The sequence below is a fragment of the Barbus barbus genome (assembly GCF_936440315.1).
Source record: "Barbus barbus genome assembly, chromosome: 7".
Taxonomy (NCBI): domain Eukaryota; kingdom Metazoa; phylum Chordata; class Actinopteri; order Cypriniformes; family Cyprinidae; genus Barbus; species Barbus barbus.
The window spans coordinates 4,576,036-4,864,393 of NC_136735.1; the positions used below are offsets into that span (position 1 = coordinate 4,576,036).

Here is a 288,358-nt window from a genome sequence, read left to right on the forward strand (position 1 = left end):
CTGTTTCACACACTATTCTTTAAAAAATAGTAGGCCGTATACACTGTGTACTGGGCAGTAAGCAGTATGAGGCAAGCAAGTATGCCATTTCGAACACAGCCATAGATACATTAGAAAGATTCTGCTAACACATTGCAGGCATATTTTAACATGATTAGCATGTTACTAGCATGTTTAGGATGTTGCTAACATGTTTTAGTATGAGTAACCTGTTGCTAGCATGTTTTAAAATGAATAAAATGCTGTTAGCATTTCTTAACAATAGTATCATGTTAGCATGATTTAACATGATTACAAAGTTGTTAGCATGTTGCTAACATGTTTATAATATGATTTCCATGTTTTTATCATTTACCATGTTGTCAGCATGTTTAGCACGAGACTAGCATGTTTTAACATGATTTATATGTTGTTAGCATGTTTTTAACATTCTTAACATGTCGCTAACATGTTTCTAACAGGATTAGCATGCTGTTAGCATGTTTTAACAAGATTAACATGTTGTTAGCATGTTTTTAACATTCTTAACATGGTGCTAACATGTTGCTAACATGTTTCTAATATTATTACCATGTTGTTAGCATGATTAGCCTGATGCTAGCATGTTTTTGTATGATTAGAATGTTGATCGCATATTTTAATATGATTAACATGTTGTTAAGAAGTTTTAACAGGATTAGCATGTTGCTAAAATGTTTTTAAAATGATTAGGATGTCGCTAGCATGTTCTTAGTTCTATTACCATGTTTTTAGCATGATTAGCATGTTAACATGTTTTAAATTATTAACGTTGTTAACATGATTTGCCTTTTGCTAGCATGTTACTAACATGATTTAGCACGATTACCATGTTGTTAGCATGATTTAACATGATTAGCATGTTGTTTAGCACTGGCTGACATGGATGCAGAGGCTAATGACACCTTAAATGACATAGATTCGCTGATCCATTTGGCCTGAAGATCAACATTGATAAAACCAAGGTGCTTACCACTGATGGATCGCAGGAAAACATTTTTCTTGAAGGGATTAAAATTAGAACAAGGGCAAAATTTTAAGAATTTAGGATCTATGATTTAGCAGCAGGATTTAGGATTTAGGATTTATGATTGCAGCAGTTGCAGAAGTTCAGTTCCGAATCTGCCAAGCAGCAGCAGTGTTTGCATCGCTTAAGTGGTGCTTGTGGAAGAAGGCCAATATCACAATCGCAACCAAGATGCACCTTTTCCGGACCCTAATCATTCCGATCCTACTATATGGATCAGAGACTTCGACCCTTCTGAAGATGGAAATCAACAAACTGGAGGCCTTTCAAATGCGATGCCTCAGGCAAATCCGGAACGAAATTGTACGTCAACAATGCAGCGACCAGTCCACGATTGAGGAAGCAATACAGAAAAGATGCTTAAAGTGGTTTGGGCATGTGTGCCGAATGGACATTGCTCGAATGTCATACAAACTACTATGGCGCCAACGACCATCAATGTGGAAGGTACACCGCCATGCACCAAAGAAGACCTGGGTGAAACAAGTTGAAGACAGCCTTAGGAATCGTGGAAGACGCTGGGAGGCCATCGGCACCCACAGCAGCGTATGAGCTAAGAAGACGTCTTCGGCACAATGCCAGCTACGGGAGAAGAGAAGAGAGAGAGAAGCATGTCTTAGTATGATTAGCATGATGCTAGCATGTTTTAGCATGGTTAACGTGTTGTTAGCATGTTTAGTTTGATTAGCATGTTGCATGTTTTAACATGATTAACATGTCCAAATTTAGTCTCAGAAGAAGAAGAAAAGAATATTTACTATTTTAATAGTTATCAAGCAGGAATTGTGTGCACTCAGAACAAACAAAACAAAGGTTCTCAGGTGCGTAGAACAAAAAGAAGAAAGTTCTTAGACCAATAGGTAGCTGAATTTGTCCGCACACTGCAAAAAAAAAAAAAAAAACAGACCAAGAAAGGTCTACCAAAAATGTAATTTTTTATTTTTCATATGCAACAGTGAAAAAGTGACAAAAGAGCAAAGTGTATTAAAAACAGACCAGAGAGCAGACGTTTCAGCCCATGCTTTCTTCAGTGCTCTTGAGGCAAAAAAGCAAAACCACACTAGAAATTGTTGACAGCTGATCTTAATCAATGAGGGATAATTGTCATACCAACAATTTCCCTTTACAAAAAACATGCAAGATCCATCTCTTCATTTAGTGCTACTGGATCTTAGCGCCGCATTTGACACTATTGACCACAATATTCTTTTAAATAAACTAGAAACTTATGTTGGCATTAGAGGACGTAATACGTACAATACGTACTTATCTGACCGCCATCAGTTCGTGGCAGTGAATGAAGAGGTATCATACCAATCACAGGTGCAGTATGGAGTACCTCAAGGTTCAGTACTAGGACCATTACTTTTCACACTTTACATGTTACCCTTGGGAGATATCATTAGAAAAGTATGCTGATGATACCCAGCTCTATATTTCTTTGCTGCCCGACGAAACGTACCAATTTTCAAAACTAATGGAATGCATAGTTGATTAAAAAAAAAAAAAAAAGAAACTGTATGACTAGTAATTTCTTACTGTTAAATTCTGAAAACAAAAAACAAAACAGGTGTTAATTATCGGGCTAAAAACCTCTACATATAATGACCTATAACGCTGTCTAACACTTGATGGCTGCTCTGTCAATTCTTCGTCATCAGATAGGAACCTATGTGTGCTATTTGATAGCAATTTGTCCTTCGAAAGCCACATTTCTAACATTTTAAGATTTGTCAAACCAATTTTTTCTATCTCAAAAATATATCTAAATTACAAACTATGCTCTCAATGGCAAATGCAGAAACGTTAATTAATGCGTTCATGACCTCAAGCTTAGATTATTTCAATGCTCTTTTGAGAGTTGTGCCGCCCGCTTAATAAACAAACTCCAGCTGGTTCAAAATGCAGCAGCTAGAGTTCTTGCTAGAACCAAGAAGTATGACAATATTAGCCCAGTTCTGTCAACACTGAACTGGCTCCCTATTAAACATTGTATCCATTTTAAAATCTTGCTAATTACCTATAAAGCCCTGAATGGTTTAGCACCTCAGTATTTGAGCGAGCTTTTATTGCATTATAGTCCTTCACATGTACAATGATCTCAAAACTCTGGCCATTTGATATTACCTAGAATAGATCCTTTTCCTATTTAGCTCCAAAAGACTGAAACAATCTTTCCAACACTGTTCGGGAGGCAGACACATTCTGTCAGTTTAAATCTAGATTAAAAACCCATCTCTTTAAACTGGCTTACACAACACAATAACACAGCTCTGTTACAGAGGAGGCTCCCGTACCGCCTCCTTCGGTCCACCAGAGGGAGCCTTCACCTGAGTATTAGTCAGTTGCTATTCGGACTCCATTTCCCATCAGAGTTTATTGATCTTACCATTCAAATTCTGTCTGAAACCGCTACCACAACCGAACCCATGCAGCTGGGATTCACTCACATCTCACCCGAAGAACGGGAACGCCGCATGCAGAATCAGCTGTGCCTATATTGCGGTCAAGCTGGACATATGAAGCTTTCCTGCCCGGTCCGCCCAGCGCCCCCGTTCTCGATCGATGAGTACTCATGTCACTACCCCCACATCAAGCATTAAGCTTCCAGCCACGTTAATAGTTCAAGGTAAAATAATCACCACTACGGCCCTGATAGATTCTGGAGCGGCTGGTTATTTTGTGTCACATGACTTTGCACGTCAACATAAGATGAAATGAACTCCCTGTAACTCTCCCATGGCAGTGGAGGCGTTGGACGGCTGTCCTCTTGGAGAGGGGAGAGTGGTGCGCATCACGGAGGAGTTCAAGTTACAGATCAGTACCCTTCACTCTGAATTCATCCAATTCTACATTATCCATTCATCCAATCACACCATCATTCTCGGATTGCCATTGCTGTGCACACACAACCCACAGATCTCCTGGAGAGAGGGGCAGATCCTTCAATGGGGCGCTACGTGCCAAGAACACTGCCTGTCAAAAATTCCTAAAGCCAACTTTAACACATCTTCTCCGACCACTCAGAACACCAATGACCCCAATCTGCCGCCCGAATACGCAGATCTCAGTGAGGCATTCAGCGCAAAGAAGTCCTCCCAGCTTCCAAATCACCGTTCAGTCGATTGTGCCATAGACCTAATGCCTGGCTCCATTCCTCCCAAGGGCAGAATCTTTCCATTATCTCAACCTGAGTCTGAAGCCATGAAACATTATATCAAGGAGGAGTTAGCTAAGGGTTTCATCAGACCATCAACTTCTCCAGCCTCATCGGGTTTCTTCTTCGTGAAGAAGAAGGACGGAGGACTTCGACCATGCATCGATTACCGAGGCCTCAACGAAATCACTGTCAAATTTCGCTACCCATTACCACTAGTCCCCGCCGCATTAGAACAGCTCCGTCAGGCCAACTATTACACCAAGCTCGATCTATGTAACGCCTACAACCTGATTCGCATCTGAGAGGGTGACAAATGGAAGACTGCATTCTCCACCACCAGTGGGCACTATAAATACCGGGTTATGCCCTTTGGCCTTGCCAACAGTCCATCAGTCTTTCAGTCTTTCATGAATGACATCTTCCGTGACATGCTCGACAGAAGGGTAATTGTCTATATCGACGACATTCTGATATATCCCAACACCTGGGAGGAACACATTCAACACGTCAGGTCAGTCTTGGAACATCTCATACAGGACCAGCTGTACGCTAAAGCAGAGAAGTGCGAGTTTCATCAAACCAGCAACTCATTCCTCGGGTACATTATCAGCCAGGAGGGGGTAGCAATGGAAGAGAAAAAGTCAAGGCAGTTCTCGAATGGCCACATCCCCAGACAGTCAAAGAATTGCAACATTTCCTAGGGTTTGCAAACTTCTTCTACAGGAGATTCATCCGAGATTTCAGCAAAATCGCCGCACCCTTGACAGCCATGACTAAACGCCACTCCACTCGATTACTGTGGTCCCCAGAGTCACGCCAGGTGTTCCACGAAATTAAGACTCGCTTCACTTCTACACCCATTCTCCGACATCCTGATCCAGAACGAGAGTTCATTGTCGAGGTCGACGCCTCTAACACGGGGGTAGGCGCGATACTGTTCCAACGTCACAGTTCCCCAGCCAAAATGTACCCATGTGCCCTTTTCCCTCACAAACTCACGGCCACAGAACAGAACTATGACGTAGGCAACCGCGAACTACTATAGTGATGAAATTGGCACTTAAGGAGTGGTGACATTGGCTGGAGGGAGCTGCGCACCCCTTCGTTGTTCTCACGGATCACAAGAATCTGGAATATCTGAGGTCAGCTAAACGTTTGAACCCTCATCAAGCCAGGTGGGCACTGTTCTTCACAAGATTTCGATTCAAGGTCACATATCGACCAGGCACAAAGAACACCAAAGCCGACGCCTTGTCACGTCAAACTGAGAAAGTAGTTCAAGTCATCAACAACGACAACATAATTTCCGAAAGGATTCTTGTGGCCCCCGTCCAATGGGACATCATCACCGAGATAGAACATCTCAACCTCCAGGATCCACCACCACCAGAATGCCCAGCTAATCTCACATATGTCCCTGAACCCCTACAATCACGACTACTTGCTCAAGTTCACACAACGCCCAGTTCAGGTCATCCCGGTATCATGGCCACGGCCAATCTGCTCAAGAACGGTTTCTGGTGGGCTTCTTTACTGACTGACACAACCAGATTTGTCAAGAATTGCATCACATGCAGCACTACTAAATCCCCTAGACAGCTTCTGGCCGGTCTACTAAATCCACTGCCCACACCACGTCAACCTTGGTCCCACATTGCCATAGATTTCATCACCGATCTGCCCAACTCCCAAGGTAACACCACCATACTCACTATAGTTGACCGTTTCTCCAAAGCCTGCCACCTCGTCCCTCTGCCCAAGCTATCCACTTCTCTTGAAACCGCTGAACTGCTTTGCAATCATGTATTCCGCCTTTACGGCCTACCTGACGACATTGTGAAGGACCGTGGTCCCCAGTTCACATCAAGGGTGTGGTCCGCTTTCTTCCAACATCTTAACTTCAGCATCAGCCTTACGTCCGGTTAAGGTGTTAAGCTATTACCATCCCCAATCTAACGGTCAAAAAGAACGCCTTAATCAGGAGGTAATAAGGTTCCTCAGGTCATACTGCCACCAACAACAATCTGACTGGAGCAAGTACTTATTCTGGGCAGAGTACGCACAAAATTCGCTGACAGAACCCGCCACAGGGATGACCCTGTTCAAATGCATTCTGGGCTTCGAACCCCCATTGTTCCCCTGGTCAGGCGAACCCACCGATCTACCGTCCATTACTGACTGGCTGCAACACAGCGAGAAGATCTGGGATCAAGCACACGTCCATCTCCAACATGCCGTAAGAAGACAAGTGCAACAAGCCAACAGACATCGACGTCCTGGTCCCGAGTACGCTCCAGGCCAATGGGTATGGCTTTCAACAAAAGATCTACCTCTCCGACTTCCATGTAGAAAGCTCAGTCCCATGTATGTTGCTCCCTTCAAAATATCTAGACCGATAACCCCAGTATCATTTCGTTTGGAACTGCCCTCTAATTATCGTATCTCTCCTACTTTCCATGTATCACTCCTGAAACCTAGCCTAGAATTAAACTGCTGGTTCCACCTTGCCAGAGGAGAACGGAACACTATTTCGACACACTATTTCCCTATTAATACTGTAAAGCGGCTTTGACACAGTCTGCATTGTAAAAAGTGCTATATAAATAATGTTGACTTGATTTGACAAGAGACACAAAGATGAGACACCTTGTGATGGTTTGGGGGCTTGCGTGTCTTAATGACCCAGAGAGCTATGCTGGCTGGAGTCATGTGCTCCTGCTAGGGCTACCCATGTCAGACAGGTCAAAGGGTAGAGACCAGACTAAGAGTGATTACTGGCCCTCCATGTTGGGGGTTGGACACTGGGCTAACAACCCAGTTCCATAAAAAGATAGATGTTATGGAAACAGCAACACAGAGCTGCCCTACTTGCCAAGGGTATAATGGGTAGTAAGTAAGTATAACCTATTAATTAAAGTTTCTCTAATGTTGTAATGCACTATTTTGTTTGCATTTGAAGAACCATTAAAATAATCTAAGTGATAATTTACTTATAATCAATGGCATAGTGATAATTTACTTATATTCAATTCCATTAAATTAAAAATACATTAAATTCAATGTCAATATCATTATCATCATAGCAAAACAAATGTTTAAGGATTATACAAATCCTGATAACTTTAGTAGTAGTAGTAGTAGTAGTAGCCCTTTATTGTCACTAGTCACAAGTACCAGTGAAATTAGCCATCAACCTGTCCATACATACACAAACATACATACAATACAATATGACAAGGGGGTGGACAGGACAGGAAGACAAGGAATTGAGGAAGAAATACAGCTTAAACATGAGGAAGGAGGGGAGAACAAAATAAACCCCAGACTATGCTCCTATGGGAGTACAGTGTGAGAACAGAAAAAACACCCCAGCAACAAAAGCACATAATCAATACACCATAGACACACGACTTGCAACAGGTGGGGGGGTAATCCAGCTCCTACAAACAGCCATCCGGTCCAGTAGCTATTCTCAGCGCCGGTCACAGACCCGCCTGTCGGACTGGCAGAACAAAGCGGCGAAGGCGAGGGATCGGGGATGGGGGGTGAATGGAATCTCTGTATATATGGGTATGTGTGTGATGTGAGTTCGTGTATTTGTAGGCCTGGAAATCCGCCCCGCTGGTATCCAAAACAAGTTGTCTCAGTCCGCAGATCGTGATAGCGACACAGCAATTGCCATTTCACACCTCCGCCAGGTATGAGACATAACTTAATCCTTATTATTCTTTTGTTTTTGTTTTTCAGCCATTATCAGCCTTTATACTGGCAATAAAACGTTTACCAAGTCACATCAGTTCAATCTCAGTATACATTTACCCAACTATCATCAAAAGTGTTTCTAAATAAATACAACAAAACATTTTCTTGCGACCTTACATTAAGTATTATGACAAAATGCATTATGAAGAATTGGACCTGTTCTGCAGGTGCATTAGAGGCTAACATTAGCATCATGCTACATAAGACAATTTATGAGATTAATAGTGCACTTTTACTCAGAACTCACTTTAAACCACCATTTAAACCACGTCCTTTTGCGATCACATGTGTATATATAAACACTTTGGGCGGCCGCGGTACATTATAAAAGTAGCCCAAAAAAAATGCAACCCACGGCTCTGTAATTTTTCCGACTGTATTTTTAATATAGCCCAGTTGTGCGGGAAAACCGCAACCCTGGCAACACTGGTTCGCTGTACCCTTATCACATGTGAGTATACATATCTCTCGCGCACTGTCGCTCTCTCTCGCGGACACACTCGCTCTCTCTCGCGGACACACTCGCTCTCTCTCTCCGCATTCGCTTCACTTTCGTCTAGCCTGGCGCCCCATAATCACACAATCCCTGCATCCCAATGTGCATACTATCCACCCTATCTGCGCTAAATATTATTGAAAATGACTAATATCACATAGAATTTAGGATGGATGGTGTGCACATTGGGATGCAGGCAATGATAGATTACCTTCCGTGCTGCGATGACGGCAAGAAGTTGGGGTCAAATCTTATCAAACGATTAATTTGCGTAAAACATTTTTTGATTAATCGCCTACTTATAAACACTTAAAGTTATCATTGAGATGTCAACATTGTACTATTATCTCAATAAACATTATAAATGATTTACAAAGCTTTCTGCATCCCCTAATCTAAAGTGTAAACTATTCATCATTTGTAAATGTTTTACAAACTCTATGGTTTCCAGTTGTGTGTGTGTACATATATATATACACACACAAACAACCTGTAACTGGAAGGTTTGTAAGATATTTACAACTGATGAGTAGTTTACACTTTAGATTAGGGGATGCAGAAAGCTTTGTAAATCATTTATAACATCTGTTGAGATAATAGTACAATGTTGACATTTCAATGATTTATAAGTGATTAATAATATATTAACTAGTAACCTAACTAAACTATTAACCATTAAGGATGTGTTTGATTATTTCATGATGCTATTTGTATTATTTTTAAAGATAACTTAAATGATTTTGTAAATGATTATTAGTTCCTCGTCATCTAATCACTTTTATATGATTTATAACTTAATCTACAAAACATAGATAAAAATTTTAACATATCACTTATTAATAATCTATGAATGCATAGTCATGTTTTGTAAATTATTAGTTCCTCATTAGCTAATTACTTGTAAATGACTTGTAAATGAATTACCAAAATATAAACAAATTGTTAACATATCACTTATTAATTGCTTATGAATGTTTTGTAAATTATTAGTTCATCATTAACTAATTACTTATAAATGACTTATAACTGAACGTTATTATAAAGTTTTACCGATTAGTCTGAAAAAAAATGAAGGATTCAGTTCTCTTCCAGTGACACATCAGTGTGGAAAGGTCTGAAAGTCATCACCAACTACAAGACACCGTCTCCCAGCACTGTGAAGAATCAACAACTGGCAGACGATATGAATGAGTTCTATTCCAGGTTTGAAGAAAACACCCCACACCTGCTCTGGACAGCACTCTACACAACCATTAACACCTCCTGCAACCAGCCTGCAATGAAGTCATTTGAAAAACTGGCCCACCTGAAGGACATTACTTGCCTCTTGATGGATCCTCTTTAGTTTGCCTACAGAAGAAACAGGTCTGTGGATGATGCAGTCAATATGGGACTGCATTATGTTCTGCAGCATCCAGACAGACCAGGGACTTATGCGAGGATCCTGCTTGTGGATTTCAGCTCGGCCTTTAACACTATCATCCCAAACCTCCTCCTGCCCAAACTAACTCAGCTCTCCATGCCCATGTCTGTCAGTGGATCACCAGCTTCCTGACAGACAGGCAGCAGCTGGGGAAATTCTCATCCAGCACCCGCACCATCAGCACTGGAGCTCCTCAGGGCTGTGTTCTCTCCCTACTGCTCTTCTCCCTCTACACCAACGACTGCACATCTGAAGATCCCTCTGTCAAGCTCCTGAAGTTTGCAGATGACACCACACTTATCGGCCTCAATCAGGACATTGAGGAGTCTGCTTACAGACAGGAGGTTAACCCTAAACCAGGCAACGTGTATCACGAGATACATACTCTTAAGTCTGTTGTAGGAGGCACAAGGAAGAATGTTTCATCCAATACTGTTATCATTATCATAATTAAGGTTGTTTGGAGAATGGGGGTCATATCACTTGGTTCAAATTGTTTGTGCTCGTTTTGTCAGTTTGACCTAAATCCAACATGTCTGCCCATGGGACTAAACATTCAGAAAATAGGCATATATTAATGTTACTTTAATCAGCAAAAAAAATCAATACAACTGTTAGTATTAATTGTGAGCATTGTCTTGGCATGTTGAAAAAAGAAAATTAAGTCATGTTGTTTGTGTTGTTTTTTTATCGAATTTTGAAACATACAAATCTCCTGAGACACGTTGCCTGCTTGGGGTATAAAAAAAGGATTATCCTCAGTATTACAAATGAATGGTGTCACAAGGTAAATCATACCCCCAGTTCTGTTTTTTGCATTATTGTGAATTATGGGGTGGTGGGTGTGTGAGGGGTGGGGTGGGGTGTTTTGAGGGGTTTTGGCTTTCCCCCTTAGTGCTTCTGGGGGGTGGGAGAGGGTGTAGAAAATACACAGAAGTCGCAGAAATCACATCAAATACAAGGGGAGTCCCCTTGATAAAAAAAAAAAAAAAAGAAATTATACATATATATATATATATATATATATATATATATACATATATTACAGAGAAGTGGGGGGGTGGGGGGGGGGGGGGGGGGGGGGTTATACATCGCATAAAGGAGAGCAAATCCCCTTAGTAGAAATCACATTCCGGGGTCAGGAGTCCTTAGGGAAGAGCCTTATAGGGCTTCCTGGCCTCTAGGCCCCCTTGTACATAGTCCCCTTTCCCATTTTAAAAAATGCGTAAATGTGAATATTTGCATGTAAAATGGATAATATTACATTTAGTTGACTACATCTTTGCATTTTAACTAGATTTTTCTCTAGCAGGGTTTCACACAGCTCATTTTATGGTAGAACTAGGGTGTCCAACCCTGATCCTAGAGGGCCACCATCCTGCAGCGTTTAGCTCCAACCCCTGATCAAACAGGATTACAAAACAATTATATTTTGTTACATAAATTACATTATATGATTGTTTAGGGATGGCGCAAAACCGTGAAGGACAGTGGACTTCAAGGGTTGGAATTTCCCACCCCTGAAGATAAAGATGAGACAGTTAAAAAATGTAAAAATACAAAATATGTCTATGCTTTAATTTTAGGACACTTAGACATACATGCAGCATATTTTGAATATCCCATAGACTTATTGACGACTTGGGCTATTTTTTATACCCAAAGCAGGCAACGTGTACTGGGAGACACAACTCATTAAATTCAAAATATATCAAATATTACAAAAATTATTTTGAATATGTTTTACTTCAGTCCAGATTATATAAAAAGTGACATTAAATGATTTGTTGCTGATCAATTTCCACTCTTGCCTGTTTTAGGGTTAAAGAGCTGGCTGTCTGGGCACCACTATCTCTCAGGACTTGAAGTGGGACATTCAGGTTGTACTTCCTTCGACAGCTGAAGAAGTTCAACCTGCCACAGGAGCTGTTGAAACAGTTCTACTCCGCCATCATTGAATCTGTCCTCTGCATATCTATAACTGTCTGGTTCAGCTCAGCTACCAAATCTGACCTCAGAAGACTACAGAGGGTAGTCCGGACTGCAGAGCGAATCACTGGCACAGAACTGTACTTATTCAAAGTGAGCAAAAGGGCTGGCAAAATCACTCTGGACCCCTCACACGCAGCACACTCCCTCTTTGAACTGTTGCCGTCTGGTCGACGCTACAAAGCTCTGAGCACCAGAACGGCCAGGCACAGGAACAGTTTCTTCACTCAGGCAATCCATCTTATGAACACTAGACAATAACTGTGGAACACACAACATTATTTATTTATACACTTATTTTTCTAACATGCATACTTAGTTTACATATCGAATTTGCATATCCCTGTACATACAAAAGCTTCTATTGTATTATACCTGTACATACAATTGTCAATTTGTATAGTGTTATTCCCTATTTACCTGTTCTATTTTTTATTCTTTTACTATCTCTTTTTTTGTCTTGTCACTGTCATTCTGTTCCACTGTAGAAGCTTCTGTCACGAAAACAAATTCCTTGTATGTGTAAACATACCTGGCAATAAAGCTCATTCTGATACTGATTCTGATAAAAGCATAGAAAAGAAATGCAACAGACATTTGTTAAATATGTTTAACAAAATGTGTTTTAACACTACCCTCTCCCCTACTTACAGTGACAATCTCACAGGAGCAACCTGAGATTAGAAATACACAATTTCCAACATTTATTTTCATTAAGCAGTAAAAATAATATGTGTGTATGTATTTTAGGGAAGATGATGTTGTTAGTCAAGTTAAAATTCATTCAGCAAATCTCATTCCACTGCAGCTTACATATTCTGCATATGTTCATGAAATTTCTGTTTAGTTCTCTAGACTGCTAAAAGATCAATAGAGCAGCTGCCAATTTACCAAAGGTTGAATTTACACAAGCACAATCATTTACGGGAAATCAGAACTGCATTGCTGTTAACTCTTCAAGCGCTTTTTAAGTCTTCTCTGTGTTACACAATACTGCACTCAGTTCCACAACATTTTGACAACAGTTCTGCTTCTGCAGCTTTGTATATACAGAAAGGAAGAGCACAATGAAAGTTAAATTTTATATACAGTAGTTTATTATGAAAAGTTGCATGAGTAAGGTGCATTTCAGACATACAGTTGACATTTTGTTCAATAAACATTTTAATTTGGGATTTTTTATTATTTGGGACTTTTGGAATGCAAACAAACACACGTCAGTCAGTTATGCCTTACATTTGTGAGCTGCAACCATAATAGTCTGGATATGTAATTTATTGGGCTTGTGTGCATATGGGATGCATAATAACATGTTTAAGAATGTGAGACACATGTACATCCCAGCTAACAGAATTTTGTTATAAGAAAATATTCAGTGTTGGTTCTGGGAACATAAAAAATGTTCTGTTTTCTTGACGTTAGAGTAACGTTTTTAAAAGGTATGATGTTCCTTAAACATTCTTTCTTTCATAAGTTTGATTTAAAATTTGACAAGGAATGATGATTTGTAACATTCCAAAAACATAAAAACTTCCAGTTTCCTTAATGTGAGTAGAATGTTATTCCAAAGGTTAGTATGATGTTCCTGGGACATTCTTTCAATCCTTCAAACACCTGCTCTGAGAAAGCACGGAAAGAAAGAGAAATTAGAACACAAACTACAACTTTCTTCAGCCACAGCCTTACAGCAGTTCTTATTGAGACTTAACAGAGGTTTAGATGTTGATGTCTTATTGAAAATGTTTCGTTTGAGGTCACCATCATGGAGATCAGCATTTGCTTTAGTTGGGCTCTTGGCCCTTGACTATTGTTGAATTACAGCAATTGCAGTTGTTTCCAGAAAACATTTCTGCAGTGAAAAAGCAGATCAACGTGCCTATTTTAATTATAGACAAATTACTGCATTAAAATAATTTAGACAAGTGCTTTTTATATTTGTGTTTTTATGTTTGGATTTTAAGTGTTGATGAGAAGGAAGTAATAAACTCAAATGCAAGAAAAAAAAAAAACCCAAAAAACGTTTCAGTGATTTATGTAAGATTGTCCAAAACTTCTTAAAAGTTTAAGACATCACACTTAGACACTAGCACTCATCATACAAACCTCAACAATGGTGACAATAAAAAAAAAAAGCAGCAATACATGCTGGGAGCCATGAATGTGTTTTGTATCCTGGCATGATGCATGTCACCATTGTTGTGTTTCATATGCTGAATGTTTATGTATGTGAGTGTATTAATGACTCAAACGATGTTTTAAAAAGTTAACAATAGCCCGATTTGGATAGTAATTGTTTGTCAATTATTCACAGTGGAAGTTTAGAGAAGCGAGTTCTGTGATCCTGCGAACCAGAGAACCAGTCACATGATTGTCTGCTGTAAATAAAATTAATTTTATTTACAAATGTATTTAAAAATACTTATGTAAAATGTGTTCTTATTATTTCAATTAAATCTCCTGTTTAAAAATAAGAAAATACGCGCTATAGTTGTATATAATTTTACACGCTATATACAGTATATCTGTTTATAATAGGCTACACATTTTAAAATTGTATTGCATACCTGCCACTGCCATAATAAAGACCCATTTCGAATGTTTACATGTTTTTCTTCTCTTTCTGCTCTCACTTGCTGTGGTGGAGCAGTTATGAAGTATTGTTCTTTTAAATAATTTCCAGCATTTCAGAAATAAAGATGTATGCAAATTACACCGAAGTACAACAGTTACCGTATGGTTGTTCGGGAGTGTTCAAAAAGGGTTTAAACGCTGAATTTTGAATCGATTTCTTCTCGTAAACTCAGAGATGTGGATTCAGACAGCAATTAAATTACCACATGACCTTGGTGTTTGTCAAAAAAACAGTAGTTAATTCGGCCAGGGATTTTTACGGGGGTGGTGAGAGAAAAACAGAGACAATTAAATCACCAACTACCCCCTGTATATAGTGAAAATCACTTACCTCCCCCTGAGAAACAATTACCGTCCAAATTGGGCTAATGACAGTATTGATACACTCCCAAAAATTAACATGCAAAATCTGAAATGCAACAACAATGTTGTAAGTTACTCCTTTTCACATTGGTTGAGTTATTAAAATAGACACGTTGAGCTATTTTAGCAAAGCAGAAATGTTTTCTGAAAACATCTGCAATTGCTGCAAAAGAAGCTACTCAACAAAAGTCAAGGGTCAAGAGCCCAACTAAAGCAAACACTGATCTCCATGTCGGTGACACCAGAGGAAACATTTTCAATAAGACATCAACATCTAAACCTCCATTAATTCTCAATAAGAACTGCTGTAGACGTCTGACAGAAATAATGTAAATCTGGTTAGTAATACTGTAAGTGAAGCTGGTAATGCTGTTTATGGAGTTGTTTAATCAGATTTTGAGGGATTGAATGTTTTTTATCTTCAGTTCATCTAAGGCTGAGGCTGAAGAGAGTTGTAGTTTGTGTTTTATTTCTCTTTATTTCAGTGCTTGTTAACAGCAGGTGTTTGAATGATTGAACAAATGTTTCAGGAACCACATACTAACCTTTACATAACATTCTACTAACATTAAGGAAACAGGATATTTTTATGTTCCCAGAAACAACACTCAATATTTGGAGAACGTTCTTATAACAAAATTATGTTAGCTGGCATGTTATTGAGATGCACAGCTTCATCATAATTTATAGTTTTTCTCATAAACAGATATCAATAAATGCAATATATTATACGGTTATTGGAGCTTGTCCTCATTTTGGAAATGTCCAAGATCCTCCCCTTCCCAAACGTGTTGCCTAATCAACATGATGGGAGGAGGAGTGTAAGTGAGAGCAGTTTGGACTCTGAGGGTGGTGGAGGCAGGTATAAATCTGAGCTGCTGCAAGTTCACTGATGCTCACAGGAAGAGACACACAGACAGACAGGATGGACGTGAAGCTGCTGTTTCTGATTGTTGTTCTTCTCTCATCACCGCTTCTCACATTATGTCTCCCACTGTGAGTATCAAGCACACAGTTTGTTCATGGATTCACTAACAGATTTGTTTTCAAATGCTTTGATCTCCTCAGATATGCTATGTCAGCTCCTAATTTGCTGAGGGTGGGTTCCTCAGAGAATGTGTTTGTGGAGGCTCAGGATTACTCTGGAGGAGACCTGAAGGTGAAGATCATAGTTAAGAACCACCCCAAAAAAGACAGGGAGATACTGTCTAAATCAGTGACACTGACTGCAGCCAATAATTTCCAGTTCCTTGAAGATATAAAGGTGACGCCACTTTGACATACTTTTTGATTGTGTAGGCGTGTGTGTAAAATGCCTTTTAATTTATTCTAAATTGGCAGGGGACTAATTCAATTTCTGTCATTTAGATTCCTGATGATCAGAATTTCTTCTCTGATGATCCTCTGGAAAAGCAGTATGTGTATCTACAAGCTCAGTTTCCATCCACCACTCTGGAGAAAGTGGTCATGCTCTCATTCCAGTCTGGATATATATTTGTACAAACAGACAAACCCATCTACACCCCTGCTAGCACAGGTACAAATAAGTGTTTAAAAAAAAAGGGTTTATGAATTACATTGTGTATCAAATTATCTGAAGCTAAGTAAAAAAAAAAAAAAGCATAATATATGTTGGAATATAAGATATGCCATTAGACTGTTCTAGCCATTACTAGCCTAGTTATTGTGAACCACTTATGGTGTCATTTTAACAGATTTAACACACAAAAATAATAATTTCATTTTCTGCTTTGACCTCTTTTGCAGTTCAGTACAGGATTTTATCTTTGACACCCAACTTGAAACCACTCAGTCAGTCTGGAATCACAGTGGAAATCATGGTAAAAACTGTTGTTTCACACTCACACTCATTCATGATATTTAATCTGTATGAGCATCATTGCACTGCCGATCTCAGCAGTCCAGGTGTTAAAGCTTGATTTCTGTGTTTCTGAAGAATCCTCAAGGCATCACAGTTTCATCAGAGAAGATATATCCAGTCAAAGGGATGAAGTCTGGAAAATATGCCATTCCTGAGATTGCCAGGTGAGTAAACAATGTCAGGGCTGAAGCTATTCAACCTGATAACTTTTTTATTTGTTTTGTTTTAAGCGATTTGTCAGTGGATACGGCAAACTGTAGCTCTTAAGTTTAGATTTTCAAGCCATTTCCGTGCTATAGGCTTTGCTGGTCTAATTAGAAAGGTGTGGACAGCTGTTTTCACTCAAGTGGATTAGCCGTGCATTTAAAGGGGTCGGATGCAAAATTCACATTTACATGTTGTTTGAACATAAATGTGTGTTCGCAGTGTGTGTACACATCCACCCTATAATGATAAAAATCCACCCACTGTTTTTTTTTTTTTTAATTCCCTATAAATAATATCCCCTTTGTCAAATCAAGCCATTCCCAGCTTCTTGGCTGTGTGATGTCACACAAACCCAGGCTGCCCCCACGATAGTTGACTGCCACTGGTGTTTTACCTTAGACCCACCCTTAGAGTTAGTTGTAAAGAATCTACCATTGTGTCGACACCTGAGCAGGAGTAGACAATAATGACTCCTAAGTGACTGAAGTGGTCTGTTGTTGGATGCAATAATGAACTTAGCAGTCGTCATTTATTCCTGACTACCATTTCTTGCTACCATTGAGAAATTTTAACCAAAACATGTTATAGACTTTTCATTAAGACCCTAAAGAATCATATCAACTTGTGGAAAATGGGCATCCGATGACCCCTTTAAGTGGAGTAGGTTCGCTAGCATGGTAGCGTCAGCCCCAGGGTTCAGCCCTCCTCGTGTGAAGACCTACGTAAGTGTAAAGAACATGTGACTTTAATCAAGCAACGAAACAGACAACACAGTAGTATCTTTCCATTATTCTACTTCCATCCTCATCTTTTTCCACCACTTTCACCATGTGCTTCTAGTATATTCCTGTTGTCTATCAACGGAAATGCTCTCACACAACACGCAGGAGACGGTGCAGTTATGCTATCCTGTCAGCCAGCTGTCAACAAAGCTGACTTTATTCCAGCCTTTGTTACTCATTTAGATATAAGTCTTTTAGGCTTAACAGAGACTTGGATTAAACCTGAAGACACAGCAACCCCTGTTGCTCTTTCCAACAACTTCTCTTTCACCCATACCCCCCGTCAGGTTGGGAGAGGTGGGGGTACTGGTCTCCTCATTTCCAAAAGCTGGAACTAACTTCCATGCTCTTATAACTTCAACAACACTTCCTTTGAATTTCAGTTCACTTCCATTACAGTCACACTCCCTGTAAAATCCACATTGTAGTTATTTATCACCCTCCAATTCAGCTGGGCAACTTTCTAGATTAACTGGATATGCTACTGTGCTCATTCCCCGAGGATGGCAGCCCACTGGTGTGACTTCAACATTCACCTTGAGAGGCCATTTGCTGCTGACTTTCACTCTCTCCTAGCTTCTTTTGACCTTCGGCGGCCACAGGTACACACAAATCAGGTAACCAGCTTGACCTCATCTTTACACGCCATTGTATCACAGATAACATCTTGGCCAAATTCTTGCATGTTTCAAATCATGTCATTATTACTTTTAATCTACATCTACCTCTTTCCACACCACCAACCCCTCTGCCAGTTTCATTTAGACAAAATCCAAGGTCTCTTTCTCCTTCTCGACTTTCCTGGGATCATCTTCTCTTCCAATCCCCACACACTTATCATCATTAGATGTGAATTGTGCCACACAGCAAAACATCCAGGGTGAAATTAACTCTCCTGGGAGTACATGTGAGACCACACTCAAGAGTGTGAAAGTGTTAAAATAAGAGTGTTAAATTAACACTGAAGCAGTGTTAAAGTTAATGAGGTAATTAAGAGATTCATTGAGTGATGATTGACCATTATTGAAGACACCTGATGTTAACGAGCAGAATCACCAAAGAAGAAAATCACAACTTTTGTGTCACCATTATAGTGGTCAGTGTTTGCTTTAGTTGTGCTCTTGACCGTTACATTTTTAAAGTTAGATTTTGCTTTGCTGTTATAACAGAATTATAACAGACAGACAGACAAACAAGAAAAAGAAAAAAATATATAAGCATGTATAAATATATATATGTGTGTGTGTGTGTATTGTTTTTCCTAAATTGCTGAACTCCTTCAGAGCCAAATCTCTGATTTAGATAATTGTTGATTATAGCAGTCTTGTGATTCATTAGCATAGGATTACCAGCATTTTCCAATACAATCTGAGGGATTTCTTAAAGTTGTTTGTTCAAAAATCTTTGAAAAGAGTCTATTGTTTAGACACCCAAACATCAAGAATCAACCTGTGAATCTCAACAACGGTGACAATCAAAAAAGCATGTTGCAGTGCATTCTGGGTGCCACAAATCAATTCCATCCATGGCTCCCATGATGCATTGCGGCGTGAATAAATTATTAGCTGAATTTTCTTAGTAATTTCCTTTATTCTTACTATTATTCCTATTATTATTATATATATATTTGTATGTGACTTTTAGTAAAAGTTTGGCAATATAGACCAAATGATTGTTATGTAATAACATTACCAACATCACATGACCTCTTTTTTCCTTTTGTTTGTCTCTCTGCTGTAACTCAGTTACAGTATCCAAACAAAATCTAACTTTAAAAATATAAGGGTCAAGAGCACAACTAAAGCAAACACTGACCACTATAATGGTGACATAAAAGTTGTGATTTTCGTCTTTGGTGATTCTGCTCGTTAACATCAGGTGTCTTCAATACTGGTCAATCATCACTCAATGAATCTCTTAATTACCTCATTAACTTTAACTCTGCTTCAGTGTTAATTTAACACTCTTATTTTAACACTTTCACACTCTTGAGTGTGGTCTCACATGTACTCCCAGGAGAGTTAATTTCACTCTGGATTTTTTGCTGTGCACAGATACAGTACGTTATGTACTACCCTAACGAGCTGCCTAGACAATATCTGTCCTATTTCCTTCAGATCAGCACTGCTACTCCCTCCAACCCCTGGTTAACCAATGTCCTCTGTGAGCATTGGACTGAACTCAGGGTAGTGGAGAGAAAATGGCACCAATCAAAACACTCAGCTGATCTTATCAAGTATCAATCACTGCTATCTTCATCTTCCACCAAAGTTCACGCTGCCAAAACTACCTTCTTCCATAGCAAGATCAACAGCACATCAGACACACAAACTCTTCAAAACATTAAATACCATCCTTTGTCCCCCTCCACCTCCTTCCACCATATATTTAACTGCTGACAATTTTGCTAATTACTTTACTAACAAAACCACATCCATCAATAATCAGTTCTCGGCTCCACTCACTCCGGAACTCACAGCAAACACACACATAAATAACCATCTTCTCTCCTCCTTCTTGCAGAAGACAAAGTCTCTAAACTTTTCCTATGCAGCCACCCCACCACCTCTTGCATCCTGTTCATAGCAAAATCACTTGAACGCATTGTGTTCAACCAAGTGTCTTCATTCCTCTCACAGAACAACCTGCTGAACAATAACCAATCCGTATTTAAAAGTGGCCATTCAACTGAAACCGCCTTGCTTTCAGTCACTGAAGCGCTACGCAGTGCTTATAGTGCAATAGCTGAGTCCAAATCTTCAGTTCTTGTTTTGCTAGATATATCTGCTGCATTCGACATGATTAACCCTCAAATCCATCATTCAGTCCACCTTCTCATTGCTGGGCATCACCAGAACTGCACTCCACTGTTTTGAGTCTTACCTCACAGGTAGGTCCTTCAGGGTGTCTTGGGGAGGAGAGATATCCAAATCACATTAACTGGTTACTAGGTTTCTACAGGGACCAGTTCTTGGACCCCTCTCTTCCCATCATTCAGGCACATGTTTTTTCCTACCATTGCTATGCTGATGACATGCAGCTATACCTCTTATTTCAACCAGATGATCCAATCCCATCAAACAGAATTTTGTTATAAGAATATTCTCCAAATCTTCTGTGTTGGTTCTTGGAACATAAACAATGTCCAGTTTTCTTAACGTTAGCAGAGGTGGAAAGTAACGAATTACATTTACTCGCGTTACTGTAATTGAGTAGCTTTTTTGTGTACTTCTACTTTTTAAAGTAATATTTAAAATCTGTAATTTTACTTTTACTTAAGTACATTTTGTTTAAAGTATTGTACTTCGCTAAATTTTAAAACGCATTAATTACTGTAAAAAAACAAAACAAATTAGCTCCCTGGAAATTACTGTAGTAAATAATGGGCAGGAGAACAAACTGGCGCTAAAATCACAAGAAAGAAGCAGACGGACAAGACAGGCGTTATGGTGCAGACCCAGCTGAAAACCAAACCCGTCGTATTTAGCTGAAGTTGAACTCAAAGAAAGTGAAGTGAACCCCTGGCCATATTTATGCTCTATTATGCAGTGTAGGCTGTGTTTGCCTAGGGAGACCAAACTAGCAGTTTATAAAATCTCGACATCACCCCTTCGCAAGCATGTAGATGTAAAGTAAATACTTGCATCATTGCATTGGTGGTTAAACTGAAGCTTTGGCACTTTAGCAAAACTGGCGGTTTTTCACAAATTAGCCAAAATGACAGTGGTGCAGGGACACCACTGACAGTGGACAGTGGTGCGATAATATTGTAATTGTGGTTTTAACAATGTGCGATTTGACATTATCAGTATTAAGCCAAAAACCAAACAAAACACTCCTACCGTGTGTGAAGTCTAGTATATTAGACTAGTTTGTGCGCGCATTTAGAGTGTGTTCTTTCACTGCGTGATTCAGTCTGTTAAAATGCATTTAAAATGATCACCAAACTGAAGATAAAGGGGCATAAAATGTATATTTATATAATTTCATATAGTAAATCAATATCACACGAAGAGTGCAGTTTTTCTCCAAAAATCAGCATGATTAAATTTTTTTTTACAACAGTTCAATAAACAAGGAGTTAATTAAGAGACTTGCTTTTTAGACACCATATTGCCTGTTTTTGCTCTATTTCGACAACAAAAATAATCCCAAACACAGCCACAGCACTGTTTAACGTCTCTGAACAACATGAAGGTGTTTCATTCCTGAATGAATCAACTGTTTAAATGATTCGGTTCAGTCGCAATGACTCACTTATTAACATTAGGTGCGTTCGACTTGAAGCACGGCTACAGACGGTGGTCAACGAGAGTAGCCGCTTGCAGTCAGGGGCGGAGTTGAAAACGGAGTCGTCAAGTCGGACACTTCGGGGCTCTCGTAGTTTGCTGCATCTACCTCAGTCATGGCAGATCACGTGGCGTTTGCTTGCTTTATTGCAGACGAACTGGAAGATATAGAAATGCCATTATTGTTGTATGAAATTGAGCACAATGAGCAACAAAAGTGAGTAAAGGTTCAATGTAATAAATATTGTTTTAATAAACCTTTAAGATGTATGTAATATTTTGAAAGGGTGTCATCACGACAGAAACAAGTTTTAAGTAAATAAACAGAACATATTGAAAATTTGACTTGTGCAGTATGATTCATTATGTGTGTTTTTGCTACTGCAACTTCATAAAAACAATCTATGAAGATAATAATTGTATGTACTAAATGTGGTTTTCATTACAGATAAAAGTATTAGGATGTTACATATTTGTTTACTTATTTTACTATTTCTCCAGTTAGGTAAGCACATTTTAGTAAGACAAAACACCATGAACATTCATACGTGAACACCATGAACAGGCCTACGGATAAGCCCAATTTATTTGCCTTTCTATTATGATTTATACCAGCTTATGAAAGTGATCTGAATGTTGTATTAAGTTGACATCCAGCCAGAGTTGTTGGCAGTAATCGCATGCAAGTGAAGATGGATGAACCCAGCAACTAGACAATTAGTATCAATCAGAATCCATGATGACCACATTATATTAAAAGTCTGTAAGATTGACATTTGATTTATTCCATAACAAAATGATTATCTAAATAGGTTATGCAGCTTAATACTGTAAAGGGTCTGTATGAAAAAGGTCCAAAATAAACCTATGCACAAAACCTATATAAACGAATTAACAAAAAGGTGATTGCAGTAAAAATAATTGTAATCTTTTAATAAACATGATTTACGAGATGAAGATGACATGAAAAGTTAAATTATTTTTATTTTTTTGAAAGTCCGTATATGAGCATTAGTGGGACTGAAGTTGTCAGAATAAACCCGAAATACACGTCGTTGTTGTCATGTGGTGAATTTGGCCAATCGTGAAACAGCTGTGTCGTCATCAGCTCTCCCGCAGTCGCTCTGGAGAAATTGCGCCGGCTGAGTCAGCCGGCTGCTCTCGAAACGCTATCGCGGTACTTTGATGCCACACGTGACAGTGACGCGTGGTCGGCGCCGGTTCAAGTCGGACTAAATTTCTAACCGGCATGCACTGCTTCAAGTCAGCCGCCGATCGGTCTGCTAAGTGCTGCATGAAGTCGAACGCACCTAATGGCTTGGTGACACCTACTGGCGGTTTTAATTTCACATTTAAAGTATCTTTTGATTTTTTAAAATATAATATCAAATGAGTATTCAACATTTTATGTCTTATATATCAAAACATTATTTCTGCATTTGGTACTGCAGGTTAAATGCAGTCATGTCCTGCATTAAACAGTGTGTAAATACGTACATGTAAATTCCACTTCAGATGAAGCTTCTGTGTTTCCTCTACAATACATTGCAAAGATGAATTTTGTTGATATTGATTTAATTTGCCTGGTAACAGCCCAAATGTCTTGTTATTCTAAATAACTGATTCCTTTAATTAAAGACAACTAGTTTGACATTTACAGGCCTATCCCAGGGGTGTCAAACCCAGTTCCTGGAAAGCCGCAGCCCCGCTGAGTTTAGTTCCAACCCTGCTCCAACACCCATACCATATAGTTTTCAAATATGCCTAAATGATTAGATTAGTATAGATATAACCCTACTTAAACACAGCTGATCCAGTGTTTAATTAGGGTTATATCTATACTGTGTAGGGCTGTGGCCCTCCAGGAACTGAGTTTGACACCCTTGGCCTATCCCATTTTTGCATCTCATCTCAAGTAATTTTTTCATTCTAGGAAAGTTGATTTGTAACATTCCAAAAACATAAAAATATCCAGTTTCCTTAATATTAGCAGAATGTTATTTAAATGTTAGTATGATGTTCCTGAAACATTCTTTCAATAATTCAAACACCTGCTGTGAACAAGCACTGAAAGAAAGAGACATAAGAACTCTAACTACAACTTCCTTCTACGGAAGTTCAAAGCGCCCATGCATTATTATTTATTTTCCTTCTTGTTTTCTCGTGATCACGACTTAATTTTCTTGTGACCTCGACATGAGTTGTTCCCTGTCAATACTTCACTCGTACTGCGTCGTTAGACACTATGGGGAAAACTCCTTTTTCTCCTAGGACTGACGACTTTTTCAATCACGCAGTGTGACTGCACGGCCATTGGTTCGTGCAGTAAATAAAAACAAACCAATGGCTCGTCAGCGGGGCTGCACGAGCCTATGGCGGCAAAGCCCGCCAGAGCCCGCCAGAAAGGGCGGGGCATCTGGCTATATAAGCGGGCGCTTCGCCATTGGAAATCAGATCAATTCTTCTTCAGCAACGACGATCATCCCTTCACTGACACTCGGGACTGAAGAATCTCGCCGTAGAAACGCCTCGCTGCGGATAGATGCTGCCTTTTCCTCTGCGCCCTCTCGCTGTTCTGCCTGCTCTTCGAGCTGCTCCAGCGACCTGTGCAAATGCCAGCCTCATCCCCTGCGGCCACCCGGTGAGTTTAAAATCAAATTTCTCTGAAAGAGCAAATTTTAAGCGACGTTGTTGCAAATGTCGCACTGCGAGTGTGGCTCGGAGGAAGGAGCACTTAACTCGCGGAGCGGAGCTATCAGGCTTGAGTGATTGCACACCGGTTTATCTTGTGTGCTCACTTTAATCTGCTAGAGTGTGTTAACACGTGAGGTTCAGCGCCCCTCATCGTATTGAGCGGCACAATCCTTCTATACAGATCTTACAATACTGCGCTGATTGGCCCCACCTTACTTTCACTGGCTTTCACTCTCAGGCTCGAGTGATTTTTGCGTGCCGGCATAGTCCCGCGTGTTTCACTCTGCACATAGCGCTTTGATCTGCCGGTGTGTTTACACTAAGGATTAGCGCCTCTTGCAGCTCATTGATCTGCTAGCGCTACTTTCACTATTAAGCTGTCCTTGCTGCGCTCGCGGTTATCCTTCTTCAACGAAGTTGGCAACGCCTCCTCTGCTCTCGTGTTTCTCCTCTCCCAGTTACCTCGGAGAAGAAATATCAAATTGCGGCTTTGAGCATTCAAGCTTGAGTGAATTTACGCTGGCCAAAGACACGTGTTTCACTCTCCATACAGCTTTGATCTGACAGCATGACAGTCTGTGTCTTGCCCTGCCTCCTCTCGTCTGCTACAAACGGATCTGATGGGATGCGTGCATCAGTTTTTGATCTGCCAGGGTGTTTACACACAAAGATCATCTCACAAATTCGCCCAGAGGTCTGGATCTTTTACGTTTACATTTACATTTAGTCATTTGGCAGACGCTTTTATCCAAAGCGACTTACAATTGGGGAATACACAAAGCGATTAATCTTTAAGAGGCAATCAGACAGAGGAAGTGCTTTTAACACCAAGTCTCAGTCATTGTTCAACTAAGTACAAGCTAGTAAGCGGAGAGAAAGATAGAGGGAAAGAGTTTTTTTTTTTTTTTTTTTTGAGTTTAGGATGAATTCAAGTACTGCCGAAAGAGATGAGTTTTCAGTTGTTGCTTGAAGATTGCCAGGGATCCGGCGTTCCGGATAGGGGTGGGACGATTATTCCACCAGTCAGGAACGGTGAACGAGAATGTTCTGGAGAGTGATTTTGAGCCTCTCTGTGATGGTACCACAAGGCATCGCTCACTAGCAGATCTCAAACTTCTGGAGGGGATGTAGGTTCGTAATAGTGAGTGGAAGTAGGAGGGTGCTCTGCCTGTGGTAGTTCTGTACGCAAGCATCAGTGTCTTGAACTGGATGCGAGCTGCCACTGGTAGCCAGTGCAAGGAGATGAAGAGAGGTGTAACATGCGCTCTTTTGGGCTCGTTGAAGATCAGTCGTGCCGCTGCATTCTGAATCATTTGTAGAGGTTTGATTGTGTTTGATGGCAGACCAGCCAGAAGAGCATTGCAGTAGTCCAGTCTAGAAACAACAAGGGCCTGGACAAGAAGTTGCGCAACATGCTCTGTCAGAAAGGGCCTGATCTTTCTGATGTTGTGTAGTGCAAACCTGCAGGATCGAGCAGTCTTTGCAATGTGCTCTTTGAAGGTCAGCTGGTCATCAAAGATTACACCAAGATTTCTGACCGAAGTTGATGGGGTAATCATTGATGAGCCTAACTGAATCGTGAAGTCATGCCGTAGAGTCGGAGTGGCAGGGAAGACCAGAAGTCCCGTCTTTGCCAGGTTGAGCTGTAGGTGATGTTCTTTCATCCACGCCGAGATGTCCGCCAGGCAGCCTGAGATCCGTGCAGCTACCGTTGGGTCATCTGGTTGAAAAGAGAGATAGAGCTGTGTGTCATCGGCATAGCAGTGATAGGAGAAGCCATGTGCACCCAGCGATGTAGTGTATGTGGAGAAGAGGAGGGGTCTAAGAACCGATCCCCGAGGAACTCCAGTGACCAGTTGATGTGGTTTGGATACCTCCCCTCCCCAGGCCACCCTGAAGGATCTACCGGTGAGATAGGATTCAAACCAGCGGAGAGGAATCCCAGTGATGCCCAGTGATGAGAGTGTAGACAGGAGAATCTGATGATTGACAGTGTCAAAAGCAGCAGAAAGATCCAGCAGAATGAGGACTGACGATTTGGAATCAGCCTTTGCCATTCGCAGGGCTTCAGTGACTGAGAGTAGCGCAGTCTCTGATGAATGGCCACTCCTGAAGCCTGACTGTTTAGCATCCAGTTTGTTGTACTGTGAAAGAAACTGTGAGAGCTGGTTGAAGACAACTCGTTCGAGTGTTTTCCCTATGAATGGAAGGAGAAAGACAGGTCTGTAGTTATCTAAAAGAGAAGTGTTTAATGTAGGTTTTTTGATCAGTGGGGTTACCTGAGCCTGCTTGAATGCTGTGGGGAAGATGCCTGTGAGGAGAGATGTGTTAATAATGTGTGTGAGTGCCGGTAAGAGTGTGGGAGAAATTGTTTGGAGAAGGTGTGAGGGGATTGGGTCGAGAGGACATGTTGTAGGATGGCTGGAGAGGAGAAGTTTGGATACCTCTGCCTCGGTGAGGGGACAGAAGGAGAAGATGGGAGTTAGAGCAGTGGATGTGGTTGATTGGAGGTCCTGTGGAGTTGAGAACTGGTTACTGATTGTTCTAGTTTTGTCTGTGAAAAAAGAGGCAAAGTTATCAGCGGTTATCAAAGTGGTGGGAGGTGGAGGAGGGGGACAGAGGAGAGAATTAAATGTTCTGAAGAGATTACGCATGTCTGGAGCGCTGGTGATCTTGTTGTGGAAATGTGAGGATTTGGCAGTGTGGACTTCAGTAGAGAAAGATGAAAGCAAAGACTGATACCTACTCAGGTCCGATGGATCGTTTGATTTGTGCCATTTTCTCTCTGCCGCTCTGAGTTTGGTCCGATTCTCACGAAGAACATCGGATAACCAGGGGTTCACAGTCGCTGTTGCCGGCTTCTGATCAGCCCTGCCAATAAGGTAGGACTGCTAATAGCTCAAGACAAAACTAACACTTTGCACAATCACACAGGCTCGTTCTCAGCTGAGGCGCAAATTATTCTAATTACCAGTAAGTGCAATCAAACAGAAAAACCAACGAAAATGCAGAGTAGAAATAGGTAGGAAACGAACTATTCCTTCCTAGTAGCAGGTAAATAATTTAAACAATAGAACTGCAAGACCAAGTTATTCAAAACACTTACGCGAGCTGTCGTCCGTCTCTTCTAGTGACTAATCGGCTTTCCCAACCTTTTTGCTGGATCTGAAAGACACTTACTTTCACATCCAGATAGCCCCCCCATCACAGACGATTCTTGAGATTCGCCTTCGAGGGAGTGGCTTATCAATACACGGTCCTGCCCTTTGGGCTGGCTCTAGCTCCCCACACTTTTACGAAGTGCATAGACGCGGCTCTCGAACGCCTTTTCGAGATGGCTAAACGCCTCTTAGTATGGGCACATCTCAACCTGCGTTCACTGAGAGCAGCTCATGTGCCCGGCGTGCTGAACCAAGGAGCGGATATGCTCTCTCTAACAACGTTCCCTCCGAGGAGTGGATGCTCCACCCACAGACGGTTCATTTACTCAGTCAGTAGACTGACTTTTATTCATTAGATGAACTAAAGTTTTTAAGTTCTGGTTGCTAGTTGAGTTAACTTAAAGTTGAGTGTGATAGGTTACCTAATTTTTTTTGAGTTAGGTCAACTTTTTTTTTTTTTTTTTTTTTACAGTGTGAATATTTGGAGAACATTCTTATAACATTTTGTTAGCTGGGATGGTACCTGCTCTGATCTCAGAATGCCTGGCGGACATCTCGGCATGGATGAAAGAACATCACCTGCAACTCAACCTGGCAAGGACAGAGCTTCTCTTATTCCCAGCCACCCCATCAGTACAGCACAAGTTCACTATTCAACTGGGCTCATCAACGATAATCCCATTGAGTTTGGCCAGGAATCTTGGGGTGATCCTTGATGATCAGATGACCTTTAATGGTCATATTGCAAAAACAGTACGATCATGCAGGTTTGCACTACACAATGTCAGGAAGATCAGACCCTTCCTAACAGAGCATGCGACCCAGTTTCTCATCCAGGCCCTTCTCATTTCTAGGCTGGACTATTGCAATGCTCTTCTGGCTGGACTTCCAACATGTGCAATCAGACCTCTGCAAATTATTCAAAATGCAGCAGCACGTCTTGTTTTCAATGAGCCCAAGAGGACTCATGTCACACCACTTCTCATCTCTCTGCACTGGCTACCAGTCGCGACTCGCATCAAGTTCAATTGGCCATGGGCCAACCTCCTACCTCCGCTCTCTCCTAAGTGTCTACATCCTCTCCAGAAGCCTGCGGTTGGAAAAGAAGCGGCTCGTGGTCCCATTGCAGAGAGGTACAAAATCACTCTCCAGGACATTCTCTATCACTGTACCCTGTTGGTGGAATGACCTACTTAACTCCATAAAGACAGTCAAATCCTTCACAATCTTCAAGAAACAACTGAAAACTCATATTTTCTGTGAGCATCTAACTGCTTCCTCATAATATTAATAACAAATTATATTCCTTCACTTTTTCTGTTCTCTTACTATCCTTTTCCCTTCCTGACCTAGCTTTTACTATTTGAACCATGACTGAAACCTTGTATAACAGACACTTCTCGTGTTTATTGCCATCTTATGGTAAATCGTAATTCCTCAATTGTAAGTCGTTTTGGATAAAAGCGTCAGCCAAATTAATAAATGTAAAATGTAAATGTTTTTGTATATGGTGTCTGCTTTGGGACAATATATAATCATTTATCAATAAACAGCAGCAAAACCCTATTTGTGGTCTGTTATCGCCTGTTTGAAAGTGAAAGTGAAAGTGAAGTGACATTCAGCCAAGTATGGTGACCCATACTCGGAATTGGTGCTCTGCATTTAACCCATCCAACGTGCACACATACAGCAGTGAACACACACACACACACACACACACACACACACACACACACACACCGTGAACACACACCCGGAGCAGTGGGCAGCCATTTATGCTGCAGCGCCCAGGGAGCAGTTGGGGGTTCGGTGCCATGCTCAGTCGTGGTATTGAGGGTGGAGAGAGCGCTGGACATTCACTCCCCCCACCTACAATCCCTGCCGGCCGGGGACTCGAACCCGCAACCTTTGGATTACAAGGCCGACTCTCTAACCATTAGGCCACGACTTCCCTTAAATGTCATGAAATCAGACTTCCCTTAAATGTCATGAAATCAGACATGTGCATGATTCTGTTTGTTTCAGTCCTGGGATCTGGAAATTGGTCACACTGTTCTCAAACACTCCTCAGAAGAAGTTTACTGCAGACTTTGAGGTCAAAGAATATGGTAAGAACTGTGTCAACAAACTCTTGTTGTGTAAAGATATGATAAATCAAAAAAAATATGTTTATTTATGTGTGTGTCTGGTTTGGTTTCAGTGCTTCCGACATTTGAAGTGAAATTAAAGCCCAGTAAATCATTCTTCTATGTGGGTGATGAGAGTCTGACAGTCGACATTGAAGCCAAGTAAGACAAAATATGTTCTGCTTCATTGTATTGAAAATTAATGCACAGGGTCAATGCTTTGATTTACTATAGATTTATATGTAAACCACAAAATAATGTACTATGACCCAAAAACAAAAAACAAAAACTTATCTTTTTCTTAAAGTTATTTTTTGAGTTGTGTTTAATTCTCTGTTGTACTGGTAGTATTAATATTGTTTCTATTGTATCAGTCACTTCCCAGTAGATCTGGGGCTGATAGATTTTCCCAGTAGATTTTTCTCTTAAAACCTATCCACAAAGCTGCTGAGACAAACTTTTACTAATGAATAGAGAGAAGTCTTAAGCTGAGATAAAGGGCGGGGTTGACCTCATTGCTATGGATAATGTCAGCATGCTTACTAACTATGCACACAGTGATTGGCTGATAGGGGATGGGGTCTCTGTCAGATATTTATTTATAGAAATATTATCAGAGGTGGGTAGTCCAGGGGCCAAAGAGTAAAAGTCCTGCCATATTTTTGTTCCACCTATGAACTCAGCAGCTGATTTCACCAGAGGAGGAACCAAGTCATTCCTTTCAAGTCACAAGCAAGTCTTCAAGTTAAATACCAATATCAAAATTTATACTGTTGATAAACGATATAAAAACAGAGTTCACATAGGGCTAAATGTGTAGCATTTTAATAAAACTGCTAACGTTACAGCAGCAGGGAATATGAACGTGCATGAGTTATTTAATTTAATCTGTGTTATTTTAATGTTTCGTTTTTTTACCTAAAACATAACGTTAGAGATACAGATGTTGATCTGTCAGCATTCAAGCATTTCAGTGAGCTTAAATAGATCACCCTTTACAGCAGATTTAGTTCACAAACAACCCAGCAGGCACCGGACGTCAATATAACGTCAGATTGACGTTGGACCCCAATGTCGGAGAGACGTTGAATTTTGGTTAAAAATGAAAATCGGGTTGGCGTCAGAACGCAAAGTCAGATTCACTGTAAAAAAAAAAAAAAAAGTTGACCTAACCTATCACACTCAACTTTTTAAGTTAACTCAACTAGCAACCAACAACTTAAAAATTTTAGTTCATCTATTGAATAAAAGTCAGTCTACTGAGTGTTAAACAGATAACAGATTTGTCAGAGAAACCAAAAATGTTTTAGCAACACTAATCTTTTTTTTTTTTTTTTTTTTTTTTTAACAATACTCTTTCTTTTAGACTTATATTTATTTTCAAAATTTTCTACTTACTGTGGGTAGCATTTGCCTCTTAAAACTAAAAGCAACCATTCATACTAACAAACTAATGTATTAACCAAGTTTTAATGAGATGCAAATATACAGTACCTCAGCACACGATTCTCAAACATAGTGAAGATCAACACATGTTAAATCAGTAAAAATATGAACTCTGATCCACATGACAGCTAACTGAAAGTAACACCTGCAGCAGCTACATAAATTAGGTCAGCAAAATATAAAACAATGATAATATTTTAATAATAATTAACATAAAATGTTTTCAAGCTGCAATGCATGCTGGGAACTTGTGCAATGTTGTTCAATGTAAAATTATTTAAGATGACTCGATTAGAAAGCTCTGACAGACTTTTACTCATTAGATGAACTAAAGTTTTTAAGTTTTGGTTGCTAGTTGAGTTAACTTAAAAAGTTGAGTGTGTTAGGTTGCCTTATTTTTTTGAGTTAGGTCAACTTTTTTCTTTTTACAATGTTGGTGTCAGAACCCAACGTTGGACAGACGTTGCATTTTGGTTAGTTAATGCCAAAACCTAAAAATAACTGAGGATCAACGTCAAATGATGTTAGAATTTGACGATGTGTGAACGTTACTATTATGACGTCTAGGCGACGTTGGGTTTTGGTTGCCATACCTGACGACTATATATCAGTATTTGACATCAATGTGACATTGGCTTGAGATGTTGGTTCGACGTTGGATTTTGGTTACTTCACAACACAACCTAAAAACCACAAAATATCAACGTCAACTGACGTCGGTCTTGGACGTCAAATAAAGTTGTCATTAGACGTTGGCTTGATGTTGAATTTTGGTCACCTGACGTCGCGAACTAAATCTAACCTAATATTAACGTCATATAACGTTGTATGCCTGCTGGGAACTGACAGTTTTGACCTTTTCGTAGCATCAGTCGTGCGCGCTCACAAGATCTCCCGGTTCTTTCTTGTGAGTTCAGTTCACTGGAGACTCGCTCTGAATGGATCATTTGAATCAGTGAGTTGTCGGCTCGAGAACAGCTGCAATCGAGATCATTCCAATTCGTGAATGAATCGTTTGGTGTGATTTGCAAACCAATTTAACAGGTTCATTGAAAATAATCTGTTTGTTCATGAATCAGACACAGCTTCTGCGTCTCGGAGCAAGTGATATATCATAAGGAGTAACAATATGTTTTATGAAATGTAATGAAGTAAAAAGTATGAGTTGGAATGTAGTGAAGAAAAAGTAAAAGTTACTCAAAATAAAACTACTCCAGGGCCCGTATTCATAAAGATTCTAAGAATCTTCTCAGAGAGCTCCTATTTTAACTTAAAAATGTCTAACTAGGAGTCAGGACCAATCTAAGAGCAATTCTGAGCAAGGATAAGACAACTTTTATCTTAGTGAGGAGGTGGGGCTGACCCCGTTGCTAGGAATGACACAGTCTTTTGAAGACTGTGATTGGTTGGTTGTCAAGAAGGAAATAAAAGAGCGCTTTTAAGAGTAGGGTATATTATAAGCCTTCACTTTGAAATTACAGGCGTAATTTGTCCTGTTTTACCGTTCTCTCTCTCTCGCTCACACACACACACACACACACACACACACACACACATATAATATATATGTATATATATTCTTTATATTTTATTTACCATGCTGTCATACTGTGTTTTATAGCAAATGAACAGAGACATAGCCTAATAAGTGCTGTAACAGACCCAAATCATCACTGCTGCATAGTTGCATTTTTCAGTTGCCAATTATGTTAATGTAGTGATTACATCCTTTTCTGGCGCTATGGCATTTCAGCGCGGTGTCGGAGATGTTAGCGTGTCTTTAATAAGATCGGTCACAAACATGATCCCTGCACGATCTAATGTGTATCGTCTTATTAACTCACTGTCATGCATTGTGTGCAACACATTTCTTCTCCCTCTTCGTTTCGTCCATTTTCTCCGGTGCTAAAGAAACTCTTAAGCCCCTTAAAAGTCCTCGTCCGTACTCCTAACAATTTTGGACCTTAAGACCTCTTTTAAGAGTTAAGATGCTTTATGAATTACTTTTTTCTTTACTAGGATCCAGAGGTGGGTATCAAGTCTTCAAATCAAGTCTTCAAGTCATATCCCAAGTCCTCAAAGAGTTAAAGTTAATGAGATAATTAAGTGACTAATTAAATGATGATTGTGCATTAGTGATGAACACCTGCTGTTATTGAGAATTACAGAGAATCAGATGTTGATGTTTTATTGGTTAAAATGATGCCACCATCATGGAGATCAGTGTTTGCTTTAGTTGGGCTCTTGGCCCTTGACTCCTGCACTGTAAAAAATTATTCACTGTATTTGTTTCAAAATGTTACAAGCAATATTAATAATAAAATTAACACTTTAGAATTAATTAGAATTAATCAAATGAGATGTTTATATTAACCATTCAAAATGAGTAAACTATCATGAAAAAATTAAGTAAAATTTAAACAAAAATATTGGTTTCATTGTACAAAAAAACCGCACTATGCTAATGAAAACTATATTATGCACGCCAGGCCAGTAGTTGGCGATCAAGAAACACCCTGCAAAAACATTATAAGCATGTTGTTTACTAGGAGATGATACAGGCATTGTGTTCAAAAGCTTGTTTTCAGGCCCCCAAAACAGTTATTGAAGACACCTGATGTTAACAAACAGAGTCGCTGAAGGAGAAAATCTTAATTTTTATGTCACCATTACAGTGGTCAGTGTTTGCAGTAGTTGGGTTTTTGACTCTTAACTTTTTAACATTAAGTCTATTTTTTGGTCTATTTACACAAGTCATATAATGGTCACGTTAAACCATAACCTAAACCAACTGGTTGCCTTTTCTCTCAGCTTGTCTAGCTGTGAAAAAACAGTTACAGGAGCCAAACAAAGCTTATTGTTATAAAGTCAAGAGCACTACTAAAGTAAACACTGACCACTATAATGGTGACATAAAAATTAAGATTTTCTCGTTCAGCGATTCTGTTTGTTAACATCAGGGGCCTGTTTCAATAAGGAGGTTCAACCAACTCTGAGTTAAAACTTGAACTCTGAGTTGACTTACCCTGAGATGGGAAACTCTGAGTTTTCGGTTACAGAACAGCTGAAATTAGTTAGTTCAATCAACTCTGAGTTGACTGACTCTGAGTTAAGCGCGTGCACCACGACTATGAAAAGTCATGATCAGCGGAGCGCCGAAATTACGATTCACCATGGCAACAGCTCCCGCCAAAAAGACGTCAGCGTGCGTACCTCCGTCAATGCGTAACATTAATTCTTAATAACAGTCTATAACTTAATAACTGTTATAATATCTGAGGTGAAAACTGTAAATTATTGAACTAATATTCATTTTAATGGTATCCCATGGCCACAAAAAAAAAAAAAAAAGACAAATAAACAAGAACGTGGCAGCAGCTAAAAATGAAGTATAAAAACACAATTGAATCAAGGTAAAGCTTTAAACATGAAAGGTTCATGGGTGTGGGCTAAATGACTTTTTTACAGACATTTGACATTAAATATCATTCAGTGTCTATTTCAATGCGCTGCAGCTTTTTCCACATAGTCTAGCACTCTTTTCACATAATTAAATATTCTCTAATCCAACCGGTTACATTTCTTAATTAGAGTAATAAAATTAACTACTGACAAGAAGGCAGAGGGAGAACCTGGACCAGCACCACTGACAGATGAAGAGGAGATGGTCAAGTATTGGAAGATTTCTAAAATCCAAAAGTAAAAGTAATAACTTTTGCTTTTGTATTAGGAAATAAAGATGACCAAAAAATTGTAATAATTTGCTTATTTAACAGCTGTAGTGGTGGTTATGGCTCGTACTACCCATCCATCTGGCATCCTTCCATTTCATACAGTAATCATGCTTGTCATCAATGCATCCAACCACACTGGAAATCCTGAAGGAAATTCTGATTATTTCAGGTTACTTCCACAGGTCACAGAAAGATGTTATCAAGTGAACATCATTTATCAGATTAGCCTCATTTAAACCCATTGCTACACCATTGACCTACAGTCCTGTGATACTCCTCTTTGACGGATTTGTGCCCAGGAAACAATTCCCAGAAAGAGCGTGAGAGCGATGCACACTTTACTTAAAATCTGCATATCTTATAATGTGCTCTGCATCTCTGATGTTTAAAAGAAAACTACCATTTAAAATGGTACCGCTCAAATAAATATGCACATGAGTACGGTGTAAAAAAACATATAATAACAAATAATAGGCTATAAGGTATTTAGTCTTGTTTCCATGAAGGAAAAAAAAATTAAAATATTATTTTATTTTCCAAATTATCTGGCAATGGGGTAAGAAATTAAAATTAGCCTATTCTTGTTTCCGTTTGCATTAAGATTATTTTTCTTACACTCTGTAGAACAATTTTATATTTTAACAAGACTAAATATCTAAAAAAAATGTTTTCATGTATAGAAAATGCATCTTAACTTAAATTTTAAATGTTTGTACTTGAAATAAGACAAACATACTCAGTAAGAAAAGCAATTTTGCGGCGTGAATGAATGAATGAGGTATTAAAACATCGCTTACACTTTAAAAAGGGGGAGGAGACCGAAAGAAACTCTGGGTTTACCAAAGAAAACCTGCTCCCGACCAGGTTAGGTTCACAGAGTAAGTTGCCATGGTAACTGACTCTGAGTATAAGTTACCTCTCTTTCAGAAACGGGCTTGACTTACTCTGCTTTCTCAGGTTTAACATACCTCCCATTCTGAAACCGAAAACCCAGAGTTTCCCTCATTTCAGGGTTAACATACTCCGAGTTTTCACTTAACCTCCTTTCTGAAACGGGCCCCAGGTGTCTTCAATAACTCTGTTTTGGGGGCCTGAAAACACACGCTTTTGAACACAATGCCTGTATCATCTCCAAGTAAACAACAAAAATGTTGATGTCATGTGCATGCGTATTACATTTTTGCGAGTTGTTTCTTGATCGCAACTACTGGCCTGGCATGCGTATAGTATGCTTTAGCAGAGTGTTTCAAGTTTTGTTTTTTTTCCAATAAAACCAATATTTTTGTTTAAATTTTACTTAATTTTTTCATGCTATTTTACTCATTTTGAATGGTTAAGTGTAAGCATCTCATTTGATTAATTCTAACTAATTCTAATGTATTAATTTAATTATTAATATTGTGTGTAATATTTTGAAACACTTTTATTGAGTAAATATAGTGAATCATTTTTTACAGTGTGTGTTAGATATCTCTCTGTAGCAATACATGTGTTGTTGTAAAGCAGAGAGGTCAGTGCTATAATCAAAATGAATATCGTTTAATTTATATGTTAAAATTTTTCATAATAAATCCTGTAAAATAACAGCATGCAAAGAAAGTGTTGCTCTAATAGTTATAGTCAGTGAATTTCAAACATATCTGCTGCATATAAAATATTGAACTTCATTTCTACTTAAACACACACGGAAATCAAGAACCAGCATATGAATCTCAACAATGGTGACAATCAACAAAATGCTTCATGCTGCAATGCATGCTGGGTAACACCATTGTAAAAACTCCCATAGCGCTCTGTAGTATGAAAAATTGTCACCACTGTTGAGGATCGTATGATAAATGTTCATGTATAAAAGCCTGAGCCAAAAAAAATAAAAATTTCCCCCTTCCCAATACTAAAGCACTACTGTGGTTTTGTTTGTTTAGTAGTTCTTTATTTTTTTTGCTGTTCAGTAGCACTTGAATGTCGATCAATAAACCAAAAAGAAACACCAGTTCATGATGTTTGTTCATCATGAGTTATAAGCAGAAAGTGTAAGTTCATCTGTTAAGGTTTGATCCAGCATTGCACAAACGATTGCTGTGAAACAAATTGCTTTGAATTAGTAAAAGGGTCAAGAGACCAACTAAAACAAACCTAGACCACAATTATGGTGGCATCCTGTGTGTTTTTTTTGTTTTGTTTTTCAGTTGATTCCATCCAAGGCTGTGACTGAAGATATTTGTAGTTCTTAGGTGCATTCGACTTGAAGCGGCGCTGCGCAGAATGACATCAAAGTACCACGAGAGTGATAAGAGAGCAGACTGATCCTTAAGCTTTCGAATCGCTCTCGCGGTACTTTGATGTCATACACTGATCATTCTGCACAGTGCCGCTTCAAGTCGAACACACCTTATGTGTTCCTCTTTTCTTCAGTGATGTAGATTGTTAACAGCAGGTGTTCATCACTAATGCACAATCATCATTTAATTAGTCACTTAATTATCTCATTAACTTTAACTCTTTGAGGACTTGAGATATGATTTGATGACTTGATTTGACTTGAAAGTCCCACCTCTGCTATTAATAAACTAGTGTTTTCTGAGTCCGTGTCTGCTGCAAAGATGAAGCTTCTTTAAATACAGCCAGATGTTCTCCTCAAATCTCATTGTTTTTTATGGGTCTCATGAGATAAGACGATTGTCCTCTAGACAGGGAGGTGTCAGTAGGCTTGGTCAATTTTATGACTCGCACATGTTCAAGAGGAGAATGGTCCGTGTACGTTTTGATAGTTTGTTTTCCAATTTGAAACGAAATAAGCAGAAACGAGAAAACGGCACCTTTATTCGTTTTTTCGTTTTTTTTAAAAAAACGAAAAAACGAGATTTCGGCTTGATTTTTCGTTTTTTAGTTCAGAGGCATAAAACGAATAAATGACTTCCAAATTCGTTTCCACATGTGGGCGGTCCTTAGACGCCCCCTTCCGCCGATTGGTCAAGCAAATCTGAGCATGTGACGTCATCAGTAGTCGCTCCGGTCTGTTCAACAAAATAATAGTCCTCTAACGTTACTATGGCTACCGATTCTTAAACTGTACAGGGCAGGTCCTGTTGGGCTTTCCTCTGTGCAACTTTACGCGTTTCACAGAAATCTTTACATCAGAAATATTAAATATTAGTCTGCCACCAGCCCGTTTTATTTAGCTGTGCAGAGTTAAATCTGTGTGGTGAAGCTGCGCTAGACAGCGCCGAGCGAGAGAGGATCACTGACCAGTGTTCAGTCAGCAGTCAGAACTTGGGCACCGATGATGGTGAAATACATTTTTACTGAAAATGACCCGCGAGTATGATTGACAGGACGATAGCGGAGGCAATTAAAAGCACAATATAACTTCTGTTAACAAAAACATATATATTTTTTTTTAATATAAGTGGCTTTGTCTTTGTTTTAATCAAATAATTGTGAACCACAAACCGAGCCTTCGTTTTAAAGGGCGATTTCCAAATATATTTTATTTATTTGTTATAATATGGGTATTTTATGTCACCCGTCTTATTAGTTTGATTATACTAGGCTATACGGGAGTTTTTTATTGTACTATTTTACTGTTGTTTTTTAATTAACAATATATCATAACAACTTATAAAGATCAAAATCTACAGAAGAGATTAACAAATAACATTGGTGTTGTCATAAGTTAACTAATCAATGGGAAAATTTCCTCACCGGCACAACCCTATTCTTAATGTTGGCTACATGTTACAGATTTAATGTTGAGCACATAATGTTAAAGGCTTCTTAAATACCATTACACTCGGTTGAAGAGTCAAGAAGGTTGTTAAATTTACTGTAGATTTCAATCTGTCATTGGTTGGTGACCCGGTGTAATTATAATAGCATAAATAAAAACAAATACACGTAATAGGCTTTGTATGCCAATAGGCAAAACACATCTGCTTTTCCTCTAGATCACTTTACTATGGAAGCCTATGGAAGCCCGTTTCCGCCCATGAATAAAAAATAAAACAAGGTAATTGCGACTTTTTATCTCACAATTCGGACTTTTTTTCTCGCAATTCTGACTTTATAATTCGCAATTCTGAGATATAAACTCGCAATTCTGACTTTATAACTCGCAATTCTGATATATTATAGGCCTGTAGTCTATATGAAGAGTTCAGATGCAAAAGCCTCTAAGTGCCATCTGAAATGTTCTTCTAAAATGAGCATTTTTCTCAGGTACAGGTTCTTTTCATTGTCATTAAAGTAAAATAACTGAATATAAACGAAAAATACTAATTTTAGAAGAAAATTGCAGATGGCATTTACGCTTTTGCATCTGAATTCTTCATATATAATTGACTAAATAATTTTCATTTATTTATCATTTATTTATAATTTTCATTGGGGATGTCTTGCTTGGTCGATATCTTACAACATTAAATACAGGAGATAAGATAATTCTATAGCAAGAACATAGAGATGAAAGCGCGCTTTATGCGAGAGTGAAGGAAATCCACCTGCGTGCATTCATATATATCCACTCTCGTGTTACAATAATACGCGCTTTACTTGACCGCTGTTATTAAAATAACGTGATAGAAGCTGCCTCAAACTCAGAACTATAAAGAAATGAAGAATGTTGTGTCTGAAAGCCCGGCGGTAATAGGCTACTGTCCAACCGCGAGCGCAAAACACAGAAATAAAGAATAATGAGTCATTTTTATGTTTGTTCAAAAATCATATTCGGACGCAACATTCATCTAGTTCATTATATAGTTCAAATATAGCAAATTGAACAAAGTACTGCAAAGCCTTACACGGAGAGTGGTTTGCTATGGTGCGAGAAAGTCAGAGTTGTGAGATATAAACTCGCAATTGTGAGAAAAAAAAGTCAGAATTCTGAGAAAAAAAGTCAGAATTGCGAGTTTATATCTCAGAATTGCGAGTTATAAAGTCAGAATTGCGAGTTTATATCTCAGAATTGCGAGTTATAAAGTCAGAATTGCGAGTTTATATCTCAGAATTGCGAGTTATAAAGTCAGAATTGCGAGTTTATATCTCAGAATTGCGAGTTATAAAGTCAGAATTGCGAGTTTATATCTCAGAATTGCGAGTTATAAAGTCAGAATTGCGAGTTTATATCTCAGAATTGCGAGTTTATATCTCAGAATTGCGAGTTATAAAGTCAGAATTGCGAGTTATAAAGTCAGAATTGCGAGAAAAAAAGTCCGAATTGTGAGATAAAAAGTCGCAATTACCTTGTTTTATTTTTTATTCATGGGCGGAAACGGGCTTCCATAGGCTTCCATAGTAAAGTGATCTAGAGGAAAAGCAGATGTGTTTTGCCTATTGGCATACAAAGCCTATTACGTGTATTTGTTTTTATTTATGCTATTATAATTGCACCGGGTCACCAACCAATGACAGATTGAAATCTACAGTAAATTTAACAACCTTCTTGACTCTTCAACCGAGTGTAATGGTATTTAAGAAGCCTTTAACATTATGTGCTCAACATTAAATCTGTAACATGTAGCCAACATTAAGAATAGGGTTGTGCCGGTGAGGAAATTTTCCCATTGATTAGTTAACTTATGACAACACCAATGTTATTTGTTAATCTCTTCTGTAGATTTTGATCTTTATAAGTTGTTATGATATATTGTTAATTAAAAAACAACAGTAAAATAGTACAATAAAAAACTCCCGTATAGCCTAGTATAATCAAACTAATAAGACGGGTGACATAAAATACCCATATTATAACAAATAAATAAAATATATTTGGAAATCGCCCTTTAAAACGAAGGCTCGGTTTGTGGTTCACAATTATTTGATTAAAACAAAGACAAAGCCACTTATATTAAAAAAAAAATATATATGTTTTTGTTAACAGAAGTTATATTGTGCTTTTAATTGCCTCCGCTATCGTCCTGTCAATCATACTCGCGGGTCATTTTCAGTAAAAATGTATTTCACCATCATCGGTGCCCAAGTTCTGACTGCTGACTGAACACTGGTCAGTGATCCTCTCTCGCTCGGCGCTGTCTAGCGCAGCTTCACCACACAGATTTAACTCTGCACAGCTAAATAAAACGGGCTGGTGGCAGACTAATATTTAATATTTCTGATGTAAAGATTTCTGTGAAACGCGTAAAGTTGCACAGAAGAAAGCCCAACAGGACCTGCCCTGTACAGTTTAAGAATCGGTAGCCATAGTAACGTTAGAGGACTATTATTTTGTTGAACAGACCTGAGCGACTACTGATGACGTCACATGCTCAGATTTGCTTGACCAATCGGCGGAAGGGGGCGTCTAAGGACCGCCCACATGTGGAAACGAATTTGGAAGTCATTTATTCGTTTTATGCCTCTGAACTAAAAAACGAAAAATCAAGCCGAAATCTCGTTTTTTTCGTTTTTTTTTAAAAAAACGAAAAAACGAATAAAGGTGCCGTTTTCTCGTTTCTGCTTATTTCGTTTCAAATTGGAAAACAAACTATCAAAACGTACACGGACCGAGAATCTTCTCAGTTTTCCTTTGGTATGTGAGATTCTGTAGTTTTGTTGGTCTGTTCAATAAGGTTCTACACTCTTAATCTTCAAGCAAAAATGACAGCGTATTTTACGTTGTTTCTACTGTTATCTGGAAAAATGTCCTAAATATCTGTGAATTTTATTGTAGGCAAGTCAAGTGTTTATTTGAGAAGGCTAAATTTATTGAAAGTGGTAAATGCACTGTCAGCAACTGGCGGGTTAGTCGTCACTTTAAAGTAGTTCACTTCCAGAATAAAAATGCCCTGAAAATTTACTCACCCCTGAGTCATCCAAGATGTTCATGTCTTTCAATTTGGATCAACTGGTTGAATGTCCAATTTGCAGTTTCGGTGCAGCTTCAAAGGGCTCCACACGTTCCCAGCCCAGGAATACGGATCTTATCTAGTGAAGTGATCGGTCAAGTGAACCAATCCTTTAAAAAAAAAATACTTGTATTTAACAAACAAAAAATTCTCCAAGCATTTTTCTAAATTACCTTAATAAAGAAATGCAAACAAATATAACCACTTTGCCATTAAAAACAAAATGGAAATGATTTGCAACAGTAAGCTGTGTGGGGAGGAGAACAAAAAAACTGTCATGGGCTCCAGTCGGACTCGGTCTGAGAATTCTGATAAGCTGTCCGTCAAGGGCCGGGCTAGGACCTACATTTGAGGCCCATGCAGGGCTTTGGAGTAGATTAACGTTGTGGACTTAAAGGAGTAGTTCACTTTTAAAAAAACTTTTGCTGATAATTTACTCACCCCCATGTCATCCAAGATGTCCATGTCTTTCTTTCTTCAGTCGAAAAGAAATTAAGGTTTTTGATGAAAACATTTCTCCATATAATGGACTTCATTGGGACCCAAACGGTTCAAGGTCCAAATGACAGTTTCAGTGCAGCTTCAAAGGGCTTTAAACGATACCAGACGATGAATAAGGGTGTTATCTAGCGAAACGATCGGTCATTTCAAAAATAAATAAAAAAGTTTAAGTTTTATAAGCACAAATGCTCGTCTTGCTCTGTTCTGTGATGCGCTTTCGTGACGTCACGTAATACGCAATGACGTTGAAAAGGTCACGGTTGACTTAGGCGGAAATACCGAGTCAGTGTTTACAAATGTGCGGAAGGAGGACCATATACACATATTCAAATGTCTTTGTGTCAGTTTATCGTTTAAAATGCCCATTTCATGTGCGTATCCTGGGTGTTTTAATATTAAAAAGCCTAAAAGAAAATTTAGGATTTTACGTCAACCGTGACCTTTTCTACGTAATTGTGTATTACGTGACGTCACAAACGCGCATCACAGAACAGAGCAAGACGAGCATTTGTGCTTATAAAACTTAAACTTTTTATTTATTTTTGAAATGACCGATCGTTACGCTAGATAACCCCCTTATTCATCATCTGGTATCATTTAAAGCCCTTTGAAGCTGCACTGAAACTGTCATTTGGACCTTGAACCGTTTGGGTCCCAATGAAGTCCATTATATGGAGAAATGTTTTCATCAAAAACATTAATTTATTTTCGACTGAAGAAAGAAAAACATGGACATCTTGGATGACATGGGGGTGAGTAAATTATCAGCAAAAGTTTTTTTTAAAGTGAACTAATCCTTTAAATTTGAAAAATAATCTGCGTTGATGTCTTTCTGCAGTTTAAATTAAATACCTTCTGATGTTCATTCATGTTTGTTTTATGCTTTAACTAGTAAATATGAAAAGATGATGGGTTCACATGCTGCTTGAACTAATACAGTGATCTGTCATTACAAATTAAAGAGCCACAAAACATTATTTATTGTTTGAATGTCTTTAAAAAATGACCAAATTTCTTACCAAAAGTAAAGTGCTCTGTCTTGTCTGTCGTCATGTTGTCAGTTTCCTGTTTGCTCTGTGATGTATTTTTCACTGCGTGAGAACATGATGTGAAGTGTGAGAGCGGCATGGCTTGTCGCACATAGCAACAGTGACTAAGGTGAACAGGGGTGTATTACAGAAAGCAATATTAATTTCAACTCAGAGTATGTTCCTGGTTAACACGCTAGACATTCTCAACAGAGTGATGAATCGATGAGTCACTGGTGGTTGTGCAATCATTTTTTTTTTCTTATTTTCTTTTTAATATTTAACCCTTGAGAATAAGAATTACATTGTTTGTTTGATGCTAATTATATAATAAGTCTATCAGATATGTATTTGTATTATATAAATACATTATAGGAAATGCTAATCCATGATGTGTGAAATTATAATATAAAATGTAATAAATATGCAATCTGTCATGCCCACTGGAGTCTCATATGCGCTGATAGCTCTGAAGAGAACTAACCCTGAAACAGAACCTGCTCTGGAGCAGGTTATGTTCAGAGAGTAAGTTGCTATGACTACTTGCATACCCTGAAAGTTACCTCCGTTTTTGGTCTTTGTGAATGGTCAGTTGGACAGATTGATATCCCTGGAGTTTAACTGGCTGTGTGTTATAATGTGATGATTAAGTGTGCCCTTACGTTTTTTGATCAATATGTATAGTAATATGTAATCAAGAAAGCATTAACTGTGTCAGGTCAACTAAATGACATATAGAATAATTTAAAATGACTGAATCAACCAGCCATCATTAGATTATACTAACTGAAATAAATTTTAACTAGTGTTATTAGAAATATTCACCATTCAGTTTTCACAGCAGAAATTGGATGTGCTTTTATAGGTACCTGTTTGGACAGAAGGTGGATGGAAATGCATTTGTGGTGTTTGGTGTGATGGACGGTGAGAAGAAAACAAGTATTCCTTCATCTCTGCAAAAAGTTCAGGTGAGAGACATTAAGCATCTTGCAATTGGGATCAAGCTAATTTCTCCTCACGTAGAGGACAGTTTTAAAAAGAAATGAAATAGCCTTTTACTGCATCTTGTAGACTGATGTTTCTGTCTTTCTCATATATGAATAGATTGTGACAGGAGAGGGTACTGCAGAACTGACCAATCAGATGATCACTAAGACCTTTCCAAACATTAACCAGCTGGTTGGACAATCAATCTATGTTTCAGTCAGTGTTTTAACAGAAAGTGGTAAGACTTAACATATATGTATGCACGTGTTTAAATGCATGTGTGTGAATGTATGTGATTAGTTAATGTTTGTGTGTTTCAGGCAGTGAAATGGTGGAAGCAGAAAGAAGAGGCATTCAGATTGTGACGTCACCGTACACCATCCACTTCAAAAAAACACCACACTTCTTCAAACCTGGAATGCCCTTCAGTGTCTCGGTATAAAACATTGAATAGATACTTGAAAACCTTAAAGAAAAGATTTCATCAATTTATTAACAGAGATCACTCTTTTTTGGGGGCTGGGTTTTATAAAAAGGTCTATGTAACAAATCCTGACCAGACGCCTGCTGCAAATGTGGAAGTGGAGGTCAATCCTGGAGGGGTCAGAGGTCAAACAAGAGATAATGGCATTGCAAAGGTTATAGTCAACACTCTGGGAGAATCATCTACACTAGAGATCACTGTAAGACCTGCCAAGACGTGCAACAAGCTTTTTGTTTGTTTCTTTGTTGTCTGTATGGATCAGCATGAATACTTTTTTCACAGGCTAAGTCTAAAGATCCACAATTAAGAGATGAACAGCAGGCAGTGAAGAAGATGACGGCTCAGGCCTACATTCCCAAAGGCGGCTCCAAAAACTACCTGCACATCGGCATTGATGCTGCTGAGCTTCAGATAGATGATCCAATTAATATCAATCTGAACACTGGCCAAAGTCCAGGATTCAAAGATCAAGACTACACATACATGGTAAAGATAATGGTTATTTCTTAATCTTCTGCACAACAAATGCATTATTTAATTACATAAATGTTTGAATATATCCACAGTTTGTGTTTGAAACCATACAAAGGTACAAACCATAAAGATATTTTTACCTTTTCAGATCTTGAGTAAAGGTCAGATTGTAAAAGTAGACAGGTTTAAGCGAAGAGGACAATCTCTAGTGTCTCTGTCTCTGCCTGTCACCAAAGACATGGTGCCATCCTTCCGCTTTGTGGCTTATTATCATGTGGGCTCGTCTGAGGTGGTGTCTGATTCAGTCTGGGTTGACGTGAAAGACACATGCATGGGAAAGGTTCGTCAACCATCAGTAGCTAAGTAGCTGATGTGCCAACTAGGCCTGTTTTTTGACACACCCTCTCTTGTTTTAACTACAGCTCCAGGTTAAGGTGAAGGACAAGATAAATACCTATGGCACAGGAGATGAGGTCAAGCTGCAGATAACTGGAGATCCTGGAGCTAAAGTTGGTCTGGTGGTGGTTGACAAGGCTGTGCATGTCCTTAACAAGAACAGACTTACCCAGACTCAGGTGAAGGATCTACATCAGACTTCACAGCACAGCATTACTTTTTTGGCCTAAAACATACATAACTGGTGTCTTTTTTGCACCTCTAGATCTGGGATGTCATAGAGCAGCATGACACCGGCTGTACTGCAGGAGGAGGAAGGGACAGTATGGGGGTTTTCACTGATGCAGGTCTGATGTTTGAGTCCAACACTGCAGGAGGAACCAACACCAGAACAAGTATTATTTATTTATTTATTTTCCATTTCTTATTCTACAGTTTTATTCACTGGACAAAGAGATTTTCAAGGGTTACTGTCCTTCAACTAAGGCATTTATAATCTCATTAACTGTATAATTTTGACTCTAAATCTGAGGTGTCATATGTGTAGAATTATCAGTCTTAGTCTAGTACGTTGTTAGTATTATTTTTTTCACATGTATTTTGTCCTTTTGTTTCTGTTGTTTGGCTTCCCATGTCTTAGTTCTGTGGTTTTAGAATATAGTTGGTTAAATTTACTAATTAGGTCTTGTTGCTCTCAAATTCTTTAACATCACCCAAGTAATTTTTTACAATAAACTAATTAATTCAAACAAATTGTCCTCTAGTGCCAGATTGTCCCAAAACTGCAAAGAGAAAACGAAGAGCTGAGAGTCTCCTGAAGATCACTAGTACACTGGGTGAGAAGCTACATTTTACTCAGATTTCGCTCATACAATTCAAATCAGAAAGGATATACTTGACCCTGATATACTTTTTTGTTCTTTGCTTAGGCGTAATGAATATGTAAATATGTGCTGCATGCTTTCCTCTCAAAAACAGAATTGCACAAAAAAAGAAAGTGGTCAGAAAACAGCATTTAAGAAAGCATGTGATTATAGTGATGTGCATGTTTGCACCAGCTCAGCACTCTAGACAAGACATGTCACATTTATTCATGTTGCACTTTACACAATACACTGCTTGAATGAAAACAGCTTTGCAGTATTAAACTGTGTAACATTCTATTAGTATTTTTACTCATGTCTGACCTCGATAAGACTAAAGAGACAAAATTATCAAGAGAAGATTTTAATGCGTAAGTAGGCGGAGCCAAAGCTACCTATAATTGCGTCAGACCAATGGCAGTTTGAAGGTGTTTACCACTCAGAAAGTTTCTATAAAGTTTGTTTTGGTAAGCTGTTTCGAACAAACAAACACCAGTTTTTTTCTCTGATTTTGCTTCAAGTATATCATGACCTTTAATGTGTTAGAGTGTGTTCACACTTGTCATGTTTGGTTCGATTAAAACAAACTCTGGTGCGATTGCTCTGTTAGTGCGGTTCATTTGAATAAATGTGACATGTAAAATAATTTGAGAAACTAATTATTATTGTTTAGCACGTTATTAAAATCTATTTTTGAACGGAGTAGGCCATTAATAATAAATATATTCTAAACATACTTAGACTCGTAGCATTCATCATGTTACAATGTACACTCATATTACTTCTATTGTTTTATAAAGAGCATGAAAACAACATCGCGCCGTAAGAAATTTAAATACAATGAATTGCCTATCATATTCAAAATGTTTTACTGGATTTCAAACAGTTTAGTCAGGAATTATAATTTGGGAAAAACCCAACTATGATTTTGTAATCATATAGACATCCTGAACATCATGTATGATTTTATAGTATAGAAGATTCTGCAGTCATAGACTCACTGCTTTGTACTGTAAAAGGATGTACTTTGTACTATAAAAAATGATATTTTATATATGAGAAGTAATTGTTATCGTTTAGCACTGTATTAAAATATATTTGTGAACAGATTATTAATAATAAACGGTCTAAACATTCTTAGATGCGATTTCTTGTTGTGCTTTTCTTTAGTGTGGTAGCTGTTTGTACATGTAGAAGATCTGCAGAGTTACAAAGCTCAAAGTCTCCCACAAAAGGATTTATTCTATCTAAAAGAGAAAGCTGATCCAGACCGGGCTAAAATGCTTCATTCAAACATGTTTACGTCACGATGTGGGAAATATTTGTGTAATGCTGCCCAAATGTTCACGCAAAAAAGAAAGGCATGGTTTCAGCATCCGCAGTAGTGTTGATGCAGCCATATCAGGGAGACGCTGTGTGTTTCTATGTGAAAGCAAAAGCACTTTATTTGGCCTTCTGAAAGTAGATGCAATTAGAAATCATTGGTTAAGATTTGTTTACAACAGAACAGCACGACCCAAATGTTCAAATTTTTACAACGCATTTTATGGACGACAGTTTCGTGAACCTAAGAAAGTACAAGGCTGGCTGTGCACAAAGACTATTTAAAAAAAATTAAAATTGCATTTGCAGTAGTCCAGTCTAGAAACGACAAGGGCCTGGACAAGAAGTTGTGCAGCATGCTTTGTCAGAAAGGGCCTGATCTTTCTGATGTTGTGTAGTGCAAACCTGCAGGATCGAGCAGTCTTTGCCATGTGCTCTTTGAGGGTCAGCTGGTCATCAAAGATTACACCAAGATTTCTGACCGAAATTGATGGGGTAATCATTGATGAGCCTAACTGAATCGTGAAGTCATGCTGTAGAGTCGGAGTGGCAGGGAAGACAAGAAGTTCCGTCTTTGCCAGGTTGAGCTGTAGGTGATGTTCTTTCATCCATCCCGAGATGTCCGCCAGGCAGCCTGACATCTGTGCAGCTACCATTGGGTCATCTGGTTGAAAAGAGAGATAGAGCTGTGTGTCATCGGCGTAGCAGTGATAGGAGAAACCATGTGCATGTATGATAGGACCCAGTGATGTAGTGTATGTGGAGAAGAGGAGGGGTCCAAGAACCGATCCCTGAGGAACTCCAGTGACCAGTTGATGTGGTTTGGATACCTCCCCTCCCCAGGCCACCCTGAAAGATCTACCGGTGAGCTAGGATTCAAACCAGCGGAGAGGAATCCCAGTGATGCCCAGTGATGAGAGTGTAGACAGGAGAATCTGATGATTGACAGTGTCAAAAGCAGCAGAAATATCCAGCAGAATGAGGACTGATGATTTGGAATCGGCCTTTGCAATTCGCAGGGCTTCAGTGACTGAGAGTAGCGTGGTCTCTGTTGAATGGCCACTCCTGAAACCTGACTATTTAGCATCCAGTTTGTTGTACTGTGAAAGAAACCGTGAGAGCTGGTTGAAGACAACTCGTTCGAGTGTTTTCCCTACGAATGGAAGGAGAGAGACAGGTCTGTAGTTTTCTAAAAGAGAAGTGTTTAATGTGGGTTTTTTGAGCAGTGGCGTTACCCGAGCCTGCTTGAAAGCTGTGGGGAAGATGCCTGTGAGGAGAGATGTGTTGATAATGTGCGAGTGCCAGTAAGAGTGTGGGAGAGATTGTTTGGAGAAGGTGTGAGGGGATTGGGTCGAGAGGACATGTTGTAGGATGGCTGGAGCGGAGAAGTTTGGATACGTCTGCCTCGGTGAGGGGACAGAAGGAGAAGATGGGAGTTAGAACAGTGGATGTGGTTGATTGGAGGTCCTGTGGCGTTGAGAACTGGTTACTGATTGTTCTAGTTTTGTCTGTGAAAAAAGAGGCAAAGTCGTCAGCGGTTATCAAAGTGGTGGGAGGTGGAGAAGGGGGGCAGAGGAGAGAATTAAATGTTCTGAAGAGATTACGCATGTCTGGAGCGCTGGTGATCTTGTTGTGGAATTGTGAGGATTTGGCAGTGTGGACTTCAGTAGAGAAAGATGAAAGCAAAGATTGATACCTACTCAGGTCCGACGGATCGTTTGATTTGCGCCATTTTCTCTCTGCCACTCTGAGTTTGGTCCGATTCTCACGAAGAACATCGGATAACCAGGGGTTAGAAGGGGCAGCCCGTGCTGGCCTGGAGGAGAGAGGACAGATGTCGTCTAGACAAGGTTAAGGTAGAGCATAAAGTGTCAGTAGCTGCATTCACATCTAGAGAAGAGAAATGGGTAGGCGAGGGAAGAGAGGAGGATACTACAGAGGAAAGAAGGGAGGGGGAAAGGGAGCGTAGGTTGCGTCTGAAAGTAAGGGAGATGGTGGCACCTGGGCAGCAAAATGTAAAGTAAATGTAATGAAGAAATGGTCAGAGATATGTAGTGGTTGTACCAGAATGTTATATGTAGAACAATTGCGTGTGTAAATTAAGTAGAGTTGGTTGCCTGATTTGTGCGTGCTAGTAGTGGGGAGGCGTTTGAGATCAAATGAAGCTAGGAGTGACTGGAAGTCTGTAGCATAAGGCGTGTCTAGGTGAATGTTGAAATCGCCGAAGACTAAGAGTGGAGTGCCATCCTCCATGAAAGAGGACAGCAGTCCGTCCAGCTCATCTAGGAAGGTTGCTAAAATTTTGCCAGGGGGACGGTAGATTACCACAATCTGGAGGAGTCTTATAAGAGCTGTTACAGTAGTGGCATGATATTCAAATGAGTTGAGATTGCCTAGGGGAGAGTGGGTAGAGTATTTACAATTGTTAGAAATGAGCAAACCAGTGCCCCCACCCCGGCCAACTTGCCTAGGGGTGTGAAAGAGAAAGAGAAATTGTTAGAGAGAGCAGCTGGGGTTGCCGAGTCTTCTGGACGAATCCAGGTCTCAGTCAAGCCCAGGATGCTGAGTGTGGAATGTAAGAAAAAAGCAGAAATGAAGTCGGCTTTGTTGACAGCTAACTGGAAATTCCAAAGACCCACAGAGAAAGAAAGAGGTACAGTGGAAGATGTAGCGATAGGGCGCCGGTTAGCAGGGTTACGTAGCCTTCTGCGTGTGTTTTTAGAGCGAGGTTGAGAGAGAACCGGAATGGTTTGGAAACACATGATAGACGTGGAAGGATAGAGGATAGGAAAGTGTGAGGGAAGATAAAAATGATACTTAAGTGTGTGCTCGGTGTCGTTGCTCAGTTAAAGTCACGCAGGAAAAAGTCGTCTGTCTTTACACTCGTTGGTCTTCACACGAGGAGGCTGAGCACGACGGCTGAACGCTTCCATGTCAGCGCCCGGTCATCAAATAAATACAGTCTAAGAAACTAGAGTGAAAACAGCTGTGGCCGGCTTCTGATCAGCCCAGCCAATAAGGTTAAAGGACTGCTAATAGCTCAAGACAAAACTAACACTTTGCACAATCACACAGGCTCGTTCTCAGCTGAGGCGCAAATTATTCTAATTACCAGTAAGTGCAATCAAATATAAAAACCCCAACGAAAATGCAGAGTAGAAATAGGTAAGAAACAAACTATTCCTTCCTAGCAGCAAGCAAATAATTTAAACAACAGAACTGCGACCAAGTATTCAAAACACTTACAGGAGCTGCCGTCCATCCCTTCTGGTGACTAATCAGCTTTCCCGATTAGTCCAAGTCATTCCAAGTCATTCCTTTCAAGTCACAAGCAAGTCTCAAGTCCTCAAAGAGTTAAAGTTAATTAGATAATTAAGTGACTAATTAAATGATGATTGTGCATTAGTGATGAACACCTGCTGTTGTTGAGAATTACAGAGGATCAAATGTTGATGTTTTATTGGTTAAAATGATGCCACCATCATGGAGATCAGGGTTTGCTTTAGTTGCTTTCTTCTGTGATTGTTATCAAGTGTTCATCACTAATGCATATTCATCATTTAAACAGTCACTTAATTTTTTCATTACTTTTAACTCTTTGAGGACTTGGGATATGACTTGAAGATCTATTTGTGACTTGAAAGGTTTGACCTGGTTCCTCCTCTGGTGAAATCAGCTGCTGTGTTCATGGGTGGAATAAATATGACATGACTTTTACTTTCTGACCCCTGGACTTTACACCTCTGATAATATGTTCACACTGAAAAACCCAACAAGTTAGGACAGGGGTTCCCAATCCTGCTCCTGGCGATCAACCGTCCTGCAAAGTTCAGCTCCAACTCTAATCAAACACACCTGCTTTAATTTTCAAGCAATCCTGAAGACTTAAATTAGTTGATTCAGGTGTGTTTGATTAGAGTTGGAGCTGAACTTTGCATAACAGTTGATCGCCAGGAGCAGGATTGGAACATTATAGTCCAGACCAAACAAACCAAGAGAACCTAACGGCAAGTGTGAATGCACTCTTAAAGACCGAAAGCCCTTTTGCGTTTAGGTCACTTCAGTTCTCAAACACGTTTCCATGTTTTGGGGATCTCTTTAGTTCTTATACTCCCCTCATTGTTCTACACTAACATTGTCTTCTCAGCTGAAAAATACTCCGGTGAACTGAAACAGTGCTGTGTTGATGGGATGAGGGAAAATAAACTTGGCTACACATGTGAACGAAGAGCCAGGTACATCGTTGATGGAGTAGCATGTGTCGAGGCCTTCCGGCACTGCTGTAACGAGATGAAAACCCGCAAAGACATGAATGCTGAAGAGGAGGAGATGGTTCTGGCTCGCAGTAAGTATATGAACTGATGGCTAGCTTGTGCAGTGCTTTTGTAAGCAATCAATGCATGAAATAAATCCAACTCTCACTTGAACAAGGATCTGGGGGCAGTGATTGACAATGGTATTTTGAGTCTTGGGTAGTTTGTAAAGCAGTAAGTGTGGATAATAGTGAAAGTGGATATTCACCAGAGAGAATAATAATAATAATAATAATTTATTTGATTAGATTATCTGATGTGTTTTTCCCTTTTTTTCCCCTCTTGATCTGATACAACAGGTGATGATGACGACGACTATTATACGGAATCTGAAGACATCGTGTCACGTACGCAGTTCCCTGAGAGTTGGCTTTGGGAGGAGATTGATCTATGTGACAATTGGTGAGTAGGAGACATTTAGATAAATCTTAAGCCGGGCAAACACTACGATTTCTGTGCAATTTCTTTGCGATTTCAGCAAGGTACCAACTCACATTGTACGAGTAGATTGCATGTGATGTAAAGCCAAAGCTCACGATTTATGTGCTCATATACACTGTAAAACCCAACAAGTTAGGGTAATTCAAACCGTTTGAGTAAACCAATTGCCTTGGCTTAAACCATGTAAGTTTTAAAACTGTGCAGTTAAGTAATTAATTGATTAATTAAGTGATGATTGTGCATTAGTGAGCACCTGCTGTTAACAAACAGAACCACTGAAGAAAAGAGAAACACAAGAACTAGGCCTACAACTGACTTCAGCCACAGCCTCAGATGAAATCAACTGAAATAAAAGACATTAAATCTCTCAAGATCTGATTAAACAACCCCACAAACAGCATCACCAGCTCCACTTGTTAATAACCAGGCTGACTTTATTTCTGTCAGACAGCTACAGAAGATCTTATTGAGAATTAAAGGTTTAGATGTTGATTTGTTTCATTTGAAGTAACCATGTTAGAGATCAGTGTCTGCTTTAGTTTGACTCTTGACCTTTGTGCTAGTTTTTATCTCCTTTTTTTATGTTTTTTATTCCCTTTGCTGGCTGTTGTACTAGTCATGTGTTTCTGAAACATACTTGTTATAATAAAAAAAAAAAACAGTGAAAATATGGTCAAGTGTTGGTTGTTATATATTGATGATGATGATGAGTATCATCAGTTGGTGAAATGATCTCATTCAGAATCTAATCAAATCATTTAATATAAAAAAAATTTTCAAACAGTTTTGATCTGTGGCAGCAATCAGACTCGCACATACATCAAGATTCAGCATATGAATCTCAACAATGGTGACCATTTAAAAAAAAAAAAAACTATTCATGCTGCATTTAAAAATAAAATAATCATGTTGCAATGCATGCTGGGTACTAACATAGTACAAAACTCACCCATGGCTCCCATCATGCATTGCTGCATGAGTTTTTTTTTTTTCCATTTGTTTATTAGAATCTTAATTTTATTTATTTTTTTAAATGGTCCATATTCATATTGAGATTCATATGCTGATTTGGAAATTCCTTCCTGTTAACTGATTGTCAAAGAACAACTGGCTCTTAGAATCACTGTCATTATGATCAATACAACTAATAACACAGCATCAACTTAATTGGAGATTAGACTACGAATAAGATCAGTTCACTAACTGATGATTGTCATCATCATCAATATATAACAACCAACACCTGATCATATTTTCTCTGGACTTTTCTGTTATAACAAATATGTTTCAGGAACACATGCGTACAACAACGTGTATGAGCCGTTTTAGGGGAGGCGTGGACGAGTCTTAACTTTTATAAAGAATATCTCTTTGGGTTTGAGACTTTAGTCTTTGCAACTTTAGAGATCTCATCTATGCATGAACAGCTTGTAACACTCCAAAGAGAAAGGAAAACTTGAAATCGCATTATATGACCCCTTTAATCTGATTCATATGCATCAGTCATACATGAATGAAACAGGTAAGATTTATGTGGTAATTTACAGCAAAGTCCCCACACTGCTAAATGTGTTTCCACACTACCGAGTGTTAAAGTAGCTTTGAAGCAGTGTTGGAGTTAAGATAATTATGTGATTATTGACCATTAATTAAGAACGTCTGTTGTTATCAAGAAGATTCACAGAAGGAAAGAGAAACACAAGAACTACAACTGACTTCAGCCACAGCCGAAGATGAAATCAACTGAAATAAAAAAAGACATTGAATCTCTCAAGATCTGATTAAACAACTCCACAAACAGCTTTACCAGCTTCTCAATACTAACCAGGTTGAATTTATTTCTGTCAGACTTCTAGAGAAGCTCTTATTGCGAAAATATTTAGATGTTTTATTTTCATTTGAAGTTACCATCAAGGAGATCAGTGTTTCCTTTTATTGGGCTCTTGGGTCCATGACTCTTTGGTGTCATATTACTGTGGTTGTATTAAATGTGTGATGAAATAAAACATGTTTAGCTTAGCCAGCAAGAAGTATAATCCACTGACATCATTTGAAATATAATCGATAAAATATAAAGGGACAAATTCCCAACAAAATGAAACATTGGTCTCCTTGATGGTGATTTCAAATGAGCATGATACATCTAAACCTCTAATAATTCTCAATAAGTGCTTCTCTAGAAAATGCTTCTCTAGTTAATCTGGTTAGTAATGTGAAGCTGATAAAACTGTTTTTACTTGTAATTTCACATATATATCTCATATTCCAGTCCAACACCAGCCAGAGAAAAGGTGATCTACCTGAAAGACTCTATCACTACCTGGCAGATCTTGGCTGTCAGTCTGTCACCAACACTTGGTAAGGTGAAGCTGCAAACCCAGAATACATGCTCTGAAAAACGACATTAGCATCCAGGAGCTGCTACTTTAAGACCTTCTGTGTGTCTGTGTTCCTCCTCAAAGGCATCTGTGTAGCAGAACCTGAGGAGATGGTTGTTTTTAAACACCTTTTCATTGACCTCAAGATGCCTTACTCAGCTGTGCGCGGTGAACAACTGGAAATCAAGGCCATTATTCACAACTACACCCCAAAGAAGCAGAAGGTAGATATGATTTAATATTAAAAATTAATTCAGTTTATATGTACATTATAGCCATATGTGTTGTAGTAAACATTTCTGCTTTAGTCAAATTACCTAGATCCTTGGGCTGCTCATGACTCAATCTGAAGGAAAGTGTAGTGTTTGTGCTAAAAGAGGAATATTTCCTATCATCACACATTTCATATTAATTTAATTTGGAGGAAGTTTTGTCTAGATACTGTATTTAAGTGATTTGAGTCTCATTCTCCTGTTTTCACCAGGTGCGTGTGGAGTTCATGGAGACAGAAGATGTTTGTAGCTCTGCCAGTAAGAAAGGCAAATACAGAGCGATAGTAACTGTTGAAAAAGGCTCCAGCATAGCCGTTCCCTATGTGATTATTCCCATGACGCGGGGAAGTCACATGATTGAGGTGAAAGCTTCAGCATATGATTCTATCTACACTGATGGAGTGAGAAAGCCGCTGAAGGTGGTGGTACGTCTGATGACACTTTTTTTTGTAAATTTTCATTTCATTTGGTTATTAGCCTCATCAATAGATGTTTGTCATATTTTCAATAGATAAACTACAGCATCACAGGTAGTTAACACTCTTTCTCTCTTTCAGTCTGAGGGTGTGCTGATTCCATTACATAGACAAAACGTAGAGCTCAATCCTACTAAGAATGGTGAGATTTACTGTGGACCATAACTTGCATCCAATCACAAAATCCAGTGAATTAATGTGATTTTACTTTTGCCTAGTCAAGACAAAAACAATTATGAATATCATTACAATCAACTCCTGATCTTTTCTTGCTCAGTACTCCTCAAATGTGTACAAAATGTGATCAGCACGTGACTCATGACTCTTCCTCGATATTGCTGTTCTTCCCTGTTTCTCATCCCAAATGGAACAGGAGAAAAACCTATATTTCTTAAAGGCGAAATACCAGCTGATTGGGTTCCAGACACACCTGCTAACACGTACATATCAATTACTGGTAAGGAAAAATATATTTTCAATGAGAATGAGTATTTTTTATAAGTAAATAGAAGTGGAGTCTATCTACAGTCATATTGTCTTTTTTCCATGTCCACAACAAATTTGTTGCATCCTTACTTAATGCTGGGGCTGGTTCGTAATAACTAATCGCAGTTTTTTTTATTCTTTTTTAAGCTCTTTATCATTTGCTGCCTCATCTGTTTGAGCTAAAGCTTAATTCACATGGATACGTATGACCAAATACTTTTGATGATAACTGAAAATATTATTTAAAATTAACTCTAAGGGCTGGTTTCACAGACTGGGTTTAGACTAAATCAGGATTAGGCCATAGTTCAATTAGGACATTAAAGCAATTTTTATAGCCATGCCATCTTGTGCATCTTGAGACAAAACAAGAGCACTGACATATTTTAACATCAATCAGTACAAGTTTCTTTCAGTTGAAACAGCTCAGATTTACATTTTAATCTGGGATTAGCCTTAAATTTTGTCTGTAAAACCGGGGGTGAGTGTTTATCAGAGGTGTAAAGTCCAGGGGCCAAAGATTAAAAGTCCTGCCATATGTTTATTCCACCCATGAACTCAGCAGCTGATTTCACCAGAGGAGGAACCAAGAGATTCCTTTCAAGTCACAAGAAAATCTCAAATCAAATCCCAAATCCTTAAAGAATTACAGTTAATGAGATAATTAAGTGACTAATTAAATGATGATTGAGCATTAGTGATGAACACCTGCTGTTATTGAGAATCACAGAGGATCAGATGTTGATGTTTTATTGGTTAAAATGATGCCACCATCATGGAGATCAGCGTTTGCTTTAGTTGGGCTCTTGACCCTTGTGTTAGATCTATCATTGTAGTACTGCATGTGATGTTATAAAGCAGAGAGATTAATGCCCCACAGAGAAAAAGTCACCATCGTGAGGTGATATGGTTATATCCAAAATATAGTTGAGGTTTTGAATAATCAACTTAATTTTAAACATATGTAGAGCATCTAAAAAACATTGTTCTCCAGTATATTTTAGACACACACAGACATTAAGAACCAGCATATGAATCTCAACAATGGTGACAATCTACAAAATGCTTAATGTTGTGATACATGAAAAACTCCCATCATGCACTGCAGCATGAATAATTATTGTCACCACTGTTGAGGACCATATGATAAATGTTCATGTCTAAAAGCCTAATTATAAACATAGTTTATTTTGTTTCATGTCAATATAGAAGCATTATCGCAGCATTTGTTTAATAGGGGTGGTGATGGCGCAGTGGATAAGACACATGCCTTTGGTGTGAGAGACCTGGTTTCGAATCCACTGTGAGACACTTAACTCCTAGTTGCTCCAGAGGCGTGCGACCTCTGACATATATAGCAATTGTAAGTCGCTTTGGCGTCAGCTAAATGTAAATGTAAATAGGCCTTTTTTCAGTTCTGTAAAAGTCAAACATAATGAATAAACCATAGAGTGAAATATTAAGACGAGAGATTGAAGCCAAGAATGTTCATTCAGAAGTTATGAGATGATAGCAAAAGCTAATCTGCTTCTTCCAGGTTTGGTTCAGCATTGCACAAATGTTTGCTGTTATATTATATATTGCAATTGCTTAGAAGCAGATTTATCTTAATTGATTAAAAGGCTCAAGAACCCAACTATGGTGGCAATGTTTTTTTTTTTTTCCTTCCAGTTGATTTCATCCAAGGCTGTGGCTGAAGTCAGTTGTAGTTCTTGTGTTTCTCTTTTCCTCAGTGATGTTGATTGTTAACTGCAGGTGGTCATCACTAACGCGCCATCATCATTTAATTAGTCACTTAATTATCTCATTAACTTTAACTCTTTGAGGACTTGGGATATGACTTGAGACTTGCTTGTGACTTGAAAGAAATGTCTTGGTTCCTCCTCTGGTGAAATCAGCTGCTGAGTTCATGGGTGGAATAAACATATGGCAGGACTTTTACTCTTTGGGTCCTGGACTTTCCACCTCTGTCCATCACATATCAGGCATCCAGTGTTGGGGGTAACGCATTACAAGTAACGCGAGTTACGTAATAATATTACTTTTTTCAAGTAACTAGTAAAGTAACGCATTACTTTTTAATTTACAAGATAATATCTGAGTTACTTTTTCAAAAAAGTAACGCCAGTTACTTTTTGGCAGCGGCTATTTGCACTAAGTGTAAATAGCGATAGACGTTATTTACACTAAGTGCAAATAGCAATTAGATGCTATTTACACCAAGTGCAAATAGCACATTTTTTTAGTGACAGATGCTATTTACACTAAGTGCAAATAGCAATGGATTCTATTTACACCAAGTGAAAATAGCTATATTTTTTTACGATATACTATTTACACTAAGTGCAAATAGCTACAGATTCTATTTACACTGTTAAAATAGCAAGATTTTCTGCTATTTATACTACTTATTGCAAATAGTGGCAATTATCTGCACCTCAGTATTGTAGTACATTATAAAACAGTACGCAATAATAACGTACTGAGTGTAAATTATAATTTTAACTCAAATTTATTAAATGGATGCCACCTTATTGGGACAATAAAGCCATCCCTACACCTACCCTAACCCTACCCGATACTTTATTTTCAACTTTTTGATTATTTCCTTCATTTTTATTGAAAATAAATGCCTTTCTGATGCGATATGAGATTTGAAAAGGGAGAAAAAAATGTTTGGCAAAAGGTGGGCTCGAACTCGGGTCACTCGCGTCAAAAAGCATACGCCTTACCATCTACGCCACTGAAACTAATATTTAACTAGCTTCTTTGATGTTGAACATTAGTGAGCGGAGTTAGTGTAAATAGCCTTTGCCAACAAGATGGGCTATTTGCACTTAGATGGGCTATCCCACTCGCAAAAAACAGATTTAGTATTCATCAAAATGAATTAAAACAGTGAAATGCAAACTCAGAATATGACGCAAACTGCAATAATTAAATATGTTAAACAACACAAATGTATCTAATCCCATTTTATTAACCAATGTCTTTGCTGCTGACCTTTGATGATCCAGTTCAACCATACTAATAATCAAAAATGACTTTAGATGAACTAACAATTGTGCTTCATTGTTTTTTTATTGCTGAAGAGTGTTAAACTTTCTTATCCTGAGTTTTACTTTACAGACGTGAATTTACTTTTCCTTCACAAGATACAGGGCTTTTACATTTGTATTAATGTAATTTCTTGTATTAAAAACAATCAAGCCCTGCTCATATTTAAAAAGTAACGCAAAAGTAATGTAAAACATTACTTTCCATAAAAAGTAACTAAGTAACGTAATTAGTTACTTTTTTAGGGAGTAACGCAATATTGTAATGCATTACTTTTAAAAGTAACTTTCCCCAACACTGCAGGCATCCTCCACAACATATAGCTAAGAATTACAGTAAATATAAAATACAGAAATAAAGTACAGATTTACTGTGATTACTTTTATAATACAGTAGTTGTATATAATACATTTCTGGTAATTTAGCCGAGAATGATTCTGAAATGAAAGCTGCCCACCTATTTTTTTTTTTCATTCTCACTTAGGTGTATCAGCATCCTTTGAAATCAATCCAATTCTAATTTAACTCGCCACCAGCAAAAATCACGTTTAAAAGCTTGAATTACACAACGATGAATGAAACAGCATGAAAAGAATGAATAATGTCCCCTAAATCTACTAATTTAGTGATTGATAATCTAATAACAATCTGTTTTAATGCACAAGGTAGTTTGATTTGCTCTGCTGATAATATCCAATTTTGTTCTATAAATGTCTTAAAAGTTTAATACAGCGGTCTCTTCTATGGTGCTGGTAGTATTACGCTAACTTCCGAGAAAGTATTGGGGGCTCCACACAGCAAAAAATCCAGGGTGAAATTAACTCTCCTGGGAGTACATGTGAGACCACACTCAAGAGTGTGAAAGTGTTAAAATAAGAGTGTTAAATTAACACTGAAGCAGAGTTAAAGTTAATGAGGTAATTAAGAGATTCATTGAGCGATGATTGACCATAATTTAAGACACCTGATGTTAACGAGCAGAATCACCAAAGAAGAAAATCACAATTTCTGTGTCACCATTATAGTGGTCAGTGTTTGCTTTAGTTGGGCTCTTGACCCTTATATTTTTTAAGTTAGATTTTGTTTGGATACTGTAACTGAGTTACAGCAGAGAGACAAACAAAAGGAAAACAGAGGTCATGTGATGTTGGTAATATTATTACATAACGATCATTTGATCTATATTGCCAAACTCATTCAGAATCTAAAACAGTCAGATTTACCTTGTTGATTATACAAATCCTGTGATTCTGCAGCATTCAATAATAAAAAGGGGTCCTTGAAAGTTGTTCTGGTAATTAAAAAAAAATAAAAAAAACTTGTTTTAGACACACACAGATATCAAGATTCAGTGTATGAATCTCAACAACGGTGACATACAGCATAAACAGATCAACTCTAAACATTAGAAAACACCCAGAATGCACTGCAACATGCTTTTTTGATTGTCACCGTTGTTGAGATTCACAGGTTGATTCTTGAAGTTTGGGTGTCTAAACAATAGACTCTTGACAAAGATTTTTGAACAAACAACTTTCAGAAATCCTTCAGATTGTATTGGAAATGCTGGCAATCCTATGCTAATGAATCACAAGACTGCTATAATCAACAATTTTCTAAATCAGAGATTTGGCTCTGAAGCAGTTCAGAGATTTAGGAAAAACAATACACACACATATATACATATGCATATATTTTTTTTCCTTTTTCTCTTTGCTTATCTGTCTGTCTGTTATAATTCTGTTATCAAAGCATAGCAAAATCTAACTTTAAAAATTTAAGGGTCAAGAGCCCAACTAAAGCAAACACTGACCACTATAATGGTGACACAGATATTGTGATTTTCTTCTTTGGTGATTCTGCTCGTTAACATCAGGTGTCTTCAATAATGGTCAATCACCACTCAATGAATCTCTTAATTAACTCATTAACTTTAACTCTGCTTCAGTGTTAATTTAACACTCTTATTTTAACACTTTCACACTCTTGAGTGTGGTCTCACATGTACTCCCAGGAGAGTTAATTTCACCCTGGATTTTTTGCTGTGCACAATCTGCCATTGCTGTAAATAAACTGGTCCATTGGAGTGAATGGAGTTGACGCGGCTTTGTCTCTCAATGGCTCTGCCAATCACATCAGTGTTGAAAGTGTTGCAGAAATGACAGCTCATTGTAACAAAGATAAATAAAAAACTGAATACTCAGCCTTCATTCTCTCTTTTATCTCTCCAGGTGAGGAGATCAGTCAGACAGTCGAACAGGCCATCAATGGAGACTTCATGGGTCGCCTTATTATCCAACCCAGTGGATGCGGAGAGCAGAACATGGTCAGAATGACTCTACCTGTCATTGCTACTCATTATCTGGACAGCACCAATCAGTGGGAGGCTGTTGGCATTGAGCGCCGCAATGAGGCCGTTAACCATATCAGCACAGGTGATTTAGATGCTCTCTTAAAAACTTTAGATCAAAAACAGATAATAAGCAAATAAAAATTATTATTATTATTATTTGTATTAAGGTTATCAAGGGCAGCTGGCATACCGTAAATCAGATGGATCCTATGCTGCATATATATATACGCCAAGCAGCACATGGTATTTTAATTTGTTTTATTTTCATTCCCAGTGTCCCCAGTAATCATTTATAATTATTTTTTGAGATTATTAGTAACAAATTATTACTTTTTTTTTGCATTTGCTTCTGTCTGTTAAAGGTTGACAGCATATGTGGCCAAGGTCTTCGCCATGGCTAATAAACTTGTTACAATAGAGGAAAATGTGATCTGCAGCGCCCTTAAGTGGCTAGTTCTCCACAAACAACTGCCAGATGGCTCCTTTAAAGAGGATACAGCTGTGATTACATCAACCATGGTGGTAAGTTGAATGTCATTATGACAGACTGTATTTAAACCCGCCTGTGGAGGACAACAGGAATGAAAGCTAGCAGTAGAACTACATTAAATAATTAGTGATGAACACCTGATCTTAACAATCAACATCACTGAAGAAAAGAGAAAGAAAATAATTACAACTGACTTCAGCCTCAGCCTTGGATGAAATCAACTGAAAATAAACCCAAAAAAACACGATGCCACCATATTTGTGGTCAAGGTTTGCTTTAGTTGGCTTCTTGACCCTTTTGCCAATTCATAATAATTTGCTTTTAAGCAGTTGCTCCATTGTTTTACAGCAGATATTTGTGCAATGCTGAATCAAATCTTAGCAATTAATTTACGCTTTCTGCCTATACCTCATGGTGCATGAACATCTTGACGCAGTCTGTCTTCTTGGTTTATTGACCCACATTCAGGTATAATTGAACAGCAAAAAGTAATTATATATTTATATATGCTATGAAACAAATGCCACCATAATGCTTCAATATTGGGGGGGAAAAAACAAACCTTTATAGGTTCAGGCTTTTAGACATGAACACTTCACGTCATATGATCCTCAAAAATGCTGACAATTTTTCATACTACAGATCACCATGGGAGTTTTTACAATGGTGTTACCCAGCATGCATTGCAGCATGAAGCATTTTGTTGATTGTCACCATTGTTGAGATTCATATGCTGGTTCTTGATGTCTGTGTGTGTCTCAACTGAACCGGAGCTTAAAGTTTTATTTGTGGTATATTGTCTATCGCTATTAGAATAACACTTTGTAGGGATGGGTGATACATCTTATTTTATTTTCGATCTTATATTGATACTTATGAGCCCAGTATCACCAATACCTATAAACTAAAATTATCATTTAAATTATTAAAAGAATATAATCAGCAACTATACTCACTTAATATTAGGTTTTAGAGACATTTTTTTTTTTTTTTTTTACATTTCACAGGCCTTTTTTGTTTATACTGTGAAAAATTAGATATACTAAAATTGTATTTTAGCCCTTTACTGGGGCAGTAACCTCAACACCTCAGTACCTTTGAGGGTACCTCATGAAAAATAAACATGGTGTTACATATAGTAAGTACTAAAATGTATTATTATTACCATGGTAAATTTGTGGTTACTACAGTTTTACTACAAATACTGTGGTAAACTGTGGTTACTGTAATAAAACCATGGTTAATTTGTTTAAAAGGCTGCCAGAATGCTGTACTCCTAAAAGAGAAACTTTAGCATATTTTTTTCTGACAGATTTATTAACAGCAATTACAGAACATAACAGAATCCATTTGAACTTTTAACAACAGTTTAAATTTACTTACACAAACTAGCCTATTTAAAAGAAATATTACATGTAGGCTATACAAAAGTTTGGGGTTAGTAAGATTTTGTAATATTTTTAAAATAAGTCTCTTGCTCACCAAGGCTGCACTTATTTGAACAAAAATACAGTAAAAACAGCAATATTGTGAAATATAACCATTAAAATAAATATTTTCTATTTTAAAAATATAATTTAAAATGCATCTGTGATCAAAGCTGAATTTTCAGCATCATTATTCCAGTCTTCAGTGTCACATAATCCTTCAGAAATAAATCTAATATCATTTGCTACTCAGGAAACATTTCTGATTATTATTGCGCTTCATATTTGTGTATAAATCGTGATGCATTTTTCAGAATTAATTTTATATATAGTAATAATGATATTTAATGTAATGTAATAATGTGGCAATGGTTTTTTAGGATCTATATGCTTCTGATGCTTTTGGGAAACGCAGCTCTATTTGAACAAACACTTTGACTGAGCCAAGTGTCTGTGATTGATTGGTCCTGTCTTTCAGCTTATGCGTGCGTTCCGATCATAGGGTTCCAATGAGCAGGAGAAATAGCTCTATCCAATACTATTGTTCACTAATATCAGAGGTGGGACTTTCAAGTCAAATCAAGTCTTCAAGTCATATCTCAAGTCCTCAAAGAGTTAAAGTTAATGAGATAATTAAGTGACTAATTAAATGATGATTGAGCATTAGTGATGAACACCTGCTGTTAACAATCTACATCACTGAAGAAAAGAGGAACACATAAGGTGTGTTCGACTTGAAGCGGCGCTGTGCAGAATGATCAGTGTATGACATCGAAGTACCGCGAGAGCGATTCGAAAGCTTAAGGATCAGTCTGCTCTCTTATCACTCTCGTGGTACTTTGATGTCATTCTGCGCAGCGCCGCTTCAAGTCGAATGCACCTAAGAACTACAAATATCTTCAGTCACAGCCTTGGATGGAATCAACTGAAAAACAAAACAAAAAACAAAAACACACACACGATGCCACCATAATTGTGGTCTAGGTTTGCTTTAGTTGGTTTCTTGACCCTTTTACTAATTCAAAGAAATTTGTTTCCAAGTAGTTGCAATGTTGTTTCACAGCAATCATTTGTGCAATGCTGGATCAAACTTTAGCAGATTAACTTACACTTTCTGCTTATAACTCATGATGAACAAACATCATGAAGTGGTGTCTCTTTTTGGTTTATTGATCAACATGCAGCTGCTACTGAATGGCAAAAAAGAAAGCTACGAAACAAACAAAACCACAGTAGTGCTTTAGTATTGGGAAGGGGGAAATTTTGTTCCTATTTGGCTCAGGCTTTTAGACGTGAACATTTATCATACGATCCTCAACAGTGGTGACAATTTTTCATACTACAGAGCACGATGGGAGTTTTTACAATGGTGTTACCCAGCATGCATTGCAGCATGAAGCATTTTGTTGATTGTCACCATTGTTGAGATTCATATGCTGGGTCTTGATTTCCTTGTGTGTTTAAGTAGAAATTAAGTTCAATATTTTATATGCATTAGATATGTTTGAAATTCACTGACCATAACTATCAGAGCAACACTTTCTTTGCATGCTGTGATTTCACAGAATTGATTATGAAAAACTTTAACATATAAATGAAACGATAGTGTTTTGATTATAATAATGCCAGCTCATAATGATTGTCTCACCATATAAAAAGAGCTAATAACTATTCACTGTATAGCACTGACCTCTCTGCTTTATAACAACACATGCATTGCTACAGAGAGATATCTAGCTTAAGAGTCAAGAGCCCAACTAAAGCAAACACTGATCTCCTTGATGGTGGCATCATTTTAACCAATAAAACATCAACATCTGATTCTCTGTAATTCTCAATAACAGCAGGTGTTCATCACTAATGCTCAATCATCATTTAATTAGTCACTTAATTATCTCATTAACTTTAACTCTTTGAGGACTTGGGATATGACTTGAAGACTTGATTTGAAGACTTGATACCCACCTCTGGTCAGAAGAATACAGATCATTTTTATTTTGCCTTAGCATGAAGTTGCAGTTTCACAATACATGAATTACACTTGCAAATTGCATCTGTAAAATTCTGCAAATCTTTTTTTCGTACGCTTGAAACATGATTTACACTTACAAATATTTTCTTGCACATGCAAAATTAATTTACACGTGCTATCGTATGTACACTTTCACAAATCTTACCCTGCACATGCAAATCTTTTTGACATAATTTTACTTTCATACTTTCGCCTAGAAACACACAGCTTCTCCTTGACATGCCTGCTTCAACACTACTGCGGTTACTGAAACCATGCATAATGCAAATATTTCCACATTGTGACGTAGACATGTGGGGGCGTGTTTTAATGAGGTGTTATAGGGGGGCGTGGCAGAGTCTTAACTTTGATAAAGAATATCTCTTTGGTTTTGAGACTTTAGTCTTTGCAACTGCAGGGATCTTATCTATGCACAATCAGCTTGTAACACTCCAAAGAGAAAGCAAAACTTGAAATCGCATCATATGACCCCTTTAACTTTAACTCTTTGAGGACTTGGGATTTGACTCGAGACTTGCTTGTGACTTGAAAGGAATGACTTGGTCCCACCTCTGGGACATGGTGACGGGTGAAAAATATATATTTGCGAGTGACCATAAAGTTTCTAGGGGGACTGCAAAAGTTTGTTGAGTGAATGTAAACTTTCTTGGGAAACATAAAGTTTTACAAGTGGACAAACTTTTTTTCTGTGCAAAGTTTATTCAAAGTTACAAAGTTTCTCAAGGGAACACAAATGCTTGGCGAATGAACAAAGTTTATTGGAGGAACACAAACGCGTTATGAGCGAACAAAGTTTCTTAAGTGAATTTAGGAAAGAACAATTCATTTTCTCTCATGAATTATGAACCAAAGCAAGATGCGTTTGCAATACCTATAGGCTACTGTCACTATCTCACAGAATTTTGTAGTACTGCAGTCCTGTAGTCCTGGAAAAATATTTTAGCCAGCTGTTTTAGCAAGCTTTGCTAATTTAATAATAAAACACGTTTTTTTTTGCAAAATTCTGTTTATTTGTCTTTTATTCCAGGGTGACGTACAGGGCAAAAATTCAGATGCCTCCCTAACGGCCTTTGTCGTGATTGCCATGCAAGAGGGCAGAGAGATCTGTGCTGGATCAGTTGCTGTAAGTGCACCTATTCCACCATAGTAAACCGTGTTTGCCAGAACTTTTAAGAATGAACAGTTTTTTCACTCTTCCTCTTTGGTTTAACCTCTAACACACACTTTTATAGAGTTTGCAAGAAAGTATCAGAAAGGCTGTTTCTTTCTTGGAAGGTCGACTTCCACAACTGACCAATCCTTATGCTGTTGCGATGACGTCCTACGCCATGGGCAATGAGAACAAACTCAATAAAGACATCTTGATGGAACACTCCACACAAGGAGAAGGTCAGTCAAGCCATCAAGTCATCAACAAGGGATGTACTTTGCAACAGACTCACTCATACACGAGTGTAAATAATGGAACAGTAAAACTTTTGTGGTGTAATGATGTTGCAATTGTTAATGTCTAAAATGCAGAGGTGGGTAGAGTACTCAAAAACTTTACAAAAGTAAAAGTACTTGTAGAAATATTTACTCAAGTAAAAGTAATAGTCTGAATAGTTACTTGAGTAAGAGTAAAAAAGTAATTAGTAAGTAGTTACTAATTACTTTTGCTCATATACTGAATATCTATAGTCTATTTTTATTTAGATATATAGATATTTAGACCAAATTTACACACACACACATACATATATATATATATATATATATATATATATATATATATATATATATATATATATATATATATATATATACACACAGAGCCGTTCAAAATACTTTTAATGTTTTTTAATGTAATTTATTTCAGTGATGCAAATCAGAATTATTATCAGCCTTTACGCCAGTCTTTGGTGTCACATAATCCTTCAGAAATCATTCCAATATGTTGATTTATTATCAATGCTGTTCTTTTAGCTTTCTATTCATAAAACAATCCTAAAAAACATGTCACAGGTTCCAAAAAATATTAAGCAGCAAAACTGTTGAAACCAGCATATGCTGGTTAGGTATGTTTTGAAGCATGGGATGCTGGTTTGAGTTTAAGCTGGTCCTTTGCTGGTTTATGCAGGTACTTATATTGTGTGGTGTGCTGCGATGTGACAAAGACAGCATACCAGACACCAACAGATTTTCAACCAGAGTCCTGACTGTGAATGAAATCTTGCAAAATCTCTAGAGAATTGAGAATAAACTTTTTTTTTAATTGCAATTTTAGAACAGAGAACATTCAAGAGCAATAACATATAAATTACATCAAATACAATAATAAACAACAATAATAAATACAATAAAATAGGAAAAGCATTAAGAAAATTACATTTCCTTAAACAAGTATAAATATTTACAAATTATTCAAAGAATCGATTTGAGGCTTTAAAGATATTGTGATGATAGTGTTCAAATCCGGTAACACTTTAGAGTACTGTTCCATCATTAATGAATAACTACACCGGAACAAATGACTAATGCACTATTAACATTGTAGTACGGATCGTTTGGAATAAATTGAAGCATTTTTTACTTGTATTGCATTAAGATTAAGTAACGAGAGGAGCGTCTCCCATAGTAATGAAGTAAAAGTACCGCTTTTCTCTAAAGATGTACTTAAGAGTAAAAGTACCCATTTTTAAATATACTCTAAAAGTGTTAGTTACCCACAAATTTTACTCAAGTAAATGTAATTCGTTACTACCCACCTCTGCTAAAATGGTAATGGAACAGGTACGGAGGGAACAGCAAGACAATCCTGTTTCTATTCCTGTTTTGTGTTTTAAACAGCCGGTCGGTTTTGGACTGTCCCTGGACAGCATTATCACTCACTAGAGGCGACAGCTTATGCTGTTCTGGCGCTTGTGAAGGCAAAAGACTTTGATACAGCAGGAGAGGCAGTGCACTGGATGGCCAGACAACAGTCTCACTATGGAGGATCTGGCACCACACAGGTACACTAACACCTCATCATTCGACTGTGACAAACACCAGAACAAGTGTAGGACTGACACTGCAGGACAGGATCAGAATACTTTTCTGTCCTTTCTAGGCGACCATCATGGTGTTCCAGGCCGTGGCAGAGTATCGCATGCAGGTTAAGGACAGACAAAATTTCAATCTGGATGTGGAGCTGTCCGTGTCAGGAAGAAGCAAACCTGTCAAATGGACTATCAAAAAAGATAATGCACATCTTACACGGTCAGACAGGGTGAGGAGCAGCACATCCACTAGATTCAAATTCTTTGCTGCTCATGTCAGTTATGTTTTTGTTGGGTTATGGGAGTTTAGTTGTTCATCGTCTATCATTATTATTGTCTATGACATTTGTTTGGACGATAAAATCTTTATCTTTACCCTTTTCGTATTATATTATGAGTTTGATTACTCTGATAGGTGGAGATAAACAAGGATTTCAATGTGACTGCAAGAGGAACTGGAACAGCCATTCTCTCAGTGAGTGTTCATGAGCGTTTATACAGTCAGCAGCAAGATTAAAGTGTGTAAACATCTAATCTGAATTTTCTTTCAGGTTCTGACGCTGTACTACGCCAGACCTGCTGAGAAGAAATCTGACTGTACATTCTTTGATCTGACTGTTAAAATGGAGAAAGACAATGACAGTAAGAGTTCCTTCCCTTTCTGTGGCACTTTCCATACATACTGAGAACAAATAAAACCTCAAAAAACTGTGTTGGTTGTTGGTTTTAATTTCTACCTTTTTTTTTTTTTTTTTGTTCTTTAGCAAATCAAGAGGGAGCCATTGAAACTTACAAGCTCACTATGGATTTCTAGTATGTAAACACACTCGAATAAGTTTATTTTTATGTCAATAAACTATTGTATTTGTAATTGATAAGCATGTGCTTATTTTGGCTATTTTCTCACTTGGTTTGATTAATTGGTCAGAGCCCAAGTTACCTGGTTATCATCATAATTACATAATGACTCCGACAGAGACTGCAGTGTTCTGACACAAATGCAAGTCGCGTTACAAAGACATTACATTTCTGTGTTACTAAAATATAAAATTCTGAGGTCAAATAGACTTGGGTTCACACAAAAATCTCTACCCAGTCAACAATTGAGATTTATTCCATCCATGAACTCAGCAGCTGATTTCACCAGAGGAGGAACCAAGTCATTCCATTCAATTCGTTTTCAGCAGAGGTGGGTAGTAACAAATTACATTTACTTGAGTAAATTTTTTGGGTAACTAACACTTTTAGAGTATATTTAAAAATGGGTACTTTTACTCTTACTCAAGTACATTTTTAGAGAAAAACGGTACTTTTAATTCATTACTATGGGAGACGCTCCTCTCGTTACTTAATCTTAATGCAATACAAGTGGTTTGATGGGATGGTGATGGCGCAGTGGATAAGACACATGCCTCTGGTGTGAGAGACCCGGGTTTGAATCCGTCTATCTCGAAAATACAGTAAATTATCGTCATTTGCGTATAAAATTTATTGCTGATCTGTGGCCTGCCAATCCTCAAGGAAATATGAATGAAGCGGTATTCAGCCTGAAGAACCCGGAGGTGCTGTCATCAAGAGTTTAAACAATGACTTAGTCTGACTAAAATTACCATGGTTACTAAACAGATAATAATTAAGATAGGCCTATGATTCTAGAGTTAGCACATAATATTTATGTAATATGGCCAAAATTGTACACAAATTAAAGCGCATGCTCGGGTCTACACCAATAAGTTTTGCAGTATAATAAACCAATGGAATTGCCCGCCCCAATGTGTTGCCCCACCCCAATCTTCCAGACTGCACTATGGAGTACTTGCCTCTGTCTGTAATATATCTGCTTGTTTTCCACTCTTTGGCCACCAGGTGGTATTGTGAGCAAATGAAGCCTCCAGAAATTAACCCTTTTTTGAACCACTTGGCTGAAAAGCTGAATGCTTCATGAGGCTTCATCTGACCATCACTACTGTGAGGTTACACTTTTAGCTCACTGTTACCTCACATCCTGACCACATCACGAGTATCCTCGGAGATCAAATTGTTGACTGGGTAGTGTGTGCAGAGAAGCTGGAGCAAAACTACAAAACCTAAGAGACCTGTTAATAAAATCTGCTCTTGATCTCTATCTTCACAGCTACAAAAGTGATCAAACCGATGCCACCATGACTATTTTGGATATTGGCATACCGACTGGATTTACTGTGGATAGCAGAGATCTGGAACAGGTATTGTGATAATAAACTAATGAAGTGATGCCTCACATCTGTATAATTTTTAAATTATTAATTTAAATTATGCCAGACATACTAGAAGCAAACCTTACTCTGAGTCCATCAAACAAACTTTGAAAGAAAATAACTATTCTGTAATATTAATGTGCGTGTACTGACACGATCAGAAGACAACAGAATTTGCCCTGAATTGAGCTGGATAATGACTAACTGCAACACTGACGCTGTTATTGAACTGAATTGAGTCAACATCGAACTGACTTGAGCCAAATAACGACACTGTTGTATTCTGTAGAGGTATACTTAAAGCTGAATTTAACTCATTTTTTGAATTTTGCAACTTTGACACAGTTGAGCTGCATTAACACAGCTGAATGATGACAGTTGTCTGAGCTGAGATTTTGCCTTTTGATTGAAGTTTACAACATTTTAACACTGTTGTCTGGTTTAATGTGATGCTGCTTTGAAACTATTTATGTGGTATAAATGCTATATAAATAAATGTGATTTGATTGTGCATGCACATATATATATATTTTTTTTTATTTTTTATTTTTTAATTTTTTTTATATAGGACATAAAGCATTTTAATCATATCATGTATTAATAATTTATTTTTCCCTTGCCCTCAGTTATCCACAGGGAAGGAGAGATACATTCAAAAATTTGAGATGGACAAAGTGCTGTCAGAGCGAGGATCCCTCATCCTCTACTTAGATAAGGTATGTCAGCAAACTATTGTTCTATTAGCCTCAAAAGTATGTGCTTTTTTTTTTTCTTAATATTTCTAAAATATTCTGATTGGCTGACTAGGGCTGTCGCGGTGAAGGAATTTCCCTTGCGCTAATTTTGAGTGGCTCAATAGCGCAGTATGCGGTATTACCGCACACACACACACATATATATATATATATATATATATATATATATATATATATATATATATATATATATATATATATTGCTCGGGTCTACACCAATAAGATTCGACATGTTATAACCCAAATGAAATTGGGGGTGGGCGGAGCGACACATGCCACCCCACCTTAATGTGTCGCCCTGCCGCATCGTCCAGGGTGCACTCTGTGGCTACTCGAAACAAGGACTTTTTCTCCATAGCGTCTAGCAATGCAGTACTCTTTCCCGTACCTCAGGGAACAGAGGTTACGTTAGTAACCGAGTACGTTGCGCTTGGTATATTAATGTGACATGACATAACAACGATATCTATAGAATAACTCTTTTCAGCCCACTGCATTATTTTCCTTCTGATTATTTTCGTTTCCTTTTTATTCCGCTGTAAGTAAATGAAAAAAGACAACATACTGTTAATATTAATTTACAATATAAACCATGAATAATTCTCTGGAATGCACTAAGAATCTTTAATTTTTATCCCCAAATCGTCATGTCTCTTTCCAGGTTTGTTTTCACGCTAATGCTGTAAAATGTAATTGTTGCAAAATTATATTTAAATTTAACACATCTTTAATATTGCTGCGGATAGAAGGAGGAACGTTAGGAGTTATTCATGGTATGTTGAAAGTAATTTGTTAATGCTTTTACACTTTTAAATTTCCTTTCAATGATTGATGGTTGAAGGGTGAATAAAATATTGTCACCTCATTGTACCTAGTTTTTGATTATTATTGCGTTCATAGAGTGAACCTTTACAGTGTAAATTGAAGTTACTCCCATAATTTGCACAGTGTTATGGGGCATAGGAAAAAGGTGACTAGTCATATTTCACATAATATTATGAGCACAAGATAAAGTACATATGTGACATATGGCCTATGGCTGTATGTTTTCCCTCCCTAATTACCTAATTACTTATGTTAAGATGGACAGTTTCCAGTGTGCAATATGACATGCAATAATGCATTTGCTATGGTTTCTGTGTTTTATCAGGTTTTGCATAGAGAAACAGAACGAATTGCCTTCAGAATGCACAAGATGCATAATGTGGGTGTGCTACAACCTGCTGCAGTCACAATATATGAATATTACTCACCAGGTGAGCTATTGGTGCATGTACACACACAGACATCTCAAATAAATATATTAATTTAGTTCCATTTAATTATTAAAAATAATACTTTGAAAAATAAACTAAATTCTTCTTGACGTTGACCCATACATACACTAAATTGCCAAAAGTATTGGGCCACCCTCCTTCTGAACATGTTTGACTACTTTAGTCGGTGTTCAGCTGGGATCAGGACTTGGCTTTCTGCAGACCAGTCAAGTTCTTCCACACTGACTGAATCAATCATGTCTTTTTGAACCGTGCCTTATACACAGAGACACTGTCATGTTAGAATAGAAAAGGGTTCTGTCCAAACTGATGCTGTAAAATGAGAAGCACACAATTCCCTAGAATATCATTATATGCTTTAACATTATGATTTGTACTCATAGAAATTACTAAAGTAGTCAAACATGTTCATTAGAAGGGGGTGAACCAATACTTTTGGCAATATAGTGTATATTAGCTAACAAGGGGGTTTTGTAACAACCAGAGGTGGATAGTCCAGGAGTCAGAAAGTAAAAGTCCTGCCATATGTTTATTCCACCCATGAACTCAGCAGCTGATTTCACCAGAGGAGGAACCAAGTCATTCCTTTCAAGTCACAAGCAAGTCTCAAGTCAAATCCCAAGTCCTCAAAGAGTTAGATTTGGTCACAAATTTTTTTCAGCAGATATTGCAATATCCACATGACTGTAAGTTGCAAAAGAAAAGAAAAGAAAAAAGAGAAGATAGACAAAAAGAAAAGTCACATAATTTTATAAGTCACTTTTTATTACATTTAGAAATAATGTGCAATGAAACATTTACAAACATTTTGAAAAGTTTGACTTTTTTTCTCTTTAAGACTGGTCATAGCTTTTTAAATGCAGTTATGAAAAGGCAGATTGCTCTTGATTTTATTGGAAAAGTAAGACTGATTACCTATTGGAAACTGCTAGTTGTTCAAACTATTTCTTAACATGGTGGCTAAGTTTATGCAACTGGCCTCTGGTTGTTTCAATAGGTTTTGTATAGTATTTTCTTTACTCTTTACTTCAAAAACTATGTCTAACAAGGATATTATTTTAATATTTTGTAAGTCACTTTGGATAAAAGTGTCTGCTAAATGGCTAAATGACTAAATGGAAATGTAATAAACATGCATTTTAGTTCCCCTCACACCATAACAAATCCTTTAATGGTATATTGAACAGAAATTAAAAATACAAGTATAAAACCAACAGAAAATATAGTGTAATTTATTATAAACAACATGAATTATAAACAGCTTGCCTAAATTTGTTCATTTAAAGCGAAACTGAAAGTAATGGTGTGTGTGAAATGCACTATACAAATAACCTTGGGCTCACGTAACTCAATCCACATGCAAGCGCTTTGTGCACATTTTGTGCTTATGGCTAACTGCAATTGTGTTTATTAAGATTAATTTGATGAATTAATTAGCATTTTGATGAATCATGCCCGTTTGATTCATATCTATTGTGTGTGTGTGTGTGTGTGTGTGTGTGTGTGTGTGTGTGTTTCAGATAGACGCTGTACAAAGTTCATCCACCCCGAAAGGGAGGATGGTGCTATATACAGACTGTGTAAGGGAGACCTGTGCCAGTGCGCAGAAGGTATTATCAGGCACAAATAATAGTTTATAAAATACATACTTTGGCTCCTTGCAGTCCACTTATATGTTAGCCACAAATCTGTCCAAAATTTACTAAATAGTCCAGCTTGTAATGTGCTCAACAGACTGCAGAAGTTGGACTAAAACCATCTATATTGCCAGATTTAAGCCTTGGAGAAGTTATGATTTAGTTTATTCTGAAATGTGAATGAGGAGATATAAACACATTTGTCTGTGATCACAAGTGTTTATTTGCATGTATGAAAATTATAATTTTTTCTAAACACAGAAAACTGCAGTTACCAGAAGAAAAACCATGTCACAGATGATGATCGTTCCATTAAAGCCTGTGAAGCTGGCATGGATTATGGTAAATGCATTCAGCTCTGTGTGTTAATTCATGTTCATGACTCTCATACTTCCAGAAATTAAGATTCACTATTTACTCATTTTGTTCTACCTTAATGCTCCACTTGTTTGTTCCTGTTGGGATGCAATATAAAAGTGTTATACACTGCTCTTTTCATAGTGACTATGTCTGATAACAATAATTGGAATCACATCCCAGCTAACAGCATTTTGTTATAAGAACGTTCTCCAAATATTCAGTGTTGGTTTTGGGAACATAAAGAAATGTCCAGTTTTCTTGACGTTAGAGAAACAATTTTAAAAGTAAAATGTTCCTCAAACGTTCTTTCAACTTAATTCTGATTTAAAATTCAACATTCTAGGAACGTTGATTTGTAACACTCCAAGAACATAAAAACATCCTGTTTCCTTAATGTTAGTAGAATGTTATTTAAAGGTTAGTATGATGTTCCTGAAACATTGTTTCAATCATTCAAACACCTGCTGTGAACAAGCACTGAAAGAAAGATAAATAAAACACAAACTACAACTCTCTTCAGCCACAGCCTTAGATGAACTGAAGATAAAAAACATTCAATCTCTCAAGATCTGATTAAACAACTCCACAAACAGCATTACCAGCTTCACTTACAGTATTATTAACCAGATTTACATTATTTATGTCAGACGTCTACAGCAGTTCTTATTGAGAATTAACAGAGGTTTAGATGTTGATGTCTTATTGAAAATGTTTTGTTTGAGATAACCATCATGGAGATCAGTTTTTTTTTTTTTGCGTCTATTGCAGGTATTTTCAGAAAATATTCATGCGTTGATAAAGCAGTTCAACATATGTTTTGAAAACATGCAATTGACTGCTTTAAAGTAATTTAAACAACTGCCTTTTATGTTGTTTTACTTACTTTTGGAATAGAAATGTTGTACGAGAAAGAAATAATAAAATCAAATGTAAAAAAAAAAAAAGATGTTTCAATGATGTATGATTGTAAGATTGTCCAATACTATTTTAAAGTTTAATACATCACACTTAGACATCAGCACTCATCATACAAACCTCAACAATAAAAAACATATTAATATATAAATAAATGCAGCAATGCATGCTGGCATGAAGGATGTCACCATTGTTGTTTTTCATATGCTGAATGTTGGTGTCTGTGAGTGTATTAATGACTCAAAATATATTTTAAACAAAAAAAATATATAATAATGAGAGTATTTATACACTTCCAAACATCAAAATTTTAAGTGCAACAAATGTTATAAGTTATTTAGTTTCACATTGGTTGAGTTATTTAAACCACTTGAACGCAGTCATTTGTCTGCTATTAAAACATGCAAGTTGATCTGCTTTATTAATGCAGAATTGTTTTCAGAAAACACTTGCAATTGCTACAAAAGAAACAACTTCACAAAAATCAAGGGTCAAGACTAAATGAAACACCAATCTCCATGATGGTGACCTCAACCTAAACATTTTCAATAAGACATCAACATCTAAACCTCTGTTAATTCTCAATAAGAACATCTGTAGACGTCTGCCAGAAATAATTTAAATCTGGTTAGTAATACTGTAAGTGAAGCTGGTAATGCTGTTTGTGGAGTTGTTTAATCAGATCTTGAGAGATTTAATGTATTTTATCTTCAGTTCATCTAAGGCTGTGGCTGAAGAAAGTTGTAGTTTGTGTTCTTATGTTTCTTTATTTCAGTGCTTGTTCACAGCAGGTGTTTGAATGATTGAAACAATGTTTCTGGAACATCATACTAACCTTTAAATAACATTCTACTAACATTGAGGAAACTGGAAATTTGTGTGTTACAAATCAACGTTCCTAGAATGTCAAATTTTAAATCAAACTTAAGTTGAAAGAACGTTTGAGAAACATCATACCTTTTAAAAACATTCCTCTAACGTCAAGAAATCTGATCATTTTTTTATGTTCCCAAAACCAACACTGAATATTTGGAGAACGTTCTTATAACAAAATTCTGTTAGCTGGGATAAAGGTTGTTGTTTTGCTCTGCAAAAAAGTGTACAACACGAGAGAATAAATGATCACAATTTTGGGTGACCTGTTCCTTTAACTCTTGTAAAAAAATGTTTGGCCTGTGCATTATATTTCTACATGTAGATAACAATATAATATGTTTGACAGTTTATAAAGTCACAGTGGTGGGGAAGGATCTGAAAAAGGACTCTGACATCTATGATATGAGGGTGGATCAGGTACTAAAAGAAGGTATGGTTCATTATTCCCTCCGCTGATCATAAAATTAATTTGAAATGTGTCTGATATAGTGATGGTGAGATGAAGCTTCATGAAGCTTTAAAGGTGCCATAGGATGGAAAATTGAATTTACCTTATAGTTGAATAATAAGAGTTCTGTACATGGAAATGACATACAGTGAGCTTCAAACACCATTGTTTCCTCCTTCTTATGTTAATCTCGTGAATAAAAAAGACCACTGAAAAACAGGCAAATCAGAGCATAACACCGACTGTTAGGTAACAGTAGGGATCACTAATAGTTACACCCCCAACATTTGCATAAACCCGCCCTTGTTCTAGGCCAGCTGCCAGCTGAACCGTCAGAAGTTCTGCATGTATTGTGAAGAAACAAGCAAGGACAACAGCGAAAATGGCAGATCATAGAAATAAATGTTATGTTTCAGGCTGTACAGGGGGTGTGAAGTGCAGGGATGGGTTGGTGCCTGTATTCGGAAAGGCACAGAAAGCAAATAACGCATTCTAATAAAATAACACGAGTCAATAAAGGGACATGGTTAGCTCGTTGCTAGCTGTAGCCTGTTACAGTGCATAAGATTTCACTTACCACATAAACAAAGTAAGGAGAGATGACTGAGGGTGATGACGAATGATTTACAGATCCTGAGCACAACTGATCGTGTAAAATGTGTGGTAAGTGCTGCCGCTCCATAGTATAAACTAGTGATGGTGAAATGAAGCTTCATGAAGCTTTAAGCTTGGTTCACAAAAGGGTTCATTTCTGGAGGCTTCATTTGCTCACAATACCACCTGGTGGCCAAATAATGTAAAACAAGCAGATATATTACAGACAGGTGGATAGTCCAGGGGTCAGAAAGTAAAAGTCTTGCCATATGTTTGTTCCACCCATGAACTCAGCAGCTGATTTCACCAGAGGAGGAACCAAGACATTCCTTTCAAGTTACAAGCAAGTCTCAAGTCATATCCCAAGTCCTCAAAGAGTTAAAGTTAATGAGATAATTAAGAGACTAATTAAATGATGATTGTGCATTAGTGGTGAACACCTGCTGTTATTGAGAAATACAGAGGATCAGATGATGATGTTTTATTGATTAAAATTATGCCACCATCATGGAGATCAGTGTTTGATTTAGTTGGGTTCTTGATCCTTGACGTTTTCTGTTAGATCACTCTCTGTAGCAATGCATGAGGTGTTGTAAAGCAGAGAGATCAACTGTTAATTTTGTTGATGAAAATGACAACGAGAAGTATTTGTCAACAAACCTTTTTTCTGTGACTAAGATGAAACGTTGATGAGCTAAAACTAATATCTGATGATAAAAACTATGATGAATTTTATACCGCGTCTTTGTTAACAAGATGAGACGGGACTAAAATGTTATTTGAGAACTACGGGACATTCAAAGTACATCCTACAGGCTAAGTTAACTGTCTTGTCCTTCAAAATGTGCATCTCTGTCATTGGATAAGGTGTGTTTGCATATCTAGTCTCAGTATTGCAGCCGCAGTGGACGATAGGCTACCAAAATACGAATTAGCGATCTGAAACAATGGAATGCGTGTCTTGCATACCTTCCGTCTTAAATGGACAGCATTCCTAATTATCTGTCATAAATGTTAACCAACAAAAGATGTTAAATAAATGTTAAGTAATCCTACTGTATCTGAAAAATAAGTTTAATTTGTATCTCTACCAAAAAATGAAAATTTATTCCAGTTTTTCCAATTCAATCCTTGATTCAAATTTCTCATACGCTTAATTGATTTGGTCTAAAGAGAGAAAAATTGATGACTATTTTTGTTAGAATACTACATATAAAATAGCTACCAAAATAAATGTTGGTAACTGCAGTTTGACTAAAAGTAATGACTAAAAGTTGACAAAAATGCAATGAGTTTTCGTTGACTAAAACTAGACTAAAACTATGAAACACAAATGTGACTAAGACTACTAAGCATTTTCATCTCAAGATAAAGACTAAGACTAAATCAAAAATGCCTGCCAAAATTAACACTGAGATCAACGCTCTATAGTAAGCAGATGTTAGCTGTTTTTATATGATTAAATAATCGTCAGGTGCTGGCCAGATTACATCCAAAACAATTTTTTATTTCATTTATATGTTCAGGTTTTGAATCAACCCGGTGAAACTACAGAATGCAAGGAAGGTATTGGTCTTACAGTTATAAGCAGTGTTGGGGAAAGTTACTTTTAAAAGTAATGCATTACAATATTGCGTTACTCCCTAAAAAAGTAACTAATTGCGTTACTTAGCTACTTTTTATGGAAAGTAATACGTTATGTTACTTTTGCGTTACTTTTTAAATATGAGCAGGGATTGATTGTTTTTAATACAAGAAATTACATTAATACAAATGTAAAAGCCCTGTATCTTGTGAAGGAAAAGTAAATTCACGTCTGTAAAGTAAAACTCAGGATAAGAAGGTTTAAAACTCTTCGGCAATAAAAAAACAATGAAGCACAATTTTTCGTTTATCTAGTCATTTTTGCTTATTAGTATGGCTGAACTGTATCATCAAAGGTCAACATAAAAGACATTGGTTAATAAAATGGGATTAGATACATTTGTGTTTAACATATTTAATTATTTCAGTTTGCGTCATATTCTGAGTTTGCATTTCACTGTTTTAATTCATTTAGATGAATACTAAATCTGTTTTTTGCGAGTGGGATGAATTCATGCACATTCACATTTAGAACTATAGTAACAGCATGTTCACACAGCGCACTGTCAGTCAATAAATGGGGAAAAAGTAACTAGCGTTACTTTTTTGAAAAAGTAACTCAGATTTTTTCTTCTAAATTAAAAAGTAATGCGTTACTTTACTAGTTACTTGAAAAAAGTACTATTATTACGTAATTAAGTAATGCGTTACCCCCAACATTGGTTGTAAGGAATTAATTTTAAATCTACTGTCCATAATGACCAAGCCCCCAAATCCACAGCCCCCAATGACCAAGATGGCGGCGCGAACACATTGCGAGGCTCAGCGTCTCACCAGTTTTTGCAATTTTGCAGTATTTTTCCTGCTCATCTCGGGTCTGTTCTCACTGAACAGCTTTGCCTTAACATCATACACCCGACAGGAGCTTTTGGATATCGGTCTGCACTTTTCCAACAATATTATAACCAATCATCGACTCATCCCGGAGATCTCCAGAACACCCGAGGCAACGCACTCTGCTCGGCCGGGCGGAAGTGCTCACAGGCGGCGCCGAGATCGTAAACAAAGGCGGGGGAAGCGTGGAGGACTAAGAGCTAAGCTAAAGCTAACACCGCACCGGCTCTCTTTACCCAGAATTTTCCTCGCTAATGTGCGGTCATTGGTGAACAAAATGGATGAGATACGACTTCGCATCACCCATAGTAAGAAACTTTTGGACTGCAATGTCATGGTTTTCACTGAAACATGGCTACATAGCGACATACCCAATAATGCTATTGATCTAACCGGACGCTACACGCTCCGAGCAGATAGAACGGCAGATGACTCCGGCAAGACCAGAGGCGGAGGATTGTGCATTTATGTAAACAAAGCTTGGTGTACGAACTCTGACATTGTTGGAAAACACTGCTCACCTAACCTAGAGTTTCTCATGGTTAAGTGTAGACCTTTCTATCTGCCGCAGGAGTTCACTTCCACCATCATAACTGCAGCCTATATTCCCCCGGATGCTAATGCCAAGCTTGCTATGAACGAACTGCATGCGGCCATTAGTAAACAACAGACTGTACACCCGGAAGCTGCATTTATTGTTGCGGGTGATTTTAATCACTCCAACTTAAAGACAGTGCTCCCCAAATTCCATCAGCATGTCTCCTGCCACACTAGAGGAGAAAAAACTTTGGATCATGTTTACACAAACATCGCTGGAGCTTACATCGCGACTCCCCTCCCCCACCTCGGACAGTCTGATCACCTTTCTTTGTTTCTCACCCCCAAGTATTCACCCCTCATCAACCGTGTGAAGCCATCAGTGAAGACCATCAAAGTGTGGCCAATGGGAGCAGAGTCTGTACTTCAGGACAAGTTTCAACACACGGACTGGAGTATGTTTGCTTCTCAGGCTGCCAGTGGCTCTCACACGGACATTGACATCTATACCACCTCTGTACTGGACTACATCAATACCTCCATTGACAGTGTCACAACAGAGAAACAGATCACAACGTACCCTAATCAGAAGCCATGGATGAACAAGGAAGTGCGGCTCTTGCTGAAAGCCCGCAACACTGCTTTCAGATCAGATGACGCTCAGGCCTACAGCATATCCAGGGCTAACCTGAAGAGGGGCATCAAGAAGGCCAAGCACTGCTACAAGCTAAAGGTAGAGGAGCATTTTTCCAACTCTGACCCCCGGCGCATGTGGCAGGGCATCCAGGTCATCAGTGACTACAAGCCATGCAACTCCACTCCAACGGTCACAGACGTCTCCTTCCTTGATGAGGTAAATGACTTTTATGCTCGCTTTGTCAACAACAACAAGGAGACAGCCACCAAGATCACACTCTCAGGAGACCATCAGACCCTCAAACTCACCTCCACAGATGTCTGCACAGCATTGAGCCGGATCAACTCATACAAGGCTGCTGGCCCCGATGGCATTCCTGGACGTGTGCTCAGGACATGTGCAGAGCAGCTCTCAGGGGTCTTCACAGACATTTTCAACCTGTCACTCACCCAAGCAACGGTGCCAACATGCTTTAAGTCCACATCCATTGTGCCAGTGCCGAAACACTCCTCCCCAACGTGCCTGAATGACTACCACCCCGTAGCACTCACACCCATTGTTATGAAGTGCTTTGAGCGACTGGTCCTGGCACACCTCAAGAACTGCCTCCCACCCACACTGGACCCACACCAATTTGCCTATAGAACCAATAGAAGCACTGAGGATGCAGTAGGCACAGTACTGCACTCGGTACTCACACACCTGGAAAACAACAACACATATGCACGGATATTGTTTGTTGATTTCAGCTCAGCATTCAACACCGTCATTCCCTCCAAGCTGACCACTAAACTTGGAGACTTGGGTGTTAACACCTCCCTTTGCAGCTGGATTATGGACTTTCTGACCAACAGACCTCAGCATGTTAGGTCAGGCCTCACCTGCTCCACCACCATCACACTCAACACCGGCGTACCACAGGGCTGTGTGCTGAGCCCATTTCTCTACTCCCTCTACACCCATGACTGCAGGCCTGTGCATGGATCCAACTCCATCATCAAGTTTGCTGACGACACCACAGTGATTGGCCTCATCAGAGACAACGATGAGACTGCCTACAGGGAGGAGGTACAGCACCTGGCTGCATGGTGTGCTGACAATAGCCTGCTCCTCAACACCAGCAAGACAAAGGAACTTATTGTGGACTTCAGGAAGAAGAAAAGTGGAACGCATGACCCCATCCACATTAACGGGATGGTTGTTGAACGTGTCTCCAGCTTCAAGTTCCTGGGAACCCACATCTCGGAGGACCTGACCTGGACCACCAACACATCCAGCCTAGTCAAGAAGGCTCACCAACGCCTCTTCTTCCTTAGGACACTGAAGAAGAACCACCTGTCTCCAATCATCCAGCGGAACTTCTACCGGTGTGCAATTGAAAGCATCCTGACCAATTGCATCACAGTCTGGTATGGGAACTGCTCAGCTGCTGACCGCAAGGCACTACAGAGGGTGGTGAAAACCGCCCAACGCATCACAGGGACACCACTCCCTGCCATTGAGGACGTCCAGAGAAAACGCTGTTTACGTCGAGCTCGCAGCATTCTTAAGGACTCTTCTCACCCTGACCATAGACTGTTTAACCTACTGCCCTCTGGGAGGCGCTTCAGGAGCCTCCGAACAAGGACAAGCAGACTCAGGAACAGCGTTTTCCCTACAGCTGTTTCCCTACTAAACTCTGCCCAATGATACCCCCCTCACACACCACTACAAACTCTTCACCCCTCCCCGTCATTAAATCGATTAAAAAAAAACAAAAAAAAAAAAACAACCAATCTACACACTGAGTACTATGTACTGTACATTTTTATTTCTATGCACTTTCAACGTTCATTGCACTAATGTTTATATATCTTAATTTATAGCTTATTCATATCCATTTGTAATTATGTTCATAGTTTTTTCTCATAGTGTACATTTACTGCACAATCCATCTGTATAGTATGTTCATATCACCCATCTGTATATCATACTGATAGTATTTAAAAACTTGTAAATTATGTCCATAGTACTACTGCCTTATCTGTATATTTCTGTACATATGTAACATTTTGTAGCCACTGTATATCCTGTACCTCTGCTTATTGCACTTCGGGTTAGATGCTAACTGCATTTCGTTGCCCTGTACCTTACATGTGCAATGACAGTAAAGTTGAATCTAATCTAATCTAATAATGAATATAAATTTTAAAGCCCTTGTTCTAATTAGACACACACAGACATCAAGAACCAGCATATGAATCTCAACAATGGTGACGATCAACAAAATGCTTCATGCTGCATACTCCCATCATGCACTGCAGCATGAATAACTATTGTCACCACTGTTGATGATCATATGATGTGTTCATTTCTAAAAGCCTATGCTGATATTTCTGATTTTCTAATATTTAAGCATTAAGATGCCATTTTTTTAACATTACCTTTTTTTTTTACAGTTTAGTAATAGATAAACATCAGTCAACAAACCAAAGAAAGACACCTTCATGATGTTCATTCAAGGGATTTAAAAGCAGAAAATGTGAACTCATCTGCTTCTTCAAGGTTTTAATTAGATAATGCACAAATATTTTCTATGAAACACTATTGCAATTGCTTAAAAGGATATCACTTTGAATTTTTAAATGGGTCAAGAGCCCAACTAAAGCAAACACTGATCTCCGTGATGGTGGCATCATTTTAACCAATAAAACATCAACATCTGATCCTCTGTGATTCTTAATAACAGCAGGTGTTCATCACTAATGCACAATCATCATGTATTTAGTCACTTAATTATCTCATTAACTTTAACTCTTGGAGGACTTGGGATTTGACTTGAGACTTGCTTGTGACTTGAAAGGGATGTCTTGGTTCCTCCTCTGGTGAAATCAGCTGCTGAGTTCATGGGTGCAACAAAAATATTGCATGACTTTTACGTTCTGACCCCTGGACTATCCACCTCTGTCTGTAATATATCTGCTTGTTTTACACTCTTTGGCCAACAGGTGGTATTGTGAGCAAATGAAGCCTCCAGAAATGAACCCTTTTGTAAAACACTTGGCTGAAAAACTTAAAGCTTCATGAAGCTTCATCTCACCATCACTAGTCTTTTACCTGTTAAATGCAGCTGTCCTTCTACAATACATTATCTACAGAAGACTAAATTGCACTGCAGTGGAATTGTTTCCTAAATGCTATTCTGTCCTGTAGGCACTGATGAGGAAGTTGAGGGGAAAGTTAAATCATTTTTGGCTCGTCCCAGTTGCAGAGAACCTCTGGGATTAGCGAAAGGCAAATCGTACCTCATCATGGGCAAATCCGTTGACCTGCCAAAGCTCGGGGGAAGGTAAGTGTCCACTGTGTGTCTTCAAGATAAGATGATTTGCCTGAGGTTTATGTGTTTGAAGTCTGTAGAGTGTTGTGCTCAGTGACATTACAATTTGTTGTCGAAACTTTTGCAAACCTCTGTTTTATGTTATTTCAATTATGTGATTTTAAAATTCTTACAGTTCATATAATACAGACTTGAATACACATATTTTATGATGAATAGTTTATTTTTTATTTTTTATACACAGTAAAACCCCCAGTTTTAAATTAACACTCCTATCCCCGGTTTCACAGACAAGGCTTAAGCCTAGTCTCAGACTAAAGTGTAAGTCCGAGCTATTTTAACTGAAAAAAACTTGCACTGACTGATCTTAAAATATATCAGTGCCTCTGTGTTGTCTCAAGATGCAGACCAGTAATGTTTTTTTCTTTTCCTGGCTTAGACCACATTGTTAAAACTGCCCGGTCCTGCAGATTTGCATTATATAATATTAAGAAGATCAGGCCCTTTCTCTCGGAACATGCAACACAACTCCTTGTTCAGGCTCTTGTTCTGTCCAGACTTGACTATTGCAATGCTCTCTTGGCAGGTCTTCCAGCCAATTCTATTAAACCTCTACAATTAATCCAAAATGCCGCTGCAAGATTAATCTTTAATGAGCCGAAAAGAACGCACGTCACGCCTCTGTTCATCAATTTGCACTGGCTACCAATAGCTGCTCGCATTAAATTCAAGGCATTAATGTTTGCCTACAGAACCACCACTGGCTCTGCAACCCTTTACCTAAATTCTTTACTTCAGACTTATGTGCCCTCTAGAAGCTTGCGTTCTTCAAGTGAACAATTAATTATTGTACCATCCCAAAGACACAGAAAAACACTTTCAAGGACTTTTTCATTAACTGTTCCCATCTGGTGGAATGACCTGCCCAACTCGATCCGAGCAGCCGAATCCTTACCCATCTTCAAGAAACGGCTAAAAACTCATCTGTTCCATCTTTACTTGACCCTCTAACTCTAGCACTATCTATTCTAATTGTATTTTATCTATGTCTTTTTATTAAAAAATAACAATAATAATAATAATTATCTGTACTGCGTTAGGCTAACCAAGACTGGTAATAGCACTTGCACGTTGTTGCTCTTTTGTTGGTTTTGATTGCTTCTTATGTCCTCATTTGTAAGTCGCTTTGGATAAAAGTGTCTGCTAAATGACTAAATAAATAAATAGTCTAAGCCCTGTCTGTGAAACCAGGCCCCAGTTTTTATATAATCCACACTCAGCATTATACAAGTAACACTTAAGCAGTGTTAAAATTAATGACATAATTAGTTTAATAATTGAGTGATGATTGAGCATTAATGAAGAACACCTGCTGTTAACAAACTGAATCACTGAAAGAAAACAAGAACAGAAAAAAGAAACAAGAGCAGAAATATAAAAACTACAAATGACTTCAGCCACAATATGAAATCAACACAAGATAAAAGAAGACATTAAATCTCTGAAGATCTCAGCAGAGGAGGATTAAACAACTTCACAAACAGCATTACCAGCTTCACAGCTTCCCCGCTTCCCCTCTGGGGAAGTCGTGGCCTAATGGTTAGAGAGTTGGACTTGTAATCCAAAGGTTGCGGGTTCGAGTCTCCGGCCGGCAGGAATTGTAGGTGGGGGGAGTGAATGTCCAGCGCTCTCTCCACCCTCAATACCACGACTGAGGTGCCCTTGAGCAAGGCACCGAACCCCCAACTGCTCCCCGGGCGCCGCAGCATAAAATGGCTGCCCACTGCTCCGGGTGTATGTTCACTGCTGTGTGTGTGTTCACTGCTGTGTGTGTGCACTTTGGATGGGTTAAATGCAGAGCACAAATTCCGAGTATGGGTCACCATACTTGGCTGAATGTCACTTCACTTCACTTATTACTAACCAAACTGACTTTAGATGTTTTAGTTTTGTTTAAATTATCATTATCAAGGTCAGTGTTTCCTTTAGTTGGGATCTCGACCCTTGACTTATAACATTACAATTATTTTGACTGCCATAACTGTGTGATTGTTTAGACATTGTTATGGCAGAAGAAAAAAAGCCAAGTGAAAATGTAATTAGGTGTTTGTTATGTTTCAATAAAGAACATAATTTGCATATGGTGGCTTGGATAACTGATTTAAATTATTTGTTAATTTTGTTGTTGCTCTTATGATGCACTTAAAGATCTCACAGTTTTAAGATTTATCAGAAAGATTTTAGAAACTTATTCTGCACCAAAACTATTAAGTTATTATCAAGCAGACTTCAAGAATTAGCATATGAATCTCAACAATGGTGACAATCAATTTAAAGCTCCATGTTGCAGTGCATTCTGGGAGCACCAATCAAAACTCATCCAAGGCTCCCAGCATGCAATGCGACTAATAAATTATGCAATTGCCTTAGTATTTCCTTTTATTCTTACTATTTCCTTTTGTTTAATTATTAAACTAATTATCTCATTAACTTTTTTTTTTTTTACTTTTTTTTAACACTCTGAGTGTGGATTATATAAACCAGGGCCCGTATTCATGAAGAATTTTAATGCAAAAAGTAGCTCCTAGTGACAAAATTCTAAGAAAATTCTTAGAAATGTGGGCGCTTACTCTTAAAATTAAAGAAAAAATCCTAGTAAAGAAAAAAGTAATTCAGAAAGCATCTTAACCCTTAAAAGAGGTCTTAAGGTCAAACTTGTTAGGAGTACGGACGAGGACTTTTTAGGGGCTTAAGAGTTTCTTTAGCAGCGGAGAAAATGGACGAAAATGAAGAGGGAGAAGAAATGTGTTGCACACAATGCATGACAGTGAGTTAATAAGACACTACACATTAGTTTGTGCAGGGATCATGTTTGTGACTGATCTTATTAAAGACATGCTAACATCTCAGACACCGCGCAGAATTGCCATAGCGCCAGAAATGACTACATTAACATATTTGGCAACTGGAAAAATGCAACTATGCAGCAGTGATGATTTGGGTCTGTTACAGCACTTATTATCAAATGATGATTGAGCATTAGTGATGAACACCTGCTGTTATTGAGAATTACAGAGGATCAGATGTTGATGTTTTATTGGTTAAAATGATGCCACCATCATGGAGATCAGTGTTTGCTTTAGTTGGGCTCTTGGCCCTTGACTCTTGTGTTAGATTTCTCTCTGTAGCAATGCATGTGTTGTTGTAAAGCAGAGAGATCAGTGCTACACAGTGAATAGCTATTAGCTCTTTTTATATGAGGAGACAGTCATCATGAGCTGGTGTGATTATAATCAAAATGACTATGGTTTCATTTATATCTTGAAGTTGTTCATGATCAATCTTATGAAATCACAGCATGCAAAGAAACCGTTGCTCTAATAGTTATGGTCAGTGAATTTCAAACATATCTAATGCATATAAAATACTGAACTTTATGTGTACTTAAACACACACGGAAATCAAGAACCAGCATATGAATCTCAACAATGGTGACAATCAACAAAATGCTTCATGCTGCAATGCATGCTGGGTAACACCATTGTAAAAACTCCCATCGTGCTCTGTAGTATGAAAAATTGTCACCACTGTTGAGGATCTTATGATAAATGTTCATGTCTAAAAGCCTGAGCCAAAAAAAAAATAATAATAATTCCCCCTCCCCAATACTGAAGCATTACTGTGGTTTTGTTTGTTTAGTAGTTTTTTTGTTTATGCTGTTCAGTAGCACCTGAATGTCGATCAATAAACCAAAAAGAGACACCACTTCATGATGTTTGTTCATCATGAGTTATAAGCAGAAAGTGTAAATTAATCTGCTAAGGTTTGATCCAGTATTGCACAAACGATTGCTGTGAAACAACATTGCAACTACTTGGAAACAAGTTACTTTGAATTAGTAAAAGGGTCAAGAGACCAACTAAAGCAAACCTAGACCACAATTATGGTGGCATCGTGTGTGTTTTTTTGTTTTTGTTTTTGAGTTGATTCCATCCAAGGCTGTGACTGAAGATATTTGTAGTTCTTAGGTGCATTCGACTTGAAGCGGCGCTGCGCAGAATGACATCAAAGTACCACGAGAGTGATAAGAGAGCAGACTGATCCTTAAGCTTTCGAATCGCTCTCGCGGTACTTTGATGTCATACACTGATCATTCTGCACAGTGCCGCTTCAAGTCGAACACACCTTATGTGTTCCTCTTTTCTTCAGTGATGTTGATTGTTAACAGCAGGTGTTCATCACTAATGCACAATCATCATTTAATTAGTCACTTAATTATCTCATTAACTTTAACTCTTTGAGGACTTGGGATATGACTTGAAGACTTGATTTGACTTGAAAGTCCCACCTCTGTTTGAAGTATGGTTGGAGCTAAACTCCGCAGGACACCGGCACTCCAGGACCGAACTTGGTGACTCCTGACATAAATTGGGAGTCTTAATTTAACACTGAGGGTTTTACTAGTAGTGTTAGACTGATATAGCTCCAAGGCCAATACATTGGCCCATATTTGATTTTTTTTTTTTTTTTTTATTATTGCCATTGACCATTTTTTCCTGTTTTACCAATATGTTGGACTTTAATTTTGAAGGCCAATGCCATATTTTTCATTGCAAGAGAAAATATTTGTTGAAAAGCGTTGTAAAAATGTACAAAACCAAAATAAATATGATTTTAAAATGTATGTTTTTTCTTCACCCTTCTGTTGTTTTTAGTCTGCAGTACATCTTGGGAGAGCAGACTTGGGTTGAATACTGGCCTACAAGAGAGGAAAGCCAAACTCCAGAACACAGGAAACAATATAGTGGCATCTCTGCTCTCCAGTATAGACTTCTCAAAGAAGGATGTGATTCATAATCATATAACCAAAATTTGTGGATTACAGTTAAATGTCATTTTAAATTTCATCTCCTGCAAACTTTTCATGAATTTTCAGAGTATTTTTTGATCCAAAATACTTTGTTGTAATTATATATACATATATATACTGACTGAATAAAAATGTAAAATGTTCATTTTGGAGTGCCTGGCAAAATCATTCATCAATTACTTGTCATTCTGAATTACAAATCCAACATTATTATTTTTGTGCAGTACTTTGAAATTGTATCTCTGTGTAATAATCATAAAAAACATTGCTGGATTTTTTTTTTTTTTTTAGTAAAACCCCTATTCCCTGAAATATTTACCATTCAGATTGTAAATCTGGAAGACATCTGTGTAAATACAGACTAAATATTATTAAAAAAAAAATAATAATAATAATAATAATCAGGCATAAAAAATAGGTCCTGATTGATATTTTGTAAAATTAAAGGGGAAAAAAACTGTCGCAATATAAAAACCCCCAAAGTGGTTCTATGCAACATATTCTAATTCAAGAAAACCACTAAGTGAAAATAGCATATTTTCTTATAGCCATAGATGATATTTACACTGTTAAAATTGCAGGATTTTCTGCTATTTATACTACTGTAGGATATCTGAACGAATAGACAAATTTAAAGGAGACCTATTATGCTCCTTTATACAAGATGTAAAATAAGTCTCTGATATCCCCAGAGTGTGTATGTGAAGTTTTAGCTCAAAATACCCAACAAATATTTTTTATAGCTTGTTAAAATTTGCACTTTTAAGGTATGAGCCCAAAGACTCTGATATTGAATATGTTGCTTTAATTCAAATGAGCTGTTGCTCCTGGAGAAGAGGGCTGAACTTCAAGAGCTCAAGCTCCAGCATTAGCAGTGCTAGCCTTTGCAAATAAATATTCCACTATTAATACAAGCCGGTTATCTTCACAGAAAACATACTCTGTTTCAAAGTCAGTCATTTGATTGTACTGTGCATAATAAATTTGCGTTTATGAATTACACAGAAGGGAGCTCGGCGGTATAAAAATAGCAACATAGCTGGTGTCATGGTGCATGGCATGCTATCACAAACTTTATAAGTCCCACTCGTGATTATGAGCTCAACAAACAAGCGATCACCTCACATTGCTTTCATATGCAACTTTTAAGTACCGCATTCCTATTCACGATCATTCATGAAGACAGCACCAGTGAAAACAGAAAACTTTAGCATCACTTACTTTGTCAGGAGCTGACGTTCGCGCACGAAGCGTTGGTATTCATGTTTTGGAGACTTTACCGATTTTTTCCCGGGACATTTCCTTAGACAATGAAACTCAACCACAGCTTCCTCAGGCTCAGATGGAGGGAGTCTATGGAGACTCCTATGTTTGTTAGTGCATCCCAAAACACAACACTTGAAAAGCCTCTTTGGCGCTGACATTGTATATCTCCAGCAGCTACAGAAAGTAGTCAGTAATGGCGAAGGCGGACCGCAGCTTCTCACTCAGGGGTTTGTCTATAGGACAGCGTCACTAATGTGCGAGACTTTTTCCCCTCCGTGATGTGAACAGAGGGGGAATCTAAAACAGCTCATTCTGAGAGACTGTTTATATTGTTTTTAGATTATAACAAAATGAGTTGGTGGATTTTTACCAATTTTAGGCTGGTTGATTTCACACACTGCGGCCATACAACTGTGATTTATGCATAGTAGGTCCCCTTTAAGATTCAATCAGAACATCGAAACATGAGGAGCTGAAATTCCACAGAGGCCCAAGGCAACAGGACAGCATAAATCAGATCCCTAGCGCCAGCCCATCTGAAGAAAGCCTAACCAGCAAGCCTCTTTTACAGAACAGCCTGCAACATTAAGACAAAAAAATACTTATTGATAAGTCCAATGCAGGAAGGAGATTGTCAAATTTGGGGCAAGTAATCAAGATTAATGGTCAAAGAGATGCACCGCACGACCATCATATGTAAATCTGTGATAGAAATCATGAAATCATCCCCCCACCCAAGACACAGACCAGACTGAAATTCCTTTGTTCACAGAACATGTCCTTATGTTCTACACAGAACTACACAGAAACTGTCTTTTCCATATGCACCTACAATCAACTTAAAAGGACTTATGAGCTCACAGTCACATCCAAAGCACGCGCTTGTTGCGCTTAAAGGTGCACTGTGTAATATTTAGGATTATCTATAGACAGAAATGGAATATAATATACATAACTACGTTTTCAGAGGAGTATAAAGACCTTACATAATGAACCGTTATGTTTTTATTACCTTAGAATGAGCAATTTATATCTACATACACCACGGGTATAAATAATGTTTTGCTGAATAACTTTAGGCTATATGTCAGTAAAACAAACTTTCCTATCCTGAAAGCTATTTTACCGTGCTCTCTGTGCACACTCTTCAACTTTACATGAATATAAGGCACATGCTATATTGCTTCATCATAAATAATGTGCGCAAGAAACTATGAGCATACAATGTAGTTCTGTTCAGTTAATTCATGAAATTACCAAAAAGGCAATTAGTGCATTCATGTCTGTATAGCATCACATTAAAGAAAGTCTCTCAAAAGCATGTACTAAACTACTGTGCAATTCGAGATCACAATATAAGGCGAAAGCTGATGTTTTTTTTAATAATTTGTAAAGTACAAAACAAAATGAAACCATTTAAATGCATAACATCATTTTACATTTTTCACTAATTTTACATTCTGGCATTTATGTGCTGTTGACCTCCGGCCTTTTTTTTATTAACCAGTTCTTATCAATATTTGCATGTCTCATCAATGAGTATGCAATGATAGAGGACAAGCTTTTGGGGGTTTTGAGAACCAGAACCAAGCTGACTGAGAAATAAAGCTATAGTGAGCCCCTTTATTAAAACACTTGGAGGTGGGGAATAAAACACAATTTGTCATATTCACTCAGCATTACTTGATCTAATTCACAAATATCTCAATTAGAGTTCAGTGGAAATTAATTGTATTCAGTTGTTTTAGGCACTAAAACAGTCCAATACTTTATAGTCAATCACATTTTAATATTGAAATAATGAAGATTTCTGTGCCACCCCTGAGTGTTTGCTGGCCCCTCCCTGACCACCCCTATAAAAACATTCTGGCTCCGCCATGGTAATGTTTCACCCATCTTCAGGAATAACAGCTCAAGTCTATTTTGTTTATATTTTGACAAATATATTCCAAACCTTTTGTAATGTTGTTTCAGATAATTTACATGAAATTAAAAGTGTGTGTGTGCGCGCGTGTTTTTGTGACAAATGAGGACATAAATTTGTATAATAACACAGGTATGACACAGGTATTACAAGGTGAAGGGGACTTTTCAGGACATTGACCCATGTCCCCACTTTTCAAAACACTTATAAATCATACAGAGTGAGGTTTGTTTTGGGAAAGTAGAAATGCAGTCTTCCCTAAGGGCCCCTGGCCCTGGAATGTGATTTCTACTGAGGACAACCTGCTCTCCTTGATGCAATGTATAACCCCCACCCTACTTCTCAGAGAGAGGGGCTCCCTCTTGTATTTTTTGTGATTTCTGTGACTTCTGTGTATTTTCTACACCCCTCCCACCCCCATAACCACCAATGGGGAACACCAAACCTGATTCTACTTCATCCTTCGATATTCTACCAAGTAAGATTAAAGTTTGTCAAATACTGGCAATGATCCACACTTCAGCTTTTAACGTGTAATAAATGTCAAAATGTCAAAAGATGCATACCTATATTTAAGGTTAAATATTTACAAACCTACTTTTACATCCTACATTTAACAGTAATATTTGCTATGTCATGAAATTTGTATGAAAATGCACTTGTGTGATTACAGGTGCTGTAAGAAAAAGTCAACACCAATTATAGTTACTTATTTCAATGGTTCTTTCTCACTCTTTTGCTAAAGTTATCGTAGTCAGCCGGATCCGGTCCGTATCCAGACTGCATTAGTATTTAGTTTTTTTTTGCACCCTCAGATTCCAGATTTTAAAATAGTTGTATTCAATAATAATAATAAAAAATACCCTTGTGACTGGTTTTGTGGTCCAGGGTCACATATTTGAATGCCTTTTAGACATTCTCTAATTGCATAATCAGAGCAAAACAATTTAATAACTGATTGGCACTTCACAAGAAACTATCATTTTAGTACATGACTGGTTTTCATGTCATCTCTTTATTGAACCTAATGCTTTAGGTTAGACGATTATTTTGAGTGACACATTTTTAGCACTCAAGTTAACGGCTGCAAGTGCGTTTGAGCAGAATTTCTCTAACTGACAAGGACTGTTGACATTTAGACAGTTGGGTGTTTCTCAATATCCTAAATGATGCTTCCTCGCACCTTCATCCTTTTAGCAAGAAAAGGAAAAAAATGTGGAAGTAACCAACCCAGACAGCAAGCAGTATCGACCCAGATCCGGCCCGCATGGATTTCACACGGGCCAGATGTGGGCCGGGTCTGTTCCGACACTATGTTGCTGTCTGGTAACAGAAGCACTCATTGTCTTCCACTATTTGTTTTGCCGTGTCACTCTTAGTTTGAAGACTAGATTAGACAAAGTGTGTTGCAAAATTAGGTGGAGGACACAGTTGTCTTAACTAACTTCCAATTAATTGGAGTTGCACAACACAAATACACACCAATAGCTGCTTGATCATACGTCAGTTTCTCAACCCGAGTTACTCAACTGTTAGTTCTGAGGACAATGATGATATCTTGAAATGCAGATGACTGATAAAAAGTCGAAACAGTGCTCTGCTTCTTGTTACTAATGCAGCCAGATGATGAACATGATGCATGTGGACGTAGTGACGCTGATTGCCGTCGTTCTTTGCTTCCCTCTGCTTACATTATGTGACCCATTGTAAGTACATTTGTTTTCCGAAAGCTCAAAAATTGACCGTTTTTCTGAAATTCATAAAAATACTCCTTGTGATAGACAAATGTAAATCTTAAGTGTCACTTTGTCAGGTATGTTCTGTCATCTCCTAATTTGCTGAGGGTGGGTTCCTCAGAGAACGTGTTTGTGGAGGCTCAGGATTACTCTGGAGGAAACATGAATGTGAGGATCATAGTAAAGAACCACCCGAAGAAGAACCTGGAGATACTGTCTAAATCAGTGGCATTGACTGCAGACAACAATTTCCAGATCCTTACAGACATAAAAGTGAGAGTGCAGAAATTACAGTGCAGTGATGTCTCATTCTCATAATTTTATTATCAGATATAATTCAGACTGACTGATTCTCTGTTTTGCAGATCCCTGATGATCAGAAGTTCTTCTCTGACGATCCTCTGGAGAAGCAGTATGTGTATCTACAAGCTCAGTTTCCATCCACCACTCTGGAGAAAGTAGTCATGCTCTCATTCCAGACTGGATATATATTTGTACAAACAGACAAGCCCATCTACACCCCTGCTAGCACAGGTACGATTTAGGTTTATTTTAGGCATGTGTCACAATGCTTTTTAACAGGCTTATAACATGAAAGTCTTTAAAATGGTTGTTGCATTCAATACTTTTCTGTATTTTTTTGTTGTTATTCTGTCTCGCACTGTTCAAATAAACCTACCATTAAAATTATAGATTGATAATTTCTTTGTCAGCAGGGGATTATATATCTTAGCTGTCTAAAAATGCTTTTTAAAGAAGCATATATTGTTGTCACCATATGCATAAAGTTTTACATAAACTAAAGCTTTAGCACACATAGTAATATTTGATAAAATAATTTATTTTCCAGTTAATTACAGGATCTTCTCCTTAACTCCTGATCAACATCCATTTGATGGAGTTTCCATCTCGGTCGATATCATGGTACGCAAATAAATGGTGTTCAAAATATACAAGCATAGATGAAATTAGTGATGCACTGAAATGTATTTATTTATTTATTTATTTTAGTGCTGTCAAACAATTAATCTCTTCCAAAATAAAAATGTGTTTACATAATATGTGTGTAGTACTGTATATATTAATTATGTTTATATAAAAACACACACATGCATTTATATATTTCAGAAAAAAAAAAAATTATATATTAAATGTATGTATATATAATATAAATTATATGAATATAAATATATACATATAAATACATGTAAATATTTAAAAAAAACATATATTATGAAAACAAAAACAGAATTTATTTATTTATTTACAAACAAACAACGTGGAAATGCAGCATTACAGAAGCAGTCCTTCCAAACCTGTTTTAGACTAAACTGAAAATTAAATTTCGGTCAATTTCTTCAGCTGGCAAATTTTCGGTGCATCACTACATTAAATAACTGAACCATCTTGTGTGCCGTAACAACCACCAAAATTGTCCCATCATTGGTTCCTGCACAAAAAAGACAACAACTGATTTTTTTTTTTTTTATACATTCAACAAGAATCCTCAAGGTATCACACTGGACAGAGATCAATTCCAGCCAAGGCAAGGCATCAGGACCGAAACCTTTGCTTTACCTGAACTTGTCAGGTTTGTTTACTGTTAAAGTGCACCATTCAGTAAAGATTGATCAGTGAGTTTCCAATTGTCATAATGCAGGCACTCTCTGTTAGTCAGATTCTTGTGTTTTCTGCACATTTGTTTTGAAGCTCTGGGGTTTGGAAGTTGATCGCGAGGTACACAAACACACCGCAAAAGAACTTCACTACTGAATTTGAAGTGATGGAATATGGTAAGTTTACTGCCTCCTCTAGAGAACTAATTATGTTGATAAGGCTGTAGGAAATATTGAAGAATGGCTGAAATTTTGTTTTATTTTTGTAGTGCTGCCAAGCTTTGAAGTGACTTTAAAACCACGCAAACCGTTCTTCTATGTGAATGAGCACTCTCTGGCAGTAGACATATCAGCTAAGTATGATACATTTGTATTTAACTGTTTCACTGTGCACCGTACTACTTGATCTAATATAGTTCTCTAGTCTAGATTAATTGCATATTTTATATGTACTTTTTATTTCATGTGATCTACTTAAATATTTATCACAAGGGAAGTTCTCAAATGTTTGAAGTGTATATTTGTTTTGTTAGGTATCTGTTTGGTAATAAGGTGCGAGGAACTGCATTTGTGGTGTTTGGTGTGATAGACAATGAGAAGAAGATAAGCATTGCAGCCTCACTGCAAAGGGTTCAGGTGAATTCAGATAGAGCTGTGCTTTATAACTTTATAACTTGGAGTGAAAAAAGGCATGTTTGTGGTTCAGCATAACTGTGGTTACATTGTGAATTGTATGCCGTTTAGTTTTGATTAAGCAACATACATTAGATGTGCAATCCTATCATATCGCAATCCTAACATAATTGGAACAGGGGGGTTTGTTGAGAAAAAACGTTTTAAAAATATAACCTTTAACCGTAAATTAAAAGAAAAGTATAAAAAAGAATTCTAAAGTAATTGCAATGGGAGGTTTTTGACCAATATTTTACAGTACTACTGTAAAATACTAAAACACTTTTTATGCGACAGTAATTTTGTGACAATTATAACTTTGTAAAACAGTAAAGATGTGTAAAAATTCAAATGTCATAAAATAGAAAATGTTTAAAATTACAATTTTATTAAATAATAAATATTTCTAATGTGATTGCATTAGGGGGTTTATGATAATGATTATACTGCTCTAGTGCAAAGTACTAAAAAAACTTTTTACATAAAAGTAATTGTATAAAAATATTTTTATAAAACAGTTAAATTATTTAAAATGTAATGTTATAAAATAGCAAAAACTACTGTACAGGGAGTTGATGTTGCCATTTGTCTCTCTGTAGATAACTGATGGAGAAGGAGAGGCAGAGCTGAAAAGACAAATGATCAAGCAGAACTTCCCAGACATCCAGCAGCTAGTTGGGAAATATCTCTACATTTCAGCCAGTGTTTTAACAGAAACCGGTGAGCCAGACCAAACTCAGAGTCTGTGTGGTGGATTGGATTTTAGCTTGAGAGTTGCTGGAAGATTTTTATATTCTACCAGCACAAAAGGAGACAAGACGAAAAGTTTATTTCACCTGAGAAAAACGGCTATATTTGTGTGTGTATTTCAGGCAGTGAAATGGTGGAAGCACACAAGAAAGGCATTCAGATTGTGACGTCACCGTACACCATCCACTTCAAAAGAACACCACACTTCTTTAAACCTGGAATGCCCTTCGATGTCTCGGTATGAAAAAAAAAAATCCCTAGAAATTTAAGAATGGGATTATACTCACCTCCGCTGAGCTACAATACAAGATGGCATTGAGCAGGGGCGTAGCAGCCAATTTAAAAGTGTGTGTGTGTGGGGGGGGGGGATGCAGCTGTCAGGTGATGTGACCATCAAAGGCAAATAAATGATCTACATAATGTACAAAGGCGAGGTTCTTAAAGGGTTCTATTGTGTTTAGTCGCATCACATGATCACATCGCTCGCATCCAGTGTAATGTTAGGTGCAGCGTTACAGTAGGCTAAATCATAACATGGAAATTTGATCGCGTGAATCATGTTATCGTGACATAACACATACAGTAGAGATGTGCATCTCCATAACTGGGGCCGATGCGATACGCATCTCGATGCATAGTCAACGATACGATACATTGAAGATACATATGAAGCAACTAGCGATGCGATGTGATACGATTCATCCCTATTACGATGCAGTGCGATTCAATTTCGAATTGATTCAACACAATGTGATTCGATGCAATGGAAAAAATATGATCGCTTTTATTTCTTTGCTACAGACAGACATCAAATCATAAATGAACTTGTGTCTTCTGACTTCTAACACATCGAGGCCTGTTTCATAAAGCAAGTTTACCAAATAGGCCAGGCTTATGTCAGTTAGTCTGACTCACTGTCAAATGATTTGATTCCATAAAGCAAATTTAACAAAGATCAACCTCAGTCACTGTGGCTACTTCTGCTGGAAAGCTAACCTGGTTCAGGGCAGGCAAACTGTCAGGCTAAGCTGAGCTCCTATAACACTGACCAATAGGAAAGCAATGATATTACCACTGACTATCTCTCATACTATCATAGCCATACAGCCTTTCTCTCTGGTTTTATAACAGCTGTACCTTTTATAGATAGAACAGATTAGAACATTACAATCTAACAATACTCATTAAAGCATTAACAATCACTAAACTCAGCAGCGCAGAGCGCTCGTCCACTCGCGTAAGCCCATTGGTCACTTTCTAAACAATAAAAGTGTAGCACATCCACTAGTAATTATATATAAATAAATAGTTTTTTACCGATGCAAATATGTTAGAAACGATGCATCGTGATACAAATGCAAACTTGTATCCAATGCACACTTTTTAAACCGATGCATCGCATCCTTAACTTTGTTTGCCAATGCACCGAGCGAATTAGGGAATCAGGGAAACAAAAAAAAGTAAACGTAAACCTCTGCTTTTTTATGGGGTGCATTTTACCCCAGACCGCCAAAGAGCAAAGACGTGAATGAATAAAAGGAAATGTGAAGCTCATTGCAGACGCGCCCAAGAGATGACTCACCTTGTGATTTGCCGAATGTTAGTTCACTCAAATCTAAGTAACAAATCAGAGAACACAGGAGGAAATAGTGGCTGTGGGTCAAACAAATGCGGGGGACAAAATCACCTGTTTCTAACAGTGCGGGGGACAAATCCCCCGTGCCCCATGGCTGCTACGCCCCTGGCATTGGGTAATGTTTATTTTGAATTTCTTATCAAGGTCTATGTAACAAATCCAGACCAAACACCTTCAAAAAATGTGGAAGTGGAAGTCAATCCTGGAGGGGTCAAAGGTCAAACAAGAGCCAATGGCATTGCGAAAGTTACTGTCAACACTCCAGGAGGATCTTCCACACTGGAGATCACTGTAAGACCTGAGCTTAAATGAAAAATCTCAAAGTCTTGCTGACTTTTTAAAATTTTGCAAATCAACAACATCAATATGATTATGTCAAGGCAAAGACCAAGGACCCACAATTAAGCGACGAACAGCAGGCAGTGAAGAAGATGACGGCTCAGGCCTACAAGCCCAAAGGTGACTCCAACAACTACCTGCACATCGGCATTGATGCTGCAGAGCTTCAGATTGGGGATCAAATGAAAGTCAACCTGAATCTAGGAAACAGCCCTGGAGTGAAAAACCAGGATTTCACCTATATGGTGAGAAACATGCCAATTTTCATTAATGTGCTGCTTTGTTTGTGTCCTAGTTGTTTGATACAAATGACTGAACTGTGTAATACTGAATCGTGTAGTTAGATCATTAAACAGTTTCTTTTTTTTGTACCATTTTTGTGTTTAGGATTTTTTTGGGCGGCCTGAAATCATGTCTTGATTATGCACCTAACACTATAATAACTAGAGCACATTAGCATCAGTGGTTCATCTGCTCAATTGCGTGTTCTTGTCATTACCACAGTCCACAAATTGCTGGCTAGCTATGTCCTCGACAAGTAAATGCAAATTACCTGGTTGCGGTAATTTACAGAACAGTTGGCTATGTAAATCCAATTAAGCTGCTAGAGGGAACATCCATTCAGGTCGCAGATGTATTTGACAGTTGACAGTTTTAAAATGCATAATTTTTGCTAAGGTTACGCCTATCGTTTACACTACTCTGGCATTTTCGAAGGTCGCTGCAGACCCCGTTTTAGTTTGAAAACTCTGGGGTTGCATTTCAGTGTAAACGGACCAAAAACGTAGACTTTTGAAAATGATAGCTTGGCTGCCCACATTCGCTCTGCGTATCCTTGACGACCGTGTGTTATGATCTAAATTAGTTTAGGGAAGACCGCAACAGAAATAAATGGCTGGTGGTGAGACACTGTGCGACGGCAAAGAAAACGCCGTCTCCAGACCCAGAAAAGGCTCCAATAACCTAAACAACCACGGTCACATGCAGAAAAAAGATACGTTTTTATTTACAGTCTAAACAAAGAAGTAACAAAAGGGTATTAACTTCAGAAGGGGGCAAGGCCAAAATAACAAACATAAAGAATCTAACTGATATAACCCAATTGACTAAGCTTCAAGGACAAGAAAACTAAATACAGCAGATTAAACTAACTCCCAAAAACTAACATAAACAGGAGAAAATAGGTAATACAAAACAAAATGGCACCCACTTTCCTACTAAACCCAAAACAAAAGATGAATTAAATGAATTAAAGCTTAATATTTATAATGGGCAACTGAAGTTAACACTCACTTCTTTTCAGATTAAGTCTCAGTCTTAACTGTAATCGATGAGACAAAAGACAGAAACTCTACTTCAACAGTCTCAACAATAATATCATGCACAGTGTTGTAGCCATAGATATGTATAGGTAGATCCCCCATTCGACCACTCTCTAAGTCCATTCGACGTCCACCATCTAAGTAACAGGGAATCTACCAATACATACAGTATCTATGGTTGTACCTGCATGAATGGTCATGTAACATGCGTTTTCGGTTTTGTAGTGTAGACGGAGATCGTTTCTGAATTGCAGTGAGAATGCCAGTGTAGGCGAGGATTGTTTTCATTCTAGAACATTGTTTTAAAATGAAAACGCACTTGTGTAAACAGGGCCTAATTATGTCTCTGTTGTGCTTGGCTCCTTAATTACGGTTCCCTTTCAGTCGCTCACGTTCGACGTAACGTCGACGTGACGACGTAATTGGGATCACTTCAGAGAGCCCTATCAACTTCAAGTATCTACAGAACAAGCCAATGAACGTTGGCGTGCGTGAACGCGCCCCCGCCCCGCCGCGCGGGTATAAACAGGAAGCGGGCGCACGCACACATTGTCTTTCGCTTCGGAGCCGAGCTTTTGCTTTCACTTCCGAACTCTACAAGATTGCCTTGAGAACAAAAAGAGGACTCTCCTGTGTTGGTGTGACGGCGCGATCAGCGGTGGCCGTGAGCATTGCAGCTCACAACTGCTGTTTTCACAGCACTATTGTTCTGTGTCTGTGTGTGTGTGTGTGTGTGTCGGCTCGGTGGGCGTTCCCCGTGTGTTCATTCACACCGCGGCTACCCCTGGGTGCCTCAGCACTGAGAGAGTTATTTTTCTGTTTTTTGTTTTCACTAAAAGAGCAACACAAGCGTGACGCTGCGTCTTTTTCAAGATGTCATTCTGCTTGTGCGTTTCTGGATGCAGTCGTTCCCTGGCGCCAGCAGATGGCCACAGTAGTTGCCTCTCGTGTTTGGGCATTTAACAAGCTGAGGCGGCTTTTGTGGATAGTTCGTGTTCCCATTGCGGGAATATGACTATCTCAGTGCTTAGATCGAGACTCGCTTACCTCAAGGGAGGTGCAGTCCCCTCGCCTATGCCCCGATCTAGTGTTTATTCTGCCCCGCAGTAAAGACCTACTTCGGTGCATGACCAGGGTGATCTGAGGATTACAGTGAGGGCTTCCCCGTCGAGTCAACCTCCGCGGGCCCCTCGTGCCTCACAAGCGCTGCTGCCGTTGGAGTCCCTTAGCGAGCGTCTTGGTCCTTCTCCAGAACGACCGGCCGTTTCCTTTGGGGCTCCTCCTGACGACCAGATGTCGATCGCAGCATCGGAGGGGGAGCTTCAGTCCTCTGGAGATGATGACTCGGCTGCGTTACCCCCCTCGGGGCGTGTGGCGTCCGAGCCGGATCCAGAATGGGCGGCTATGCTTTCCCGGGCCACCGAGAAGGTTGGGCTTGTGTGGAACCCTCCACCACGTCCCGAACCTTCTCGGTTGGACGATTGGAAAGAAAGGTACCGGGGCGGCGCACTGAGAACCAGCACGGCCCACCCCGGTACCTTTCTTTCCGGAGGTGCATAAGGAGCTTTCTAGGACGTGGAAGGCACCGTATAGTGCCCGAATATAGTGCTCCTCCCCCCTCGCCACCCTCGACGGCGGGGCAGCTGAGGGGTACGTGGATATCCCTCCAGTGGAGCGGGCCGTCGCGATGCAACTGTGTCCGGTGTCCGCTTCCTCTTGGCGGGGTAATCCGCGCCTCCCGTCCAGGGCCTGTAGGTTCTTGTCCGGTCTAACGGCGAGGGCTTACAAGGCCTGTGGACAGGCTGCTTCCGCCCTCCATGCCATGGCGCTCTTGCAGGTCCACCAGGCCCAGGCGCTCATGGACATGAACGAGGGTGGTCCTGACCCAGAGCTCCTTCGGGAGCTCCGTGTGGCAACCGACCTCGCCCTCCGGGCGACGAAGGAAACTGCACGTTCAGTCGGTCAGGCGATGTCCACCTTGGTGGTCCAGGAGCGCCACCTTTGGCTCAACCTGGCGGATATGAGGGACGCCGATAAACATCGGTTCCTGGATGCCCCTCTTTCCCAGGTTGGTTGTTCGGCGACGCGGTCGAGAGCTTTGCCCAGCAGTTCTCGGCCGCACAGAAGCAGACGGAGGCCATCCGGCACATCCTGCCCCGGCGGACCGCTGCTGCTTCCACCCATCCGCCGGCCGCAGATCCTCCGTCTACTCGTCGCCGAGGTCGGCCTTCTGCGGCGTCCTCCGCTCCCACTAAGCCCCAGCAGCAGCAACCATCCAGGCCTCAGCGCGGAGCAAGCCGCAGGAAGCCGACCCCGCCCGTCCAGGCCGCTGCCAAACCAGGAGGCAAGCGACGGTGCAAACGACCCTGAGACGGGCGGCCCAGAGGTGGATCAAGTTGCTCTTCAGGGTCAGTGGTACCCACATTTTCAAAGAAAGAGCAATTTCTGAAACCTCTGGGCCCCAAGAGGGCGCGCTTGGCAGTCAACGACGCCACCATGCCTTGTCACTCCCGCTCACTCTTCCATCGCCAGCGGGCAGCAGTGGCTGTGTCCTGGATGCACTGACACCTCCGCACACTCTCTCTGCCCTTCGACGGAAACAGGTATGTGCTGCACCACACACTCAGACCCCACTTCGGGCCGCTGTGCTTTCAGGGGCATTCTGTTCACCCGTGTTCTGGCAGACAGTGCCCCTGTGCTCAGGGCAGAGATCGCAGTCCTACTGGCGAAGGACGTGATCGAGCCGGTCCCTCCAGCCGATATGAAGACCGGCTTCTACAGCCCGTACTTCATTGTACCCAAGAAAGGTGGTGGGTTACGGCCAATCTTGGACCTGCGCGTCCTGAACCGGTCCCTTCACAGGCTACCGTTCAAGATGCTTACGCAGAAACGCATTTTCAAATGCATCCGTCCCCAGGATTGGTTGCAGCGATCGACCCCCTTCGGGCTGGCCCTGTCGCCCCGAGTCTTCACGAAAGTCGCGGAGGCGGCCATTGCTCCCATGTGCGAGCGGGGTGTTCGCATTTTTAACTACCTCGACGACTGGCTTATTCTAGCCCAGTCGAGAGAGCAGTTGTGCGAATACAGGGACATGGTGCTTAGCCACCTCAGCCACCTAGGGCTTCGGTTCAACTGGGAAAAGAGCAAACTCACCTCCGGGCAGAGGTTCTCTTTCCTCGCTATGGAGTTGGACTCGGTCAACATGACAGTGCGCCTCACCGAGGCCCGTGTCCAGTCAGTGTTGAGCTGCGTGAGCACGCTCAGACGCAGAACAGCGGCACCACTGAAACTCTTTCAGAGGCTCCTGGGGCATATGGCATCTGTAGCCGCGGTTACGCCGCTCGGATTGCTTCATATGAGGCCGCTCCAACACTGGCTCCACGATCGAGTCCCGAGGTGGGCGTGGCAGAGCGGCTCGTGCCGGGTTCAAGTGACTCCTCACTGTCGCCAAACTCTCAGCTTGTGGTCGGACCCTTCGTTCCTGCGGGTAGGTTCCCCTGGAACAAGTGTCCAGGCACTCTGTGGTCTCCACGGATGCCTCTGCCACCGGCTGGGGGGCCACGTTCGACGGGCATGCAGCTTTAAGTCTGTGGACGGGACCTCAACTGCATTGGGACATCAACTGCCTCGAGTTGTTAGCAGTATGTCTTGCGCTGAGCCGCTTCAACCGCTGCTACTAGGCAAGCACCTACTAGTCCGTTTGGACAGCACTGCGACCGTTGCGTACATCAACCGCCAAGGTGGTCTACACTCCCGCCGCATGTCACAACTCGCCCGCCATCTCCTCCTCTGGAGTCAGAAGCATCTGAGGTCGCTTCGTGACGTTTTTATTCCGGGCCTGCTCAACCGTGCAGCCGACGAGCTCTCACGGCAGCAGGTGCTACCGGGAGAATGGCGACTCCATCCCCAGGTGGTCCAGCTGATGTTCAGGCGCTTCGGGACCGAACAGGTAGATCTGTTTGCCACCCCGGACACGTCTCATTGCCAGTTGTTCTATTCTCTGACCGAGGGGACCCTCGGCACGGATGCTCTGGCACACAGCTGGCCCCGGGCCTACGCAAGTATGCGTTCCCCCCAGTGAGCCTTCTTGCACAGGCCTTGTGCAAAGTCAGGGAGGACGAGGAGCAGGTCTTGCTAGTTGCGCCGTATTGGCCCAACCGGACCTGGTTCCCGGAACTAGTGCTCCTCGCGACAGCCCCTCCTTGGCCCATTCCTCTGAGATGCTCTCTCAGAGACGGGGCACCCTGCACCCGCGCCCAGACCTCTGGAAACTCCATGTCTGGCCCCTGGAAGGGACGCGGAGGTTCTAGGTGACCTACCCCCTGCGGTAGTTGACACCATCACTTCCGCTAGAGCCCCCTCTACGAGGCGCCTCTATGCGTTGCATAGTGGAACCTGTTCGTTGACTGGTACTCCTCTCACGAGGAGAACCCCCGATCTTGCTCGATCAGAGCCGTGCTTTCCTTCCTGCAAGATGGGCTGGAGCGAAGGCTGTCTCCCTCCACCCTTAAAGTGTATGTTGCCGCTATTGCTGCACATCACGATGCGGTTGATGGTAAGTCTTTTGGGAAGCACGACCTGATCGTCAGGTTATAAGGCTGTCTCCAAGCAGAGGATGGCCCACTGGATAGTGGATGCCATCGCCTTGGCTTACGAAGTCCAAGGGGTGCCCTGCCTGCCTGGGTTGAAAGCCCACTCCACTAGGGGTGTCGCTTCTTCCTGGGCGCTGGCACACGGCGCCTCGCTGACAGACATCTGTAGAGCTGCGGGCTGGGCGACACCTAACACGTTCGCTAGGTTTAATAGCTTACGTGTTGAGCGGGTCTTCCTGTGTGCTCGCTTCTTCTAGCCGGTAACACCGAAGCTCCCGCTTAGTGTCGGCTTGCTGCGCCACTCCCTTCCTAGGAACGGATACGTGCACTTTTTACTCCAGTCGAGTTCCCCACTTGGCAAACCCTGTGAGTTCCTCCGCACCCCCTCGGCAGTCGGACGTTGCGGAGCGTCCGACGCCAGGCCTAGTGCTCGTATGCTTGTGTAACTTGTGCTAGGCTGGGTTCCATATGTGCGTTCCCTGCGGCGATCCCATATGTGTATTCTTCCACGACCAGCTCCCTGTGGTGAGCCCGTGTCTTCCCTCGGCAGAGTCTGCTCTGCCGTCACTGTCCGGTGTGTCTCCCCTTCGGGTGGAGCCACCCCAGTGACATTCCATATGTTGCACTGCCCCCTCGGCCAGTCCATATGTGTATTCTCCACATGTTACCTCCCTTCGGGCAGGATGTGGCTCCGCAGCGTCCTTTCCCCTGGGAAGGGACGCTTTCCCAGTGTTATTAAGAGTTCACTGTGTGGGGTGTAATGGAACAGCAGTTGAACCCCCTCTACGCAGGTCTTCCGCCCCAGCAGTTGGGGGGCTGAGAGTCCTGCGTAGGGCGCTGGATGTGGCAGCAACCGTGGCGTTTTCCATGGGATCCCAATTACGTCGTCATGTCGACGTTACGTCGAACGTGAGCGACTGAAAGGGAACGTCTCGGTTACTGATGTAACCCTCGTTCCCTGAAGGAGGGAACGGGAGACGTAACGTCCCGTCGCCACTGTTGCTGACCATCGCTGCATGGCCGTCACAAATCTCGGCTCCTCAGCGAAAAACAATGTGTGCGTGCGCCCGCTTCCTGTTTATACCCGTGCGGCGGGGGCGCGTGACGCGTTCACGCACGCCAACGTTCATTGGCTTGTTCTGTAGATACTCGAAGTTGATAGGGCTCTCTGAAGTGATCCCAATTACGTCGTCACGTCGACGTTACGTCTCCCGTTCCCTCCTTCAGGGAACGAGGGTTACATCAGTAACCGAGACGTTTTGTAGTTTATTTGTGTGCATTAAATTGTACATAACTATATATTCTAATACATAGCAAGCAAAGTTGTTACAGTTAAATACAAATAAAACCACAAAAAAACAACGTAAAACTTCAACTAGTTTCCAGCAATTTTCATTTGGTTCACTCAGTACTAAAACAACTAAAATTAAAACGAATAAAGACAACATTGATAAGAAAAAAAAAAAATACTTTCTCAAACAGTGAATATAAAAATACAAAAATGTATTAAACTATTCATTGTATTTGTCATTATTTCCACAGATCTTAAGTAAAGGTCAGATTGTTCAAGTGGACAGGTTTAAGTTGAAAGGACAAGCTCTAGTGTCTCTGTCTCTGCCTGTAACCAAATACATGGTGCCGTCCTTCCGCTTTGTGGCTTATTATCATGTGGGCTCATCTGAGGTGGTGTCTGATTCAGTCTGGGTCGACATGAAGGACACATGCATGGGAACGGTGAGTGAACCGAAAAACCATGATGAGTGCCTGTAGAAGCCATCAGCATTTATAAGCCTGTTCTTACTGTTTTTAATCACAGCTCAAAGTTGAGGTGAAGGACCCGGCACAATATGGCCCAGGAGATCAGCTCAGCTTGAAAATTACTGGAGACCCTGGTGCTAAAGTCGGGCTGGTCGCTGTAGATAAGGGTGTCTATGTACTTAATGACAAGAACAGACTCACTCAGACAAAGGTAATTAACCCCACATACAATAACCTCAGTAGTTTCAGATTTAAAATGACCTGGTCTCTTTATTGACTTAGATCTGGGACATTATAGAGAAGCATGACACCGGCTGTACGGCAGGAGGAGGAAGGGACAGTATGGGGGTTTTCACTGATGGAGGTCTGATGTTTGAGTCCAGCACTGCAGGAGGAACCAACACCAGAACAAGTACTTGAACATCTAATTTAGCTGAAATTGAAGTGTCAGTGCTGTCATGCTCTACATTCCCACACAGATCTGTCTTGTTTTTGTAGATAATGAGTGCCCTGTCCCATCTAAGAGAAAACGCAGAGCACAGAGTCTTCTGCAGGTCACAACTACGCTGAGTAAGGAAGCAGTTTTATTAGGGCTGCACAAATAAATTAAAATCAAACTGAAATGGTCATTATGGCTAAGTGTGATTTAATTCAGTTTTTCAGAGTGTTCTTTTACAAAAGAGCAGCTCATGATCCGGGATTTTCAGCATCTATCAATATGAACTCATCTCTGCATCTGCTCTGAGTTTGGGTTGTTTGTAACGTGCATCCTTTTTCTTCTCTTTCTGTCCACATTGTTTCTACCCTAACATTGTCTTCTCAGTTGGTCGGTTCTCTGGCGAACTGAAGAAGTGCTGTGCGGACGGACTGGTAGAGACTAAACTCGGCTACTCCTGTGAACGGCGGGCTTCATTCATCTTAGATGAAGATGAATGTATTGAGGCCTTCCTGATCTGCTGCAAGGAGTTGAAACGCCACAACGATGAATTCGGAGAGAAAGAGAGGCTTCTGGAACGCAGTGAGATTTTAACCTCATTCGCTAAATATATTCTCACAGCTCTCAAACAAAGTGATTTCAGAGAGCGAATTAGCTACCTACGTAATGCTCAAATACTTCTTTATTGTTTTTTCATGATAAATTGCAGTTTTGCATTATGATAATATATAGAAACAGTTGTAAAGTTTGAAAGTGCTTTATTACACCTCACTAGAGAATAAACTTATCATCAGTGTGAAGATGAATTGCTTTAATAATATCACTTGCATTGCACTTGCATCTAACACTTTCACTGTAGCGTTAATTTGAAGTAATTATTCTTTAAATGACTATTTGTCATGTAAATGTATGTTAAAATGTCATTTATTTCTGTCACGTAAAGCTGTATTTTCAGCATCATTACTCCAGTCTTCAGTGTCACATAACCCATCAGAAATCATTCTAATATGCTGATTTGCCGCCCAATAAACATTTCTGATCATTATCATTATCAACTTAGTGACCTCAAACTTTTGAATAGTAGCTTGTTTCTTGTTCAGGTGAAGAAGATGATTTTGATGAGGGACTAGGTGATGTGATGGTGCGCACACAATTTCCTGAAAGCTGGCTTTGGGAGGAGATTGATCTTCCTCCTTGCTCACCAAACCAATTGTGGTGAGAACATTTTTTTATTTTGTTGTTTAAAATTATTTATAAATTAAACAGAAGTTTAAATATAACATTTTGTGGAAACCAAGATGTTCGTTCAAGAAGATGGCAATATTGGACAGTTTCATCAAGTGATCCTCAAATGAAAACTAAAGAGGCAATGAGAAAAATATTATGGGCTAGTGTTTGCATTAAAATTTGTTTGCTAAATCTTGGAGGGACTGGCTATAGATGTTGAAGAGATTTGATCAGTGCATTGGTTTGTGCCTAGTGCGGAAACATCTACTTTACGAACTGGAATATTCCTGAAAGACTCCATTACAACCTGGCAGATCACAGCCATCAGCCTGTCCAAGACCCTTGGTAATAAGACACTCTTGTTTGTTTGTCATTTATTATGAATTGTTCTTCTTTGACGCTCCCTTTGTTTCCCTGCAGGAATATGTGTGGCTGATCCTTATGAGATCACTGTTAGGAAAGATTTTTTTATCGACCTGAAGATGCCTTATTCAGCGGTGTGCAATGAACAACTGGAAATAAAGGCTGTTCTTCACAATTACAGCAATCAGAAGCTGAAAGTATGTTCAGTTTTGCTGACATGGTATTAAAGGGCCCCTATTATGCTCCTTTTTACAAGATGCAATATTGGCCTTGGGTTTCTCCAGAATGTGTCTGTGAAGTTTCAGCCTAAAACATCCCACCCCACGTTTGTTTGTTCATCTCTCAATCATCAATGTAATGCATTGCATTATATGTTTTGAAACTACAGAGCTTAAGCTTTTAAGACATACTGTTGGGAAATATGGAGTGACAACTGATTTAGTTATATGATTTTATTTTAATTATCTGCTAGTCTGTTATAAAGGTCTCATTGGTTTACATTACGAGCGTCAGAATTCCATCTTACTTTTTGCTCGTGTAAAATATCAGCAGCTGCATCAAAGTACATATTTATGCTCAGTTTTGGCCTCTGAATTAAACTGTGTTGGAGGTGTTTTATGTCATGCTTTTTGGACTCCACGTGCTGAAGATCTTGTTTTGTCTTGTACCAGACACAAATTAGATTTAAGACGTCGGAGGGTATTTGCAGCAGTGCCAGCAAAAAACAGAAAGGCAGGATAACCGTTTCTGTTGGCCCCATGTCCTCCATAGCCATCCCTCTCATCATCATCCCCATGGAGCTGAAAGAGCAGTGGATCGAAGCAGAAGCATACAGCTCGAATCGCAATGATGCAATTAGAAAGAATCTGAAGGTGGTGGTGAGTCTGCCATGTCAACCTTTAAAGGAAGGCTCTGGTGATTTCTGTAGGAATCAATCATGAACGGTCCTCAGTCACTTTATTTCAAGATTTTTTGATGCCTCCACCAAGTTGCATTTGCGTCCGACTTTCTTTCAGCCTGAAGGTGTGCTAACCGAAGTCCGGGAGAGAATTGTCGAGATCAACCCATCCGAGCATCCAGGTGCAGCTTCTTTACAGACACTGAATATGCAGTGAGAATGTCTGCAAACCGCAGCTGAAATCCTCTTTAAAAACCTGTCCTCTTGACTGAACAGGTGGCTCACAGGTCGTGTCTATGAGGAGTGACATCCCACGCCGAAAGGTTCCAAACACACCTGCTACCACAGTAATCACAGTGATAGGTGATAATCTCATTGCACTGTCCTTCTCTGAAGCATATAGGGCCTATATGAAATCCATTAGATTTTTTTCCCAAAATCCAATTTTCTAGATTTTGTTTGAATAGTTACATTTTAGTAATCAAAAAGCATATCTACTGAATTATATCATGATACTTTTGACCAAAATTACATTTTAGGGCCCTCTGAAGTCTATTTTCTGTTGTTTTTTCTTTTCTCTAAATTCTGTTTAATTTAATTATTGCTGAAATTAAATGTTAGTAATCAAAAATCATGTCTAATCAACTGATTTCATAGACTTTGAAGTTATAAAACAAACATTTTAATAATGTTTACAACAACAGATTTTTTTTTAATTCAAATTAAAATGCATTATCAAAAATTGTGGTAAACAAAGGAGGCTTAAAATATTAACATTTTAAATGTAATCAAACAAAAATGTACAAATTCCTTTTATATTTTGGCAAACATGAAAGAAAAAAATGGAAGAAAATTTGCATTGTTGTCTTAAAAATTGTTTCAATCTTTATTATTATAATTATTAATCTGAAAAGTACATTACTGTTAATACATTTCTGTCTGTCTGTTTCTTCAAGTTAACCCCCCCCCCCCCCTTTTGTGAGATGAACTGTGAACTGAAGATAGGGTTTTACAACTGAAATGGTTAAATGCTGGCGATGTGACTCTCAGAGCAGCTCTCGAGATGATCATGTCCTTTAATAGTGAGACAGCAGATGCCAAAAACACCATGAATATCACTCACACATCAGTGTGTGTAGTAGATGAACTGTGTCTTTTTTCACTTTTAATAGGCACTGCTCCGTATCACGTTTGATTAGTTGTAAAGCACGACTTTTGATTTATTCATCCAAAATTTGCCAACTTCTGTGACAATCCACATTATACTGTAAATTCCATCTTCATTCCACAATTCCGGATATGGAAATCATAGGGCCATTGGTATATCAGTTCATACATGGCGCACACCAACAGGACTGGTGTCAATATGACTCACAAAACCCAGTCACAGTCAGTTACCTTCCATGTTTGCAGGTGAGGAGATAACGCGCACAGTCGAGCAGGCCATCAGCGGACATTTTATGGGTGAGCTCATTGTTCAGCCCTTTGGATGTGGAGAGCAGAACATGATCTATGTGACTCTACCTCTCATTGCCACTCATTACCTGGACAGCACAAAGCAGTGGGAGGCTGTTGGCATGGAGCGCCGTAATGAAGCCATTAAACATATCAACACAGGTCAGCTGACCACCCTCAAGATCACCTTTTAATGTTCTCCCAGTTGTTGAATTGAGTGCTGTGTGTCCCCCACTATGTCATTAATTTGTTCTTCCGGTCAAGGTTATAAGCAGGAGTTGACCTTCCGTAAAGCTGATGGGTCATACGGTGTCTGGTTACAAGTGCCGAGTAGCACATGGTGACATAATGCATCTTGTTTAGAAATAATGATTGTTCTTGCATGTTTCTCGTACTATGCCTAATTTGGCTTTTTCTCTTGTGTCCATTTACAGGCTGACAGCATATGTGGCTAAAGTGTTTGCAATGGCCAGTGATCTGATTGTCATAGAGGAGAATGTGATCTGCAGTGCACTCAACTGGTTGGCCACAAAAAAACAGCAGCCAGACGGCTCGTTTAAAGAAGATGCGCCTGTGTATCACAGCGAGATGGTTGTAAGTTACTTTTTTTTTTTCTCAAGCAAAAATTCCACTTCGTAAATCACACACAACTGTCAGATACATTGCACTCTGGCTATTCCCAGCTTGTGGTGCTTTCCTGGTTCTGTTTCCTTCCATCTTCTCCTATTATTTGCTACTGTCCTATCCAAATAAAGGTGAAAAAGACCATAAATCAAGTACAATCAACATGTGTCCAGTAATCTGAAAGTCATGGTTTTATGCAGAATACATCATGCAGGTCTCAGTGCTATGGGGCAGTGGTTAAATTTTTACTTGCCCTGCCAACATTTTTACTGGTCATTATTAAAGACAATTTAACCCACATAAACAAATTACATAATAAATAAATCGACAAATTAAACAATGCTTTGGGTTTTTAGGTTTGTATGTGTTCAGGTACACCTTTCCGACGTCGGACAGATGAATACTTCAACACGTGAAAGTCCATATACTAACAATGCTTGTCTGGTGTTCAGAAACTTGGCAAGCCCCAGTTCTGGTGAAGCTGGATAGATACTGCTATTCCTGAACACCAGAACAACAAGTACAGAATGTGAAAGTCTGCCAAACCATGAGCTGTTTCTTGCTGTGTGTAGCACCTACTGTTCTGCATATTTTCCTGAGCATCCCAACATTCTTGTTATGTCATTATACAACATCTTATTATTTGAGTGTATGTGAATTCCAGGGTAACGTACGTGGGAAAGACGCTGATGCCTCTCTGACTGCATTCGTGCTGATTGCCATGCAGGAGGGAAGCAAGATCTGTCCTGGACCTGTAAGTGTGATTCCTGGAAACAGCGCAGTGATACATTACCTTCGTCTCGAGCACGTCTCATTCAGTCTCTCTCGCAATACTAGAATCTTCAGAACAGTATGAAAAGAGCCACTGATTACCTGCTGCTGAGAGTTCACAGTCTGACCAGCACTTATGCTGTCGCTATGACTTCTTACGCTTTGGCCCATGCTGGAAAACTCAATAAAGACATCTTGAAGAGTTATTCCACTGAAAGCAAAGGTTGGTAACATTATAGTCTGTCAAAAGTCTGAATCTTGAATACAGTTGAGGTCACTTCTCCATGGTAAAAGCTTGTGTTATCCCAGATAATTGTACCAGTATTGTTATAGTTAACTAAAACTGAAACCATAAAAAAAAAAAAAACATTTGTTGCTTGAAATAAAATAAATGCCAACTGAAATAAAATAATACATTTAAAAACGTATTCCCTGCTAGTTGACAGTAAAACATTTTTCATTTTCATTTTGTTTAACTTGATGTACTAAAATAACTAAAACTGAAATGAAAATTAATAATAAAAAAAAAAACTATATAGACATGTTTATAAACCTGAAATATCTAAACTTGCTACTAAAGTCTCAGCCAACATCCAAAATGTGAAATAGGGTGAAGAAATGCAGTCATGATGATAATGAGAAAAGCTCTCTCTCTCTCTCTCTCTCTCTCTCTCTCTCTCTCTATTGTAAGTGTATGTTTTAAACATATGTTTGTGTTTTTTTTTTTTTTTCAAAACTTTTTTTTCTTTTCAAATCAAAAATGTGTATTGAATTCAAAACTGTGATGTGATGTTTTGCTTATAGATGGACTATTTTGGCAAGTTCCTGGGCAGCACTATCACTCTCTAGAAGCCACAGGTTATGCAGTGCTTGCCCTGGTGATGGCAAAGGATTTCGATAGTGCTGGACTGGCAGTGCGTTGGCTGGGAAAGCAACAGTCCCGCTATGGGGGTTACGGCACAACACAGGTATTTTAAGTGACAATGCATAATTTTGTGGACTGATTGATTTATATAGTTTACAATAGGGATGCACAATATTTTCTGACTAATATCAGAATCAGCCAATAATGGCTTTAAATGTAAACATCTGCCCGATATGTAATATTATGCCGATATGTCTTGCCGATAAGAGGAATACATTAACTCACATGTGCTCAGGGTGTATTAGTGATTAGATCACGTCAGCAGTGTGGCTCATTCTTGAAGCAAAGTTTTGCTGAATGATGATTAGATTCACTCTTTTGGATTGCTGCATTTAATCTCTGAAAGCATATACAGAATGAAGCGATCTGATAGAGTAAACAGTAATAGCATGCTCAGTGGCAGCAGTGACAGCCTCCCCCAGGTCATAATGCCCGCTCAGTAACGACTTTTAATCTGTAGGGGCGCTGTTGCCCTACTTCTAATTAAATTAAAAGTAAAACAGCCTACACAAATAACATTTAGACTGTGTTTCTGATTAAATAAAGCAGTAATTGATGTCAAAATATTAGTGTTTTGATTTTCAACATTTTTACAACTTTTGCTTTAGAAAATCAGGAGAGACTTAATGTTATTTCCAAACAAAAGGAAATATATCAGTATCTGTATCGGCCAAAATGAGCTGAAAGATATCGGCATATTGGATATCGGCAAAATCCAATATTGTGCATGCCTAGTTTACAATTTATGTTGTCCTCCTCATTTTGTGCAACCCTTGGGGTTATTTTAATTTAAGGGGATACTGTGTTTTATTGATATACCAATGAAATGTCGCTTTAGAGGCTGATATCTATGCACTTCCAAAACCATGTGGAGACAACTTGACCCTCACTGAGAAATCCCCCAAGTTTTGATTGCCTGAATAAGTGTGAAACGCAAATGTGATTTCATTTTTTTTTTGTGTGTTCCATGCCAGGAAATAGAATTTGGATCATGAAATTATCAGAATTTCAATTTGTATGCTTAAAGTGCTTTGTAAAAGTAATGAGAGTGAATGAATATAGCAGCAGTGAGACTACTTGGGGACTAATTGGCAATGTTTGTTTAGGCAACGATCATGGTCTTCCAAGCCGTGGCTGAGTACCGCATTCAGGTTAAGAAGGCAGACATTAAATTGGACCTGGAGCTGGCTGTGCAGGAGAGAAAACAGAACACCATGATCGCTATAAGAGCGTCAAACAATCATCTTACACGTTCAGACAAGGTCTGGAAATAAATTAATATTTGCACTCTTAATTCTGAGAAATAGAATGAAAGCGATTGGCCTATGCACATTTACACACTATTGCATATTTACATAATAATATTTACATATTATAGTGCAATAATCGATTCACCCTAAAGGTGTGTTTTCTTATCTGTCTGCTTCATGGACTGAATGTTACAGTTCGACATTACAAAGAGTTTCAATATCACAGCTCAAGGGACGGGGGTGGCCATGCTCTCGGTGAGTATTCATGCACACACTCTTCACCAGCATGTTGTTCTGTGTTCAAGAGCTCCTGTCTTTCCCTCTCAGGTCTTTTCTGTCTATTATGCTCTGCCTGACGAGAAAGACTACGACTGTAACGCGTTTGATCTCAGTGTGCAGATGGAGAAAGAATTAGCAGGTAGAATTCATCAGGAGAACGAGACATCAGTGTAAACTGCTTTGTTGCGAAATAAGGTTGAATTATGATGTTATCGTTTTGTATGTAGTATCTTATGATGGAGCCTCCGAAAGTTATCAGATCACCATTGAATACATGTGAGTATATATGAAATATTCTAACTTTAAACAAGATTCACAGTAACCCATTCAGCTGGTGCATTTGTCCCATTAATTTGTCTTCTTTGAAATGTCCAGAAAGACCAAATGATCAGATGACTGTTTATTAATTCATAAAGAATGTGTCACGGCATCAAGCTTTGCAATATATTTTTTTAAGAAAAACAGGCAAAGCGATGTTAAATTATGCTTTACATGTGATCAGTTTGCACAAGGGGAAGCTGTGAGGTAAACCTTAACCCAACCAGCAAATAGATTATTAATAGATTTTTCCATCATACTAATCTTCATTTGCAGTTTCAAAGACCAGTTAAGAAGCTCAACCATGTCTATTTTGGACATTGGTCTGCTGACAGGTTTCAAAGTGGATGAACGGGATCTTTCAAAGGTAAATAAACAGCATCAATGATTGTGAAAGATCATAAAATCATTAAATATTTGAGTCTAACACATTCACTTGAATTCATTACTTGAGTTAAATTAAATTCATATAATGGACATTAAGGGCCAGTTTTACTAACAGCTTGTGCCAACGCAAATCATCTTTTGGCGTTAAAATTGTACTGTCAGGTTTTATTAAAGATGATCAGTGAAGAATTAGCACTGAAAAGGCATGGACACAGTTATTTTTGTGCCTGACTTCACTGAATATGCATTTGTAGGAGTTTCCCTTTCAGGCGCAAAATGTATGGGAGGAATGTACTCAAATGAATCACGCAATGAGATATACTAATGTTTACGCTTGTCAAATTACTGGCATTTACGCCGTTATTTAACGCCCACCAAAGCATGTCTTAAACTATTTTGTGCTTGAAATGGCTGCAATTATTATTGCCAGGAGGAGGCACCACAGAGAAGAACACATTATGCGAACATACAGTTTGCCAAGCCATGTTATTTTTTTAATTTGCTTCAGGAAATAAAGGACGACTTGGAACCCTCAACGAGGAGTTCATGCAATACCAGGTCTATCAAAACTTCTTGCAACCCATTTTTTGGCCTCCGGTTCTTTTCAATGTACTGTAGATTCTTTATTCTTTATTTGCAACTTCTCAAATTTGTGCTGCGCTTGGTATATGGCATTGGTCGATATGTAAATGAGATGTTGCATCTGTGTTCCTTAATTTGCACGTTGTTAGTAAATCACCCCCAGAAATGTCCACGCCCATCGGCACTGTTTTGGAATTGCACTCTTGCGCTAATCTGCCCTTTTTAGTAAAACTGGCCCTAAAACTGCAACTCGTGCCTGTTTTTCTCTTACGATTTTACCACCAGTTATGCAATGGAAAGGATAAGTACATTCAGAGCTTTGAGCTGAACAAGGAGCTATCAGAGCGAGGATCTCTTGTCGTCTACATAGATAAGGTACACTGCCACTGTTCCCATATTTGTTGTGTTTTCAATTTATCTTTTTGGCTGTAGTGGACATGCATGTGATTGCAACTGATTTTATTTTCTCCTTTTTTTGGTGAATTGTTGTTTGGTGTAGTGATTGCTCATAATAATATACTTTTTACTTAATGCTTTTTAGGTTTCTCATAAAGAGAAGGAAAGGATTGTCTTCAGAATGCACAAGATCAATGAAGTGGGAATGTTGCAGCCCGCCAGAGTCAGTGTGTACGAGTACAATGCTCCAGGTCTGCGATATTTGCCAACAGATGTTTATCTGGAGGACTAGAAAAGAAATTCATATAACTATTTCTTCAGCAAATATGACAATATACGCAAATACACACATTTTAGTGGTAGGTTGTGTGATAAATCAAGTATTCTTTTCTCAGTTTTTATGTATGTTTCAACTAAACAGTGACGTGTGTGTAGACTGTACGATGATGACACCTATTGACTCATATGCTACGACGTACGTTACTATAGTAGAATAAAACGTCAACACTATGCACTAGTGGTTAACAAAAAGAGCATGATAAATCCCACTTTAGCAGTTGTATTTTTTATGTGTGCTGAAAAAACAGTGGAAGCGGTGAAAGAGGACGGAATAAGAGCTTGAAGTAAGCAGTTTTATGTTTTAATACAATGTCGCATTGATTTGATGCTGCATTTTGATTGGTTGGTCAGTAAACGTGGCTCATACTTGCAAACACACTGTGCGATCATCATGCTGTATTGCAGGCTATCTTTGGTCGCAAGACCGTGACAACGGCTGTCTTTGAATATCTCTAACTGTACGGCATAAGACCACCGATTAGGTGTCACAATCACAGAATTCACCACGATTGTTTCACAATGCAAATCTTTCGTCTGGGACACCTGAAAATCAGGCAGTGTGTTTAGGGCTTAAAGCAGCTCAAGAATAAAGAATGAAGAACAAAACTGAGGTTACATTCCACTAAAATAAAAAGTAAATGACACCGATAAGAAATTAATATCAGAGCTATTCCCTTATGGAAATGGCAATACTTATTATAGCACACCATTCCATATGATTGACCATTTCGGCACATTGTGTACACATTGTGTACTGCTGACATATTCAATCTAACCTGTATATTTGGACAGATAAGAGTTGTGTGAAGTTCTACCATCCTTATAAGAAAGATGGATCGCTGAACAGACTCTGTCATGAAGAGCTATGCCAGTGTGCTGAAGGTTTGTACACTTCAAACTCAAGATGAACATATGGAATGATTAAAAAATATAATTTTATGAAGTCTCCATGAGAAAGAAAGAGAGGCAAAGCGTGGTAAATGAATGAAATATCCTTACAGAGAACTGCAGTTTGCAAAAGAATGAACGCATTGATGAGGATAAACGTGAAGAAAAGGCCTGTGAACGTGAAGTGGAATACGGTAAACATCCTGAATGCTTTTTTTGTGTGTGTGTTTGACTAAATTACTGTAGCAATAGAGAATGTTAGATCAAGTCTTGTGCAATAGGTGTCGCTCTCAGGACTGTCTTAATTTTCTTAATGAAGGCCCAGTATGGGTCAGTTCTTTCCTGGGGAGCTGTTATGTATAGATAATCATGTAACACATTTGTCTTGTAGTTTATAAAACCAGTGTTTTGGAAATGGGCTTCTCATTGCATGCGGACATCTATAACATGACAGTTGAGCAAGTGCTGAAGGAAGGTATGGGTTGCCATTTTCTATGACTCTGGATTGTGACAGCTCCATTGCACAGGCTTTTTCCTCAATGGTTTGTGTCTGTGTTTGTTTTCAGGCTCTGATCCAGATGTAGAAGGAAATGTGAGGTCGTTTTTGGCTCATTCTTTCTGTAGAGATTTTCTGAAATTTGAAAAAGGCAAGACGTACCTGATCATGGGCCAAACTAAAACCCTTCCAAGGATTGGCGGAAAGTATGACATTAAGTTTGGTTTATGAGGAAATTGTTGGATCTTGTAGTTAGTGCAGTTAGTGCAACGTTCTCACTTTTCTCATTCATCGTAGGTTGAGGTACCACTTGGGTGAGGATACCTGGATTGAATACTGGCCAACACAAAAGGAAGGCCAGACACAAAAACATCGAGAAAAATATATTGGCATCAACTCGCTTGCTGACAAGCTCAGCCGATTTGGATGCTCCACTTAAAGATTTTTTTACTGATCTAACAGCCTTAAAGACACAAGCTTGTAATTCTAGTAAATTGTCAGATTTATTAAAAGTTGCAGTTTTTATTTTAAAGTTCATGCTTAGTTCACTTGTGAGTCAAGTGAAATATAATAATTTGAAGCCATTTATCAAATAAAATTTGCATCAAACATAAAATAGTCCTTGTACTTAATTCTTTACAGTAATTTTTTATGAAATTCAATTGCAGTTTTATAAACTTCTGTGCTGAATGTGGAATTTGCAGATTTATTTGAAGATTTATTGATTTGATTTGATTTTATGACTACTTAGTAAACAAATACTAAACCAATACCAATGAAAAAGTCAATTTTCAAAGCCCTACCAGAGGATGTGAAAAGCAAGGAATCCAATGCAGATTAATGCAGTGATACTGTACAGTATGACACTATAATTAGACAATATATTATAAATGTATTTAACAGGTTAAAGGGGTCATCAGATGCAAAACTTGGATTAAGGAAGATCGAACGATCTGTGTCTCAATGTCTCAACCGGCACGGCCCGCGAGTGCCCCCCCTTGGCGCTGGCCCTGATGCATGGATGTGTGTGTGTGTACAAGCATCCACAGGTCCAAGGCCTTTATGTTTGCAAGCACAACATGCACTGAACACTAGTTGTTTCTCTTACTTTCATTCTTCCCCATTAATTTTCAATGGCCGGTGTCCTGACATTTTATCCTTTCCATCAGATTTTCCTACCGGGGTTTACTGCGCATGCGCACATCAATATTTCGTCCTTTTTCTCACGCTGAACAACAATATTTAATGCATCTGCATTACTGTAAGGGGTAGGTTTAGGGTTGGGGTATGTGTAGACGTTAATAAAACACAAGGTAGAAAAAAAGGTAGAAAATCGGAAAGGTAGAAAAAAAGAATTATTGATGGTTTCCGGTAGCTGTATCCCTTCTAGCCACAACACAGAAAATATAACACATAATTACTGTATATACACTACTGTAAGGAAGGTTTATGGTTGTGGTAGGTGTAAGGCAAGGCAAGTTTATTTATATAGCACATTTCATACACAGTGGTAATTCAAAGTGCTTTACATAAAAGAAAGTGAAATAGACATTAAAATCAATAAATACATGGAAATAAAAATAATAAAAACAAGGAATTTTAAAATGATATAGAAAATGATTTTAAATAAATTTAAAGAAAATGATTATACATAAAATGTATTGCAGTAAATTCGGACATATAGCACAGTGCTCATTCAACAAATGCACAGTTAAACAGATGAGTTTTGAGTCTTGATTTAAATGTGGCTAATGTTTTAGCACATCTGATCTCTTCTGGAAGCTGGTTCCAACTGTGGGCCGCATAATAGCTAAAAGCAGACTCTAAATTTTAACCAAAGTATGTTATAGACTTCTCATTAAGACCCTAAAGAATCATATCAACTTGTGGAAAATGGGCATCCGATGACCCCTTTAATTGTGCACTATAATAAGGAGTAGATTGATTAAGTGAGAAATGCCAAAAAGCGAAGTGACAGAGAGATACCTCTTAGGATTGCTTAACATGCATCTGAGATCAAAATGTTTTCTGCTTTCATTTTTAAAGACAGTTCTTTCATTTATTATTTCAGCTTTCAGCTTTTGTTTGCCTGAAAATATTTTCCTCTGGAGGTTCCTTGATGCACATACTGTCTGTGAATTCTTTGAAGAATGGGGCAACAAGGTTTCAGATCTAGTGTTTGAGAGGAAAAAGAAATGAGAAAGTTTGTTATGCCACTAATAACAGATGTTTCTAGAGAAATTGTAGGTTCTTAATAAAGAGAGTACTTCATTGTACAGTTTTGTTTTTGAATTTCTTTTTTTGGATTATTTCTGTAAAAGTAAAACCTTTATAGCATGCAACCTCCATCATAATTCAGTTAATCATCCAATTTCTGATAAAAAAAATTAAAAAATAAAACCAGATTAAATACTGCAAAGTTTTCCAGCCCAGACTGATCAATAGAAGAGCGGCAGCTTTACCAAAGGTTGCATTTGCACAACAGGTTTTTGTAGGTCATTTACGGGAAATCTCCTCGCTGTGAACTCTGTTCTTTACCACAAACAGCTCCAAAAGATTCAGTGTATCTGATCAAAGCAACCTGTTTGACAGTGACTCAAGTTCTGTCAATTTAAAACCCCTTCGGATCAAAAGCAATAACATACACACTAACGGACGACAACAGTTCATTCTACTGCAGTTACTTCAGCGTACACTTTAAACTAGGGAAGATTATCATTGAGTATCAGCATTTTTACCGTACATCAGAAGAAGAAGAAGAAAAAAAAAATGTCTTGAAAGTTATTCAAACAATAACATTCATGTTCTAGTTCTGGAGCGGTCTCCACCACTGACTGAGAATGATTTTAAACCTTAATTATCATAGTTTTAAACCTTTATTGTTATTATTCTTAGTGTGATTTAGAGTGCTGTTCATTGAAGATCTGCCTCTTCTGCCAGATTTAAAGAACTATAAACCGTTTTAAATGAAAATAGTAAAGGAATATAGAAAATAAATGATAAATACTTGAAGATTATTTCCTTAGAGACAGTATATTGAACCTGCTTTGGCTTAATCAGTTCTAATCAGTTCAGATGGGAAGTTTTGGCGGGCGTGAGTTCAGGTAAAAGTGCACTAGACTCCAGTCTGCACAAACATGAACACAAACAGACAAAGATGGACGTGAAGCTGCTGTTTCTGACTGTTGTTCTTCTGATCTCACCGCTCCTCACATTATCTGACCACCTGTGAGTATCAAACATACAGTTTTTATTAATAGGTCATTAATACATTTATGTTTATTAATAGTTGAGGTCAGGGCTACTAGCTTAATACCTAAGTTTGGTTCAGTCACACAAATGTCTGTTTTGTATGGCAGTGGTTTTGTATGCTGTTTTTATGCTGGGGCATGTTGTCACGTGTTTTATTTATTTGTATTAATATGTCATTTTAATGCAATGAAATAAGTAACATTTCTTGGCCAAAACATGTTTGTTTGATTGTCACCTTTTGCATATCTGCAATTTTCATGAAGTGTTTATAAAATTAGATATTTTATAAATTGCAGATTCCACTGTGACAACTTACGCCATATACTGTGGCAGCTCTGTGCTATGGCTTTGGGGCATGTTGTCACAGTCAACATGTGTTCAATGTATATTCTTTCAAAAGTAAATCTACCATGCATGCAGTACATTTTATTTTTCAGGAGTTCTAGCTTTTTCATTTGATCTCCTGTTCTATCAGATATGTTCTGTCAGCTCCCAATTTGCTGAGGGTGGGTTCCTCAGAGAACGTGTTTGTGGAGGCTCAGGATTACTTTGGAGGAAACCTGAATGTGAGGATCATAGTAAAGAACCACCCGAAGAAGAACCTGGAGATACTGTCTAAGTCAGTGACACTGACTGCAGACAACAATTTCCAGATCCTTACAGATATAAAGGTGATGCAACTTTGACTTTGTTTTTACAGTATGTAAGCACACAGTCATGGCCAAAAATATTGGCACCCCTGGTAAATATGATCAAAGAAGGCTGTGAAAATTAATCTGCATTGTTAATCCTTTTGATCTTTTATCTAAAAATAATCCCAAAAATCGAACCTTTCATTGGATAAAAAGAATTTAAAATGGGGGGAAACATCATTATGAAATAAAAGTTTTTTTCTCAAATACACGTTGGATACAATTAACGGCACCCTTTTATTCAATACTTTTCGAAACCTCCATTTGCCAGTTTAACAGCTCTAAATTGTCTCCTACAATGCCTGATGAGGTTAGAGATAATTTCTTTGATGATATTTACCAAGGGTGCCAATATTTTTGGCCATGACTCTATGTGTGTGATCCTTCAGACGGCAAAATTCATATTTGTACAATCTGAAAATGTATTTATAATTAGTTTGTTTTTATGCATGTTGTAGTTCTTTCATTGTTTACTGTTGTTCAGATTCCAAGTGATAGGGACTATTTCTCTGACGATCCTCTGGAGAAGCAGTATGTGTATCTACAAGCTCAGTTTCCATCCACCACTCTGGAGAAAGTAGTCATGCTCTCATTCCAGTCTGGATATATATTTGTACAAACAGACAAGCCCATCTACACCCCTGCTAGCAGAGGTAAGAAATGTATCAAAGCTTTGACATTAGATGTCTCCTATGAATGTCATGATACAAAGCACACAAAGTGTTCCAGCAAAAAATAAAAAAATAATAATAAATCACAAATTATCCTTTCTGCAGTTCAGTACAGGATCTTCTCGTTGACATCTGGTCTGAAACCATTTGAACATGCTGGAATATCAGTAGAAATCATGGTACTCTCAAAAACTTTCCTAAAAACAGTTATTGAGAATTAGTTATGTGATGACTGAACATATTGTAATGAATTAAAAAGCATATACAATTATTAATAATAAGTATTTTTTCTTGAAGGATCCTCAAGGTATCACAACTGTGAGAGAAACCATATTTCCACAGCATGGAATTAGATCAGGAATCTATGCCGTACCTCAGCCTGCCAGGTGAGTTAATGTTGCAAACAGAGACCTGATGTAACAAGACAAGTTAATTGAATAGGTTATCACTCAATCTGTAGAGAGGAAAAGGACATTCATTTGCAGGTCTTTTTTGATGTGATTGATGTGCTTGTATTTGTAGCCCTGGGATCTGGAAGGTGGTCACAAGATTCACAAACATACCACAAAAGAATTACACTGCTGACTTTGAAGTCAAAGAATATGGTACGAGTTTTATATGTAGCCTATTCAGTTTTTGCTGCATAACAAATTAAATACTGCATATAACCAGTTGTGCCAAAAATCTAAGACCACTTCTCAAATTGCAACTATTTTGCAGGTTTTTTTAATTAATTAATTAATTTATTTATTTATTTTTTAAATTTTGATAAAACATCAACATATGAAAATTTTGCATTGTGTTTTCATTATTATGTTTTTGTTTTTTATAGTGCTTCCCACTTATGAGGTCACATTATCACCCAGTCAGTCATTCTTCTGTGTGAAAGATGTTAGTCTGACAGTTAACATTGAAGCAAGGTAAGGCAATTATGGGTAACACTTTATTTTACGCTTACATCTATTAGTTGCTTATTAGCATGAATATTACTAGAATATTAGCCATGTATCAGTGCTAATTAAGCACATATTAATGCCTTATTCTACATGGCCTTGTTGTACGTCCCAAATCCTACAATACCTAAACTTAACAACTACCTTACTAACTATTAATAAGCAGCAAATTAAGAATGTATTGAGGGAAAAGTCGTAGTTAATAGTTAACAAGTGTTACCTATTCTAAAGTGTGACCTAATTATGTTTTGTCACTCTGTTTCAGTATACTTTATACTGTTTCAATATCTGTTTCATTTCATATTTTCCTTACATTTGATGTGTTTACTTAGGGATAAAGCTGTGTACTTAATTAATTTTAAGTTAATTAAAAAAGCATATAATAAATACTCTTATACTCTTCAAGATGGTGCCGCAAATGACAGTCAGGACACTGAGCTCCGCAATTTTTTGTTTGTTCTGTGTTTTGTCATTCTTCTTTAAGATTTACCAGAGACAAACCACTTAACATTAAGCAACACATCCCAGACAATATTTTTTTGGCTTTTGATTATTTGGACATTTTGTTGGACATTCTAGTCAGAGGTATGGTGTTGTTCAAACATGCATACAGACGCAGAGGAGGCAAACGTGCCAGCGCGCTGGTTAAGCGAGCGATCGGCTTTAGAACTGCACTCGTGAGCATTCATATTCCAAATGTCCATTACCTTCTTAACAAAACGGACTTCTTCTGCTCACTTGCATCAACAAGGAATTTTTAAACTCTGCTGCTTTGTGTTTCATGGAAACCTAGCTGAGTGAAACCATTCCGGACAGCGTGCTTCATCTGCCAGGCTTCCAGCTGTTCAGAGTGAATCATATTGCAGAGTTAATGGGGAAAATGAGAGGTGATGGATTGTATTTCTGCATCAATTAAAGTTGGTGTTCAGATGTAACAACGCTGAACAAGATATGCTGTCCTAATTTAGATGTGCTCTTCATAAACTGTAAACCTTTCTACTTGCCACGGAAGATTTCCTCTTTCATTCTCGTGAATGTGTACGTTCCTCTAGACGCATGCGTGAGCGCCATGATGCAACAACTGGCTGAACAAATAACTGAAATGGAGCAAAGGTACCCAGACTCTATTTTAATAATTATTGGAGATTTTAACAAAGCGAATCTCTCCCATGAACTGCCACAATGCAAACAGCACATTGCATGTCCCACCAGGGACAGTAACATCACTGTTATACCACAATAAAAGATGCATGTCACTCTGTCCCAGGGGAAGCTTTGGGGCTCTCTGATCATTATCTGGTTCATCTTATACCAACCCACAGGTAGAAACTGAAATCGGCTAAACCTGTATTAAGAACTGTTAAAAGATGGACTGATGAATCCAAGCGAGATCAGAGTGGCTATAAAGAACTACTCTGAAAAGCTGAAAAAAAGTGTCAGTTCTTTTCTGAAGTAGTGTTAATTTTGTCAGCTATTTACAATTTTAGTCTTAGTCTTAGTCCTGTGTTAAATGTTCTTGTTAGTTTTTATCATATTTAGTCAACCTTATCCTATTTAGTTGTAGTCAAGTTATAGTTGACTAAGGCCTGGTTTCACAGACAGGGCTTAGACTAAGCCAGGATTAGACCATAGTTCAATTAGGACATTTGAGTAGTTTTTATAAACATGCCTTATTAAAAACATTAATGGTGTGCATCTTGAGACAAAACAAAGGCACTGATATATTTAAAGATCAATCAATACAAGTTTCTTTCAGTTGATACAGCTCAGGCTTACATTTTAGTCTGGGACTAGGCTTAAGCCTTGTCTGTGAAACCGGGGATAAAAGTCTCCAAATTTTAGTCTTGTTTTAGTCAAAGAAAACTTGACATTTTAGCAATAAGATTAATATTATTATTAATTAACCGTACAGCAGTATTCATTTTGGCAGCCATTTTTAATGTAGTCTTAGTCTTATAAAATGAACATTTTAGTCAACCTTGTCCTGTTTTTGTTTGGTCAAGTTTAAGTCAATTGAATGTATGAGCATTTTAGTAAGGTTTTAGTCAAATCTTAGTCACATTTTCGTCATGTATAATGGTTTAACTGATAAAAAAATATTTGTTCTCAAATTTATAATCTTAATGATTGTTGTCATTTGAGAAATTTACTTTTGCATTTCAGGTATTGCACTTTCACCAGTAAGCACAAATGAATAACATGTGGACTCATGGTGCATTTTACCTCATCTAGTGTACTGATTTATTATAGACATTTTACTATATAAATTAATACCAAAGACTTATGCAATCTATCTATCTACATTATGAAACAAACAAAAAAATATTATAACACTGAAATTTCAATAATTCCACTATAATTCCAAATTGCAATAGCCTATTAATCTATTAAAACAACAGCGGCTGAGTCAGTGCATTTATACAGCAACCATAATCGCTAACAATATAGAAATATATATAAAATATACCCTTGTAACAGCGAAGCTCAATTCGGGGATTTGAAGTTTTGATATCTGGTAACCGCACTCATGAAAGCTCGCGTGGTAGAGGTGTGTAGAGAAGTCTGCTATAACATTTTGTCTCCTTTTTTTGACGAAAATAGAGGTTTATGTTAAAGTTTTTATTTTTTAAATACATTTTAGTCTTGTCTTATTTTGTCAATGAAATTGCATGTTGATACAGTCATAGTTATCATTGACTGTCTAAAAGTCTGCGCTGACCAACTGGGCCCCATCTTCACACAGATCACACAGATCTTAACAGGTCACTGGAGCTGTGTGAAGTTCTGTTCTGCTTCAAACACTCCACCATCATTCCAATCCTCAAGAAACCCAAAATAATTGGACTTAATGACTATAGACCTATCGCTCTCACGCCTGTGGTCATAAAGTAATTTGAGACACTACCTGAAGGACATCGCTGGACCCTTGCTGGATCCTCTTCAATTTGCCTACAAAGCAAACAGGTCCGTCAAAGATGCAGTCAACGTGGGACTGCATTATATTCTGCAACATCTTGATAGACCTGGGGATAACGCTACGGTCTCATTTGTGGAATTCAGTTCGGCCTTCAATACAATCAACTGACACAGCTCTCTGTGTCCTCCCCAAACTGTCAATGGATCACCAACTTCCTGACAGAGAGGCAGCAGCTAGTGAGGCTTGGCAAACTCACATCCAAGACTCTCACCATGAGCACTGGTGCCACTCAGGGATGTGTTCGCTCCCCACTGCTCTTCTCCCTGTACACCAAGGACTGCACATCTAAAGACCCCTCTGTCAAGATCCTGAAATTTGCAGATGACACTACCATCATCTGCCTCATCCACAATGGAGACGAGTCTGCTTACAGACAGTAGGTTAAAGAGCTGGTTGTCTGGTGCAGTCAAAACAACCTGAAGCTCAACACACTCAAAACAGTGGAGATGATGAACTTCAGGAGAAATCCCCCTGCTCTACCCCAGCTCACCATCATGAACAGCACTGTAACAACAGTGGAGTCATTCAGGGACCTGGGCACCACCATCTCTCAGGACCTGAAGTGGGACATTCACATAGACTACATTGTTAAAAAGGCCCAGCGGAGGTTGTTTTTTCCATCGCCAGCTGAGGAAATTCAACCTGCCACAAGAGCTGCTGAAACAGTTCTACTCAGCCATCATTGAGTCTGTCCTGTGTTCATCCATAATGTTTGTTTTGGTTCAGCTACGAAATCAGACATCAAGAGACTACAGCGGACAGTCAGGACTGCTGAGAAGATTATCGGTGCCCCTCTGCCCAGCCTCTAATGTCTTTACATCTCTAGAGTGAGGAAAAGGGCTAAGAAAATCACCTTGGACCCCACTTTACCCAGCCCACTCTCTGTTCAAATTGTTGCCTTCCGGTCAGTGCTATAGAGCACTGACCACCAGAACAGCCAGGCACAAGAACAGTTTTTTCAGCAGGCTATTTTAAACCTGAAAAACTGATATATGCCAATTGCACGCTCCCTCAAAACTTGCGACAACTGTGGCATTGTGCTGTGTAATAAAACTGCACATTTTAGAGTGGCCTTTTATTGTGGCCAGCCTAAGGCACACTTGTGCAATAATCATGCTGTCTAATCAGCATCTTGATATGCCACACTTGTGAGGTGGATGGATTATCTCGGCAAAGGAGAAGTGTTCACTAACACAGATTTAGACAGATTTGTGAACAATATTTGAGAGAAATAATCCTTTTGTGTACAAAGAAAAAGTCTTAGATCTTTGAGTTCAGCTCATGAAAAATGGGGCAAAAACAAAGTGTTGAGCTTATAATTTTGTTCAGTGTACATCTGCACTATCATGTATGTTTGCACTATGTTTGTACTTTCCTCTGCAATGGAAGCTCCTGTCGTCAAGTCAAATTCCTTGTTTGTGTGTGTAAACATACTTGATAACAAAGTCCTTTCTGACTTCTGACTTAATCTGTTTTTAGGTACCTACATGGAAACAAAGTGAATGGGCATGCATTTGTGGTGTTTGGTGTGATGGAAGATGAGAGGAAAACAAGTATTCCTTCTTCTCTTCAAAGAGTTCAAGTGAGTTTCAAAGCTGAGCACAAATCTGAGCTAATGTATAAGTAAGTGATTTATACTGATATTAGCATTTGCATAAACCACAGATATCAGATGGAGAGGGTAATGCCAAACTAACAAAAGAGAAGATACTTCAGACCTTCCCAGACATCAGCCAACTGGTTGGACAATCAATTTACATTTCAGTCAGTGTTTTAACAGATACTGGTAAGATACTGCTGCACAGCAGAATGCAAGAGTCTCATGCTACTGCTACAATTAAATCCAATTACAATGTGTCCTATAAAAGCATAGCACATGGCGTGAGGTGCTAAAAACAAACTGCTAAATTATATATATATTAATATTGACCTTAAATATTATATTACAAGCTAATATTGTACGATGCTAGTCACATTTTGTATGTGTATTTCAGGCAGTGAAATGGTGGAAGCTCAAAGGAAAGGCATTCAGATCGTGACGTCACCGTACACCATCCACTTCAAAAGAACACCACAATTTTTCAAACCTGGAATGCCCTTCGACGTCTCGGTATAAAATTTGTCTATTCCTGCAAAAAATAATTAGCAGTCTGTATTCATAAAACAGTTGGTGAAAATACCCTAATTGAGCTGCTGTTTACACTAAGATTCAATGTATACTTTACTGTTTACTGTGGCCACAGAAGAGGAGTTGTCTTATACTTATGTTGCCTTCAAAGCCATCCTGGGAAGTTCATATTTACTAGTTGGGAAATCATAGTTATGATGTCAAGTCACTTTTAAGAGCAAGATGGCCATGTACCTTTTCAACAAAAAGTACAGCAAGGTTTTTTTTAACTCTTTCTGCAAAATGCTGAATACAGATTGCACATGGGTACTTATGCTTTATTCAATATACAAATGTGCAAATGTAATCATTAAATATTCTGTCTTAGTTGTACAAAACTGTAGTAGCCTGTAGTAGTAACTGTTATGCGTGCAGATTTACCATCAACTACATAATGCTGCACTATTGGTGCCATGTTTTCTCTTTCTCACACCGTATCTTGGAAAACCCATGTTTTTTCCCACTTGTACTTCTTTCTGGTGCAGTTTGTGTGCTTTCAACTACAAATATAATCTATCCAACATGATTTGATTTGAATGCATCACTAAATGACATTTAGAAAACGTTAATCAGGTTTAGTAAAACTTTCAAATACCTTTTTTATACCAAAAGATCACGGAAAAATGGTCATTTCTAAATTCTCCCTTTAAATGTATAATTTGATTCTGTTTTCATAGGTTTATATAACAGATCCTGACCAGATGCCAGCTGAAAATGTGGAAGTGGAGGTCAATCCTGGAGGGGTCAGAGGTCGAACGAGAGCCAATGGCATTGCGAAGACTACTGTCAACTCTCAGGAAGGATCTTCCACACTGGATATCACTGTAAGACCTGCTATCGGAACTGCACTGATTTACAGTCAGATTTATTACTGAATTAGTCAGTTTGGTGTCTATCAGGATTACTGGAAAAAAAGAGAAAATAATAATTTAAAAAAACAGCCTCTATTAGGTCTCTTAAACCAGCCTAATAATTATTGCTGGTCTTACGTGGTTAAAAGCAGACCTCCTAGCCTGGCCAATATGATCTGCTTTAAGCACCAGCTTAAGCTGTTTTAATCTATTGTTGTTGTAATTTTTGTTTGCTGTATTTCAGCATATATTACCATCAAATCAAGATTTAAAATCAGTTCACTTCCAGGTAGAAACAAAACAACCAAAACTAGATAACGACCAGCAAGCAGTGAAGAAGATGACGGCTCAGGCTTACAAGTCCAAAGGCAGCTCTAACAACTACCTGCACATCGGCATTGGGGCTGCAGAGCTTCAGATCGGTGATCAAATGAAAGTCGATCTGAACCTGGGAAGAAGTCCAGGGGTCAGAGATCAAGATTTCACCTACATGGTGCGTGACAGTCCTGTTATGGCCAAACTGAAATAAGCAATTATTAAAAGTGTTGTTTTTTTTGTTGTTGTTGTTTTTTTGTTTTTGTTTTTTATGGAAAGGAGAGTTATTGTTAATATTATTAATATTAGGGGCCACAATACATTTATTTAGTGTTACTGATTGTTCTATAATAATCTAAAAATGTAAATCATTAATTAAAAAAGGACATCCTGTGTTTTTCAAAACTACTGCTATTACTTTCAATTTTGCACTGTGTCTAAAAAGGCACAGCATTAATATCAAGAGAAAATATCTTCTATTTTTTTCCTCCCATTTTCAGATCTTGAGTAAAGGTCAGATTGTTCAAGTGGACAGGTTTAAGCGAAGTGGACAATCTCTAGTGACTCTATCTCTGCCTGTAACCAAAGACATGGTGCCGTCCTTCCGCTTTGTGGCTTATTATAATGTGGGCTCGTCTGAGGTGGTGTCTGATTCAGTATGGGTCGATGTGAAGGACACGTGCATGGGAACGGTGGGTCAAGCACATTTCATTTTTAATCTCAGAAATTCAGTTATGGTAATACATTGCCAGCACGATCAAATGTGTTCCTCTTGGTGTTTTTTGTGTTTGACAGCTGAAGGTTCAGGTGAAGGAGCCTCGACCTATCTATGAGCCAGGAGAAAGTTTCAACTTACAGATAACCGGAGATCCTGGAGCTAAAGTTGGGCTGGTAGTGGTGGATAAAGCTGTGCACGGACTGAACCAGAACAGACTGACTCAAACGAAGGTGAAGAATGTTCATCAGCATCTCAACGGCTTGTGAATGGCTTATAAATGGTATTTTTGCTGCTTTAGATCTGGGACATCATAGAGAAGAATGACATTGGCTGTACAGCAGGAGGAGGAAGGGACAGTATGGGGGTTTTCACTGATGCAGGTCTGATGTTTGAGTCCAACACTGCAGGAGGAACCAACACCAGAACAAGTATGTGTGTAGTTATTATATGAAATATATATTTCCCAATGTGTCACTGCAGAGTAAAAAATAATGGTAATTGTGAAGTCTATATACTTTTGATAGTCTCCAGATTGTTACTTCAGTCTTCTTGAACTTAAAGTAAGAAATGTCTTAACCTGCTCTTTAAACATCATGTAGTGCCTGAGTGTCTCGTACCTTTAAAGAGAAGAAGAAGAGCGAGTCTTCAGCGAGTCACAACTATACTGGGTGAGGAGCTTTTCTTTTTATTTGACAGACTGTGAAAGGAAATTATTTGGAGAGAGAAGATAATTGAATGGCTCCAGGGCTTGTTCTTCAGCCGTTCTTCTCCATCTGTCCTCATTGTTCTACACTATCGTTGTTTCAGCTGGTCAGTACTCAGGTGACCTGAGGAAGTGCTGTGTGGATGGCATGAGGGATAATAAACTTGGCTACACATGTGATCGGCGAGCCACGTACATCGTCGACGGAGATGATTGTGCCCAGGCCTTCCTGCACTGCTGCCATGATGTGGAGGCTCGTAATATGGAGGCTGGCGAGGAAGAGATGATTCTGGCTCGCAGTATGTATCTTAAAATCATTCAATCATTCCTGTGAATTCTTGGCTCAAGACAATTTGAATGCACACCATGACATCATTTTCCATTATAAAAATTATTCTACCACTTCCTCTGTACTTGCGTTCTTGAGTATTGGAATTGAACTTCGATGGTAAAGCAAGAACATAAGAACGCAAGATCGCATAAGAACGCATATTGAGAAACGGCCAATGTGAGGCTGTATCTCTGCAACGCTTTAGCATATCCTGACCAAACTTGGTGTTTGTTATGACAACCATGATCTGAGGTCACGAGTTCCAGTACAGTGCCACCTTGTGGTCAGGAGACATGACTATTTTTGCTTAGAATTTCTGAACGGTTTGGCCAAAAATCACAACACTTGTCTCTTTACTTGTCTTTTTACTCTGTTTTTCAGAGTAGCATGCCAAGTTGAATGGTTGAATGGTTTCCCAATGACCTGCCATTTTGGACATCGACCATGTTGAATTTTGAAAAAAAAAAAAAAAAAACGTATATATTTATTTTATGCACTGGCATATCATTACGAATCTTAGAATGTGTCTTTGGCACCATGCCCTGAAGTTACTCAAAAAGTTTCTTCTTATGATGCTAATAACTTTGATTAATTTTGCTTATTGTCATAAGACTTGTCTTACTTAGATAAGATTCATCGGATCATTTTAGCAAGAATTGCTTAAATGTGTTTGCCCAAAAGTAAAATATGTGACAGTGAAATGGATGTAGTGGATATTGGATGCAATGAGAATATAATAGATAATATGATTTCTATTATGTGTTATTAAATATCTCTCTTTTAAGTATTTATTTAATTCAAAATTAAAATTTTAAAAAAGTTAACCTAGTTGTCTCCAGACAACATGCCAAAGAAAGACCATCCAAACATTATATTTCAAGATGTTCTTTTTGATTTAAAAAATGAGCACATAAATCAAATCTTAATGTATACAATAAAGAGTTCACAGATTTCCTAAAGTAACACTCAAGTATTGTTGATGGATGATTAAATCAACAAGCTCAACATCCATATGAATCACTTGACTGACGTTTCAGTGGAATTTCTGTATTCTTCTTCTTAATATGCTAAAAAGGAAAGAAAATGAAAAAAATAAATAAGTGAATAACACAGAGTTGTTTGAGTTCATTACAAACAGATCAGGAGAACTACTGTCCTTGTTCCTAATTTTTCACCATATTTTTGGTTATTCTGGACAGGTGAGGATAGCGACGATTATGAGAGTTTTGATGACATCACATCACGTACACAGTTCCCTGAGAGCTGGCTTTGGGCAGAGGAAATACTTCCAGTCTGCCCGGATGAAAAAAAGTTATGGTGAGTATGAGACAAACATTGTATTTAGAGCCGAGTTAAACTGATTTTCAAACAGCAGAAGTGACTGGACGTGATTTTTAAATACTAGCTAATGTTCTCAAAAGTGAAGTAAATGTGCATGAGATTGCATTAAAAAAAACAAATGCTTATTGTGTATAAAATGTTCTTGTGTTTTCACTCCTGTCCAAACTTTTGTTCATGCTGGCAGGTTATACTTTTTAGAATTTGATATATATACAAATATAGTGTGGTTACACTTTACTTGAAGGGGTGTGCATAAGACATGACATGACACCTTCATAATCATGACATGACACTTGTCATGAATATGAAGGTATTTTATGCATGTTTATGACAACTTTCATTAAGTGTCATATGCTCATTTATGTAATTTTTAATGCAAAGATGACATTGTTTGAGATGTATTTGTTATGGGCTAGGGTTAGGGGTAAGGGTAGGGGTAGGGTTAGGTCAAATTATGTTATATTTGCATAAAAAATGACATAACTGAGTGAATGACACTTAATGACAGTCGTCATAAACATGCATAACACCATATGAAAGTGTCATGTCAGTCTTATGCACACATGCACACCTCTTCTTGTTGCGTAAATTAATTTTCTATGTTGTTATTTTCTCCTGTCTCAGTGGAACAACGTCAGTCACAAGAGACAAAATCTACCTAAAAGAATCAATCACTACCTGGCAAATCTTTGCTGTCAGTGTGTCAAAAACTCACGGTATTTATGTTCGGACTTACATATCGGATTCACCTTTTTTTTAGACCTTCAGCATTATGCTAAAGTCTTTTTCTCCAAAGGCATCTGTGTGGCGGATCCATATGAGATGATCGTTTATAAGAGGTTCTTCATTGACCTGAAGGTACCGTACTCAGCTATTCGCAACGAACAACTGCAAATCAGGGCCATCCTTCACAACTACACCAAGAAGAAAATTAGGGTAAAACAATCAAACAGTCATTTTTTTCTTAATAATCACCTAATACGGTGTCAGATATCTTGTCAGGATAAATGTGCCAATAATCCACATTAAAGCTGTTTTAACCATACACTGTACAAGTTTACAGGTGTATGATTGTTTGCCAGTACAGTGAGCACTTTTGTGGTTGATCAAGTCACAAAATTTTACAAAATGTGAGTTTTTTTGAGATTTGCAATTAGGCTACCTGTTGGTCTCAATCAGACACGGCTGGAGTTCAAGGAGACAGAACATATTTGCAGCTCTGCCAGCAAAAAAGGCACCTACCAAACTGAAGTGGAGGTCGAGTCCATGTCCTCCAGGTCAGTGCCGCATGTGATTATTCCCTTGGAGTTGGGAAATCACTGGATTGAGGTGAAGGCAGCAGCGTATGACTCTGTCTACAGTGATGGAGTGAGGAAGATCCTGAAGGTGGTGGTGAGTATAAAATTTCTGCCCACTGATAAAATAACAGAATCTTACACATTCATAACAACAGCAAAATTCTACTTCACGCACACACACACACACACACACATGTTAGTTTTTGTGGTTTATGGGGACTCTCCATAGGCGTAATGGTTTTTATACTGAACAAACTGTGTGTGCTATTGCCCTACACCAACCCTACACCTAAACTTAGCCCTCACAGGAGACTTTGTGCATTTTTAGATTTTCAAAAAACACCATTTAGAATGTTTTTTAAGACTTTTGAATTACGGGGACATAGGCAGTGTCCTCATAAACCACCTTCATATTGTAATACCTCTGTCATACCCATGTCATTATACACATTTGTGTCCTCATAAACCACATAAACATGCACACACACACACACACATATATATATATATATATATATATACATACATATTATCCCCTTATATATTACTTTATATAAATTTTTAAGAAGAAAAAGAAGAAGAAAGGCCAAAAAGGTCCCATCACAAACAAGTGGATCAAAAAGTATTCTGAATTCACTTTTAAGGTATAGAAAAAAAAATATGGAGTGCTAAGTGTGACCTGCCTAATTTTGTGGGCAAAAATAGTTAATAATTTTGAGGCATGAAATCTTCATAGAAAGACCAAATACCAGTTGCACTATGTCTGCCAACATGTAAAGTCGTCACATCATTTTATTCACAAAAATCTAAACCACAAATTTATTTAGTAAAATTTTATTTTAACCTCAGGTTGCCTTTTTAAGAACTGGCCAGGGACAACAAATTAGCATACAATGCTGACCTTGTCAAATAACTTACTAAAAAAAGTTGATTCGATTTTGTACATAATGTTGAATGGACTTTTTTGTGGATAACATACAAATGTTAATTTGCATGCTAATTTACAAAATCACACACAAAAAACACACAAAATCAAAATCACACACAGACCCCCCCCCCCCCCACCCCACACACACACACATTAAATTATTATTATTAATTATTATATATATACAGTGCCTATAAAACGTTGTCATACCCCTTCATTTTTTTCCCCTTTTTTAATGTTGCTGCCTTATGTTAAACTGCTTTAATTTCCCTTTTTTCCACATAAAACTATACTCTTTACAACATAATGGCAAAGCAAAAAACAGGTTTTTAACATATTTGCAGATTTATTAAAAATAAAAAACTTAAATGATTTCATTGCATAAGTAATCATACCCTTATCTGGGACAGTTGAAATTTAGCTCTGGAGCATTCATATTGCTTGAAGATGTTACTGCACTTCGAGTTAAGTTATCCTTCGGCAAATTCAATTGAATGGGTAGGATTTGGAAAGGCACACATGTCTTAATAAAAGGTCTAACAGCTGAAAAAGCATATCAGAGCAAAAACCAAGCCCTGAGGTCAAACAAACTGCCTGTATAGCTCAGAGAAAGGATTGCATCAAACCACACATCTGGGGAAGAGTTCAGAAAAAAAAAATATGCTGCATTGAAGTTTCACAGAAGCACGTAGTCTGTTCCAAACTTCTCCAAAGGAAGAAGTTTGGGACAACCAGGACTCTTCCTATCCCTTACCAAAAGTAGTATACTAAGAGTTTATTTTCTTAAAATAAATAAAGTTCAAGTATATTTTTAAGTACTATTAAGAGTTTTGAACGACATCTTGCTATCTGTCGACTCAGGAGACTCTGTCATTTTAATGCTCTTAGACTTGAGTGCAGCATTTGATACTGTTGATCATGCCATTATCACGTCTTGAACATTATGTGGGCATCCGTGGAAGTGCCCTCAGTTGGTTTAAATCTTTTCTTACTGACAGGACCTTTTAAGTTGGCATTGGTGGCTCTGTCTCTTCCATAGATCCTCTTGCTTGCGGTGTTCCACAAGGATCCATTTTGTCCCCAACTCTGTTTTCATTATATATATATTACCTCTAGGTTCGATTCTTAGAATGCATGGAGTGTCTTTTCACTTGTATGCAGATGACACTCAAATTGATCTGCCTTTTAAGCACACTGACAAGAAAGGCTTGCTTGCTGAATACATCAGGCTGGTCCACAAACAGTTACTCTCTAACTCAGCCCCGAACACGACTAAAGTCAAGAGAGGATCATGCGTTCGCCGTTGTTGGACCTAGGCTCTGGAATAGTCTTCCTTATTATCTGAGATCCCTGTCCTCTGTACATGAGTTTAAATCAAAGTTAAAGTCTTATCTTCAGGCTAGAGCATTTAGCAATTCTTAATTATTTTTTATGTTTATTATGATTTACTGCTTTCTATCTTTTTTTTATCTTGTATCTTAGATTTTATATTTATACAGTGGTCAACTCCTGTTGTATTTGTGCTATATAAATAAATAAATGAATGAATGAATGAATGAATGAATGAATGAATGAATGTACAGTATATAACAATGTAGAAAATTACCACTTTTTGACCAAAGCATGCATGCCTAGTTCTGAACATCCATTCTTGATGGGATTTTTTGTTTTTCAATGTACATTTGGTGATAATTTATGAAGTATTTAAACACAGTGTTTTGTTTTGGTTTGGATAAACTGCTGAAAATCTTGACAACCATTCATTTACCATCATTATAGAAGCTGTATTTCATTATATAATTGAAATACACTAATCAAATATCTCTGTTTCAGTCCGAGGGTGTGCTCACTAAGGTACAAGAGGCAAATGTTGAGCTCAATCCTGCTAAAATGGGTAAGAGTTTTGAGTAAAAGAGTTTCCCCTACAGAATATCCAAAAACAACCTATACAAACCAAATCAACCTGAACCTGTGCGACAGGTGGAGTACAACAGTTGTCTTTGAGGAGCAACAAACCAGACTCTCAGGTTCCCAACACACCCGCTAACACGTACATCAGGGTGACAAGTAAGGAGAAATCACTACAGTCATTTATTCTGTTTGTCCATTCATTTATCCAGTCCTGACTGCTGTTTGTTACTCAAGGTCAGGAGTTCAGCAAGTTGATCGAGCAGGCCATCAGTGGAGACTTCATGGGGAAGTTTATTGTTCAGCCTCGTGGTAATGGAGAGGAGAACATGATCCATATGACTCTACCTGTCATTGCTGCTCATTATCTAGACAGCACAAAACAATGGGAGACTGTTGGCATGGAGAGGCGTAATGAAGCCATTAACCATATCAGAACAGGTCAGCTGATTCCTCAGAAACACAATATTCTCTGTTATAATGTTGATGGGACAAATGGTATAAAGCCATGTTTACTGTTTTGTTCTTGTCAAGGTTATGACCGACAGCTAACTTTCCGTAAACCAGATGGTTCCTTTGCTGCCTTGATGAGCACGCCTAGCAGCACATGGTGAAAGATCATTCTAAAGAGATGCGGTCACATTAGCAAAATTTTGTGGGCAAAAAAAAAGTTATGTATGTCTTAGACAGGGTAGGCACCTATTTGAATTTAACATGAATGAAAACTAAGGACAGACTTAAAGTCCCTATGAAATCAAAATTAAAGTTTTTTTGGGTGTTAGTATCAATATGTTAGTCTTATAAGCCAGTGTGCTCCAAAACATTGACAAACACAGCAAAAAATATATTTTTTCAAATATATTTCAAAATATACAAAAAAAATGGCCAAAAAAATATTTGTTAAAATTAATTTCAAAATATATTTACGTACATATATTTTCTACTAATATATTTTTGGCTAAAAATATATTTGCTAAATATATATTTATGTAAATATATTTTAGCAAATATATTTCCGGCCACATATAAATATATTTTTAAAAAGCATTTAAAAAATATATTTTGACCACTGTATATTTCAGTCCAAAAAATAGATTTTCTTGCCACAGTAAAATACATTTAGAAATATATTTTGGTATATGATGGTTAAAATAAATATATTTACTATTTCAAAAATATATTTAATTGAGCTTCACTGTTTGCAACATATATTTAGCATATATTTCAAATATATTTTGGCCACAAAAAATATATTTCTTTGCCATATTCGGATTTAGTAGATATAAGCATTCAGAGCTTGCAGTTTGTCACTTCCGCCGAAATGGATCAACTATTTTTTGACGAGACTATGTACTTCAGCTTCTCATCAAATCTTCTGACCAATCAAATGCTCTCTAGAATCCGAAGCGCCCACCCCCTACACTATAAATAGACGCTGAAGCTGAGATCGGTCACTTGTTCACAGTGTAGTGTACAATGTAGGCGATAGGGAACGATTCAGACAGTATAAATATGCTTTCGATTGGGACAAATGAGGTCTGGTTTCACGTTATGTCACGCGAACCGTGGCAGTGTGCACAGTCTTATCCGGACTTTGGCTCCGGTCCAGAGACACGATCGTATCATATGCATGAGTCGGTATATATTAAACATTTTTAAAACTACACAGCCTCAGCATGACTATGATCAGTATTTTGTTTTACTAAGAGTTTCATGTTGAATCTTAGGGGACAATCTATTAGACTGTGGCTGTCAAATGCGGCTTTACCGAGTTCAATGGCTGTTGCCCAAGCAGATATAAACAAAATTCTATTGGCTATTAGTCAGTTCCCACTAAGGAAAATAACTATAATGATTAAGATGTTTGTCATCAAAAATGTGTTTTTGTAATTTAAGTCAGTGACAGATACAGTTTCCTCATTCATTTCTGTGGTATCAGCAAATGGCGACCTACTGTTGCTACTCTTTACAGAAATTCAGTGACATCAAGGCTGTAATATGACTGGTTATCAAGGCACATGTGATACATTTACATTTACATTTATTCATTTAGCTGACGCTTTTATCCAAAGCGACTTACAATTGCTATATATGTCAGAGGTCGCACGCCTCTGGAGCAACTAGGGGTTAAGTGTCTTGCTCAGGGACACATTGGTGTCTCACAGTGGATTCGAACCCGGGTCTCTCACACCAAAGGCATGTGTCTTATCCACTGCGCTATCACCGTGCGTGATCCTAGTTGACCATAACACTTTCTCCAACAATTCAACCGAGGACCCTCGTATCTCCCAATAACAAGACAATCTCTGATTTAGATATGCATGATGCACAGCTCATACAGATGTCACTTCCAAATCAAGCAGCTTTCTGTTCCACAGATTCGCAGAACTCTTTCGCCCTCACGTCAAATGCACGACCACCTATTGAAATGACTGAATTCGCCCGCGAAAATTTGCTGAATGCGACCACACCTTGGACCTTGAGGAAAATTCCTACCTTAGTTAGCAGCTCAATTAGTTACACATTGGTTCTTACTCTTACATTTTCTTCCTGTTCCATCTGTCCGTTAAAGGCTGACAGCATATGTGGCTAAAGTGATCGCGATGGCCAGTGATCTGATTGTCATAGAGAAGCACGTGATCTGCAGCAGCCTTCACTGGCTGGCCACAAACAAACAGCTGCCAGACGGCACGTTTAAAGAAGATGAACCTGTTATACATGAAGAGATGCTCGTAAGCCATTTTAGGATTTAGTGGACGGATTATTTTCATTGCATGGGATGATTTTCTGTTATTAGCACTGTCTTTATATGAGTCATTATATTGTCTACATACAACCCGATTTCCAGAAATGTTGGGACATTTTTTTTTATTTGAATAAAATGAAAACTAAAAGACTTTCAAATAACATGAACCAATATTTATTCACAATAGAAGATACAGAACATATCAAAAGTTTAAACTGAGAAATTTTACACTTTTATCCACTAAATCAGCTCATTTCAAATTTGATGCCTGCTACAGGTCACAAAAAAGTTGGCACGGGGGCAACAAAGGGCTGAAAAAGCAAGAATGTTTGAAAAGATTTAGCTGGGAGAACATCTTGCAGCTAATTAAGTTAATTGACATCAGGTCTGTAACATGATTAGCTATAAAAGGGATGTCTTAGGGAGGCAGAATCTCTCAGACGTAAAGATGGGCAGAGGCTCTCCAATCTGTGAAAGAGTGCATAAAAAGGTTTTGGAATACTTTATAAACAACGTTCCTCAACGTCAAATTGCAAAGGCTTTGCAAATCTCATCATCTACAGTGCATAATATCATCAAAAGATTCCAAGAAACTGCAGAAATCTCTGTGCATAAGGGACAAGGCCGAAGACCTTTGTTGGATACCCATGGTCTTCAGGCCCTCAGATGACACTGCATCACTCATCGGCACAATTCTGTCATTGATATTACTAAATGGGCCCAGGAATACTTCCAGAAACCACTGTCGGTAAAAACGATCTGCCGTGCCATCTGCAGATGCCAACTAAAGCTCTGTCATGCAAAAAGGAAGCCATATGTGAACATGGTCCAGAAGCGTCGTCGTGTCCTGTGGGCCTAGGCACATTTAAAATGGACCCTTTCAAAGTGGAAAAATGTTCTATGGTCAGACGAGCCCAAATTTGACATTCTTGTTGGAAATCACAGAAGCCGTGTCCTCCAGGCTAAAGAGGAGGGAGACCTTCCAGCATGTTATCAGTGTTTAGTTCAAAAGGCAGCATCTCTGATGGTATGGGGGTGCATAAGTGCATACGGTATGGGCAGCTTGCCTGTTTTGCAAGGCACTATGAATGCTGAAAGGTATATAAAGGTTATAGAGGAACATATGCTCCCCTCCGGACGACGTCTATTTCAGGGAAGGCCTTATGTATTTCAGCAGGACAATGCAAAACCACATACTGCAGCTATCACAACAGCATGGCTTCATAGTAGAAGAGTCCGGGTGCTGAATTGGCCTCCCTGCAGATCTTCACCTATAGAGAACATTTGGCGTGTCATTAAATTAAACATACGTCAAAGACGACCATGAGCTCTTCAGTAGCTGGAAACCTATATCAGACAAGAATGGGACCAAATTCCAACACCAAAACTCCAGAAACTCATAACCTCGATTGCCCACCATGGTAAACATGCCCCCATCCCGACTATTTTGAGACCTTTAGCAAGCATCAAATTTGAAAATTTTTGAATTTTGTGCATAACATTCAAAAATTTTCAGTTTAAACATTTGTTATGTTATCTATGTGCTATTATGAATATAATATTGGCTTGTGTGATTTGAAATTCTTTTAGTTTTAATTTTATTAAAAATTAAAAAACGTCCCAACATTTCACCATGCTGGTGGATGAGGAGATACCCCCCTGGCAATGTAGAACACTTTGAGTGCTTGTAAAAAGCAGAAAAAACTCTATATAAATGTAATGAATTATTATTATTAATAGTAGTAGTATTTCCGGAGTTCGCTTTGTATTTATTGTGAAATTATGTTATCTTGTATTATTTTTGGGGCTAAAATAATTCCCACCACAGAATGCTGAAAATACATTACTTAAAATTGTGATAATAATGTTAAATGAAAATTCTACTATGATTCTTGCATGTCCACTGCTGAGACTTATTAGTAAGGGCCAAACCTGACAGTAGTTGAAATAATCCTACAATAATTTATGATAATTTATTTAAATAGATAATAAATAGTTTTGAGAAACTGGGAGACATCAAAGTTGATATGCTGTTGAAGAAATCCTGCAGTAGAGTTTTACTAACAGTTGTTATTCAGTTGTTTGATGTCATTTATTTTCATATGTTTGTCTGATTTATATGTGAATTCCAGGGTAACGTACGCGGGAAAGATGATGATGCATCTCTGACTGCCTTCGTGCTGATTGCCATGCAGGAGGGAAGCAATATCTGTGCTGGGTCTGTAAGTGTGATTCCTGGAAACAGTGCAGTGATAGATACATCACCTTCATCTTGAGCACGTCTCATTCAGTCTCTCTCTCTCAATACTAGAATGTTCAGAACAGTATTAAAAGAGCCACTGACTACCTGCTGCTGAGAGTTCACAGTCTGACCAGCACTTACGCTGTTGCTATGACTTCTTATGCTTTGGCCCATGCTGGAAAACTCAATAAAGACATCTTGAAGAGTTATTCTACCCATAACGAAGGTCAGTTATGTTACAGTCAGCTCAACTACAGCAACATATGTAGTAAAAATATTGTAAAAAATGTAAAAAACAAACACAGTTCACTTCCTAACTCTGTCATTCGTGTTGTTATAATCAGGTGGAACAGTTTGTGTTTTAAGTTATAAGGGAAGAAACCTGAAACTAATACTATAATTCAAAAACATTATGAAAAATATTCTGCAATAATGTGTAATGTATCACACTGTAGATCCTGTAAAAGTGATCTTCTTAATATTCAATATTTATAACTGTACTTAAACTGTTAATTGAAATGAAGCTGAAATAAAATAAAATAAAAATAGTAGACGAAAAATGTAAACTTAGTTCAGATAGTTGGCAAGGCAGTTTTTTTCCTCTTTTTTTCATTTCTGTGTAGTTTAACAACACAATGCAAATGAACTGAATAAAATGTAGTGAAAATAAAATAAATGAAAACTAAATCTGAAATTAAAATAAAATGAGCATAAATAGTAATATTAATCAAAAACTAATAAAATAGCAAATGCACAATTTGTTTTAAGAAAACTGAAAGTATAAAAATACAAGTTAATTCAAAATATTTGTAAAACAATTTAATAATATGAAAAAATAATACAAAAATAGCAAAACAAAATAGTTTGTTTTGTTTATTTATACTAAGTTTGTAATAAGTGCTTTGAACAACTTTGTAGTTTATTTATTTGTTTATTTTTATCTTTGCGTATTATATATAGGATGTTGTGTTTTCTCCTGCCACGTTGCCATTATTAACAAGAAAAGTATTCTTTATTGATTTGCCTGGATAGATAAAGTTGACCACACAAAATAAAATAAAAAAAACAATAAATTTCCCCCAAACACACACACAAAAAAAAAAAAAAAAAAAAAATATATATATATATATATATATATATATATATATATATATATATATATATACACACATTTATTTATATATTTATTTTCAAGTAAAACTAGTTAAACATAACTAAATAAATGTAAAAAGTGCAGAACTGGCATGAAAACAATGATAGCCCTGTACCCATGTCATCTTTTTCCATAAACAGCGGGTACGTTCTGGAGGGTTCCTGGGTCACATCAGCACTCTCTAGAGGCCACAGGTTATGCACTTCTTGCTCTGATTAAAGCAAAGGATTTCCAGAGCGCCGGAGCAGCAGTGCGCTGGCTGAGAGCACAGAGAGCATCATACGGAGGCCATGGAAGCACACAGGTGAAGATCACTAGCACTTCAATAGCTTTGGAAATGAATCCTCCTGACTGCTATAGTTTGGTGGAGATGGTCCAACACACTGGTGCATTCGCTTAATCAAAAACAAATCAATATTGTCTGCTCTTCCTAGGCGAGCATCATCGTTTTCCAGGCCATAGCTGAATATCGCATGGAAGCGAAGAAGCAGGACGTGAATCTGAACGTTGAACTCTCTGTGGAAGGAAGAAAATCTCACAACAAATGGACTTTCATTAGTTCCAACAGCCATGTGACGCGCTCAGACAAGGTGAAAGAGCAAATGATCACACGTGCTATTTATTATGCATTTCACATTATGTGAAATATAATTAAACTAAGTCAAATGTTTCCCATCAGGTCAAACTGACACAGAAATTCAATGTCACTGCTCATGGGAACGGACTGGCCACTCTCTCGGTGAACACTCACCACTTCAGTGGATTTAACAAATATGATTTAAAATGCATTTTACAACAAAATGAATACATGTAAATTAATTTAATATTTTTTGTATCTATCCTCTCAGGTGTTTTCTCTGTATTATGCTCTGCCTGAAGAGAGAGAGAATGACTGTAATGCATTTGATCTCAGTGTACGGATGAAGAAAGAGCATGATGGTAGGAGTTATCATGATTCATCATCTGTACATACAGTACAATAGCTCTCACAAGTTTGGGGCCAGTGAGATTTTTTAAATCGTATTCATCAAGGATGCATTAAATTGATCAAAAGTGACTGTATAATGTGCAACAATGCTGTTCTTTTGAACATTCCATTCATCAAAGAATCCTGAAAAGCAAAATGTGAGCAAATCAGCGTATTAGAATGATTTCTGAACGATCGTGTGACACTGAAGACTGGAGTAATGATGCTGAAAATTCAGCTTTGATCACAGCATCATTTGACAAAATTTCAAACTGTAAATATAGCTGCGAGCAGCGATGACGGGCCCAAGCCGTCAGCATACGCCATCCCGGTGGCATCGATAAAACGGTGCCCAGCGAGCACACACATTACAGTAACCCTCTGGCAGTTTGGTTTTAAGGGATACGGCAATTAAAGGGTTATTCCAAACCATCAACTCTGTGAAACACACACACACAGAACAACATATAAAACTTTAAATTCTGTGAAAATATATTTTTCATTGGTAGTTGATGTTAGTTAATGCATTTACTAATGCTAACAAATGAGAAATTATTATAGTTACCAAAGGTTTTAATGATTTATAAGCATTTTTTAATGATTTATTTTTCCATTAACTAACATGAATAATTTATTCTAACACAAATGAATAAAGTAAAACATATATTGTTAATATTTAATGTTATTTGTGAATTAACCAATGTTAAAAACAACATTATTTAACTGTTGTTAATTTACATCATTAATAAATATATACCATTTAATGTTTATCAAAATCAATTCCAAAATGTGTTAATATATTATTACATTTTAAAGTTTTATCTTTTGAACATGACTATTTTTCTAATATTAAAAATATTTTGTTCATTGTAAGTTCATACTATCAATGAAGAATTAACATGCTGTAAAAAATATATTTTTCATTGTTAGTTCATGTTAATTAATGCATTCCCTACTGTTAACAAAAGAGACTTAATTATAAAGTGTTATCAAAACCTTTAATGCTTTATAAGCATTTTTTAAGGATTTTATTGAGAAGTTTAAACAGACCCTCTCTCTCTCTCTCTCTCTCTCTCCCCCTCCACACTCACTGAACTCACACAGTCAGTCACCCACCCAGTCACCCACCGCACACATTAGAAGCACAGAGACAGGAGAACTCTGATAGTTTTAATTTTCTGCTCTCCATAGTGTATTGTAAATTCATGAAATTAATCACATATCTCAGACTGTCTTGTTCTGTGTATGTAATTTTTTATGAAGTGTTTGGAAGCTGCTCTTTAAAGATAAAAAAAAAAAGTGTTCTTTTTTACTGTAACTTTAATAAATTGCCATTAAATCACCGTTCAAGATATCCTAAATCAGTCCGCAATGTAGCATCTTCAGTATCTTGGAAGCATGTGAAAAAATGTTTGGTGTGAATTTTTGGTTTCTGCTTGAAGGAGTATGAATTTGTTTACAGCCCGTTTAAAAAAAAAAAAAACACATAAAAAAAAAAATAGCCGATTTCCTGTTGGTCGTAGCTAATGACTGTAAATTAGAAAGTTGTCCGGATTAATAAGAACAATTTATGTACCGAGTTTGGTGTCTGTAGCTATCATTATATATATATATATATATATATATATATATATATATATATAATCATTAATAATTATATACCATTTAATGTTGATCAATATTAATTCCAAAATGTGTTTATATATTATTACATTTTAAAGTTTATCTTTTGAACATGACTAATTTTCTAACATTAAAAAGATTAATAAATGCTTTAAAAAAATTGTTCTTTGTTAGTTCATACTATCATGGAAGAATTAACATGCTGTAAAAATATATTTTTCATTGTTAGTTCACGTTAATTAATGCATTTCCTAATGTTAAGAATTGAGACCTTATTATAAAGTGTTATCAAAATCTTTAATGATTTATAAGCATTTTTTAAAGATTTAAAAAAACAGACCCTCTCTCTCTCTTTCTCTCTCTCACCCACTGGCTCAATCCACACAGTCACTCACACAGTCACTCACACCCCACCCCACCCCCACCCCTCACTCAGCTGCAGGCTGACAGGGATCTCTCACTCAGAAGCAGTCTAAGTCTAACTCTCTGATAGTTTTCAAATTTTCTCCTCTGCATAGTGTATTGTAAATTCATAAAATTAATCACATATCCTCAGACTGTATTGTTCTGTGTATGTAATTTTTTATGAAGTGTTTGGAAGCTGCTCTTAAAAGATAAAAAAAAAAAGAAATGATCTTTTTTACTGTAACTTTAATAAATTGCCATTAAATCATCGTTCAAGATATCCTAAATCCGTCCGCAATTTAGCATCTTCAGTATTTTGGCATCATGATAAAAAATGTTTGGTGTGATTTCCGTGTTTCTGCTTGGAGGAGTATTAATTTGTTTACAGCCCGTTTTTAAAAAAAACCCACATTAAAATAAATATAGCCGACTTCCTGTTGGTCGTAGCTAATGACTGTAAATTAGAAAGTTGTCCGGATTAATTAGAACAATTTATGTACCGAGTTTGGGGTCTGTAGCTAAAACTAACCCCCTCATTTTTGACAAAAGGTGGCGCTATAGAGTGCCTCTTCCACGCCCGTATATGAGCTTTTTCCAGTGTCTAACTATCATTAATACTCATATGTGTGTTGAGTTTCATGACATTCTAAACATGTTATCTGCCTCAAAATCACCAGAAACGAATTTTCAACTTTGACACGTTGCCATGGCAACATAATTTTAGATATCAATATTCCCTTCACAGTTTTACATCGGCCGTGTTTTGACATTATTCTGGTGAAGTTTGAAGCAAATCGAGTAAAAATAAGATGCTGAATTCAAAGCATTTTGAAAACGACACACTTCCTGCAGCCAGTTGGTGGCGCTATAACTTTCAGTCATAATAGTCACATCTATCCGATCGGCATCATACAAAGAACAAATCACTGAAGTTTGATCTACATCATACAATGTATGTGGACGTTATTAGGCATTTCCTGGGTCTCATTTTTCGCCATAACTTCATCGCCTCGCCACGGGCAAACCGTTCGACATATCAAAAATATCTTCGCAATTTAGCGTCCCCAATGTCTTGAGATCATGTTCACCGAGTTTGGTGGCAATCGTATGGAAATCCTCAGAGGAGTATATCAAATTCCAGAGCATGCGCTTTTTAAACAGCCCTGAATAGCCGACTTCCTGTTGGGCGGAGCCTATGACATGCTGCGCGGAAGTTGTTCGGCTCAATGAGTTCTATATGTGTACCGAGTTTCATATGAATACGTGCAAGTATGTGTGAGCTATACATCAAGTTTTCTGACAATTTTCCAGGGGGCGCCGTAGAGCCCCTGTGCCACGCCCGGGTCCCAGCCTCAGCGGCGTCCTAATGGCCGCAGGTTCCAATGTGCGTGCCAATTTTCGAGAGTTTTCGGGCACGTTAAGGCCCCCAAAAGTGCCCGGATGATTGAAATAAAAAAAAAAAAAAAATAAAAAAAAAAAAAAAATAATAATAATCCTTAGAAGAACAATAGGGCCCTGCGCCTTACTGGCTTGGGCCCTAATAATATTACACATTATTACAGTATATTTGATCAAATAAATGCAGCCTTTGTGAAACATGAAAACATTTTAGCCACCCCAAACTTTTTCTTCAGCCTATATATTTGTCCATAAGAACCTCTATTTACCTCTAATTAACATTGTTATATCTTTCTGCACGCAGTGTCACATCCAGGCGCCATCGAAAGTTACCTGTTCTCGATTGAAACCTAGTGAGTATAAAACAAATTTCAGTTTCGTTCATCCAAATGTCAGCTATTCACATCTTCAGCATAATGTGAGAATGTATTGATGATATATTAGATCGTGTTTTATATTTGTGCAGTTTCAAGAGCTCAGAGAGAGACGCTGCCATGACTGTTGTGGATGTTGGGCTGCTGACAGGGTTTAAGGTGGATGAAAATGATCTTTCAAAGGTAAAAATGCTCAGTGATTGTAAAAAAGTTGACAAACTCTGCCTGTGATGCTAAAATACAAATGTCATTCGACTGCACTGTTTTATATTGTGTACAATTCTCAATTTTGACTGATATTTTCATTGTCTAATCGATTTCCATCAGTTATCTAAAGGGAAAGAAAAGTACATTGAGAGATTTGAGATGAACATGGAGCTTTCTGAGCGCGGATCGCTGATCATCTTCTTAAATAAGGTAAACTGGCTCACTATTTAGTGCACCATTTATGTAGCTGCCAATTTGATCAGCAAACCTTTAAGAAACTCATAAAACCAGACAAACAAACAATATTTGAAATTGCTATCTAAATAAACACATAGCCAGGATTTAATGTGCATGTACTGTACATGTATTATATATTAACAACATAACAATGAGTGCTTAGAGGTAAAAAATTTAAATAAAATAAAAACACTTAACTTTCAATGAACTTCCAATGTTTCATGTAAATTCATATTAACTGTGCATGTGTCTCATTAGGTTTCTCATAAAGAGAGGGACAGGATTGCCTTCAGAATGCACAAGATGAATGAAGTGGGAATGCTGCAGCCCGCCGGAGTCACTGTGTACGAGTACAATGCTCCAGGTGTGCGATGGACAAGAAAACAGGGTGTTTTTAACAGCATGCAATGAAAACCTTGTGCTTAATCTAACATGCATATTTCCACAGACGACCGCTGCGTGAAGTTTTACCATCCTCATAAGAAAGACGGAGCACTGAACAGACTCTGCCATGAGGACCTGTGTCAGTGTGCTGAAGGTACACACACCTATAAACTGAATGCAAACTGCTGAAGTTTTTAAAGAAATTAATACTTTTATTTAGCAAGGATGCAACTGATCAAAAGTGACAGTGAAGCCGTTTATAATGTTGCATTTCAAATAAACGCTGTTCTTTTGAGTTTTCTATTGATTCAAGAATCCTGAAAATGTCCACAGAAATTTTCAGCATTGATAATAATCAGAAATGTTTCTTGAGCAGCAGATCAGCATATTAGAGTGATTTCTGAAGGATCATGTGACTGAAGACTAGAGCCATGATGCTGAGAATTGAGCTTAAATTGCATTCTAAAATATATTCATACAGAAAACAGTCATTGTAATGATATTTCACAATATTACGCCAGGCTTCATACTGTTCAAGGTATCTTTGTGTGACTTGTGTCTGTATTTGCAGAGAACTGCAGTCTCCAAAAGAAGCATCACATTACGGAGTCTCAGCGTGCATATAAGGCCTGCGTGCCTGGAGTTGAGTACGGTAAACACACCGCTGTCTGCTTGTGTAAATGTGTGTGTCTATGTGAATTCTTAGAGCTGTGATTTATATGCTGTGACTCGCTTCTTTGTAGTTTATAAGACCAGAGTGGTGGGAATGGAGCTTTCACTGCAAGCAGACATCTACAACATGACCGTTGAGCAAGTGCTGAAAGAAGGTAAGAGCACATCCTAAGCAAAAGCAAAAAGTGCTTTGTAATCTCAACCTTGACCTTTGTGGTGGGTTGTAAATACTCAGTAATCATGAATTTGCAAAAGTTCAAAAGTTGGGCTCGGTAAGGTTTTTGAAAATAAATCTCTTCTACTCACGTCTACTCACTCAAGGCGACGTTGATCAAAAAATCAGTAAAAAGAGCAATAATGTGTTTTCTATGTGAATTATACATTGTAGAATGTAATTTATTCCTGTGATCAAACCGAATTTTCAGCATCATTACTCAGATCCCTCAGAAATCATTCCAGAATGCTAATTGGCTGCTCAAGAAATTTTTATGATAATTATCTATATTGATATATATTTTTATCAATTTAATGTGTCCATGATGAATAAAAGTTCACCAATTTATAAAAAAAAAAAAAAAAAAAAATCTTTCTGAACCTGACCCTGAACTTTTGAATGGTAGTGTATGCAGTTCTGAAAATATGAATTTGTCATTTTGAGGAATTAATAAATATGAATTTGAAGTTTTAAAGTATCATTCCTCTCTACAGACAAAAATATTTGATCTGTTTTGTTGGTACTTGTTAAAATTAGCATCTCTAATTTTAGATTTATAGAATGGAATGCAAAATTGGTTGGGAAGTACAGCTTTTTGTTTAAGTACAATATTACTGCAAAGTAAAAAAAAAAGAATAAATAAATAAAAAAAACTTTTAAACCATATATTTTAATTAGTGCTGTCAAACGATTCATCACGATTATATATATATATAAATACAAACACATGCATGTATATATTTATGAAAAATATGTTATGTTTATGTTAAATATATTTATATATAATACAAAATATAAGAATATAAATATATACATGTAAATATTTTCAAAATATTTACTGTATGTGTGTGTGTTTATATATACATAATAAATATACACAGTACACATACATATATTATGTAAACAAAAACTTTTATTTTGGATGCGATTAATCACTTGAAAGCACTGATTTTAATACATCTTAAGTAAATATTGCAATGAAATGCAATGGCAAAATCACAGTCTAATTCCCAGTCAATTTGCTATCCATATTTGAACTCTATATGGCTCTATATAAGGCTTGTGTTTGACTGTCAAATACAGGCATCTGATTAAAAACTATGTTTTCTAGGCACTGAAGCAGATGTGCAAGGGAAGGTCAGGTCTTTCTTGGCTCATCCTTATTGTAGAGAGTTTCTGAACTTCCAAGAAGGCAAAACCTACCTGATCATGGGCCAAACCACAACACTTCCAAGGATTGGTGGAAGGTAGGAACTTTATGAACATTATGAGGCCAGTTTACCACGTATATACAAGTTTAGTTCCAGTCCACTCCAAACCACAGTAGGTTTATGTGATCTCTGAGCTTTCACATCAGCTCTTGAGCGTTGAACAAAGGATCTTCGTGTGTTTATTTATTTTATTTTTTTAGACTGAGGTACAACCTGGGTGAGGAGACCTGGATTGAATACTGGCCGACACAAGAGGAGGCCCAAACTCAAAAATACAAAGACACGTACATCGGCATCACTGCACTCGCTGACGAGCTCTTCAACTTTGGATGCGCAACTTAATGATCCTGCTGTGATGAAATCTGTAATTCAGTCCCAAAACTCTGCTTGATTTGTATTTCCTTCTCTGGTAACGCTTGTGTTAAACCTAAAGGCCTGTTCATACCAGGGATCATTCTAATGGCATTGATAAAAGATTTATTTTTCTTCTTTTTCCAGAATCACTGCAAGAAATTATCAATGTTCATTAGCCTAAGCTTTATGTAGTAGGTAGACCAGGGTTAGTTGTCACAGTTACTACTCCAGTGAATGTTTTTCAAAGTGGGTTTATTATTTAGTGAAGTCTTGGCTACAAAATTCTCAGATTTGGGTAGATACTTAAAAATTGTTGTGTGTTACTGATTACAAATGACAAAATTACCAAAATTGTAGTTAGTAGCATAATCTGGATTACACATTTTAGGCAATGTAGTCTGGCTACTTTTGGATTACTTTCAGATTACTTTTGACCTAAAATTGAATGGGATTATTGTGCAACAAATTCTTAAGCGAGAGAAAGAGGAAATGTATTCATTTCATGAAACGCATTAAATATTTCATGTGTGGATTAAATAACATGAATTTGTGCAGTTTGATGTGTTTTGAAGACCTTCCAAAGACATAGTGTCCTAGTGGATGTGTGTGCAATCACACAAAAAATGTGTCCAAATGTGTGTATGTGGGTTTATTTAGAAAGGAAAGTTTAAAAGAAGAAGAAAATAATTGGCCTGAATCAATAAAATAAACAATAAATAATTTAGTGCCTTTGTGTGAATAATATATGATAAAAACTAACTGTAATCTGAATATGAGCATTTCAAAACATAATACAGTCTAATTACAAGTAGTATTTTTTTTAGGAATCTGATTACATAATCTAGATGACATGTAATCAGTTGCTACAGCGTACTGAAAATGCTACTCAATATTTATCGCTCAGCAAATAAAACATTTAATTTATAGAAGAGTACTGTATGTGCACAGAATTTGCAAAAAAAAAAAAAAAAAGGCTTTGTGCTGTAATCTGACATACAAAACACTTTAACGTGACTCCATCTATTTACACTTTTCATTATTTTAAAGTTAATTCAGCTGAACTTTGAATGTGTTAAGATGATTTGTTTTCAATTTTCACATAATTGCAAAACACCAGCTCAGTGGATGATTGTGAAAGACAGAATGACTGCGTCAACTTTCAGAGGGAAATGTCTGTAGATCAGATCATTACTGTAGTTCAGGCCGCTGACGGTGGATGAATCCGGTTGTGTTACAACCACCAACAGCAACTCGATCGATTGAGAAATTGTGGTTTTTAACTTCAGGTTCACTATGAGTTTGCATACACAGACAGAAAACGACAAATTCTAAAGTTGGGTGTTGGATTGGCGCCAATTGGTGCAAAACTTCTTTTCACAATATAAAAGTTTATTTACTTGCACATGATCCCATTCCAGTGTGATGCTGCTGTGACCAGTGTTGGGGTAACGCATTACAAGTAACGCGAGTTACGTAATAATATGACTTTTTTCAAGTAACTAGTAAAGTAACGCATTACTTTTTAATTTACAAGAAAATAGCTGAGTTACTTTTTCTAAAAAGTAATTAGTAGTTACTTTTTCCCATTTATTGGCTGACAGTGCGCTGTGTCATGCTGTTACTGTAGTTCTACACTAAATGTGCATTAATTCATCCCACTTGCAAAAAAACAGATTTAATATTCATCAAAATCAATTAAAACAGTGAAATGCAAACTCAGAATATGAAGCAAACCTGCAATAATTAAATGTTAAACAACACAAATGTATCTAATCCCATTTTATTAACCAATGTCTTTGCTGCTGACCTTTGATGATCCAGTTCAACCATACTAATCAGCAAAAATGACTTTAGATAAACTAACAATTGTGCTTCATTGTTTTTTTTATTGCTGAAGAGTGTTGAACCTTTTTCTTCTGCGTTCTTCAGACAGGAATTTACTCTTCCTTCAGCCTGAGGTTTATTCATTACACTTTTTGGTGTGAAAGGGCTTTTACATTTGCTATGATTAGAACTTCTTGTATTAAAAAATAATCAAGCCCTGCTCATATTTAAAAAACGTAACGCAGTAGTTTCCATAAAAAGTAGCTACGTAACGCAATTAGTTACTTATTTTAGGGAGTAACACAATATTGTAATGGATTACTTTTAAAAGTAACCTTCCCCAACACTGGCTGTGACACTCTGAACCAGAGAGAGAGAAGAGGAAAGACAAGGTGTCACAACTTTATCGCACATTATAGTCCTCCGCTGAATCATGGTGCAGGTCCCTCCACCCATCTTACCCAATAACTGACAGCGAGGAGGAGGAGGAGGATGGTGATGATGAGGGAGGATGAATAAATTGTGAATTAGTGTCTGGTACTTTAGTTCGGAGCCCATCAGACAGACAGGCATGATGCGCGTGGACTCGCTGTGTCTGGCGGCTGTTGTCGTTTCATTACCTCTCCTCTCTCTCTGCACCCCCCTGTGAGTACCACAACACACACACTAGGACTGCGCCTAACATGTAATGTAACACCTTCTCTTATCTAAAGCTTCGGAGTTTATATAAAATTGATGCATTTCTTAGTAGGCGCACTTCATATAATTACAGATCTTTATTGGGAAAAGTTCATGCGAAACTTTCTGAATAATAAATAATAACAAATAAATTATGTCACTGACTCTTGAGTAGTGGGACAAAACCTTGTACTCAGACAAATGAAACTACTTGTATGTGTCTTGTGTGTACTAAGCCACTGAGCTATGCTTTGATGCAACCTCCCAACTTTTCTCTTTTTTTTATCAAAATGTGCTTTTTACCTTGGGCTGTGTAATATAATTTCGACTTTAACAGCAAACAGCAGCTTATCTTTAACAGCAAACAAGATGTTTTCAAAACGCATTCTCATGTTGGCAGACAGATTACACTTTCACATGTGACCAACAATTCCTCAAAAATCTAAAATATCATAATCAAATATTATCAAAATATTAATCTGACAGAGCTGGCACATCTGATGGTGGTGACAAAAACCTGAATTTGTAGTCATTTTAACTATCAAAAAATGAATCAATTAACCAGCTCGTTAGAAGAGAGCTCCATGAATGAACTGTGTTCCGATTGACATATTCCCTACTGTTCTCTACTCCCTGCACTTTACTTTGAACTTTACTTCACTTCAGAACACAGATTTGCACTACACCACAGTCTGCAGCGTCTCCACACACAGACAAAACTTACTCCGGAAGTGTGATTGTTATTTAACCATAATCATGAGATTTGCATAGAAGTCACGTCTTGCACACTTTAATGCCCTTTGAATGGAACATATACGCTTCTTTCAAACTGGAATCATTCTGAGATGTCCACATCGCAGGGCTCTTATAGTAGAATGGAACAAACCCCTGAAGTGCTAAGAGAAACATACAAAATGTGCAGAGCGGGGGGTCACGAGGACCAGGATTAAGAACCGCTGGTTTAGAGTGACAGCTGCCACTGATATACCCAGATTTGTTTTTATATTTTAATTAAAAAATGGGGACACAACTTTGAAACCTTATGAAACATGCATGTGTCACCGAAAAAAAAACCTTGCTTTGATATGAGATATTATTAAGTGTTGCCTTTGATAAAACAAGATCTTTTTCATCATTAAAAAAAAAAAAAAAAAGGTATCAGTGATATATATCCTGACTACCAGCTATGGAGTTTTGTCCTCTGTAGAGGACATTATATTTTAGCCATTTCTCTGCGACGTTACATGTCACAGTTTTAAGTCTGGATGTCCTGTACAGAGCACATTCAGGGCTTTTCAGAGATACCAAATGATTGGATGTTAAATGACCACTCCCTCTCCTTGGTCTTTAAAAATGGCTGACATTCATTTATTGATCAAGTGTAACACCCTTATGTAAATATGATACTATTTTGTAATTATCACTTAAATATCACAATTTTTTTTTTGCCATAAATAAACATCTCAGAAAAATGTTATGGGGTTTCTAATCTAAATAAGTTTAATAAACAGGACATCAGCTGCCCCCCCCCCCCCAAAAAAGAAATAAATATGCAAATTAGATACAGTTTATAGATACATTGCATATAATGTAAAAAACGTGTTTATGGCCATTCTCCATTCTACATACATTTTCATAAAAAAAAAACTTTTTTTTTTCATTACGTAGTTGAGAATCATCTTTATAAAAAGTTTGGTATAAAAAAATTAAAATATTTGTGATTAAAAGAAAAAATCCACTGTTTTTTGCCTTTTCATGCCTTTTTATTTTTATTAAAAAAACATAAAGGTAATTTTCAAAGTCCCGATGGCATAACATATGAAATATAATTGTTCATTTTTTGTTCTTATGCTCTAAACAATGCAATGACGTGACAAAATACTAAATTCACAAAACTGTTTTTTTTTTTTTTTTTTTTCTGGTAGGATGTGTGTGTGTGTGTGTGTGTGTTTAAATAAGTAGAACAGCATATAAAATAGCATTAAGTTGCTATTATACCTGTATTAATATTAATGCAATAGTAATGTTAGGTTTTAACGTTCATTTATTTACATCATTTGTATTGCTTGTAAATAATACGTTATGCTTGTTGAGCTGTTGTAATAATGAACTGGATTAATTATTCATTTATTTATGTAATTAATAAATACATCTATTTATAGAAGAAAAAAAGCAAACGGGCAAAAAAAGTCAAGACTCCCAAACCAAATAATCAAAAGGTGAATTTTTGCACTAAATTAAATGAAGATAAAGGAATTAGCAAATTCTTAATCATCTCTTATACAGTAGCTTAAATATACTCTAATATATATATATACTTAATGTATTGTTAAATATAAATTCTAATATTACTATTAATAAATACAAATTATTATTAAGCATTATAATAATATTAATACAACATTAATGATATATTTATTTTAACATTAATATAATTATATAATTTATATTGCTTGAAGGTGAGGATTTTATTTTTTCCAGCTGTGGAGATTTATAGGAAATATAATTTATAGGAAAATGGTAAACGTTTAAGGCAAATATTTTAAAACAAATTAGCTTAAGAAATACAATTATTACAATTAATTACTATTAAAATTTATATATCAATAGGAATATTATAACAAAAATATTAATATACAATTCAAATATTACTGTTAAGCTACAATGTATTAATTTTAACCTCAATTTATTGCCATATATCATTATATCGCTTGTATGCTTATATGCAAATTAGCTGCTAAGGTCTTTCCTTTAGAGCCCTGTGTGCTTTGTGCATTCACTTTTGACAGAAGAGATTATAACTCTTCAAACCAAATCACTCGAAACAGAATGAAATATATTTAATTCATCTCATAAGTTATCTTCTTGGGCAGCACTCATTTTCAGTAAACAAATGTAGTGCCGTGTCTTTTGTAAAAGTGCTATCTGTGAAATGAGAACCGTTCCTCCTAAATTAATGTGTTGTGTTTAGGTACATTCTCTCTGCACCCAATATACTGAAGGTGGGGTCCCCAGAGAAAGTGTTCGTGGAGGCGCAGGACTACTCTGGAGCCAGTCTGAATGTTAAAATCTCAGTAAGAAGCCCTAAAGATAACAACCTTGAAGTGGCGAGCGTGTCGGTTACTCTGACAGCCGCCAAGAACTACCAGGATCTGGTCGAGATCGAGGTGAGGCGCTCCTCTCACACCAATGCTTTTGGGTGGAGGCTGTCAAAAATGTGTAGATGTGTTTTACAGTGAAATTTGACTATGTTAGCACAATGAATGCTAGTTTGCTGTGTTTCAGAGTGTTTTTTTTCTCCTTGTATGGTGTGTCTGTAGATACCCGGAAATGTGTTTTCCTTTGAGAAAGGAGCGCAGCAATATGCCGTCCTGCAAGCTCAGTTTCCACAGAAGCTGCTGGAGAAAAAGGTCATGGTGATCTTTCAGTCTGGACACATAGTGTTACAGACCGACAAGACCATCTACACTCCAGACAGCACAGGTGCGCTAATATTTGCTGCTCTGCATTTGTTTCCATCATAGTTCTTGCACCAAGCTGGCCTAATACTTGTCTTCTCCCTGTAGTTTATTACCGGGTGTTTTCACTGAGTGCAGGCATGACACAGCCTGTGCAAAGTGGAGTCAGAGTGGAGATCTTGGTAAATGTGTCCTTCGTCTGTGTATGAATGTACAACATGTTCCAAAATTTGAGACTGCAAAACCTTAAAACGGCAGATTTTTGTCTCTTTTGGAGACTTTTGTACTGCATGTGTACAAAACTTCTCGTCAATGTGTTTAGCTGTTAGTGTTCACGCTTCAGAAATATTTTAACATCAACTTCAATGTTGGCAGACACCTGATGGCATCAGCCTTGAGAGCAAATCTGTTTATCCTGGTGGAGGAATGGTGTCTGGAACCTTCAGCCTGACGGATCCGGCCAGGTGAGGACGAGTGAACAACCTGTTTGAATAAAACCTAATATTGCTCAGTCTCTTTCCAAAACATGCAGTACAAATTATCATCCCATCTTTGTGCTTTTATTTTTAATTTTATTTTAAATGTCCTTTTTCGATGAAAAGTATTATTTAAACTAGCATTACGTTAGTTAACTTGAGTTAACATGAAATAAAGAATGAAAAGTTATTTAAACTTACATATTTTACCATTAGAAGAGGTCTTTTTTAACTATATAAAATATGTAAAGTGTGTATCTAATCTAATCTAATTTAATCTAATCTAATCTAATATAAGGAACATTTGTTAAAAAAATTTTTTTTACAATTTTTGTGAAATGTACCTATTAATCTTTCAATGAAGTTGTTAAATGACAAATAATATATTTTGTTTTGCAATAAAAAATAAATATGTATTTAATTTATACTGTTTAGTTTTATTTGCTAGAAAAGTAAGAAATAGCTAAATTAGAGTTGAATTCAGACAAATGTAGCAAAAAATTTTATTACAGTTGTCATTCGTATGATATATGATATGATATAATATGATAGGTTACACTTTATTTTGATAGTCCACTTTACACATTCTACTAACTAGTAGCTAGTAGTAGTAACTAGCAGTAACTTACTAGCTACATGTCAACTAATTCTCATTAATTTGCAACTATATGTCTACTAACTCTTGACTGTAGACTTTTAGGTTAGGTTTAGGGTTAGTAGAATAAATTGACATGTACTTGCATAGCTTCTGATAGTCAGTATGTTGTATGTTGTGGACCAATCAAAATAAAGTGTTAGAAGATATTAAGCAGACAGTCTACTAATACTCTAATGACTGCTAGTTGACATGTAGTTGCAAAGTTACTTACTGTTAGTAGAATGTCTAAAGTGGACTATCAAAATAAAGTGTTACCATATAATATAATATAATATAATATGTGGAAAGTACTTATTATCTTTCAGGAAGACTGTGAAATGACAAATGTTTGTTGTTTTACAATAAAACATTTTTTAATTTATACTTTTATTTTGGTAGAAAATTAGGAAATTACAAAAATCAGGGTTAAGTTCAAACAAAGATAGAAAAGAAAGATCTTTCAATAAGATTGTGGAATGACAGATAATGACCTTTTCATCTGGTGTCCAAATAGCCCAGGGTTGTGGAAACTTGTGGCGTGGCACCAGAACAGCCCACAGAAGAACTTCTCCAGTGAGTTTGAAGTCAAAGAATACGGTAGGTGCCTCTGCTAGCTGTTACCAAACAACATTGCACATAGATAAACCCGTAACATATGCAATCCGCTGATATCAACTCAGCTTCTTCCTGTTCCTCCTGCAGTGCTGCCCAGCTTTGAGGTCACTTTGAGTCCACAGAAAGCCTTCTTCTACGTGAACGATGACAGTCTTACTGTCGATATTGAAGCCAAGTACAGTACTTTTTTAGTTTTATGGCAATATGCATGTTTCTAAATGTATAGCATTATTAAATGTTTAGCTAATATATTAGCTATCAGTGTGTGTATATATAAGTGTGTGTATCCTTAAGGTATTTGTTTGGAGAGACAGTCAATGGCCATGGATTTGTTGTATTTGGTGTGGTGACTAATGATAAAGGGAAGATAAGTATACCAGGCTCCTTACAGAGAGTGCAGGTACTACACACACACACACACACACACATATGCATGTATCCGTGAAAACACCAGACTGATATCAGATTTTACGATTAGTTACCCCATTTATGAACCAACATTTGAATCACCTTTTTTAAAAAATGGAAAAGGAAATGCAAATTTGGCCCTCGTGAACACTGTAAACCCACAAACACATTCTATGTGTTCATTATATCACACAAAAAGAATAATGAGTCTAATGAATAAATGAATAATGATTTTTCATATGTGGAGAAAAAGTTGACATATACACCAGCAATCACACAGATCTGATCTGCCACAGACACAAACTATTGGTTCTGTGTTAAATGTCAGATCTGGGATGGAAGAGCAACAGCAGAGCTCAGAAGAAAACACATCCTACAGACCTTCCCAAACATCATGCAGCTTGTCGGCCAGTCACTATATGTTACAGTGAGCGTGTTAACCGAGTCTGGTAAGAACTACAAAAAGTCTGGTGAACCGTCTTGCTGGACAACAATATTGACATTTTTAGGCCTCGAAAATATGTTTAATTCTGATTATTCTCATACTTGTGTTTCAGGCAGTGAAATGGTGGAAGCACACAAGAAAGGCATTCAGATCGTGACGTCACCGTACACCATCCACTTCAAAAGAACACCACACTTCTTCAAACCTGGAATGCCCTTCGACATCTCGGTATAAAATTTTAACCAGGAGAAGAAAAAAAAACTTATTTGGAGTTAAAAAAAAACAAACACTTACTGCATTCCATATTTTTTTGGTCTGGGTTTTGCATTAAGGTCTATGTAACAAATCCTGACCAAACACCTGCTAAAAATGTGGAAGTGGAGGTCAATCCTGGAGGGGTCAGAGGTCAAACAAGAGACAATGGCATTGCGAAGACTACCGTCAACACTCCAGGAGGATCTTCTACACTGGAGATCACTGTAAGACCTGCCATCTCAACAGCACTAATGTTCAGTCAGTTTCAGTTTCTGGTGATCTAGTATAAAATAGATTAGTTAACAGATGATGAACAAGCAGTGGAGCATATTCAGCACATCAGAAAAAAAATATATATATTCTTTCCAGGTAAAGACCAAAGATCCACAATTAAGCAGTGATCAGCAGGCAGTGAAGAAGATGACGGCTCAGGCCTACAAGCCCAAAGGCAACTCTAACAACTACTTGCACATCGGCATTGGGGCTGCAGAGCTTCAGATCAGTGATCAAATGAAAGTCAGTCTGAACTTAGGAAGAAGTCCAGGAGTGAGAGATCAAGATTTCACCTACATGGTGAGGGAAAGTCATACCATGATACAAGAAGAGACATTATTGTATACACTCTGTTCTTATGTGGTTTGTTAAATGTTATAAATGTATTCAGCGTTTTTCATCTGCATCATTTTCAGATCTTGAGTAAAGGTCAGATTGTTCAAGTGGACAGGTTTAAGCGAAGAGGACAATCTCTAGTGTCTCTATCTCTGCCTGTAACCAAAGACATGGTGCCGTCCTTCCGCTTTGTGGCTTATTACCATGTGGACTCATCTGAGGTGGTGTCTGATTCAGTCTGGGTCGATGTGAAGGACACGTGCATGGGAACGGTAATTTAGTCCTGGTGACACAACACCATGAATTCATTAGTTTGTTATTTTGATCTATGTTCTTTGATCTCCCAGCTTAAAGTGGAAGTTCACGATCCAGTCAATGTGTATGAGCCCGGTGAAGACTTTGGTCTGAGAATAACAGGAGATCCTGGGGCCAAAGTTGGGTTGGTGGCTGTGGATAAAGGTGTTTATGTTCTGAACAACAAGAACAGAATAACTCAAACAAAGGTTTGTAGATCAGAATAATTTTTTTCCATTGTAAATGAAAAGAGGTAACATTTTCTTACCTAGACATTGCCTTTTTTCTTTGACTTACTTCTCCCCAAACAGATCTGGGATGTCGTTGAGTCAGATGATATTGGTTGCACAGCAGGAAGTGGAAAAGACAGTATGGAAGTATTCAGCGATGCTGGCCTGCTGTTTGAGTCCAGCTCTGCTGGAGGCACTGGCATCAGGACAAGTACTTGCATAATATTTTTGGACATGTTCAAAACGATCCATGTGCAGACTTTTATAACATGTCAATTAATTAATCTTAGCAAATCCACTATTGACATTATTATTTTCCAGATGCTGAATGCCAATCTTTATCACGAAGAAAAAGACGAGATGTAGCCACAGTACATTTCCAGATGTCTCTAGGTAAGAAAGATGCAAGCCGTTTCAATCAATCAATCAATCAATCAATCAATCAATTGATCAAAATAGCTAAAAAGCAGTTATAGATATAGGATGTATTATACCCAACTTTTGACCACCAAGGGCAGACCCCAGATTTCCCAATCTTATTCCCATTCAGAATTCTTATGGCATGTCCCAAGGTTTGGCATTAGGTTTCATTTGAGAATAATTGCCAAGAAACTGCAATCAACTCTGATGAATCACAGATGAACTGTTTGGTATATCGGGAATATGTGGGTAGAATTTGACCAGCACTGTATCAAGATTTGAAGATGGTACGAAGAAAGATCAGGGATAAGTCTGAGGAACTTGGCTTGTCCTGAGGAATGAGAGGGGAAGTATTTTCTAGAAATCGTGTTTAAAAGATTTGCAAGTGCAACTTTTAGCTTTTGAGATAGAGACCTTAAATTTGGCCTGATAGACATTGGAACTGCATGCGATTAGTGTATATATTTCATATATACACATATATTTCAATATACTTTTTCAGATTAAGTTCTAAAGGTTCATACGGTTCATGGCCTCCCAGCCAGAGACAAAGAAGATGCCAAGAAAACTAACAGAAACATTAGCTGCTTATAACCACACTGTAAATAATAATAATAAAAAAAATTGCCTCAAAATAAGGCAACCTATCACAATCAACTTTTTAAGTTAACTCAACTAGCAACCAACAACTTAAAAACTTTAGTTCATCTAATGAATAAAAGTCAGTCTGAGTATTAAAAGATCTGTCAGAGAAACCAAAGAGTTTTAGCAATTACAATACTAATCTTAAGACTCAATTTGAAAAGTTTGGAGAACATTTGGATATGTTGTGAACAAATACTTGAGTATCTAAGTAAGGTAAACGAAACAACTTTTGCTAACGACATGTTTAGAGTATTTTTCTTCAGTTCACACCAAAATTTTAACTGACTTCTTCTAAAAATTCTTTGTTCAGGCTACTTTTTTTTACATTGGTTAGTAGAACTTTTCAAATTGAGTCATCTTAAAAAAACTATTTTACATTGAACAACATTGCACAAGTTCCCAGCATGCATTGCAGCTTGAAAACATTTTATAAAATATTATAATTGTTTATATTTTGCTGGCCTAATTTATGTTGCTGCTGCTGTTGTTACTGTCAGTTAGCTGTCATGTGGATCAGAGTTCATATTTTTACTGATTTTAAATGTGTTGATCTTCACCATGTTTGAGAATCGTGTGCTGAGGTACTGTATATTTGTGTTGTATCAATGCATTCATAATCAGCACCAAGCAGACAATTCAGATTAACCTAATTATCTGTAACCTTAGATTTGCAACATTTGTGCAATATTTATTGATGCAGTTTTGACAGCATTGTAAAGCTTACTATCAGACCCATTATTCCTCTTTTGCTTGATCTAACTCCAGTGAACAAATACTCTGGCATTGAGAGAGAATGCTGTTTGGATGGATTAAAGAGATTGGATCTTTACACCTGTGAGTATCGGGCATCTTTCATTCAGGATGGAAAGGAGTGCACACAGGCTTTCCTGCACTGCTGCACTGAGATGATCATCCATGACAAAAAATCAGCTGAAGAAGAGATTCTAGCCCGCAGTAAGAGCATTCTCAATAATAAAGCACAAATTTCTATTTAAACTCACTCTTGCAAATCTGTTTGGAGTCAGATCGTGCTTCAGGTGTGTCTTCAGATGGATAATTTACCCCATAGGTGCTACAAGTTTTGCTTCTACAATTTAGAAACAGTTTCGATTGGAAAAATACTTTGTGAAAAGAGTTGGCTCTGTTGTGCATAAATAAATAAACCACTCATTCACACCCAGGTGAAAGCGAGGATTTTGTGAACTCTGATGACATTGTGACACGTACACTCTTCCCTGAAAGTTGGCTTTGGGAGGAAGTGGTTTTGCCCAAATGTTCATCACTGAACCACCAGTGGTGAGTTTGACTTGCAGTTTCCAACAGTCAGTGCTCAGCCAGTGATGTTCAAGTTTTTATTAAAAGATGATCTCTCTTTTAGTCAAACAACCACCTTACCCAGAGATGGACTCAAGCTGAAAGACTCCATAACTACCTGGGAAATCACAGCCATCAGCTTGTCCAGCACTCATGGTACAGACTCTTGTTGTAAACACAAAATTTCATATTAAAGTATTGTTCACAGCCATTTTCACCCTTGTGTATTGCATTTTGTGGCATGCTGTTGATTAGCCCAGGCAATAATTTCATTGCGTTATTCAGTGTTTTCTCTGTACTGTTTGGTCTCACTGGAATAACAATGCCCTAGATCTGCAATACATGCTTTCTATAAGATGCTGATCTCTTTTTTTTCTACAAAGGTATCTGTGTGGCAGATGTCCATGAGATGACAGTGGTGAAGAACTTCTTTATTGACCTAAAGCTGCCATATTCAGCCGTGCGCAATGAGCAAATTGAAATCAAGGCCATTATCCACAACTTGTACAGCAGAAAAGTAAAGGTCAGATTGGAAGAATGGTTTACCATCACACAGGCCCTCAGCATGATGACAGAATATGATTTGGCCACTATCAGCCTTCCTTTCTTCATTAGGAATGTGTGAGTTTCATTTCTTCTTTCTTGTAGGTACGTGTGGAACTGATGGAAACCAAAGACATCTGCAGCCCGGCTAGCAAGAGAGGAAAGTTCCATACCATTGTGACAGTAGATTCTAAATCATCATATTCTGTACCTTTTGTCATCGTCCCGTTAGCTTTGGGACGCCATGCAATTGAAGTGAAGGCAGCTGCTGCAGGACGTGGCAGTGACGGCGTGAAGAAAGATCTCCTAGTGGTGGTAAGAAAATTAGATATTCTTGATCAAATAACAAGACAGTTCATTGCAGAGTGTAGGTTTAGCATATTGTGAACAGAACCCAAAAGACATAAAAAATAACTGGCATACATTCCCCTCAATTTTTCTCAAGGTTTAAAGACAGTACACATTCACATATGAATCTAAACTATGTAGCGCACATCCTTTATTTACTCTCTCACTCATTGTTCACTTCGTTTCTTTAGTCTGAAGGTGTTTTGACCAAACTTAATGAAAATCTACAATTCAGTCCTTCTAAGAGAGGTAAGGGGATTCCAACAAAACCTTTATATGGGAATTTTACTTAATGTTTTGGAGTTGTTAGAAGTGTTTTCTTCTCATTCAGTGTTTTATGGACATTACAAGTTTAAGACTTTTGTCTTGAGCCCTGGTAAATGTCTTGAGCCCTGGTAAATTTCTGACCCTGCTGGTAAAGGGTTAGTTCACCCAAAAATGAAAACTCTGTAATTAATTATTTTAGAGAAGATTTGCTGAATAAAGTCATTGGTTTTGTTTTGTTTGCACACAAAAAGTATTCTCATAGATTTATAATAATTACAGTTGAACCAGGTGTCACATAGACTATTTGATCTATGTCCTTACTATGTTTCTGGGCCTTGAACATGGTAGTTCCCTTGCTGTCTATGCAGGGTCAGAAAGCTCTCGGATTTCATCAAAAATATCTTAATTTGTGTTCCGAAAGATAAACAAAGGTCCTATGGGTTTGGAACGACATGAGGGTGTGTAATTAATAAGAGAATTTTCATTATTGGGTGAACTATTCCTTAAAGCCCCTCAGTGTCTCTCCTGGCCTCTATCAGATACTAAATAATGGCCACACCAGTAACTGAAAGTGTGACTGTACAGTTCTTGTCTTTCTGGAACAGGTGGTCAACATGTGGAGGTTATCAAGAGCCTTATACTGAGGGACCAGGCACCCAACACACCTGCAAGCACATATGTATCAGCAATAGGTGACTCTTCTAACATCTGCTATAAATTTGTCAAATAAATATAGGCCTTGTTTTTACCAGTATGTCAATCTCACAGGAGATACAATCAGTATAACAATAGAGAAGGCTATTAGCGGTCAGGCCATGGATTCCTTGATTATCCAGCCTGGTGGCTGTGGGGAGCAGAACATGATTGGCCTAACGATGCCTGTCATTGCAACATATTACTTGGACAAAACCAATCAGTGGCACACCGTGAGGGTTGGTCTTAGGCAGACAGCAGTTACATACATCATGAGAGGTAAACTACACACTGGAAAGTCAACTATTCTCCTCCTAAATATTTGTTTCATATAGTATGCCCATCTTATTGTCTTGATGAACAGGTTACAATCAACAGTTGGCATATCGTAAAAATGATGGGTCCTATGCCGCATGGATTAATCGTTCAAGCAGCACCTGGTAACTAATATATTTCTCAATAGTTCTGATTGTCAGTAAGAACTGTCAGTCAGGAATTTCACCATGATTAAGAGTTAATTTTGGTTTTCTTTCTCCTAAAGGTTGACAGCATATGTTGCTAAAGTATTTTCCATGGCCAGTAACATCGTAAACATAGACCGGAATGTGATCTGCTCTGCTCTCAAGTGGCTCATACTGAACAAGCAGTTACCTGATGGTGTTTTCAGAGAAGATGCCCCTGTAATTCACGGAGAGATGACTGTGAGTGAGACCTGTTTTAAAAACTATAACAATGAAAGGACAGTTCACCCCAAAATGAAAATTGCTCATCTTTTACTCACTTTCATGTAGTTCTTAACATGTACGACTTTCTTTCAAAAAGTCAAACTCCAAAACTTTCTCTTAAGCCCATAAGAGATTTGTTTAAGGAACAAACTAAAATAAGATATTTACTATAAATGTGACAACACCATGGCATTTTGATGCCACTTTGAAGCTATTATCATATTTGTATGTCTCTATATGGGGCAAAAATTACAAAACAATGTTTTCAAACAGGTCCCAACACTGCTATTGCCATTGGTCAAATAAGATCACTCCAAACCATTGTTTAAGTTTTGAACTCTTCAAACAAACAGAATTAGTGTTTTCTCACCAGATTAAGCTGGAATATGAAGAAAGCATTTCAACATTGAAAATATTCCACAGCAGCATTAACCTGCAAGGATGTATTTAACTACCAATATAAACCTCATAATTTATCTTCTCAATCTTAAAGTGTGATTACACTTACCATAGCTCGGCACAATTTAGCATGAATAAAATACAGTAATCAAAATTAAGAAACAAACACACAGTGCTATTCTACCAGCATACAGACCAACCTCTCATCCAAACAGCCTCTTTTTATGGATAATTGTATAATATTGAAATGATTTGTTGCACTTAAACTGGCAGAGAAGATTCTGCTCATCCAACTGGTTCTTCTGTTTTGATTTGTTGCTAAGTTTTGAGTCTCCGCCCACACAGAAGTCACTGCTGAACATCAACCAGAAAGTTTGTTAGTGGTCAGCGCTGCCAATTCGTGTAGGGAGATTTCTTTGTTGCAGGAGGTTTTATTTGGTGATATTCTATATTGCTCCGTTTCTCATTGAAATGATTAGATTTCACCCACAAAATTTCACAGAGCAATGATAAATGTGACCACACCTTTAATTATTTCTGATATCACTATTTCTTCACTGTGCACAGGGGAACGTACGTGGGGGAGATTCACAAGCATCCATGACGGCTTTTGTGCTCATTGCCCTGCAGGAGGGGAGGGGCATTTGTATCGGCCAAATCTTAGTGAGTCCTGCTGGGCTTTGAGTTAAAATGCAACCCTTGAAAAAGCTAATGCGTTTCTAGATCAATTTGTTAATTTTTGTATGCTACTCCATGTATTTAACAGTTTTTTTCTTATTATTATTCCTCTTTAGAGTCTTGACAGCAGCATAAACAAAGCCATTGTGTACCTCAGATCTCAGTTACATGTTCTGACAAATCCTTATGCAGTGGCTATGACATCTTATGCTCTTGCCAATGGAAATGCACTTGACAAACAAGTCCTGTTGAGAAAAGCCTCTGCAGGTAAAGATACAGCCATTTATGTTGAATTCATGTAAACAGTTAGTTTAACCTGTTCAGAAAACAGTGTGCTTTGTCTGTTTATTTGTGCTTAAATGTTCAGATGTTACATGTATTTGTGCTTAAGAGTCAACAATGCACCTATTTCACACAGCATTAACATTTCTTGTTGTACTTGCCTAGGTATCAAAGCTAAAGGATTAAGATGCATAGCAATATCACATTTACATTACGTCATTCAAAGCAATGAAGACAAAGATACAAGCTTAATGATTGATGATTGGCATAAACAAATCGACAGTTATAACACAATATAAAACTAAAAGTCAAGAAGTATAACATCTGATTGTATTTTTTTTCATCTGCTCTCCATAAACAAAAAGTACAGATGCTCAGAAACAATCTGTATGGTGAAAAGTGCTATACAAATAAAACTGAATTGAATTAATCCCGAACAGATGGAAGTCACTGGCCTGTCCCTGGAAGTAGTAGCTTTACTTTAGAGGCTTCGGCCTATGCGCTACTTGCTCTTGCAAAAGCTCAAGACTTCCAGAGTGCAGCTCCCATCGTAAACTGGCTCAACAACCAGAGGCAGTACAATGGAGGATACGGCACGACTCAGGTTTGTAGTTTACATCCAACATGCACATCTGCGTTGCATATCTGTGCACATGTTCAATATGCAACATTTAGGAAAAGACCATAAACTATTTTAGGACCAAAAAGTTGAAGCCTACACATGAAAAACCATTTAAACTTGTCTCCTCCATCCCAGGCCACCATCATGGTGTTTCAGGCCGTAGCCGAGTACAGGATTCATGTGAAAGACATAAAGCAGTTAGACCTGGAGATGACGATCCGAGTGGAAGGCAGCCAGCAGCCGATTGTGTGGAAGTTCAGCAAAGAGAACTCTCATCTTACACAAACAGAAAAGGTGAGTTTGTGGTGAAAGTAAGAATTCGCTGAAACGCAGTCGGTTATGTCTTAAGTGAACATAAACGCTTGATAAGAAGAATGAATCATTATTGTGGAATGGTGGTATTTAACAAGGATTAATCTATATTTCATTTATGCAGTTAAGACTATATGCAAAAAGTTAATGCAACAAGTCTCTGTGGTCATATTTTATCAGCGACTATCGTTGATGTATACCTGGTTTAAGATGAAACTTCTATTTTTCAGCCTAATATTAATAAGCTACATTTGATCTCTTTTATAAAGATGAATATTTTTTAGTGCTGTCAATCGATAAAAAAATTTTATCGCGTTAATCACAGTCCTGGACTGTGATTAATCACGATTAATGGCAAATTTAAAATACTAGGATTTACCTGTAAATGTGTTGAAATAAAGGAATGCATGACAAACTAGTTTAAGGAAACAGAACCTTTCACATCTCCGCCAGGTATGAGACATATTCCTTGTTATTCTTTTGTTTTTATTCAGCCGTTATCTGCCTTAATACTGGCAATAAAACGTTTACCAAGCCACATCGCTTCAATCCCAGTACACATTTACCCAACTATTATCAAAAGTATTTCTAAATAAATACAACAAAACATTTTCTTGCGACCTTACATGAAGTATTATGATAAAATGCATTATGAAGAAGAATTGGACCTGTTCTGCAACACTGGTTCGCTGTACCCTTATCACATATGAGTATACATATCTCTTGCGCACTGTTGCTCTCTCTCTCTCTGTCTCTCTCTGCATTCGTTTCACTTTCGTCTAGCCCGGCGCCTCATAATCATGCAATCCCTGCATCCCAATGTGCCTACTATTCACCCTATCTTCCCTGAATAGTATTGAAACTTACTAAAATTTGAATTTACATGGAATTTAGGATGGATAGTATGCACATTGGGACGCAGGCAATGATTACCTTCCGCGCTGCGATGATGGCAAGAAGTTGGGGTCAAACCTTATCAAACGATTAATTTGCGTAAAAAAAATATTAACGCATTAAAATTTTTAGATTAATAGCATGCGTTAACACGTTAACTTTGACAGCCCTAATATTTTTATATACAATGCCCTCCATAAGTATTGGAACAGTAAAGACAGAATTGCTCTGTTGGCTGTGGAGTCAAGATATTTGCTAATTAATTATGATTAAAAGATGAATATGAGACAAATTTACATAATGTCACATTTTATTATTAGGCGTTTCAACACATATGTTTTACCAAATAAAAAGAACAGCACTTTTAGAGTTCATCCCACTCATTGATGTGAGCATAAGTATTGGGACAGTTGAACATAAGGCAGATATAAAAGATTAAAAGCTATTATTTAGTTGCAGATCCCTTGCGCACAATCACAGCAGTGAGTCTGTGACCCAAAGACATCACCAGACTCTTGCTCTCATCCTTTGAAATTCTTTTCCCAGCCTTTAATGCAGCCAATTCCAATTGTTGCTTGTTTTGGGGAGTTTCTGAAGTGAGTGAAGTGACATTCAGCCAAGTATGGTGACCCATACTCGGAATTCGTGCTCTGCATTTAACCCATCCAACGTCCACACACACAGCAGTGAACACACACACACACCGTGAACACACACCCGGAGCAGTGGGCAGCCATTTATGCTGCGGCGCCCGGGGAGCAGTTGGGGGTTCGGTGCCTTGCTCAAGGGCACCTCAGTCATGGTATTGAAGGTGGAGAGAGCGCTGGACATTCACTCCCCCCACCTACAATCCCTGCCGGCCCGAGACTCGAACCCGCAACCTTCGGATTACAAGTCCGACTCTCTAACCATTAGGCCACGACTTCTGCCTTTCCTCTCCTCTTCAGCTGGTGAAATTCATGTTCAATCAGATTTAAATCTGGAGATTAACTTGGGCAATCTAAAACTTTCCATTTCTTTGCCCTTATAAATTCCTTGACTGAACTGGCAGGGTGTTTTGGGTCATTGTCCTGATGCAATATGAAGCACTTCCCAATGAATCTGGTGGCATTTTCTTGAATATTGGTAGGCAAGATGGTTTTGTACCCTTCCAAATTCATTCTTCTACTGTCATCATACATTAAGTCATCAGTAAAGTTGAGAGGGCCTGTTCCAGAGACAGCCATGCATGCCCATACCATGACACCACCTCCACCATGCTTTACAGATGAGGCTGTATGCTTGGGATCATTTTCAGTTCCCTTTTTTTCTCCACGTTTTTGCTTTCCCATCACTTAGATAACATTTCATCTTTGTCTCATCGGTCCATAATCATGCTGCTTTTTTTGCAAACTCTAATCTTGCCTTTCTATTTTTGGTGCTGGTCAGAGGTTTGCATCTTGCTGTGTAGCATCTGTAATTCTGTGTCAAAGTCTCCTGAGGACAGTAGATTGTCAGAGCATCACCCCAGTTTTCTGGAAGTTGTTGGTGATTTTACAGACACGTCTTTTAGAATTCATTTTCACAGCTTTTATGATTTGTCTGTCATCAACTACTGTTGTTTTCTCAGCCGATCAGGTCGTTGTTGGTTGCTGGTGTCGCTGGTGGTTTCCAAACTCTTGATTTCTCCATGCCCTTTGTTTTTGCTAGAGCTCTAACTGACTTTCTGTTTTCTTTTAGCATCCAACTTGCTTGCTTTTCTCTCAAAGTCAGCTCCCTCGTCTTCATCCTGGTTTGTGTGTGTCATCATCGAATGCAGGATTCAGAATCCAGAAGTAATGGATATAACTTATACGACACATTCACTGCTTTTAATATCTGAAGAATTAATGCAACAGGACACAGCTGATCACTTAGAGAGACCTGTGAGGCAACTGTTCCAATACTTATGCTCACATCAGATAGAGGGATGAAACTCTAAAAGTGCTGAACTTCTCAGCTGGTAAAACATCTATGTGTTGAATCACCCAATAATAAAATATGACATTCTGTAGTTTTGTCTCATATTCATCTTTTAATCATATTTGTAAATGTCTTGACTCCACAGCCAACAGAGCAATTTTGTCTTTACTGTTCCAATACTTATGGAGGGCACTGTATGTTTATTGTTGCTATTTTTTTATTTTATTTTATCAACAGATTCCATCCAACAGGCAGATTACCATCAGTGCCAAGGGTTCTGGAGAGTCCTCTGTAACTGTGAGTGACTGAAGAAAGTAATAATCAGAAATGAATGCTGAAATACAAATACTTAGATACTGTCTTTAATTGTGTTGCTTTCTCCTCTGCAGGTTGTGACTGAGTACTATGCAAAACCAAAAGAAAGCAAAAGCACTTGCAAGAACTTTGAGCTTTCTTTGGCTTTTGAAAGCGATAAAAAAGGTTACATTTGATTAGCCTCTTTTTGATCATAAATACAATATATTTCTAATTTAAATAATTGATGCTAAAAATACTAATAATTTCATGCTGCTCTGTCACTGGTGTCATTTGGTGGTTATGTTTTGCATAAAAAAGAAAATGAAGCCCTTCTGCTTAAAGTGCAAAATGTTAATAATTTTGAAATTCGTGAAATCTTGATGGTCCTAAAATTGGCCTTACCGGTTTTGTGATAATTGCCCCTTACTATCTTGTGTACATTCACATTTATTTATTTGCCACATGAATTATCCAAAGCAACTATAAATATGGAAAATAAAAGGAAATTTGTCTTTCTTTTTTTTTTTTTTAGTAACATATCAAGGAGCAACTGAGAGTTACAAACTCATTATCAGTACCAGGTGTGCAAATATGTTCAATTTTCATCATGTTTCTGCCCTAATAAACTGATAAAAGTTAAAACTTTCAAATATCACTCTGGGGTGTGTTTCCCAAAAGCAACCATGGTCGCAAGTTCCGTCGTTACCAATAGAGTTCAATGGGACTCAAAACCAGAGTTAGCTAACGATGCTTTTGGCAAACACAACCCTGTACAGTGAATAATCCTTGATTAAATACATTACTGTTTAACCAACACTGTGTCCACTCCAAGGTTGTGGCAAGAATTACAGTGCTTTATTATGACCTTTATTCTATTCTGTTGCAGCTGCTGTTTATTTATTTTATTTTTCCAACATTATAAAAATATTCTCTCCTGCCCCAGTATAATCAAATGCAGGGAGAGTTTGGGAGATCTGTCTGAATCCCTTATTCTTGCAGTGCCATTAGTACTATAGAAAGCTTACATTTGTTTTGATGACTCCACAGATATCTGTCTGCTGACAGAGACGCCACCATGTCTATATTGGACATATCTTTATTGACAGGATTTGTTGTGGATGAGAATGATCTTAAGGCGGTATGAAATCACACTTTCATTATTCACATTTGCTTTTGACAAAATTAAAATATGATTTTTTTTGCTCAATTTTTTTCACAATTTCCATTCTCTGTGCTCCACTAGATGTTACGGTGGCCACACTGTCAAACTCTCCAATACTAACTTGTTGTTTCTGTTTGTAGCTGTCAACTGGACATGACAGGTTAATTCAGAAATTTGAGATGAACAAACAGCTTTCAGAGCGAGGATCCCTAATCATCTACCTGGACAAGGTCTCTGTGTCAGTTTTACATTAAAAACACCGTTAAAAAAAATGTTGTAATGTAAAAAAGGTGGCATCATTACCAAAGGCTTGATAAGTGAGGCTATCATCAAGAGAACATTAGTATACCATAATTAGTGATTATTGTGTGAATGACTACATACAGTGGTGGCCCAAATTATTAGAACCCTAGTATTTTCACCAGCTAAAAAAAAAGGTTTTAAGTCAGTTATCTTTCTCCATGCAAATGAAAAATCCCTTCTAGATGCTTACTATAAGGTGTCTGCTTTCTGCCTTTCTACTCTCTGCAGATTTCTCATACCAGGGAAGATAAGATTTCATTCCGGCTGCACAGAATAATGAATGGAGGCTTCCTTCAACCAGCAGCAGTCACTGTATATGAATACTACTCTATAGGTATGAAGCTCATGTGGAAGCAAAAATGTGATATTGGTTTAAGCAATCACACCTGCATATTTAGTCTGACTGCATTATAATGCATTGTAATTGTACCAAATCATTGTTAATGTACTGCATAAAGACTGTACATTTTACATTACATAAACAAATTCTCAAAAAACTAAAAATCTCATTGAGCCACTGACATTTTCTTATTATATTTATGACTTGTTTTAACATTATTTTAACTGCTGACTTCTTTAATATCACTGATGCTGCAGCACAATGAAAGTTGTGTGACCCATGTCATTCTTCAATGTTTAGAAAATCGCTGTGTGAAGTTTTATCATCCAACCAGGAAGGAAGGAGCTCTTCAGAAAATCTGCAAGAACGATGTCTGTCAGTGTGCCGAAGGTAGCGTGTTTCATTGTTATAACGATTCCCAAAAAAATGTGCAAAGAAGACATTCAAAGTTATATCGTTAATCTACAGCAGGTTCATTTCTCTTTCCATTGCTGAAACAGAAAACTGCAGCCTTCAAAAGAAGGAGAAAATTCTTGAGGCTCACCGTAATAGGAAAGCCTGTGATCCTAAAATAAATTACGGTAATTTATTATGTGTGTGTGTATATGTTTTGGTGCAATGAGTGAGAGTGTTTTCAGACTTATATATATAATTATTAGTTAAGTTGGTGATAAATAAGATGCTACATAAATCTAATGCATTTTTACAGTTTATAAAGCTGTTGTTTTGAGAGAACGTGAGGACGCCTTAACAGTCTATTACGACGTGAGGATTGAACTTGCCCTCAAAACAGGTATAGCGCCTCACTCCAACCACAGTTTGTTAACATTTATAAATTCTGCCATTTTAATGTCCTGCTTATTTCAGCAGTAAGATACAAAGCCATTTACAGATGTTCTTCTGATGACTTGTATAAATTTAATCCATACAAATCAAGCTACTCGTGTCTGGTCTTAATGGTCTTTATCTTACCAGACACTGGTGATTTTTTGCTATGTTGTGTCAGTGCTAACTCAGCGCCTCAGGGGAAGGGAGAGAAAATCAAACATGTCACATGTCATACATTTCCGTAGGTCCAGAAATGGACGTGGAGGGGGAACAGCGTACCTTTTCCTTACAGATCTCTTGCAAAGAAGCTTTGAATATGAAGCAGGGTGAGAGCTATCTGATCATGGGCCATGCTGATGATGTCCAACTGCAGAGCAGAATGTAAGTGCATTTGACCTGTGATCCAAAGTATTTGCCCCCTCTGATCTGTGAATCTGTATCGATAAGAGAACTTGAAATATGAAATACTTTTCAAAAGGTCAAATTTATACATGCCGTCTCTTTTAAGTCAAATTATATACATGCTGGTATGGTGTAGGATTATTTTTGCAACAATCTTCACTCAGAAATCGCTAGGAAAGTTTACAATTAATTACAAAGACTTTTTTTTTTTTTTAAGTAGAAAGACTGAAATAGTATTTTCTTGTAAAACATACTCCATTAATAATTTTATTCACAACTCTGAATCATTCTTTACTGTGCTGTAAAGCAGATAACACTAATTTTGCGAATATGTCATATTATATAATAAACCTCTTTTGCCTGATGTAAGCCGTTCTTTAACATTCTCTTCCTCTGATGTCTCCCAGCGGTCAGTATGCTCTGGGCGAGAGGACGTGGCTGGAGTTTTGGCCCAGCTTGGAGGAGAGCAAGACTAGCGCTGACCTCAAAGAAAAATACAACGGCATGTTGAGTCTCCAGCAGGATCTGCGCTTCGGCTGCCGCTAATAAAATGCCAGACTATTGCTTTGAGATGCTAAGTGACTAAATGAAACATTATAAAACAGAAAGAATAGCCTCATTTTTAACTTTAAATGTTTGTTAAACATGAGTTACGAATTCATTTTGACTGTTGCTTTTTTTTTTTTTATCTCTTCTTAAGGTGTTGTGACACATGCATGTCTAAGAAAATTTGCATAATAAATATGGTCAAGCAAGATCATCTGTTTCGATCATCTCCTTATTCACTATTCCAAAACAACTAATTTTAGAAAGTAATGATTTATTATTGATGGCGATATGCAATTTTTGAACTCAGATGCTTGATTATACTGTTTACTTCAGAGTAACCTTATGTTTTGTGATGAACCTTATGTTGTGCAAGTTCAGTTTTCCAATAATTCAAGCTCAGCAGGATGTAAAATAAAATCAAATACATATAAGCAAATTAGCATCCGCCTTTTTGGCGAGAAATGTGCATTTGAGTATAGTACAGCACATCAGTCTGTAGTTCATCACCTCATAGTGACACTCAGCCCAAATAATACTCACACAGAAAGGTCAGAATGGAAGGTTCATTTTTAATTCTTCTCTATGCTGTTTTTAAAAAAAAGACTTATGTAGTTGTTTTGGAAGGCTTGAACACAAATTCACAAAAATCCACAATAAAGACAATAATATTTGTACTAATATTCACCAGTACAGACAAAACAAAAAAATATATTTTTTACAAGAAAAAGTATTGTGTTAAAATAGATACAGTTATTATAATAAGTCCGGTAAAAAAAATATTGTTTTTTTTGGGGGGGGGGGGGGGGGGTTACAGTTGAGTTTGGACCCTGGCTAAAATAAAGTTTATGCAAAATAAAAGGGAAGTTTCTCCAAAATAAAGGGGGGAGGAGAGATTCCTTGAACCCATAATTTTTGTTGTGAAGCTGTATAGTTCATCAAAGTTTGCATTCTTGACAGTCAGCAATATGCAAATTCTAGGGGACATTCTCTGTGTTAAACCCTCCACTCATACTCACAAAGTCCACAGCTGAAGAGAAGTGATCATGGAACTAGTGAGTGTTTATAAATATGACGACCTCGAGACGAGCAGCAAGTACAGTGAGAGGGGACTGGACAGAGATACTTATGCAAACAAGGACCAGAAACTCAGCTTCAATGAATCAAGAGCTCTAAACCACAGTAAGACATGTAGTGTGATGCAGAAGTGATATGCATATTTCATATGAATTTATGATTTTTACAAGTGCACTTTTAATAGTGAACACTGTAAAAAATTATCGTGATTTTAATGGTAAAAAACTGTGAAAATCCTACGGTAAAAACCTGTTACATGGTTAATGGAAAGTTCCTGTAAAATTTACAGGGAAAAACCGTAAACTGACGTTCCCAGAATTCCCTGCGTTCCATTTCAAATTCTGTTTGAATTTGACGTTTTTTCTTTGAAATAACTATGTTTCTTCTTAGTTTTTTTCTTATCAGTTATGTTTATTAGGTTTGTATGTTACATCTAATGTTGTTAAATTAATGTTTATAGCATATTTCAGTTTAATGAGTCTCACCATGATGGTGTTTAGTGCTTGTGTGAATGACACTGTGCACCTTCTGTATATGATATTGTTTAAAAGTTGCTTGTGATGGGCTTTGGCTCAACATGTGACTTGCTCATCATCACCTGTATTTGGTGGTTATCAGTGTATATCAAAGGAACAAAACAGATTTCAGTACTTTAATAGGTTGGTGTATCAAGATTATATCAGTTAAAGAAATTGCGGTATTTAACTGTAAATTTAAGTTAAAATTGTGAAACCTAAAACGTTGCTACCATACTTTTTACGGTGGAATTCTGGCAACCACAGCATCCAGTTTTTTACCGTAAATTTTATGGAATTTTTTTTACAGTGAACATATTCCTTAAAGACTTTATATTTCAATAAGAAAATGTATTGCAATTTTCATTTGAATGTTGTTGTTTTCCTGTTTGGCAGGAGGTTTGTCAGTAGGAAATAAGTGTGTTGTGTTGAGCACTGTGTGCTTTGGCCTCATGTGCATTTTCCTTGCTGCTGCCATTGCGTTTTGGCAGAGAGAGACGTACAAGCTACACACGTTACAGTCCAGTTCAAGAGATCAAATGGAGAAAAACCAGTTACAGAACAGCTTCAACTTTTTGAATCAGAAAAAGCTGGAGCTGGAGACCAGAGTCAAAGATCTCACCACAGAGACAAGCCAGTTGAAGACCAGAGTCAGTGATCAGAACAGGGTGTTCAATGCATCACCGTTTCCGTTTAATAAACATTTTGCACCGTTTTTTTCGGGGATGAATGCACCCTGTTGTATAATCTTGTATATCTGGTTTATTGCCAGTCCAGTCCAGCCGCAGCAGAGAGCAGGGTTAATCAGACTGAAGTGATCAGAGAGGAAGAGAAACATAAGTCAGACTGACCCTGCGCCCCAATGTTCATACTATCCATCCTAAATAGTATGTGGGATTACAGTGTGTCCCAAAGCATAGTGTGTTGAAAAGAGTATGCCAAAAGTCCCCGGATGGTCTACTATTTCAGGTCGATTTTTGAAGTGTGGATCCAAGCACACTAATGGCTAAATTGCCCACAGTTCATTGCGCTTTGGCGAAGGATTCAAGTACTCCAGAGTGCAATCTGGACGATTGGGACGGGGCGACACACTGGAGCGCGGCGACACGTGCCGCTCCGCCCACCCCAATTCCATTGGTTTATAACACGGCACATCTTATTGGTGCAGACCCAAACAAGTGCATTCTATTGTGTACAATTTTGTAATTGATTTGGCCATATTACAGAAATATTATGGGCTAACTCCAGATTAAGGCAGACCGCGGCAGCACCAAATTGGGATTTTATGCGCAAATGATGATAATTTACTGTATTTTAGAAATGGACAAACACTAACATAAGCGGCTGATTTTACATTTTAAAGCACAACCATATTTTGTTGTTGTTTAAAGAGATGAGTTATAGCCTATGTTGCTCAATGCGTCACAAAGTTAGACTATAAAGTGCTAATAAAATATTTTCATGGTAAGCGCAATGTGTTATTTGAGCCTATACTGATTCTCTTATACCGTTTTTAAAGGTTCCTATCTTATAGTAAATGGTGTCCGTGACATCAGATATTTAAAATCCAATTATTTATGTATCCACACCCTGATTGTGTGTTCTTATCTGTTTACAGGATGAATTTAGATTAATTAATTATTGCAGCCATATAGACTATTGAATATTAATTCACTCAGAGCTGTAAATCTGTGCAATAGGTACGTGAGTACTTTTAATGAGTAAAAGTAATTCTCTGTGATTAATAAAAAATATATATTTATTAAAGACTAACTACTAAAAATCTAAAATCAGTAAAGTTTAAAAAAACACATTTTGCTAATTGATTGCTGTTGTTAGCACTTAATATTTCTTTAGTACAGCCAAACATGTTAATTTGTGAATTGTCAGCTCTGTTGATATGATAAATGATCGCTCATGCTCAGATTAAATTTTAGACTGCAGGCCAGTTACAGTGGTCAAACTACTGAAAGGCATACACTGCAAGGCAACTTCAACTCTTTGAGAACTGAGGTTGGAGATCAGATTCAATGACTATAATTGTTGATAAATGCCAGATTCATTATTGAGTTTCCTGGCTATAACATAGGATCTGCTGATCTTCTGTCATTCAAATTCAACTCCAAGTTATTTATATAATTTTAGTTAAAATGGAAGAACAGTGACATCTACTGAGAAAATGAAAACATGACTTGTTGTCACCCTTTTGAGTTTATTAGCTGTAAACAGGAAGTCGTCATCCCACAATCTCTCATCATCCTCTCTTTCTCTTAAAGTCACAGTGGTGCTGATTAAAATCATTATTAAAGGGATAGTTCACCCAAAAATGAAAACAGCCCCATTATTTAAGGCGAATAATCAGAGTTATATTTTAAAAAGTCATGGCTGTTCCAAGCTTTATAATGGCAGTGAATGTGGAGATTTTAAAGCCCAAAAAAGTCAATCCATCTATCATAAAAAGTACTCCACACAGCTCCGAGGGGTTGTTAAAGGCCTTCTGAAGTGAAGTGATGTGTTTGTGTAAAAAAAATTTATAAACCATAATCTCTCATTTTTGCTAACTGTCATACACACCTTCACGAGAGAGTGGCGTTCCAGCAGATGATGTAGGACATAGGCCTTTCAGTTCCAGTCACTTGTCATCAATACAAAGGCCCAGTTAGGCCTCTTTGGGGTGTTTGAGTCGATTTTGATGGTCACAGGTTCCTCTTGTTGGATATTTTAGCTGCTAATAAAAATTAAAGTATGAACTAATGAAACCACTTCCTGTGAAGGGTTTGCTCTATTTAAAAACACGCTACACATTATAAAGAGCACACCTCATCTGTGCACACATACTGTACTCTACTGTAAGTAACAGCAAATAATGAAATCAGGAACCTTTTATGTTCAGTACAGGAATATTAATCTCACAACAAGACTTCAAATATATTGTCAAAGACAGGCTAAAAGAAAAATGTGAAAGTGCAGTAAGCTAAATGTTTGACACAGAGATGATTAGAGATTAGAAATGTAAATGTCCTTCAAGATGGCTTAATCTGATCCATTTTAGGGGTCACGGGCTGGAGGACAGAAGTAATGAAATGAGGAAGCATCAGTCTGAGAAGAGAGAAGCACCCAGAGCACTTGCTGCTGTGTTTCCTACATCATCTATATAAAGATCCAGTTTGGCCTGTTTAAGGCTGTTTGAGTTTATTTGAGTGTTCACAGACGAACTATCAGACACAGTGAATGATGGATTTAGAGCCCGTTTATGGAAATGTTGACCGCAGGGATATTAAGAACAAAACTGAACCTAAAGCTCAGAGTCACGGCCAGGACGAAGGAAAAGATCTAAACCGCAGTAAGCAGAAAATTACTTTACAGCAGAAATGGTGTCACTAATGAGGAAATGAAAACTACATACAAGTTAAAATATTTTTTTTCTAAGAACAATATGTACCCTAACTGTTTTTGCTTCTATAATAAATGTATTAATTAAATTGTTTTTTTATTTACTTTTCCACATGTCCTTCGTTGGATATTTTATTGTGTGGCAATGTTTGTCTTATAACTAAAGGCAAAAGTAGATTACATCAGGAGGTTAATTATAAACATAATTCTAATACCATGAAGAGTATTAACTGATATTTGTGTGTTTTGTGTCGTGTTTGTCAGGAGGAAGTAGATGTTTGGTGTTGATCACAGTGGGTCTCGGGCTCATTTGTGTTCTTCTGCTGGTCTTCATGATACTGCAGCACATCACCGTCACAGCAGAGAGAGACCTGATAAAGAGTTACAAGAACACAGCTGAAGAGTGCAATCAAACTATCAACAGCTTACAGGATAATTACACTGATATAATGACTGAAAAACATCAACTGCAGAACAACTTCAGCTCTTTGAGTCAGAAGAAACTGGAGCTGGAGACCAGAGTCAAAGATCTCACTGCTGAGAAAAGCCAGTTACAGAGGAACTTCAGCTCTTTGAGTCAGAAGAAACTGGAATTAGAAACCAAAGTCACTTCTCTGAGTGAGGAACTGAAGAGAGAAGCATCTAAACAAGGTCAGTACAAATATGATTTGTTGTTGTTTCTTTGCTTGTTTATCTTTAATGTACACGGTTTTATAAAGTACATGTTTCTCAGTGTGTGCTTTTGTGTGGTTCAGGTTGGTTTTTCATATCCAGTGAGTTGAAGAGCTGGTCTGACAGCAGGCAGTACTGCAGAGATCATGGAGGTGATCTGATCATTATCAACACTGAAGAGAAGCAGGTGAGTTTGTGTGAGTGTCTGTTAATGAATGAGAGGAATCACACTTATTCCTGTTTTTGTTCACGCAGAGACACATATCTTCATTCATTAAGGAGAGAGTGTGGATTGGTTTGTCTGACAAAGAGCAGGAGGGCGTCATGAAATGGGTGGATAATTCACCACTGAAACAAGGGTAAGTGCTAAACATCACTGTGTGTTGATTCATACATTTGTTGTCCTGAAAAACTGAACATTGGATACATGTTGTTCAGATTTTGGCTCAAAGGTGAGCCGAATGACCAAGATGGAGAAGAGGACTGTATTGAACTGATCCCTTCAAATCCCATCCTGAACAACTGGAATGATCTGCCATGCTCAGAGAAGAGAAAATGGTTTTGTGAGAAATAGGATTCATCCCGTCTATAACTGTATATAATATAATAATTTTTATTGTCAATGCATGATTTCAGATTTCAAGTCCCAGCCTTTTAAAACAGTCAACTGATATGAGTTTGAGGGAAAATGTGAAATTGTCATTATTTTCTGATTGATTTGACCCTGTTATTCTGATATTGAGTGTCTGTAAAACAGCTTTTGAGTTGAATCGCTTTCTCTCTGAATAAAATTTTCAATTACCATCATTACCATTGTGAACTTGACATTTTGGTTTTCATTTCATACTTCATTCTTTGGGTGCTTCTCAATACTCAGATTGATGCTTCCTCGTTTCCTCGTTTCCTCGCTTCTCTGTCCTCGAGCCCATGACCCAGAAACTGATCAAAGTTACCCGTGTTGATGTACATCTCAATTTCCTAATTGCACCATGAAGAGGCGAGGAAACTTCAAGAGAAGAAATGAGTGAGGATACACAGGTGTATCCTATGTAGAAGTGTTTCTTGTCGAAAAATCTGATGTATGTATGAATTCACCTGCCCTTCTCATCTGACAATTTATGTTTTACCTTATGATTAATAAACGACATCATAAATTTCAACAGGGCATCTTGCTTTATTTACATTTATTATGAATGTCTTAAATAACCAAACTGTTAGGGCAGATCCACTGAGCACAGCTGATGACGCTTCAAGAAAGATCATGAATATCAAGGACAGTGTCTCAAATCATAAGACTGTATAAAAACATGGACATAGTGTCGATGACGTCCCCTGTAGGTTTCTGAATAGCCTTTTTAAATTCCAGAGTGAGCGGAGCTGGCCGTTGGCAGCACATCAGTCCCGGATAATCAAAAGTGGGTAAAGACGCGGGAGCTGGTTGCTGAAACCACACCCGCCTAGCTCAACAGCGGTGACAGCAGTGGCAATCCACCTATCACTCAAGAGGCTATGCCCTTAATTATGCAGAACTTTAAGGCTTAATATAATTTAAATGGATGAGTTATAAAAAAATGTCTCAGGTTACATATGTAACCATGGTTCCCTGAGAGTAGGGAACGAGACACTGCGTCGTCTAAGGGGTCGCTATGGGGAATGCCGTTAGCGTGACCCATGTCAGAAGCATATATATAAAAACACCACATGTTGGTTGGCGACAGCCTATGATTTCACTACCGGCACGACCACAGTATAAAGGGGCACCGGGAAAATACGCCATTCACTTCTTCGTCTGAAGCTTGAGTCCGAAGCATGGCACCGAACCTAGAGGACGCAGTGTCTCATTCCCTACTCTCAGGGAACCATGGTTACATATGTAACCTGAGACATTCCTTTTCGAGGGAACTTCAAACTGCATCCTCTAGGGGTCGCTATGGGGAACAGAATACCCACGCCACCATGCTGAGGGGAGTGCAAGCCAAGCACATAATGCGAGCACTAAGTACCAACTCTACCTGGCTAAGGAAGTTGCCCCTGGGATGGTACGACGGCTGTCAGTGACATTATCCCCTTCGGCCAGAGGCCTGAGCTGCATACCCCAGAACTTACCTGTTAGGGGCTGGGCCTCCTGGACCCAGGGTAGAGCTCAAAGGCTTGGAATCAGAAGAAGATATTCCTTTAAGGGGATACGACCAAGCGCTTAGGATAGTAACTAAGTCTTGGCCTGTCTCCCAGGGGCTACTGTAGTTGATGCAACCTCCCAACTTTTTTAAACAAAATGTGCTTTTTTTACCTTGGACTGTGTAATATAATTTCAACTTTATCTTTAACAGCATTCAAGATGTTTTTAACATTTCAAAACACATTCTCATGTTAGCAAACAGATTACACTTTCACATGCGACCAACAATTCCACAACAAATATAAAATATCATAATGAAATATTATCAAAATAGTCATCTGACGGAGGTGACAGAACTGACGGAGTTGACGCATCTGACGGTGGTGACGAAAACCTGAATTTGTAGTATTTTTAATTATCAAATACATTGAATCAAACAATTACTGTGTTAAAACAACCACAACAGGCAGTGAGTATGTTATTGTTTATAAAGCTTTTATTCAAGAGTCACATTTAAGTATTTTGATATATTATTGGAACACAAAATCTTGATGTGGTGATATCTGACGGTGTTGACACATTTGGCATTTCTTTCACAAAACAAATGGAGTTCATGTAGTAGCCATTTTATTTTTTCTGTTGATACTAGATGCTAATGGAACCTGCTTCAGGAGAATAAAATGATCTAAATATATCAAATAATTTCCTCAGAAAATGGAAGATGGTGTTGACGTATCATGGTTGTGACACATGAAATATTAACATTAGGATTTAAAATATTCTAAAACTATAAAACTGACCAGAGTCTGTCTGACAGTGATGTAGTCTGCAGAGGAGGACTGTGGCAAGGGGTCCTTTAGAGTGACAGCTGCCCCTGATATTCATTGATTTTATTACATTTGAATGAATGTCTGACAGTGTTGACAAAAAGTGGGGACAAAACTTTAAAACCTTATGAAACATGCATGTGTCACTGAAAAACAACCTTGCGTTGATATGAGATATTATTAAGTGTTGGTTTTGATAAAACAAGCTCTTTTTTTAAAAGTTTTCAATTGCTGGACATGTTTTGTCCCATGTTTCAAGAATGACTGAAAGACATTCATGGAACCTCCATACAAGGTTTAAAAACTAGTTCAAATGTGGTCAAATGGATATATTTTTACCATCATTTAAGATTAATTTAGAGATCATTTATACTGATATAATCATATCATTTATAGATGAAGCCTCATGAAGCTTTAAGCTTTTCAGCCAAGTGGTTCACAAAAGTGTTAATTTCTAGAGGCTTAATTTGCTCACAATACCACCTGGTGGCCAAAGAGTGTAAAACAAGCAGATATATTACAGACAGTTGGATAGTCAAGGGGTCAGAAAGTAAAAGTCCTGCTATATATTTGTTCCACCCATGAACTCAGCAGCTGATTTCACTGATGAGATAATTAAGTGACTAATTAAATGATGATTGTGCATTAGTGATGAACACCTGCTGTTATTAAGAATTACAGAGGATCAGATGTTGACGTTTTACTTGTTAAAATGATGTCACCATCACGGAGATCAGTGTTTGCTTTAGTTGGGCTCTTGACCATTGACTCTTGTGTTAGAGCTCTCTTTGTAGCAATGCATGTGGTGTTGTGAAGCAGAGAGATCAATGCTCTACAGTGATTAGATAGTCACCATGAGCTGTTATGATTATCTCCAAAACTACATTTTTAATTGTTTCTTTTAGGTTTTACATAATCAGCTCTAAAACACTATGGCATTCAAGCAAAGTGTTTCTCTAATAGTGGATGTGAATGAGTTTTAAATATATGTAATGCATATAACAATTTGACATCCAGTTCATTTTAGACACACACAGACATCAAGAACCAACATATAAATCTCAACAGTGGTAATTTTTTCCCCTTGACTTGTCAAATGTAGTTAACAAACCAAAGACAAAAAAGCTAAAACCAGAGAGATTTAAACCAAGAACATTCATACTTCAAAAGCATAAGATAATCTGCTACTTCAAGGTTTGAATCAGCATTGCACAAATGTTTGCTGTTTTTGCAATTAATTAGAAGCAAATTTATTTGATTACCTCCATTATTAGGTTGTGGCTAATGCTCAATCCTCATTTAATTAGTCACTTAATTATATCATTAACTTTAACTCTTTGAGGACTTGGGATTTGACTTGAGACTTGCTTGTGACTTGAAAGGAATGACTTGGTTCCTCCTCTGGTGAAATCAGCTGCTGAGTTCATGGGTGGAATAAACATATGGCAGGACTTTTACTCTTTTGCCCCTGGACTTTCCACCTCTGGTTATTTTATCATTTAATTAAACACTTTTTCAGTGAAGATTTTTTTATTTTCATGATTTTTGGACAGTGTCTGTGAGTTGCTTTGCAATTATAATTGGAAATTACATTGAAAAAAAACATTAGTTTAAGTTTTGCCCTTCTCTCCAGTCAGTACATTTCCGATCCCATCTGATGACTGAGCAGGCCACACATGCGTCCAGTTATCTTCAGTATCTTCCTGAGAAAATGGCTCTTCTAGAGATGGAGGTGTCAGAATTAAAGCAGCTAATCCTGAGCCGCCCAGGTGAATTTACTTCAATAATATTAAGGCTGAAGTTAAGGATTTGCATAACGTCAACATGAAACTTAAGGCTGAAATGTCAAAAATGAAAAAGGACTCAATACAGAGAGAAAGAAAGTTCACAAAAAACATCCACGAGTTATAAGAAAAGCTGAAAAAAACAGACTGCAATGTGTTTACAGCTGAAAAACAGGGAAAGTGAATCTCCCAACAACAACTGCACTGAGAGTAGTTCACAACTCCATCATGAAGTGACGTCACACAGCTCCAGACACAGTGAATGGCCATGTGAAGAAGCGCACTCACACACCGCCACCGTCCCACAGAACACCAGTGACTCAGGCCTCTGTAGTTCTTCTGATGGACTCAATCGGAAAGAACATTGAACCCAAGAAACTCTTCCCCAGACAGTGGGTTCTAGTGCTCCACTGCATAAGCACAAAACGTGTTCATGAACTGCTCACTAGTGATGATCTCGGCAGCCCGCAACGTATTATCATTCATACAGGTACGAATGACCTCCAGCGTTTAAATGAAGTTACAGCCAAGGCAATGCATGATATGGCAGAGAAAGCCTCACAGACATTCCCCAGTTCACGTGTACTGGTCTAACAGATCTCTCTTGTGCAAAATAATACAGTTCAGTTAAATATTTACTCTCCTTATAGATAACATTTGCTGTTAACAAGCAGAATCACTGAATGAAAGAGAAACAAGAACTACAACTAACTTCAACCACAGTCTTAGATGAACTCAACTGAAATACAAGACATCTCTGAAGATCTGATTAAACAACTCCACAAACAACATTACAATTTTACTTTATTTAGAAAGTAATGATTATTGATGGCGATATGCAATTTTAAACTCAGCTACTTGATTATAATGTTTACTTCAGAGTAACCCTATTTTATGTTATGTGCTGAACCTTATGTTGTGCAAGTTCAGTTTTCCAATAATTCAAGCTCAGCAGGATGTAAAATTAAAATCAATTAAATGTAAGCAAAATAGCATCCGCCTTTTTGGAGAGAAATGTGCATTTGAGTATAGTACAGCACATCAGTCTGTAGTTCATCACCTCATAGTGACACTCAGCCCAAATAATACTCACATAGAAAGGTCAGAATGGACTTTGTGGAATAAGTGCACATACAGAAGTAACAAGTTTATTTTTAATGCTTCTCTATGGTGTTTAAAAAATGTATGTATGATTTTAAAAACTTCAGTAGTTGTTTTGGAAGATTTGAAAGCAAATTCACAAAAATCCACAATAAAAACAATAATTATTTTACTGATATTCATCAGTATGTAAAGAAAGTGGCATAATAAGCTTTGCTGTTTGTCACTATTCAAGAAAAAAAAACTTTTCATGCTGTATATTTTTACAGAATTGTTTTAATTAAAATAGATGCAGATATTATTATTATAAGACCAATAACAAATATTGTATTTTTTTACAGCTGAGTTTGGACCCTGGCTAAAATGAAGTTTCTGCAAAATAAAGGGGGGAGGGGAGATTTCTTGAACCCATCATTTTTGTTGTGAAGCTGTATAGTTCATCACGTTGGCATTCTTGACAGTCAGCAATATGTAAATTCTAGGGGACATTCTCTATATTAAACCCTCCACTCATTCTCACAAAGTCCACAGCTGAAGAGAAGTGATCATGGAACTAGTGAGTGTTTATAAAAATGACGACCTCGAGACGAGCAGCAAGTACAGTGAGAGGGGACTGGACAGAGATACTTATGCAAACAAGGACCAGAAACTCAGCTTCAATGAATCAAGAGCTCTAAACCACAGTAAGACATGTAGTGTGATGAAGTCAAATGCATATGTCATATGGATATATGATTTTTACAAGTGCACTTTTAATAGTGAACATATTCCTTAAAGACTTTCTATTTCAAAAAGAAAATTGATTGTGATTTTAATTTTAATTTTGTTGTTTTCTTGTTTGGCAGGAGGTTTGTCAGTAGGTAATAAGTGTGTTGTGTTGAGCACAGTGTGCTTTGGTCTCATGTGCATTTTCTTGGCGTCTGCCATTGTAGTACTGCATATCAAGCTCATGGCAGAGAGAGAAGTACAAGCTACACACATGTTACAGTCCAGTTCAAGAGATCAAATGGAGAAAGACCAGTTACAGAACAGCTTCAACTCTTTGAGTCAGAAGAACCTGGAGCTGGAGATGAGAGTCAGAGATCTCACTGCTGAGAAAAGCCAGTTACAGAGCAACTTCAATTATTTGAGTCAGAAGAACCTGGAGCTAGAGACCAAAGTCAGTGATCTCACTGCTGAGAAAAGCCAGTTACAGAGCAACTTCAACCCTTTGAGTCAAACGAAACTGGAGCTAGAGAACAGAGTCAAAGATCTTGCTACAGAGAAAAGCCAGATACAGAGCAACTTCAATGCATTAAGTCAGATGAAACTGGAGCTGGAGACTAGAGTCAAAGATCTCGTTACAGAGAAAAGCCAGTTGGAGACCAGAGTCAATGATCTCATTACTGAGAAAAGCCAGTTACAGAGCAACTTCAGTTCTTTGAGTCAGAATAAACTGGAGCTGGAGACCAGAGTCAACAATCTCACTGCTGAGAAAAGCCAGATACAGAGCAACTTCAATGCATTAAGTCAGATGAAACTGGAGCTGGAGACTAGAGTCAAAGATCTCGTTACTGAGAAAAGCCAGTTACAGAGCAACTTCAGCTCTTTGAGTCAGAAGAAACTGGAGCTGGAGACCAGAGTCAACAATCTCACTGCTGAGAAAAGCCAGTTACAGAGCAACGTCAGCTCTTTGAGTCAGAAGAAACTGGAGCTGGAGACCAGAGTCAACAATCTCACTGCTGAGAAAAGCCAGTTACAGAGCAACTTCAACTCTTTGAGTCAAGAGAAACTGGAGCTGGAGACCAGAGTCAACAATCTCACTGCTGAGAAAAGCCAGTTACAGAGCAACTTCAACTCTTTGAGTCAGAAGAAACTGGAGCTGGAGACCAGAGTCAACAATATCACTGCTGAGAAAAGCCAGTTACAGAGCAACTTCAACTCTTTGAGTCAGAAGAAACTGGAGCTGCAGACCAGAGTCAACAATATCACTGCTGAGAAAAGCCAGTTACAGAGGAACTTCATTTCTTTGAGTCAGAAGAAACTGGAGCTGGAGACCAGAGTCAGAGATCTCACTGCTGAGAAAAGCCAGTTACAGAGCAACTTCAGCTCTTTGAGTCAGAAGAAACTGGAGCTGGAGACCAGAGTCAACAATCTCACTGCTGAGAAAAGCCAGTTACAGAGCAACTTCAGCTCTTTGAGTCAGAAGAAACTGGAGCTGGAGACCAGAGTCAACAATCTCACTGCTGAGAAAAGCCAGTTACAGAGCAACTTCAGCTCTTTGAGTCAGAAGAAACTGGAGCTGGAGACCAGAGTCAACAATCTCACTTCTGAGAAAAGCCAGTTACAGAGCAACTTCAGCTCTTTGAGTCAGAAGAAACTGGAGCTGGAGACCAGAGTCAACAATCTCACTGCTGAGAAAAGCCAGTTACAGAGCAACGTCAGCTCTTTGAGTCAGAAGAAACTGGAGCTGGAGACCAGAGTCAACAATCTCACTGCTGAGAAAAGCCAGTTACAGAGCAACTTCAGCTCTTTGAGTCAGAAGAAACTGGAGCTGGAGACCAGAGTCAACAATCTCACTGCTGAGAAAAGCCAGTTACAGAGCAACTTCAGCTCTTTGAGTCAGAAGAAACTGGAGCTGGAGACCAGAGTCAACAATCTCACTGCTGAGAAAAGCCAGTTACAGAGCAACTTCAGCTCTTTGAGTCAGAAGAAACTGGAGCTGGAGACCAGAGTCAACAATCTCACTTCTGAGAAAAGCCAGTTACAGAGCAACTTCAGCTCTTTGAGTCAGAAGAAACTGGAGCTGGAGACCAGAGTCAACAATCTCACTGCTGAGAAAAGCCAGTTACAGAGCAACTTCAGCTCTTTGAGTCAGAAGAAACTGGAGCTGGAGACCAGAGTCAACAATCTCACTGCTGAGAAAAGCCAGTTACAGAGCAACTTCAGCTCTTTGAGTCAGAAGAAACTGGAGCTGGAGACCAGAGTCAACAATCTCACTGCTGAGAAAAGCCAGTTACAGAGCAACTTCAGCTCTTTGAGTCAGAAGAAACTGGAGCTGGAGACCAGAGTCAACAATCTCACTGCTGAGAAAAGCCAGTTACAGAGCAACTTCAGCTCTTTGAGTCAGAAGAAACTGGAGCTGGAGACCAGAGTCAACAATCTCACTGCTGAGAAAAGCCAGTTACAGAGCAACTTCAGCTCTTTGAGTCAGAAGAAACTGGAGCTGGAGACCAGAGTCAACAATCTCACTGCTGAGAAAAGCCAGTTACAGAAGAACTTCAACTCTTTGAGTCAAGAGAAAACTGAGTTAGAAAGCAGAGTCACGTCTCCGAGTGAGGAGCTGATGACAGAAGCATCTAAAAGAGGTCAGTACAGACATTTTTGTTTCTTTTTTTTTGTGTGTGTGTTTTATGTACACATTTTAAAAAGTGCATGTTTTTGTGTGGTTCAGGTCGTTTTTTCATGTCCAATGAGGAGATGAGCTGGTCTGACAGCAGGCAGTACTGCAGGGATCATGGAGGTGATCTGGTCATTATCAACACTGAAGACAAGCAGGTGAGTTTGTGTGAGTGTCTGTTAATGAATGAGAGGAATCACATTTATTCCTTGTTATTCCTATCCACACACAGAGGTTCATCTCTTCATTCAGCAAGGAGAGAGTGTGGATTGGTTTGTCTGACAGAGAGAACGAAGGCAACATGAAATGGGTGGATAATTCACCACTTAATAGAGGGTAAGAGCTAAACATTAACCTCCAGAAAACAGACAAAGACAAAACTCTTCCACAATCACAACAAAAACCACTTCAAATACTGTCATTTCTATTAAGAAAACTCCTCTCTTATTCTTTTTCCACATTTTCACTTGTGCTAAAGCTTTTGTACACTTTAGGTTATTCTCAAAACATTCTGCTATACTGTGAGTATTGTTGATTTATAAATGTGTGCTCCTGAAAAACTGAACATCTGATACATGCTGTATAGGTTTTGGCTCAGTGGTGAGCCGAATGACCAAGGTGGAAGTGAAGACTGTATTGAACTGATGCCTTCAAATCCCATCCTGAACAACTGGAATGATTTCCCATGCTCGGCGAAGAAAAAAGGGTTTTGTGAGAGATAGGGTTCATCCCATTGTTGTGGTTTTGCTTCTATGTATAATATAACAATACATTAAAACAGAAGAATGAACAGGCTGTTATGAAAGATTGTTAAACACATTACTCCAAAAAAATAAATAAAACACATAAAAAATCAGCGTATAAATCTCAATAACGGTGACAATCAACAAAATGAATAAACAGATCAATTCTGAACCTCACAAAACATGATACTAAGCCTCAACACAAAAACAAAAGCAAACATAAAAATAGTAAGAATTAAAGAAATTAAGAGGACAATACAGTGGCATAATTTATTCATGCCGCAATGCATGCTGAGAGTTATGGAAGAGTTTTGTATTGTGCTGGTTACCAGCATGCATTGCAGCATGAAGCTGTTGATTGTCACCATTGTCATATGCTGAATCTTGATGTCTCACTTGTTGTTTAAAGCATGCATAAAAAAAATCATTTGTATTTTCTGATTGTCCTGGCACTAATATCATGCACCACTGGGATGCCATAATAAAAAAATATGTCAGAACATTAGTTTATAATTACATAAATTAGTTCAGTGCAAGGTTATTATAGTTTTGAATTTTTTAATTAATTTTTTAATATCGTTTTCAAATTTGCTTTTGAGTTCAGTTTAGTTTTTATTAGGTTCATTAATATTTTTGTTAGTTTTAGTTTAGTTTTTATTTTGTGAACATATTTTTATTTAGTTTTTCTATAGTTTAGTTTCAGTTTTAAATAAAGTTCAGAAGAATCAACAGATCACTTCCAAAGTGAAGGCCAAAGAAATAGGTAGGCATAATTTTTTTTCTGTTAAGAATCATGTTTCTCTGCATGCCTGTTTTTCTTCAAAGCACCAACTTGCCTAATGTTGGTTTGATTGCTTGTGTTACATGAGAAAATAAATAATGTTGCCTACCTGATGTTGTAGATTAACCCTCTGGGGTCTGAGGGTGTTTTTTGGGACCCTGGAGAAGTTTTGACACACCCTGACATTTGCGTTTTTTTTCAGTATCTTAAAAAAAAAAATATATTAATGTATAAAGTCTGATAACACTGTATTCAGCACAATCTGGGCTACAATAATATGCGAGCAGCATAAAAGTAAATATTTGTGTTTTTGAGAAAACAATATTGATATGTGGTTAGTGAAAAACATTTTTAAGTCAATAAAATTAGGCCATAAAACACAAACAGAATATTTGTTCAAAATACTTTTGAGAACTGGATGAGGTAGAGTTTTTTGCTACAAAATGATGTGAAAATTATCCTGTTCACTCCTTCACAGAAAACAATATATTGATTTAACATTTGTAAAGCATAATTTCTGATAGAATGCCCGTATGCAAGGGAGTGACACTGGCCATGAATATTTCATGATTCATACCTGAGAGACAAAGGACCTCCCATAATGGGCCATCAATATGAATATGACTGAGCCAAGGCAGGAAAAAAGAGGGTTTCACTTTATTTTGATGGTCCCTTTAACACATTCTGTTGACTGTAAGTAATGTTGCATGTACATATCTACTAACTCTCATTAGAGTGTTAGCAGAGTATTAGTAGACTGGTAGGGTTAGGGTTAGAATAAGTTGACGTACTTGCAAAGTTACTAAGAGTCAGTAAAGTGTCTGTTGGGAGACCATCACAATAAAGAGTCAGCAGATATGAAGTAGACAGTCTACTAATACTCTAATGAGAGTTTGTTGACATGTAGTTGCAATATTACTTAGGGTCAACAGAATGTTTAAAAGGGACCATCAAAATAAAGTGTTACCAAAAAGAGTGTGAGGAGAGTACAATAATGTGGGTTTTTGATTATTATTTGTATTCTATTTGCAATACAGTATAATAAAAATATACACATTGAAGGTCAAGGACACATGATTGAACATACTTATCTGAACACTGAGACTTGAAGAGTAACACACCTTTGTGCCAAACATTCATCCATAGTTTCACCAATCTATTTACCCCCACCACAAACAGCTTTATGATATAATTATTTTTTTAATTATTTAAAACAACCCAAACACAACTATATACACACAGAATGCTGCATTCTATAAATTCGCAAGGGAGAAAAGTTTCAATAATAAATCAACTCCACAGAGGAGGATGTTCCAGTTAAGTCCATTGCAAGTGTTCTCCTTTTGTTGGCCCCTTGTGCAATGTGAGCAATGACAAGTCAGTGAGACGGAGGGAAGTTAATGAAGGAAGGGCATTAGAAAAAACAACAACAACAACATACTGGAATGCAGCCATAGCTTCACAGCGAAATTGTGTCAGTCAGTGTGTTAGGAGAGTTAAAATACATCCGTGCTAAACTTATAATTAGCCTCCAACTCACACACCGGCGAGTAAAATCTGAGAGTTTATTAGCCATTGGCTAATATTAGACATTATTTAGTCGCCCAGAGTGAAGATTAGCCGCATATGCAAGTGATTTACTTACAATGTAGAGGGTTGCATTTAAAATCTTAGGTAAAGTATTATCTTTAATGTTCTTACGGTATGAAGAGTAAAAGTAAAGGCTAGACTCGGAGCGTACTATGAAGGTCACGTCGGCTGCATCCGTCGAAGGACCCGTCCTCTGAAGGATGCGGTCTTTGAATTGGGATGCAGCTATTGAGGGCGCTGTGAGGTTACACATTTAGCTCACTGTGACCTCACATCGTGACCACATCACGAATATCCTGGGAGATCAAATTGTTGACTGGGAATGAAACTACGTGAATGATTCATTCCTCAACAAAACTCTATAGTATTTATAATTATAGTCTATTAATTAGCCGAAATAAAATTAAATATGTTCAATTTTACTTTTAAACTGCATTAAAAATTCCAGTCAGTACAATCAACGTTTTATTGGCACATTGAGCATTTACAATAGGCTGTTATTTACAAAACTATTCAGAACGTTAAGCAAAGAGATCGAAATGAAGGGAAAAAACTAATATAAATGAATGTAAAAATATAACCAATAATAGGCTAATAATAATAATAATAATAAATATAGCTGCAAGCAGCAATTGCAGGGCCAAGCATATCAGCGGCAAAACGAGGAGCTAAGCATAGCATGGAGAATCAGACCAACTGCAGAAATGAGTAATTGAAGCCATTTTAAGATTATTGTAGTCCAAATGGCTGAAAAATCATTTAAAACTATCAGTAATATGATTGAATCACTTTTCGCTTTTGACCAACAGGTGGCACCGTTGTCAAATCGATGAGGTGTGTTTTGTGTGAGGTGACAATAGTACACACAAAGATTGGTGTCAATATACCAAAGCATTGCAAAGATACGGCCTCAAGTGTCACTTTGGCATCATGTCTCAAATTCGTTGCTGTGGTATGTGAAAACGGTTTTGTCTATCAACACGAAATCCATAACTTTTTGTCAGCATGGTCTGAAGATGATATGATTCGAATTTTGGTGAAAATCGGACCAACGGTCTATGAGGAGTTTGAAAAAGTAGATTTTCAACAGAAATCAAAATGGCGGACAGGAAGTTCGACTTACTATGACATGATTGGTATGTGTGTTGTCAGCATGACCCAAGGAATAATGGTTAGTGTGGTATTCGAGAACGCTGGGACGAATCGACTTGAATTCCATAACTTTTTGCCTCCTTGGTCTGTAGATGATCTGAGCCAATTTTGGTGAGAATTCGACGAATCGTCTAGGACGAGTTCGACAAAGTAGGTTTTCCGAACAATTGAAGATAGCGAAAAAACTAAACCTTTCGATTACAATATATGGTGAATTATTGAATATTGAATATTGCTGAGTTTTGGTCTTGTTTGTCAAGAGGAAGTAGATGTTTGGTGTTGATCACAGTGGGTCTTGGGCTCATTTGTGTTCTTCTGCTGATCTTCATCATACTGCAGCAGATCACCGTCACAGCAGAGAGAGACCTGATAAAGAGTTACAAGAACACAGTTGAAGAGTTCAATCAAACTATCAACAGCTTACAGGAGAATTACACTGATATAATGACTGAAAAACATCAACTGCAGAACCACTTCAGCTCTTTGAGTCAGAAGAACCTGGAGCTGGAGACCAGAGTCAGAGATCTCACTGCTGAGAAAGACCAGTTACAGAGAAATTTTGAAGTGGAGATAGTGTAACTGGTCTGTTTTTGCCCACTGTTACTCTTCTGTGTTGTGTACAAGAAGACCAGGTCACTTGCCACTGCCATTCCCTGGAGCAAGTTTATACATTAAAATATTATATATATATATATATATATATATATTATTTTATAATTTTTTAACATTTTAAGTGAACCTTACTAAAATAACATAATAAAATAATGAAAAAAAAACTGTCATGACCCCTTTAATTAAGCATGTGTTTAATAGCTTTAAACATGAAGGCATGGTCTCACAGTCCCTGTTTACGTCTGTTTTCTCTCAATCTCTGAGTGTGACATCGATGCAAAACATCAATGTCATGACAATACACAGGTCCAGTTTTTAGCCAGTTTTAGGCAAAGTCCACCTGTGACTGGTCACAGATTCCTTCTTTGTCTACATGAATGTAAAATATACATTAAATCTAAGTGTGAGTCTACAGAGAGTTAAAATATGGGAGAAAAGTCTAGATTTCCCTGTGTCTGATAATGAAACCACTTCCTGTGTAAGTTTAGCACTATTTAAAAAACAAGGTACACTTAAGAGACCACAGTCCATCTGTGCACATATACTGCAAGACATAAGAAAAAAATAATGGAATCTGAGAACATTTATGTACACGGAAATGTTAATAACAGATCTGGACTTCAAACGCAGAGTGATGGAAACGCTCAAAAGTGCCGTAAGCAGAAAGTTTAATTTGAAGCAGAGACAGTGGTGCTAATGGTTGAGAAACTGAAAATTGTTAGATAAAATTGAAATAGCAGTTTTCTAGAAACAATGTGTCAGTGTTTCTGCTTTTATATTACATGTATTAACAAAAACATTTCTTGGTTGCATAATTTACTGTATAGCATTTCTAGAAGCGTTGTTGTTGTTGTAAAAGAGCATACTTTTAAAAGCCCTGTCAGTTACCGGGCAATTTGAAATGTTAACAATCATAATAATATATATGTAAAAAAAGGGAGTGAATAGTTATTAATTGATATTTGTGTGTTTTGGTCATGTTTGTCAGGAGGAAGTAGGTGTTTGGTGTTGATCACAGTGTTTTTCGAGATTATTTGTGTTATTCTGCTGATCAACAACATATTGCTGCACATCACCATCACAGCAGAGAGAGACCTGATAAAGAGTTACAAGAACACAGTTGAAGAGTTCAATCAAACTATCAACCGCTTACAGGAGAATTACACTGATATAATGACTGAAAAACATCAACTGCAGAACAACTTCAGCTCTTTGAGTCAGAAGAAACTGGAGAACAGAGTCAGAGATCTCACTGCTGAGAAAGATCAGTTACAGACAGATTTTGCCTCTTTGAATAAGAAGGGCCCAGTTTGTTTTTTCATGTCCAGTGAGTTGAAGAGCTGGTCTGACAGCAGGCAGTACTGCAGAGATCATGGAGCTGATCTGATCATTATCAACACTGAAGAGAAGCAGGTGAGTTTGTTTCTGTAGAAAAAAAACAAGTCGTGGCCTAATGGTTAGAGAGTCGGACTCGTAATCCAAAGGTTGCGGGTTCGAGTCTCAGACCGGCAGGAATTGTAGGTGGGGGGAGTGAATGTCCAGCGCTCTCTCCACCCTCAATACCACCCACAATCTCCACCCTTGAGCAAGGCACCGAACCCCCAACTGCTCCCCGGGCGCTGCAGCATAAATGGCTCACTGCTCCGGGTGTGTGTTCACGGTGTGTGTGTGTTCACTGCTGTGTGTGTGCACGATGGATGGGTTAAATGCAGAGCACGAATTCCGAGTATGGGTCACCATACCTGGCTGAATGTCACTTCACTTGTTTGAGTGTCTGTAAATTAATGAAAGGAATCACATTTTCCCCTCTGTTTTTGTTCACACAGAGGTTCATATCTTCATTAGTCAAGGAGAGAGTGTGGATTGGTTTGTCTGACACAGAGAAGGAGGGCGTCATGAGATGGGTGGATAATTCAACACTGAAACAAGGGTAAATGTCAAACATCACTGTGTATTCATTTGTTTTAGTCTATTTGATTCTCATTACAACCTTTACAACCTTCAGAATACATCTGATTAAAAACCCCCCCCACAAACACCACAACCAATGACACTTTAAATACTGTCATTTATATTAAGAAAACTCTTCCTCTCTTATTCTTTTCCGCACTTTCACTTCTGCTCAAGCTTCTGTGCTTTAGTTTATTCTGCAAACATGCTGTTACACTGGGAGTATTGTTGATTCATAAATTTGTGCTCCTGAAAAACTGAACGTGTGATGTTGTTCAGGTTTTGGCTCAAAGGTGAGCCGAATAACCAAGGTGGAATAGAAGACTGTATTGAACTGATGCCTTCAAATCCCGTCCTGAACAACTGGAATGATCTGGCATGCTCAAAGATGAAAAAAGGGTTTTGTGAGAAATAGGAATAGCATCCCGTCTTCTTGTGGTTTTGCTTCTATTATCTACATAATATAATCATTCTTATTGTGAATCCATAATTTCTGATTTTCTTTTAAAACAGTCACGTGATATGAAATTTGTTAGAAGGGAAGTATAAAGTTGTCAGTTTTCTTATTGCTTTAATAATCTTCTGTTTCTCATGGGGTGAATTAGAAACCAAACCTCTGATGACTTCATTTGATGGTCTGAAGTGTTGAGGAGACAGTAAACTACAGAAGATTACCCTGATTCACTCTGTTATTCTGATATTGAGTGTCTGTAAAACTGCTTGAGCTGAAATTATTTCTGTTTAAATAAAATGTTCAATTATCATCTTTACCATAGTAAATGTGGCTTTTTTTTTTCTCAAAACTATATATTTTTTTTTTCTTAAATCAGCCCTGTGGATGAAAATCAAAACAGCACTGAGACTGAATAAACTGTTCAGTTTAACACCAAAATGTATATACCATTTCATCCAGTTTTATCTAAATATCCAGTTTTGCACATGTAAAATCATGCAAAACAGTCCATTTCAACTGGTGAAACATAGCTTCAGCGGAAGGATTTAAAATTGATATTGTCACGTGATATTGTATGATTGTATGACATCTTCAGAACTTGCCATAACTTGACGTTTAGAGAAGTTACACAAATTAGGAAAGGCTCTGCTGACATTGTCTTGGCCATTATGGTACCGTGAGTATTGTTAATTGATTAATTGGTGAGCTGAATGCCACAAATAAGGACTGTACTGATATGATAAATGATCTCTCATGCTCAGATTATGTTTCAAACTGCAGGCCAGTTACAGTGATCAAACTACTGAAAAAAATATCAGCTGCAGGGGAACTTTATCTCTTTAAGTCTGAAGAAACTTTAGTTAGAGACCAAATTTAATTACTATAGTTTTTGAGAAATGCCATTTACAGATTAATTTAGTTACCTGGCCCTAAGGGTCTCAGCTGCAAGATTTTACTTACCATTTTAGTTAAAAAACAGTGACACCTACTGAGAAAATGAACATGAATATCCTGTTGTCACCTATTCGTGTTTAATAGCTGTAAACAGGAAGTCTTTATCTTACAATCTCTATTTTCTACTATCATCCTCTCTGTCTCTTAATGCCACAGCGGTGCAGATTAAAATCATCATTAATTTCCATAATAATTCCAGATCCAAAATGAGGACTGTATTGAAATGCAGTTTTGCACATATTGTTCCAACCTGAATGATCTCCTATGCTCCGGTTAGAAAAAAGCAAGCAATAGGGTCATCCTGTCTTGTTATGCCTTTACTTTTATTTTTATGAGTTGGTGTGAAAATGTAAACGTTCCATTATTATTGCTACAATAAACCCACAGCCTCTGTTTCTATTGCATATTTTTCAGATTTGTATATATTATTATTTTTTTATTATGCAAGTAAAGAATGTGACAATGTTTACATGTGTCAAATACAGAATCCCATGGACCAAACATATTACATAATAGTAAGAAACATAGGTTAAGTAAAGAAAGTGACAATATTTACACGTGCACTGTAAAAAGTAAACCAGTGCAATTGTTGCTTTGAGGAGGTATTTCTATCTGATACTACACACAATTCTAGTTTTGTTGTTGTAATCTAGTTCAACCAAGATTATGTAACATAAAACAAAAGGATGTTATTTCAATTAAAATCCGTTATGTTGATCCAACAAATAATTTGGAATAAAGCTCAGAAAAAAACACACTCCAAAAAAAACATACCTGCTCCATGCTGATTAGCGAATTTTAATTAAACAAGAAATTATGATTTGAAGTTATTGTATATTCTAAGTTGTAGCAAAGTGAAAAGCACAATATATGCCAATATGCTACCCCCCCCCCCCCCCCATCCCATCCCCATAAATACAGAATATGCATCCTGTACATAAACGTTTTGAAATTATAAGATATATATTTTCTTTTGGGGGGAGGGGGGGGGGGGGGGATTTCATGCAAAAGCTTTTTTCATAAATTGTTTTTTAAACTTTTCAAAAGTTTCTTGAATAACAGATATACAGTGATCGTACTGAAAACCACTGTGTGTGTGTGTGTGACAAGGCCAATGCATTAAAACCTTTCAGTTTAATCACCATTCTATATTAATGCACTGCTTTAATTGATACGCGCGCACACACACACCACTGGCAAACAGAGATCGGAGATCACTCTGTGCAAAAAGTAATTCAGAAGCTCAAAACCTTCATCAGCACTGCCACACAACTTTTATTAATTGATAGGCTACTGAATCGCTACATTATATTTCTTAGCAATGAGGGAGTAAAATCGCTGTTTTTTATGTAACTAAACTTATTGTTTGTAGAGAGACAGATGCAGACAATTCTCACATCTCTCTCTCTCAAAATGGACATAGCTGTCTGTCATTTAACATTTCTTTTGCAAAACAGTTGACTAATATTAAATGATTTACAGCTTCATCTTACCTCGCTCTCTTTCAATGTTAAACTGACGCTTTGCGCTCAGCATCTGTGAACAGTAAACCCCGCATACTTTGATTTGATTGGCCATCTCAGTCATTTTGACATTGACTAGAGTTGTTGAGGATTTGATTTGAAGAGCCTAGTATATGTGCAGCGGTCACGCGCGCATCTGTAAACTAGCGCAAGTTAATTCTCACATTTTAATAGTATTTATAGCTCCTAAAAGGCTGTGTGACTATGAGAAGTTATTGCATAAAAATGTACATCAGTATGCAGTTTTCCCTGTTGCTCGCACTAACAGATCTCTCTCACACTTATTACAATCCAGTCTGACTTTATTTCTTTCATACGAAACTTCTAATTGAGAATTAACTGAGGTTAAGATTTTGATGTTTTATTGAAAATAATCAAGTTTGAAGTCACCGTTGTGGATAAAGATTTGCTTTAACTGGGCACTTGATCCTTGAGTACATAATATCAGCATTTCTTTGACTGTGGTAGTTGTGAAGGAAACTGTTGCCAGATGATCTTGATTATTTGCTGATGATGACTCAGTTTCCACACAGTGGTCAGATTCATTGATTGAATCAGCAGCTGGATGTGTGTATCACAATTTTTTAATGATGTTGTAAGTATCAGATGTTGACAGTTTCCTCTTTCATTATATAAGTGTTTTCAGCTAGTTTTTTTTTTTTTTTTTTGATTTACACAAAGATCAAAAATCATCGCAAGAGTTTCAACAATGATGACAAACCATTTAATGACTTCAGTAGCTTGCAGTGAGGGGCAGATGAAGCCTCATGAAGCTTTAAGTTTATCAGCCAAGTGTTTTACAAAAGGGTTCATTTCTGGAGGCTTCATTTTAAGGTTAGTAAGATGTTGTAATATTTTTTAAATAGACATCATGCTCACCAAGGTTGCACTTATTTGAACAAAAATACAGTAAAAAGAGCAATATTGTGAAATATAACCATTAAAATGACTATTTTCTATTTTAATATATTTTAAAATGTAATTTAAAATGCCTTTGCGATCAAAGTTGAATCTTCAGCATCATTACTCCAGTGTTCAGTGTCACATGATCCTTCAGAAAAAATTATATCATTTGCTGCTCAATATTGCTGCTTCATATTTGTGTGGAAACCGTGATGCATTTTTCAGAATTAATTTTATACATAGTAACAATGATATGTAATGTAATGATGTGGCAATGTTTTATAAAGATCTACTTATGCTTCTGATGCTTTTGGGAAACGCAGCTCTATTTGAACAAACACTGTGACTGAGCCATGTGTCCGCAGCGAACGCTGTCTGTGATTTACTGGTTTTGTCTTTCAGCATTTGCGTTCCGATCGTGCAGGAGAAATCGCTCTAACACAATTAGACTAACACTTAAAAGCTTATTTATGCACAGAATTTCTTAATAAAATTAGTGATTAAAAAAATGCACTTTAGAATCGATATTTTTATGTGAGGATCGATCCATTCAATACAACATCAGTATCGAAAGTATCGATACTTTAGGATCGATCCGCCCATCCCTATAGCTGAACGCCAGTTAGTAAGCCAAAGATAAACACCTTCATGATTTTCATTCAAGTGACTTAAAAGCAGAAAGTGTAAGCTCATCTGCTGTTTGCAAGCTTATAATTCAGCAATGTGCGAATGCACAAGTGTTTGTTGTGACGCAATTGCTTAAAAGCAAACCACTTGCAGTTATTAAAAGGGCCAAGAGCCCAACTAAAGCAAACACTGATCTCCATGATAGTGGCTTCATTTTAATCAATAAAACATCAACATCTGATCGTCTGTAATTCTCAATAACAGCAGGTGTACGTCACTAATGCACAATCATCATTTAATTAGTCACTTAATTATCTCATTAACTTTAACTATTTAAGGACTTGGGATTTGACTCGAGACTTGTTTGTGACTTGAAAGGAATGACTTGGTTCCTCCTCTGGAGAAATCAGCTGCTGAGTTCATGGGTGGAATAAATATATGGCAGGACGTTTACTTTCATGAAACTTCATTTCACCATCACTAGTTTTTTTCGTGTGAAAATAATTTTTTCATGTCTTAAAATAGCTTGAATGTAACTCTGCATCCTTGCCTCATTTACTATAGGTGGATCTATGAATATGCAAATCAGCCCCGCCTCCACTCAGTCACACAGCAGCCAGCCATGAGCCAGGGCCTCCTGATACACTAACTGAAATGTAGTAACTTTAGACGCGATACAATGGCAATGGTAAGTGGAAATATTGGTTAAATATTAAGCCATATGTGTTTGAACCAGAAATAATCTGGTATGCTCAACATAAGCAAGGAGACTTATGACTAACTTCATGAGGTAACATTATCTGTTTGCACTGGTTCGTACATGGATAATGACTGATAAAACTATGTTTTTACTAGCGGACAACTACAGTGGATACTATAACATTTGTTAAATTTACTTACTTGACGATGTTGTGTCCTAAAAATACCTTGAAGACTCATATGCAGCCAAGTTTGTGATTCCAAATCGCACCCGCAAGCGTACACGTGTGAAGAGCGGACGCCAATGCAGGAGAGGTGGATCTGACTCCGGGCTAATTTTACAATGTTGCCGCGGTTTATTATTCAAGTTAGCAGTTCCAAATACAAATACATAAGTGGTAATAGCACATGACATCATGAAAATAGTTAATAATATTAACAGTTAGCGAAACATCTACAGAAAAATATACGTTAACTGTTACCGGATTAACTTCTCACTAGACCCTCTGCTTTGCAGCACAGTTAATGATTGGCTAAGGATAGGATCCCTTGACGCAATTAGTTAGTGAATTTTCTGACGTAGCAAAAGAGGGCTATTTCAAACTGCGTTTCTGTGACTGCCATTGGGAAACTACAGTTTTAAGGTGAAAATACTCAGCAATGGTGTTAATTAATGGATTAGAGTTAAGAGCAAATTTAACACAGGAGTCAAGGGTCAAGAGCCCAACTAAAGTAAACACTGATCTCCATGATGGTGGCATCATTTTAACCAATAACATCTGTATCCTCAACATCTGATCCTCTGTGATTCTCAATAACAGCAGGTGTTCATCACTACTGGACAATAGTCACTTAGTTATTTCATTAAGTTTAACTCTTTAACTCTTTGAAAGTACCAACTCTGCTCCATTGATTAAAAACTAGGACTGGACACTGGACTCAGATACAACACTGCCTAGAATGCTGAGTAATTAATGAAAATTAAGTTGAAATAAGTTTCAGGAACATCAGTACTGACCTTAAAAAAACGTTCCACTAACATTAAGAAAACTGGACATATAGAACGTTCCCATAACCAAAACCATAACCAATTTTTTATGAACTCAAAATTGTTAGCTGGGCTTATCCGTCTCTCCAGCATCTCTACTTCTAAGCATCTCACAGAAAATGGAGGAACTAGTGTGTGCTGGGACCAAACTCTCCCACTCTTCGCTGCAAGCCCCCAGATATCAACTAAAAAACGGCGGGCCCCCCAACCACCAAAGACTGCAGGCCCAGCTCTCCCTCCTCCCCCCAACCACCAAAAACTGCAGGCCCAGCTCTCCCTCCTCCTCCTGTGAGAGCTCCCCGACGGCTACCACAACACCAGGGCCCAAACCCTCTTCCACCTGGTGTAGGTCAACCAAAAACAACTGATGACAGCTGTCAGTGATATGTGTCGGGTCCCCGCTATATTAACAGCAACATTCACAAATGTTTACAGAACAAGTGGGAACCCAGTGTACCTGTAACCTCCTCTATTTCTGTTTTAACATGTGATAGACAGTCTAAGGCCTTCTCAAGCCGTATGGTTGACCCATCTAACCTGCGGCCTATAATGCATCAATCTAAGATTACTGTAGAGACTAAATGTAATTCCATCAAGTTAGCATTTTTAAACATTCGCTCACTAAAAAAAATAAATCATTTCTGATCAATGATTTAATAACCACAAACAGCCTGGATTTTATGTTTCTAAATGAAACATGGTTAGAAGACAGCTGCAGTGCAACAGTCCCCCATGAAACAGCCCCTCCTAACTTTAATTGTATAAGTGTCTGCAGGACTGTGAGGAGAGGTGGAGGTGTAGCTGCTCTGTTTAAAGATGTTTATCAATGCAAGCAAGTGTCATTTGCTCAGTATATGTCGTTTGAATACCTAATTATTGTGCTGAAAGGAGCTCAACACACTCTGTTTATCATTATTTACAGGCCTCCAAAATATTTTGCAGCCTTTGTTGAAAGGGAAAGGGAAGTGGTGTGTGGCCAAGTATGGTGACCCATACTCGGAATTTGTGCTCTGCATTTAACCCATCCAAGTGTACACACAGTAGTGAACACACACCTGAAGCAGTGAAGAGCTCACTGAACTGTTATCCATAATTTCGTCAGAGTTTGACTGTTTTGCTATTGCAGGGGATTTTAATATTCACATAGATAATGCAGAAATCAAAACTACAAAAGAAATTATAACTGTTTTAAACACTTTTGACCTGAGTCAGCATGTGCATGGACCCACACACAATCGTGGACACACTCTAGAGGTCTAAACATTTCATCCATTGTTATTAAGGATGTAACACTATCTGATCACTTCTGTATTTTCTTTGATATATTGATCTTTCACCACTGAACTCAGTCAGTCCGTGTCGGCAACAACACCTCGAGCACTACAACACTGAGCACAGGTGCCCCACAAGGCTGTATGCTTAGCCCGCTGCTCTTCACACTGCTGACCCACGACTGCACTGCCAAGTTCAGCTCCAACCACATCATCAAGTTTGCTGATGACACAACAGTGGTAGGTCTCATCAGCAACAACGATGAAACGCACTACAGAGAGGAAGTGGCACAGCTGGCTGAATGGTGTGGCACAAACAATCTGTCCCTCAATGTGGAGAAGACAAAGGAGGTTGTGATGGACTTCAGGAGAAACTCCGTTGACCACCCCCCACTGACCATCGACAGCTCGACTGTGGAGAGAGTCAGCAGCACTAAATGCCTGGGGGTGCACATCACAGAGGATCTCACCTGGACCACCAACACCATGTCACTCTCCAAAAAGGCACAACAGCGCCTACACTTTCTCCGCCGGCTGAAAAGAGCAAGTCTCCCTTCACCCATCCTCACCACATTCTACAGAGGCACTATTGAGAGTGTGCTGACCAGCTGCATCACTGTCTGGTACGGGAACTGCAGTGCTGCTGACCGCAAGACCCTCCAGCGGACAGTGAACACAGCTGCAAAGATCATCGGTGCCCCTCTCCCCTCCATCCTGGACATTTTCCTTACACGATGCTCCAGCAAAACCAACAGCATCGTGAAGGACTCCACCCATCCCTCCCACAGTCTCTTCCAGCTCCTACCATCAGGAAGACGGTACTGGAGCATCAGAGCCCGCTCCGCCAGACTGCTCAACAGCTTTTTCCCCCAGGCTGTGAGAGCCCTGAACCCAAACCACCCCGCCCCCCTCTGAAACCCCATGCAAACCCCTACCTCCAGAAACATGGACCACCCCCCACCCCAAACCTTACCACACCAAAGAAAAACTGTATGGAACTTTTATTTATTTATTTTTTAATTTTTTTTTTGTGCAATTCGAAGTGTGCTACACACAGGTGAGTGGGCCTGTACAAACCACATGTAGTAACATCTATGTGCACTATGGACATTTTACACTATGGACACTTTACACTATGTGCACTATGGACACTTACACACACTGCTGCGTGTGCACAATCCCACAAAAGACTCAGCAATATATGTATGTTTACATGCTCATGCACTACAAATCATCCTGCACTGTTCCCCAACCAGCTGCTGACTCAAATGTCTCTCTTTGCACATGTACAGTATTTGTGAAGCATTCGTATAGTTTGTATTTTTTATCTTCTATTTTTTAGTTTGTATAGGGTAATATTTATGTGAAGTATTCGTATAGTTTGTATTTTTTATCCTTTATTCTTTTAGTTTATGTAGCACCGTGGTCCTGCGAGACACGACATTAGACAACTGCAGCTCATCCAGAACGCTGCTGCCAGGATTCTGACTAGAACCAGAAAATCTGAGCATATCACACCAGTCCTCAGGTCCTTACACTGGCTTCCAGTTACATTTAGGATTGATTTTAAAGTACTTTTACTCGTTTATAAGTCACCCAATGGCCTCGGAACGAAATACATATGCTCACTGAATATAAACCGAACAGACCACTCAGATCATTAGGATCAAGTCAGTTAGAAACACCAAGGGTTCACACAAAACAAGGGGAGTCTGCTTTCAGCTATTATGCCGCCCGCAGTTGGAACCAGCTTCCAGAAGAGATCAGATGTGCTAAAACATTAGCCACATTTAAATCCAGACTCAAAACTCATCTGTTTAACTGTGCATTTGTTGAATGAGCACTGTGCTACGTCCGAACCGACTGCACTGTCTGCACTGTATTTTATGTAATCATTTTCTATTCTTAACTGTTTTAAATTCATTTCTATTTCATTTTAAAATTCCTTGTTTTTATTATTATTTTTTTAATTCCCTGTTTGTATTGCTGTGATTATTATTTTTAATGACTATTTCACTTTCTTTTATGTAAAGCACTTTGAATTACTGTGTATGAAATGTTCTATATAAATAAACTTGCCTTGCCTAGTGCACCCTTATCTATTTACGGAAGAAACTGGCGTTGGAGACCAGAATCAATGACTATAATTGTTGAGAAATGCCAGTAACAGAACTGTTTTGAGTTTCCTGGCCATGAAGTAGGATCTGCTTATCATCTGTCATTCAAATTCAACTCCAGTTATTTATTTACACCATCTTAGTTAAAATTGCACAACAGTGACACCTATTGAGAAAATATGAATATCGTGTTGTCAGCCATTTGTGTTTAATAGCTGTAAACAGGATGCCATCATCCCACAATCTCTATTTTCTATCATCATCCTCTCTGTCTCTTAATGGCACAGTGGTGCAGATTAAACACATTATTTATTCCTATAATAAAACGTTCTGGTCCCTTGTCATCAGTATATAGGCTGTTACGCATCTTTCAGGGTATTTGAGTCCGTTTTTATAGGCACAGGTTCCTTTTGTTGGATATTATAGCTGCTAACATGATCACAGGGAAAAACTCCACATTACTTTGACAACATATATTTAATCATACAGTTATATGAGTATACAGAGAGTTTTAGAATGAGAATGAATGTCTCAATTTTTCTGAGTATGAACTAATGAAACCACTTCCTGTGAAGGGTTTGCTCTATTTAAAAACACGCTACACATTATAAAGACCACACCTCATCTGTGAACACATACTGTACTCTACTGTAAGTAACAGCAAATAATGGAATCAGGGACCTTTTATGTATGCAGAAATATTAATAACAGATCTGGACCTCGAACACAGAGTCACTGTCAGGATGAAGGAAAAGCTCGAAAGCAAAGTAAGCAGAAAGTTTAGTTTGAAGTAAGGGTGGTTTCGCAGATAGTTTAGCTAATGTTTGAGGGGATGAGAAATGTTTTTTTAAAAATCAATCATTGTTTTCTTGGAAACCGTTATTTTTTTCTGTTTACATTTTCAACATTTTTTGTTTTTGTTTTCATATTTTAGTGTGTAAGGTACGTTTTATGTTTACAAAGGACATACTCTTTAAAAATAGTTTACCCAGGTAGATTACATACAAAGGTTGATTTGAAATGTTATATCTAATAATATATATTAAATTGCCGAAATATTTGTGTGTTTTGTGTCGTGTTTGTCAGGAGGAAGTAGATGTTTGGTGTTGATCACAGTGGGTCTCGGGCTCATTTGTGTTCTTCTGCTGGTCTTCATGATACTGCAGCACATCACCGTCACAGCAGAGAGAGACCTGATAAAGAGTTACAAGAACACAGCTGAAGAGTTCAATCAAACGATCAACAGTTTACAGCACAATTACACTGATATAATGACTGAAAAACACCAACTGCAGAACAAATTCAGCTCTTTGAGTCAGAAGAAACTGGAGCTGGAGACCAGAGTCAGAGATCTCACTGCTGAGAAAGATCAGTTACAGATCAACTTCAACTCTTCGAGTCAGAAGAAACTGGAATTAGAAAGCAGAATCACATCTTTAAATGATGAGCTGAAGAAAGAAGAATCTAAACGGAGTGAGTAGAAATCTGGTTGTTTCTTTACATCTCTTTATCTTTACACAAAAAGTTTAAAAATATTCTTTTGGTTAGGAAATCTGTGTGGTCCAGTTTGTTATTTTATATCCAGTGAGTTGAAGAGCTGGTCTGACAGCAGGCAGTACTGCAGAGATCATGGAGCTGATCTGATCATTATCAACACTGAAGAGAAGCAGGTGAGTTTGTGTGAGTGTCTGTTAATGAATGAGAGGAATCACTTATTCCTGTTTTTATTCACACACAGAGACTCATATCTTCATTAGTCAAGGAGAGAGTGTGGATCGGTTTGTCTGACACAGAGAACGAGGGCAACATGACATGGGTGGATAATTCAACACTGAATCAAGGGTAAGTGCTAAAATACCTAAAGAAAACCACTGTGGATATAATTGTTTTAGGGGTTTTTTTTTCTTAATGATAATGAGATCATCACAACCTCTAGAAAATAGCTGAAGACACAACTTTTCCAGAAACACCACAATCACAGATTTTTTGCAAAATAAATCTTTCCTTTACTTTGATTTACCTTCACTTTTGCTGTAGCTACTGTACTAAGTTTATTTTGATGCATGTTATTCAGGTTTTGGTTTGAAGAAGGGCCAAATAATGCAGGTGGAAATGAAGACTGTATTGAACTGATACCTTCAGAGACCATCCTGAACTGGAATGATCTGCCATGCTCAGAGAACAGAAAAGGGATTTGTGAGAAATAAGGTTCATCCCATATTGTGTTTTTAATTGCATTGTTTCATGGAATCACTGGTGAATTGTGATAGGCTATGTTTCTGACTCATGTCTTATAAAACAGTCCGCTACTTTAAAGTTATATAAACTGCTTTCATGTTATCAATTTAGTTTTATGGTTTTCTTTAACATACAAGTGTAAAGTGTCCCAGATTGCCCTATTTCATCCTATTATTCTGACACTGGTGTCTGAATAAAATGGTCAGTAACCATTATTACTATAGTAAACGGACAGCAGTTCCTCTGGCCCAGAGAAGAGATATATTCCACTAAAGCAGGAGTCAAACTCACTTCCTGGAGGGCCGCAGACCTGCAGAGTTTAGTTCCAACCTTGCTCCAACATACATACCATGTAGTTTTCAAATAAGCCCGAAGGACTTGAGTTGCTTGATCAGGGGGCTGTTCCATAAAAGACGCTAAGAAAAGCGGGGATTAAAGTCCAAAACCTGACTTGAAATAACCTAACAAATCAATCGGGACTAAAGCGGTTCCATAAACGGCAATTCAAGTTCACGCAATCTGACTAATGCTATCCAGGTTGAGTGAGTCAGGATAATGTGACGTACACGCTTATTCTGAAGCAGCCCTTAATGTCGATCATGGATCAAATCGATCCACCATAGCAAACAGCGAATATTTGTGCTGTTTAACGCATTTGAAACATTGTGTTTTCCTCAGTGCATAACTGATACGTCACAGGTATATTTTTTACATCTGTAAATGTCAGAAAGCCATGCAAATATATCCATTTAGCTGTCAGGAGTGGGCGAGGCTTATGCGAGAGAACGAGCGCTGCGGCGCGCATGCGCGCTACACAGACGGAGCAGGATAGAATACTAGCGCAAGAATTCTGAATAAAATATACATTCTGCTGAAATATTTGTTGTTGGACATTAAATGTGACACATAGAATTTTACTACATATAAGTGTATTTTTATGATAGCAGCAACTGTTAATCACTAATGTGTGTTCCTCTTATCAGTTAAAATGTACTCTGATTTCTATTATAAATTTACACTTTTAATTCAGTGATTTTAACTTTTGATTGTGTTTTTATGCTTTAATGCTTTAAAGAGACATTTTAGATTATAATGTTTTAAAAGGTACAGCTGTCATAAATTCAGAGAGAAAGGCTGCATGGCTAGAAACTTCTGATCAACTTCTGATTTAACTATGTTAAAATGTCATTCGCCTACATTTTGGGCACAATACATTAAATACAGTTGGTTGTAGCCTATTTTTTATTTATTTGATTATTTAAGGTGTATTTTCTGTATACTTTTATTTTTGGACCGATAATAAATTAAACTGACTGTATGTGAGAGAGTCAGTGGTAATATGGATGCGTTCCTATTGGTCAGAGTTAGAGGAGCTCAGCTTAGCCTGACAGTTAGCCTGCTCTGGACCAGGTTAGTTTGCCAGCATAAGTTGCCGGGGTAACTGAGTTTGAACTTTTTTAAGTTTGATTTATGAAACCGAATCTACCAAAAATAAGCCTGACTAACCGAAATAAGCCTGGCTTATACTCTAATCTTGGTTTATGGAACAGCCCCCTGCTCTACAGTGATCAGATAGACACTATGAGCTGATTTGATTAAATCCAAAATAACTTTTGTTTTCTTGTTTCATTTATATGTTTAGGTTTTGCATAATCATCCTTGTGATACTACAGCATACAAGAAAAGAGTTTCTCTCAAATTTACAGTGAATTAAGTGTAAATCTATGTAAAGTATATAAAAATTTGAACTCCACTATTTTCCAGAAATGCACAGACATCAAGAACCAGCATATGAATCTCAACAATGGCAACAATCAACAAAATGATTCATGCTGTAATGCATGAAAAACTCACATGTTAATAATTGATGAATAATTATTGCCACCACTGTTGAGGATCATATGATAAATGTTCATGTCTAAAAGCCTAATCTTAAGCAGGATTTAATTTTCTCAATATTGAAGCATTATGGTGCATTCGCTTCACATGAGTTCTAGTTCTTTTAGTGGTCAAATGTAGCTAATACACCAAAAAGATTTAAACTGTTAACTTTCATTAATCAAAAGATAATCTGCTTCAAGGTTTGATTCAGCATCGCACAAATGTTTGCTGTGAAACAATATTGCAATTGTTCAGAAATAAATTTCTTTGAATTAGCAAAAGGCTCAATAGCCCAACTAAAGCCGGGCTCACACTGTACGATTTTTAATAGTCTTTTGCGATTGTTGCTTGTCACACTGTACGAACATGATCCCCATGTATGTGAGAGAGAGAGATAGATAGATAGATAGATAGATAGATAACAAACCACTCATTCGAAGAATGGTCATCCTCGCACAAGGAAAACTGTATTTTTCTCAAAGAAAACTGTAAGGGGATTTTATTTATTGTTTTATTTTCAATTTATTATTAGTCATGTTATTTAAATCCTTTTTGTACAACCATCAGATAATATTTTCTCATGATCTGTTAAAATTGTCTAGTTATTTTTCATATCGACTTTTCCTTTACGGGAGTTTTAGGTGAGTATAAGACGTCCATGTCTATATATTTCAAAGCTCTTTTCTGATTTTCCACAGAAATGTCCAAGATCTATTTATCTAGCCTCGGCACGCAACAGGATTCCTCCCCCGGACCACCACCAGACACCACCGGATGTTCAAAACGGACCATAAAAACACAAAATATATTCCTCAGGACTTCATTTATGGTCTTATCAACGGACGGAATTCCACATATGATGGTTTCCAGCTATGGAACTTTTTAACAGGTCACAAGGTCAACACAACGTGGGCGGTCGCGACCTGGGTGGGCCAAATAGGGGGAGGAGGGAAAGGTAAAAAAGGTCAAAGCCATAAATCAATCTTAACAATGAGTCATAAATCAAGTTTGACACATGGTGCATCTTATTGACTACTTCCGCGACCTGCCAATCCTCAAGGAAATATGTATGAACTGACTTCATCTGACTAAAATTACCATAGTTACTAAAACAGATAATAATTAAGATAGTTCTATGATTCTAGAGCTAGCATATAATATTTCTGTAATATGGCCAAATCGATTACAAAACCATACACAAAGGAATGCGCATGCTCGGGTCTACACAAATAAGATTTGCTGTCTTATAAACCAATGGAACTGGGGGTGGGCGGAGTGACACGTGTCACGTGTCGAGTTGTTTAATTCTCCTCTGCTGAGATCTTGAGAGATTTTGGCCCGGTTTCACAGGCAGGGCTTAGACTAAACCAGGATTAGGCCATAGTTCAATTAGGACATTTAAGTAATTTTTATAAACGTGCCTTAGAAAAAACATTACTGGTGTGCATCTTAAGACAAAACAAAGGCACTGATATATTTTAAGATCAGTCAGTGCAAGATTATTTCAGTTGAAACAGCTCAGACTTACATTTTAGTCCAGGACTAGGCTTAAGCCTTGTTTGTGAAACCGGGGTTTAATGTGTTAGTTGTTTTCATCTAAGGCTGTGAATGTATGTCAGGTGTAGTTGTTGTGTTTCAGATGGTCTCTTTATCTAGACATACAGACATAGTGTTCATTTAACACTGAGGATTTTAGATGCGGAGATGTTGATAAAACTTCAGTTGAAACAACATTTCAGAACATCATATAAACCTTTAAATAATGTTCTATTAACATCAAGGAAACTGGAAAATTGTATGTTCTTGGAACATTACAAATCAATGTTCCTGGAATGCTGAGTAATTAATGAAAATTAAGTTGAAAGAACGTTTCAGGAACATCAATTCTTACCTTAAAAAAAACGTTCCACTTACATTAAGAAAACTGGACATATAGAACATCATATAGAACATTCCTATAACCAAAACAATAACCAAAAAAAAAATTTTTTTTTTTAAATTAAAATGCATTTAGAACTTAAAATTGTTTAAGTTCATTCATTAACAGACACTCACACAAACTCACCTGCTTCTCTTCAGTGTTGATAATGATCAGATCTCTGCAGTACTGCCTGCTGTCAGACCAGCTCTTCAACTCACTGGATATGAACAAGCCATCTGGACCCCACAGATATCCTTAGAGAATCACAGACTTTTTAAAAATCCATACATAAAAATAAAAAAATGCAACTACTTGAGCAAAAAATGATTTGTACTAACCTCGCTTAGCAGCGGCCAGAAAATGCTGCGGGATGATGGCAGCAATCAGAAGACAAATGATCCCAAGGCACACAGTGATCAGCACCAAATATCGTCGTCCTCCTGTCAGACAGGAAGAAAACACAAAAATATTAATTAATACACTCCGTATTATCAGAAAATAAGGTTTAAGGAATCAAGTATTGTTTCATACTGACGAATATCTGGAATAATGCAGGAAAATATGCAAACAAGATCATAATGGTAAAAAGTAAAAAATAAAAAAAAAACAGAAAAGAAAAGAAGAAATATTGATGCACTGTAAAACCCAACAAGTTAGGTTAACTCAAACCGTTTGAGGAAACTTATGGCCTTAAACCATTTAAGTTTTTAAAACTAACAGTTATGAGTACTCTGAACTTATTTCAGTTGAGTTCACTAAGTAATTAAGTGATTAATTAAGTGCTGATTGAGCATTAGTGATGAACATCTGCTGTTAACAACCAGAATCACTGACAGAAAAGAGAAACACAAGAACAACTAACTGAAATAAAATACATTAAATCTAAACAACCCCACAAACAGCATCACCAGCTCCACTTATTTATAACCAGACTGAGACATCTACAGAAGATCTTATTGAGAATTAACTAAGGTTTAGATGGTGATTTGTTTCATTTGAAGTAACCATGTTAGAGATCAGTGTCTGCTTTAGTTGTGCTCTTGACATTTGTGGTTTTTTTGTGTCTTCTTTTTTCCCTGGCTGTTAAAAATATATTGTAAAAATATCTCTAAAATTACCTCTGTTTTGTAAGCCTATACATAGGTCTCCACTTCAGTAAATGTACCAATTGCTTTAGTGGAGTACATCTGTTCTCTGGGCTGGAGGAAATGCTGTAGGTTTGAACTTTTTTCGGGCAAATGTGTTCACAGAGGTTTTCAGGGGCTGGTGTGAATAAATCTAGATTCAAATTCAAAGTCACAAGATAGTCTGTGCATGACCTGATATTTTTCTTCATATCCACAGAGCGCTAAACACTTTCATGCAGTGTATGTTTCATTCATACTCGAAGCCGGGAGTGCTCTCATGTTGAAAGACCAAAACAGACTCATAAAAGTAATTATGATGTGCCAGGAAATTCCTAATATGGACAAAAACATCCAGTTTTCACCATATGAGCTGAATAGAAAGCAGAAATGTTTTCATGTGTTCAAGTCATCCTCAGGTTCTAAATAAAGTATATGAATAATGCAATGCTAATTGAAATAGCATTTATTAAAGAAACTATTCTGCCTAATTCTGTGATAAAAATGGGGGAAAAAAGTATTTCAAGACCTAGATCAGAAACATAATCAAACCTATTTCTCACAAACATCTTTTGGCTTCTCTGAGCGTGGCAGATCAGTTCAGTTCAGGACGGTCTCTGAAAGCATAAGTTTAATACAGTCCTCATGTCCACCTGGATCTTTTGACTCTTCCTTAAACCAAAACCTGAATAAAATCTGATAAAAGTAAGTAAAAGTGTGTTGCTAAGATGTTGTGACGGTCCTGTATTTAAAGTGAAAATATGAGGGAAAACACTAAAATGAATCCACAGTGATTTTTTCACCCTATCATTTATTATAGCAATTAGAAAAGAGAACTTTACATTTTCCTTACAAATGAATATCCACTACTTCGAAACAAAACCACAACAAGGCTTGATAAACCCTATTTCTCACAAAAGCCTTTTCTCTTCTCTGAACATGGCAGATCGTTCCAGTTGTTCAAGATGGGTTTTGAAGGCATCAGTTCAATACAGTCCTCATTTCTACCTGCGTCATTGGGCTCACCATTAAGCCAAAACCTGAATAACATACATAAGATTTTCTATGAATCATCAACAAAACTAAAAAGAGTAACAAAGTACAGAAGTACACTTACCCTTGATTCAGTGTTGAATTATCCACCCATGTCATGTTGCCCTCGTTCTCTCTGTCAGACAAACCGATCCACACTCTCTCCTTGACTAATGAAGATATGAACCTCTGCGTGTGAACACAAACAGCAATAAGTGTGATTCCTCTCATTCATTAACAGACACTCACACAAACTCACCTGCTTCTCTTCAGTGTTGATAATGATCAGATCAGCTCCATGATCTCTGCAGTACTGCCTGCTGTCAGACCAGCTCTTCAGCTCATTGGACATGAAAAAACAAACTAAACGATAGTTTTTCACACATAAACACACAATGTTTTAGAACTGTATGCATAAAAAAATAAATGTATTAAACTAAAATAGATGTGAACTTACTTTGTTTAGAAGCGTCCATGTTTAGTTCTTCACTCAGAGAAGTGACTTTGCTTTCTAACTCCAGGTTCTTCTGACTCAAAGAGCTGAAGTTGCTCTGCAGTTGGTGTTTTTCAGTCATTATATCAGTGTAATTGTCCTGTAAGCGGTTGATAGTTTGATTGAACTCTTCAACTGTGTTCTTGTAACTCTTTATCAGGTCTCTCTCTGCTGTGATGGTGATGTGCTGCTGTATGATGAAGATCAGCAGAAGAACACAAATGAGCCCAAGGCCCACTGTGATCAACACCAAACATCTACTTCCTCCTGACAAACACGACACAAAACACACACATGTTAATTAATTACAATTTATTGCATATTATTTAGGTATAATATCTCAAATCAACCTTTATATGTAATCTACCTTGGTTGGTAGATAAATGATGAGGCTTTTTGAAGTCTATGTTCTTTTAAAATTACAAACATATGGAATTACTGTAAATGTAAAGCGCACTGTTTACAGTACAATTAAAAAAGCCTATGCAAACAAAAACATACACTGCAAATGTAAACAGAAAATAATGGTTTCTGAGAAAACAATGATTGAATTTTATTTAACAATTCTCATCCCCTCGAACATTAGCGATACCCATCACCGCCTTTCCTTCAAACTAAACTTTCGGCTTACTTTGCTTTCGAGCTTTTCCTTCATCCTGACAGTGACTCTGTGTTCGAGGTCCAGATCTGTTATTAATATTTCTGCATACATAAAAGGTCCCTGATTCCATTATTTGCTGTTACTTACAGTAGAGTACAGTATGTGTGCACAGATGAGGTGTGGTCTTTATAATGTGTAGCGTGTTTTTAAATAGAGCAAACCCTACACAGGAAGTGGTTTCATTAGTTCAGAAATTTCTAGATTTCATTCTCAGTCTAAATCTCTCTATAAACCCATACTACTTTATGGCTGAATATTTACTGCATATTCAACCTCTCAATGTCAAAGCAATGTGGAGTTTTTCCTGTGATTATGTTAGCAGCTAAAATATCCAACAAGAGAAACATGTGACCATCAAAATGGACTCAAATGGCCCTTTTTACTGAAGACAATTGACTGGAACTGGAATTCTTATGGGAATTAATAATGATTGTAATCTGCACCACTGTGGCATTAAGAGACAGAGAGGAGGATGGTAGAAAATAGAGATAGCAGGATAATGACTTCCTGTTTACAGCTATTAAACACAGAAGGGTGACAACAGGATAGTCACATTTTCCTTTTCTCAGTAGGTGTCACTGTTCTGCCAATTTTGACTAAGATGGAGTTGAATTTGAATGTCAGAAGATCAGCAGATCATACTTTATGGCCAGGGAAACTCATTTCTCAACAATTATAGTCATTGATTCTGGTCTCCAACGGCAGTTTCTTACCATGCAGCAGACATTTTTCAGTAGTTTAACCACTGTAACTGGCCTGCAGTCTGAAATCTGAGCATGAGAGATAATTTGTCAATACAAAACGTATTTGTGCCATTCAGCTCACCAATTCATAAATGAACAATACTCACAGTACAGCAATGGTCAAGCTAATGCCAATGTCTTTTTTAATGATCAGTGGGCTTTCTTAATGTGTGTCAGTTCACTAAAGGTCAAGGTCAAGTTCAGATGATGTCATATAATCATACAAGATCACATAACAATATCAATTGAAGTCCTTCAGCTGAAGCTATGGCTGTGTTCCATTTCATTTTTATGCCCTTCCTTAGCAAACTTCCCTTCGTCTTGTTGACTCGTCATTGCACAAGTACTCACTAAAGGCGTAACACTTGCAATGGGCAGAACTGGAATGTCCTAAGCTCTTGATCACTTTGAATCCACTATGGAGTAGTGTGTCGTTCGCGAACGTGCCAGCTCTAAGAGCCGATTCTTTGTAGTGGATGAGAAGAGCCGAATCCCATCGGTGAGAGCTGAACCTTCAGCCGGAGGGCTATTTTAGCCCAGTTTAGCAAATGTGAATGGTTTGTGTGATGGTCAGTAATTTTGTATTCACTGTTTTCATAAAACCTTTATTTTTATGCATTTTTTGTTACAAAAAAAAAAAAATACACAAAAGGATCACCATTATGTGAAAGAAGGAAGGGGACAGACGCTCCGAAGATAGCAAGTGTAGTGGTACAGGCCAGGTAACGTACACAGAGTGACAGAGAGAGGCAGGGGAGCCGGATTTAAATGGTTAAGGTAATGGTAGGAAGACCCTGCATTTTTGCAACATCGAATGCCTCAGAGAGAGTCTTCTCAAAAACAGGACAAATAGTCATAGAGAGGAGAACTCGCATCAGCAGCCCATCCATGTTGAGGCATCTGAACCTGCACTAAAGACTAAAGTGTCTTAATGTTAAGACTTCTGCCTTTATTTATTTGATTTGTTTGCTGTGGTTCTGTGTTCAGTTGTTCAATTAAAGTTTTATTTAAATGTTAAATAGTAACTGTTTATTTTGTTTTGTTCTTTTAAAACAAAAAAACGCATAATGCTTTTATGAAAACACTGAATAAATAAATTGCTTACCAACACACAAATCATTCGCAAAAAAAAAGAAAGCTCAGAGTGATACTAAATGAAGAGCCATTTGGGGGTTGTAAGAGCCGGCTCTTCTAAGGGAGCCGGGCCAAAAGAGATGAACTTCCCATCACTACTGTAGTGTTGATTTATTGTTTAAATTTTTTCCCTTATAAATTTGTTTAATGAAGCATTCAATATTTATAGTTGTATTTGAGTTGTTTTAAATATATATATTTTTAATATTTCATATATCATAAAGTTGTTTGTGGTAGGGGGAAAATTAAATGTAATCTACGGTGATGTCACAGTCGGGTTGCATTGTGGTCTATGGAGCTGCCCTTATGTGTACATCACTAGCATAGCCAGAAATGTTTAAGGGGATGGGGCCTACATAAAACTGGGTGGGCCAAGTGTGTAGCGAAACTGCATGTCAAATTACCAACAAAAAATACAGCACCAAGGTTCATTACACAGTACTTCTAAAGCATGCGTGAGTAATTTGTTATGTTAATGTTCATTTAAAAATTTACTAATAGGACACTATTAAAATTAAACGTTGTATCTGTTAACATTTGACTGAGCTAAGGTTAACAAAGATGAATAAACGCGTTCCAGCGACGTAACACTATAACTTTGCCACGATGAATATGGGAATCACAAAGTTATGTCGCTGGTACGTTATTTGGTACGTCACTGCAACAAATATGGTCCGGTCCAGTTACGTCATTCGATCGATAAATCCAGCACCCGCAGGTGGTTTGTCGGGTTTCATTTGTTCATTTCCGGATTTATTGCTAAGACTTTTACTTTTTAAAGAATTGATCTGATTGCTTCACTAAGCTATTTTCAAATTGAGCTTCACAAACGAGCAAATTTTCTATTATATCCTTACGTCGTAAACATAACATTGCGGGTGGGACTCAGTGTTGGGTGTAACGCGTTACTAAGTAATGCGTTACTGTAATTAAATTACTTATCCATTGAAAAAGTAAAGTAAGGGACTACTGTTCATTTTTAGGTAATTTAATTACATTTACTTATAAAGTACTTGCTTTACATACAGTAAATAATTTCAACAGTTCTAAAATCATTGTTGAATTTGAAATCTAAATTTACCGTCTAAAGATAAAATTGAATGCAGCGGCTTTAACCCTTCGCGCGCCAGGATGTTCACTTTCAGATTTTCCTAATTCACAGAGAAACCTTAAATACTCAGATACATAAAAGACTAAAATCAATGGAATCTAAAAAGCTTGAAGTTGTAAGGCTCCACCCATCCGGCCCAAGGAAGGTATCCGATGGTGGATGAAGGTTTCCTGCGTGTTCGGTCTTTCCAAATGTGCAAAGTTCTTCAATTTAAATTAAACTCTAATCTGACTCCATTTTATCATTTAATCTGACTCCATGTTATTATGACCTCGTATTTAGCTTGAAATACGAATTGATTGCTTGTCTATTTCTAATTTGTATTCTTCTGATATTTGATTATTCCAGTTAACTCTTGACTTTATATTTACTCGTTCATTCGGTTGCTCATGTCTTTAACAAGGATGCAACGTAATCTACTAGAGTCAATAATTACAGAGTAAAACAGAATAAGGTCAAATGTAACAATTTATTATCAGTCAGGTAAATACTGTATGTATTATGTCAATTCCACAGCAATTCAAAGAGATCAAATCATAACAATACAAAACATCGAATTCTCAAAGATAATTCTACGAGTAAAGGATGCATACCTGACTTTATAGAAATACATAGTGTGAGCATTGAGACCCTCACTACGGGCTTTCTGGTTACAGAATCGCCCTGATCCTTTTGCCAAATTTCTTTAAGTACTTCAGACCAGAATAAACATCCCCCAAACTCGAGACAGGAACTAACAATTTGGATTTGCTTTGATCAAGCCGAGTTAGCACCTTTTTGGGACAGAAGGTAATTTGCATGAAAACCACTGGGAACTGACCCACCCTCTATAGTATGCAAAATATCTCTGAACTCTCAGGATCTGTATTCCCTTTTAGTTTACTTCTTACAAGAATGAGACCATTGTACCAGTCGCCCTGAGACAATTCAAATGATACCAAACATGACTGTAAATAACACTTGCATTAATGTAGAATATTACATTCTTCTATTGACCATTCTGAGTGAAGGGAAGGATGGGTGATGGGAAGGAAGGGATGAAAAGGAGTTTATGCATATGCGAGGGAGGCATTTTCCCGCATTTTCTCTCAGTGGGATGTGGAGACAGATGTCTGTATGTTAATGCACTGTGTGTGTGTTGTCCATCTCAGAAGTTCAAAGTGTCTGAGATTCTGTAATCCTTACAAAGTGTTTACTTTTAAATTAACAAATTCAAATCAAAAACTAATATTTCTGATTATGTAATCCCTATGAATGTAAAGCGAGACCAGTTTTTCCTGTATCTGAAAGCCTGGAATTTCTACTTTTAAATTAACGAATTCAAATCGAAATCGAATATTATCTGATTATGTAATCCGTATGAAAGCGAGGTACAGTCTTTCCCGTATCTAAAAGCTTGAAGTTTCTACTTTTAAATGAATGAATTCAAATCGAAATCGAATATTATCTGATTATGTAATCCATATGAAACTAAAGCAAGGTACAGTCTTTCCTGTATCTGAAGTGTCTACTTTTAAATGAACAAATTCAAATCAGTAGACTCATTCCTTCGGTCAAAATCAAGCGGTCGAGTCCTTCATCCACTTCACAATGTGGAACGCACTTCAAAATGTCAGCAGAGTTTGCCCTGAGGGGAAGTGCTTAAGGAAATTGAGAAGGGTGCATTTTTTTATAACTCATCCATTTAAATTATATTAAGCCTTAAAGTTCTGCATAATTAAGGGCATGGCCTCTTGAGTGATAGGTGGATTGCCACTGCTGTCACCGCCGTCGAGCTAGACGGGTGTGCTTTCAGCAACCAGCTCCCACCTATTTGCCCACTTTTGCTTGTCCGGGACTGATGTGCTACCAACAGCCAGCTCCGCTCACTCTGGGATTCAAAAAGGCTTTTCAGAAACCTACAGGAGACGTCATCGACACTATGTCCATGTTTTTATACAGTCTATGATTTATACACTGCCCCTAGGCTGCAGCTAATCATGCTAACGGCGCTAGCAGTGCTAACTGCATGCACGCTGAGGAAGCCGGTGAGGACAACGTGTTCACCATCACGGAGCATGACGTGAGGAGGGTATTCAGGAGAGTGAACATCAGGAAGGCAGCAGGACCAGATGGCATCACAGGTCGGGTTCTGAAGGCCTGCGCTGACCAGCTAGCACCGGTGTTCACCGAGATCTTCAACCTCTCCCTGGAACAGTCCATAGTCCCCTCATGCTTTAAGCAGTCCACCATTGTTCCTGTCCCCAAGAAACCCCAGCCCACCTGCCTAAATGACTATCGCCCTGTAGCCCTCACATCAGTGGTGATGAAGTGCTTTGAGAGACTGGTCAGAGACTTCATCACTGCATCACTACCAGACACACTGGATCCACTACAGTTTGCATACAGACATAACCGCTCCACGGAGGATGCCATCTCACACCTCCTCCACACCACAACAAGTCACCTGGACTGCAGAAAATGAAATTATGTAAAAATGCTGTTTGTGGACTACAGTTCAGCGTTTAACACCATAATTCCCTCCACACTCACCTCCAAGTTGGAGGTCCTTGGTCTCAGCACATACTTGTGCCAATGGATCTCCAACTTCCTGAAGGACAGACAGCAAGCCGTACGGATGGGCAAACACACCTCATCCTCCATCACCCTAAGCACTGGAGCCCCTCAAGGTTGTGTTCTGAGCCCCCTGCTGTACTCACTGTACACCTATGACTGTGTGGCCACTTCCAACTCCACCACCATCATCAAGTTTGCTGATGACACTGTTGTGTTGGGCCTGATCTCAGACAACGACGAGACGGCCTACATACAGGAGATTAAGAACCTGGAGAGTTGGTGCCAGGTGAATAGTCTACACCTGAACATCAGCAAAACTAATGAGCTGTTAGTGGACTTCAGTACGAAGCAGGAGCGGTCATACCAGCCGATTACGATCAGCGGGACTCCAGTGGAGAGAGTGGACAGCTTCAGATACCTGGGTGTTCACATCACGCAGGACTTGACTTGGTCCTGTCATACCAGCACCCTGGTGAAGAAGGCCAGGCAGCGTCTGTACCGTCTGAGACGCTTAAAGGACTTTAGACTTCCCTCTCGGGTGCTTAAGACTTTTTACACCTGCACCATCGAGAGCGTCCTGACGGGCAGCATCACTTCCTGGTTCGGGAACTGCACTATGCAGGACAGACGAGCCCTCCAGAGGGTGGTGCGTTCAGCGGAACGTACCATTCACACCGAGCTCCCTGACCTGCAGGACATCTACAGCAAGCGTGCCTGACCAGGGCCAGGAAGATAGTGAAGGACCTCAGCCATCCCAACAATGGACTCTTTTCTCTGCTGCGTTCAGGGAGGCGCTTCCGCTGCATGAAGGCGAACACAGAGAGAATGAGGAGGAGCTTCTTCCCGCAGGCCATTCGGAGTCTTAACCTCTCTCCACTCTAAGCACATCACCCCACACTTCCACTTTGCACATTTTCATTATATCTGCACTAATTTGTAGAAGGTCACGTAAGGATAAATGAGTGGGACTTACATACCATTTGTCTTTAGTATTCCTTTTACTCACTTACACACTTTACTGCACTGCACAGCACACAGACACTTTATCACTGACATACACTTTACTTTTACAGAATCTATATAGAATCATATTCTATTTTATTCTTCATATCTATTTTTATTCTCATATCTATTTGTTATTTTATTTTATTGCTAGTTTATTTCTATATATATGTTTACTGTACTTTTTCTATTTGCTATTTGTATTTTTGTAAACTTGAGTTTTTTTTCTTAATTTTGTTGGACAGTCGTACAATACATTTCACTACATGTCGTATATGTATGTATATGTATGTGACAAATAAAATTTGAATTTGAATTTTGAAATTTGAATTTGATATTCATGATCATTCTTGAAGCGTCATCAGCTGCACTCAGTGGATGTGCCCTAATAGTTTGGTTATTTAAGACATTCATAATAAATATAAAGCAAGATGCCCTTTTGAAATTTATGATGGGTGGTGTATATAAACTGCAAAGGTAAAACATAAATTGACCCCATACAGCAAAAAAAAAAAAAAAAAAATATTCAAATATATTTCAAAATATACAAAAAATATATTTGTTAAAATATGTTTCAAAATATATTTACGTACATATATTTTCTACTCATATATTTTTGGCCATTTTTTGTATACATTTTTAAAAAAATAATGGTCAAAAAGTAAAATATAAATGAAATAATATGCAAAAACTCTTACGGAAATTTTCATTAAAAGTTTTACATAACAGATATTGCTTGAGTTATTCTGATGAGATACCTTAACTTTAAAAAAAGGTCAAATAACAGGCAGACAGACAGGCAGATGATTATTAAACACTACCAGCTTCACACATTACTGACCAGATTAACCTGATTTCTTTCATACAAAAGTTCTTATTGAGAATTAACTAGTTTAGATATTGAATTTTTACTGAAAATAATTTTGATATTACCATGATGTTTGTGTTTAGACCAGTGTTTGACCAGTGTTTGCTTTAGTTGGGCTCTTGACTCTTGAGTTTGTATGTTAAGTTTTATTCTCTTTTATCATCTGTAAATCTGTGTTTCTGAAGTACATTTGTTATGGAAAAAAGCAGAAAAAGCTCTCATTGGAGGAAGTTGTTGTCTTCATGTAGTGGTTGTTTTGTTGTATGGTCTCTGACTATTTAATATTTTGAAAGATTTTGTAAAGCTGTCGTGTAGAAAATATTCTGGCAGGTTTTTTCAGTCACACACAGACATCAAGAATCAGTATATGAATCTCAACAATGGTGATCAAATATTCAGCTAAACACATCAACTCTGAACATCACAAAACAACCTATTCCAAAAAAAAAAAAAAAAATTTCCTTTATATTTGTTGCTTTAACAAATGTGCTTGAGAAACACAGAGTTAAAACAACCAAAGAAAAGCTAACACTTTAATCAAGGGTCAAGAGCCCAACTAAAGCAAACACTGATCTCTATCATGGTGACATCAAACTTCACGATTTTTAATAAAACATCAACATCTGAAACTGTTCATTCTTAACATGAACTTTTGTATGAAATAAAGTCAGACTGTTTATAATAAATGAAGATGCTTGCTGCTGCAAGTCATTTGAGTTTATTTATTTACTGTTAAAATTTAAATAGAGTTTTTGCACTTTAAGTTAGGATATTTTACTTACATTTTACAGTTTTTGTTAGACAGGTTTTCTTTCTCTTTTTTTCTTTTTTTTTAAATAGTGTGAGAAATGCTGCCATTTTCACCATCTGGTGGTGATTTCATAAATTATGTTTACCATTATTTTTGTAATTTTACATATATTTCTATTAAATTTAATAAAAAATAGAAATACTCTATGAATAATAGTATTTATCTGTATAAACATGAGAATTATAATTATTTAATACTTAAAATTACAGCTAAATTGTTAATTTTACAGATTTTAGTCATTTTACAGTGTTTTGCATAACATTTAAAATGACTGTGGGAATGACAGTTTATTTTGAAAATATATTAATATATTTAAAATATATATTTTTTTTAACTATATTTATATTTTCAAAATATATTGTAAAAATGACATATATACCAAATATTTGCCAAGAAATACATTTGCTAAAATTTGTTTCAAAATATATTTTCTACTGATGTGTTTTTGTATATTTTTGAAAATATATTTTAAATGTAGAAATATATTTTAAAAAATATACAAAAACACATCAGTAAAAATTGCCCAAAATACTTACGCAAAAATATTTACGTAAATATATTTTAGTAAATATATTTTTGGCCACATATTAATATATTTTTAAAAAGCATTTAAAAATATATATTTTGACCTCTGTATATTTCATTCCAAAAAACTTCTCTTGAAGTTTCCTCGCCTCTTCATGGTGTAATTAGGAAATTGAGATGTACATCAACATGGGTAACTTTGATCAGTTTCTGGGTCATGGGCTTGAGGACAGAGAAGCGAGGAAATGAGGAAGCATCAATCTGAGTATTGAGAAGCACCCAAAGAATGAAGTATAAAATGAAAACCATAATGCCAAGTTCACAATGGTAATGATGGTAATCGGACATTTTATTCAAGGAGAAAGCAATTGAACTCAAAAGCTGTTTTACAGACACTCAATATCAGAATAACAGGGTCAAATCAATCAGAAAATAATGACAATTTCAAACTTTCCCTCGAAAAGCTCATATCAGTTGACAGTGTTTTAAAAGGCAGGGACTTGAAATCTGAAATCATGCATTCACAATAAAAATAATTATATTATATACAGTTATAGACGGGATGAATCCTATTTCTCACAAAACCATTTTCTCTTCTCCGAGCATGGCAGATCATTCCAGTTGTTCAGGATGGGATTTGAAGGGATCAGTTCAATACAGTCTTCTTCTCCATCTTGGTCATTCGGCATTGAGCCAAAATCTGAACAACATGTATCCGATGTTCAGTTTTTCAGGACTACAAATGTATGAATCAACACACAGTGTTTCTTAGCACTTACCCTTGTTTCAGTGGTGAATTATCCACCCATTTCATGTTGCCCTCGTTCTCTGTGTCAGACAAACCGATCCACACTCTCTCCTTAATGAATGAAGATATGAACCTCTGTGTGTGAATAAAAACAGGAATAAGTGATTCCTCTCATTCATTAACAGACACTCACACAAACTCACCTGCTTCTCTTCAGTGTTGATAATGACCAGATCACCTCCATGATCTCTGCAGTACTGCCTGCTGTCAGACCAGCTCTTCAACTCACTGGATATGAAAAACCAACCTGAACCACAAAGAGACATGTATTTTATAAAACTGTCTACATTAAAGATAAAAAGCAAAGAAACAACAACAAATCGTATTTGTACTGATATTGTTTAGATGCTTCTTTCTGACTCAAAGAGCTGAAGTGGTTCTGCAGTTGGTGTTTTTCAGTCATTATATCAGTGTAATTCTCCTGTAAGCTGTTGATAGTTTGATTGAACTCTTCAACTGTGTTCTTGTAACTCTTTATCAGGTCTCTCTCTGCTGTGATGGTGATGTGCTGCAGTATGATGAAGATCAGCAGAAGAACACAAATGAGCCCAAGACCCACTGTGATCAACACCAAACATCTACTTCCTCCTGACAAACACGACACAAAACACACAAATATCAGTTAATACTCTTCATGGTATTATAAATTTTTATAAGTTTAAAATTAGCCTCCTGATGTAATCTACATTTGCCTTTAGTTATAAGACAAACATTGCCATACAATAAAATATAAAATATCCAAAGAAGGATATTTGGAAAAAAAGACATGAAAAAAAAGTAAATAAAAAAACAATTTCATTAATACATTTATTATGGAAGCAAAAACAGTTAGGGTACATATTGTTCTTAGAAAAAAATATTTTACACTGTATGTAATTTTCATTTCCTCATTAGTGACACCATTTCTGCTGTAAAGTAATTTTCTGCTTACTGCGGTTTAGATCTTTTCCTTCGTCCTGGCCGTGGCTCTGGGCTTGAGGTTTTGTTCTTAAAATCCCTGCGGTCAACATTTCCATAAATGGGCTTTAAATCCATCATTCACTGTGTTTGATAGTTCGTCTTCACAGATGAGGTGTGGTCCTCAGAATGAATGTTATTTTTAAAATTTGGCTAACTCTAAAGAGGAAGTTGTTTCATTTCACACTAGCCTTCAACAAGAACTTTAAATTCATCTTAAAAACTCTCTGAGCTGTACTACTATATTTATGTTTTGTACATTCAACCACGTTATCAGCTTCAAAAGCCAACAAGAGGAGTCTGTGAGCATTCAAATAAACTCAAACAGCCTTAAACAGGCCAAACTGGATCTTTATATAGATGATGTAGGAAACACAGCAGCAAGTGCTCTGGGTGCTTCTCTCTACTCAGACTGATGCTTCCTCATTTCATTACTTCTGTCCACCAGCCCGTGACCCCTAAAATGGATCAGATTAAGCCATCTTGAAGGACATTTCAGTTTCTAATCTCTAATCATCTCTGTGTCAAACATTTAGCTTACTGCACTGTCACACTTGCACTTTAAATAGTGCAAACCCTACACAGGAAGTGGTTTCATTAGTTCATACTCAGAAAATTCTAGACATTCATTCTCATTCTAAAACTCTCTGTAAACTCATACTGCAAATTGTAATCCATCTGGATTACAATTTGCAACTAGATGGATGCACTGTCACATCCTCTAAAGTAAAATATCTGGGTGTTATATTAGACAGCAACTTGTCCTTTGAAAATCATATTTCCCATATTACAAAAACAGCATTCTTCCATCTTAGAAACATTGCCAAGCTTCGAAACATGCTACCTGTTTCTGATGCAGAAAAGCTAGTTCATTCATGACCTCTAGACTGGACTATTGTAATGCACTGCTAGGTGGTTGTCCTGCATCTTCAATAAACAAGCTACAGATAGTCCAAAATGCAGTGGCTAGAGTTCTTACCAGGTCAAGAAAATATGATCATATTACTCCAATTCTACAGTCTCTGCACTGGCTACCTATTAAGTTCCATATCATTTACAAATTATTATTACTTGCCTATAAGGCCCTAAATGGTTTAGCTCCTGCGTACCTAACTTGTCTTCTACCACGCTATAATCCAACCCGCTCTCTAAGGTCGCAAAACTCTGGACTTTTGGTAGTACCTAGGATAGCAAAGTCCACTAAGGGAGGTAGAGCTTTTTCACATTTGGCTCCCAAACTCTGGAATAGCCTTCCTGATAACGTTCGGGGTTCAGACACACTCTATCTGTTTAAATCTAGATTAAAGACACATCTCTTTAGCCAAGCATTCACATAATGCATCTTACCACCTCACCAGCATATGCTGGATTTTTCAACAGGGTACCCTCGGTGCAATGTGATGCCAGGTGCGACGCAAGAGTTTTCTGCTAGTTTCAGCTCGTCGCAGTTATCATTTTCACATCCTGCGCTACATTGTTTGAATAGCAAATGCATTTGCGCCCATTTGTGAGCCCAAGGGCATGCTATTATTCTGTATATTTTCTAATATACAATTATGTCATTTAATATATTGATCATTCATATATTAGCAAATATATTCCCAGATAGCACACGTACATCTGCAAGATGTCTGTTAAAGATCTCTTGATCTGGAAAGCATCTGCTGTCTACAAACGTCTGGCAGACGTCTTTCAGATGTCAGTTTTACATACATTCTAAATCATAAACATCTTAAAGACATCTAATAGACGTCTATTTGACATCTAAAAGAAAACGTCCTATAGACGTATTGCAGATGAGCAAACACCCTATATAATACGTCTTGCAGATGTAAATGCAGACGTCTCAGAGATGTACGTGTGCTATCAGGGTTTTCTTTGCATAAGGGCTGGCTGAAGGAAGTTTAGAAGATGTCACATTCTTTCCAGATCAGAAAAAAACAAACAAACAACGCATGAGTCAAAACTTTTATACCGGGCCAGCATTTGTCATAGTTATGTTTAGCATACTGGATCTGAAATGCCATCGTTATAAATATCTTCACGATGAAAATGGGAAACAGATTTTTTTTTAAATACAGTACCTTTGTAAGGGATTTTTTCTTAAAATGTTTTATACTGCTTTGACTATCACTGTCTACATACTACATTTAAAAGTGACATGAGAGATAAACAAGATGTATTGTGCTGAAGTATTACTATGCCCACAAGTGTACAAGTTCTCCACATTTATACTGCATGGTTCAAGTGAGCCAATTCAGATTTTTTTTTCTCCCATTTGGCACATATCGGATATGTCCCACCCCTGTGTAAGCAGGAAAAAATCACATGGATTCCGATATTCTACGATCACTTTCAGGCCTCATTCATATGTGGAAATAAATCAGATATGAATTGGATACATGCATTTGCGCCTGCCATGTAAGCAGACAGATCAGATATTCCCCTGTAAATGCCACTCCTACATCATTGAAAAGTGAGTTTTTTAAAACATTTTGCGGTACAGACATACCTGTGACAAATGAAACATCTCTAGTTGAGTAGCAGAGTATTAATTTAGTTTGTTTGTGTTAAAGGGGTCATATTATGCGATTTCTATTTTTCCTTTTCTTTAGTGTGTTATGTAGCTGTTTGTACATGTAGAAGATCTGTAGAGTTACAAAGCTCAAAGTCTCCTACAAAAGGATTTATTCTATCTAAAAGAGAAGGCTGATCCAGACCGGGCTAAAATGCTTCATTCAAACACGCCCCCACATGTCTACGTCATGATGTGGAAATATTTGCGTAATGCCACCCAAATGCTACAGAGAGAGCTCTAACACAGGAGTCAAGGGTCAAGAGCTCAACTAAAGCAAACACTGATCTCCATGATGGTGACATAATTTTAACCAATAAAACACCAACATCTGATCCTCTGTAATTCTCAATAATTCTCAACAGCAGGTGTTCATCACTAATTTACAATCATCATTTAATTAGTCACTTAACTATCTCCTTAACTTTAACTCTTTGAGGACTTGGGAATTGACTTGAGACTTGCTTGTGACTTGGTTGCTCCTCTGGTGAAATCAGCTGCTGAGCTCATGGGTGGAATAAACATATGGCAGGACTTTTACTTTCTGACCCCTGGACTATCCACCTCTGTCTGTAATATATCTGCTTGTTTTAAACTCTTTGGCCACCAGGTGGTATTGTGAGCAAATGAAGCCTCCAGAAATTAACACTTTTGTGAACCAAACTTAAAGCTTCATGAAGCTTCATTTCACCATCACTAGTTATTAGTTTAAGCATTTTCTATTGACTGTTCAAATGCAGAGTTTTGCGTCACGTGTGTGTGCCTGAGAGAGACAGGGTTACATCACAGTGGAGTCAGCTTTCTTAATCGCAGCTTGTGTGCAAACACATATAGGAACAACATCACTGTGTCTGTCACGCGACTCTGTTCCCCTCTCGGGTTTAAACTGATGGTAAAACTGAGGACATTATTAACTGTCTTTATAAAGCTGAAGCTCGCGTTTATGGTAAGGGGTGCACTTGTGGTGTTCGGTAGTGATGGTGAAATGAAGCTTCATGAAGCTTTAAGCATCACTAATGAGCACACAGTGAGGGCGCTGTGAGGTTACACTTTTAGCTCACTGTTACCTCACATTGTGACCTCATCACGAGTATCATGGGAGCTCATGGTGACATCACTAAGAGATCAAATTGTTGACTGGGCTTTACAGTGCACTGGACACAGCTAATCAGTTTTTGTAATAAAATTACATAATGTTATTCTAAAGAGGCCGTAGCCAAACGTTACTCATCAACACCCAATACTCCGGGACCAAATGTTTTTTTTTTTTTTTTTTTCGTATGAAATTTCTTCTTCTTCGGATTTAATGGCGGTTGGCAAACCAGCTTTGGTGCATTTCCGCCATCTACTGGGGTGGAGAGTGAAGCGTTGATGTAGAAGGAAAGGAAAGACTAAATAAATTAACTAATTAAATTCTTCTAATCAAACTAGTTTTCTTTAGACACTCTAATAACGCTTTAGTCACTGTTAAATTGCCATTAGCAAGCTCTTCAATGTTAACATTTTTATTCCTACATTCTTCGCTTCTTCTAAGAGCTGAGATCTTTCTTCATTATAATCAGCACATTTAAGAAGTACGTGTTCAATTGTCTCTGGAATTCTACATTTGCTGCACAATCCTGTATTGTGTTTAGCAGTTTTAAAATGTGATTGTGATTTAAAATGTGATATCACTGCAGTGTGCCCAATACGGAGGCGGTATTATTGTGTCTTCCCTTTTTTTGCTACAAACCTGTCTCATACTTCCTACCTCTTTATTTATTTCATTTAAATGTTTTACCTTTTCTTCTTCTGTCCATAACTCTTGCCATCTTGTCTTAATTATCTTTGTAATCAACCCCTTGATTTCATCATTCCCAGAGGGACATTAACACTTATTCTTGAGTACTTTAAAGCCTTTTTTGCCAACTCAACTGCTATTTAATTTCCCGCAATCCCCCCATGTGCAGGAATCCACAAAAAGAAGACTTTAATTCCTAGATGTTGAATTCTGAGTCTGAAGGGTTTCTATTAGAATGGTGGGAAATTTCAAGTCAAGGTGTGGTTATATATAGAATAATTCAAGTTCATTGTTTGTTGTGATACATTTGTCTTGCATGAATAATATTTTAATATGCAGCTTAAATAAGTCTCGTGAGCAGATATGTGTTTAATAGTACGTAGGTCATGTGGCTACAAATAAAAAATGGTACAATTAATGAAGTTGAGATCTATGCATAGGCTTACAAAACAAAGGTAATATTAGAGATAAAATATGTATATATATTATCTCTAATATTACCTTTGTTTTTTATAATAACCATATTTCATCAATGAACAAAATACAATTATAGCCTATTAGTAAAATCAAATTAACACTTATTAACTTATTAAAGGCACAGTATACAACATGTTTATTTATTTATTTATTTACTAGTGGTGTAATACACTTAAAGTCGTATTTAAAATACAGAGGAGGCTGAGTATTTTTATCAAGTGATGTAGATGTTAAACACAATAGCAATATCAGAGCAGCTGAGGAACACTTGCAAAGAGTTGAAGATACTTAAAATGAACACTTTTCATCTTTTTGAATCAGAAGACATAGTGTTAGAATTCAGATTAAGTGATTTACCGTTGACTGTTTCACTACATGTGGTTAAATGTACAAGACACAGTCATCGTTTTGGACAGAGGAGTTTCAGACTGGAAGTCTATATACTTATTTAATGCCAATATCCAATGATATCACTTCCCTTATAGGTTTAGCACCATTAAAACAAAAGTAGTCATCATTCTAAGGACCACAGCTCATCTGTGAAGATGTACTGGAAGATGCAAGAACAAAAAATAAATGCAATTAGAGGACTTTTATGATAATGCTACATGCAAAAGTGTTAAGAATACAACTGGACTTCAAACACTCCGCAACGATGAAAGAAAAGCTTGCAATCACAGTAAGAAGAAGCAGAGATGATATCAGGATGGTTTCAGGAAATGTTAACAGTCAGATATAATATCTTTTGTTTTGTTTTTTTCCTAAGATGACGAAGTCAATATTTTTGCTTTTATATGAAATGTATATATTTTTTTACTTTTTCACCATATGATCTTTTTTGCATATTTTACTGTATAGTAATTCCAGATGTTCGCCGTTATAAAAGTACATTATTCTTGAAACTTAATTTCTGATAATATAAATTGTGTTAATTAATATTTTTCTGTTGTCTTCCTGTCTGCCGATCACAGTGTGTCTTGGGATAATGTGTCTTCTTCTGATTGCTGCCATCATACTGCAACACTTTCAGGCCAGTACTAAGTGAGATTAGTACAAATAATTTTCCTAGTTTTTTTTTTTCATATTTTTTATATATGGATTTTTTAAAAGTCTGTGTTTCTGTCAGGATATCTGTGGGGTCCAGATGGCTTGTTCATGTCCAGTGAGTTGAAGAGCTGGTCTGACAGCAGACAGTACGGCAAAGATCATGGAGCTGATTTGATCATTATGTGTCTTATAATAAAACACTTATTCCTGTTTTTACTTACAGACACATATCTTCATTAGTCAAGGACAGAGTGTGGATTGGTTTGTCTGACACAGAGAACGAGGGCGACATCAAATGAGTGGATAATTCACCACTGAATCAAGGGTATAAGAGCTCAAACACTCACAGAAAACCACTGTGGATTTATTTGTTTTAGACTTTGTAGTCTTATGTTAAAAATTAGACCATCAACAAGAAGATTTTCTGAATACACAGCTCTTACACAAACACAACCAGCAGAACCACGAAAGACACTTCTCACAAAAACATTCTATTAATAGAATATTCTCCTCCTCTCTTATACTTTTCTTGAATTTTCACTTCTACTTCTGCTTCCTTTTTAGTTTACTTTTGAAACGTTTGTGCTACTGCGAGTGTTGTTGATTACTGAATTGCTTGTGACAGTCCTCATTTAATTAATAAATGAATGAAAACTTTGAGCAAACATTAGATGTTCTAAACACTAAAAATATATTTTTTTTTTTCAGGTTCTGGGCTGAAGGTGAGTCGAATAACTATCCTGGTAAAAACGATGACTGTATTGAATTGATTTATGAATGTGTTAAAGGCGTCATCAGATGCCCATGTTCCACAAGTTGATAAAGTACACTCCGCCCATGAGATTAAGTTCTAAGTAAAAATAAATTTTATCAATCAATAGATTTACCAATCTGAGTAATCACTCTGAGTTATCAACCTAAGTTACCAAATTTGAGTAATAAGTCTAAATCATAATCAATCTATAGTATCAATCGGTCTGAGCAATATTAGTCTACTTTTGAAATACAAACAATCAATATGATAAATAGGCGCCTAATAGTTAATGCAAAATAATAATAATAATAATTTGTTACATTTATATAATGCTTTTCAAGGCACTCAATGCGCTTTACATACAACGGAGGAATCTCCTCATCCACCACCAGTGTGCAGCATTCACCTGGATGATGTGACGGCAGCCATATTGCGCCAGAACGTCCTCCACACACCAGCTTACTGGTGGAGAGGAGACAGAGTGATGAAGCCAATCAGTGTATGGGGATGATTAGGAGGCCATGATGGTCAGAGGCCAATGGGCAAATTTGGCCAGGATGCAGGGGTAACACCCCTACTCTTTTTCGAAGGACATCCTGGGATTTTTAATGACCACAGAGAGTTAGGACCTCGGTTTAAAGCACCATTCATCTGTGGCCCACCCAATGAGAAGTTTGCAATTTTCCAAATGGATGTAATTCATTAAACGTTACTAATAAATGTCTTATTTCACTGTAACTTTATTTATTAAAGGGATCCCTGGGTATTAAGACTTGTATGGCTTAATATAACGTAAATGATGTCTCTCACTGAAATAAGTAGTAGAAAACCCATCAAAGATTTGTATTATTTAAAAAAATCACATCGTTTTATACATATTTTGAACTATGGGGGGGGCGCCATTATTCTGAGGACGTAAAATGGTTACTCTGTGAGCTACTGGCACTACCTGTTGCTATTTTTACCACAATGCAACTTGGAATAGAAAACTTGGAAAATAAAATACTGATATGATTACCACAGCTACTGAAAGAGCTTACAGGTGGCAATGGATATAAGTATAGGTTTAAACCAAATGCTGTACCATCGATTTTTCCCCACAAGGAGTCTAAATGCCCTGGATATTGAGGGAAATCTACCGCGAGTCATGATTAGCGTCGGCATGTTTACATCTTAATAGATGGCATCTAGCGTTTCTTGTCTCAGTCGTTTGTAAGCTCTTTCAGTAGCTGTGGTCTACTAAAAGAGTCAAAGGCATCAGGGCTGAAGTGGAGAGAAAAAAGAATTCGTCCACAGGCATCTTCCCATGCTTTTCTCCTCCTATTATCGCTAGGAAAGCAGTCTAACATTGTTTCTCTTGTTGCCCTTTGACTGAAAATGACAACCAAAAGCCACACAATGCGGTTTCGTATTAGTATTTTATTTTCTGAGTTGTGCATTCTGAGTTGTGTTGCGGTAAAACGCCAAAGACTATAGAAATAAATGCCAGTAGCTCACAGAGTGCAACCATTTGACGTCATCGACGCAGAATGTACTGTGCACATAAAATAATGTTAAATGAACATTAGCATAACAAATTAATTACTAATGTCAATGCATGCTTTAGAAGTACTGTGTAATGAACTTTAGTGCTGTATTAATTGTTGGCAATTTGACATGCAGTTTTCATATGCTACACACCTGGCCCACCCAATTTTATGTAGACCCACCCACTTCAACATTTCTGGCTACGCTAGTGGTTTAACGTCTCATCCGAAGGATGGAATGCAAGAAAGAGAAGTAGAAGTGAAGAGAAGTGTGAAAGTATAGAAGAAGCCCCAAGTCAGGAAGTCCATACATTCTTATACTTTCCAATGAGATCAGATAAGAGATGGTTAAGCCCCCTACAATTGTTCTTATTCATGTTTAACCATCCATAGGGTATTATAAGGAGCTTATTAATCCTGCACATCTCTAAAACCCTAAGTCTGCAAAGCATACAAAAGCATTGTGAGTTTTAACACCTTCATGGTGTAAAGAACAGAAACTGCTCTTTGTTAATAATTGGAATCTTTTCTGGGAGCGTCCTAGGCTTTTCCGTGCTGATGGCCTGCACCCCAGCAGAGTCGGAGCGGAAATCCTGTCGGACAACATCTCCAGGACGCTACGCTCCATCTGACTAGTAAGCCAATTCTCAAATAACTGCTATGATGACTTTTGTTCTACCCACTTAAAAGATAGAAGTACTTGCGTTGTCCAATCTATACAGACTGTGTCTGTTCCCCGAATAGCGAGGTCAAAATATACATTTAATGCAGGATCTAGAAAAAATCTGATCGTGATTAAACCAGAAAAACGCAAAATAAATGAACAAAAACTATTTTTAAAACTTGGGCTCCTAAATATTAGATCACTCGCACCCAAAGCAGTTATTGTAAATGAAATGATCACAGATAATCATTTTGATGTACTCTGCCTGACTGAAACCTGGCTTAAACCAAATGAATATTTTGGTCTAAATGAGTCTACTCCACCAAGCTACTGTTATAAACATGAGCCCCGTCAGACTGGTCGTAGCGGCGGTGTGGCAACAATATATAGTGATATTCTCAATGTTACTCAGAAAACAGGATACAACTCATTCGAACTACTTCTGCTTAATGTTACACTGTTAGATATGCAAAAGAAATCTCTCCTATCTCTTGCTCTGGTTACTGTGTATAGACGGACAGGGCCATATACAGATTTCCTAAAAGAATTTGCAGATTTCCTCTCAGATCTACTAGTTAATGTCGATAAACTGCTAATTGTCGGAGATTTACATTCACATTCACGTTTACATTTAACATTCACGTTGATAATACAAATGATGCATTAGGACTTGCGTTTACTGACCTAATAAACTCTCTTGGAGTCAAGCAAAACGTCACCGGGCCCACTCATCGTTTTAATCATACGCTAGATTTAATTATATCGCATGGACTTGATCTTACCAATATAGATATCGTACCTCAAAGTGACGATGTTACTGATCATTTCCTTGTATCGTGCATGCTGCCTATTACTGATATTAGTTATATGGCTCCGCGTTATCGTCCGGCCAGAACTATTGTTCCAGCCACCAAAGACAGATTCACAAATAACCTGCCTGATTTATCTCAACAGCTCTGTGTACCCATAAATACACATGAACTAGACGAAATGACTAGCAACATGGGCACTATCTTCTCTAATACATTAGAAGCTGTTGCCCCCCTCAAATTGAAAAATGTTAGAGAAAAACATACTGCGCCATGGTACAACAGTTATACCCATTCTCTCAAGAAAGAAACTCGTATTCTTGAGCGCAAATGGAGAAAAACTAAATTAGAAGTTTTTAGAATTGCGTGGAAAAACAGTATATCCAGCTATAGACAGGCTCTAAAAGCTGTCAGGGTAGAGCATATCCGCAAACTCATAGATAATAACCAAAACAATCCAAGGTTCTTATTTAGCACAGTGGCTAGACTAACAAATAAACAGACACCACCCGATCTAAATATTCCCCCACAGTTTAATAGTAATGATTTTATGAATTTCTTTACTGATAAAATAGATAACATCAGAAATACAATATCAAATGTAGATTCTACTGCGTCTAGTATTTCAGCTTCATTCATCGCACCCAAAGAAAAACTGCAGTGCTTTGCAACTATAAGACAGGAAGAGCTAAATAAACTTATCAGTGCATCTAAACCAACAACGTGTTTATTAGATCCTGTACCTACTAAATTACTGAAAGAGTTGTTACCCGTAGCAGAACAACCGCTTCTCAATATTATTAACTCATCGTTATATTTAGGTCACGTCCCAAAACCTTTCAAGGTGGCGGTTATTAAGCCTCTTATTAAGAAACCACAACTAGATTCAAATGAACTGGCAAATTACAGATCGATTTCAAATCTTCCGTTTATGTCAAAAATTTTAGAAAAAGTTGTGTCTACTCAATTATGCTCCTTTTTGCAAAAAAATGATCTCTATGAAGAATTTCAATCAGGTTTCAGGCCCAATCATAGTACAGAAACTACACTTGTTAAAATTACGAATGACTTACTACTTGCTTCAGATCAAGGCTGCACCTCATTGCTAGTATTACTTGATCTTAGTGCTGCGTTTGACACTATAGACCATAATATACTCATAGATCGATTACAAAACTATATTGGTATTCAAGGACAGGCTTTAAGATGGTTTAGATCCTACCTGTCCGATCGCTACCACTTTGTTCATTTAAATGGGGAGTCAATATCAATTATCACCAGTAAAGTATGGAGTACCACAAGGATCTGTCCTAGGTCCTCTGCTATTTTCAGTTTACATGTTGCCCCTTGGAAATATTATTAGAAAACACGGGATAAGTTTTCATTGCTATGCTGATGATACTCAATTATATATCTCAACAAGACCAGATGAAACTTCTCAACTATCTAAGCTAATAGATTGTGTAAAAAGTGTAAAAGATTGGATGACCAATAATTTCCTCCTACTAAATTCAGATAAAACAGAGATATTACTTATTGGACCAAAAAATAGTAGACAGAATCTCGTGGATTATAATTTGCAACTAGACGGATGCACTGTTACGTCCTCTAAAGTAAAAAATCTGGGTGTTATTTTAGACAGCAACTTGTCCTTTGAAAATCATATTTCCTTCTCAGGAACATTGCTAAGCTTCAAAGCATGCTACCTGTTTCTGATGCAGAAAAGCTAGTTCATGCATTCATGACCTCTAGACTGGACTATTGTAATGCACTGCTAGGTGGTTGTCCTGCATCTTCAATAAACAAGCTACAGATAGTCCAAAATGCAGCGGCTAGAGTTCTTACCAGATCAAGAAAATATGATCATATTACTCCAATTCTACAGTCTCTGCACTGGCTACCTATTAAGTTCCGTATCATTTACAAATTATTATTACTTGCCTATAAGGCCCTAAATGGTTTAGCACCTGCGTACCTAACTTGTCTTCTACCACGCTATAATCCAACCCGCTCTCTAAGTTCGCAAAACTCTGGACTTTTGGTAGTACCTAGGATAGCAAAGTCCACTAAGGGAGGTAGAGCTTTTTCACATTTGGCTCCCAAACTCTGGAATAGCCTTCCTGATAACATTTGGGGTTCAGATACACTCTCTCTGTTTAAATCTAGATTAAAGACACATCTCTTTAGCCAAGCATTCACATAATGCATCTTATAATCTTGTACTGCAGTTATATCTGATCAGATACATTATTATTATTCTTTAGCTTGGGTTGAACAATTTATTTTTGCTTAGATGGAACAGCAGCTACGCTAATCATGTCTCTGCTTGTCTCTCCGTTTCTGCCACGGGATGTAGCTAGGAATTACAGAACTTCAGTATGGATTCAACCATTACATGATCTGAGATGACCGAACACCTGAGATGGAGGATCAGCGCCGGGAGATGACGTATGTGGCCCTGATCGTAGGCGGAGGCCAGACACCTGGATGAGCGCCAGAGACAGATCCCCATTGAGGACCCCGCCACTTAGACAGCCATCGGAAAAGACCACTGGAACCAGCTGAGCCCATTCAATCTGACTTGCTGCAGTTTGGAACTGAACTGCTGGTTTGTTGGCCAGAGGAGAATTGGCCCCCCGACTGAGCCTGGTTTCTCCCAAGGTTTTTTCTCCATTCTGCCACCGATGGAGTTTTGGTTCCTTGCCACTGTCGCCTCTGGCTTGCTTAGTTGGGGACGCTTCATTTCCAGAGATATCGTCGACCTGATTGCAAAGACACTATTTAAACTTATTGACACATTATTTTCCTTTTTTGATATTGTGCAGTGCTTTGACACAATTTGCATTGTAAAAAGCGCTATATAAATAAAGGTGACTTGACTTGACTTGACTTTACAACCCAGACGAGCTAGACAGTTACGATTTCTGGAACTAAATTAAACATATGTAACAACTCTCATTCATCTGCGCCGATTGGGTCTCGAACCCGGGTCTCTGGCATGGAAGGCAGGCGTACTAACAAGGAGGCTAAAGAATGCAGCCGCTAGCGTGTATCTTGAGATCAAGGGAAAGAGGTTAACCTGCTGGCCTCAGTTAGACTCACCCCCCTAAACCTCACTGCCATCCGGGTCACTGGCACCATTGTAACAGGTCTCCGAGGTCTCCGGGGTCTCCGGCGTGGAAGGCGGGTGCACTAACAAGGAGCATAAAGACTGCAGCCACTAGCGTCAGTCGCTAGTGTGTCTCTTGAGATCAGGGAAGTGAGATTTACCTGCACAGCATCTACTAGCTGGCCTCCGTTACACATACATCTTCAGATCTCAATGTACTCTGATTACCAAGAAAACATATAAAGAACAAATTCACAGAAAGGGGTCAGAGAGGTACCCCTGTCCTAATCTCAACCTAACAAACACACTTACGCGCAACTAGAGGAGCCTGACTTAAACAACATTATCCTGACACATTCATGTCACATACTGAGTCACACAATCAATAATATATGTTGAGAATCCATGATTAATAAATGTATAAATGTGTAAATAATAGATTAATAAATGAGTAAGTAAAAAGTAACACCCAAAAGTCATAAAGATAACTTCATAAGGGAATTCATAATACACAATATGTGTATGAATATGACAATTATAATAATATATAATTATAATAACCTATAAATATTTAATTTTCCATTCACCACCACATATCATGTATCTTGTGAATCTGTTGCATTTCCCCTTCATGTTTGGTGTTGTTATAAATGTCTCTGTGTGATTAGTAAAATGGTCTCAATTTCACAGTAGTCACTTATATTATGAGAAAGATTGAAAACTTTTGTAGAATTCTGTTCTGCTGAGGTGAGAATGTTTTCCCATCTCTGGCCAGGTGTGACCTGGGTCACAAGATCCTAACAAACAAAAAAAAAGGTATTTTATGTTTTTACAACTGATTTGAAGATTTATTTGTTTCTGGTCTGGGTATATAAGTGAAGAGGCATTATTGTCATTTGACCCCACACAGCCTATGTGAATCTCTGGAGCTTTGCACTAGAATTCACATACTGTTGTGTGTCTCTCTACTGTCAGGTATGCATCTCTTAGATTCAATCTTTGAGCAATCAATGTTATGTATTTATCTGAATTGGAACTGAATTTAACCCTGAATTGGCTTCTAATTGTGTCATTATGTAAATGGCGTGATTTAACTAACTAAAAATAAATTATTATATTTGACTTTAGTAGATTATGGCATAGTCTGGTGTTTCCGCAAATCTGCATCCAGGACAGATCATACTGAAGTATCAATGAATGAAGCAAGGGGCTCGTCATTAGGGATCTTCTGATTTCTAACTGTCACTGGCTTAACAAGTTACAGTTTTTGTGATTATAGAGATGTGATAGCAGGGTGCAGCCTACTTAAAGGTATTCAATCACCCTGTATCCTCTGAGTAAGTACAGAACTGGTGAGTTTGTGTCCGTGCATTCTCTGTTGGTCAAGTGAGTCGCTAAGTGATACCAGGTGCTTGATGAACAAATAACTGGATTTCCAGAATAATAAAATATCTAAAGTAATACATAATCAAAATTTGTGATCAGCTTTTAATTATAAATACCACCTAAATTTAATGATCACTTGAAATTGGAATCAGATTGAACAGGGAGTTAGACTAAAATTGAAACTAAATTCTGATAAATAAAGTGAACTTTGCAGAAGCACAAGTAAAAGACCAAACACGCATTAGACCTTCAACCAGGCCGCTGGACTTCGCTTTTGGGCCGGTGGGTGGATCCTTACATGTTGGCATTTGACAGTTCATATGTTTGTCATTATAAACAACATACTCTCTAAAAGGCCTGTTTTTACAAATTACAAACAATAACTCTCCCGAAGAAATGAAATGTAAACAAAGGAATATTCATCCTTATTACAACGTTATTGTTTCGCTGGACTAAAAGTGCTCGCTGGGATGTTGTTCTGTGGACCCTTACCTGTCTAACTAAACTGGGATTTCAGCAGTGGATGCGTTTGTGACTCGTTATTACAATGAATCTGGTACGTACTGCTTTTTTATTCTGCATGTTTTGATGTGTACTGCTTACGCAAATGTAGCAAATACATTCCTAAATCCCAAGATCTGTCATCGATGCTTGAGGCTTAGACCTTCAGAATGATATATAGTTTGTCAAGATTAATGATATTCTTTCACAGTAAATTCATTCATAAACATTAAACTAGTGGGGAAAAAACGCTTCAGTGCGCCGTCGCTCTGGTAAACGTTAACAGGTTAATAATATAATCCACATGAATAGAAGGGAATAACTCAGGGTAGTCTTAACACACGTAACATCAAACAATAACTGGCACAGAACTGGGGAGAACTCAGGACTTAAGTACACAGGGTCTAATGGGTTAATTAATAAACAACAGGTGATAACGATGAACTAAACGAGACAGGCAAAACTTAGGTCAAAACAGAAATTCAACATACAGACATATGACAGATTGCCCCCTCCTGGGAAGGCGCGTCCTCGCGCCGTAAATAGTTCAAACTCTCTGGAGGAGGGAGTGGAGCAGGAGAGAGGGCAAACCAAACACAAAACAAAATAAGAGTCCATGGGAGAGTGGAAGGTGGGAGGAACCAATGTGGGAATAATGCCTTGACAGTCGTGGACACCCTGGGGACGACCGAAGGAGATGCAGCCCTCGCAGATGGAGACCCAGATGGAGCCAATGAGTCCACGCTCAGCCGATGGTCCTGGAGACTGAGGAGGAGCCGCGGCAATGTGCATCCGAGGAGGAACCGGAAGTCCAGAGGTCAGAGGCTGAGCCGGTGGGACCGAGGACGAATGCGGAGTCGGAGGGAAGGAGGAGCCAGCCGAAGCAAGCAGGTCGACAACTGACCAAGGCGGAGCCGGATGGACGAGGGAGAAGCTGTATGGCCGATGGTTTCCGGTGGAGCCGAGGGAGGGAGGAGCCAAGGTGGAGCCAAAGTGTCGACAGACCGAGGTGGAGCAGGGGGTGCAGAGGTCTGAGGTGGAGACAGGGGATCCTCTGTGTAGGATTGAGCTGATGGTCTGAAAACACTCGGCATATCCAGTTGAACAGTGGGAGGTGCAGAGGGGCTGAAGGACAGCAGCGATAGTGGGGCTGAAGGACTGGTTGAGTGAGGAGGCGGGAGAGAGAGGCTGGGCGGGAATTCAGGACACACAGGAAACACAGGAGATTCAGGGCTGGACGGGACCAGCGGAGACACAGGAGAATCAGGGCTGGACGGGATCAGCGTGGACACAGGAGTATTTGGAAGAACAGGGAGCTTAGGGTTCACCCCTCCAAAAAAGTCAATCAAGTCCTCTGAAAAAATGTCCTTTAGTTCCTCATAATATCCACCAGAGGCCAGTTTGTACTCACTCATAGCGGTAGGAGTGTGGGTGGGGCAATCCTCCATATTCCCGAACTCCCCTATAACTCCCTCAGTGCTCAGCGGTGTAGCCGGCTCACACACCTGGTCAGACCATTGCGGGGTAGTAGGCTGCGGGGCGATGGTAACTTCCGACCTTGTCCTCGGTTCAAGTTCCTCCATCGCGGCGCGCCGAACTCCTCGGTCTGCAGTGGGCTCGTGCGACACCTCCGTCGCATCTTTCACTGGTGGTGTGCTGGTCTCTGGCAGTTGTGGAGTCGGGGTGGTGGCGAAATCATCATTCACAGGGCCGACGGTGAACATAGAGTCGTTGTGTACCAGCACCTACTCCACAAAGGGGGCGAAATCCTCTTTAGGACCGCCCGCTGGAATGCGTGCCTTTGACCGCTCAACAATACTAACTAAAATATAAATCATGCTCATATGCCACTGAATGATATAGGCATTAGCGCAATAAAACTGCCAGATGAAGTTTAAACATGTTTGCATTTTACATAGACAATCTTTAAAAACAGAGTGAAACTGTAATGTGGGGTTTTGGGGTTCTGTGTCTTGTTCTTGTTCTTGTTTTCATGTATTTTATTCTGAAGTTAGTTATGCTTCCTGTTTGTTTCATGCTTCCCTTGCCCTCTTGTCTTTGTGCTATTGGTTCCCTTGTTCAATGTGTCATGTGCTCATTGGTTGTCTTAGTTATGTATCTTGTTTCCCATTGGTTTGTTCATGTCATGTGACCCTCTCTGTTTGCTATAAGTAGCCATGTCATTGCCTTTGTCTCTTGTCTTGTATTAATGTTGTAACCCGCTGTTGGTGAGTCTAGTCTGTTCATGGCAAGCCTGTTCATGTCAAGTCAAGCCTGTTTCAAGTCAAGTCATCATCTGTTTGGATTTTGGATTTCACCTTTGTAAATAAACTGCACTTGGGTTCATCACTACGCTCGCCTTCAGTGGACTCCTTGTTACAGAACACAAGATCTTCAAAATGAACCCAACAGATCGTCTCGTTCAACTTCGCCAAGAAAACTGGCCCATTGAGGATTATGTGGCAGACTTTTGTAAGTTGTGTTATCAAGTAGACTTCAATGATACTTTCCTGGAGGACATTTTCCATTTTGGTTTAAATAAGGGCATATCACGTTTAATGCCACGCAATACTCCACACTGGTCAGTTGAACAATATATAGACTTTGCTTTACGGTTAAGTGGATCTGCTTTTACTGTGGGTGTCGTGGAGGAGGAACACGACACTTCCTTATAACCTGCTATGCCAAAGCCTGCTCACGTCATGCCTGCTACGCTAAAGCCTGTTAACGTCATGCCTGCTACTCCAGGACCTGCTCACATCATGCCAGTTAAGTCAAAGTTTACTCATGTCATGTCTACTAAATCAAAGCCTGATCACATCATGTCTGCAACCCCAGGGCCTGCTCATGTCATGCTCGCTACTCAAGAGATTCTTCACAACATGGCTCCCTTTCGAAAGCTCCATTGGAAGATAGCCACCACTCAAGACGAAAGACACCACGGAAAATTGCCACCGTTCTAGAGTCTCATCACATCTCAGCTGATCTTCCAGAGTCTCATCATAACATGGCCACCATTTCAGAGTCCGCTCACGTTATTCCTGTCAAGCCAGAGTCTGCTCACGTCATTCCTGTCAAGCCAGAGTCTGTTCACGTCATGCTTGTCAAGCCAAACTATCAAATAGGCAGGCTCTCAACTAATTAGTGTTTTACATTCATAACTGAATGTGATGAGACAAGAAATAACTGAGCTGTTTTCAAAAAATTAAGCTTACTTTTAAAAATATATGTAATTTGTATTAGTTTAAATTCTAAAATATTTCAACTCATTTTTCTTTCTTTTGCTTATTTCCGTTAAAATGCTGAAAACAGCTCTTTTAAAAACCACAACTATAAATATATTTTACTAAAAGATAAATACTCTTGATTTCACATGTCTGCACTTTCACTTCTGCTATAGCTTCTGATTCACTCATCTTTTGAGGGTTTTTCCTCTGACCACTCAAGGGAGAAGTCAGTGTCTCCTCAGAAAAAAAATAAATAAAACAATGCAAATATTAGGCCTACAAATGTTACAAATCATAAATAAACATCACATCTGATGTGTTGTAAACATATATACCGACATACTATTGTGGTACATATGCAAATATAGTCTCAAATACAGCAATTTCATTGGCTGATGAATGTGTTGTTGCATTAAGGCAGAAAAACAGAGCGTATTGACGTGGTCAAATTTCACACGTTCTGTTTAAACACTTTTGGCCCCTGTTCCTGCGGTGCTTACCGAGCTTTGATGACTGATGATCTGAGAGTAAGTTGACGTGTAAAAGAAAAGCTGAACATCAGTTAAGAAATGAAATACTCCTTATATTTGTTACTTCATTTTTTAAATAAATGTAAAAATGCTTAAAGCAAAAAACTAGATGAGAAACATACATTACTTTGTTACAATAAATGGAACAATAATTACATTGTTATTAGAAAAATAAATATATAGAATTATATTGTTGTTGTTATTGTTTCCTTGATAGTGTAAGTAATGTTATTCAATCTTAAAAATGTGTTAACATGGAACATGAATTTATGTAAAAAAAATATATATATATATATTAATTTAAAAAAAAATATTGGGGAATTGAGGTTTTTTTTCATTTGTATAGCACATTTCATACACAGTGGTAATTCAAAGTGCTTTACATAAAAGGAAGTGAAATAGTCATAAAAAATGAGTATTATCTAAGGACCTTGTGTGATTTAGAAATTACCCCATACCCAAACCTTAAGAACACAGGGACTAATGGGATAATTAATGACACAAAATTGGGAACAATGAACTCATCAAGACACAGGCAAAACTACACATCAGATCACAACAGAAACTCAAAACACACAGCCATGTAACACTTCACCAAGACCCCTATACAATCAGATGATACCAAAATCACTTTCTTCTTCTGAAAAAAAAAAAAAAAAAAAAGACGAATATATTAAGATATTCTCAGCAGCCAAAGAACAATCAAAGCATAAATGTTTTTGGTTATGTGTTAAACTCAGATGTATGTCACAATATGGAAGAAAAGATGTGTCAATTACCTAGCTTCATGATCTGTCCCTAGCCATTAATGTAAATTATTATTATGCCCATTATTATCCCCATTCAGTTAATTGTCATCAAAAAAAGGTCCAGTTAGGCCTGCTTAGCGTGGTCTTTTGGGTGGTCACAGTTGGATTGTGTAGCTACTAACATAGTTTTGTAATTCCGTACATGTGGCTGGGTCTGAGGAGAGTTTCAAACTGGAAGTCCATATCCTTATTAAAGCCAGAGTCAAATGAAATCACTTCCTGTGTAAATTTAGCAAAATTAGGCTATATAAAAAAATTGTCATCATTCTAAAAATCACAACTCATCGGTGAAGATGTACGGCAAGACACAGGAGCAAAACATGGAATTTGAGGCCATTTATGAAAGTGATGAAGACACTACTGGACCTCGAATACCGAGTTACATCCCTAAAGGAAAAGCTCTACAGTGCAGTAAGTACAAAGTTTAATTTGAAGCAGAAATAGTTTTTGTAATGTTTGAGGAAATGAGAATTGTGCAAGTTCAGTCACTGTTTTCTCAACAATATGTCAACGTTTCTACATTTGTATTAAATATATTAACACAAAATAAATATATTAAAACAAAATAATATTTTGGTCTATTTTTTGTCAACTGAATTCTTCCGATAATATAATTATGCTGATATATCAAAGTATCTCAATAACTGTGATTATAAAAGAACGTAAAAGTTTGTATAAAAACAAGGGTAGATTATCTAAAAAGCCTGAAGTGAAACATCATTTCTAATAATGCATAGTGTATTAACTGATATTTGTGTGTTTTGTGTCGTGTTTGTCAGGAGGAAGTAGAGGTTTGGTGTTGATCACAGTGGGTCTCGGACTCATTTGTGTTCTTCTGCTGGTCTTCATCATACAGCAGCAGATCACCGTCACAGCAGAGAGAGACCTGATAAAGAGTTACAAGAATACAGCTGAAGAGTTCAATCAAACTATCAACAGCATACAGGAGAATTACACTGATATAATGACTGAAAAACATCAACTGAAGAACAACTTCAGCTCTTTGAGTCAGAAGGAACTGGAGCTAGAGACCAGAGTCAGAGATCTCACTGCTGAGAAAAACCAGTTACAGAGAGATTTTGACTCTCTGGGTCAGAGGAATCTGGAATTAGAAAGCAAAGTCACGACTCTGAGTGATGAACTGAAGAAGAACGTTTCTAAAGGAGGTTAGTATAAATAGAAGTAGTTTTTTCCCCCATTGTTTTCTTTATCTTTTTATGTATTGAGTTTTAAAAAGAGCGTGTTTCTATTAGGAAATCAGTGTGTTCTAGAAGGCTTGTTCAATTCCAAAAAGGAGATGAGCTGGTCTGACAGCAGGAATTACTGCAGGGATCGTGGAGCTCATCTGGTCATTATCAACACGGAAGAGAAGCAGGTGAGTGAGTTTATGGCTGATAATGAACATGAGAATCACACTTACCGTATTCCTATTTAATTAATATTTTTATTCACACTCACAGAGACTCGTATCTTCATTATTCAGTGAGAGAATGTGGATTGGTTTGTCTGACATGGAGAGCGAGGGCAATCTGACATGGGTGGATAATTCACCACTGAATCAGGGGTAAGAGATAAGACACTGACAGAAAACCACTGCTGATTTATTTTAGTCTTTTGTTTTCTCATTATAAAAACAAGACCATCAAAACCCTTCAGAAAACAGCTGAAGACATATTTTCTAAAAACTCAATTAGTGGCAACAGCCACAATTAAAGGAACATCCTATTAAAAAAAAATGTATCGGAAAAACTTATCTTCTGTTTTAGTTTTCTGCTTTTTCACTACTTAACTTACTTGTGAAACTTGCTTTTGTGGTACTGTGAATAATGTTGGCTTTTCCTAAATGAGAAAACTTTGGGGCTGCTATAGTTGCAAATGTGTTATTCTCATTTAAAATTTGATCCATGTTCAGGTTTTGGAGCGAAGGTGAACCAAATGATGAAAGTGGAAATGAGGACTGTGTTGAAATGATATCTTTTTTTTCCTCCGTGAACAACTGGAATGATCTCCCATGTTCAACGAAGAGAAAAGGGATTTGTGAGAAATAAGGTTCATCCTGTCTTGTTTCATTTTTGCTTATATTATCTTATGGAATTATTCTTATTGTGAGTGCTAAATTTCTACTAAATATTTTTTTTGCAATACAAAATCACCAGCTGATTTTCTTAGCTATATTAAACAAATCAAATATTCTGTTTCTCATGATGTGAATTATGGTCATGGGAAAATGAACCTCTAGTGTTCATGTGTTGATCCATCACAAGCAGCTCTATATTAATATGATCTTATTCTGGCTGTTCTCCTGTCTGAAGTGTTGAGGTGACAATCACAGTGAACTACAGAAGTATTCAGAACTTACCATATTGTTCTGATATTGAGCATCTGTGAAACTGCTTTTGAGTTAATTTGTTTTATTTTTGAATAAAACTGTCAATTGCCATAGTAAACTGCTTTTTTAAGTGCATTGCTCTATGGAGAGGTTTCCACCAGTTCAGCGGGATGCAACAGAGAGCAGGTTTATCAGACTGAAGTGATCGGAGAGGAAGACAAATGTTAGATCCGAGGTGATGCTAAAGTGTTTTTCTACCATATTTAGATGTTTCAATCTTCTGCAGTATATTCCACAATAATGCAATTATATTTAATTTAGTACTTAAATTGATTTCAGCTGTGAACACTTATAAATATTCCAAAAACATCGACAAGGTATTTTGGCTCAAACCAGCCATGTGGCTAAAAATCAAATGAAACACTCATGACTCAAAGGTGTTCCATGAATCAACTGAGACTGAAGAATTGTTTTGTGAGGTCAGTGCACTGGAGTTCTTCCTCAACAAACAAACTAAAGTTTATTAAATGCCATTTTAGTTCCCTTTGGGTTATTTCCAGTGTTTGGCTGTTGTATATTTTTTCACGAGCCAGCAGATTTAACGTCTTTTCTCATTAAAACAACATCTTTTCTTGTAATAACGAGATGTTTTCTTTTCTCATTAAAATATAAAAAAGTTATTATGTCATAAAAACGATATGTTTTCCGTTATAATAGATATATGGTACAATATGTGAGCGAGCTGAGCGATTGTCCGCGCTGCTGTCGCCACAGTCTGGCATAAACAAGGATCTGTACGCTGCACACATACTGTACTCTACTGTAAGTAAGAGCAAATAATGGAATCAGGGACCTTTTATGTATGCAGAAATATTAATAACAGATCTGGACCTCGAACACAGCGTCACTGTCAGGATGAAGGAAAAGCTCGAAAGCAAAGTAAGCAGAAAGTTTAGTTTGAAGGAAAGGCGGTGATGGGTATCGCTAAATAAAATTTAATCATTGTTTTCTCAGAAACCATTATTTTCTGTTTACATTTGCAGTGTATGTTTTTGTTTGCATATGCTTTTTAATTGTACTGTAAACAGTACGCTTTACATTTACAGTAATTCCATATTTTTGTCATTTTAAAGGAACATAGACTTCAAAAAGCCTCATCATTTATCTACCAACCAAAGTAGATTACATATAAAGGTTGATTTGAGATATTATACCTAAATAATATGCAATAAATTGTTATTAATATGTGTGTGTTTTGTGTCGTGTTTGTCAGGAGGAAGTAGATATTTGGTGTTGATCACAGTGGGTCTCGGGCTCATTTGTGTTCTTCTGCTGCCAGGGCCGGATTTACACACAGGCGTTTAAACACAGTTGAAGAGTTATAATGACTGAAAAACACCAACTGCTGAACCACTTCAGCTCTTTGAGTCATAAGAAGCTGGACTTAAGGCCTTTCCACACTGAGCATGAAAAAGCAAAACTAATTTTGGACGCGATGACACGCTGGAATAAAACAATAGCTTCCTATGGATGCTTCCACACAGACCGCGAACATTCGTGCTCCGAAAATGCAAATGTTTTTTTTTTTTTCGTCCAGTCCGACGAATCTTTTCAGTTTTGCAAAGCGAAAACAAGGGCCGTCCAATAAGATTTGAGCTAGGATCACATGACCGGAGCAGCTGCTGTTGCACAAAAGGATGAGAAAACTAGTGTAAACAAACAACAAAGAAGAGTATCCCGGATAAGAGAGTGGATGCTGAGTTCTTGTAATCATTGGTATTTGAGAACAGATTTATTCTCACATGTTCTTCATACAGAATAACATTTCTAATAATTCTGCACTGAATCATGTGATCTGTTTTCTTCCACGTGCACGAGTGATATGAGTCAGAGCACGTTCACTCTCTAGATCTTCCGTATTCAAAAAAATAATCAAGTGAAACATTTTTCTACACATGAAATATGAAAGCAAATAGACATGATTATCACGATATATATTCTGTATATGCTTTGTATGCAGCTCATTTTATTTTTTTATAGCAATAAAAGATGTTTATGACTAATATTAGCGGTGTAGCGGTGTATTAAACATACAAAGAGTGCATGTGTCTGCTTATTATTATAGAATCAAAATCAACTATAAATCACAATCAGAAGTCATTACAAGCACTCGATTATGATTTAAAGTGGGTAAGCAAATACATTAATAATTAAATACATTTCCAAGCGTAGCTTGATGCTAATTGTATACTTCTAATTATATTTTAGGATGTAGCCTATTCTTGTAAGCATTATAGATAGCTTGTGTTTCTGGTGTAGAACCAAACTTTGTTTATCGTAATGTAGATGTTAAATGCAGGCGTGAATTAGCAGAAGGCGAACCTTCGTTTCGCACTCGGTGTGAGCACAACATTCGTAGCTGATTCGCCTTGCTTTTTTGCATCGCACTCAGTGTGGAAAGGCCTTTAGAAAGCAAAGTCACTTCTTTGAATGAAGAACTAAACATGGACGATTCTAAACAAGGTTAGTTAAGATGTTTTTTTTCTAGTTTAGTTATTTTTTTATGCGTACAGTTCTAAAAAATTGTGTGTTTCTGTGTGAAAAACTATGGTTTAGTTTGGATTTTATCATATCCAATGAGCTGAAGAGCTGGTCTGACAGCAGGCAGTACTGCAGAGATCATGGAGCTGATCTGATCATTATCAACTCTGAAGAGAAGCAGGTAAGTTCTAGTGGGTCTTGTGCCAAAAGTTCAATGACGCAGGCAGTGACGATTTTCTCCAGCCAATCAGTGATCAGCAGAGTTTATACATCATGTTTTGGTAACGGTACGGCTCACTTGGAACCTCAGCCGAGGTGGTACCAGGTACTGTTCCCAGTGGAAAACCCCACAAAAGTGAGCTGTACTGAACTGTACTGTGCTGTACCATTCAATGATGTAGACGAGGACTGTATTGAAATGAGACCTTCAAAAGACACTCCGAATACCTGGAATGATCTGCCATGCTCAATTGATAGAAAAGGGGTTTGTGAGAAATAGGGTTCATCCAGTCTTATCATGCTTTTACTTGTATTATTTTATGAAATCAATCTTATTGTGATTGTATAATTCATTTTTAAGTTTCCTGCCTTTTAAAACATGTGAAACATTATGTGTTGTGAAACACATCCGATGTGTTCATGTTTTGCTAAATCACAAGCATGCAGGTCTATATTAATATTATTTTATTCTAGCTGTTATCGTGCCTCATTTATTCATCTGAAGTGTTAAAGAGACAATGAAAGTGAACTACATTACAAACTATTAGCTACATATTGAATGTCTGTAAAACTACTTTTGAGTTCAATTGCTTTCTGTTTGAATAAAATGTTCATTTACCATCATTACCATAGTGAACTTCATACTTCATTCTTTGGGTGCTTCTCAATACTCAGATTGATGCTTCCTTGTTTTCTCACTCCTCTGTCCTCGAGCCCATGACCCAGAAAACTGATCAAAGTTACCCATCTTGATGTATATCTCAATTCTCTAATTACACCACGCGGAGGCAAGGAAGCTTCCAGAGGAGAGATGAGTGAGGATACACAGGTGTATGTGGAACGCTAAGAGGAGCGCCGTGGAAAAGACGAGGTCATGGTCCAAATGCAGGTAAGGTGCTTTTAATGAGAAACAAAAAGGCCAACACGGCACAAAAAACAAAACAGAAAAGGACTGGGATACGAGACGGCAACACAGTGCATGTATCCCAGACCAGAGCAAACACTATAATTACAAAACACAAATAACAAATAATGCAACCAGACAGAGTGGTAGGAGAGGGGAGACTATATAGTCCGTGGCAATGGGGAACAGCTGCGGGTGTAATGAGTGTGACAGATGTGTGTGATGTGGCAGGTGTATGTGATTACGGGAGATGAGTCCGGGAGGAAGGGAGATGGTGACCTCTGGTGGCGACAGGGAGAAGCGCAGGGCCCGGACTCATGACATGACCCCTCCTTTAAGGAACGGCTTCCAGACGTTCCACCAAAACCCCCAAAAGTCCAGAGGGAGGTGGAACAGGGGGAGGGATGGCGGGCCAGGCCCGTGTAGCGGAAGGGAACCTGGGGCCTGAGGCAGCACCGGCGGGATGGAGACCCAGGGCAGAACCAGCGGCCACCACAGCGGTGTGTGTGGAGCTGCCACCCTGGAGCGGGCAATGGTGGGCTCCACCGCTTCGGGGGGCACATCAGCGGACACCGCCGCATTGAGGGATCTGTGAGCGGAAGCAGCCACTTTGGGAGGCTTGTGAGCGAGCACCGCCGCTTCGGAAAAGCCTGAACCGAGCTCCGCTGCCCCGGAGGGAACGTGAGCGGGCACCGCTGTCTCAGGAGCTTCGTGAGTGGTCACCATCGCCTCGGGAGCTTTGTGAGCGGGCACCGCTGTCTCGGGAGGATCGTGAGCGGGCACTGCCGCCTCGAGAGGATCGTGCGTGGGCACCGCCGCCTCGGAAGCCTTGTGAGTGGGCACCGCCGCCTCGGGAGGATCGTGAGCGGGGCACCTCCACCTCAGAAGCCTTGTGAGCGGGCACCGCCGCCCCGGAAAGACCACGAGCAGACCACGCTGCTCGCACCGACATCAGTGGGGGATCCTGCACGCTGTGCATCAGCCCAGGATGCTCCGGAAGCGGGCGCGAGGCACTGGGCGCGGCCGCCTCCGCCGCCCCCTGGATCGCTGCCTCGGGAGAACGGTGAACGGGCTCCGCAGCTAACTCCACCCTGAAGGCTGAGCCGCTCACCTGCAGAGCCAGGTCGATGTAGTCCTCCAGCGACTCCTCGGGGTCCCAGTATGGCACCAGGGACTTGAAGGGCTCGGCCAGGCCTCCGTAAAAGAAGACCATGAGGCAGGTCTTATCCATAGCCGACCGCCGAGCCACTCCAATGAAGTCCCTGGCATACTCCTCCATGCTCCGGTCTCCCTGGCGGATGTTGAGCAACCTCTTTGCTGGATCCATGCTTGCTGGTTGCATTCTGTCACGGAACGCTAAGAGGAGCCCCATGGAAAAGACGAGGTCAGGGTCCAAATGCAGGTAAGGTGCTTTTAATGAGAAACAAAAAGGCCAACACGGCACAAAAAACAAAACAGAAAAGGACTGGGATACGAGACGGATACAAATACAGAGCAAACACTAGAAATACAAAACACATCAAATAACAAATAATGCAACCAGACAGAGTGGTAGGAGAGGGGAGACTATGTAGTTCGTGGCAATAGGGAACAGCTGCGGGTGTAATGAGTGTGACAGGTGTGTGTAATGTGACAGGTGTGTGTGATGTGGCAGGTGTATGTGATGTGGCAGGTGTATGTGATTACGTGAGATGAGTCCGGGAGGAAGGGAGATGGTGACCTCTGGTGGCGACAGGGAGAAGCGCAGGGCCCGGACTCATGACATATCCTATGTGGAAGTGTTTCTTGATGAAAAAACTGATGCATGTATTAATTCACCTTCCCTTTTCATCTATCATAATACTTTTAATTTTAATCTTGCGAGAATTAGTGCACCACCCAGTTAATTCTCTCCAACTCTTTTATGAATACTAAGGATTCGGTCATACTTTTACCTTCCATCGTTACCATAGTTAACTTGGTATTTTTGTTTTGATTTCCTACTTGCTCCTTGTGTAGGGTAGACTGAGTATGTTTGAGACATGTGTACAGTTGAAACACCTTAAATAACTTGTGTACACAAGAAACCCTAGCCGTGATTTTTGCTCCACACGTGTGTATCTGTGTTCTCTTTGATCGTGGGAAATTTGAAATGTGTGTGTCTTTCCACTCCGAAGATATTGGCAAAAGATTTTCATTTAACCATGTCCCTTCCACAATGAATATTTTAGTATTCTTTCATGATTGTTAAACTTAACTTTGCAATAAATGGTTAGCCAGCTTTAGAGCATTAAGAATGGGTGTCTCAGCTGTACATGCTACTGTCTCAACTGTACACCATATGGGTACAGTTGAGACAAAAAATGCACCTCATGTTTATGAGCTAATTGTGGAAAATATGAGCTACTTATGGCTATTACCAATTTATGATATTTTAGTACACAAGCAAAAGAAATATCATGTGAAAAATCACTTCATTTCAGCATCTAGTTTTTGTGTATCAGAATCAGAATCAGAATGAGCTTTATTGGCCAAGTATGTTTACACATACAAGGAATTTGTTGTAGTGACAGAAGCTCCACAGTGCAACAGAAAGACAGCAACAGGACAGGACACAGATAATAAAAACTAAATAACAAGAAATAGCCAATAACCAATGTACAAAGCAGCAAAAAAGAAAAAAAAAAAAGTAGTGAAGAAAAAAGCAGAAAGTGTCTCTACTGTACTCAGCCTACCCTATCTGCTTTATTGCTGTATGGAGAACTTTCCTCCAGTACAGCAGGACGCAACAGAGAGCATGTTTCTCTGACTGAAGTGATCAGAGAGGAAGAGAAACATCAGAATCAGAGGACTTGCTGCTGTGTTTCCTGCATCATCTATAAAGATGTCCAGTATGGCCAGTTTAATGCTGTTTGGCCTGTTTAAGGCTGTTTGAGTCCATATGAGTGTTCACAGACTTGTTGGCTTCTGAAGCTGATAACATGTGGCTGAATGTACAACACACAAGCAAAGCAGTACAGCTCTTCTGAGAGTTTTTAGGTGTGACTGAGGACTTTACTTTTGTCGAAGGCCAGTGTGAAATTAAACCACTTCCTGCTTAGAAATAGCACTAGTCATTATTCTTAAGCTCACACAGCTCATCTGTGAAGACGTACTATCAGACACAGTGAATGATGGATTTAGAGGCTATTTATGAAAATGTTAAACGCAGAGATATTCAGAACACAACTGGACCTCAAACTCAGAGTCACGGCCAGGACGAAGGAAAAGATCTAAAGCACGGTAAGAAAAGAAATGACTTTAAAGCAGAAATTGTGTTATAAATAGTGTCAATAATGTGAAAATTAATGGTTAAATACAACTTCAAACATTTATTTTAAGAAAAATATGTCAATGTTTCTGCATTTATTTTAAATGTATCAGCATGGAATTCTTGTTTACTTTTTCAACATGTTCTTGTTTGGATATTTTACCGTACACCAACATTGTTACTATATAGCATTGTTTGTCTTATAAAAGAAAATACAAACTCTACAAAATTATCTAACGACAAAGACTGATTACCTTAAAGGCTAATTTGAAACTTAATTTCTAATAATATGAAGCGTATTCATTTCTATTTGTGTTTTCTTCCTGTTTGTCAGGAGGAAGTAGATGTTTGGTGTTGATCACAGTGGGTCTCGGGCTCATTTGTGTTCTTCTGCTGATCTTCATCATACTGCAGCAGATCACCGTCACAGCAGAGAGAGACCTGATAAAGAGTTACAAGAACACAGTTGAAGAGTTCAATCAAACTATCAACAGCTTACAGGATAATTACACTGATATAATGACTGAAAAACACCAACTGCAGAACAACTTCAGCTCTTTGAGTCAGAAGAACCTGGAGCTGGAGACCAGAGTCAGAGATCTCACTGCTGAGAAAGACCAGTTACAGAGGAACTTCAGCTCTTTGAGTCAGAAGAAGCTGGAGTTAGAGAGTGGTCAACTGAAGAAAGAATCTGAACAAGGTCAGTACAAATCAGTTTTTTTTTTTTTATATATACTTCGGTTTTCATGTATGTATACAGTTTTGAGAAGTGTTCATGTAAAAATCTGTGTGAATTAGTTTGTTTTTTCATGTCCAATGAGCCGAAGAGCTGGTCTGACAGCAGGCAGTACTGCAGAGATCGTGGAGCTGATCTGATCATTATCAACACTGAAGGGAAACAGGTGAATTTGCTTGACTGACTTTGTTTGTGTATCTGTCAGTAAATGAGCGGATTTATATTCACTCCTTTTTTTATTCACACCCAGAGGTTCATATTTTCATTCATCAAGGAGAGAGTGTGGATTGGTTTGTCTGACAGAGAGAAGGAGGGCAACATGACATGGGTTGATAATTCAACACTGAAACAAGGGCAAGTGTACTCTACTTTGTACTACTTTATTTTCATCATTTTAGTTTTGTTGCTTTTGTCAAAAAAATCATAAAGTTACTTATAAAAAAAAAACGTGTACATGATTTTGAAACTGTTCCTATAAGGTTTCTATTGTCTTGTAGTTGAGTAACAAAAAATCTGATACATGTTATTCAGGTTTTGGCTTAAAGGTGAGCCCAATGATGCAGGTAGAAATGAGGACTGTATTGAACTGATGCCTTCAAAACCCATCTTGAACAACTGGAACGATCTGCCATGTTCAGAGAAGAGAAAAGGTGTTTGTGAGAAATAGGATATGGTTTTGTTTTTGCTTTTGTTATTTTATGGAATCATTCTCATTGTGTCTGCATTATTAATGATTTAGGTTTCTGACTTTTAAAGCAGTCCACATGTGTACTCCATCACACGCAGCTCTATATTAATATGATCTTATTCTAGCTGTTCTCATGAGTCTCATGTGTCACTCTAAAGTGTCGAGGAGACACGGTAAACTATAAAACTCCAGCAAAGTGTCCCATAATTCACACTTTTATGCTGATATTGAGTGTTTGTGTAACTTCTTTTGATTTATTTTAAATAAAAGTCAGTTGACATTATTCCTACAGCAAACCCACAGCACTTTTTTTGTTTATTGATTGATTGATGACTATCCAGTCCAGCAGGATGCAGCAGAGAGCATTTTATTTATTTTTGTTTTGTTTGTTTGTTTGTTTTCCTCAAACTGAACAGATCAGAGAAGATAAATATCAGACCCAGAATGATGGCTCACTTGTTTTCTGCCAAATAACTGGCCTATTTACATGTTTCATTCTTCAGCAGTACTTTTGAAATAATTTTGGCTGAAACCAGTCCTGTGGCTGGCAAAAGGAAGCATGATTCCAAGCAACTGAATAAATAAATTGAGACAGAATAAACTGTTGTGTAAGGTCATTGCACTGGAGTCCTCGTCTAAACAAAAGGTTTATCATTCTAGTTCACTTTCATATGTAGGCTATATTTCCTTGCTTTATGGCTGATGCAAATGTCATTGTCACGAGCCATGAATTTCCATTTGTTCACCACCAGAGGTCACCCGCTCACCACATGGACTTTCACACTACACAGCACATTGGACTCCATTTCCCACCATCCATTGCACTCACTAATCACTCACAGCTGTGAACTATCACCCAATCACACACACACTTTATAAGCCTTGGACTTTCTCTGTTTCACGGCTGAGTATTGTTTAGCCCAGCTACCTTACGAAGCGTTCCCAGTTTATCTTGTTTGATTTCCTGTGTTTTGATTCCTGCCCGTGTTCCTGGATTATTCTCTCTGCCTTGCACTGTTTGCTGATCGTCGACCCACGCTTGCTCTAGGATTGCTCTCGTGTTTTACCTATGCCATACCGGTTTGCTCCCATTGACCCTGCCTGTATTACGACCATGTTTGCTAATAAAGCCTTGCAAATGGATCCACACGTCTCACGTCTCGTCGACCCCGTAACAGAATACTCGGCCACCAAAGGATCCAGCGGCTTTTCCAGTGGATATTGGCCAGGTATGGACATGGCACGTATGTTATTAACCCTCGAGCAGGGCTCGCGACCGCTCGGGGATTATATACAAGAGTATTTAGACCTCGCCCATTTTTCTGATCTGCCGGACTGTGCACTCATAGACTTTTTTGTGAGGGCATTAATCACCCGCTTAAGTCACAGCTAATCCGTGAGGGGCCCCGTTCATCTCTCAGTCAGTTTCTGGACTACGCTTTATTGACTGTTGGCTCAACGTTCACTGTGGGGGTCGCGGAGGAACGAGATACCACACCCAATTGTTTGATCACAGCCGCGCAGGAGCACGCTCACCAAATGGCGGCCACAACACCACCCTGTAGCGTCAGTGCTGACGGTCATGAGCCAGGTCAAGTCCCAGCCTACCTTAAAGAGCCAGGTCAAGCCCCAGCCTACGTTAAAGAGCCAGGTCAAGTCCCAGCCTACGTTAAGGAGCCAAGTCTAGCCATAGTCTATGTTAAGGAGCCAAGTCAAGCCACAGCCTACATTAAAGAGCCAAGACAAGTCACAACTGATGTTAAAGAGCCAAGTCAAGCCGCAACCCACGTTAAAGAGTCAAGCCAAGCCCCAGTTGATCGTCACGAGTCAAGCCAAGCCCCAGTTGATCGTCACGAGTCAAGCCAAGCCCCAGTTGATCGTCACGAGTCACACCTCGTCTCAGCACTCCAGCCAGAGTCACACCTCGTCTCAGCGCTCCAGCCAGAGTCACACCTCGTCTCAGCGCTCCAGCCAGAGTCACACCTCGTCTCAGCGCTCCAGCCAGAGTCACACCTCGTCTCAGCGCTCCAGCCAGAGTCACACCTCGTCTCAGCGCTCCAGCCAGATTCACACCTCGTCTCAGCGCTCCAGCCAGAGTCACACCACGTCTCCGCTGAACTGCCAGAGTCCGTCACATCCAGAGATCTAAGGTCAGACCTTCGAGTCCCCTGTCTGGTGTCCAGCGTGAGGCATGCACCACTGGTGTCTGTAACGCGCAGCTGGTATCCCCAAATCCACTCACTCCAACCCTTCTGTTCTTGAACTGATTTCCCTATCTGAAGCGCTTCCCATGATGGGGATCGCGTTATGTTGCGTTTGGGCTGTGTACACCACCACAGAACTGCTCGAGGTGGCGAAGTCCACTGTGACGTCTCCAGAGGTGGTGGCGCATGCTGCAGAACCTCCTGAAACAGTGGTACTCTCTTCAGTTCCTCGCATGGTGGTGGCGCCCAGTGATGCACTCCCAACCTGTCAAGTCACTGAATTCTCTGCATTCAAGCTCCCAAGAGTGCTGCTGTAGAACTTCTAGAGGTGGCGGCATCTGCTGCAGAACCTCTAGAGGTGTCAGTGGTATCCACCCGTGAGTCCTCGTCCTGCCCTGTCACGGCCATGGAGGCCGTCTATGAATTCTCGTCCTGCCCTGTCACGGCTATGGAGGCCGCCTACGAATCCGCGTCATGCCCCGTCACGGCCATGGAGGCTGTCTGTGAACCCTTGTCCTGCCCTGTCATGGCTATGGAGGCCATCTGTGAATCCTTGTCCTGCCCAGTCACGGCTACGGAGGCCGCCTATGAATCCCCGTCCTGCCCTGCCACGGCTCTTGAGACCATGGATGCTCTCCCTGTGGTGTCTGTCTCTGTTCTCCCCAGATCTCTGATCCTGCCATGGTTTCCTGATCAGTCTGCTCTACTGTGGAGATCCTCTGCCCTGTCTACTCCACACTGGTGGGCTCCGGCTCTGTCTGCTCCGCCGTGGTGGTCAGTAGATGGCACTGTTGGCGATACTCAGAGACTTTTAATGATACATTCAGGGGATAATTAAGAACCAGGAGTCACAAGACTTCTTTACGGAAGTTCTAAGCGGCCATGCATTATTATTTTTTTCCTTCTCGTTTCCTCATGAAAAAGTTGTTTTCTCATGATTATGACTTAACCCATAAGAACCCAGACCAACTTCTCCTTATAGGAAAATTATGGGGCATATAAAACAAACCAAATGGACCATTTATTAACATGTTTCAGCGTTTGTTTTTGAAATACAACCCCTCCTTGTGAAAGATCTGTAATGTTACATATATGACACATTGGGCGTTTATGATAAATATTTCATGTTACATATGTTACATTGGGCGTTTATTTCTCAATTGAAAAAAATACATTTTGTAATTTTTTTTTTGCTAAATAATTTTTTTTTTTTCTGTTTATTTGCTTTTCCACAGCATATATCAAAATGATTACTTTTCTGGGAAGATAAAACAAAAACCTTTTTCAGAAGAAATACAATTTTCATATTTTATTTGCTTTGCCACAACATATTTCAAAACCACATAACTGTGACCATTAAGTTTTACAACAACTATTTACAACATATCAAAATTCTACCTTTTCAGGTATATGGTTTAACCAGAAATTATTTTTAATTTTTTATTTTTTTTTCACAACTCGAAAATGTGCGAACTGAACAACAATAAACAACTACCTCACACTGGAGGTCAACATGTTAAACGTGCACATAGATTTGTTAAAATATGCTTTAAAATGAGCAGCAGAAAATATATAACACTAAAATAATTGAATTAGCTAAATTAATTGAACAGCTCATTACTATTTCTTAAAGGGATAGTTCACCCAACAATGAAAAATTTATGTTTATCTGCTTACCCCCAGGGCATCCAAGATGTAGGTGACTGTTTCTTCAGTAGAACACAAACGAGGTTAATAGCCCAATGTGACAAATGTCACCACAATATCTTTGTATCTTGTTTTTGTATAAATTTGTACAAGAAATGTATTAAAATCAGGTTAAGAGCAATCTAGGATATGTTATTAAAATATTAGAATTGTTGCATGGGATGAAACATACCTTTAGTAACAAAAACAAGCATTTTAAAAATTGCTGACACTGCTACATGTGCTAACCAGACAGAACACCATTTTGGAAATGTTGCCATGGCACAAAAAAATGCACACATTGTTACATGACTGAACCTGGGTGTTCATTAGGGGAGAGTGGGGTATGTTGTCACACTTTTCACACTGTCTAACATTTACTGAGCACCATACATCACAATGGTATAAATGTCATACCAAATGAAAGAAGGCAGTCTTGGGCACATATTGTCATGAGTCCGGGTACTGCGCTTCTCCCTGTCGCCACAGGAGGCCGCCATCTCCTGTCCTCATCTCCCGTAACCACATACACCTGTCACATTACACACACCTGTAAACACTTCACACTCCCAGCTGTTCCCCATTATCATGGACTACTTATACACCACACTCCCGCTGCTCTGTCTGGGTGAATTAAGTGTAATTGTGTTAGTGTTTGTTCTACTCGGGGGATACAGGCATTGTGTAATTATAGTTGCCTTTTGGTGTATCCTGTTCCTATATTGTTTTGTTTTTTGCCGTGTTGGCCTTTTTGTTGATTTAAAAAGAGATCCTTACCTGCACTTGGACCCAGACTTTGTCTTTTCATGGCGTCCCGTGACACATATGCTGTATTGATTACATTTTCATATCTTATCTCTTTACGGAGTTGTAGACTGTTGAATAGAGAATGTGCACTTGTGCCAATTTGCCCCATCGGCGGGTAAGTTGTCACACTAGATTATCTAAAAGTAAGAACACAACTACTTCATAGTGAATATTGATTTAAATTTTTCAATTCAAACCAGAACTGGAAATATAAACAACGATGCCTAGAGAATTTGGAAAAACAATTATTTAAATCCAAACAATACACATTTCAATCAAAACACATTAAGTGGCAAGACCTTTCAATAGTGTGTGGTGTGCTGTAGTTCTGCTAATTCAACTGATGTCTAACTGTTATTCTGTGAAGATGAGAAATGCTGTACATTTACAAAAAAATATGTTAAAAGTGTACTTTTATATACTACAAAGTGGGCCAATTTAGTCCCAAGGAGTATTGAAATAGTACTACTAGTCGGTGTTGGGTAAGTTACTTTCAAAAAGTAATTAATTACAGTTACGAATTACTTCATCAATATTGTATTTAAATTACTTTAGTAATTACTCTGTCTGAAAAGTAACTCAGTTACTCAATAAGTAACTTAATTATTCAAATCGCTAATTAGACTACATCTTAAAATCCATTTAAACCTTAATAGAAATTAAACTCTTTATTCTTTACGGTGGCCGAGAGAGCACAACGCGCTGCAAATAGATAAAACACCTGCAAATAAAGAAAACAATTTCCTCAATTTTACAACACACGCTGCACATGCTCACAACACAACCAAACAAAGAAACGCACTGCAAATAAAATATATTTGGTTGTGCTGTGAGCATTTGCAGTGCGTTTCTTTATTTGTTTGTGTTGTGAGCATTTGCAGCACCTGCTGTCAAACTGATGAAGATGTTTTCTTGATTTGCTGGTGCTTTGTCTATTTGCATGTGTTTTCTGAATTTGCAGTGCGTTGAGCTCTCTCGGCCACCATAATTCTTTCAATTTGAGTCAAACATAGAATAGTTTAGCCTTTTAGCTTTAAAACAACTTTAATACTTACAAAATAATTTTATCTTCTTTGGTTAAGAAATAGAAATACTCTGCAAAATATCTGAATTACAAAAAAGCTTAAAAGTTAAACAATGCATTTCAGTTCAGGAAAAGCCCAACTAGTAAAATCCATACAAGTTTATGTAAAAATAACACGTTGAATAATGTAGGTAAGAATAAATGACAGAAATGATCTTCTCTGCTGAATAAAGCCATGTTAGATCGCGCTGTTCTTATGAGGTAAATTCCTAATAGTAGGTCTTCTTTCAAAAATTATGAAAATTAGATGAATCTTTTATTTCACTTTTTTTTTTTTTGTATCTAGGTGAGGTCATTTGCGCACAAGTGACTTCATATAATGAGCTCGGATACAGGAAAGACTGTACCTCAGTTTCATACGGAATACATAATCAGGAATATTAGTTTTCGATTTGAATTTGTTAATTTAAAAGTAGAATTTTCAAGCTTTCAGATACAGGAAAGACTGGTCTCGCTTTACTTTTATAGGGATTACATAATCAGAAATATTAGTTTTTGATTTGAATTTGTTCATTTAAAAGTAGACACTTCAAGCTTTTTAGATTATATTGATTTTAGTCTTATATGTATCTGAGTATTTAAGGTTTCTCTGTGAATCAGGAAAATCTGAAAGTGAACGCGCCGGCGTGTGGAGGGTTAAAGCTGCTGCATTCGATTTTATATTTAGACGGTAAATTTAGATTTCAAATTCAATATTGATTTTAGAACTTACTTAGTAACGCGTTACACCCAACACTGCTACTAGTACACTGATATTTGTATACTTACTACATAAAGTATACCTAAACATATACTTGAACTTTACTTAAGTATACTTAATAAAATAAACTTGAAGTATACTACTTTTTGGTAAGGGCTGCTCTATGATATTTAATTTATTTGGCAGTTAGGCAGGGGAAGAAATTTGTATTCATGTGGGGTCCCAGCTCATTCAGGTATTCCGGCCAATGAAAGGGCAGGCAAGCTAGCAAAAAAGGCAACCAAATAATAAAATGTTGAAATTAATATTAAGTTATCTAAATCAGAGGGAAAGAGCATAGTGTGGAATGAAATCATGGACAAATGGCAGCAGCGGTGGCATGAAGAAACAAAGGGGAGGCATTTATATGCTATACAAAACAGAGGGGGTGTATGAAGAGATAATGGTATGACTAGGAAAGTCTGAGGTGTCCTCGTCTAAACAAAAGGTTTATCGTTTTAGTTCACTTTCATGTGTAGGCTATATTTCCTTGCTTTATGGCTGTTGCAAATGCCATGAGTCAGCAGATGGCGCTGTTGGCAATACTTATAGGTTGAAACTATCTATCTATCTATCTATCTATCTATCTATCTATCTATCTATCTATCTATCTAAGACACTCATATAATAAAAATAATAATAGACAATGTGCAAAATAGCACAAACACAATATACAAAATAGAAAATTTAGTATATACAGGTATGTTAGGTGCCAATTTGAAATGTAGTATGTGTGTTAAATAAATAAATAAATGTATGATAGTGTTGTGTGTTTCATGTTTATTGTTAAGAGTTCAAATGTTCATGAGATGGATTGCCTGAGGGAAGAAACTGTTCCTGTGCCTGGCCATTCTGCTGCTCAGAGCTCTGCATATTAAAGTAATAAACATGAAGGCGTGATCATGTTAAATCGCTCTAAATCAAGACTGTTTACTTCTGTTTTCCTCTCTGTCCCTGAGTGTGACATTGATGCAAAAACACTGATAATGTCATAAATACACAGGTTCATGCAGTTTTTAGCCTGTTTTGGGTTTTTGAGTTCATTTAACTGGTGGGTCATTCTATGGAAACGTCCATCTTTCTGTCCCAAGCCTTTACAGAAATATTACACTTGAAAAAACACTTTAGGGTAACAATTTTTTATATTTTAAAATAAAACAATTTGTTATTTGAACAATTACACCTTCTTATGAGGCAAAATTAGTTTTTAATTCATTATAAAGAATTCCAAGCACCACAAAACAGAGGGAGCGTGCTTTATTTTGAGGTCAAAAACATTTTTTATGGTGTCCGAGAGAGCTCAACGCACTGCAACTTCAGAAAACACATGCAAATAGACAAAGCACCAGCAAATCAAGAACACATCTTCATCAGTTTGACAGCAGGTGCTGCAAATGCTCACAACACAAAACAAATAAAGAATTTTATTTGCAGCGTGTTTCTTTTATTAGTTGTGTTGTGAGTATATTTGCAGCGTGTGTCTTGTCAAATTGACAAAGTTGTTTTCTTAATTTGCAGGCGTTTTTTTTTCTATTCGCAGTGCGTTTCTTTATTTGGTTGTGTTGTGAGCATTTGCGCATACATTGTAAAATTGAGGAAGTTGTTTTTCTTAATTTGCAGGTGTTTCTGATTTTTAAAATGTAATTTATGGTAGTAATTAGACTCACACAAACATTCACTTTTCTTTAAAAGCCCTGTCAGTTACTTACTAGGTCAGTTTGTTGATAATAATTATTATTATTATCTTTATGGAGTGATTTGTTATTAATTGATATTTGTGTGTTTTGGTCGTGTTTGTCAGGACGAAGTAGATGTTTGGTGTTGATCACAGTGTGATTCAAGATTATTTGTGTTCGTCTCAACAACATACAGCTTTACAACAACATGGTCTACAACACACTGGATCTGCTTTATTCCTCTGGAGAGCTCGAAGTTATTTTGCCTCAAACCAGCCCTGTGGTTAAACAGAAAAACAAATGAGTGACTCAAAGCAATTGCATGAATCAACTGAAGAAAGAGACTGAAGAATTATTTTGTGAGGTCAGTGCACTGGAGTTCTTCCTCTAAACAAAACGTATTTATATAAAATGGATTTTTGCTGAGATTTGATGCAGTGACGTCACAACATTATTTTGCAACTTTAAGCAACAAAACCCTTCTTTAGCAACTTCCCCTGAAAATTGAGAAATACTATTGTGAAAATTAGTTGGCAACACTGCAGTGTTTTTTGACCGCTGGTCAAAACGTTGCAATATTTATTCATTTTTATTTATTTATTTATTTTAATGGAGCAGTTATATTAGTGTACGGACATTACTTTTGTATTTTTACTTCAGTTTGTCCTTTTTGTCCTGCACCTGAGCTAGGGCTCAGACATTGGGTTTGTGGCATGTGTGCACTTTCTTGGCTCCATATCCAGATTGTTGAATTTTGCCCAATTTCATGAACCACAAACCAAACGTCGGTCACTTTGTATACAACAAATAACTTATTGTATTTAAAGAGGAATGTCTGAAGAATAAATAATGTTAAAACTAGAAGAAATGAAGCGTGTGTCCTTTATTTAAAACTATTTCAGAAATGTCTGAGGGTTTAACACTGAAATGGTCAAGCTGAGGCCCATTAACTTGTTTTTCTGCTTGAAGTTTATTAATATGGAATTATTTTTCAGCCTTTAAAACAAACTCTTTAAAAGTCCTTTATTATCTAAGTATGACAAAGTGGATTGAAGGTAGATTTAAATGTTATATTTGGAAATGGAGTGATTTTTCTTAAATGATATTTGATGCTATTTACTGACATAGACCTGTAATGTGACTGAAATCTGTTAAAACATGACTGTTGTGGTTTTTGTTTGTCAGGAGTATAAAGTACGCTGATTCAAACAAGAAAATATACATGGAACATAAACATAGAGATTACATCATCTGCCACAGCTTCTGATGATTCTGTAACCAGTTTGAGGAATGAAATGACTTCCTGTGCAGGTTTAGGGTTTTTCAAACATACTAAAGATCACAACTCATCTGTGAAGACTGTCATCCACAGTGACTAATGGAGGACGATGATGTTTATCAAAATGTTGATCACAGAGACAGTAAGAACACATTTGGATCTCAAACACAGAATCACATGCAGCCAGAAGGAAAAGCTAACAATTACAGTAAGTTTATTAACATTTTAATATTGTTTTCAGCATACATTTGTGCATATTTTACTTTATAGCACTTCCAGTTGTTTGTCATTATAAATAAACATACACTTCTATGTTGATTTGAGTTGTTGTCTAATAATATTGTTATTACCTGATTTGGTCGTGTTTGTCAGGAGGAAGTAGGTGGTTGGTGTTGATCACAGTGGGTCTCGGGCTCACTTGTGTTCTTCTGCTGGTCTTAATCATACTGCAGCAGATCACCATCACAGCAGAGAGAGACCTGATAGAGAGCTTACAGGACAATAACACTGATCTAATGCAGAACAAAGGTAAGTTAGAAAGTCTTGTCTTTGAGAGATGAACTGAAGAAGGCAGCATATAAACATGGTTGAATCAAATCTGTTTTTGTCTAATTTTTCCTGCATATTTTTGTATGGCTTTGAAAAGTGTTTATCTATGAATATCTGTGTGGTTCAGGTTGGTTTTTCATGTCCAATGAGTTGAAGAACTGGTCTGACAGCAGGCAGTACTGCAGAGATCGTGGAGCTGATCTGGTCATTATCAACACTGAAGAGAAGCAGGTCAGTTCCTGTTAAAGTGGGGTTTCTGTTAATGAATGAGAGGAATCACACTTATTCCTGATTTTATTCACACAGAGGTTCATATCTTCATTCAGCACAGAGAGTGTCTGGATTGGTTTGTCTGACACAGAGAACGAGGGCGTCATGAAATGGGTGGATAATTCACCACTGAAACAAGGGTAAGTGCTAAAAACACAGAAATATGTAGTCCTTCAAAAAAAAAAAAAAAATCAGAAGACTCTGCTCTTCCACGAACGCAATCACGACAACAACCACAATTAAAGGGACTTCCAAAAAAAAAAATTAAAAATTAAAATCTAACAGATAATGTCTCTCTTTTGCACTACTTTAGTTTACTCTCTGAACTTTGCGGTACCGTTAGTATTGTTGATTCATGAAATGCTTGTGATGCTCCTCAGTTGTTAGTTGCTGAAAGAGTAAAAACCTTGGGGCTGATTGAACATCTGACACATTTTCTTCAGGTTTTGGGACGAGAATGAGCCGAATGACCTTGGTGGAAATGAGGACTGTAATGTTTTGGATCCTGAAAGACCTATCCTGAGCAACTGGAATGATCTGTCATGCTCAAACACGAGAAACGGGCTTTGTGAGAAATAGGGTTCATCTAGTCATGCTTTTACTCGTATTATCTTATGGAGTCATTCTTATTGTGATGTGAGAATGTATCATTTCTGATTGCGTTTCCTGTCTGTTTTAGTTTATTTCATCATATTAACGGCTGGGTACTATGGCACAACAAACCTCTGATGTGTTGCTCCATTATAGCAGCATGTTAATATATGTCCTTATTTCAGCTGCTAGTCTCATTTGTTGGTCTGAAGAGTTGAGATTGCAATTACTCTGATATTAAGTGTCTGTGGAACTGCTTTTGATTTGCATTGTTTTCTTTTTTTAATAAAATTGTTGATTGACGTTGATTAATTTTTTCGTATATAGAACATCTGACTATTTAAGTGTATATATGCTAAAGTTTTTGAAGCAGTAGAGTGGATTATAGAAAGCGGTGCCAACAGTTTTTAACACGTAGTGACGCTGTATCTACAAATCATCAGGGCCTGCTCTATGATATTTTATTTATTTATACAGCAGCAGTTAGGCAGGGGAGGAATATTGTATTCATGTGGGTCCCAACTCATTCAGGTTTTCCGGGCAATGAAAGGGCAGACAAGCTAGCAAATAAATGGCAACCAAAAAAGTGATGAAATTAATATTAAATTATCTAAATCAGAGGGAAAGAGCATAGTGTAGAATGAAATAATGGACAAATGGCAGCAGCGGTGGCATGAAGAAACAAAGGGGAGGCATTTATAGTTTAATACAAAACTGAGTGGGTGTATCAAGAGATAATGGTATGAAAGAGCTCATTTAAAAAAAAAAGTCATTTTAAGCAGAATAAGAATGGGGCATAGCAACCTTAAATAGCACTCACAAACATCAAAAGAATCACAAGTGAGATGAAAGCATGTTGAGCAATTTACTGGATAAAAACATGGCAAACGTTTCAGTCACATGTTGACCTTTTTCAATGCCAAGCTGACAATAGAGCTAGGAGCCATCTTAATTTGAGAAATCACGTGTTGATTTAAGAGATCACGTGATCAATCAGACAACACACTGATCCAAAAAAAATTAAAATTAACTACACAATGTCAAAATATGAAAAAAAATAATAATAATAAATAAATAAAATAATTAAAATAATAATAATAATAATAATTAAAATTAATAATAATAATAATAAATGACCACAATGTGTGTACATTTGAAGCAATAGATAATCTACATCAAATTGGAGAACAATGGTTGTCTGTTGGAGTTAACAACAATGTACAATTCATAAAAAACAAGATAATTGAAGTTCTTCGTTTAATCCCTTCGGATATACACAGTCCATATAATAAATCCACTTAACTTCACATTGTAACAGTCTTTTATTAGAATCCCCACCTCTTCTTGAACTGGTCAATCTCTGAATGCCTGAAAATCTCATCACTAAGTTTGTGGTCAACATCCTCAAACTGCCTGGCCACAGGAGAATGAATACCCATCCTTCTGATGGAGCTTCTGTGCTCGTTGATGCGGGTCTTTAATTGGCGATTAAATTTGCCAATATACTGTAGACCACATGGGCATGAAAAAAGATAAATAACAAAGGATGATGAACAACCCACATAGCAATTGTCATCTGGGCCAGCTCTGGGTTACATTCGGCCCACATGCAGCAAAGAACTACGGCCCTTGTGTGGCCCAGATCTGGAATACAGACATGAGCCATAACTGGGCCAAATCTCAGCCAAATAGTAGCTTATAACCAGCCCTGAACTGGGCCAGAACAAGTTTGAATAATGCTACCCAATCTCAGCCTTCAGTAAACCACATAGAGACCAGTCTTTAACCAGAAACCCCAAAACTGAGCCTTTAAAAAGCCAAAAAAACAACTCAGCCACAGATCCATCAATAGCAAACACTGCCCACCACAATGATGACTTCAAATGAAATAAACCAACATCTAAACCTCAATTAATTATAAATAAGAGCTTCTGTAGACATCTGACAGATATAAAGTCAGTCTGGTTAGTAATGAGTGAAGCTGGTGATGCTGTTTGTGGAGTTGTTTAATCCTCCTCTGCTGAGATCTTCAGAGATATAATGTCTTTTATTTGCAGCTGATTTTATCAAATGCTTAATCATCAGTTATGTTTATTTAATTTGATCATTCATCTTGTCAACTTCAACACTACTTTAGTGTCTCTTTTAACATCTATTATGTAATCATTTGCAATGTGGTCGTAAAATTGCATAACTGAAGTTCCTGCCTTTTAAAACTGATTGATACTTTCATTTTACAGAAACCACTTTCATGAAATGAAAAGTAAAACTGACATTATTTTCTTATTGATATAATAAACTCACAACATCCTGTTCTCATGAGTGAATTAATGTAATCTGGGACGGCGGCTAAAGTGGTACACCAAACCTCTGATGTGTTCATGTTTTGCTCCAAGACAAGCAGCTCTATATTAATATGATCTCCTTCTAGCTGTTCTCATGAGTCTCATTTGTTGCTCTGAAGTGTTGAGGAGACAGTAAACTACAGAAGTCTAAAGTGATCCAGATTGCCCTGATTCACTATTAGTCTGATACTGTGTCTGTAAAATTGCTTTTGAGTTGAATCGGTTTCTCTTTTGAAAAAAAACAATTGATTCATAGTAAACTCACTGCATCTTGTTTGTCATTGTCTTGGTTGCATTCTGGGTGCAGATACTGCACTTCCGTTTGGAATTTGCTGAAAGCCTCACTTTCTGTGATTCAAAAGATTTAGGGTAGAGCGTGTCATTTTTTTGAAAAAATATTTAAATGCGTAAAGAATAGTCATAGTTTTTGTGACAATGGCATCAAACCAAGTATAAAACATATCCAGAGTTTTCATGTTATTAGATTTTTAACAAAAAATACATTTGTACCGAGGATTACCCCGTGAGGTAAATTTGCTTTATACATTTACAGAAAGATCAGTGCACAGGCAGTTTTAGGAAAAACTGTCATTCTGAAAATATGATTATATTTTTCTTAAATAACACATACTCCACAGGCCTTATTCTCATATCGCATATCCTGTAACTGTGCTGTTCTACAAAACAACAAGATTGAAAACTTTTTTTTTTTCTTACAGCAGAAAATTACATCACTTGTTCAAGACTAACTCATTTCCTCACGCATAGTTGTTAGGACTAGAGGAGAGAAAGAAAGGGAACAAAACAAGAATCCAAATTTATGAATGAAGAAGTTTCAGATAAGAGAACCATCAAGCTCGATGTCATAAAGTACCAGGATGTTCATACACCAGAGGGCGCTAAACATCATCACACTAGGATTAATAAACACTATAGAGAACTTGTACACTTGTACACAATACATCTTGTTTATCTCTCATGCCGCTTTTAAATGTAGTATGTAGACAGTGATACTCAAAGCAGTATAAAACATTTTAAGAAAAAAAAGATGACTTTTCTATTTCCCATTCTCATCATGTAGAAATGAAGATATTTATAACGATGATATTTCAGACCCCGTAGGCTAACCATAACTATGACAAATGCTGGCCCGGTAGAGAAGTTTTGAAATGGGTTGTTCGCTTTTTCTGATCTTGGAAGAATGAGGTATAAACTTCCTTCAGCCAGATTTCTGTTCAGAGTTAAATGTAAGGTATGGAGCTTCAAAGTCTGAGGAGATGTCCGACTAGAAGTCTATATTTACATTGAAGGACAGTGTCAAATGAAATCACTTCCTGTGTATAATTAGCACTATTAAAATGAATCATATCCTGATCATCATTTGAAAGACCACATACATACAGCAAGACACAAAAACAAAAAAATTGAATTTACTGGAGAGTACTTTAATGAAAATGCTAATCACAGAAATTGTATGGACACAACTGGGCCTCAAACACACTGCCAAGATGAATGAAGAGCACGAAATCGCAGTAACCCACATAGCAATTGTCATCTGGCCCAGCTCTGGGCCAAACACGCAGTTACACTCGGCCCTTGTGTGGCCCACATCTGGAATACAGACATGAGCCATAACTGGGTCAAATCTCAGCCAAATAGTAAATAATAACCAGCCCTGAACTGGACCAGAACAAGTTTTAATTGTGCTACACAATCTCAGCTGTGTTTCCCTTACAATCTAAAAAGTGTGAATTACAGATGCTTGATTGTCTAAAGGTGAAACTGTGTGTTTGAGTCCATTTGAATGTTCACAGACTCCTCTTGTTGGCTTTTGAAGCTGATAACACGTGGCTGAATGTACAAAACACAAACATACAGGTGCATCTCAGAAAATTAGAATATGGTGAAAAAGTTCATTTTTTCTTGTAACTTATTTCAAAAAGTGGAACTTTAATATATTTTAGATTCATTACATGTAAAGTAAAACATTTCAAAAGTGTTTTGTTTTAACTTTGATGATAAGAGTTCACAGCTCATGGAAGTCAAAAATCCAGCATCTCAAAATATTAGAATATTTCCTAACATCAATCAAAAAAAAAGTATTTGCAAAACAGAAAAGTTCAAATTCTTTAAAGTATGTTCATTTCTGCACTCAATACTTGGTCGGGGCGCCTTTAGCACAAATTCCAGCATCAGTGAGGTGTCTCGTGGAAGCGATCAGCCTGTTGAGGCACTATTGAGCCTTCAGCTCATCTGGATTGTTGGACTGGCTGTTTCTCATCTTTCTCTTGAAAATATCCCATAGATTCCATATGGGGGTCAGGTCAGGCATGTTGCCAATCAAGCACAGTAATATCATGGTCAGCAAAGCACTTGGAAGTGGTTTTGGCAGTGTGGGCAGGCACTAAAGTCCTGCTGGAAAAGGAAATCAGCATCTCCATAAAGCTCGTCAGCAGATGGAAGCATAAAGTGCTCCAAAATCTCCTGGTAGACGACTTTGGACTTGATAAAACGCAATGGACCAACACCAGCAGACGTCACGGCACCCCAAATCATCACTGACTTCGGATACTTCACACTGGACTTCAAGAAACATGGATTCTGTGCCTCTCCTCTCTTCCTCCAGACTCTGGTACCTTGATTTCCAAATGAAAAGCAACATTTACTTTTATCTGAAAAGAGGACTTTGGACCACTGAGCAACAGTCCAGTTCTTTTTCTCCACAGCCCAGGTAAGACACTTCTGATGTTGTCTCTGGTTCAGAAGAGGCTTGGTAGCCCTTTTCCTGAAGACGTCTGAGCGTGGAGACTCTTGATGCACTGACTCCAGCTTCAGTTCACTCCTTGTGTAGCTCTCCCAAGTGTTTGAATCAGCTTTGCTTGACAGTATTCTCAAGCTTGCGGTCATCCCTGTTACTTGTGTTCCTTTTCCTATCCAGTTTCTTCCTTCCAGTCAACTTTGCATTTAATATGCTTTGCTACAGCACTCTGTAAACAGCCAGCCCTTTCAGCAATGACCCTCTGTGACTTACCAAGTCAGCAGTCTTCCCCATTATTGTGGTTTCAAAGAACAAGCGATACCCGAAATTTATACTGTAGGGATGGTCATTAATTGAAACTCAAATGTAAATATTGTAATATTTTGAGATACTGATTTTTGACTTTCATGAGCTGTAAGCTCTAATCATCAAAATTAAAGTGTTTTACTTTACATGTAATGAATCTACAATATATGAAAGTGTCACTTTTTGAAATAAATTACAAGAAGAAAACTTTTTCACCATATTCTAATTTTCTTAGATTCACCTGTAGTAGTACGGCTCTGCAGAGAGTTTTTAAGTGTGACAGGAGGACTTTATTCTCACCAAAGGCCAGTGTGAAATGACACCACTTCCTCTGTGGAGTCGACACTCTTGAAAATACTAATCAGCATTTTAAAGATCACCTCTAATCTGTGAAGACGTACCTTCAGAAACAGTGAATAATGGATTTAGAGGCTATTTATGAAAATGTTGAATGCAGAGATATTCAGAAGAAAACTGAACCACAAACTCAGAGTCACGGCCAGGACGAAGGAAAAGATCTAGAGTGCAGTAAGCAGAAAATTTCTTTAAAGCTGACATGATTTTGCAGATGGCGTTGTTAAAATGTATTAACATTGACTTATTTTTTATAAAATTTTTGTTAATAAAAAAGTGTTCTATTAAGTGTTCTTGTTTAAACTTTTTGTCATAGCACTTCCACATGGCATAAAAATATACTTATAAAACATAAAAAGGCATGTCTATTACCAAAAACAATAGTAGATTACCCTTACAGAGGTTGATTTGAAACTTAATTTCTAAAAACATGGAGTATAAATTAATATTTGTTTTTTGGTCCTGTTTGTCAGGAGGAAGTAGATGTTTGGTGTTGATCACAGTGGGTCTCGGGCTCATTTGTGTTCTTCTGCTGGTCTTCATGATACTGCAGCAGATCACCGTCACAGCAGAGAGAGACCTGATAAAGAGTTACAAGAACACAGTTGAAGAGTTCAATCAAACTATCAACAGCTTACAGGAGAATTACACTGATATAATGACTGAAAAACACCAACTGCAGAACCACTTCAGCTCTTTGAGTCAGAAGAAGCTGGAGCAGGAGACCAGAGTCAGAGATCTCACTGCTGAGAAAAGCCAGTTACAGAGGAACTTCAACTCTTTGAGTCAGAAGAAGCTGGAGCAGGAGACCAGAGTCAGAGATCTCGCTGCTGAGAAAAGCCAGTTACAGAGGAACTTCAACTCTTTGAGTCAGAAGAAACTGGAGCTGGAGACCAGAGTCAGAGATCTCGCTGCTGAGAAAAGCCAGTTACAGGGGAACTTCAACTCTTTGAGTCAAACGAAACTGGAGCTAGAAAGCAGAGTCAGGTCTCTGAGTGAGGAACTGAAGAAAGAAGTATCTAAACAAGGTCAGTACACATGTTTTTTTATGTTGTTGTTTCTTTTGTATCTTTCATGTACACCGTTTTATAAAGTGCATGTCTCTTTGTGGTTCAGGTTGGTTTTTCATGTCCAATGAGCTGAAGAGCTGGTCTGACAGCAGGCAGTACTGCAGAGACCGTGGAGCTGATCTGATCATTATCAACACTGAAGAGAAGCAGGTGAGTTTGTGTGAGTGTCTGTTAATGAATGAGTGGAATCACACTTATTCCTGTTTTTGTTCACACAGAGGTTCATATCTTCATTAGTCAAGGAGAGAGTGTGGATTGGTTTGTCTGACACAGAGAACGAGGGCAACATGAAATGGGTGGATAATTCACCACTGAAACAAGGGTAAGTGCTAAACATCACGCTGTATTTGTTTGTTTTAGTATTTTTGATTCTCATTATAAAACGAGGCCATCACAACCTTCAGAAAACCTGAATACAAAACAACCACAAGTAAAGCCAGTTTAAAACTGTCAATGTGATAAAGAAATCTATTCTTCTCTCTTTTACTTTTACTTTCACTTCTGATCAAACGTCTGTATTACTTTAGTTTACTCTTAAAACGTGCTGATATACTGTGAGTATTGTTGATTCAAAAATTAGTTTTCCTGAAAAACTGAACATCTGATACATGTTGTTCAGGTTTTGGTTCAAGGATGAGCCCAATAACTACGGTGGAGATGAAGACTGTATTGAAATGAATTATAAAAGAGAGACCCTGAACAGCTGGAATGATCGCCCATGCTCAGAAAAGATAAAAGGGATTTGTGAAAAATAGGGTTCATTCCATCGTGTGGTTTTGCTTCTAACATAAACATTCTTATTGTGAATGACACATTCATATTTTGCTCCATCACAAGCAGCTCATTATAATCTTTTCTAGCTGTTATCCTCATTTGTTGGTCTGAAGTGTTGAGTGTCCAGTCGGCTTATTTATTTACCCTTTCATTCTGATATTGAGTGTCTGTTAAACTGCTTTTGAGTTGAATTGCATTCTGCTTGATTAAAATGTTAAATTACCATCATTACCATAGTAAACTTGGGTGTTTGTTTTCATTTCATACTTTACTTCATTCTTGTGTATCTGCTTTATTTCTGCATGGAGAGCTTTCCTCCAGTACAGCAGGACGCAACAGAGAGCATGTTTCTCTGACTGAAGTGATCAGAGAGGAAGAGAAACATCAGAATCAGAGGACTTGCTGCTGTGTTTCCTGCATCATCTATAAAGATGTCCAGTATGGCCAGTTTAATGCTGTTTGGCCTGTTTAAGGCTGTTTGAGTCCATATGAGTGTTCACAAACTTGTTGGCTTCTGAAGCTGATAACATGTGGCTGAATGTACAACACACAAGCAAAGCAGTACAGCTCTTCTGAGAGTTTAAGTGTGACTTTATTTTTGTCGATGGCCAGTGTGAAATTAAACCACTTCCTGCCCAGAAATAGCACTGGTCATTATTCTTAAGCTCACACAGCTCATCTGTGAAGACGTACTATCAGACACAGTGAATGATGGATTTAGAGGCTATTTATGAAAATGTTGAATGCAGAGATATTCAGAACACAACTGGACCTCAAAGTGATCAGAGAGGCAGAGAAATATGAGCTCCAAAGTTATGCTTCCAAATTATAGATTTTTACCTTGCAATCTTCCGCAGTATATTCAACACTAATGGAAATACTTAGATTTAGAAGGTTAGATTTCAGCTATCAGCATTTATTACTAAAAACTACAAGTTATGTTTGCCTCAAAACAGCCCTGTGGTTAAAAATCAAATAAAACACTCGAAAACAATTCCATGAACTGAGACTGAAGATTTGCTTTGTGAGGTCGATGCAGTGGAGCTCTTTCTCGAAACAAAACATATTTCAAAGGACGTTTTAGTTGACTTTGGTGCATTTCCAGGCTTTATAGCTGTTGTATGTTTCAGGGGCCAGTAGATGGAGCTGTTATTGGTCCTCCGAGGCATTGAATCTCTTACAGCACACTCAGAGCATCAGGGATCACGAGCCAGCATTTCACCATGTTTAGAAGACACGAGAAAATGAAGTAAAGAAGTGAAACCAGGATGTGTAATTTATGAAATGAGAAGCAGCTCATGCGTTACAATAAAAACCACCTTTTAACTCAGTGCTAGGAAAGTTCATACACTAGAAGGCGCTAAAGATCATTCTCACACTGGGATTATTTATTTATTTTTAGAATTTGTACTCCTGTTGAAACCAAAATATTGAAGCATGTGCTGTTTAGCCCATCTCTCGATTTTAAATTTCCTACACAGAGAGCATCAAATAGCTCCCAAGCATGAATTAAAAACGCCTTATAAACATGTCTTCATTGTTCGACACCAATGCCTTGAATCAGAAGACATGGTGTTGGACTCCAGATTGTTAGGCTAGCTGCTGAGAAAATGTCACTAGCTAAATTTGACAACTAACTCACACCAGCACTTTTTTTTTTTCAGCAAATATTCTTCTTGAAGGCTAGTGTCAATTGAAATCACTTCCTGTGTAGATTTAGCACTGTTTTAAAACACCAGTAGTTGCTAAAGATCACAAACCATCTGAGAAGGCATAGTGCCAAGACAGTGGTTGTGTCAATTTAACCAAGCTCAATTAAGTTGTTCTCAGCTCAATTATTTTTATTAACTTTACTGACATAGACCAGTGATGGAACTTAAAGACTTTAGTAAAAAATTTAAAAGTTTCTTAAAACATGACTGTTGTGGTTTTTGTTTGTCAGGAGTATAAAGTACGCTGATTCAAACAAGAAAATATACATGGAACATAAACATAGAGATTACATCATCTGCCACAGCTTCTGATGATTCTGTAACCAGTTTGAGGAATGAAATGACTTCCTGTGCAGGTTTAGGGTTTTTCAAACATACTAAAGATCACAACTCATCTGTGAAGACTGTCATCCACAGTGACTAATGGAGGACGATGATGTTTATCAAAATGTTGATCACAGAGACAGTAAGAACACATTTGGATCTCAAACACAGAATCACATGCAGCCAGAAGGAAAAGCTAACAATTACAGTAAGTTTATTAACATTTTAATATTGTTTTGTTTTTTCTATTTACTTCTTCAGCATACATTTGTGCATATTTTACTTTATAGCACTTCCAGTTGTTTGTCATTATAACTAAACATACACTTCTATGTTGATTTGAGTTGTTGTCTAATAATATTGTTATTACCTGATTTGGTCGTGTTTGTCAGGAGGAAGTAGGTGGTTGGTGTTGATCACAGTGGGTCTCGGGCTCACTTGTGTTCTTCTGCTGGTCTTAATCATACTGCAGCAGATCACCATCACAGCAGAGAGAGACCTGATAGAGAGCTTACAGGACAATAACACTGATCTAATGCAGAACAAAGGTAAGTTAGAAAGTCTTGTCTTTGAGAGATGAACTGAAGAAGGCAGCATATAAATGTGGTTGAATCAAATCTGTTTTTGTCTAATTGTTCCTGCATATTTTTGTATGGCTTTGAAAAGTGTTTATGTATGAATATCTGTGTGGTTCAGGTTGGTTTTTCATGTCCAATGAGTTGAAGAACTGGTCTGACAGCAGGCAGTACTGCAGAGATCGTGGAGCTGATCTGGTCATTATCAACACTGAAGAGAAGCAGGTCAGTTCCTGTTAAAGTGGGGTTTCTGTTAATGAATGAGAGGAATCACACTTATTCCTGATTTTATTCACACAGAGGTTCATATCTTCATTCAGCACAGAGAGTGTCTGGATTGGTTTGTCTGACACAGAGAACGAGGGCGTCATGAAATGGGTGGATAATTCACCACTGAAACAAGGGTAAGTGCTAAAAACACAGAAATATGTAGACCTTCAAAATAATAACAATCAGAAGACTCTGCTCTTCCACGAACGCAATCACGACAACAACCACAATTAAAGGGAAATCTAACAGAAAATGTCTCTCTTTTGCACTACTTTAGTTTACTCTCTGAACTTTGCGGTACCGTTAGTATTGTTGATTCATGAAATGCTTGTGATGCTCCTCAGTTGTTAGTTGCTGAAAGAGTAAAAACCTTGGGGCTGATTGAACATCTGACACATTTTCTTCAGGTTTTGGGACGAGAATGAGCCGAATGACCTTGGTGGAAATGAGGACTGTAATGTTTTGGATCCTGAAAGACCTATCCTGAGCAACTGGAATGATCTGTCATGCTCAAACACGAGAAACGGGCTTTGTGAGAAATAGGGTTCATCTTGTCATGCTTTTACTCGTATTATCTTATGGAGTCATTCTTATTGTGATGTGAGAATGTATCATTTCTGATTGCGTTTCCTGTCTGTTTTAGTTTATTTCATCATATTAACGGCTGGGTACTATGGCACAACAAACCTCTGATGTGTTGCTCCATTATAGCAGCATGTTAATATATGTCCTTATTTCAGCTGCTAGTCTCATGTGTTGGTCTGAAGTGTTGAGATTGCAATTACTCTGATATTAAGTGTCTGCTTTTGATTTGCATTGTTTTCTTTTTTTAATAAAATTGTTGATTGACGTTGATTTTTTTTTTCGTATATAGAACATCTGACTATTTAAGTGTATATGCTAAAGTTTTTGAAGCAGTAGAGTGGATTATAGAAAGCGGTGCCAACAGTTTTTAACACGTAGTGACGCTGTATCTACAAATCATCAGGGCCTGCTCTATGATATTTTATTTATTTATACAGCAGCAGTTAGGCAGGGGAGGAATATTGTATTCATGTGGGTCCCAACTCATTCAGGTTTTCCGGGCAATGAAAGGGCAGACAAAAAAATAATTAGGATATTAAGTAAAGATCATGTTCCATGAAGATATTTTGTAAATTTGAAAAGAAACTAGGCTGGAAAAGATAATATAGTGTAAATTAAATTTAGTACAGTAGATGGCAGTAATGCAACAAATTGGATGCCAGCTGCCATAAAACCAAATTTGAGGTTATAGGAATAATTAAAAGAGTAATTAAAGGCTACTGGCAAGAGAGATGGGATAAGGAGGGAAAGGGAAGACACTTGTACAGAACTGAAAGAGAAGTAGATCATAAGAGAGTGGTCTGTGGAAATAAGAGGGAAGATGTGGTTATTTCTCGTCTCTGTATTATAGGTCATGCGGCTATTAATCATTCTTTAAATGTTATAGGGAAACATGAGTCAGGTTTATGTAATAATTGTAAAAACCAGAGACATTAGAGCATGTTCTGTTAGAATGCACCTGATATAGAAATGAAAGGTTAAAACTAGAAAATCAAATTAAGGATATAGGTTTAAGTGGAAGTCTGAATTTATAGAGTAATTCTTCCCAAGTTATTATTAGAATTTGTAAAGGTCTCACATTTAATTAAAATAATTTGAAAATATTTTATCTTGTTCCTATACTCTTCATTGTTGCTCCACTCTCCATCTCAGTAGGTGGCGGAAATGCACTATCAGTTAGTTAAACTGAAGAAAGAAGAAGAAGAAGATTCCTCCACTCCAGCAGGATGCAGCAGAGAGCAGTTTATCAGAAGAAGAAGAAGAGCACTTGCTGCTGTCATTCAGTGTCTTTGCTGCATTTAGGGACGTTTTTCTTTCAGGATCCCGAGGAAAGGACTGAATTTGATTCTTTTATTGTGTTGTACAAACCCGCGTCCGAGCAAACCTGAGCTAAGTTACATGTTCTTCAGGATATTCCAGCCATAAATAAAATGGATGCATGGCGACCATCTGATTAGTTTAAAAAGTACAAATTAACCCCATCAAGAGAAACCCTACCGCTTCTCCAACCTGCTGGATTTACTTCAGATGACCTCACACTGACCTGGACGGGTTTTAAGAAGCTTTCTTCCACAAACACAAGGCCGGTTTCTGTGAGCATCATGGCTAAAGTGCAGGTGCTAAACGTGGCTGTTCTGGACAATCCCAGTCCTTTTGGAAACCCGTTTCAATTCGAAATCACGTTTGAATGCATGGAGGACCTTCCTGAAGGTGAGACATTCACACATTAATGCATGTATTCTGCAATTACTTCGTTGATACTAAAACACTGAAGGATTTAAATTTGTTTTATGTCTTACACGTCATCAGGTATCACGGTGATTTAAGCGGGAACAGTTTTATTGCCAGCTGTTAATATTTTGGCGCTGGCGGGGAGTTCGATGACCGCGCGAGGCCACCCCTCTTTCAAGTGTTGCCAAGTCCACGAATTTCCCGCGAATTGTGGTCTCCTTTATCACTGTTGCCGCGGGTTGTTTTTAATATCCGTGGATTTAAGTGACTCCACGTGATTATTTAGCTCCTAAAATGCGAATTTTACCAGGGAAATCCCGCCAAAAAAACGTGTATTTTAACCAACCGGAACGCGATTGTGTGTGTTTTATTATGAGAACCTGGCAACCCTGCCTCCTCCCCTGATTAGTCCGATAGCGGAAGCGGGGCGTGAACAATGAGTCTGCGCCCTCTCCGATTGGCTGGATTTCTCGTATTTCATGAACACAAATAAGCTAAAACTCTTAAATGTAAGGGTGTTTTTTATTATTATTTTTTTGCTAAGTTTTACTAGAATAATGTTCCTCTGAGTAATTGTAAATCGAACTCATTTTAAGCATATATAAAATATTTTTTTTGCCTTTATTCACAATAAAAATATTATTGCAGTGCCTCCAAAATAAGTTTTTGTTCAGATAACGTGTACTGTTTATTTATTATGTCTATATAAACACACACATATATGTATATATTTAAGAAAAATGTTATGTTTAATATATTAAATGTTTATCTGTAATATAAAAATATACATGTAATATTTTCAAATATACTCTATGGGTGTGTATTTATATATACACACATATTATGTGAACAAAAGCTTTTATTTTGGATGTGATTAATCGTTAGACAGCATTAATTATGAATTATTTATTTATTCAGTTATTGCGTAGTTATGATCTAAAAAGAAAGAAAACTTTAGCTTAGCATGTTTCCACACTGTTTTCTCTAACTTGATAAAATGACATTTTTAATCGTTATTAATTAATTAGTTATACTACACTTAATGGCACAATAAAAATTCAGTCATGACATCTTTTAATCCAACCCAAGAGCAGTTTTGATTTCTAAATAAAATCAGGTTTTTGGTTTACATTGAGAAAAGAAATTGTCACATTTTGTGCTACAAAACCTCAAATGTTTATCTGCATAATCAAATATGAAACTTACAAAGGATTTTCAGTTTTTCAAGCATGTGAACTCGCATCCTTTTAATTTTGCACTAAATGCTCATTGTATGGTATTGTAATTCTGTCTATTTACTCTTAGAAAAAAGCAATTGTTTATCCCTCGGTTTCTGCCTCTCTCTCAGATCTAGAGTGGAAGATCATCTATGTGGGCTCAGCTGAAAGTGAGGAGTACGACCAGGTCCTGGACTCTGTTCTGGTCGGCCCAGTTCCTGCAGGCAGACATATGTTTGTCTTTCAGGTGGGTTATGCTTGCTCCTGGTTCGGTGCAGTGTGATCCACTTCTGCAAATCCAAGTTCTAACCCATATAAATAACACCATTTTAGTAAATACTTTGCAGTGCACTGCCACCTAGAGATGAATGGAGAAAGTACAAGTGCAAATTTCAAATCAAGGTTCCTGAAAAGTGCAAAAACAATGGCACATTGGTCCACTGGACACAGTTCAAAGCATAGACAAATGCATACCTTGGATTAGTCATGAAATTCAAAGGGTCATTTTGCAGATACAAGAACATTTACAACCTGCAAGCTACAAAGATGACTTGGAAACAGCATTCAAATCTCTGTTTCGTCTCTCTTGACTTGATTGACAGGCGGACGCTCCAAACACAGGGCTGATCCCTGAGAGCGATGCAGTGGGCGTGACTGTAGTGCTGATCACATGCACCTATCGGGGACAGGAATTCATTCGCATTGGTTACTATGTAAACAATGAGTACACAGACCCTGAGCTACGGGAAAACCCACCGGTCAAACCCGACTACACACAGGTGAGACATTATACATGCTGTGCTTTATTCACTAATGGTACGGCACAAGGGCTGAACTGAATTTAGGCCAGGAAGGCCATTAACACTCAGTAGACATTATGCATGTTATGTATTGAGAGTGTATTTGTGTAACACAGATCTGCTGCATTTGAAATGTGGTAATGTCGGCCAGATCAAAGAGGCAGGTGGCTGCCGTTTCTAGTCCAGTATCGTTTGTAATTCATTAATTCTGCTAAACGATTCCAGGCCGCTGCCATTGTGCGTATTGCTACAGAATCCCGTATTTCCACGCTTTCATTCTGCGGTGAATCGAGAGATTCTTAAACCGCTTGTTGAATATGTAAAACTCAGCTCTCATTCGACACATTAAACAGTTTTTGTAAGCATAGAGATGACTATTGAAATATATCTTAATTACGATAATAATATACTGTTAACTCTTTACAGTAAGATTCCATATTAACATTAGTTTATATGAACAATTAAAAATACTTCTAAAACATTTATTAGTCTTAGTTTGTTAATTTCAACATTTGTGAATGCGTTATTAAAATCAACACTTGTAATTTTGGTAACATTTTTTACACATATTACATGTACCTACTATTATAATAACAATTAATTATGCATAATTACATGCAAGTAACCCAAAGCCAAATCCTAACCATATAGTAAGTACATGTAATTAATTAATATTACTCAGTACTTAAATGTATAATTACGCTGTAACAAGACGCCTTAAAATAAAGTGTAACGTAATTTTAATAACTAACGTTAACAGAATTAATATTAATACTGTAACAAATGTCTTGCTCGTTGCTCATTAATTGCATTAACAAAAAATTAACTAATGCGACCTAGTTGTCAAGTATAAATTATATTATTATATTTTATATTAAATATAATTATATTTTGAGGAGTAACGTTAGCATCGAGTCTTCACAATGTAACGTTGACAGATTCAAATCCAAACAATTCTAATTATTGTTCTTTTCGATTTTTCATTCTTTTTTTTGACGATTCGCAGCTGCAAAGGAACATCTTGGCATCTAACCCTCGTGTGACCCGTTTCCACATTAACTGGGAGGCAACTATGGACAAGATGGAGGATTCGGAGAATGTAGATCCCGCCCCCAACGCCATGCTCCCGCCCACCTCCATGCCTGGTAAAGCCCCACCCCTTGGACTCATGCCTGACAACTCTATGGACTGCTTATAGAGCCTGAACTCAACAACAACCTCATACATAAAGTAATAAATGTGTCATTTTGTATTTATGCACCTACATGTTCTTACAGTTGAGATTGGACACACACACTCATCTCAATCCTGATCACACACACACCTGAAGTGCTCAGGCAGTGGTGGGACTTTGTCTTGCACTCCCTGTCCTGAACAGCAGGGGGCCGAACCTGCAGCACCAGCAGACATGGACTGTTTTCTTCTGTTTTTCTGTGGTGCACATCACTAGTGAGGTGAGTCCCATAAAAACATGTTCAGTTCGCATTTTCTTAGAAATTAGAACTTATATTTTATATTTAAGCATTTTAAGGCCGTTAGTATGTTGGCATTTTGAAATTGTTCACAAATGAACACCCCCCCCAAAAAAAAAAACGAGCTCATTCTCATTACTGTAATGCAAAGTGGTTTATAATAATGCAATTTCGTGTAAATTATTCATACATCATGGTTGTGTTTATTGAATTTCTGTTGAGAATTACTACTGGGAATAATAGGAATTAGCAAAAAAAAGTTTTTCTTTTTAAAAAATGTGACCTTGATGTGTTTTTGTGCGATTCATCCTGTGGTACTTTATGGTCAGAAATCTGAGAAAGCTATTTTTTGGGTGATATTTTGGTATTTGTAACTCGTCACGACTCCAGCTCTGTTTCTGTTTTGTTGGGATGTGAGATTGTTTAGAAAATGATTTTGTGTTGTTTGAAACTGAATACAAGTTGGTTCTTTCGTTGCCTTTTTGCTTTCCATGTGATATTTGTTTATGATTTCATAAATATAAACTTTTGTCTTTGTAAAACGGTCTTTGGTTTTCTCTCCGTCTTCTGGCTCTTTTATACGGATGTGTGTGTGTGTGTGTGTGTGTGTGTGTGCCTTTTTATGATGTTGCTAAGCAACCGCTATTAGAGATGGCACTTTGGGCTGCTCCACCTTTGATCCACACATCACATCAGACAACTACTCTTCCTTTCATCCCTCCATCACTCCCTCTGCTCTCATCCCATAGTTTCATTTGACCTCCCTCTGTTCTCTGTCCTCTGATCTGGGCCTGTGGAGATATGCACACCGTGGGTCAGAGGGGCGACAGACACACCGGACACACCAAACTGCTGTGGAAGAAGAGTCAGGTGATGGATGTTAAGAAAGAACGTTTAAATAAATAAAATAATGCAAAATTTGAGAAAAAAAAAAAGGTTGAGGCTTTGTGTAGGTTTTTTTGTAGGATTATACAGTTAACAGTACAGGCAGTCTTTTAATACTTCACTGAAGTACTTTTATATTTTGAATATGCTTTTGAATATATTGTTTACATTTTAATTTTACTTAGATTTTAGTAATATATATGAATATATACTGTAAGTGTGTATGGTTCTTTAGGTCTTTATTCATTTTTTTTTAATTTACATTTCAGATTCAGTTATTTTAGTACAATTTAAAATGTTTTACTTTCATTCAAATACTTTTATAGTTTTTGTATCTTCCATTTTTATTTTATTTTTAGTTTCAGTAACATACATTGACCTGTACAGTAGTTAGTATAATATATTATTTATTTGAATATTTGTATAGTATTTTATTTCAGGTACAGCAATTAAACTAAATGAAAGTAAGAATTGATTTTTACTTTTGAAAAAAAAAAAGTAAAATAAATTTGTATTTTGCATTGAGAAGATGAATCGATATGAGGGGGGTTTCACCGAGTATCTATCATAGACTTTAAAAAAAAAGTAGATCATTTTACTTGAGTATTATTTTTGAGTACTTTTTACATCTCTGTTCAAGTTAGACTAAATAAAAATAAGAAATAATATGAAAATAAGAAATTTATGTTAACGTTTTGTATACCCTTGTGCATTTTCGTACAAAAAAAAAAAGTTCATATTTGTTTTACTGTTCGGGAAAAGCCGTTTTCAAATGTGATAACTTACCCCACATTTAGTGACAAAATAGCCTTCTATTGGGGCTAACATGTGTTAAATAATGGAGCGATGTTTTGTTTCTATATCGAGAAATCACAACTCATAACTGCTTCATAAGTGTCAATCATTCGCACATCTGTCCGTCTTCTTCCGTCTGACCAATGGGGTGCCGCGGTGGGCGGGCTCAGTCCGGGGGGCGGAGTCAGTGTCGATGGCCACGGGAAGCGCAGCTGCATGAACGATCTCGCCGAAGCTGCATCCGTGTTTTTCCGCCGCGATTCCCCCTGCGAGCGCCGCTCACGGAACACCCCCGCGGGGAGGCGACAGACAGGACTGCGGGGCCGCGGAGGAGCGGCGAAGAGCCAGGCCAGGAAAGGACGCCCGAGTCCGGTTTGATGCTGGCGGCCCGTCCGCCCTTTAAACGCGGATGCTGCTGCTGCTGTTGCTGCATTCATAAGGGATCCCCGTTTATCTGAGAAGCCATCGGACGCGTCAACGTCCCCCGTTTTCACATTCAGAGCCGATCGGTGGACGCCAATCGCACGAACGGACCGTGAGAGGCGAAGCGCGGCAGCATCCCTCCCTACCTGCGGCTCTCCAGCGCCTGACAGGCCCAGAGTCATGGGCAACACGCCGGCCGCCAAACGAGGCAACGAGATGGAAAGCGGTGGGTGTCTTTAACGCTTCCCAGTCATTCTGTTTAGTCATCATCATCATCCTCGATCAAGGCGATCGGCATCCTCAGATGCTCATCGGTAATATGGTCGTGCATGTGCGAGGCTTCAGCAGCAGAGAGGATGCTGATGCTGTCATGGCGATCACAGGCTCAAACAATGTGTTGATGCTTTAATAAGAGCGAGCTACGCTTCGTTTGAGGGGTTTGTGCTGGTTTGAGGGGTTTCTATCTACTAACCAAAGATGGCTGGTTAGTAGATAGAAAAGGGTCTATTTGTGTACGTCTGATGGGTCTGGGGAAGGACAGGTGTGTGGAAGGTCTGAAGAAAACGGCGAGAACCACAACCTACATGCTGAGATCTAATGCAAAGGCTAAATATAGCCATTTAACAATCTTGTCATTGAAAACAACCATAGTATTTGACCACTATGTGTCCTTCTCAGTGTCTCCACGGTTGGGTTTTCACACTTGGGTTTGTTTAACCCAGGATTAAGTAATCCAGGTTTCACACTGTTCATACTAACATACACTAACAATAACCCTGGGTTAAAAAATTAGGTTGTCAGGTTTTGAGATTTTTGCGCTCTATTCGTGCAAATCCCAGGATGACGTTGTTATTTGTCATATTTACAGTTTTCCTTTTATTTGAACGGGTCTGTTTAAATAACGTTCTGGTTTAGTTAACGCTAGTCCATCACTGTTTGACATTTTTAAAGAGTCTTTTGAAACCAAAAAAAACCCAAAATGATTGACGGCATCGTTTTTTTTTGTCTAATGAAATGCTCTCTGGAAGGATCAAATCATGGCTCACAGATGTTATTTAAAACATTGGCTACTGGTGTTCACGTTAATAAATGAATATTAGATAAGTCCCTTGATATGTCCCACCTTCCTGTTTCAGTATGAAATGTGCCAAAACAGGAACCGAAACCGCTCAAGATCTTTAACCTCAAATGCTGGCGCTTGAAAGTTTCTGTGACTGCACCAAACACATGCATATTTAACGTGGCAAGAAATCTTTCTGTTTTTTTTTTTCTGTTTTTCGAAACAACTCACGTATCCTTTTGGCAGTGCAAAATTGGCGTTAACCCCCTTTAAAAATGCAAATGTGAAAGATTGCCTAACCCAGGGATAAAAGTGGCCTTAACATTGCCTTTTCCTGGGGTTAAAAGGCTGCATTCATCTTTATTTGCATGCATTGCATTACACAAGTTACAATATCGTTGCAAAATGTAACTGTAGCTATTATCGCCCAGCTCCTAATATAAATTTGGATGTAATACAAGCGAGTTCATATTATAAAAAATAAAATAAACTTTTTTGTTGAGTATTATATTTGATCCATCAGGCCATTATGGTTCATATAGTATGATACAGTGAGAATATTGAGGAAGAAATACCTCAGTTTTATTCAAAAATGTTCAATTTGGTGCAGTGCCTTATATTTGCATGGACAAAAAGTAAGATAAAATGCTGATAGCTTGTAATGTAATTCAATGTAATCTTTATAACAGTATAATTTAGATAAAATGGCATAAATATCAGGTGTCACTGCCAATAATGTCTCACTGAGATCATATTTAAATGCT

At 38.0% G+C, this 288,358-nt stretch overlaps 14 protein-coding genes and 1 long non-coding RNA gene across 24 annotated transcripts in view; 13 read left to right on the plus strand and 2 right to left on the minus strand.

Moving 5' to 3' along the window:
• Positions 1 to 15,718: 15,718 nt before the first annotated feature.
• Positions 15,719 to 89,913, plus strand: LOC306872965 (complement C3-like). The gene is made up of 41 exons (XM_079421937.1): positions 15,719 to 15,865; positions 15,938 to 16,133; positions 16,238 to 16,406; positions 16,637 to 16,710; positions 16,827 to 16,915; positions 29,910 to 29,992; positions 30,085 to 30,172; positions 44,427 to 44,529; positions 44,666 to 44,786; positions 44,869 to 44,984; positions 45,085 to 45,231; positions 45,315 to 45,518; positions 45,655 to 45,846; positions 45,929 to 46,081; positions 46,168 to 46,297; positions 46,667 to 46,738; positions 52,236 to 52,433; positions 52,701 to 52,803; positions 55,112 to 55,200; positions 55,305 to 55,444; positions 55,705 to 55,917; positions 56,050 to 56,110; positions 56,342 to 56,425; positions 61,743 to 61,946; positions 62,032 to 62,107; positions 62,227 to 62,386; positions 66,841 to 66,936; positions 67,046 to 67,202; positions 68,643 to 68,806; positions 68,905 to 69,063; positions 69,249 to 69,308; positions 69,385 to 69,475; positions 69,598 to 69,646; positions 70,968 to 71,058; positions 71,697 to 71,786; positions 72,976 to 73,081; positions 74,623 to 74,712; positions 75,001 to 75,081; positions 77,237 to 77,320; positions 84,777 to 84,912; positions 89,616 to 89,913. The coding sequence occupies exons 1-41, from the start codon at positions 15,762 to 15,764 to the stop codon at positions 89,755 to 89,757; spliced, it is 4,965 nt and encodes a 1,654-aa protein (XP_079278063.1). The 5' UTR covers positions 15,719 to 15,761; the 3' UTR covers positions 89,758 to 89,913.
• Positions 89,914 to 94,549: 4,636 nt separating this feature from the next.
• Positions 94,550 to 119,628, plus strand: c3a.5 (complement C3a, tandem duplicate 5). Its single transcript, XM_079421935.1, has 41 exons — positions 94,550 to 94,666; positions 94,774 to 94,969; positions 95,062 to 95,230; positions 95,547 to 95,620; positions 96,199 to 96,287; positions 96,407 to 96,489; positions 96,582 to 96,669; positions 96,846 to 96,948; positions 97,584 to 97,704; positions 97,857 to 97,972; positions 99,515 to 99,661; positions 99,751 to 99,954; positions 107,166 to 107,357; positions 107,440 to 107,592; positions 107,664 to 107,793; positions 107,880 to 107,951; positions 108,205 to 108,399; positions 108,918 to 109,032; positions 109,298 to 109,389; positions 109,465 to 109,604; positions 110,079 to 110,285; positions 110,424 to 110,487; positions 110,582 to 110,668; positions 111,719 to 111,922; positions 112,025 to 112,100; positions 112,195 to 112,354; positions 113,049 to 113,138; positions 113,222 to 113,378; positions 113,960 to 114,123; positions 115,187 to 115,342; positions 115,526 to 115,585; positions 115,658 to 115,748; positions 115,837 to 115,885; positions 116,204 to 116,294; positions 117,182 to 117,271; positions 117,438 to 117,543; positions 118,424 to 118,513; positions 118,633 to 118,713; positions 118,911 to 118,994; positions 119,086 to 119,221; positions 119,313 to 119,628. The coding sequence occupies exons 1-41, from the start codon at positions 94,584 to 94,586 to the stop codon at positions 119,452 to 119,454; spliced, it is 4,947 nt and encodes a 1,648-aa protein (XP_079278061.1). The 5' UTR covers positions 94,550 to 94,583; the 3' UTR covers positions 119,455 to 119,628.
• A 2,464-nt stretch (positions 119,629 to 122,092) lies between these two features.
• LOC306872966 (complement C3-like) lies at positions 122,093 to 152,849 on the plus strand. 2 transcript variants are annotated; one of them, XM_079421938.1, is made up of 41 exons: positions 122,093 to 122,243; positions 122,743 to 122,938; positions 123,444 to 123,612; positions 123,736 to 123,809; positions 123,928 to 124,016; positions 124,153 to 124,235; positions 124,463 to 124,550; positions 129,040 to 129,142; positions 129,226 to 129,346; positions 129,555 to 129,670; positions 130,405 to 130,551; positions 130,868 to 131,071; positions 131,394 to 131,585; positions 131,689 to 131,841; positions 131,910 to 132,039; positions 132,211 to 132,279; positions 132,419 to 132,613; positions 133,845 to 133,962; positions 134,611 to 134,702; positions 134,783 to 134,922; positions 135,166 to 135,378; positions 138,046 to 138,106; positions 138,193 to 138,279; positions 138,358 to 138,561; positions 138,655 to 138,730; positions 140,693 to 140,852; positions 142,999 to 143,088; positions 143,178 to 143,334; positions 144,402 to 144,565; positions 144,696 to 144,851; positions 144,941 to 145,000; positions 145,110 to 145,200; positions 148,959 to 149,007; positions 149,121 to 149,211; positions 149,356 to 149,445; positions 149,731 to 149,836; positions 149,921 to 150,010; positions 150,428 to 150,508; positions 150,600 to 150,683; positions 151,854 to 151,989; positions 152,154 to 152,849. In XM_079421938.1, the coding sequence occupies exons 1-41, from the start codon at positions 122,173 to 122,175 to the stop codon at positions 152,293 to 152,295; spliced, it is 4,938 nt and encodes a 1,645-aa protein (XP_079278064.1). In that variant the 5' UTR covers positions 122,093 to 122,172; the 3' UTR covers positions 152,296 to 152,849. The 2 variants fall into 2 exon arrangements, with proteins under 2 accessions (XP_079278064.1, XP_079278065.1); XM_079421939.1 differs by lacking the exons at positions 149,356 to 149,445; positions 149,731 to 149,836; positions 149,921 to 150,010; ... (2 more) ...; positions 151,854 to 151,989; positions 152,154 to 152,849 and having other exon boundaries at positions 149,099 to 149,214.
• A 1,839-nt stretch (positions 152,850 to 154,688) lies between these two features.
• LOC306872967 (complement C3-like) lies at positions 154,689 to 176,410 on the plus strand. Its single transcript, XM_079421940.1, has 41 exons — positions 154,689 to 154,776; positions 157,781 to 157,976; positions 158,130 to 158,292; positions 158,376 to 158,449; positions 158,643 to 158,731; positions 159,895 to 159,977; positions 160,083 to 160,170; positions 160,290 to 160,395; positions 160,732 to 160,852; positions 160,961 to 161,076; positions 161,181 to 161,327; positions 161,473 to 161,676; positions 161,793 to 161,984; positions 162,060 to 162,215; positions 162,318 to 162,447; positions 162,558 to 162,629; positions 164,067 to 164,255; positions 164,483 to 164,597; positions 164,680 to 164,771; positions 164,999 to 165,138; positions 165,264 to 165,473; positions 165,698 to 165,755; positions 166,379 to 166,465; positions 166,542 to 166,745; positions 166,831 to 166,906; positions 167,008 to 167,167; positions 168,158 to 168,253; positions 168,385 to 168,535; positions 168,991 to 169,154; positions 169,308 to 169,466; positions 172,557 to 172,616; positions 172,709 to 172,799; positions 173,149 to 173,197; positions 173,664 to 173,754; positions 173,919 to 174,008; positions 174,310 to 174,415; positions 174,722 to 174,811; positions 174,922 to 175,002; positions 175,131 to 175,214; positions 175,495 to 175,630; positions 176,059 to 176,410. Exons 1-41 carry the CDS (start codon positions 154,703 to 154,705, stop codon positions 176,195 to 176,197), a joined length of 4,929 nt encoding a protein of 1,642 aa, XP_079278066.1. The 5' UTR covers positions 154,689 to 154,702; the 3' UTR covers positions 176,198 to 176,410.
• Positions 176,411 to 177,208: 798 nt separating this feature from the next.
• Positions 177,209 to 183,012, plus strand: LOC306872595 (uncharacterized protein). Of its 2 annotated transcripts, XM_079421212.1 has the most exons (6): positions 177,292 to 177,379; positions 180,842 to 181,132; positions 181,447 to 181,833; positions 181,938 to 182,041; positions 182,110 to 182,213; positions 182,293 to 183,012. In XM_079421212.1, exons 2-6 carry the CDS (start codon positions 181,021 to 181,023, stop codon positions 182,426 to 182,428), a joined length of 843 nt encoding a protein of 280 aa, XP_079277338.1. In that variant the 5' UTR covers positions 177,292 to 177,379; positions 180,842 to 181,020; the 3' UTR covers positions 182,429 to 183,012. The 2 variants fall into 2 exon arrangements, with proteins under 2 accessions (XP_079277337.1, XP_079277338.1); XM_079421211.1 differs by lacking the exon at positions 180,842 to 181,132 and having other exon boundaries at positions 177,209 to 177,379.
• Positions 183,013 to 208,103: 25,091 nt separating this feature from the next.
• On the plus strand, positions 208,104 to 213,626 carry LOC306872763 (uncharacterized protein). 2 transcript variants are annotated; one of them, XM_079421528.1, is made up of 5 exons: positions 208,104 to 208,255; positions 208,575 to 208,961; positions 209,037 to 209,158; positions 209,227 to 209,330; positions 209,563 to 210,958. In XM_079421528.1, exons 1-5 carry the CDS (start codon positions 208,156 to 208,158, stop codon positions 209,693 to 209,695), a joined length of 846 nt encoding a protein of 281 aa, XP_079277654.1. In that variant the 5' UTR covers positions 208,104 to 208,155; the 3' UTR covers positions 209,696 to 210,958. The 2 variants fall into 2 exon arrangements, 1 of the variants encoding a protein (XP_079277654.1); XR_013784431.1 differs by adding an exon at positions 212,306 to 213,626 and having other exon boundaries at positions 208,118 to 208,255; positions 209,037 to 209,330; positions 209,563 to 209,696.
• A 34-nt stretch (positions 213,627 to 213,660) lies between these two features.
• On the minus strand, positions 213,661 to 216,959 carry LOC306872764 (uncharacterized protein). Of its 3 annotated transcripts, XM_079421530.1 has the most exons (7): positions 216,809 to 216,899; positions 216,545 to 216,587; positions 216,142 to 216,444; positions 215,944 to 216,047; positions 215,770 to 215,873; positions 213,867 to 213,968; positions 213,661 to 213,782 (listed from the first exon to the last, which is right to left on the minus strand). In XM_079421530.1, the coding sequence occupies exons 1-6, from the start codon at positions 216,887 to 216,889 to the stop codon at positions 213,872 to 213,874; spliced, it is 732 nt and encodes a 243-aa protein (XP_079277656.1). In that variant the 5' UTR covers positions 216,890 to 216,899; the 3' UTR covers positions 213,661 to 213,782; positions 213,867 to 213,871. The 3 variants fall into 3 exon arrangements, with proteins under 3 accessions (XP_079277656.1, XP_079277657.1, XP_079277655.1); XM_079421531.1 differs by lacking the exons at positions 213,661 to 213,782; positions 213,867 to 213,968 and adding an exon at positions 215,453 to 215,692 and having other exon boundaries at positions 216,809 to 216,959; XM_079421529.1 differs by lacking the exons at positions 213,661 to 213,782; positions 213,867 to 213,968; positions 216,545 to 216,587 and adding an exon at positions 215,453 to 215,692 and having other exon boundaries at positions 216,809 to 216,959.
• An 8,950-nt stretch (positions 216,960 to 225,909) lies between these two features.
• Positions 225,910 to 227,488, minus strand: LOC306872542 (uncharacterized protein). Its single transcript, XM_079421148.1, has 5 exons — positions 227,328 to 227,488; positions 226,757 to 226,984; positions 226,540 to 226,643; positions 226,368 to 226,471; positions 225,910 to 226,288 (listed from the first exon to the last, which is right to left on the minus strand). Exons 1-5 carry the CDS (start codon positions 227,410 to 227,412, stop codon positions 226,267 to 226,269), a joined length of 543 nt encoding a protein of 180 aa, XP_079277274.1. The 5' UTR covers positions 227,413 to 227,488; the 3' UTR covers positions 225,910 to 226,266.
• Positions 227,489 to 233,940: 6,452 nt separating this feature from the next.
• LOC306873147 lies at positions 233,941 to 239,869 on the plus strand. The gene is made up of 3 exons (XR_013784458.1): positions 233,941 to 233,954; positions 236,057 to 236,147; positions 239,342 to 239,869. It is a non-coding gene; the product is annotated as an uncharacterized lncRNA (long non-coding RNA).
• A 6,768-nt stretch (positions 239,870 to 246,637) lies between these two features.
• Positions 246,638 to 248,987, plus strand: LOC306873144 (uncharacterized protein). Its single transcript, XM_079422216.1, has 5 exons — positions 246,638 to 246,958; positions 247,327 to 247,713; positions 247,801 to 247,922; positions 248,008 to 248,111; positions 248,460 to 248,987. The coding sequence occupies exons 1-5, from the start codon at positions 246,841 to 246,843 to the stop codon at positions 248,593 to 248,595; spliced, it is 867 nt and encodes a 288-aa protein (XP_079278342.1). The 5' UTR covers positions 246,638 to 246,840; the 3' UTR covers positions 248,596 to 248,987.
• Positions 248,988 to 255,326: 6,339 nt separating this feature from the next.
• On the plus strand, positions 255,327 to 257,846 carry LOC306873145 (uncharacterized protein). Its single transcript, XM_079422217.1, has 5 exons — positions 255,327 to 255,801; positions 256,164 to 256,529; positions 256,628 to 256,731; positions 256,816 to 256,919; positions 257,097 to 257,846. The coding sequence occupies exons 1-5, from the start codon at positions 255,690 to 255,692 to the stop codon at positions 257,230 to 257,232; spliced, it is 822 nt and encodes a 273-aa protein (XP_079278343.1). The 5' UTR covers positions 255,327 to 255,689; the 3' UTR covers positions 257,233 to 257,846.
• Positions 257,847 to 266,705: 8,859 nt separating this feature from the next.
• LOC306873146 (CD209 antigen-like protein D) lies at positions 266,706 to 268,445 on the plus strand. Its single transcript, XM_079422218.1, has 5 exons — positions 266,706 to 266,936; positions 267,101 to 267,256; positions 267,405 to 267,508; positions 267,584 to 267,687; positions 267,991 to 268,445. Exons 1-5 carry the CDS (start codon positions 266,828 to 266,830, stop codon positions 268,124 to 268,126), a joined length of 609 nt encoding a protein of 202 aa, XP_079278344.1. The 5' UTR covers positions 266,706 to 266,827; the 3' UTR covers positions 268,127 to 268,445.
• Positions 268,446 to 277,861: 9,416 nt separating this feature from the next.
• LOC306872291 (CD209 antigen-like protein D) lies at positions 277,862 to 279,169 on the plus strand (the record flags this gene model as incomplete). Its single annotated transcript, XM_079420798.1, has 5 exons — positions 277,862 to 277,989; positions 278,174 to 278,329; positions 278,478 to 278,581; positions 278,657 to 278,760; positions 279,034 to 279,169. Exons 1-5 carry the CDS (start codon positions 277,881 to 277,883, stop codon positions 279,167 to 279,169), a joined length of 609 nt encoding a protein of 202 aa, XP_079276924.1. The 5' UTR covers positions 277,862 to 277,880.
• Positions 279,170 to 280,441: 1,272 nt separating this feature from the next.
• On the plus strand, positions 280,442 to 285,963 carry LOC306872494 (histone chaperone asf1b-B). Of its 3 annotated transcripts, XR_013784416.1 has the most exons (6): positions 280,445 to 280,921; positions 282,291 to 282,406; positions 282,762 to 282,938; positions 283,966 to 284,104; positions 284,237 to 284,413; positions 285,181 to 285,963. XR_013784416.1 is itself a non-coding variant. In XM_079421073.1 (5 exons), the coding sequence occupies exons 1-5, from the start codon at positions 280,813 to 280,815 to the stop codon at positions 284,269 to 284,271; spliced, it is 576 nt and encodes a 191-aa protein (XP_079277199.1). In that variant the 5' UTR covers positions 280,442 to 280,812; the 3' UTR covers positions 284,272 to 284,976. The 3 variants fall into 3 exon arrangements, 2 of the variants coding, with proteins under 2 accessions (XP_079277199.1, XP_079277198.1); XM_079421073.1 differs by lacking the exon at positions 285,181 to 285,963 and having other exon boundaries at positions 280,442 to 280,921; positions 284,237 to 284,976; XM_079421072.1 differs by lacking the exon at positions 285,181 to 285,963 and having other exon boundaries at positions 283,966 to 284,976.
• Positions 285,964 to 286,279: 316 nt separating this feature from the next.
• LOC306872495 (cAMP-dependent protein kinase catalytic subunit alpha-like) overlaps positions 286,280 to 288,358 on the plus strand; it is a 13,943-nt gene continuing 11,864 nt past the window's right edge. For all 3 annotated transcript variants that reach the window (XR_013784417.1, XM_079421075.1, XM_079421074.1), the window contains exon 1: positions 286,280 to 286,760. Coding sequence is in view for 1 of the 3 variants with exons in the window: in XM_079421074.1 (XP_079277200.1) it covers positions 286,715 to 286,760 (46 nt within the window). In the remaining 2 variants the exon portion in view is untranslated. The remainder of the gene's footprint in view (positions 286,761 to 288,358) is intronic.

Excerpts from the sequence above, each read along its gene's own strand:
- LOC306872965 (XM_079421937.1), top strand. The coding sequence starts at position 15,762 with ATGCTCACAGGAAGAGACACACAGACAGACAGGATGGACGTGAAGCTG. Across the intron at positions 44,530-44,665 it reads CATCTCTGCAAAAAGTTCAG|ATTGTGACAGGAGAGGGTAC; the intron begins GTGAGAGACATT and ends ATATATGAATAG. Across the intron at positions 66,937-67,045 it reads TCTGTGCTGGATCAGTTGCT|AGTTTGCAAGAAAGTATCAG; the intron begins GTAAGTGCACCT and ends ACACTTTTATAG.
- c3a.5 (XM_079421935.1), top strand. The coding sequence starts at position 94,584 with ATGATGAACATGATGCATGTGGACGTAGTGACGCTGATTGCCGTCGTT. Across the intron at positions 107,358-107,439 it reads AGGACACATGCATGGGAACG|CTCAAAGTTGAGGTGAAGGA; the intron begins GTGAGTGAACCG and ends TTTTAATCACAG. Across the intron at positions 112,355-113,048 it reads TGTATCACAGCGAGATGGTT|GGTAACGTACGTGGGAAAGA; the intron begins GTAAGTTACTTT and ends TGTGAATTCCAG.
- LOC306872966 (XM_079421938.1), top strand. The coding sequence starts at position 122,173 with ATGGACGTGAAGCTGCTGTTTCTGACTGTTGTTCTTCTGATCTCACCG. Across the intron at positions 131,586-131,688 it reads AGGACACGTGCATGGGAACG|CTGAAGGTTCAGGTGAAGGA; the intron begins GTGGGTCAAGCA and ends TGTGTTTGACAG. Across the intron at positions 144,566-144,695 it reads GAGGCCATGGAAGCACACAG|GCGAGCATCATCGTTTTCCA; the intron begins GTGAAGATCACT and ends TGCTCTTCCTAG.
- LOC306872967 (XM_079421940.1), top strand. The coding sequence starts at position 154,703 with ATGATGCGCGTGGACTCGCTGTGTCTGGCGGCTGTTGTCGTTTCATTA. Across the intron at positions 161,677-161,792 it reads ATCAAGATTTCACCTACATG|ATCTTGAGTAAAGGTCAGAT; the intron begins GTGAGGGAAAGT and ends CATCATTTTCAG. Across the intron at positions 174,009-174,309 it reads TAATCATCTACCTGGACAAG|ATTTCTCATACCAGGGAAGA; the intron begins GTCTCTGTGTCA and ends TACTCTCTGCAG.
- LOC306872595 (XM_079421211.1), top strand. The coding sequence starts at position 177,244 with ATGGAACTAGTGAGTGTTTATAAATATGACGACCTCGAGACGAGCAGC. Across the intron at positions 177,380-181,446 it reads ATCAAGAGCTCTAAACCACA|GAGGAAGTAGATGTTTGGTG; the intron begins GTAAGACATGTA and ends CGTGTTTGTCAG. Across the intron at positions 182,214-182,292 it reads AATTCACCACTGAAACAAGG|ATTTTGGCTCAAAGGTGAGC; the intron begins GTAAGTGCTAAA and ends CATGTTGTTCAG.
- LOC306872763 (XM_079421528.1), top strand. The coding sequence starts at position 208,156 with ATGGAATCAGGGACCTTTTATGTATGCAGAAATATTAATAACAGATCT. Across the intron at positions 208,256-208,574 it reads AGGAAAAGCTCGAAAGCAAA|GAGGAAGTAGATGTTTGGTG; the intron begins GTAAGCAGAAAG and ends CGTGTTTGTCAG. Across the intron at positions 209,331-209,562 it reads AATTCAACACTGAATCAAGG|GTTTTGGTTTGAAGAAGGGC; the intron begins GTAAGTGCTAAA and ends CATGTTATTCAG.
- LOC306872764 (XM_079421531.1), bottom strand. The coding sequence starts at position 216,889 with ATGTATGCAGAAATATTAATAACAGATCTGGACCTCGAACACAGAGTC. Across the intron at positions 216,445-216,544 it reads TCATTTATCTACCAACCAAG|GAGGAAGTAGATGTTTGGTG; the intron begins GTAGATTACATA and ends CGTGTTTGTCAG. Across the intron at positions 216,048-216,141 it reads CATGGACGCTTCTAAACAAA|TTTGTTTTTTCATGTCCAAT; the intron begins GTAAGTTCACAT and ends ACTATCGTTTAG.
- LOC306872542 (XM_079421148.1), bottom strand. The coding sequence starts at position 227,412 with ATGGAAATGTTGACCGCAGGGATTTTAAGAACAAAACCTCAAGCCCAG. Across the intron at positions 226,644-226,756 it reads GAACCACTTCAGCTCTTTGA|GTTGGTTTTTCATATCCAGT; the intron begins GTCAGAAAGAAG and ends TTTGTGGTTCAG. Across the intron at positions 226,289-226,367 it reads AATTCACCACTGAAACAAGG|ATTTTGGCTCAATGCCGAAT; the intron begins GTAAGTGCTAAG and ends CATGTTGTTCAG.
- LOC306873144 (XM_079422216.1), top strand. The coding sequence starts at position 246,841 with ATGTACGGCAAGACACAGGAGCAAAACATGGAATTTGAGGCCATTTAT. Across the intron at positions 247,714-247,800 it reads GAAGAACGTTTCTAAAGGAG|GAAATCAGTGTGTTCTAGAA; the intron begins GTTAGTATAAAT and ends TGTTTCTATTAG. Across the intron at positions 248,112-248,459 it reads AATTCACCACTGAATCAGGG|GTTTTGGAGCGAAGGTGAAC; the intron begins GTAAGAGATAAG and ends ATCCATGTTCAG.
- LOC306873145 (XM_079422217.1), top strand. The coding sequence starts at position 255,690 with ATGATGGATTTAGAGGCTATTTATGAAAATGTTAAACGCAGAGATATT. Across the intron at positions 255,802-256,163 it reads AGGAAAAGATCTAAAGCACG|GAGGAAGTAGATGTTTGGTG; the intron begins GTAAGAAAAGAA and ends CCTGTTTGTCAG. Across the intron at positions 256,732-256,815 it reads TCAACACTGAAGGGAAACAG|AGGTTCATATTTTCATTCAT; the intron begins GTGAATTTGCTT and ends ATTCACACCCAG.
- LOC306873146 (XM_079422218.1), top strand. The coding sequence starts at position 266,828 with ATGGAGGACGATGATGTTTATCAAAATGTTGATCACAGAGACAGTAAG. Across the intron at positions 266,937-267,100 it reads AGGAAAAGCTAACAATTACA|GAGGAAGTAGGTGGTTGGTG; the intron begins GTAAGTTTATTA and ends CGTGTTTGTCAG. Across the intron at positions 267,688-267,990 it reads AATTCACCACTGAAACAAGG|GTTTTGGGACGAGAATGAGC; the intron begins GTAAGTGCTAAA and ends CATTTTCTTCAG.
- LOC306872494 (XM_079421072.1), top strand. The coding sequence starts at position 280,813 with ATGGCTAAAGTGCAGGTGCTAAACGTGGCTGTTCTGGACAATCCCAGT. Across the intron at positions 282,407-282,761 it reads GACATATGTTTGTCTTTCAG|GCGGACGCTCCAAACACAGG; the intron begins GTGGGTTATGCT and ends CTTGATTGACAG. Across the intron at positions 282,939-283,965 it reads TCAAACCCGACTACACACAG|CTGCAAAGGAACATCTTGGC; the intron begins GTGAGACATTAT and ends GACGATTCGCAG.